The sequence below is a fragment of the Balaenoptera ricei genome, chromosome 10 (assembly GCF_028023285.1).
Source record: "Balaenoptera ricei isolate mBalRic1 chromosome 10, mBalRic1.hap2, whole genome shotgun sequence".
Lineage (NCBI taxonomy): Eukaryota > Metazoa > Chordata > Mammalia > Artiodactyla > Balaenopteridae > Balaenoptera > Balaenoptera ricei.
In genome coordinates, this window is record NC_082648.1 from 17914753 (window position 1) to 18203110 (window position 288358).

At 37.4% G+C, this 288358-nt stretch overlaps 3 protein-coding genes across 9 annotated transcripts in view; 1 reads left to right on the forward strand and 2 right to left on the reverse strand.

The window, feature by feature from the left end:
* Positions 1 to 21662: 21662 nt before the first annotated feature.
* Positions 21663 to 29309, reverse strand: KCNJ8 (potassium inwardly rectifying channel subfamily J member 8). The gene is made up of 3 exons (XM_059934530.1): positions 29022 to 29309; positions 27748 to 28188; positions 21663 to 22737 (listed from the first exon to the last, which is right to left on the reverse strand). The coding sequence occupies exons 2-3, from the start codon at positions 28119 to 28121 to the stop codon at positions 21837 to 21839; spliced, it is 1275 nt and encodes a 424-aa protein (XP_059790513.1). The 5' UTR covers positions 28122 to 28188; positions 29022 to 29309; the 3' UTR covers positions 21663 to 21836.
* A 15533-nt stretch (positions 29310 to 44842) lies between these two features.
* On the reverse strand, positions 44843 to 187354 carry ABCC9 (ATP binding cassette subfamily C member 9). 7 transcript variants are annotated; one of them, XM_059935419.1, is made up of 42 exons: positions 187022 to 187354; positions 186557 to 186671; positions 184026 to 184086; positions 182520 to 182681; positions 179830 to 179971; positions 174868 to 174989; positions 167472 to 167638; positions 165885 to 166127; positions 163814 to 164008; positions 161654 to 161806; positions 160983 to 161138; positions 159676 to 159810; positions 157021 to 157183; positions 152200 to 152240; positions 151128 to 151270; positions 143323 to 143431; positions 138919 to 139026; positions 127163 to 127235; positions 126173 to 126278; positions 116770 to 116808; positions 115209 to 115310; positions 112956 to 113040; positions 111580 to 111660; positions 103375 to 103512; positions 103121 to 103246; positions 99011 to 99107; positions 88852 to 89081; positions 87847 to 87995; positions 87559 to 87628; positions 85019 to 85176; positions 81189 to 81281; positions 70906 to 71008; positions 62842 to 62943; positions 62132 to 62252; positions 60744 to 60874; positions 59917 to 59995; positions 57892 to 58000; positions 56427 to 56530; positions 54050 to 54183; positions 51958 to 52020; positions 51076 to 51250; positions 47439 to 47526 (listed from the first exon to the last, which is right to left on the reverse strand). In XM_059935419.1, the coding sequence occupies exons 4-41, from the start codon at positions 182659 to 182661 to the stop codon at positions 51113 to 51115; spliced, it is 4650 nt and encodes a 1549-aa protein (XP_059791402.1). In that variant the 5' UTR covers positions 182662 to 182681; positions 184026 to 184086; positions 186557 to 186671; positions 187022 to 187354; the 3' UTR covers positions 47439 to 47526; positions 51076 to 51112. The 7 variants fall into 7 exon arrangements, with proteins under 7 accessions (XP_059791405.1, XP_059791401.1, XP_059791403.1 ...); XM_059935422.1 differs by lacking the exon at positions 51076 to 51250 and having other exon boundaries at positions 44843 to 47526; positions 165885 to 166100; XM_059935418.1 differs by lacking the exon at positions 51076 to 51250 and having other exon boundaries at positions 44843 to 47526.
* Positions 187355 to 277041: 89687 nt separating this feature from the next.
* CMAS (cytidine monophosphate N-acetylneuraminic acid synthetase) overlaps positions 277042 to 288358 on the forward strand; it is a 16350-nt gene continuing 5033 nt past the window's right edge. Inside the window, exons 1-5 of the mRNA XM_059935426.1 lie at positions 277042 to 277406; positions 284105 to 284247; positions 284407 to 284562; positions 286308 to 286441; positions 288191 to 288285. Of these exons, the coding sequence (XP_059791409.1) occupies positions 277147 to 277406; positions 284105 to 284247; positions 284407 to 284562; positions 286308 to 286441; positions 288191 to 288285 (788 nt within the window). The 5' untranslated portion in view covers positions 277042 to 277146. The remainder of the gene's footprint in view (positions 277407 to 284104; positions 284248 to 284406; positions 284563 to 286307; positions 286442 to 288190; positions 288286 to 288358) is intronic.

The following is a 288358-nucleotide window of genomic DNA, read 5'->3' on the forward strand; positions in this document are numbered from 1 at the left end:
AGATCATTTGTCTATATACATGAAGGTTTATTTCTGGGCTTGCTATTCTATTCTTTTTTTTTTTTTCAAGTACAAGTCATAAATTTTATTAGAAGTTGAGTATCTGTTAATTAGCAGGCAGCTATATAACTTAACTACAAAGCCACTACAATTCAAACATTGTAGTATTACTACATGATTTTCTATTCTATTCTATTGGTCTATATGTTTTTCTTTATGCCAGTACCATACTATTTTGGTTATGGAAACTTTATAATATAGTTTCAGGAAGTGTAATGCCTCCAGCTTTGTTCTCCTTGCTCAAGATTGCTTTGGCTACTCAGGGTCTTTCGTAGTTTCATATGAATTTTAGGATTTTTTTTTCTATTTCAGTAAAAAAATATGCCATTGGGATTTTAATAGGGGTTGCATTGAATTATTACTGTGGGTAGTATGCGCATTTTAGCAATATTAATTCTTCCAGCCCATGAATACAAGATGTATTTTTATTTTTGTCTTCTTTAATTTCTTTCAGCAATGTTTTATAGTTTTCAGTGTACAAGTTTTTCAACTCCTTGGTTAGTTAGGTTTATTACTAAGTATTTTATTCTTTTGATGTTATTGTAAATGAAATTATTTTATTAATTTCCTTTTTGGATTGTTCATGTATGGAAATGTAACTGAGTTTTGTGTTGTTGATTTTGTATTCTGCAACTTTGCTGAATTTATTAGTTCTAACAGTTTGTTTTTGTAGAATCTTTAGGATTTTCTACATACAAGAATATGTCATCTGAGAACAGAGGTAATTTTGCTTCTTCCTTCCAGTTTGAATGCTTTTTTTTTTCTTTGTATTGCCTAATTCCTCTGTCTGGGACTTTCAATACTCTATTTAATAGAAGTAGTGAGAGCCAGCATCCTTACCTTGCTCCTGATCTTAGAGGAAAAGATTTCAGTCTTTCACTATTGAGTATAATGTTAACTGTAGGATTTTCATACACAGCCTTTATGTTGGGGTAGTTTCTTTTTCCATTCCTAGTTGTTGAGTGTTTTTACCCTGATAGGGTGTTGAATCCTGCCAAGTGCATTTTCAGCTTCAATTGAGATGATCACTTGGTTTTGTCCTCCGTTCTGTTAATATTGTGTATTCCATTGACTGATTTTCATTAGTTGAACCATCCTTGGATTCCAAAAATAAATTCCATTTAAACATGGTTTATAATCCTTTTAATGTTCTGTCAAATTCAGTTTTCTAGTATTTTGTTGAGGATTTTTACATCAATATTCATCAGGGATATTAGTCTGTAGTTTTCTCTTTTCTGTCTTTGTTATCAAGGTAATGCTGGCCTCATAGATGAATTTGAAAGTGTTCCTGCTTCTTCAGTTTTTGGAAAGAGTTTGAAAAGGATTGGTGTTAATTCTTTAAATATTTGGTAGAATTTTCCAGTGAAGCCATCTTGTCCAGAGATTTTTCTCTGTTGGAAGGTTTTTGATTACTGATTCAATCTTAGCAGTTGTTGGTCTGTTTAGATTTTCTATTTCTTCATGATTCAGTCTTGGTAAGATGTGTCCTTCTAGGAATCTATCCATTTCTTCTAGGCAATCCAATTAATTGGCATAGAATTGTTCATAGTATTCTCTTATAATCCTTTTTATTTCTATGGCATTGGTTGTAATGTCCCCTCTTTTGTTCCTGATTTTAATTGTTTAGTCTTTTTTTTTTAATTGTTTAGTCTTTTCTCTCTCTCTCTCTCTCTCTTTCTCTCTTGCATTAATCTGAGGGTTTGTCAATCTAATAGACAGAAAATTTAATTAGCTTCATTGATTTTTTTCTATTGTTTTTCTATTCTCTACTTCATTTATCTCTGCTCTAATCTTTATTATTTCTATCCATCTTCTAGTTTGGGATATAGTATGTTTTTATTTCTCTTGCTTCTTGAGGTATAAAGTTAGGTTTTGATTTTAGATCTTCCTTGTTTTTTAATGTACCCATTTATAGCTATAGACTTCCCTCTTAGTACTTCTTTTCCTGCATATCATAAGTTTTGGTATACTTTTTAAAAAAATTTTTATTTGTCTCAAGGTATTTCTAATTTCTCTTCTTTTTTGACCTATTTGTTGTTTAAGATTGTGTTGTTCAATTTCCACCTATCTATCTATGAGTTTTCCAGTTTTCCTTCTGCTGTTGGGTTTCATTCCATTGTGACCAGAAAAAAATACTTTGTATGATTTCAATCTTAAATTTGTTAAGACTTATTTTTTGGTCTCGCATGTCTATCCTGGAGAATGTTCCATGTTCACTTGAGAAAAATATATATTCTGCTGTTGTTGGAGGGAGTCTTTTGTATATATCTGTTAGGTCCAATTGATCTATAGTGTTGTTCAGGTTCTTCATTTTCTTATTGATCTTCTGCCTGGTTTTTTAATCCATTATTGAAAGTGGGACAATTACATCTCCTGCAATTCTCATGTTGTTGTCTATTTCTCCCTTTAGTTCTGTCATAGTTTGCTTCACATACTTAGGAGCTCTGAGGTTTGAGCATAAATATTTATAATTATTATATCTTTTTGGTGAATTGACTCTTTGTTATTATATAATGTCCTTTTTTGTCTCTGGTAACAGTTTTACATGAAGTCTATTTTGTCTGGTATTAATATGGCCACCCTTTTTCTTTCTTGTTTACCATTTGTATGCAATATCTTTTTTCATCTTTTTACTTTCAGCCTATGTGTGTCCTTAGATCTAAAGTGGGTCTGTTGTAGATAGCATGTAATTGGATCATGTTTTTTTATCCATTCAGCCAATTTATGTCTTCTGATTTATATTTAAATATATTACTTTATAACATTAAAATATATTTATTTTATATTTAAAATAATTTATATTTAAATTAATTATGGATAGGGAAGAACTTACTATTACCATTTTGTTGTCTGTATGCCTTGTAGCTTTTTTGTCCTTCCTTTCTTCTCTTACTGTCTTCCTTTGTGTTTTATTATTCTTTTGTAGTAACATGCCTTGGTTTCCTGTCATATTCTGTTTTGTATATTCTATAGATATTTTCTCTGTTACCATTGCAATTACATAAAATGTCTTAAAGTTTTAGAATTCTATTTTAAATTAATAACAAATTAACTTCCATTGCATACAAAAACTCTTCTCCTTTACAGCTCCACCCCCTGACTTGATGTTATTGGTGTCACAAATAACATCTTTATATATTGTATACCAATTAACATAGTTAATTTTTTGTAGTTATAGTTACTTTTTGTGCTTTTGTCATTTAAATTCTATGCACCAAAATTGCTGAAATACAGATTCATGTGTTTGCTTTTACTAGAGAACTTTATATTTTCATGTGGCTTTAAGTTGCTCTCTACCAATCTTTTGTTTCAACTTGAAGGACTCCCTTTAGCTTTTATTGTAGAGCAGGTCTAGTAGTAAGGAACTCCTTCAGCTTTTGTTTACCTGGGAAACTCTTAGCTTCTCCTTTATTTTTGAAGTATAGTTTTTCTGGTTACAGTATTCTTGGTTGACAGATTTTTGTTGTTGTTATTCAACATTTTGAATATATTATCCTACTATCTCTGGCCTGCAAAGTTTCTTCTAACAAATCCACTGATAATTATACGGACATTCCCTTTTCTGTGACAAGTTGCTTATGTCTGCTGCTTTCAAGATCCTTTCTTTGTTTTTGATGTTAGGCAGTTTGATCATGTGCCTCGTTGTAGTTCTCTTTGGGTTTATCCTCATTGGAGATGTTTTGTTTGTTTGTTTTTAATATTTCCATTGGATACTTTTTAATAGTTTCTGTCTCTGTTGATATTCTCATTTTGTTCATATATAATTTTCCTGATTTCTTTTCATTGTCTATCTATATTCTCTTTTAGCTCATTGAACATCATTTTGACAATTATTTTAAATTCACTGTCAGCTCAAAGATCTGCATTTTTTTAGAGTTGGTTTCTGGAGTTTTATTTTGTTCCATTGATGGAGCCATGTTTCCCTGTTTCCTTTGTGCTCCTCAATCTTTTGCTGAGATTTGGGCATTTGAAGAAAACAACTACTTCTCCTAGTTTTTGCATACTGGCTTCCTACAGGAGAAGACCTTCAGCAATCAGGCTGGCTAGAGGTTCCAGGACCTTTCAAATATTTTCTGATCTTACTCTCCTTGGCGTTTGCATGTGGAACTGTAGCTCTAATGTGCCTGGTTGCTAGCCTATTTTCAGCAGCTTCCAAATTATGCCATCAGTCCAGTCAGTACTTGGAGTCAGGAGAGACAGAAACCAGTCTCTCAGGCAGCCCCCAGACAAGCTAGAACCTTGGCTGCATGGTCCACTCTTTTGTTTCTGTCCAGAGAGAGAAGTACCATTATGGGAGACTTCCTCTCTGTTGCACCACACCAGCATTATGCTACATTGGGGGAGGGGCGTGGACTGGCATGCAAAACTCAGAAGATTTCCTACCGACCCATTTTCCTGAATCCCTTCTTGGCTTTACATTGGCCTGGATGATGTAGCTTCTCAGCTGGTCTCTAGAGTTCTCACAGAAGTATTCTGGTCTGTATATCATTGTTAACTCAGTGTCTCTGTGAAGGAAGGAGGGCCTGGAGCTTCTTTGTTTCCCATCTTGCTTATGTCATTGTATGGGATTGTCTTTTGTATAGTGAATGACCACCCCAAATTGATTTTTTTAAAATCCCTGTTGTTATAAGTTTATTTTTCTTAACACTGAATACGTTTTCATGGAAGTTGCATTGCCTCCTGCTCTTTGTACCTCTCTGAGGAACCTAAACCTGTATTAATATTAGTGTCTTAGCATAGTGCCTTCCCAGCACATTTATCTGTTCGCTTTACATATTGGAAGCTACAAGGGAAGTAGCTAGCCAGTAACTTCTATGTCAAGCTATACTTTCCACCCATTTGGGAAAACCTCTCTTGCATTAAATTTACAACTGCAAAATATGTTTTTAAATGATTGCTTAAATGCAAACTTTTTTATTGAGCTATTTTTCAAGCATTATTACAGTCTGTCTCATTACTTTATAAATAGATACAGTCATGGGTAAGGTGATAGATTCCTGGTTAAGTCCTTGCCAAAACTTATTTGGTATCTCAGCTACCAGTTGGCAAATCATAGGTCATTAAGTGTTTTGCCCAGACCCTGAAAAAAATGTGGGTAGCTTACAGAAGAAGCTATTTTTACAACATACTGTTTTTTCTTAATGCCTTGAAATTAGTAAACCCTGAATTCTGTGAATATAGAGCATAAAGTAAGACAACCTTGCTTTTGAAAATCTTTTCTGTCAAGAAAACACCACCTCCCTTTCAGCCCGTCCCAGTGTAGTTGAAGCGGTGCTGCAATTTTTATATGGGAACTACTTTATTTTTCTTTTTGATCATGAGAAGAACGGACTTATACTTGTTTTTCCCTTTGATTATTATTCCAACCAAGATGCCTTGAGTAAATTTTCCAAGAGAATGGAGCACTAGAGGATTTTTTCCTATATAGATCTGGGGGTCTGTTTATTTGTTTAGAGTTTGTGTCTAGGGTGTCTGGAGAGTGATTAAGAAGGTTAGTCTAGGGCTTCCCTGGTGGCACAGTGGTTGAGAATCTGCCTGCCAATGCAGGGGACACGGGTTCAAGCCCTGGTCTGGGAAGATCCCACATGCCGCGGAGCAACTGGGCCCATGAACCACAATTACTGAGCCTGCGCGTCTGGAGCCTGTGCTCCGCAACAAGAGAGGCCGCGATAGTGAGAGGCCCGCGCACCGCGATGAAGAGTGGCCCCCACTCGCCGCAACTAGAGAAAGCCCTCGCACGGAAACGAAGACCCAACACAGCCAAAAATAAATAAATTAATTAAAAAAAAAAAAAGGTTAGTCTATGAATCTGGACACAGAGCTTTATGGGGTCCCCTCTCATTCTCCATTCTCCTCTTCTGCTTCCGCCCTGTAACTGACACCAGCAGAAGCAGGAAGGCTGGCCTGGCATTCCCGACAGATTCCATCTTGCACAGGTTGCCATTCTCCAGCCTAGGCTGCTTCACCTGACACACTGAGCCACCCTGAAATTGTCACTAGGGAGCCTGTTCTCACCATGTTTCCAGACAAGGTGTCCAGTCTCAATGTAAATATCTTTGGTAAGCATCCTGGTCAAAATGATTTTTTCATGACCTCAGATGGAGAACAAGACTGTATTTGCAGAGACTAGTGGAAGGCTGGCTCCAGAAATGGAGTGATTATTTACGAGGTGTAAACTCAATGGTCTGGTGAGTGTGTCCTAAGTGAGATAGTGACCTAGTCTAATTTTCTCCACTATTTTCTTATTTACTCTGTTCCTTTTTTCTTTTCTCACCTTGTCTTTCCCTTCCCCTCCCCCACTCTCCAGATGCAAGGATTTCTGAGGATGGTGAGATCATGGCTTACATCCATGTTTTTATCGCCTTCCTCTTCGGCCTTTTAAGAAGGTGAAGCCGGATGCTCCAAAGTTGTGCTTATGGTCTTTCCCTTCCAGCTACAAAGCTCCTTTTCTGCAGTTTTATTTCCTTAGCTGGGTGTCTAAGAAAAGTCAAAAAACTAACTAATGCAGAGAATTGTGTTAGTGACTGAGATAACATAAGGCGTTATCACTCAAGGGGTATTTACAACTTAGTTGTGTGTGCAAGAGAGACCTGGTTCCTAACAAAGGCAAGCACTGCAAATTCCTGCTGAGCTGTTAGTGTTTTGAAGAAGGAGATGAAGACGAAGAAGAAGGAGAAGGAGAAGAAGGAGAAGGAGAAGAGGGGGAGGGGGGAGGGAGAGGGAGAGGAGGAGGAGGAGTTCTAGAGTGACAACAGGTCCCACATTTACATACGATAACTCCAAACTCGTTTTCTTGCCCATTCCAGATGCCTTGTTGTTTGCAGTAAGTTTACCTATCACACTGCTTCACACCCACCCACAGTCCATAGAACCACCTGAGTTTCTTTTCACTTTATGGGTGTTGTTACCTCTGTCACCTCTGGGGTACTGAAAGTAAAGGTTTCCTTTGACTTTACCCATAAGAGGACTGAAAGTAAAGAGAATGCAGTAGTGTAGGTGGCATTGAGCAGTTCTCAACTCTGATTTCGACTAGTGGGGGGGGGGGCAGGAGGTAAGAAGGGTTACAATGTATCAGTCTTCCTACTTTTATTTTTAAAAATAAAATATCTTTGTTAATGATGTGAATCATTTGATGCTAGCTGAGTATAAGCTGTAATTTTCATCTTTCCAGACACGTTCTAGAATAAGATTCCACAGTGTAAGACGTTTCCCTTGGGCCTGAGATGAAAATAAGGTCATTTTCCCAGGGGAGTAACCCATGGAGCAAGCGTTTTAAATAAACAAACTGCCTGATTCTGACTTGAAATGAGCAGTAGTTATTGAGATTTACTGCAACTGACTTTGGACCTCATACAAATGTTGAATTAAGACAGACTTCTTATTAACTAAAATGGAGTCTCCCTTTTGGCAGATGCAATAGAAAAGTTCCTTTTCCCAGATTCTGGGAGATTCAATTGCCCTCTCACCCCCAAGATGGGTCACTAAGCATCGTAACAGGAGAAGCAAGTACTTTCTGTAAGCGTTGTATAAGTGGTCTGATTTCAAAGCTCATAAAACAAAGTAGCACAATTCATTTATAATGTGCAAAATTGGGACAGCCTTTCAAGCCAGTTTAAAAATATAGCAACTCACAGTTAAAATCACTTCATATATATGGCATGATTTAAATTGTGTAATATATATGATGTATGTAATTGTGATAAATATGGTGTGATTTTAATATTTCTGCCCATTTTCCCCCCCAACAACTATATTGTACAGGGGAAGGATACTGGGAGCCAAGTGAATTAATTTGACCCTCTTTTAAACAACTTCACCTTTAGGATGCTCACCCACAAAATGAAGAGGGTTGCTTTACATAACCTCAGAGTTTCCTTTTAATGTTAACGTTCTAAGAATCTATAACTCTTCATTCTTCTATGGTAGATGACAAATAGCTCAGTATTTTTAAGGAGGCTCAGCTCTCTTATGCCTGCCCTGCTAGAAAGCATTTAAATATAAGGATGTGAAAATGATATGATCCAGGCTCAAATTCCAGTCATAAAATAATTGAGGATTTGGAAGTGGATAAAGATTGCCTTGTTTTAGAGAAATGAACAGACACAGAATAGAGAGGGAATGACCAAGAGTGCAAGCCTGAATCTCACTAGGACCATGGCAAAGTGACCACTTTTTAAAAAAATGTGAGCTAAAGATGGAATACGGTAGGATGCAGATGAAGTGGAACCGGTACTTGGATCAACTACAGGAGTCCTGAATTATCAACCTAAGTTGATGGTGAGGGGAAGGCTTTAGAAAAACACCCATCTAACACTCTTCTCAGTCTTAGATGTGTAAGAGGATGCATAGAGGGACTTTCTCCTCGCCCAGAATTGGCAACTGGGGCTAACCCTGGGGTCAAAGAGTGCTACTTACCCCATGTATCCTGTTGATTGATGGGAAACCTATAGCCTCTTCACCCATCCTGTCCCTAGCATTTATAAGGGATGACAGAACTTGCCTCCCACAGTTAGCTACAGCCTCAAATCTTCCTGCATTTTCTGTGCCTGTATAAGAAGACTCTGGGAAGAAGGGTAATGGTCAAAGTCAGGTGTCATCATTTTTTTTTTTTAATTGAATAGTACATTTATTTATTTATTTATTTATTTATTCATTTTTGGCTGTGTTGGGTCTTCGTTTCTGTGCGAGGGCTTTCTCTAGTTGCGGCAAGCGGGGGCCACTCCTCATCGCAGTGCGCGGGCCTCTCACTGTCGCGGCCTCTCTTCTTGTGGAGCACAGGCTCCAGACGCGCAGGCTCAGTAGTTGTGGCTCACGGGCCCAGCCGCTCCGCGGCATGTGGGATCCTCCCAGACCAGGGCTCGAACCCGTGTCTCCCGCACTGGCAGGCAGACTCTCAACCACTGCGCCACCAGGGAAGCCAGGTGTCATCATTTTAATGGGGAGTTCTGTGGCTTTTCCTCTCATTCCCTATGAGACAAGGCTCCAAGAGATTCACTCATAAAGTTAACAGATGCCTGAAAAAATATAAGGATGGCTCTTTCACTCTCTGGATGGATGTTTACTAAATTGTAGTTCTTACAGGTCCTCTCAGTATAGAGAGGGTAGCCAACTTTTTGATAAAGCTTTACTTGTGTCCCCTGGAGTTTGCAAGCCCTATATGAATATGAAGGCTAGTGTCTGCTTGTCATTTGGACAATTCTGAAAGTATGAGCCTTGCTAGAATTGATGGTGACAACAGAGTGAAGAGATTGTGGTATAATATCCCTGGGAAAATGAGGGAAACACTTCACCCCAGACAAGATACAGAAGAGGATCTCAGTTCTTTCTGAACCTCCAAGCGAAGGAGCAGGGATAAAGGGTAGGGCAGGAAGAAGGGGGTGTTCCAGTCTTACCCAAAGGGAACTAGGGCAGGTCGACTTTAAGATGGCATCCAATGATCTCAGCATCCTAGCATTCACAACCTTGACTCTCTTTTAAGCAACAGAATAAGGCAAAGGTGATGGAATGTCACTTCCAGGATTTTGTTACTAAGATTGTAATTTACATCTTGCTAGCTGACTCTCTTTATTGCCTTCTTGGCCTGCATGCTTTGATGAAGCATGCAGCCATGTTGGGAGGCCCATGTGGCAAGGAACTGAGGGCGGCCATGGGCCGACCATCAGCTAGGAACTGAGGCCCTCAATCCAACAGGTCACAAGGATCTGAATACTGCCCACAGCCACGTGAGCTCGGAAGCAGATTCTTTCCCAGTTAAGTGTTTAGATGAGATTTCTTTGAGCCTCATGAGAGACCTTGAAGCGGAGGACCTAGCTTAGGCACTGTGAGATAATAAATGTATGTTGTGTTTTAAGCCATTAAGTTTGTGGTAATTGTTACACAGCAATAGATATCCAATACAGAGACAGTGAAGGCATGGCCACTGGCAAAGGGTGAATGGAGGGCGGGAAGACCCTCACTGAGGGAAGCTAAAATCACCCCAAGAAAAATACATACACATATTCATGGAGACCATAACATTGGGAGAGGTTACTAGCAATACACAGAAACATACTGGGTACCAGTTACATAAGGTATTTTCTACCATCTCTCTTATTCCCACTTGTCTCCCTGATACTCATGATGTCAAAAAGGAAGAGGGAGGAAATGTCCCAAAGATAGGCCATTCCTTGAAGGTGAGGGAGGGGGAGGAGAATGAAAAGAAGGGGCCACATCCCCCCATTCATTTCAAGTCCCCTGGGCCACAGCCTTGCCAGTGGTAGGAGAGTAGAAGTTTATCTTCTAATACGTAATTAAAATTTTAAATGAACAAAGTTTTTGGAAGTTGCTCAAAAATTCATTAAGAGATTTTCTACCCAACCAGAAAGGGAAATTTGACAGAATCTACATAGGACAGTGCTTGGAAGATAATTAATCTGTTTCATGTATATACTATATACCTTCACCAAGTTTAGACTCTTCATTAAATGGGTAATGCATGACCACAGCCAAGGAGTCTGAGGCTCTGGAAATTGGAGGATGCCTTGGGAAAGGAGTTTTAGTCTCTGAACTGTAACAAAATGCATCAATACCTGAGAAGCACCAAGAACTATCTTTGTCCACTGATACGCAACCAATTGGTATAACATGGAAAATCCTAAATGTTTCACAGCAGTTTGTCAATACCTGTATGTAACCGCTGATGAAACCTGACCAGGATATTTCTTGAGTCATATATACCTGAATCAAGTTAGGATATTAACTCGTCTTAAAATATGATTTGAAAAGGACCATAATGACTCAAAGAGACTTGTTTTTCTTTCTCTGTCACTTCAATACTATTGATCATTCTTATCCTTTGGAGAGTTCTCCTATTTTAGGGTTTCTGTGATAAATTTTCCAGGTTTTTCCCTTGCCTTTCTTACACTTCTTTTCTTTTTTTTTAAACAGACTTTTCCCTCTTCCTGTCTCTCTAAAGTTTAGCAAATTTTCTTCCTGGCTCTACTTAGTATTCTCTCTTCTCTCCTCTGGCAAGACTGGTCAAACTTGAGTTGTATATGCAGATGCCACCCAAACATACACACACACACATTTATTCCTCATCTTCCATTTTTTGAATGATGAAAAAACCCAACACAAATGATACTTTCTTTGATCCTCTACTGCCCCTTGCTTTCTTCTTAGTAAATTTCAAAATTTCAGAGATTTTTCTCTCTCACAATGTCTTCTGCGTCTGTCTTTTTTTACATTCTTTTAACTCTAATCCTATTAGAAGCCCTCATTACCCGTTGCCTAGGCTGGTACAATTACCCCCAATCTGACCTTTATGCCTCTCTGTTCTCAGAGCAGTCCAATATATTGTTAATAAAACTGTTTTCATAAAGTGAAACCATGATCACATCCCTTGTTTAAACGTTCTCTTTCCTTCTAAATTAAATCCATACTCCTCACCCCAAAACCCAAAGCCTAATATGACCCAATAGGGTCATATTAGGGTCATAATAGGACCCTAATCTACTTTCTGAATTCATCTCTCTCCTCTTTCTCATTTATTTCCTCCATAGAGACTTCAACTTATCCCTTCTTGCTGTTCTCTAGCAAGCCACTTTCTTTTTTTTTTTTTAATTTTATTTTTGGCTGCATTGGGTCTTTGCTGCACGCAGGCTTTCTCTAGTTGCGGCAAGCGGGGGCTACTTTTCATTGCAGTGCGTGGGCTTCTCATTGTGGAGGCTTCTCTTGTTGTGGAGCATGGGCTCTAGGCGCGCGGGCTTCAGTGGTTGTGGCACGTGGGCTCAGTAGTTGCGGCGCTCGGGCTCTAGAGCACAGGCTCAGTAGTTGTGGCGCACGGGCTTAGCTGCTCCGCGGCATGTGGGATCTTCCCGGACCAGGGCTCGAACCCGTGTCCCCTGCTTTGGCAGGCGGATTCTTAACCATTGCGCCACCAGGGAAGTCCACAAGCCCCATCGTTTTCCACTTTGCGCACAGCTACCAGAATAAACTCTAAATATATATAAATTAGATGGTGACGATCCCTGCCTAAGTCCTTTCAGTGTCTGCCCATTCCTTCTAGAGTAAAAGTGGAGGCCTTTTGTGCTCTGACTCTTCAATCCCTCTTCCCTCCAGGCACAGGGCCTTTGTCTTATTACTCGTAACATGCCGTCTCAAGCTTTTGCCCTTCTCATTGCCTTTCCTCTGGCAACTTCTTGTCCTGCAGGTCTCAATTGAAATTGGAGCTTGGGATTGACATATACACACTACTGTATATAAAACAGATAACCAACAAGGACCTACTATATAGCACAGGGAACTATACTCAATGTTCTGTAAGACTGAGTAATAACCTATATGGGTAAAGAATCTCCTAACACAACACTGTAAGTCAACTATACTCCAATAAAATTTTTAAAAATAAAATAAATAAATAAAAATAAAGATTTCACCTTTTCAGAGAGGGTTTCCTACCTCATCCCACCTAAAGAATTGCCCATGGCCTACCCAGTCATTCACATCACTTTGTTTATTTTCTTCATTACTTTTTACCTCTAGCTGAAATTATCTTGTGGTTAAAAAAAACTTTTTTGGTTACTTTTTTGTTGCTTGTTCTCCTTCACAACACTGTAAACGCCACGAAGCCAGGGACCTTGTCTATCTTGCTCACAGCTGTGTTCCCAGCATTTAACAGTGTCATACCACCTTGCTTAGTAAATATATGTTGAATGAGTTAATGCCACTTATTCTGCATTGGTTGTACTCCTTGCTATCTCTGCCTGTTGAAATGGTGCCCATCATTTAAGCCCATCTCGAAGTCTTCCCTCTCTTTTGTCTTGATATCTGAATGTTATTCCCACCCTCAAGTTTTTACATAGTCTTTTGCTTGCACACCTCTTATGGCCCTGCCAGGTTCTGCCTTGTTATTTTAAACCTTCTACCATCTCTTCATTGGACTACAGTTTTCTTTAGCAATGAGGTTTTGTTATGTTCATGCTTACATCTAATTACTGTGCCAAAACAACTGTAGTTATATACATAGTTGATATGTTGAATTAAAAGGCAAGAAATACTGCAAGAAATAATGCTAAAGTTTCACAAATGATTTCCTAATTCTGTTGGTTTTAGGGCTTAGAGGACGTCTGTGTCTCTGGAGCTAACTATTGATAGAGGAATTTTTTTTATACTGATCAGTGGTACCAATTAATAGTTGTAAAGGCAGATAATGTAAGCCACATCATTTTAAGGAAAAATCAACTATAACATTTTTTCCCTTTTTGTTTTTATAGTAAAATAATTGCTTCCATGGATATGGACATCTAATGGGTCTAAAGGAACTGTAATGGGAAGTTGACTTGAATTTAAAAAGTAGGAGTGAGTAAATAGGATTTGACTACCCTACCAAAAATTAAAATATCAGAACTATATTCAAGTATAATTTGTTAGAATTCCATTAGTGCCTGTTTCTAGAAGTGCCTCTCTTATGCTGATATAATTCATTTTATTTCTGCCATTTTTCACTCTCTCTTTTATTTTTTGTACTCTTGCCTTTAACTGGATTCACTGACTAGTCTTTACCTCTTGGTGGTCTGGACATTCTACACCCTGTTTTTATTCTAATCTCCTTGTTGTTACATTATAATTTTAACAAATATATATAAAATTTTCTATTCTATAAGTATTTCTAATTACCACTAAGGATGAGCATTACAATGGCTGTGGCAATAATAATTTTTGGAGCATACTGATAACATTAAGAGGTTGTTGGTGGTTTTGTTCTAGGTGTGATAATTTATTTTAAAGCTTCCTTACCTTTTAGATATGTAATAAAATATTTGCAGATAAAAGCATATAATGCTGGGAGTAATTCAAAACAAATAGAGAAAGAGAAAGGGAATTATAGGGGGGCAAAGGAGGAAAAACGATTGGTCATGAGTTGGTCATTGTTGAGGTGTGTGATAAATATATGGAGTTTATTATATTATTCTCTCCACTTCTGCATGTTTGAAATTTTCTCTAATAAAAGATTAAAAAGAGATACGAGTCACATTTTCCCCCAATAAAATACAATTGGTTTTTTTTTTTAATTTTAATTTTAATTAATTTATTTATTTATGGCGGAGTTGGGTCTTTGTTGCTGGGTGCGGGCTTTCTCTAGTTGCGGCAAGCGGGGGCTACTCTTCGTTGTGGTGTGCGGGCTTCTCATTGCGGTGGCTTCTCTTGTTGCGGAGCACGGGCTCTAGGCGTACGGGCTTCGGTAGTTGTGGCACGCAGGCTCTGTAGTTGTGGCTCGCAGGCTCTAGAGTGCAGGCTCAGTAGTTGCAGCACACAGGCTTAGTTGCTCCACAGCATGTGGTATCTTCCCGGACCAGGGATCAAACCCGTGTCCCCTGCAGTGGCAGGCAGATTCTTAACCACTGCACCACCAGGGAAGCCCACAATTGGTTTTGATGGTGGTTTGCAAATGGAAGTCAGGGACAGAATCATTTTATTTTGAATAAACACAGAGAAAATCTTTTATTCAAAGGCCAGAAATGTTATTTAAATTTGATAAATTCTGCATGTTTGCTGAACACTTGTTCTTTGTTATATTTGCCATAGTTGCCACTCCGAGCATTCCAGATTAAGCTCTCTGTACGTCTTCTTCTGTACGTGGCCTCCACGATGACGCACATTTCCACAGCCACTGCACATCCTGGACAACCAGCTCGCTCTTTCTCCCAAATCCAGGATAATACCATTCAAGTGCAAAGACTAAATGCATGCCAGGAATCCTTTCTGCCTAATGGTAGTTCCACCTAAAATGGGAATATCATAAGTTGAATTATGTTCCTGGGTGACTTTTTTTTTTTTTTTTTTGTAAGATTTAATGTCACTGTCAAATTTAGGCCCTTTAGAGAATGCCAAAATTGTGATCTGTTAAAAAGTGTGTCAACATGCATAATCTTTAAACATAAATTGTGACCCAATGTTAGGAAATTTCAAAGGGCATTGAATAAAACTTTAATTCAAATGCTACCCTCAACTGAGATCCTCTTCTTTTTCTATCACTTTGGTGGCCCAAGTCATCTGCAGGCCCAGAGCCCCCTTGGCCTCGCGAGACACCTGAGGTAGTAGATCCCCAGGTCCTCACAATGCCAAGCATTGTCCGCAGAGCAGCCCATGTCTCTATAGCCCTGCACGACCCCCATATCGCTGTCTGCTCCTGCTTCTGTTTCCAGATCGTACTGTCTCTGAACTTTGGGTATTTTCTGACCTCTGCTGCAGAACCTCTTGTTAAGCCACTCTGTTCCTTCTTTTGAGTGAATCTGGGTCATATGTCTCAGCTCTGGGTAGTTTTCCCAGCAAATCCATTCCATCTTCTTTATATTTTCCAGAAATTCCTCAGGGTTTCTTTCCCATTGATGAAAAGCTATCTTATTAATGGGACTGCACTAGATTAATTTTGATTTAAAGTCTTTGTGTTTTGTTATTTTAGTGATAAGAGGATGAGCTAAAGGCATAGCTTATCATTTTGAGTTAAAAATCCTGCTCACACTCATTCAGTTTTCTAATGATTCTAATAATTTGACTTACAGTGTTATATTAGTTTCATGTGTACAGCATAGTGATTCGGTATTTTTATAGATTATACTCCATTAAAAGTTATTACAAGATAATGGCTATAATTCCCTGTGCTATACAATATATCCTTGTTGCTTATCTATGTTATACTTAGTAGTTTGTATTTCTTTTCTTTTTGGCCAAGATGCATGGCATGCGGCATCTTAGTTCCTTGACCACGGATTGAACCCAGGCCCTGGCAGTGAAAGCACCAAATTCTAACCACTGGACCACCAGGGAATTCCAGTGTAGTCTGTATTTCTTAATCCCATACCCCTAACTTACCCTCCTCCCTTCCTCTCTACACTGGTAATCACTAGTTTATTTTCTATATCTGTGAGCCTTTTTCTGTTTTGCATATACATTCATTTGTATTGTTTTTTTAGATCCACATATAAGTGATATCATACAGTATTTGTCTTTCTCTATCTAATTTATTTCACTAAGCAGCGTAATATTCTCTAGGTCCATCCACTTTGCTCATTCTTTTCATTCCTTTTATGGCTGAGTAAAATTCCATTTTATACACACACACACACACACACACACACACACACACACATACCACATCTTCTTACAGCATCAGCCTGGTCAAAGCTGGTCTCCACCACATATGTGTCCGGTCCATGGGAGGGGAAAGAAGGTATAGAAACATAAGCTCAGAGTTTTTAAAATCAAGAATGGGAAGTGGTCCATTGACTTCTGTTCATGGGCCACTGGCCCCAAATCAGGCACATGGCCACAGCTAACAGAGACAGGGGAATGTGTTAGCTCTAGCTGAACAACTCTGTTGCTATGAAAGAAAGGAAGAATGCACTTGGGGGAGATAGCTGTCAGGCTGCTTCACCATCTATTTTAGGCAAATACTATGATAAGCCACCTGGGGGAAAGACTTACAGTCTGAGGAGAGATGCATATGATATCCGAAAGTTACAGAGTGCCAGTTATTATGAAATAACCAGTAAACAGGATCCACACTGTGGAGTGAAAGAAGTAATTTAGATGGAGGATTTGAGAAAGCTTTGTAAAAGCAGTAATTTTGGTAGGTAGAGAAAGCACAGAGTTTCAAGCTCAGAGACTTGCAGACTTGTATGGGAGACTGAATATGAGTGAAGCAGTCAGTGAACTTGAAGCACTATGTTATACATTGTAGTATTTTACACATGGCACTATTCGAAGGGGTTAGGAAGCAAAGCTGTAAAAGGTGCGTTGGAATCAAACTGCAAAGAGCCTTGACTAGCATGCTTAAAAGAGTGTAGACTTTTTTCACCGGTCAATGGCGAGTAAGTGAAGACTCCTGAAAAATCTGTTAATATATCTGTTAATAAGTGAAAAGTATATTTTAACTTCAGTTTTACAGGTAACTATTTTATCCTCCACTTTTTCACTATTTATTCAATACAAGCTGAAGTAGTCCAATAATATGTGGAAATCCAGCCTTAATATTTTTGTTTTCTCAAGTGATTAAAATAAACACTGTGAAAAATAAGAGTTTCATTTAAATTATGCCAGAGAGTGTTGGAGCTGGGGGAGAGGTGTCATACAGTACAGCCAAGAAAATCTCCATGAGAACCGGAACAACGATTGAAAATGAGTACTAATGAAGATAGAAATACTCTAAAATGAAACTGGGCTCTGATGTGGTATTTTGATCTGAAGTTAAAGGCTGATTAAGCTTTTCGTGAACTTAAACTTGAATCTGTGCAGTAAATTATCAAGGGGGGTGTAATTAGGGTCACTTCCTTCCTAGATCTCTGGGGAATTCCCATCACCATTGATGAGAATTGTGCCTAAAGATCATGGGAAGAGCATGGCCCTTGGGTTTCCTCTTAAACAGCCTGTAGGATTTGTTATGGTTATTTTAATGCACTGGTCCTTGGAGACACTGATTTCAGTTCTGCCTCTACTTTGGACATGGTGAAAATGACAAAAGTTGTGGGTGGGAACCCCAAGAGATGCAGATATCTTTTCATTCTTTCTTCTTTATCTATAATTATTTTATTATCTGTGAGGAAATTTCTTTTCCGAAAATGCCAAATTTGTAAACAAGAGTAAAAAATAAATGATTCCAACCAATGGAGGGGAAAAAGTGCTGCCCCATGTTTACTAAGCGGCTAATAACTTCTCTGGGAGTTAGACTTTCTTTGGGAACTGAGGTCATCTCTTTAAGTCTCTGCTGGTTCTGAGACACCTGAGTGTTAAAACACTTGACCAGATAGTTAGAAATGTCTGAGGCCAGGGGACCAGCATTTTTACTCAGAGAAAGTCTTGAGCCAAGTGGCAAATGATGAGGAATTGTAGAATAAAACCGTGGGATTGGGATAATGTAAAGCAGGAAAAAAATGATAGTTCTAAAGATGAGCAGTGTTCGATTTTCTCACCCAGCTCTCCGCAAAACTATCTTGTGGCACAGCTCTGGATCTTCCGTTGCCTTCCCACGCCTGCCCAGTAACCAAGGGCAGGTCTCGATTTTGATCATGCAATTCTGGCACCTAAGCCAGTTTTCCTCTCCTGATACTTTCCCTCTCAAAGTATTTGGGTGCAGAATCAGCACCTAACCTGCTTATAAATTTCCGCTCCTCCATAAAGAGAAGAAACACACCTAGTTTTTTTTGCCAGATGGTGAATGTCAGACATGGTAGAAGTTCAATATATATTACTGGATAAATAAATTAATGACAGATACATGAAACCAGAAATATCCTCTGTAGGTAAAATGTTTCCCTTTACACTTTGTAGTATTCTACACATTATACTATTTGACAACAGGCAGGTGGCAGGTATCAAAGAATCAGGAAAAGCAACTGGGTATGGGTATAAGGTCTCTGCTGCAGAATTTTTAAGAGATCAGATTCATGTTGCAAAGATCTTTTTTCTCTGTTCTAGAGAACAAATATAATGCACTGAATGTCATTTATTAAGAATCCAATTAATTTCAAGGCAGTCCTTCATTTCTAGCTTTTGTCCTTTGTGAATGAATCAAACTATTTTAAGCCCTTTATATACATTAGCTACCTTAGTTCTTACAGTAACTTATGAGGTAAGTACTATAATCATTTTGATTTTATGTATGAGGAAAATGAGGCACAAATATTAATTTTGTCAAGACCTCACAGATGCTAAGTGTTAAAACTGAAATTTAAACCAAGAGAGTCTGACTGCGGAGTCTATTTTCTTAACCACTCTACTGCACTGTCTCATGAGATGGCACTGGAGCAGAAATCCTAAATAATCACAGGAGGAGAACCAGGAGGCCTTCTGGGGAAATGTTCCTGGTAGAAGCAAACTGATGATATGAAAGTATGTATGGCTCTGTTTCAGAGAACAGCAAGGCCAGAGTGGTAGAGTGGAAATGATTTAGGGGAAAAGATAGTAATAAGATGTAGTGGCTTGTGGGCCCTGGAAAAGGTTTTGATTTTCATTTTTAGAAAAATGGAAAGCCATAGGAGGGTATTAAGCAGAGGCGTGATGTAATGTGACCTAAAAGAATATTGTGGCTGCTGTATGATGACTAGGACGGAAGTGAAGAATCTAAGTATTTAATATAAAATAATATTTAAATTCAATACATAAGTCAAAATTATATACACACACACATATAAAGAATCTTATTTTCTAAAACTAAACTCAATAGTTCCAAAACTGCTTAGCCAGTTAAATATATTTTGGCAAAAATAGGTCCTGAAAACATTGTAATGTTCTAAAACACCTGTAGATTTTTAGAAATTGATGTGACCTTTTCTTTGGTGTGGCTGTCACCAGCTAAATGATGTCCTTTTCTGAGCCATGACTTGACATAGGGGCCCCATCAAGCTCGTCCACTGACTTCCCCATGAAATCCATGGCCATCAGGTCCTTGGCACCCAGCCTTTGGTTGCAGCTGGAAGGTGGCTGGTGGAACAGCTCTAACTCCATTGCTAGATTTGCCCCTGGCTGCCAAGCATCTCTGTATCACCTGGACTCAGAAATCCTGCATCTCAGCCCCACTGTGTCCAGACATTACCTGCCCCACATCCTGTGTCACCTTCACAGATGTTGAGCTGCCACTGCACGGAACAACAGGTAAGCACTGTGCATGTTCTCTTGCTGGTGTGGCAGTTGCCTTCTGCATCTGTCCGGTTTCCCTGGGATGGGAGAGGGGGACCCACGTCTATGCCAGAACTGCGAGGACGTCTGATATCCAACTCTGTAATCACTGGTGGGCTAAATCTGATCAAGGTAGATTTTTCTTTAGCAAACTGAAAACTGTACAGAAATGTTTCAATATACCAATGTCCATAGATGAAGTAAAATAGAGACCTCAAAAATCTGTGTAAAAGGCTACACAAGAGCTCAGCTTTCTGATGTTTAGCTATGTGAAATATGAGAATAAGCCTATAGCTTACTAGCTTTGTACTTCTCTCCCTGTGCCCTCATCCCTTCCTTGAAGAGGCAAGAGCTAAGGATGATTAAATCAAGGGTTGATAGAAAATCTCACTTTAGCAATTGAGATAATGCTAAATCTTTATATGCCAGGCCTGCGTTCAGATATTACTAAGAAGGAGATGTAGTTTTAAGATGCGAGGTGGGAGACGCAAAGAAAAAAGGTTACGGGATTTCCATGATACATCAAGCTCAAATAGAAAAACCAAGAGAACATTCTAAAACTTTGAATGAAATGAAATCAACATGAAATTTTTAAAATGTAGTTCCCTTGGAACAACAGATCTCAAAGAGAGGGACCCTCAGAGGTGAATGTCATCATTGTGTGATCGCTGTGTCACATGCCTCTAAAAATGTGTTGTTTTTCCTTGAGCTTTCACTAGGGATAATTTTGTGAAAGAGAAATTGCAAAACTACAGTGAATACAAAGAAAATATTTTAATAAAATATTCACTATAGTGGAGGCTCTCAACAAGAACTGAGAAGGCAAAAGAAGTAGCTGTCCCTTTGGGGAATCCAGTCCTAAATGACACAGGAATGTTCTTAGCTTTTCTCCAAAAGCTCCTTGCCTAGTTCTGCCAACAGGTGACCATGAGGGGGACAAAGAAACCTCTGGAGGTCACTGTGAAGAACCAAGTGAATTAAGAGAATCCACTTAGAAGTAGATGAGAACTAAGCAGCTTTTAAAATTTTTTTTTAATAAAAATATTTTTCCAACTCACAGGGAAATGGGTAAAACTTTTCAGGTTAAATGTTTCTTCTGTGAGTTGTTCTTAGTCAGTTGGTACCACCTATGGCTTGTCTTTAAGCAACTGGGAGCCCCAGCAGGACTGCAGACACCTGGCTGGGCATCGGGGAAAATGCAGAACTAAGCAGTTTTTCTGTGGGAAATCCAAAAATAGATTTGCAAGTTTCTATTCATGTTTTCAAGGCTCTGAATGAGAAGTTAACAGGAACTTTGCTTCATCAATCATATTGTGGGGTGATTTCTAGCTTTGAAACTTTGAGCCTTATACTACAATAGTTGATTTAATGGAATAGGAATTTTGATTTCTAGTTGGATTCAATTACGTTCATGTAGAAACATGCTAGAATTGATCTCAGTTGTTGTTGTTTTCCAATTTCACAGATGTCCCTGCTTAAAATTTTAGTGTAATTTTCCTAATACTAGTTATGCTTATAATATCCAATTTGAGAAAAAATAAAATTCAATATTTAAAAAATAAACAAAAAATAAACAACAGAACAAAACAGAACAAAACAAAACTAAGCAGTTTTTGTCTCAGGTTTCTTACCCGGTGCAGTTACAAAAAAAAAAAAAAAAAGAGAGAGAGAGAGAGAGAGAAAGAGAGAAAGGAAAAACACAATTTTGGGGCCCCCTGCCCATTCTATCACATTTCCAGAGTGAACAATAGAAACAGAGACAACTGTGGTGTCACCCGCTAAGTATTTCATACAGCGTCATTCCTTGGTCCACTTTCATATTCAAGGTCTATTACTATTAATGTAATTCTTGGGTTTCAAATTGAGAGAAATGAGAGCATTTCCCCTCCATAACTTAAGCCTATCTCTGCGAATACTGCATGGATGAAACAAGTGAGCCAAGAACCCTCCACCTTGTGTGTTACTGTTTATTGACACAGAAAGTGCTGCTGTTGGAATATGCATATCATTTAGTGCATTAAGATAAAGAAGGACAAATTATTGTGTTCCATCTCTGTTTCAGTCTGTGCCCTGTAGAAACTCTTCAACATCTTATCAAAGACTTTCTGGGGGTTGTGTTGTTGTCAGGATTCCGACGTGTTCTGATTTCCTTCTGGAGTCATAAATTGCACCTTGGGCACCATGAGGGATGAATTGTTCCGGCGGATGGAATTATTCCTCCTCATGGAATTGTTTCTTCTCATGGAATTGCGCTTCCTCAGAGAATTCTGGTGGGACAGTTCACTCTTCTGGAGGGTTTGGATGAGAATGGAAGGCTTTTCGTCCAGCTCTCGGGCGCTGCACCTCGGAGCCGCTACTTTCACGGTGTTGCCAAATTTGGAGTAATCCACGGAATACACGCCTTCCTCCTCGGTTACGATGGACACGAAGCGATGGCCCCATTGGATCTCCTCAGCAATGTAAGAGGTTCTCGCTTGGGTGGTAATGCCAGTAGTTTCGACCACTCCTTCCAGAATCACGATGACCTCCAGGTCTTGGTTGGCGAGGTCGGTGGCGGAGATATCATACAAGGGGCTGCGCTTGTCAATCACGTGGCAGATGATCAAAGGGGCCACCAGAAAAATGTTATTACTTTCAAGGGGGTTATCAACGGGAATGTCTAGTTGGTGAATAGGCACCACCTCCCCTTCGGGTGTCGTGGTTTTCTTGACCACCTGGATGCGCACCGAGGCACTAATGATCATGCTTTTCCTTAGGTCGCCCACGCGGAACATGAAACACAGTTTGCCGTTTCGGACTGCGATCACCGCATGCCGGCTGAAAATCAAGGTTTCTGCCCTTCTGTGAGCCTGGGCTGTTTTCATGAATATGCAGCCCAACATGACTGCATTGATGATCAAACCCACAATGTTCTGGAGGATCAGGACTGTGATGGCCAGAGGACATTCCTCTGTCATCATTCTCCCGCCAAACCCAATTGTCACTTGAACTTCAATGGAGAAGAGGAAAGCAGAGGTGAAAGACCTGTAAGACATGAGACCAGAAAACAATGCCATTGGATCAGATTTTGAAACACGAAATAACAGGCTAAGTTAAATTTTGCGGTTTCTTCCTCCGAAGGCTATTTTTAAAAAAAAATTTTATTAAAGTATAGTTGCTTTACAGTGTTGTGTTAGTTGTTTCAGGTGTGCAGCAAAGTAAAATATATATATATATATGTATATATACACACACACACACACACACACATACATATTCTTTTTCATTCTTTTCCATTACAGGTTATTATAAGATATTGAGTATAGTTCCCTGTGCTATACAGTAGGTCCTTGTTGGTTATCCATTTTGTATATAGTAGTGTGTATATGTTAATCCCAAACTCCTTATTTATCCCTCCCTCACCCTTTCCCCTTTGGTAACCATAAGTTTGTTTTCTATGTCTGTGACTCTATTTCTGTTTTGTAAATAAGTTGATTTCTATCATTTTTAAAGATTCCACATATAAGCGATATCATATATTTGTCTTTCTCTGTCTGATTTACTTCATTTAGTATGATAATCTCTAGGTCCATCCATGTTGCTGAAAATGGCATTATTTCATTCTTTTTATGGCCGAGTAATATTCCATTGTATGTATATATCTATGTATATATAGATATAGATATATACACACCACATCTTCTTTATCCATTCATCTGTCAATGTCCAAAGGCTATTTTTTAAAATTTATTTATTTATTTATTATCTTTGGCTGCATTTGGGTCTTCGTTTCTGCACGTGGGCTTTCTCTAATTGCGGCGAGCGGGGGCTACTCTTTGTTGTGGTGCGAGGGCTTCTCATTGCGGTGGCTTCTCTTGTTGCAGGGCACGGGCTCTAGAGCGCAGACTCAGTAGTTGTGGCACACAGGCTCTGTTGCTCCATGGCATGTGGCATCTTCCTGGACCAGGCGTCAAACCCATGTCCCCTGCATTGGCAGGCAGATTCTTAACCACTGCGCCACCAGGGAAGTCCCATGTCCAAAGGCTATAAAAGGCTTTTAGAAAGACTATCCAACTTAATGTATCAAATGTCCAGTTCTAAACACAAGCACTTGTTCATTCTCTCCCTCTCTCTCTCTCTCTGCATGCATCTACCTCCAGGCTTCTGGGATACACTTCTATTAATGTTTTCAAATCATGTAATGATGGGCCTGTTTATGTGAAAGCATTAAAATAATACCTGGACATATTTATATCTATGGGCTTATTTTACTTTGTGAAATTTTCTTCCAGGTTGATGTCTATTATTTATTGCCTATCTGTGTTTAAGTGACTTGAGTCATATGGGAAGTACTGAGTAATAAGTGAACTTTTTATTGTTTACAACCTTTAAAGTCATACTCCCTAACAAACACTGATTGTGTACCTTATATAGAGAAAGCACAGTGCTAAAGAGTGGTACAAAGCACATCATTCAAAAATACTAGTATTTTTAATTTTAAAAAAACATGTTGTGTCATTTGGAATGAAACATGTTTTCTTACTGATTGTCTCATTTTGTTCTCTAAGTGATCTAGAGAATACCGAAGTTATTAAAGGAAGGATGTGAGGTAGAGATAGATAAGTGACTGTGTCAAGATTACATAATTAATAAGAACATGAATTCTCTTAATTCTGGCCTAGTCTTCGAAAGAAGCACAGGGAAGGGGCCAACAAGTGTCAGGGTTTTCTTGGGAAGCTTTTTCAAACTGCATTTCTCTTCCTTACCTCAGTGTAAACCCTGATTTGGTAGTTTAGGGTGGACCTGGATAAAACTTTTGAAAAGCTTACAGATAATTCTGATTTATCTCCCCTGGTTGAGAAGCACCACATTTGGTTATTCTTATCACTAATTTATTCATTTAACTACATATCCTACACTGCTGTGGCTTCTTAATAGAAAGAGTCTTAGTCTTGTGTTTGCCCTACACCCCAATTTCAAACTTTTCTAATTTTATAGACGAGAGACCATCTGTCAAAGTATTAGCTGTGTATTGATGCCACACACAATGAGAGACCAAATATTTAAATATTTGAATACTAAGTCAAGTACTGCACTTTGGCGGGACACTGTGAATGGTAGGCAAGCACATGCAGGTGCTTTTTTTCTATTCAGGTTCATAATCAGGGATTTTTATTTTTTATTTTTTTAATTGAAACATAGTTGATTCTTCTAATTAACTTTTAAATGGAGTGTGAAAATTGCCTTTCTTACCTCTTTTGTTGCTAAAAAGATTCATGAAAAGCAATGATTGCTTTTTGCACTAGCTACACATGAGCTAATACTGAATGATCCAAAAACATGGCAAAGAATAAGAAGAGACCCCAGAGAAGGGGCACGGATACAACATTGATTTCTAATTATACATGCTTCAGGGAGCAGCGTAATGATGAATATGCCCAGATGTTTCATTTTCACGGCTTAAGAGGTCATTCATGTGCCATATTGTGTATGTTGTTTATTTTATGAAAGAACTTACTTCCAAACACTATACTGTGCAAGACCCAGCCTTTTATGAACACCTGTCATGCTAAACAACCTCAAGAGATGAAAGTGTTTAACTGCTCATTAGTTCTGCTACAGAGGGAGTGAGGCTGAATTAGAAGAGGAAATATGTTGGTTTATTTTCTGACTCATGTTAGAAAGTCATCCACATGAAAGGGAAAGTGAGCCAGCCTGGAAGGAGAATGTTAAATGTTATTTGGATACACTGGAGAATATTCATTACAATCAGTTGGTTTTGGTTCTGATGACAAGGTGAGACACTGAACTTATGAAAGGAAAGGAAAGGAAATGCAAAGAATTAGACACATTATTAGTCATCTTTTAAATTCCCTTTGGGAGAGAACAGAGATTTTTCTGTTTCTATTTTTTTTTTTTTTGGTGAAAAAGTATTATGTACGGTTGGTTAAGATTAAATTGTATGTTGCATTGAAGGATAAATAGTACCACAATGTTAAAATAAAACCAGTAAGATTTTAACCTTGCAAGATGTCCAATAATATTTTTTTAGGTAAGAAGTGCAATTTAAAATGCTAAGATTAAATCAACTATATTTTAATAAAAATTTTAAAAAAGGAAATATGCTTTAGAGAATCACCTAATGAAAAATAAATAAATAAAATGCTAAAACTGTCATACTGATAAAATCAAGTGTGTCTCCTTGTATCTGCGATGCCATTTCTCATAGTGAATTGAATGTTCAAACCAGCAGGAATCCATCAGGGGGATAAACATGCCTCAGAACACCTCCTGTTGAACAATAAAAGCTAGCAGTAAAACAGCTTTTAATAACCAGTGCACTCTGTCAAGTTCTTTTACAAACTCATTGAAGATATCTCACTTTTGATGACATATCTTTAATAAATTGCTTAATGACTTTTTTCCCACAGGAAAAGCCAGTATATCTGTCTTGTGAATAAAATCTGTCCTTTACTTTTCTAAGGTTTATCATTTCTGTTTCTTTTATCTCTTTCTATGTGTATCTACTTCATGTTTATTAAAAATGTACCTTGATACGAAAATGATTCACCATCAGTGCCAATAAATTTCTTAAAGAAAAATATTATAGATAATGATATCTGACCTACATATACCTGTTAAACACAGTATTTTGTTCCTTTATATTTGGTGTACTGATGATCACCTACATTCTTCACCTATATTTTCTTTGAGCCAAAAGTTTGTGACAAGTTTAAGACAAGAAAATAATATCTAACTCGATGGTAAAGGCAATGGATCGATTCAATTTAGTTTTTTCTCCTCAAAATCTGAGCTGAAATTTGTGGCATGTGATCTCTACGACAAATACTGCAACCTCCCTTGATAAGCTGGCCTTGCAACTATTCAGGGAATGGAAGGATGGACAAGTTTACAGTCTGAGTTTCTGCTTCTTGAAGTGGTATGTTAATTTCATAAGATTTCAGGGTCAGCAAAGGTCTTATTCTTTACAGTTTCCTGGAAGAATGGTGCTTGCTCAGTTTCTTTGCTTTATGAATTATGTGAATTTGGAATATTATTGAGAAAATGTCCTGGAAAAGTTGCTAGTATTACTACTAATGTTTCGCTGCAGAGTGCATATTTTTGCAATTGATATTATCTTTTTCCATCTTCCAACAAAACAAGAGACAAATCACTCCAAGTAAATGTTCTTAGGCCATGTGAAACTATGAGCGGCAAATCACTGAAATCAAATTCACTTTACTTATCTTTGAAATATTTACGATATAAGAGAAAAAAGCAAAATCAGGGCAATCTGAGAACTGTCTTCCTATCCTACTAAAACTTTTAGAGAAAACCACAACATTAAGTCACTTCTACATAATCTCTTCCATTAAAAATTTGGACCAATCTCCATTAAAAAATAATTTTTTTCTAGTTCTGAATCTTAGCATAACTTTTAATTTTGGAATTCAATGCAAGCAATCAGCTATTTAAGATAATCTTGATAAAGAAGGGCTTATGTTTATTTCATTTCTGGTGGATTTTTATTTTTTATTTTTTTATCTAGAACACCTCTCCACCAGTGTTTTCCCATTTTTCTCATTATTTCTGAAAATGTCACTGGTAAGAGAAGTTGTGGAAAAACATTACTAGCATTTGCACAATATTTTTTGTTGATCAGAGATATTGCCTTGTGGATGCTGGAACTATGGACAGCAGCTTTTTCAGACTGAAAACTCAGTATGTGTTTTTTTTGAGGAAGGCACTCTTTGGAATCCTTTGAACCACAACCATTTTAAAATAACTGGTATAATATTTTCAAGGCCAGCTCAAAGGATTGAAGCGCTACATTTCCAAAGACTCATCATCCATAAAGCTGCATCTGAAAAGAATTTTAATACGTTGGATTGGTTTTGTTGTTGTTGTTATGTTTTTACTTTTTTGCTTCCGAAGGTACTGAAACAAACTCTTTAGTTCACTTGCAACAAAATAACAGAGTAAAGAGAGAAAGGACAGTTTCATCTTTTTTTCTGTACTGTTTTCCACCCCTGCCTCATCCCGCTGCCTTCTTACCTGACATTAGTCACACACACGGTGGACTCCAAGCCACTTTTCTCCATCCCACTTTTCTCCATGTAAGCATAGATGTCCCCGTGGGCAAAGGCCACCAGCCACCACATGATGGCGAAGAGCAGCCAGCTGCAGAGGAACGACATGGTAAAGATGACCAGGGTGTGGCGCCATTTCAGGTCCACCAAGGTAGTGAAGATGTCCTGGAGGAACCGTCCTTGCTCCCGGATGTTCTTGTGCGCCAGGTTGCAGGCCCCGCTCTTGGCGATGAAGCGGGCCTTGGGCAGGCGGTCCCTGATGCGCGGTTTGCGCAAGTTCTCCGCGGCGATGCGCGCCAGCACATATTCCTCGGGGATGATACTCTTTCTGGCCAACATCGTGCCGTCACCATAGCCAGCCTGTACACCTGTCTCCGACCTGCCTCTCCTTCCCTCGGGACCCGTCCTGCAGCAGGGAAACGAAGATTAAAAACTTTCCCCCCCTATTTCCTCACCTCTTCAGTCCTTGCACGTAGGGGTGTGTCTATACATTCCAGGTGACGTGCAAAGCTAAAGGTATGATCTTATTAATCTAAACACGAGCCTAGTTAGTGCTTGAGTTCTTGGATCCCGGGAAAATCACTTGGTCTGAACCAGAACTGTTTTAATATTCCTTATCGTTTTGAACACATAAGAGCACAGCCTTAGTTCAGCAAAACCAGCAGCCTTCCTGTAAACAGCGGGCTCAGTGATAATTCTGAAATTACCCGCGTCTGTAGATTAGTGCAAGGATACCAGCACGCGACGTCTGTGAGGAAAAATAAGGATCTGTTTACTAAACTATTCACATGATGTAGCAATATTAAAAGTAAAGAGGGGAAATTCTTTTTCTGTTATTTTTAGAAATAGGCAAAGGCCGTGAGCTCCTGCGCAGTATGAATGTTTCTTGTAATTCGACAAAATAATAATAAGCAATGTGCTATGTAACCTGAAAATCACGTAGAGGTATTTTAAATTTGAAAGAAGTGTGAGTTGCATTCTTTAAAAAAAAAAAATCCCAGTGGAACTCATAATGTAATAGCTTGAAAACCTCTTGACGACGAAGGGATCAAACATACAAGCTGCAGGAAAAACCCCGGACAATAGCCTGCGGGCTGCGGAGAGAGTCAATTAAAAAAGAGTGTGCCCCGAAATTCCATCCGACGCTGTCAACCTCGCCCGTGGTCTGCATTTTCAATCATTTGCGGGGACGCGTTCAGCCTCCCCCTCCCCTCCGCTTAGAGGAGCGTTGAGACTTACAGACTCTGGGCAGCGGGCGCCGCGGCCGCACCTCCCCGCACACGCCGGCCGACCGCGAGCAGGTCCCTCGCTGTCCCATCTCCGGGCGCGGGAGCGGGGACCGCGACCGCCGGAGGGACAGATCCGGGGGCCGCGCGTCCTAGGGAGAAGAGTTAAAATAATAAAAGGTGCAGCTGAATCTGAACGCGGGGAGGGCTGGAGGAAGGGGGATGGGTGTCGCTCTTCCCCTCCCCCTGCTCGGCTCTATCCCTTGGCCGCTGCCGACGGCGGAGGAGAGGCTTGGGGAGAGGAACTGGGGGGGGGGGGTGATGCTCCACAAATCAGCCTCCCACTTCGGGCTTTGACGCGCGCCAGACCTCTGAGGCCGAAATTGCAGAGATGAGGGAGGGAGGGGGTGGGGGAGAGGCGAGTCCCGGGGAGGAGGGAGGGGCGACGGGGGGTGGAGGGCGGGGCCTGGAGAACCAGCCCTTTTCCCAGTAGCTGCGACCCCCTGCAGCCAGCGTGACACGCATGTCTTTAAAAGGCTCCCAGCTCCGGGGAGAGAACTTTCTGAATTCGAGTTCACTGACGTAAAGAGATTTTTTTTTTTTTTTTTAACCTGGGTAGATATCTGTGCTACTTCAGGTTACATAAAACCAGATATAGAGATCAGAAAATAGTCTTCTGACGCGTCTAGCCTGTGTGCACACATACTGATTTACATTAAATTTCCGTCTAGTAGGGATAAGTGGAAGAAGTGTTCTGAAACCCACTTCGTATTGACGTTATTTCTTCACCAGCCAAAGCTGCTTCTCAGGGAATTAAATACACACACAGACACACAACTACGACAAAAAAAAAAAAAAAAAAAGTGGAAGAAGAAAACCGCTCGAAGTCTCTTCCAATAAAAAATTTTTTACCCCGAACAGGGACTGCAGTCAACACTTCAGAACTCAAACCGTCGTTCTTCAGTAATTGGTGGCTTTCTGAAATGTGGCAGCTTCTCGGTCTTGTCTAGATGGCCTCAATGATAAAACAGAGCAATTGCGCACAAGAAAGTTATACAGTAAATATCTTTCTGTAGCTTTTTGAAAAGGAGCCAGCAAAGACAAATGTGCTTTCTCCCACAGGTCAGACCTCTTGATTTGGCACTTGTGTTAATGGAAACTTTAATTCTTGGAAATTTCATGTATTTTCCAAGACTCAGGGCAGAAAGTGTATGGAGCATAAACAATGTGTTCATTTAATTACCAAGAGACCTAAAATTAGTCTTTAATGAAGGCAAATGAAGAATCATTTTTCCCCCTTGCAGATAGAGTTGCTTAACCCCTTCAATTTGAGCCTGGGGATCCTCGTCTGTTAGTGGTAGCTCTCTCCTCTACTGTTGTGAATTTTTACAGTAATTTATGTGACAGTTTTACTACAAGTGTGTGGGGATCACATTGTACAGTTAATCCCCTCATCATTCCATTTTAGAATTGTTTGGTGTACAATTTATTCCCTATTATTTTAGCTGGGGAAACATTCATCGACACCTATTTGGAGAAGGGATATATATATATATATATATCACAGTTGCTGTTCTTAAGAGGTAGACAGTTGTAGTAAGAGACATGGATTTGATAATAAACTCTAATAGAAGCAAGGATGTGATTAGAATGAGAATGGAAATAGAACTAAACAAGACATATTAAGACTAGAAGACTAAGGAAAGAAATCTACGTGGATTATTTGGCATCTGATCTAGTCTTTGAAAGACCAGATGTATTTGGGTCTAGAGAAAAGCAGAGAAAAGACCTTCTTCCTACTGAGAAGGAAGATCATGAGGGAGGATTGACAAGAGGGGACCATGTTTTAGTAACAAACTAATTTAATCAGCACTGATGAAGCAAGGTCAACAAAAGAGCAGGATCGGATGCTTGAGTCCGGTGCTCCCTGAGCAGAGCCTCTGTCACCACCTCTCTGAACACATAATGGGTTATTCATGTACTTGTCCCATCCCCTTCCTCCTTCCCCACAACCCATGAAACTGAGGGCTCTAGAGGGCAGAACTGTGACTGTATCTTAAGCCTCTAGCATAGCTTCAATTACAGAGGGGCTCGAAGAATACTTTTGAGTCAATGAATGGGAAGGGTAAGGTTGACAATCACGTTGGTGCCTCAGAAAAAAAAAAAAAAAATACAGACAGCCTTAAATGCTCAGAAAAGGGAGTCAGGACTGTCTTTAGGAGGTAGTCATAAGCCATGGAAGGATTTTGATTAGAGAACACCGCAAGTGCCTGCTTTAAGAGGATTGACCAGGAAAAAGAGGCCAAGATGGCTTTGAAGGTGCACTGCTAAGTTGAGTCCCTTCAGGCTCCAAAATTCTATGATTGGCAGAAGGGGACCCTGGAAACTGTTGTGTTAATCAGAGAAGGAATGAGGTCTGGGGCTAATAAGCAATGTCAGTGGACAGTATACAAATGTACGCAAAAGGAATGCTACAAAGTCAGTATTGGGAGAGGGTAAAGTCACAGGCGACTGTGACATTTACTGTGATGACAGAGAAATAGGAGGAAAATTGAATAAGAAGAGGTGAAGTGTTGAGGAGAATTATGAGAAGACTGGCAACAAATAAATCCATGTCGGAATCCTTTGAAAATTCTGGTCTTTTGCTATAACACATATTTAGGATTCAGTTTTTTTCTAGTGAGATATATTCTTCCACATATGCAGTTTCAAGTCAAGTTTTGAATTGTTTTGAAGTGACGAACTCTATACCCTACTTTTTAGTAGTTAATGCTTTAAACTGATTAATTCAAAATAAGGGCACTAAGGATGCACATAACGAAAGTTAATTTTAAAAAGTTAATAAGTAAATTTTTGGCAATAATATGCCTAGAAAACAAATAGCAGCCATTTGGAAAAAAGATGGAGAATGTGTCCTATAGAAATATTACAGACTTTCTTTTTCTTTTCTCTTTCCATTCCCTTCCTGACATTTTTAAAAACCAACTCTTTATGTCTTTTTCCTTTAACTAGTTTTTCTGCAGTGAATGGAAGCTGCATGAGGGCACACAGCTTGTGGTTAATACTACAGACCCAGTGTCTGGAATTGTTCCTAGCTCCTAGAAGTGGGTACTCAACAAATACTTGTCAAATGAAGGAAAGAAGGAATAGTGCTCTCAACATGGTGTTTCTCTCTTTCTTGCACTTACTCTACCTCTTGTCTTTCCTCCCTTTATGTGTTTACAGCCATTTCTCACAGCCCACGCAGGTAATCTGAAGCTTGGAGATCTCCTTGAAGTCTAGGGCCATATCTGTCTGCAAAGATTTCATCACTCATCACCTCTCCCTTCTCTCTTGACATTTTCTTTCTCCTCCCTTCAAACTATCCACTCCTTCCTTCCTCAGCAACTCTCCTAACCACTCCAGGTCCCCATTGCTTAAACTTGTTTAAATATTAAACTTGTCTAAACTTGGCATTTGCTAGTTATGTTTCTCTTGACAACTTTTGAGCCTAATGGAGACACATCTGTATCCCCAGACCTCTTTCTGGACACACAGTAGCTGCTCAATATATATTATTAATTGATCTCTAGTTCTTCCCCCTTTGATCGTCCTCTTTTCATATTATGGGCCAGATAATGAACATTTAAATTTACCTCTGAGAAATTTGTGAAGGAAATCAATTTTTCAAGAACACGTTTACTGCTTCAGGCTTATTTTATTGGTCTACTTATTTAATCACTATTTTGCTGTCATCCACTTAAGGTTTTCTTAACTGTTCTATAATTTCCTAATTGCTCTTTCAAGAGTGAGGACTAATTTGTGCATTACTCCTAGAGAAGACCTATAATGAGTTTAGAACAGAGCTAACCTTAAATTTTATGATTTTCTTGACTCTTCAGGAATCCTGTAAGAATCTGTCTGCTCATGTTACATCATGGAGAAATTTATGCAGTAATTGGGAAGCAATTCAAGGATATCTATTCACTTATAAGTAAATATCTGTTAGATTCCTTTAGACCCTATGTGCATTTCATTTGCAGATAAAGAAGTTTCTGCATTTCTCACTTTCCTAAGAAAAAAGTTTGTCAGGTGCCTTCAAACAAGTGGAGAAAGGCTGATGATTTTCCTGTTTGTCTGCTGCTTTGATTACCAAATACAAATCAGTGAAATCCTTGAAAGTACTCTTGAGACTAAAGGGTGAAGTCCTAGCATTTGATGACCTTGCCTTTGACGTGACTTGTGAATTTAGAACTCTTGGTTTTCCTGAGCTGTATTAGACTTGAGAATTTGGAGAGTCTTCAAAATGACAATGGAAACGATTCATGTTAGCAGCCCAAATAACAGTTGGTCTATTTGCTTGGTATGCTGCTTTATTAGTGTCCTCATATAAACCACTTTGGAACATATTGCTTTGGAATCATCTTAATAAAACTGTTACATAAACTAGTAATCAAAACAGCATGTTATAAACTCACTTTTTTGGAGTTATCATGAAATGGGAATGACAATATAACTCTTCGTACTTATCTGTTCCAGTGAGTTGAGAGAACATTTCTTTTTGAGATACGTATCTATTTATGTGCAAAAGAGACTCCCTCTCCTTTAAATTAGGTACCCCCTTTCTTTAAGGATATCCATTAGAACATTCAATGAAAAAGATCTCCATCCAGTTTGCATGCTCAAGGCCTCAAACTTTTGCCAGCTCACAGGTGTGAATCTGCAAATCATGAAGGGGGCATTCATAACAATCACTACCTTTTAATGTACAACCAGGTGAACAAAACAAAGTCCCTGCTCCAATGCATTCTTAGGGAGGAAGATGTTAGTGAACAAGTAGACAAATAATATAGTCTATAATTATCAATGGTTTTGAAACTTATAAAGAGAGTAAAGCAGGATAAGGATTGAGAGTAACTGGGGCCAGCGATTGGCAATTTTACATAGAGTTCAGAAAAGGCCTCTTTAAGAAGGTGAGATTTGAAAAAAGAATCAGCCAGGGGCTCAGGCAGCCTGAGAGCAAGTATAAAGGCTTTGAGGCGGGAAGAAGCTTGGTGTGTTTGAAGAATAGTAACAAGATCCATATATCAGATGGAAGTGAGGAAAAGCAGGAGATGAGATGGGAAAACTGGGAAGTGCATTCACTGATCTATCCATCTCTCCATTCACCCAATGAATAAAGATTCAGAGTCTGCACATTCTAGGTGATGAAAAATATTGAACTAATCTGAGGGCAGCTGTGTGAGAATTAGGTTATTTTCCTTATCTTACACAACAGTCGAATTGAATATAGCACAATGATGTGTAAAATCAAATACCTAGCGGGTGGAAAGCTACAACAAACTCAAAACATCTGACCCCTAATCCTAAACTCTTTTCACTGAATAATATCTCAACGGGATGATTGTTAATCCATGATCCAGCTACGTGGGAAACACCTGGTTACATTATTTTATGCTCCTCCAGGCTTTTATGGAGGAAGAACAGAATAAGATATAATATCTTGGGCCCCCAAATTAAAATATCTTCATGAGACGGTATAAACACCTCTAACAAAGCACATTTAAGAGTTCCCCTGGAGATTCTCTTGTTCACTTAGGTTTAAGAAACTCATAGAATTATTATGAGAACAATAATAATGGACACAATCCATATAAGGTGATGTGGATGTGACTGGTCTAAGTACTTAAAAATGTCAGTTCTTATTAATAAATTAGGCTTGTTTTGGTTTAGTGATGGTCAAAAAGACCTCAGAGCTGTATGGCAGTGGGAAGGGGGGAAGGATAGACCCCCAGGTTCCTTTAACTATTATTTAACTATCTTTCCTAATCTAAGACTAAGAAAAGAAGATACATGATAATATCATTTTATAGACTTGAGTATTCTTTTTGAGACCTCACCAACCTTCAGAATCCTAACTATCCAGTACTTGTACTGGCATCTCCTCAACTCCTGAGTTTAATCAAGACAGGGGACTGAAAGGGAGCCAGCTAAGATACTGGTAATAAAATAGAGACCCAGGAAATCAACATGTCTGGTTTACTGTAATAGTGTCTCCAAGAGAAAAGTGGTTCCTTCAATCAAGTAGAGAGTACCCATGGTAATTATTTTCTGCTGTTAGTGTACAAAATGCTAGTACTAAATAAAGCTGGTAGGGTCTCCTCCAAGAGAAGATGAAGAATAGTGGCTGTCACTATTGGTTTTTCCAGGCCTTGAAATTATGCCTTGATATTCTTGTGCAAAAGAAAGGCAAGTTTGCAGGATCCTCGGATCTATCTTGCTATAGGCTTTTCTGAAGCTCTTGGGGAAACAGCAATTCCCAACCATGTCTTGATCCATTGCTAAGCTTTCATATCACTATGTTTTGAAAAATCTGTGACTCATGCAGTGCTTGGAAAGAGAAACCTGACATTTTCCAGAACTTTCTCGGTAAGGTAACTCCTTATTGCCACCTTTCAAAAATGCCTCCTGCAGAGGGATTATAGAGGTTGAAAATTTTAAAGTGATATTTAGACTCATTGGCCCCAATGATCATTTGCCAGGATTTTTTTTCTGCTGTTAAATGACCTGAATTTTCCTTTAGGAGATGCAAGAGGGAAGAGATATGGGAACATATGTATATGTATAACTGATTCACTTTGTTTTGAAGCAGAAACTAACACACCATTGTAAAGCAATTATACTCCAATAAAAAAAAAAAAAATTACCTGTGCCAGAAAAGTTTTTACAAGACCATTTTTCTAAACAGGTTCAAATTAGAATTAAATATTTGATATTTGTTACTAATCTAAAATGTCAAATTACCTCATTTATTGTTAGAATAAATAGGGTAATAAAATGATCTCCTCTCTGTAAATCTACAGAAATTTATTATGCAATTGAGTTTTTTTTTTTGAAATTGAGGAATTGTGGAAGATGCATGAAGTATACCTTTTGTTTAAGTTCACATAGTTTTAGAGTCAGAAGGATGTGGGATCAATTACCAGTTCTGCCATTTCTTTGGTTGGTGGCTTTGAGCAACACACTAAATCGCTCTGAGCCTCCATTGCCTTTTCTGTACAATGGAGACTCTAACATCTACCTCTTCGAGTTGTATAGATTAAATGAGGTAAGTGTGTAAAGGATTTAGCATAGGCCAATGAAACTTAAAACATAATATTTTCTAAAATAATTATAACTTTAATGTAACTTCTTTAATTAGTATTTAATCAATTTATAATTTGTGTATATTTTTCTTAACCTGCATTTGTTGGTATTTTCAGATCAATAGTAAATAATAATGGTGATATCAGACATGCTTTTCTTCTTAGTGATTTTGAGAAAATGCTTCCAGAATATATAGTTTACATGGTTATCATTTTGAGGTAGTGTGCTTTTTCTACTTTTCAAAATCAATAATGGTTGATGAATTACATAAAAGACCTTTTTAGCATATACCAAAGTGACATTTTTTTCCTTCCTTGGCCAGTTAATAGGGTGAATTATGTTACTAGGTTAAAAAAAAGTCAAATTGTTTTTACATTCCTGTGATAAACTCCACTTGGTCATGATAAATGATTATTTTAATATAATGCTGGATTGTCTTTCCTACTATTTATTTAGGAGTTTTGCATAGATATTTATAAGTGAGTTAGTCTGTATTATTCTTTCTGTCTTATTTCTGCCTGATTTTGGGTAAATGTTATGAGTCTTCGTAAAAAAAATTGATGCATATTCCTTCTCTATGGACTGGAATAGTTTAAACAGAATAAGGATTAGCCGCTTTTTGAAATCATCTGAGTCCAAATTTTTTAGGAATAGTTCCTGGCTCTTTGAATCCTCTTCATTCTCTTTTTTTCCCTCTGGGATTCCTCCTTCAGACCTTCTAAATCTATCCTCCATAACTTTTTTTAAAAAATCAATTTATTTATTTATTTTTGGCTGCATTAGGTCTTCGTTGCTGCACGCAGGCTTTCTCTAGTTGCGGTGAGTGGGGGCTACTCTTCGTTGCGGTGCATGGGCTTCTCATTGTGGTGGCTTTTCTTGTTGCAGAGCACGGGTTCTAGGCGCGTGGGCTTCAGTACTTGTTGCACGCAGGCCCAGTAGTTGTGGCTCGCAGGCTGTAGAGTGCAGGCTCAGTAGTTGTGGTGCACGGGCTTATTTGCTCTGCAACATGTGGGATCTTCCCGGACCAGGGCTCGAACTCATGTTCCCTGCATTGGCAGATGGATTCTTTTTTTTTTTTTCCAGGTTGCATTTTTGTCTTATTAAAAAACAAAATATGCTGTTTTTCATATACTTTCTTATATGAAAAACAGCATATATTCACACTGATCAAATATTAGAACATATAAAAAATTATTCAGTGAGAAGTCTACCTCCCTTCCATGATGCTGATCTGTCCAGTTCCCACTATCACCTATTTCTGGCAACCGCTACTGCGAGTGTCTGTGTATCCTTTGAGGGTTTCTTCATGCATTTATGATTTTAGATTTTGATCCCTGCTTTCTTTTTTTTTTTAATTTTTAAATTTTATTTATTTTTTTATACAGCAGGTTCTTATTAGTCATCAATTTTATACACATCAGTGTATACATGTCAATCCCAATCTCCCAGTTCATCACACCACCACCCCCATTCCCCGCTTTCCCCACTTGGGGTCCATACGTTTGTTCTCTACATCTGTGTCTCAAGTTCTGCCCTGCAAACCGGTTCACCTGTACCATTTTTCTAGGTTCCACATATATGCATTAATATATGATATTTGTTTTTCTCTTTCTGATTTATTTCACTCTGTATGGCAGTCTCTAGATCCATCCACATCTCAACAAATGACTCAGTTTCGTTCTTTTTTATGGCTGAGTAATACTCCATTGTATATATGTACCACATCTTCTTTATCTATCCATTCGTCTGTCAGTGGGCATTTAGGTTGCTTCCATGACCTGGCTATTGTAAATAGTGCTGCAATGAACATTGGAGTGCATGTGTCTTCTTGAATTATGGTTTTCTCTGGGTATATGCCCAGTAGTGGGATTGCTGGATCATATGGTAATTCTATTTTTAGTTTTTTAAGGAACCTCCATACTGTTCTCCATAGTGGCTGTATCAATTTACATTCCCACCAACAGTGCAAGAGGGTTCCCTTTTCTCCACACCCTCTCCAACATTTGTTGTTTGTAGATTTTCTGATGGTGCCCATTCTAACTGGTGTGAGGTGATACCTCATTGTAGTTTTGATTTGCATTTCTCTAATCATTAGTGATGTTGAGCAGCTTTTCATGTACTTCTTGGCCATCTGTATGTCTTCTTTGGAGAAATGTCTATTTAGGTCTTCTGCCCATTTTTGGATTGGGTTTTTTTTTTAATATTGAGCTGCATGAGCTGTTTATATATTTTGGAGATTAATCCTTTGTCTGTTGATTCATTTGCAAATATTCGTTTGCAAATATTCTGAGGGTTGGGCAGACGGATTCTTAATCACTGTGCCACCAAGGAAGTCCCTATCCTCCATATCTTTTCAGTGTTCTTTTTTTTTTTTTGAAGCATACTCACTGTACAATATTATATGTTACAGGTGTATAATATAGTGATTCACAATTTTTAAAGATTATACTTCATTTATAGTTATAATATTTGCAATATTCCTTGTGTTGTACGATATATACTTGTAGCTTATTTTATACATAATAGTTTGTACCTCTTCATCCCCTACCCTTATGTTGCCCCTCCCCCCTTCCCTCTTCCCACTGGTAACTAGTTTGTTTTCTACATTTCAGTGTTCTTCTTATTTTCTATCAGCTTGTTCTGTGTTGCATTCCAGGTGCGTTCTAGATCTGTTTCCAATGGAAGAAGTCTCTCATCATTTAAGCTTAATTGCTGTTTAATCTGTTCATTGAATTTTTAATTTTAATGGCTTTTTTCTTTTCTAGACATTCTATTTGGTTATTTTAAATTAATTTGTTCTTTTTCCTACCTTTTAAAAAACCCATGTAAACAACTATGTAACTGCCATACAGATTACAGATCAAGACATAAAGCATGTCTATCACCCTAGAAAATTTCCTTCTGCCTCTTTCCAGACTGTAATTGCTCCCCACCAGAGCTCAGTCTGTTATGACTTATTTTATCATTGGCATGTTTTGCTTGTTGCTTAGCTTGGTATACATGGAATCATGTATAAAGATATTCTTTGGTATCTGCCTTCTTTCACTCAATATAATATTTGTGAGCTTTGGCTATGTTGTTTCATATACCAGGAATAGTATTTCCTTGTGGGAATAAGCCACCATTATTTATCCATCTTCCCATTGTTGGGCATTTGGGCTGTTTTTGTTTTTTTTGGTTTTTTCATTCTTATGAATTAAGCTGCTCTGAACATTTCTGTACAAGTCTTTTTGTGGACATAAGCACTCATTTCTCTTGAATAGGTGCCCAGGAGTGGAAATGTTGAGTCCTGGTAAAGGCACATATTTAGCCTTAGTAGAAACAGCCAGTTTTCGACCCTGGTTGTGCCATTTACACTCTCTCCAACAATGTGTGAGAGTCCCACCTTCACCAACACTTGGTATTGTTAGTCTTTGTGGTTTTAGTCATTTCAGTGGGTAGGTAGCTGTTTTTTTTTTAATTTTAATTTTTTATTTGCATTCCTGATGAAGAATGATATTGAGCACGTTTTCACATCCTTTTTGGCAAACATACATATTTTAAAATCTCTTATAGATTGTTTTATTATTTCTCATTCTTGTGCTAATATCCCTATCTGTTGTGTCTCTTGATTCCCATCCTGGTGGTTTTAATTTTGAGTGTGAGTTCACTTAATTTTTTATGTCCTCCCCAGGACATCTAGGTTGTACCCCAGAAGACTGGTTTTGCATTTGCCCTTTCCAGAACCCCAAGGATATCGATATTCTGGAGCCATTTTTATATAATATTTCAGCTTGAATATATCATCTCACCATTGTAAAGTTAGAATCATATCAAGTTTTTTAAAAAGGGAAAAGCTTATTTTCTGACTTAAAAAATCCCTATAATACTATTAAGATGTGGTATATGTAATGGGTTCTCAATGCTGATATTTCATACCAGAATGTGCTTTTCAAATCATAAAATTCTTTCACCATCATTTAATTTAAGATTCACAAAAACTCAATGAGGCCAGCAGGTGGTTGTTATCATGCCTTCTTGTTTTCCTTTTTGCAAATGAGGAGATGGAAACTCAGGCTTTCAATGATAAGTCCAAGGCCATACATTCAATATGTGATAGAATTGAAACTAGAATTCAGGTCTTCTAATTCCTGGTCCAGTTCCTTTTTCAATATATTCTACATAGACTGAAATAATTCTGTGTTATTATAGATCATATATCATATAAATAATTTATTCCCAAGAAAAGTTAAATGATTAATTTAATCATTAGTCTAGTATAGCACATGGCTATGAGTATGAGCCTGGAAATCAGATCGCCTGAGTTTGCATCTCATTTCCACTAAACCTTTGGCAAATTAGCCAATCTGTGCCTCAATTCTAAAATGGGGATAATAATGCTTACCTTATAGAGCTTCTGTCAAGATTAAATGAGAGTATACTTATAAGGCTCATATCATATCTTCTCAAGATATGTTAGCTATTATTATCCTTTCATCAAATTTTTAATGAGATGGTTTATGCAATATGCACTCTACTGATATCTGCATTGATTTCACATTGCTCCTTTCTTCTTTGCCCCCGGGAATTTGCTTCTCTTATGTTGTTTGATATAAGATGGTACTAGACACTTCAGCGATTATATGATACTTAAATCATAAATCATTCTGTCATCTCTATGTTTTATTGGCACATGTAGCTAAGCTTTATTAAAATATTATTTAAGCCAAGAATTTCCCATGAAATACTAGGCTTGCTAATTTTTCCCCTACATTTTTGGCCAAAAGCCTAGATGCCTTGCGTTTCCAATATAATATTTTACTGCATTTAATATATGCTGGAAGTTGTCAAGTGGGAACAAAGAAAAGAAGCTCCTATTTTCAGGTGAAATTGTGTCACCCCCAAATCTGCCTTCTGCCACTTTCTCCTTCCTGTTTGCCAAGGACACAGCAAATTCAGTGCCTGGGCCAAGTGCTTGGCACTTAGAAATGGAAGTGATAGATCACTGGGAGAAATGGGTCCCTCTATCTAAAGTATGCTTGTGATTGTCATATGTGTTGGGGATCCTGAAATGAGCAGGATGGTGCAGTTCTAGGTGAGTGTTACTGCTCATTTTGAATGGGTGGCTGTGAGGAAATGTCTCACAGGCTGTGTGTTATGCAGTCATTGCCACAGGGAAATAAAACTTGGGCTTAAAAAGTCAATATTTGGAAGTTACTTATGGCAGGAGATTTTGTCTTGCTTTCTTATTTTAAAAGAAAACTATATCCTTCTTTGGACTTTCCTTCTCTCTGGAGCAAAGGTAGGGTATGCGAACATGTGAAGAATGCCCAAGAGTTTAGTCAACTACCTCATTTGAGTGCTCATGTGATTGAAGAATGGTTCTCCCTCCTTCCAATTTTCCTTTTTCTTCTGAAAATAATCAGTAGCCAGCCCAGTTTCATCGCTCTTTTCCTGGAACTACTGGTTGTGATTGGGGTTTGTATTCTTGCTTTCATGGCACTCTCCAGACTGTGTGAAATTCACCTCAGCAGAAGACATTACTTCCAATTGGCTCAGACCTTCTGGTCACAGCTATTTAGGCCAGAGATTGATTCTTGACCCAAAGTGAAGTGATGCAAATTTGTCCAGTCACACATAAGATCAAAAGATTAGCTGGACAAAGTAGATTCCTTGCTTGGTACTTGGAAATAGACAATCTGAGAAGTGAAGATAGTGAGTTGTGGGCTCAGGGGCTCCAAGATTTCATCTGAGATAGGAATGGTCAGAAAGGCTACATACAAGATGAGGAAGGGGTGGACAGAGGGATGGAAATGGCAGCTCAGAAGGGAAGAGGAAGCTGAGAAGACAGAGAGTATCAGAGAGTGGACGGTCTTTAGAACTGGCCCAGTCCTCACTCTTTCTGACACCCAATAATTCTGCATTTCCTAGATTCCAATGCACAAATCTCCCTTCAATACCACCCCCATCTTTCTACTTCCATTCTCTGGTGTTTAAAAGTGCCATCTCTGGAGTCGGACAGAGATCAATGATTAAATCAATGATTTGGGGGTAATTCATTTAAATCCTAACCTCTGTTTTCTCATCTGTAAAATAAATACAATAAAGATAGTTATTTCAGAAGATTTTATACTAATTTTAATATACTAGAAAGCTTTGTACTACCCTGGCAAATAATCTCCCTGAATCACACTCTGTTACTCAAAGGTGACACTTAGCAGATACTCAACAAATTATCAATCAAGACGAAGTAACCAAAGTTTATTTTCATGCAACCTTCCTTAGTAGGGAGACAACCATCTTTCAAAAATGCCTGGTTTACTAGCTTTCATGACAATTATTATTAGTATTGTTAATTAATTAATTTATTTAAAAAAATTTTTTCACTGTGCCATGTGGCATGCAGGATCTTAGTTCCCTGACCAGGGATCGAACTCATGCCCCCTGCAGTGGAAGCCCAGAGTCTTAACCACTGGACCACCAGGGAAGTCCTCATAACAATTATTATCATCCGTTTGTTGAACTAAAAAGAACCTGCCCACCATAGCCCAGCAATGTGTTGCTACTGTTATCTTAAAAACTGGTAGAAAAGGTGGGTTGAACTTCCTATCACTGGAAATACAGTTTATTAGCGCTTCTCAGCCTTCTGGCTAAGACCAAGTGTGGAAATACATTTTATGATTTATCAAGAAGTGAAATTTCTTCCTAAGGTGATTTTTTTCTGTCTGGAAGAAACACTAAGAATATTATGATTGTAAGCATCTCTTTCTGCCATCCATTCTAAGCATTTGTATTTGACTTATCTATGCATTGTGTTAATGTGTGTTGTAAAAATTCATAGCAACTATACACTTCTTTAGGGCAGCAAGTTAAGATAGAAGTGAATCTATCTATGATATGTATGTGGGGGGGGCCCATGCATACTGAGAGGTTGGGAGATAGATTGTAACCTGTGAAAGAGGGTTAAGAGTAAACTTCACTGGAGGATTCTGTTTATGCCTACTTCCAAAGGATTGATGAACATTTCGGGTCTCTGAAAGAAAGAGATTAGGAATTTTTAAAATTGCTCTTTACTTAACTAGTGTTGGAACAAAGCTCCAACTACTATGAGTCAAAGTGCAAATACTTAGATATGGAAGAGTTGGCCTAAATCCACTTAGCCCTGATAATATTAAAGGTCAACAGTCTTTCACTTAATAAAAACTGATAACGTGTATAAATAGCACATACTGTAGCCCTAAGAGAAAAATGGAAATGAAGCAGCATTAGCCAGTGTTGCACTGTTGCTGTTATATGAACAAGTTACTTATGCGAAGGGCAGATTAAGTGATAAAAAAATAATTGTCTGAAAACAACGCTCTTTGCAATTAATATGCAGTATATATTTGGAGATGGTCTCTGATGGTTGGTGGCACTAAAATCACAGAAGGCTTTCTTCTTTGAGCCAATTAACTTATTTAGCCAGGTATGGCTCCCTTGATCTTTGTCAATTTAGAAATAGGGCATTGGTGACCATAGTGTGAATGACAAGGGAAATTAGCTATAGTCCCTAGAAAAAGAAATAATTTAAATACCATGTAGTAGATATGTAGAATGAATACATCAACTTTCATATGTCAGCGATGATGATACCTACAGGAAAAATGTGAAGGTGGCAAGGGGAGTAATCATCACAGGTAATTTGTCTTCCTTCCATATTGTGAAATACCGTTAGTGAAACCTACCCACAATGACCACATTTACACACTATAAACATTTTGGAAATATGAATTCAAACTCAGCAGAATAACGTGCAAATGATTCAACAGAGAATTCAGATGTGGGTAAAAAAAGCTTTACATCTTTTTAAAAGCCCTTAGATCACATATTGCTGATTAAACCACAAAAGAAAATCACGTTCAGCGTCCTTGTTTATATATTCTCAGCTCAGATTCAGTTCATTTCACTATGTTTCCTTTATGACGGAACTAAGGCAGTTCATTCAATGACACCGAGACGCTCGTTTTGGCAATCCAGGATAGGTTAATGTCAGCAAAGATAGGAAGCGTGTGGAAATCACCTCCAGCATGTTATGTCTCCATGTTATGCACAAGAAAAAGAAATGAGAGCGGTGACTGAGGTAGATCAGCGATTCCCAAACTTGGCTAATTATGAATCTCATCTGAAAGCATTTGCTAGAAGTACAGATATAAGCCCTTTCACTGGAGAGTTTGGGCTAGGTGAATCTTACTTATGCTTGAGCAAATCTTGTAAATGATGTACAGTTACTAAAGAAAAAATTAAACAAGTTACAGGATACAGCCTCTTGGCTACTGTTTCTTGTTCTAAAAGGCTAAGATTAGAAGATTGCATTTAACTTTGGATAATGGATTAATAAGGGAATTATTATAGTAGTATAAGTCACAGAACTCCAAAGAATGTAGTACAAAATGTCATAAAAGATATATTGGAAGGCAATCATAAGAACTAATCAATAAACCTTGGGGAAAAGTCCAGACATCCAGCTATTTAATTAGAGATGTAATACAACTTATTGATATAGTTGTTCCACTTGATGGAAACTTCCCTAGAGCCTATATATAAAACTAATAAAGTGCATGACTGTGGCAGATGTGAAACAAAATTGTCAAAGCATGATCAGGTACTGTCTTGTCAACTTGTGTTAATTTATATCTATTGATCAGTCGTGGTTGATCCCCAATGGTATTGTAAGTGAAAGAATAATCATCCTTTTTAATTAAGCAAACAAAAAGAGTAATTTATTATATAATACCAAAGCGATATATTTTCACAGTAAACACAACACAGAAAGTGAAGAGTTATAGGCACATGGTGAAATTAATCAGTGGATCAATCAACTATACTTATTAGGGCCTGCTGTGGTCCAGGCACTTGTATTATATGCCAAGGGTACAAAGACAAACAAGACTTGGTCCCAGACCTCAAGTATCAGTTACTTAGAAGGGTCTTCTCTTATCTAGTCTAGAGCGAAGTTGACTTTTATATTGATCGTGTGGAGTAGCATAAAAGTAGAGGATGCACAATCCTTTAAGAGCAGTATTTTTTCTCTCTCAACAATATCAATAATCTATTTTCATATAAAGATTTATGTATTTACTGCTTTTAACAAATATTAAGGAATTAAAATTGGTAAAATCGATTTGGTTAATTAAACGTGAAATTTGTGAATGTGAAATTTGATTAGGTAAAGGCTGGTCTTCTTCTATAGATATGTACTTATTTAGTAAAATATTATTTCAAGATGAGTCATTTCTATATTCAATAGATCATACATATAACACAATAAATGATTAAACAATTTAAAAAATCATCCTTGACTTTTCAGTCAATTTAGTTTTGTAAACAATTAAACACTCAAGTGACTAAAAGTTATGAGGAAACCAGTGACCACTTAGGTGTAAAAACAGTAAACATGACTTTCTGTTTAGTGTAATTAGATATGCTTCTGCTGATGTTGCTTGGATAGCAGTAGAATTTACAAATATTGTGAGGGATTACATCAGTGGATAAATCCCAGTTTCTCTGTGAGATTGAGGTATAACTTGGTAACAAGCATCATGTAAATTCAGCCTTACAAAGTATTTGAATGCCAGAAATACTGTGAGGAGATTGGTGGAATGTTTAGAAAATATTTTCAAGATCAAATCAATAGTTACTGATTCTGTTCTGTTTAGCTTGTAGGAAACAATAAGAGGATTTTTCTCCCAATGAAGTTTTATATATACAATGAAAGGTGACAATTTGAGCTAAATATCATAGAACATTTTTGTCCATCCCCGTGAAACTTATTTTAGGTAAACATCAGGCAAGCGTGAATACACAATACAATAAATTGAACACAAGAACTATAGGGAGGGAGCATATATTCTCTTTTTTCATCAATCATAATTCTTCACAATCTTACAATGCCCATGGATCCTCACATGAAAATCAATGATATTTATACAAACAGGTACAGAATTGCAGTAGAAAGCTTTGGCTGCTAGCATGACAGTGAAGGTAACTTTTAATATTTTTTGAATCTATTAATTTACATTTAAGCAAGCATAACACTAATATGTCATAAATTTTAATGCGCTGTGAACATGCACATTAAAATTAGAATAACATTTTTGATACACTTTTTACATGTACATTAAAATTAGAGCAGGAGGAAATGTATACATGTGTGACATCATTGGGCATAAATGTCTAAAAGAAGTACACTCTTCCACCTAGAAATAGATACTTGCTTTACATATATATGTACACCTACAGATGTATACGTATGTATGTATGTATACATATATCCTGTGAAAATAAGGCCACTTGCCTGTGCTCCCTAATTTTGAATAATGTGGAATTTTAGGGCTTGAGGAAATTTAGGGCTTGATGATTAACCACATCTAATGATTAAATAAACCATAAAAAGCTGTAGCTGACCTGCCGCTGAAAGGTTGAGCCTAATTACTCTTCGAACTTCAGTCTGGAAAGGGCACAATATGCCTGATATCTTAAGAACTCTCCTCTTACTAGACAGGGAAAAATGGAACCTTGGGTATAATTTGTCAAATTTTCAAACTCTTTTCATGATCTTTCTAGTGAAGGTTTTGGCTTTACAGCATTATTATAAATGTGATGACTTCTTGGTGACAGGAAACAATTTAAATGAAAAAAAGAGACTGCTAAAAGAAACATCAGTATTACTAATGTTAATGAATACAGAAAATATTCTCAGACCCCAGATAATGAATTTGAGTGTTTCACTTTCTAACTGACTAGAAAAGCTGTCTACCTTTTATTTTCTTCCAGTAACATCTGGAGACAAAAAGGAAAATATATTCTTATAAATCAGAGTACAATAATACTGAACACTCATTGTAACTTCTACGCCTGAGAGATATTTACCAGACTTAAACATAGCCGTTGATTTACCACTTAAAGTAGCTTACATGTTTTAATACAACCTGTTATTCTTAAAGGTGATGTGGCTTAATCTTTAGAAAAAAGCATCAGTAATAAACATATTAAGCAGTAATAGCTTGGAAAGCAAAACAAAACAAAAAACCAGGAAGAATAAATGTCAACATAGAAAACACAATATTCACTGGTAAAGTGATATTGTTACTAACTACAAAATTCCACAACATAACAAGTAAGCTTCACAAAAGCATATAAAAGTTTAAGATGCCACTTTCCAAAGGCCAAGCTGATGATCCTTTAAGTAGGTTATGACAGCATTATTTTAAATACACGTATGGTTTTAAGACATTCCTTCACATGTCTGCGCGAACAAAAGAAGCAAATACTCCATCTTCCTGGGCCAAGAGGCTTTCTGGAGTGTCATACTCTAAAATATTTCCTCGCTTCATCACAATAACTAGGTCTGCCGTCAGAATAGTGTGAACCCGATGCTGTGAGTGAAAAAAGAATAAATGTATTCGTTATAAATTTCAGGACACCAGCCAAAGCAATGGAAAATGCATATTTCACTGATTATTCAAGGACATTTCTTTATCTTGGGAAGCCAGGAGGTGCAAGAAGCACAGCCCCTCTTTTTCTTTCTTATTTAAAGTATGATTGATTTACATACTTTTAAACACCGGCCAGTATGGTCTTATATAGGCTGTATTAAATTGGGTGTAGCTAGTATAGTAGTTTCATCATTTTCATGGAAATGCGAGTAGGCTAACAAATGTTTGTCAAGTAATTAAATGATAAGAAGAGTCATCGTGAACCAGTTGGGTTATAGTTTAATCTAGACTAAAATTATCTCTTGAGTAGAGTCAATAATTCCGTGGGCTAACACACAATTTGAAGAACTCTGGAAGGTGGTTCAATTCTAGGAAGACCATGTGGGGAAGTCCATTCTGGCATGCAGTGTTAAAATGAATTATCCAGGACTTTAGGTAGGCATGCTGTCTCTTTGCCTTTAGAGATCACTGCCACTCATTCATCCTCTCTTCCCACATGGTACCCTCTGGAGAGAAGCTTTGGTGTTAGTAATTCATCATTATAAAAGCTACCACCTACTGAGCATATATTATACATTAGGTACTCCACACACATACTTGTTAATCATCAGAACATTCCTCGAATGTGGGTGTTATCTCTCTCCACTTTATAGGGGAGACCGTTGGGGTTCATAGAGATAAAGCAAAAGCGTATCACACAGATAATAAGTAGCAGAACCAGCAACCACACCAGACTTATTAACTTCAAAGTGTGAGCTATTTCCACTCTGCCATCAGACCATTTTGTTGGGAGGATCTGGTACTTAGAGGATTGTTCACTTGTCATTCTTAGCATCATGGCTAAGAATGCAGGCTCTGAAGTTAGAATGGACTCATGTTTTGGTTGTGCAATCTCGAGCAACAAACAGCTTTTGTATGCTTCACCTTTCACATCAGTGAAATGATGGTCGTCATAGTACCTGCCTTGGAGAACGGTGGTGAGGATCAAATGAGATAATCCATGTAAAAAAAAATTCAAGACTTTGTCTGATACATATGAGCAAATAATAAATGTCAGCTACTATAATTTTTTTATCGTTAGGATTTACAAGGGAAAAGTCTTTGCAGTGGACCTTTTCACTACTCTTGCTAAGATAAGTGCTGTCCAATAGAAATATAATGTGAGTCATAAATGTGAGGCACATGTAATTTTAAATCTCTTAGAAGCCACATTTTATAAGCACAAATAAACAGGTGGAATTTATTTTAGTAATGTATTTTACCAATATACCCCAAATGTTATTTCAACATGTAACCAATATAAAAATTATTAATGAGGTCTTTTACTTTCTTTTATTAGTATTAAGTCTTTGAAATCCAGTATGTATTTCACACTTACAACACCCCTCAATAGGACCAGCCACATTTCAAGTGCTCAGTAGCCACATGTGGCCAGGGCCCACCATATAGGACCTGGACTGAACAGGTCAAAACATCAGCATGAAGATGGGACTGCCGAACCTAGAAATATCATTTGTTTAGCTGATGCATAGTCTTCCAAAGTGTCTTCTCCTAACAACCCAAAGTCCAACCTAAAGCCATCCCCAGAAGCAAAGGCTTATCACTTGCCCTGGGCCATGCAGATGGGGTAGTCTCAATGCTCATGCTTTCAGAAAAACAAGCAATCCTGGCTGGCACTCACAACTAGAGGGGAAAAGCAACATGACTATGGAATGTGATAAATATGACAGCTTAGAACATTCACCACTATTTTCAACATCTATAGACAAACCTACATCATTCACTAAATACAGGTAATGAATGGTATATATTTAGGAATTATCACACTTTGAAGGATAATGTTTATCTATCTTTGAGAATGGACCAGAGCCACTTGCATCCCCATGCATTTAGAAAAAAAATAAACATAATGAGCTATTTAATAGCTGCTATGCATTTCCTTCAAAAAAATTAGTTCTTCAATAACCATATCATAGATATTTAAAAAACCTGGCTTCTAAATCCATAAACAGTGTATTATAAACATTGCCTTGATATTCTAAAATAATGTTTACTTTTAAAAATATTGAAAAACTTGGCCTATAGAAATAAATATATCAAGTGTTTATTCTATTACTCCAAAGTATTTTTCACTTGACGAAGTGTGGTATCAATTGTCATAGCAATGATGAAATTTTCAAAATGCTCCAGAGAAATTAATTTCATCAAGAGTGAAGAATAGATCATCTTCCTTAAAAAAATGCCATGCACTATTTTGGGGTATGAGCGCTGCTTTTTAGAAGCCTGAGAAAGTTATCTTTAAAGTTATTCCACAATTTTCAGTGGCAGTTACCAAAAGTAACAGAACAACTTTTATCAGGGAAGGAAAAATAGTTACTCTTAATAGAGCTGAGGATTGTTGTACAAGGGGTCTACCACAAATTGGTAGAGCTCTCCTTCCTATAAGCCTGGGAAAAGGAGTTGATCCCACAGTAATCTGTTCTCCTCCACAGCTTTCTGTGTGTCCAGGGGAAAGAACTCTAGGTATCCTGGTGGCCACCTCCACACTGGTGGTCTTGAAATGAAGAATGGGTGAAAGATATACAAGTACACAGAAAAGTATCAGTGAATGTAGGAGAACAGAAATCGGGTAAGAGAACATAATTTTTTGATGAAAAAATACAAATTATGCTCAAGTATCTTTCAGGTATTGACTAAATGGGACCACCCAACAATACCATGCTTCATGCAGAGTAAAGAAAACTAGTTCTTTGAGTAAACAAAGGTCTGTTTTTCCTCTTTTAACCTGCCTTTTTCAGGGGAGCAGGATCCTCCCCATCTCTTCAGTGAGAAAATTCTGGAAAATATTATAGGAACATTTTTCAAGTTAGCCAATTCTCTCACTCCTTAAGTCATTCACACTTTAGTGTGAATGAGTTAATCAAGTGACTCCAGGGCAGAAAGAATCACAGAGTTCGCTGGGAAAGTGAGAGAAAGTGGATTTCTTTTTACTTAGGCCCAGTTTACAGAAGGTGGGCCCGGATGGGGAATCATTTCCAGCCCCCTTGAAAAAGCTGCACTTCAAAGGGTACCCTTTCTCCCATGCATCATTCACAAAACTGGAAGCGCAAGCAAGCACTCCATACATAACGCCTATGACTCAACTGTTAAACTTAAGTAATTATTAAGTTAAACAATGCATTCTTCAGGACAGGTAAGGAACATCACGTGTACGGTACTTTAAGGACGCTTACAGAACATCCTCAAGGAAGAGAGAAATTGTTCCTTAAGATAGAGGTAAATCTGGGTCCAGGTTTTCCGACTCTCTCTCGTGCATGTATACATTTGAAAACATATTCAAGTGCCTTGTTTGTATTGAGCACGACGGAAGCACCCTGGTTGAACCGATTTGTATAATAATACCCTGGAGTTGGTTCCCTCAACACCTCCCTCCCCTCTAATCTCTGCCTTTGCTCGGCCTTACTGGGGGGAGGTCGCTAAGATAACTACCAGAGAATGGGCTACTTGGCAGAGTAGCTCAGGATGTCTACTTGTTGGTCATCACCAAAGTGGAAAAGAGGCCATTCTTGAGAGCGAGCAAGTTTGGAGCTGTATCGCACTCCACTAATATACCCTCAGATAAGACTAAAACAATGCCTGCATCCAAGATTGAAGAGACACGGTGCTGGAGAGAAAAGAAAAATGGAAAGAAGAGAAAAGAATCAGCAAGAGGGAAAATGTCTAAGCAATTCATTTAAAAAGTAGTTCTGTTAAATTTAAGCCTGAATGTCAGTAAGAATCCATCCATCTGCAAAGAGGAAGAGACAAAACCATGGCCTCTTTGAAGTAAGCTATAATGGGCATTACAAAGATTTAAGCAGTTTTTCAATTTGATTGTCTGCTCTTGCGGACAAAGGCCCTGGCAAGGCAGAACAGCTGTCTCATTGTCTTTTTGCAAGCAGCTAAGTAAATAGGAACATAGAAATTAAGTGCAAATAGTAGCAGACTAGGGAGTCAAACCAATGAATTTTGCTTCTGAAACTGATCATCAGACAATTCGATTATTAAAAAAAAGAATAATCCCATATGAACTGCCATCTGTATCTAGTGAAAAAGTACAGGCCATGACCTGCTGGAATCCCGAGACTGAGAATGTTCTTTCATTGTAACCTAGCAGAGGAAGGTAGAGCAGACAGCTTGGAAAAAAACAGTGTAAAGACTTTCAAAGCATAGCTGTTTTTTGTTTTTGTTTTTTCTTTTTTTTGTACGGATACAGAAATATTAGCAGAGAAATACATGATTCAACATATTTTAATTGCTCAAAAATAAAGAATATTGAATCTTGGAAGAAAAACCAAAGAGCAGTAAATCAACTCTGTCGCCCATACTTACAGCTATTGTAACAACGGTGCGGTCTGCAAAAGCTGTCATTACCACTTTCTGCAAAATGTTTTCCTGCCAAAAAATAAATAGAGTCTGAATTTTCTCTGGACTACTTTCTCTTGCCATAATATTGATATTGTGTCCCCAAGAACAATGCTTCAACATGCCCAATCTCTTCTGAGAACTCTCACTGCTAAGTCTTCTGCAGAAGGCCTAACAGCGAGCAGTGCCCAGCAGCAAGCTCCAGCTGGCTTCTGCAGTGTCTTCAAAATGCAAATAAAACTCAGTTTATCAACTAGGAATGACTGATAGATTTATTGCCAGGAAACTGAATGAGGAAAATGAAACCAAATGGGTGTGGAAATGCTCACTTGAGTTATGCCATTAAAAAGGATGTATTCAAAACTAATAAAACCCTAAAATAGTGTTAAGTTTTGTGTCAGAAAAGGAAAAAATCAAGTACATGCTAAAAATTTGGATTTTGACCCATAAAAGTACATTCCAGGCAGGAACTATTTTTATTCCCACCACAAACCATTGTTATCATTATATTTTAAAAGATGTCCTGGGTAAAGATTCTACCTCTCTCTTAGAAAAAAAGCTCGATTACCTAAGTCTTAAAGTGAAGGAGCTATTTCTTCCAATCACATGGTTTATTGCCAATTAATTCATTCTTATTCTCCCTCTTTCTCGCTCTCTCATCTTTACTGAGGCAGTACTATCCTTACAATAAGCCACAATATTGTCAGAACTTAGTAATTAATACTAATTTTGATGTAGTTATGTTTACTTAGTGAAATGGCTTCATTAGAAACTACTTCATTGCTTTAAATTATCTTAACTCCGAGAAGGATATATAAACTTTGAATAGGTACTTTAACTGATTAGTCTTACTTAATACAAATAAATGATGTCAAATTAGCATCTCCATATATATGGCTCTTAATAATCTTGAAACTGTTTCACCTTTTTGGGTAGTTTTATTCAATCTAAAGTGTACAGTAAGAAAAGAAATAAGATTTTTATTTTTGTCCTTTCTGATACCAAATTTTTAATATCAAGTTAACTTTTATAAGAACAACATTAATTGATAGCAGTTCAATGTGATATTTTCCCCACTCAATCACAGCCTTCCAGACAGATCCTTCTTGGACATATTTGACACTTTTTTTAAATTTAATTTTTATTTTATATTGGAGTATAGTTGACTTATAATGTTGTGTTAGTTTCAGGTGTACAGCTAAGTGATTCAGTTATACATATACATATATCCATTCTTTTTCAGATTCTTTTCCCATATAGGTTATTACAGAATATTGAATAGAGTTCCCTGTGCTATACAGTAGGTCCTTGTTGATTATCTATTTTATATACAGTAGTGTGTATATGTTAATCCCAAACTCCTAATTTATCCCTCCCCCTATTTGACACTTTTAAATGATTTCTTTCAAAAGGCAAAGTTTCTGCCTCGTTACCATGAATACGTTGAGAAGGCCATTATTAATTCTAGCCAACATTAATTATAATGACTCCATCTTCAAATTGCGTTAGAAAATGATTGGTTTCGATTATCAATAGATTCTATTAAATAGAGATTTGCATACTTCATCTTAGAACTTCCATGACACAACACTTGAATACTTGAATACAGTACAGTACTCTCATCAACTGAGCCCTGGAATTTTACTGTTCTGAGGATTTATCAAAAAGTGATGGCACTGAAAAAAATAGATATATGTGTATGTATAACTGAATCACTTTAATGTACACCTGAAACTAACACACATTGTAAATCAACTATACTTCAATAAAAAGAGGTAGAATGGAGAAAAATAAAGTAAAATAAAATAAAACTAGAAAAAAAAGTGATGACAAATTTATATGATGTTTATTGACAACAGGAGGTCCTTTACAAGAAGAGTCAAGTCTCCTTTATTGAAATTCTATTGTGCTGTATCATTGGTTGATCAAGGAGGTGGTTGAGAAGATACTCAGAACAATAGTACTGAGGATTCAGAATCCAATCAGGAAAAATAAATTGTAGTTTTCACATGCATTTCTTCAACTCATTAATTTAAAGAAGCTTAGATAATGCACTCACTGTGGCCATGTCGATGGAAGCTGTCGCTTCGTCCATGATGAGAATACTGCTCTTGCGGACAAAGGCCCTGGCAAGGCAGAACAGCTGTCTCTGTCCAACGCTAAAATTCTCCCCACCTTCAGTGACAATTGCATCTAAATCAAAAAAAGAAGCAAGGACTTCATTAAAGAAATGATACTAACATTTTCCTTGGGCAAAGTAGTAGAAAACACATTATGTCCTACAGGAACATGCTGCATATCACTTTGTACTGGTGCAAGGATTTCATATTGGAAAAGCAAAGAGGAACTTCAATTGGGGAAAATGAAGATGATCCTGGGTCACCCTGTGTTTGAAAACAGGTGGTAAATTCCCCCTTATAGTTGGATATAAAATACTGTTAAATATTTTAAAGACTGGAAGACCTTGGAGATTATTTAATTATTTAATATAATCATCCAAGGCCCAGAGAGATGATGTGGCTTGCCCAAGATCACCTAGTTAACTGGTAGTAGAGCTTGATAAGAAACAGAATATTCTCAACTCCAGTACCTGTTCTCCTTCCATTATATCATCCCCCTGGACTTTAAGCTCCTAGTGGGTAAGGACTGGGTTTGTTTTTGTTTATCAATGTATCCCCAGTACTTACCACTTGGCATCTGACATGGTAGCTGAATGAAACTTTATTGCATGGATAAATGAGTTATGTCCTCATTATAGTTTCTTTTTTTTTTTTTTTTGGTTTCAACCACATTTTATAAAGTACGACTGTGAGTTTAGCTTAAGTTCTATTTCCAAAATAATCTATATTATTAGGATTCAAACACTTTTTAGTAGGGCTCTGAGAGGAAATTTCTATTGATTATTGCCTCACTGCATCAAATTCTTATAATTTCTCATGCTTGGAGGCTATGCATCTATTCTCCAAATTTTAATGTATATAATAAATAAAAAGGAAGCGGGGCATGATGAATGTTCTTCACTAGAGTTGACATGAACCAGATCATTATCAAACCACTGATGTAATCTTTATTAAGACAATGAGCATAAACAATATTCAATTACATAGTGTAAATGCAATTCCCTGTTGCTTACACTGTACCATAACCCCCAAACACTATGCCCATGATTCAAAACACGTACATGCAGGTCTCATGTTAGTGAAGAGAACTATAAAGATGTAATTGTCTGCCTTTCCAGTTATTAATGGGGGGAGGGCAGAGTCTCTAAATACCAAGGAAAAAAGGTCTGTAAGCATTATCGCAAGTAGACTTTTCAATTTCAAGTACATTAGCTGGGCTTTCTAGAGCAGACATCAAAAATTATTATGGGAAATTTCACCCAGACCTCTGAAATTACTCCCACAGTGACACAGGCAAAGTCAGTAACACTATCCTTAAAGACACGCTGCCCCAATTTCGTTTGTGGGATGCCTTTACCTTGGGACTAAATTATAATCATAAAAGGTATTGTTTTTGAGTCCCCTTTCCCAAATAAACTAACAAATAAACATCATTTTATTTTGTGGGTTAATTAAAAAAAAAACACAAAAACTAGATGTCAAACAACACAATTTGGCAACTACATATTATGTATTAAAATTAGAATATCAACCAACTATTAATCTTTCCGATGCTTTCTTAAATGTGTTCAGGTTTTAAGGAAACAGAAGTCCAAAACTACAGATGTTCACTTTTATGAATAAAGACTATATCGTGAACTCTCTCTTGTTTCATTAATCATGTTGTTCTTTCGTTATTCACATTGCTCTTTTGTTTTTATCATCGGTTATTTGCCAGAAATTATACTACATCTGGGACTGAATTTAACTCAGGGATCGTTTGAGTACATGTTTCATATCTTACACAAGTACCCAAACTGATCCTGCAGCTAGGTAATAGAAAATAATGTCTTCCAAAAAATTATGTTATGTAAGTAAAAGGAATATGCCCTCCTGGCAGCAAAGAAAATGGTTGCTACTGTGGAGAAAATACCTGCTTCTAAATGGCACCAAGTACTCTTTGGACCTAACAGCCTTTTCAGTCCTCTTATCTACCTACTGAGGGTTAAGCGATCACGTAAATCATGTGAGTAGAATGACCACAAGGAAACATTCTAATTAAAGTGATCTATATCCATCAATGGTGGAAAGACCGAAGAGATAAATGTATTAATTGGAATATTTTGGCCTGCTTGCATAGAACAGAAGGTTGTAAGATTTCATCCTCTTGCACCCCCTGCAAAAACACTAGATTTTCAAGTGTCCTAATGACCTTTAGGAGATTATTTTAAATATAAGGATATTTAACACTAGAATTATGTGATTCCAGCAAAAAATGTAGATATGTAGAATTCATTGCATATGTAAAAAAATAAATGTATCATTTAGAAAATATACCTAGACCTCCTGGTAGGGATTTGACCATATTCTTCAACTGAGCAATTTCTAGAGCTTCCCAAAGTCTGTCATCCGTGCATTTGCACTCCGGATCTAAATTAAATCTGTAGGAAAAAAATCAGTTAATTAGTGAATAAATTTTAAAAATGATTTTTAATGTACATTTGCTTACTGCTGTTCTTTCCTTAAAGTGTAAATCCTATTTGTTTTGGTTACTGCTGTATGCCCAGGACCTACAACAGTGCTTAGGATAGAACAGGCATTCAATTCATGCTTGATGGGTGAATGAATGACCTGAATGTTATGGGCAATGGTTTTCGATGATATAATTAGTAAGTTTAAATGCATGATAAGATTTGATAAAATTCATTAAATTGGATACATCTACTTTCATATTATGTTTAATATAACTTGAATAGTGTCTAGCAAATTATTCCTACAGAACTGACATTAAATACAGAAATCTATATGGGAACATGCAATGCTATTTCAGATGAGCTATGCTGCACCAATCACAATAACAATATTCATAATAAATATATTCAGAGATATAGATTTACTATGATATTGCTAAATAATCTGATACGCCCAGAACTTTTAATTAAAGTAATTTTACAATTGAATATGGAGCAATCTTACATACATCTTCTCTTCAAGACAAGGAATATTTAGTAAAAGGTGGCAAATACTTTGCAGTTAAGTAGATAGAGGAGGGGCACAAGAGAGAACAGAGGGTGGATGGAATAAGAGCCATGATCTGGTGGACGATGACACAGTGGACTTTGGCACTGGACAAACTTTATTTGGAACGGCAGTGTTACCATTTACTAGGTATATGAACTTGGCCAAGCTACAGCTTCTCTGAGGTTCAAAATCCTCATCTGTAAAATGGGGACAATAATATGAACACTAGAGCAGTGCCCTGAGGATTTGATGAGATGATATATCAATATTTAAAGGACCTAGCAAAGAGTAGATACCTCCATTCTTTTTTTTTTTTTTTCATGAGAAACCACAAACCAGGCATGGAAAAGGCTGTAGCAGCTTCTTCAGAGCAATTTCGGCAGAAGGAGAAGTTGTGGGTGATGGGAGGGAATCAAGGTATAAACCAAACTCAATATCTGCTGAGGCCAGACCAGACACACAAGAGATAGGCAGGGTGCCTGTAGGGTGGACACCTCAGAAATGTCTGCCAAGAATCACTGTCCCCAAGTACAGAGGAAAAAGTGATGTTTGTAGTGTCGGATAGAAGAGATGAACTGCTGGAGGCACAAAGGATGGGCTTCTATAGGTTAATTTAGCCACTGTAGGTGCCCCAATCCAAACTGTGGGACAGAACATTTGACCTCATCATCTTGGTGACAAACTTTCACACCTACCTGAAAAGCAATTCTGAGTAAAACCCTCCTATGAGCCAAAGGGTAAGTCCTGAGGCACATGAGTTTCTGCTGAATACGTCACCTACCGAATAGAACCGCTGAATAGTATTGGATCCTGCAGAATGATTGAAAGTCTAGAACGTAGTGTGTGCAGCGGCAGTTTTGAAATGTCTATCCCATCAATGACAATCTTTCCTGTTAAAGAAAAACAAAAATGGCGGCATGTAGTAAAATCACGAGTAAAGTAATATTTGTTTACAAATTGGAAGTACTTTCCTAGTTCAGAACTGAAATTCAGAAGAGGAAGCTTTCCATTTAGGTATTAAAAACATCATGATATGTCTCTATGAAAAATATACATTTCGGTGATACTTGCTCTTATGTATTTTCTCCTAAAGGGATTTCCACTTTTTATGCAGTTTATGTGGTTCATACAAACCAAAAGTACTTTTTTCCCTCAGTGCTCCTCTTCCTTCCAATATTCCTTTATCCTGTTCTTGGCTTTATTTTCCTTCATAGGACATTCTATATACATTTACTGATCTTTTTTATTGTCTCTCTCCCCCAACTAGAATACAAGATCATTGAAGATGGGCATTTTTGTCTGTCTTATTCACTTGTTTATTGATTGAACAGTACAGTGCATTACAAGTAAATTCTATGACATAGGTATCACATTTTAGTGAATTTTTCCACACTGTACATAGACTTGCACAATCTTGATGTCCTTGCCTTTCCCTGATAGATTTATTTTATCATATCGCTTTGTGCAAAGACAATATTGCTCTATGAGATGAGAGTGCCCAGAGAAGAATGGCAACTGGAGTCCCTTTTCCAGCTGGATTTAGACCCAAAAGCAGGCAAGATGTTAGCTTAAACTTTCTTTCAAGAATAATATATTATCTATTAAAATCTCACTCACCTAACAGTATTAAAAAGACAGTCATCATAGTCCTCATGGGGCCTGAAATGATGTTTCTGGACTCATGAGAATATGGCTAATCTAATATGTTTCATCATAACCACAGTTTTTTAATGAAAAGTTTCAATCAATTGTCTTTGGATCATGTAATTGGCTTATAATGCAAATCCCACAGAAAATCCTTAAAGTATCTATGTCTTATTATCAGCCATGGAAAGAGCAAGCTGCTCACCTAGAGGCAGATACTTACCCTGTCACTGAATCTAAACCCCAAAGAACCTGCAATGACCACAGTTCAACTTTGTTGTTCATAAACTGACCTCTTTATCTCACAGAGCCGTTGTGTAGATTAAATTAAATAATATAAACTGTCAAAGATGATAAAAATGTGAGGTACTATCACCATTATCACAGTCATTACAGATAATAATAGTTAAGTACTTCTTGAGCTGATGGATCTCCTTTCATTCAAGATGGCATATGTGTTGGCCTATTTATAGGTCACTTGATAGACTAAATAATGACATATTTTTTCTAAAGCAAAGATTAGATTACTTCCATGTTCAATATTATTAATAATTTTGTGGATGACTAAATATTTTTGTATATTGTCAACATGTGCTTGGCACTTTACAGCAATGGTTGCCTCCTAACAAAATGTTCAACATAATTAAACCATGTTATTAAGAAGATGATGGTAAAAGTCATGCACCAAAATTAAAATGCAGATTACTTATCTTCTTTTTATTCCTTTGATGGAAAGATATATATATATATATATATATATATATATATATATATATATATATATATATATATATATATATATTTAGTTTTCAGGAAGCGAGACAGTCTTTTTCTCTCTTCCTTCCTCTTGAAATGCCACCTCCATCTGTTGCTATTCAAAATGGATGGTCTTGTTTTCATTTTACCAATTTAATAGAATGGTCTAATAATAATATCTAGAGCTGAGTTTAGGGCTAATAACTTTATTTCCCCAATTCTATGTTTTTTCTTTACTCCTATACTGTTTATCTGGGATACCTGTCTCAAATCATGGGTTTCAGGACACAGAGTACTTATAAATATTTACTTTTTATTTCTGCAGGATTAGGTAAGTCGATGTTGCATTTTTTTTTTTAAGGAAGAGCATCACACAGCTAATGAAAAAGTTTAGTTAGTAACTCACCATCAAATATATCAACCATTCTGAAGAAAGCCAGAGATAACGATGACTTTCCACTGCCAGTGCGACCACATATGCCCACCTAAGAAATCAACTGTCACTCAGAGAGAAGAGGACTCAGACAAAAGATAGAAAATAGGCAGAAGTATTTTTACCTTAGGTAAGACACCATGATGAAACTGCAACTCTATGTAAACAGTTACATTAAAATAATCATTTTCTTCTCAGATCTCCCTTAGGAATTATCATTATTAAGCTAAAAACATGGGGTCTTCAACAAATCTTCAATGATTCCACTCTAACTCTTTTGATTTCTATGTGGGTGTGTTGTTTAACCTTTGTGACTTCATTTTTGCATTTAGTATATTGTTGACCTAGCAAACAAGTGTTCCACTTTATCTTAGAAGTGATGATTTTATAACAAAATGTAAAATGAGTCCATTTTTCTGCACACTTGCTCTTTTTACAATAACTAAAATAAATCATTTTGGGACTAGAGCTAGTATAAACACAAAAGTTCTCAAGGGGATATCTGGAATGGTCATGAGCCAAAAGCTAGAAATTTTGAAAAACATGCCTATTGTTCACTTTCTTGATCTTCATGGGAGAAGAATGAATGGCAATACAACTTAGAGAATGTGTATTTTATCTGGATCCACTCTCTCCCTTTTCTCTTTTGTGCAAATGACCTGACCTATAAAGTGTAGGGAATATAATGGGAGCCCAGTGAGGCTGTGGTTGGCTGGGATGTCTAAAGAGCTCAGGTGGCAATGGAGTGGTTCCATCTGAGGGTTTGTATGAAATAAATCAAATGGCAGTGAATTCCATACCTTTTGCCCAGGTTTGATGTAAGCCTTGACGTGTTTAAGAACAGGCTTCAGATTATTTTCATATCTGACACACAGATCATGAATCTTGATCTCCCCTTCCTGAGGCCAGTGTTCTGGAACTTGAGAAGGATCTGGGGGGTGGAGATGGGGTAAGGGAAGAGAGAGAGAGACAGAGACAGAGACAGAGAGGTAGAAAGAAACACACACATACTTATATACATTTATACATACACACATAATTTTTTTCTAAACTGAAAGTAGTACTGAACCAAGTTCTGAGTTTTTTAATTAAAATTTCATTTAGAGTAAAACCCTCTTGATTAAGAACTTCAAGAATAGCTTTTGTGTGTCTGTTTTGGAGCATTAATGGGCATCATGTCTCCCAGCATTCCATCACTCAATTCTATTCATGGTGGTTCATCTGTGAATGGATTCATTTGTTCACTCAGTTGGTCATCAAATATGTGAGTGCTTCAAATGTGAAAGGTGTTGTGCAGGATGCTGGGAATATGGAGATGGAAGACATGCCTCAAGGTGCTCATTGTGCCCGGGGGACGCATGCAAGTGAGTTAGCCCCTACAGGACTGCATGGAGAGTCACGTGATGGAGGCCAATCCGAGGTGTTCTGAGAGCAGAGATGGTGGTAACCCAAGAGTTCCAGGAGGGTTTCAAGTGGAGACGGTGCCTGAGATGAATCTTAAAGGATAAGAGGTAGGGAAGTTTGTTTCAAATATATAGAGGGAGAAGAACAAAGATATAAAGAAAGCATAGCATGTTGGTATGGCCCGAGTAAAAGGTGTATAGGTGGATGATGAGAAATGAGAGTAGATAGGTGGGTAAGGGTTGACTAACAAAGGGTCTAGCAGACTGAGCTAAGTTAGCTGGATTTTGTCCTTGAAGACCTGGAGAGCTATTGAAGGATTTAGGCAAAAGAGTGCATCTGAAGCATGAGATTTACATTTAAGGAAGATTAGTCTGTCCTCAGTATTGAATTTTCTGCCGGTTTTATTCTAGCAAGGCTAAGAATCTCAGTATTTTAAGATCCAAGTTTCTTGCCATCTAAGTTAATATGGTCTGGAGAAAGAGAATAGAATAGTTCATAATTTAGGTTGGTAATTAATACAATAAAGTCCAAACATATCATTCTCTTTAAGTATTACTAAATAATATCAATTTGGACTCTGGTTGTATCCAAGGCTTTTCAGGCCTAAATAATCACATCTTTTCCAGGTTCAGGTGTACCTTATCAAGCAAAGTCAAGATGAGAGGGGATTCTCTGGCTACTGAAGTGGAAAACAAAAGCAAAAATGACAGTGTGCCTGACACACAACGAATCTTTTTTTTAAAATAACTATTTAAGTGAAACAAAATGATATTCAGCACAATACCCATGGTGCCTTCATAGTTCTCAGACTCCATAGTCAAGAAACTGTTCACTTTCTTCACTGCCCCCATCTGGACCTCCACATCGGCCAAGTTCCTCACAACCCAATTCAAATAATTGGTTATCTGTGTCAGGCGACAAAAACAACGAACACATATAAAATGAAGTCACGATTTTTGTAAGCACTGGATATTAGGGGATAGGATGACTTGGACAGTTCATATAGGTCAATTCATAAGTGCTGCAGGATATCAGAGACCAGAGAGGATGTCATGGGATAAAGCTGGCAAAGAAAGTGTCTGCTCTTCTTCAAGGGTCCTCAAATGTCACTGTTCTGTGAACTGTCCTGACTTCCCTGCACAGTGGATAGTTGTATGGACCTCTGTTTCCATTTACCTCATTTATAGTCATATTCAAGTTAGTGTCCCTAAATGTGTGGTGAGCAACTCAGGATAAGAATTCCAAACAGCCTTGGGAGAACTCTGACCATAGTGTTTGAGGACTTTCTAAACATTGGTTTGCAATATCAGAAATGAATTCATGCCATCCTAAAATGCTGGGTTTGGGCCCAAATCTACTACTCTTTGCAGGCTGTCATCTTGTTATGAACTTCTAACTCCTCTCTAACATCCACGAATAAGAGTTGATAATAACCACATACAGAAAGTACCTCCAGCACTGCGCAAAAAGAGAGAGATTTTCATCCATACGTACCGTAAGTGCATACAGAAGACCTAAGCCCACCAATCCAGAATTGGAAGACCCACTAATGGATGCAATTGATGCAGTGAGAACAATGCAAGCTCCCAGATAATCCTAAAAAGGAGTGAGAAATAAATATTAAAAGATTTTCCCCAAGTTCTTAAACCAAAGATCTCAGTCAACCCAGGTGATCACTAAGAGAATAAACGCTACTCCTTGTGTATCCTGTTAAGTTTCAGAAGAATGTTACAGAAGGTAGGGAAGAATAACAACTCACATTATTAGGACTGGAAGGGAAATGATGCAAGGCTCTGATTATATTCATGCAGATATGCTTTCAGAGACGTTAAACACCTGGTCAGAAATTAAGCTGCGATTTTTGGCATGACCAGGATCAGACACAGGGTTTTCTTTCTTTCTTTCTTTCTTTCTTTCTTTTTCTTATCTACTGCATTGTGTTGCCAGACAAGCAATTATTTTTGAACTTAACTTTCTACCTTAAATTTATGTGTGCTTATACCAGGGTTGGGATTAGCTCTCTTGTATGCTAAGTCAAGGCCTTTGCAGAAGTTTGCCTCTATTTAGCTTATTGGGATTTGTATCTGAACTATTGTCGACTATCTGGTCTCAGAGTCTGGGATATTAAATCTACAGATTTCATGGAAATAGGAATAAGTGTAATTTTTCTTCCTAAATTAGAAATATGGGCATGTCTTAGAGTATCTGAATTGTCTATGACTCAATGATAAACTCTTCTGAGAAATTTAAAAAATTCATTAAGGCCAGCCTTAAACTCAAAGGAGAGATAAGGGACATCTGTCCATTTTCTAACACACTCTTTCTTCCCCATTTCCCAGCATTCTTAGGCACTGTTATGTCTTATCTTTTGAAAAAGAAATCTTTAAAACTTGTCATGCTGATGTGTCACACATGCCAGAAGCAGAGAGAAGTTCAGGCATGAACACTTTCTAGAATTATCTCAAGTCTCATCTCACTGGTGATGACCTTCTCTAGAAAGATAACCTCTGCTACCTCAAAAAAATAACTAGTAACTAGGTGATAAGACCTTAATGACAGTAATAGAGTGTTTAACATGCTTAAGTCAAGAATGCGGTTTCTCGGGGCTTCTCTGGTGGCACAGTGGTTGAGAATCCACCTGCCAAGGCAGGGGACATGGGTTTGAGCCCTGGTCCGGGAAGATCTCACATGCTGCTGAGCAACTAAGCCCATGGGCCACAGCTGCTGAGCCTGCGCCCTAGAGCCCGTGAGCCACAACTACTGAGCCCGTGTGCCACAGCTACTGAAGTCCACGTGCCTAGAGCCCGTGCTCTGCAACGGGAGAAGCCACCGCAATGAGAAGCCCACGCATGGCAACGAAGAGTAGCCCCGCTCGACGCAAGAGAGCCAGCGCACAGCAACTAAGACCCAACGCAGCCAAAAATAAATAAATAAAACAAAATAAAACTATAAAACTTCTTTTATATATATATATATATATATATATAAAGAATGCAGTTTCTCAAATCAGCTCGCATGTGCGCATCCTTGCCTCTTTTTAAATAGCACCAAAGATCAAACTGTTGGGGAGCAATCAATGATCCCAGCCTTGGAATCAGAGATCTGGGTTCAGATGATGCCTTTGTCAATTACCAGCTAGTAAGCTTAGATGAGTCATTTAAACCCCTTTGAGACTCAGTTTCTCCTTCGGAAAATAGAAATGATACTTAATTTACGGGGATTTTGAAAGGAATAAAAAAGATTAAATATCAGTTAGATTTACCCTCCTCCATGTAACAGGATGTCTTTTTCTCCCCCTGGATGATTTTCAAAGGTTTGAAGCAAGCTTAAAAGTTTGTGTGCATCATAAAACATCAAAGGTTAAAACAGGCACTAAAATTTAATTCTGTAATGACTCCCATTATCTTTACAAAAAATAAAGAAAGAAATCATGAGAGTTAATCCCTTGAGGGAGTAAATTCCATAGAGGTAGTAAATACTACTTTGATCGCTTCTTCCGATGTATCCATTTGTTAACAACTTGTCACATCCCAATCAGACAGTTCTTCCTTTTCCCCCTTTATTTGAAGCAACAACTACATGAATGCAGAATCTAACCAGCCTGGGCTGCTCTTTTATATTTCATAAATGCCGACGTGTTCCCAAAATACTTCCAAAATATTTACAGCAATATGAATTTTTCCTTCCCACTCTCTTGTGAAAGGTAATACTTTTAATGTTATGTTATAAATTTGTTATTTCCATATTATCTTTTCTAAAAAGACTCATAAAGTGTTTGTGTGATAAGTTTCAGAAAGTAAGTTAGCACCAGGAGATATTTCCAGCAAGATGCTCCCAGCTTGATATAAAGAAATACGCCAGTCGGCGTCTGAGAAATTTCTGTAGGCAACATACACTTTAAGGGTTTGAAGCAGGGTATGTTTTTACTAATTTCTGTTCTCCGCTTCCTCTCAGCTGACCTCATTGGAAAGAAGAGCCTCATTCACTCATCCATCTATCCATTCATTCATATATTCTTTTAAAAGTATATATAACTTCCCTATTTAGAATTATCAATGCCTTCCTATCGCACTTATAATAAATTCAGACTCTGATGAATTACAAAGCCTTATATGATGTAAAGTCTGGATTCTAGACCCTGCCTCCTCTGACCTTATCTGAGATTCCTTTCCTGCTCCTTCACCCTGCTCCAACTATGTTGGTCTTCCTGTCCTTGGTGAGATAAGCTGGGACCTGGGACCTAGGACCCTTTACTGCAGTGCTTGCACCTGAACAAATGAATCTCCCAAAGGGGTGGGCAGACCACGTAAGCCACGCCTCCTCCCCAGCCCACCGATCCTCCCTCACCCTCATCCCATTTAAGGAATCAGCTTGTCACTTCCTCGGGAAGTGAGCAAGCACAGCTGTTACTTATTTTCACTCCCTTGTGCTGTAGGACGAGTCCCAGTAAAACCTTGACTAAATTTCTCCTCCGGCTTCTTATCAATTTCTATTAATTAAAGATTCCAAGGACCTGGGTCAGTAACATTGGGAACATACCAACTTTGTTTCTGCCACTGACTCTGCCTGAAATGCTTCCCAGAGGTCCCAGACACCAGGCTACTGCTCATCATTTAGGAGTCAATTCTTAAATACACCTCTTTGGAGAGACCTTCCCTTCCTGATCCCACCCCCAGCCCTGGAGTGTTCTCTATCCCACTGTCCTGCTTTGTTTTCCTCCTCACACTTCGAGCTATCTGAAATGATCTTATTTGCTTATTTGTTCTCATGTTCATAGCGCATTTACTCTTTAGCCCATCAGAATTTTACCTCAATCTGCATAAGAGAGGAAGCTCCTTTGCGCATAACGTTTATCAAGAAATCTCATAGCAAAACCACTAAATTCCAATCACTTCCTTTCAAATACAACAAGAGTAACAGACGTGTGAAATTGATAGAGCTTATGTTAGCTCCCAGTTTTCCACTTCCTTTACCATTAAACAACAAGTTTAATGAATTATAAAGTGACTCTACCTTTCCACACCTTCTTTCCTTTCCATTGCAAACATGTGAACAACAAAATGGCTTAAAGGCAATAAGTTAAGAAAGGAGAAGCAGATGGTCTGAATAACTCACACACAGGAGAGTAAACACTTAGGGATCACTAGAAGCACAAATTCTTCTGCTAAGGCCTTCTACATCCTACCCAATCAATTCAATGAAAAACACCTTCAGTCAAAATGCTACAATGGAATGAGAGATTCTACTTAGGAAATAGAAGCTACTACATATGTGAATGACCATTCTCAGAGAGGGCCCAACAGCAGGATATTTTTATAAGTATAGTGATAAATTATAATTTCCATTGAGTTTGTGAGTTCAACACTCCCCTCCAGAAGGGAAGCCTTTGATTCCTATGTCAAAAGAGAAGCCTCTTGTCAGATTTCTAGTGATTCAATAATTTCTCTGTCTATATGTGGGATTATAGTAAAAACTGTAATTTTCCATACGACACCCTTGTAAATAGTTATCAGCAACACTATCTTTCTCCTTCACATAGCCCTCAGAAGTCCACGTCTATGGTTCCACTGAGTGTCTGGGTCTTCACATAACAAGATCAACGCACACCTGTCTATAATGGAGTTATGAACATACAAAAAAGCTCTGTGCTGTTTCACAAAAGAGACTCTCATGCAAGCTCACCCTGAAGACTACTTTCACTTTAGCCTGTTGATTCTAAAGACTTTTTTTTGGCTTCTTGATGTGAGTTTTCTTTTATCCTTTCACCATACACAGCAAGACAAAGCCTTGGAAAGACACCCTTTAGATAGAGTTACACAATTTTCGCAAATGGAAACACCGATGCCAAAGAACTGGAATTGTTTAGTTCAGAGGGATGAAGAGAAAACGCTGTGCTGAACAAAAGAACATAAGCAGCATTCAAAGGTTAGGCTGTCGTGACACACTGCACGTGACTGTGGCCCACTTCACTTGGCACCCAGAGGAGAAACACTGCCCTGCACTGCCAAAGTAACCTGGGTGGTCACAGTCTGGCTACTTTCTACCAGCCAAACTATTTTATTCTTTTAGATTCTTGTCCTTTTTAATTGGAGTGTGTTGTGAACTTTATTTTTTTCCCAATTCAGAATAAGTATGAAATGAACATGGTGGGCAGGGCTACATCTTCCATAGGGAACACTGTTCAGCCAGAGAAAGGGAATAACTTGTAATTGTCTTAACACTTACCTAACATGACCAGGAAAAGAAACAAGAGCCATATGTAAATATATATATATATATATATATATATATATATTTTTTTTTTTTTTTAATAGGTAATAAAAAAAATTGGATGGGGCTCAGGGATTTTCCTGAATTTAAAAAAGGTGCTTTTACTCTAGTTTCCCTTCCTTCTCCTGGAGATTGTCCACAGAATTCAGTGACATTGCTCCGGAAAGCTAAAATTGAGAATGAAGAGAAAGGGAAGAGAAAAACAGCCACAGAAAACTATGATAAGTTTTCTCCTCTTTCTCTCCACTTGGGTCATGAGTCCATGAATTAGAGTTGGTGAACTCCCCAGATCTGCATCAGGAAATCTGCTGGCGTCTTCTGAGTTATGCCCAATGCTGCCCCCCTCCTGGTACGGTTTAACTGTGCTTCTGCTATGGGAGCTCCAAGAATATTTGCTACAGCAGATATTTTTGTTAATTTGCTGAGTAATATATCAGAGAATAGGGAATGGAGGGGGCTGTGTTGATACTGTAGATAAGGTCCATGCACACAGAGTCACTGGGCCAAATAGAAGTTTTCATTACTTATTTTTTGTAAATGACTTACAAGGCAGAGTATGTCCAGCTGTGGGGTTCGGAAAACATTTCACACCCCAGTCTCCAAGGTCCTGTTTCTCAATGTTCATATGTCTCATATTTTTGACACAAGATCCATTTCATTCAAATGGAAATTTTATCTCCAGTGATGCAGACACATCCACAGAAGCATAGTAGTAATGAGGTCATTTACATGTATATGATTGGGAGAAAGGTTATTTCCTTATTGGAGTTTACTCATTTTTAAAATTTTTTATTCATTATTTTTATTCATTTTATTTTACTTTATTCATTCAACACCCCTACTGTGGAATATGTTCTTGGATTATAGCATTTATATTCAAGTAAATATTCTAATATTCTAAATATTCTGATTCTAATAAAAACTTTCAGTATACCCAAAGAACAGAAAGAGAATAAATCTGACTGGTTTTAAGTTGGATCTCTGGGATTGTCTAGAAGCATGTGTGTATATGTGTGTGTGTGTGTGTGTGTGTGTGTGTGTGTGTGTTGTGTGTATACCCACATAAACTTACCGATACATAAATACAATAGATGAAAGAGACAAATCATCCACAAAGGACTTTGGACCTTGACTTCTATCAGCAGATATGCCTGGAATGTTGCAGTAAATCAACAAGTTTCTTACCAAATTTCATATTTACTAATCAGAAATAGAAGCAAAGGATTCTTTAATTTTTTTGTGTTGGTTTTTAAGGGAGCGATCTGGTAAGGCTAGATAGCAAATCGTGGAAAGAGTATAATACACAGAAAACAAAGGAAAGACACAAAAACAAATGTGTTATAAGGTAACAGAATGAATGGCAGATTCCACCCTTCCTTTTTCACATATCAGTATTTTTTTTAGACTTCTGCAGGTGGAACTAGAATTCTTTTATATTCAAGTAAGTCCAGCTGCCTTTAATGGGGGGGGGGCGTTTAAGTAGCTGGGTGTGAGTCAAGCTAAACTAACGCATTCTGAATCTGGCTGCTGTTCCTCACTGAATTTTTCCTGACCTTCCCTTTCTTGGCAGTCTGAAGGCTCTAATATCTTGTCTTCTGGCTATGAGAGCAGAACATATGGTTTGCTTGAAGATTCTTGTTAAACATTTGTCCATTAACCTGACAGTAGGAAGTGCTAAAGAGTAGAAGCTGGAGTCAGGTCAGACACTCACCTCAAGTCCAAAGCAAACACACTTGCCCCTAAAAGACATACTTGATCTTCAACTTCAGGAAAATCAAATACAAAGGTAACTACTGATATTTTCTCCCTGTGATTTTAGGACATTCTTTGATGAAGCTATTTCATCATTAGTTCTGTTATCAGATATGATTTCTTTTCCTTGGAGAAAACAGATTTAAACAAACAGAAGCTTAAAGCAAGGAATTAGGGTCTGGGTAAGATCTAGGAATAATATTTTGGTTCTAAGTCCTAAACACTTCACCTGCCTTTATGCTAGTTATAGATAATTCAGGAGAATCTGCCCTGCCCCCTCCCAATCCCCACAGCAACCCATAAGAAATTTCCTACCTAAAATTTGTGAAATATAATTGTGTTATGTTGCTGGATAATTTTTACACAATAACTAATACAGTGGTAGAGAATCTCTGTAAACTAGTGAGAAATCATGGCAACTACAGCTCACAGGGGGATCCAAGATTCCCTACCAATCTGTATCCATCCGTCAACAACTCAGATTTTAATATGGGCTCCTTCATTTCAACTTTATCAAATTCCCATTACCATCTGCCCTCTCTGGTCCATTGAGTTTTGAAAGAAAGCGTGCATATGGTAGGGGTGATTAATCAGTGGAAGTGAGGTTGTTACAATAGCATGGGTAAACCTCCTTTTCCTTTTCACAAACTGAGGGATAATTATTTTTGTAAAAAAGATGATGGTCAACTCATCATTACTGCCGAAGTGTCCTATTCATACTGCAGATTATGCAGACCAGTCTGCAAACAACATCCCCTTCCCTCTGGAACTTGGGTCTCACCTGTGTCCTACTTCATTCATACCCCAACTGTTGGCTTATTAACCACTTACCAGGGCAGGTACTGTTTCAATTCATTTATTCATCCATCCATCCACCCATTCAAAAGACATTTGTTGAGAGCACTTGCCAATCAGTGAGCTAGGGGATTTATATTATTATTTTTAATCCTAACGCTCCCATGAGGTAACATTCTTACTCCTATTTTACAAATGACAAACTGGGACTTGGATAAATTCATTAACTTGCTAGACCAAGTCTGTACGATGCCGAAGCTTGTGCCCATTCTTCTACTTTATATAGGGCAGAAGAAGGCAACAGATGATTAATCGCAATTTTTTACATTTTGGGCTAACATGATCTTCCACGGGCTTAAAAGAGAGAAAGTCGCCATCTCTTCCAGGTTGGTCCAGCTCAGTGGAGTAAATGAGTACATCTGTTCACTTGTCAAATGTGCTCTTTTGAAAAAAAAAAACTGAAGTTATACAAATATTTGCTATTCCATTAACTTATATAATCTAGCGACTAATGAACACAAAATGAATTTTTGCATTTGGGGCTGTTTGTCTTGCCATTAGCTAAAAACATTATGACAAATTTCATCCGTAACATAAACAAACCTGAGCTATTTTAAAGTTCAGAAAATGCAAAGCGCGTGCTGAATCTCAGTGGAAGCCTAATTTTTACAACTGTCTTCCTCTTTGCATCAGGCCTCTTTTCTGTGTGGTTTCCATTTCAAAATCATGAAATGAACGTACCGTTCTGACCTCTAGCCATCTGTTGGCAGCTGAGAGAAATAAGTAGGCAATGTTGTTCGTGTCTGTCAGTTCCAGCATTCGTTGCTTAAATCTGGTTTCATGCCTGCAGAAAACAAAAATATTATGATGTTAGCTACACAACAGGAGAAATAATAAAAAACAGTCACACTTCCTACTACACTATTTACTCAACACGGTGACAAACTGATGGGATGGAATGACTCGTAAATGGACTCCTACTTGCAAATAAAAGCCAGCTGCTACTGCTCTCCTGCACCCTTACTGAGAGACGGTGTGGTGCAGTGTTTCCTTCCTTTCTCACCCCCTGCTATGGAAAGGAATCTTTCCAATGACAAAGTCCTATTAAAGATTGTTTCATAAATTTCCACATAATGATGGTAGCCATGAAAACAAGGCATGGTCTATGTCGCAAGTGCCCTACAAAAACCAGAAGAAGTTGTACAGATATGCAATATACTCCACCTACTTTTTATTGCATGTATTTTACTTTTCAACATGGCATGGTTGGAGTTGGGTGGAAGGTACTAGAAGGGACTCAGGGAAGACAGGAATATATGCATTTGCAAATATATACTTTAAAATTTTTCTTTTTGCTCAGTGTTTCTGGGACTCAAAGAAGGAAAATGAAGCGGCAAGAAGTGGAGGATGGGAGTCCTTGGAAATGACAGATGTCCTTGTTAAGCAAGATATCACATACTCTCAAAGTTCCAAACTATTTGTAAGAATGGTCATTACATGAAAGAAACTCTTGGTGTGTGGTGCTTACAAGGGTCTATGACACATACAGTTTAGATACTGATTCTTGGCCAAATTAAGTTCATTCTAGGGGATTAACGTAATCAGACCAAATTCTGTGTAACCTGTGTTATAAAGGAAACTTCTAATAAAAACTTCATCCATTCGAACATGTGAGCTACTTCTCCAAGAAACTCATGTTACATGGTGATAAATCTTTTCTACGTCGCAAAAATAGCCTCTTTTTATTTTTCAATTATTTTCCCTCAGTAACAGAAACAATGGAAAGCTGGATCAGATAACCAAAATAACTAGTTTGAAGGCTGGAGGAAATGCCAAAGGTTTGTTCAATTTTCTGTGGTCATGGCTTATCTTACACAGACCTCCTGTCTATGTATTATGTTTGCAAGGAGCAGCCAAATTTCATCTGACAGCCCGGTGGTAATTCCTATTTGATAAGAGACTGCTCCAAGTCCCCCCAGATCTTCAAATCAATTTGCAAAAGTTTATAATAAACAATCACTATGTCAAAAATGAAGAAGTCCAGGGTGGGGTGTTCACTTGGCCCGTGAAGCCGTCCATACAGGCCAATATAAAGCAGATACTTGATGTTTATCCAATCAATCTGATCATTCCAATATGCCAAACCAGGAAAATCAGATAATTGAGTCAGACAGCAACATCTGAGCTACACTAATCAAAGGATACAGCAATCAGAGCCAAATAATTACCTCACTTTGAGTTATGTAGCCTTGACCCAAATGCCATGCACAGGAGGACCTGCGCTGAATAGCAACGCACTGAGGCGGGACTAAGCAGACAGAGAAACAGGACTACCCTGGTGATGACCCTTTTAGAGATGGACAGAGTGAATAATTAAGGTAGGATGACTCATAGGGTTATAGGATTTACTGAGATAGTGGATTTCAACTGTAAACAGATATATCCAATTCTGTATTTGCATTGTTAGGTGGATTTTCACCCACTCATTCAGAAACATTCATCAAGCACGAGCACTAAGTGAGAGAGACATTAGAATATATATGTCCGAATAAGACACGACCTCTGCCCTAGAGGAGCCCATTGTTTAGTGAAGGAGGGAAGCATGGTATGAACAAGTAAGGAAGGCACAACACAGAAGCCAATCATAACGGCCCTATGCGCAAAATGCTACATGAACATAAAGGAAGGCGATGATTTGGACTGATCAGAGGATCAGAATGGCAGGGGAATGGGGTGGAGGGTGGGGAAAGATGGATTAAGTAAGTTTCACAAAGGACTAGGAAGATGGTCTGAGTGAGGTTTTAAGAAATGGGCTGAATTTTTCAGGTGAACAAGGGGGGACAAAGCACTGGAGGTACCAGGAACAACACGAGCAAAGGAACAGAAATGAGAAAACTCAACATGTTCAGGGGCTGTAGGAGACAGGGTCTTCTCCCTAGAGGGCTGTGGTGATGGAGAGATTGGGGGTGGGGGGTGGGGGGGCGTTTGGACCAAAGCCTGTGGACTCCATTTGAGATGAACATCAAACACTTCACTGTGACAAAGTGCTTTGTCTGGGGCTCTTCTCACTCTTCCTTTAGTTTGGGGATATTGCTGCAGATATACTCTTAAAGAGTTTGTAAATGGAGTTGGCAACAATCTGAAGCAGCAGTGAAAGGGGAGGGGTGGAAATGCAGCGAACATTCTTTCTGTGTGTTTCTATTTGGCAAGAACCCTTCTGTTTTCCTAATGGAAACTTTGACACACTCAGTCTGTATCTTTTCATCCACATCCAGCTCATCTTTTGAACATTCTTAGACCTTTATTCTGTCAGACCAAAAAAAAAAAAATCAGGAAAGGTCACTGAAATCTCAGTCTAATTTAACTGTGATCCTTTGGTGGTAAACTACTTGAGGGAGTTCACGGCTCCCTGTGAGTACACCACGAACCCTGAACGCAGGGGAGGAAAGCAGCCTAATCAGTAAATACGAACTTTCCAAAGCACTGAGGACTCTGGGGACTCTTACTAGCCTGAAAGTAAGGAAGAAATAATGGAAAAGAATGTATTTGATTCTTAACCACAAGTTACCAAATGTAAAGATTCTATAATTTTTTTCATGGTAGCAAAATCTTCCCCACATTGTAAAACTTCCTTTGGTTTAAAAGTGCTGATATTGGTGGTACGTTATATTTACTTTAAAAATGAACCCTGGAAGATCTAAATCTGGATGAGTCTGATGCATGTACTGCTACATAAAAGTTGGGTTGTCTTTCGTGTCTTCCAATCATCATTCACGTCTTAGGTGTCATGTAATAGTTTGTCTTTCTTATAGCTCTCTAGAATTTTCCTGATGTAAAATTAGAAATAGTCAAGCCAAATTCTGCTCATGTGTCTGGTGAAGAAGGTAAGTGAAAAAACTAAACCTTGACTTTTGATCAAGTTTCTCTTTCATGCTAAATCATCATTTCCTTCAAGATGCTTTACGTGATTCCAGTCCTCAGCACTCTCGGAAAATGACCTGACCTTGTTCTTCACGAAGAAAATAGAGGTTGTTTTCTGTTGAACCCATCAACTCTTCCACCAACCAGCTTGCCTGAATCCGGTCACTGATTGTCCCCCACCTGCCATGTTATCCCATCCATTTTCTCTGTGGTATTTATCTTGGTTAGAAACAAAAGGCCATGTCTTTGGAGTCTTTCTATATCCGCAGCAAGAGTAGCACCTAGCATGTGTTCAAAACTCAAATAAATTAACTTGAAAGGACTTGTTTGGTGAAAAATGTAATTTTTAATATGGTGTACTTATGAGTACCACTGGGCATTGCTGGCTACTATTAGAACATAAATCTTATCTTAATATCTACATTCAAAGTCAATAAATGGTTTTACTATCTCCAATAAGAGGCACTGCACATTCTGATGGGAAAACACACCACTGTGGAAAGTATAAATGCTTCACAATGAAACCTAGGTAGATTTATGTAGAAATTCTGTGATGCATGTTGTAGATGGTGGCTGTATCTTTATATTCTACTTTTTGCCTCAGTTATATGTATATATATACATATGTGTAATACAAATATTTCTTAGGTTAGAAAAATCTCTAATTGAAATCAATACAGATCACAACTAACTGCTGAACAATCATCTAAAGGAAGACACTGGAACTCACCGAAAGAGATACCTCATATCCAAAGACAAAGGAGAAGCTGCAATGAGATGGTAGGAGGGGTGCAATCACAATAAAATCAAGTGCCATAACCGCTGGGTGGGTGACTCACAAACTGGAGAACACTTATACCACAGAAGTCCACCCACTGGAGTGAAGGTTCTGAGCCCCACATCAGGCCTCCCAACCTGGGGGTCCAGCAACGGGAGGAAGAATTCCCAGAGAATCAGACTTTGAAGGCTAGCAGGATTTGACTGCAGGACTTTGACAGGACTGGGGGAAACAGCGACTCCAATCTTGGAGGGCACACACAAAGTAGGGTGTGCATCAGGACCCGGGGGGAAGGAGCAGTGATCCCATAGAAGACTGAACCAGACCTACCAGTTAGTGTTGTAGGGTCTCCTGCAGAGGCGGGGGGTGGCTGTGGCTCACCATGGGGACAAGGACACTGGCAGCATAAGTTCTGGGAAGTACTCCTTGGCATGAGCCCTCCCAGAGTCCGCCATTAGCCCCACCAAAGAGCCTGTAGCCTCCATTGCTGGGTTGCCTCAGGCCAAACAACGAACAGGGAGGGAACTCAGCCCCACCCATCAGCAGACAAGCAGATTAAAGTTTTACTGAGCTCTGCCCACTAGAGCAACACCCAGCTCTACCCACCACCAGTCCCTTCCATCAGGAAGCTTGCACAAGCCTCTCAGATAGCCTCATCCACCAGAGGGCAGACAATAGAAGCAAGAAGAACTACAATCCTGCAGCCTGTGGAATGAAAATCACATTCACAGAAAGATAGACAAAATGAAAAGGCAGAGGACTATGTACCAGATGAAGGAACAAGATAAAAACCCAGAGAAACAACTAAATGAAGTGGAGGTAGGCAACCTTCCAGAAAAAGAATTCAGAATAATGATAGTGAAGGTGATCCAGGACCTCGGAAAAGAATGGAGGCAAAGATCGAGAAGATGCAAGAAATGTTTAACAAACACCTAGAAGAATTAAAGAACAAACAAACAGAGATGACCAATACAATAACTGAAATGAAAAATACACTAGAAGGAATCAATAGCAGAATAACTGAGGCAGAAGAACGAATAAGTGACCTGAAAGACAGACTGGTGGAATTCACTGCTGTGGAACAAAGAATGAAAAGAAATGAAGACAGCCTAGGAGACCTCTGGGACAATATTAAATGCACCAACATTTGCATTATAGAGGTCCCAGAAGGAGAAGAGAGAGAGAAAGGACCCGAGAAAATATTTGAAGAGATTATAGTTGAAAACTACTCTAACATGGGAAAGGAAATAGCCACTCAAGCTCAGGAAGCACAGAGAGTCCCAGGCAGGATAAACCCAAGGAGAAACACGCCGAGACACACAGTAATCAAACTGACAAAAATTAAAGACAAAGAAAAATTATTAAAAGCAACAAAGGAAAAATGACAAATAACATACAAGGGAACTCCCATAAGGTTAACAGCTGATTTTTCTGAAGAAATTCTACAAGCCAGAAGGGAGTGGCACAAGATTTTTAAAGTGATGAAAGGGAAGTACCCACAACCAAGATTACTCTATCTGGCAAGGATCTCATTCAGATTCAACAGAGAAATCAAAAGCTTTACAGACAGGCAAAAGCTAACAGAATTCAGCACCACCAAACCAGCTCTACAACAAATGTTAAAGGAACTTCTCTAAGTGGGAAACACAAGAGAAGAAAAGGACCTACAAAAACAAACCCAAAACAATTAAGAAAATGGTACTAGGAACATACATATTGATAATTACCTTAAATGTGAATGGATTAAATGTTCCAACCAAAAGACACAGGCTCGCTGAATGCATACAAAAACAAGATCCATCTATATGCTGTCTACAAGAGACCCACTTCAGACCTAGGGACACATACAGACTGAAAGTGAGGGGATGGAAAAACATATTCCATGCAAATGGAAATCAAAAGAAAGCTGGAATAGCATTAATCATATCAGATAAAATTGACTTTAAAATAAAGAATGTTACAAGAGACAAGAAAGGACACTACATAATGATCAAGGGATAAATCCAAGAAGAAGATATAACAATTGTAAATATATATGCACCTAACAGAGGAGCACCTCAATACATAAGGCAAATGCTAACTGCTATAAAAGAGGAAATCTAGAGTAACACAATAATAGTGGGGGACTTTAACACCTCACTTACACCAATGGACAGATCATCCAAACAGAAAATTAATAAGGAAACAGAAGCTTTAAATGATACAACAGACCAGATAGATTTAACTGATATTTAGAGGACATTCCATTGGAAAACAGCAGATTACACTTCCTTCTCAAGTGCACATGGAACATTCTCCAGGGTAGATCACATCTTGGGTCACAAATTAAGCCTCGGTAAATTTAAGAAAATTGAAAACATATCAAGCATCTTTTCCAACCACAGCGCTATGAGATTAGAAATAAATTACAGGGGGAAAAAAAGTAAAAAACACAAACACATGGAGGCTAAACAATGCGCTACTCAATGACCAAAAGTAAAAAACACAAACACATGGAGGCTAAACAATGCGCTACTCAATGACCAAGAAATCATTGAAGAAATCAAAGAGGAAATCAAAAAATACCTAGAGACAAATGACAATGAAAACACGATGATGTGAAACCTATGGGATGCAGCAAAAGCAGTTCTAAGCAGGAAGTTTATAGCAATACAATCCTACCTTAAGAAACAACTCAAATGAACAATCTAACCTTAAACCTAAAGGAATTAAAGAAAGAAGAACAAACAAAACCCAAAGTTAGCAGAAGGAAAGAAATCATAAAGATCAGACCAGAAATAAATGAAAAACAAATGAAGGAAACAATAGCAAAGATCAATAAAACAAAAAGCTGGTTCTTTGAGAAGATAAACAAAACTGATAAACCTTTATTTAGCCAGACTCATCAAGAAAAAGAGTGAGAGGACTCAAATCAAAAAAATTACAAAAGAAAAAGGAGAAGTTATAATGGACACTGCAGAAATACAAAGCATCATAAGAGACTACTACAAGTAACTCTATCTATGCCAATAAAATGAACAACCTGGAAGAAATGGACAAATTCGTAGAAAGGTATAACCTTCTAAGACTGAACCAGGAAGAAATGGAAAATATGAACAGACAGATCACAAGTAATGAAATTGAAACTGCGATTAAATTTGCCAACAAACAAACGTCCAGGACCAGATGGCTTCACAGGTGAATTCAATCAAACATTTAGAGAAGAGGTAACACCCATCTTTCTCAAGCTCTTCCAAAAAAGAAAATTACAGACCAATATCACTGATGAATATAGATGCAAAAATCCTCAACAAAATATTAGCAAACAGAGTCCAACAACACATTAAAAGGATCATACACCACGATCAAGTGGGATTTATTCCAGGGATGCAAGGATTCTTCAATATATGCAAATCAGTCAATGTGATACACCATATTAACAACTGAAGAAGAAAAACCATATGATCATCTCAGTAGATGCAGAAAAAGCTTTCGACAAAATTCAACACCCATCTATGATAAAAACTCTCCAGAAAGTGGGCAGAGAGGGAACCTATCTCAACATATAAAGGCCATATACCACAAACACACAGCAAACATCACCCTCAATGGTGAAAAACTGAAAGCATTTCCTCTAAGATCAGGAACAAGACAAGGATGTCCACTCTTGCCACTATTATTCAACATAGTTTTGGAAGTCCTAGCCATGGCATTCAGAGAAGAAAAAGAAATAAAAGGAATACAAATTGGAAAAGAAGAAGTAAAACTGTAACTGTTTGCATATGACATGATACTATACATAGAGAATGCTAAAGATGCCACGAGAAAACTACTAGAGCTAATCAATGAAATTGGTAAAGTTGCAGGATACAATATTAATGCACAGAAATCTCTTTCATTCTTATACACCAACAATGAAAGATTAGAAAGAGAAATTAAGGAAGCATTCCCATTCACCACTGCAACAAAAAGAATAAAATACCTAGGAATAAACCTACCCAAGGAGGTAAAAGACCTGTACTCCGAAAACTATAAGTCACTGATGAAAGAAATCAAAGATGACACAAACAGATGGAGAGCTACACCATGTTCTTGATGAAAATGACTATACTACCCAAAGCAATCTACAGATTCAATGCAATCCCTATCAAATTACCAATGGCATTTTTTACAGAACTAGAACAAAAAATCTTAAAATTTGTATGGAGACATAAGAGACCCTGAAGAGCCAAAGCTATCTTGAGGGAAAACAACAGTGTTGGAGGAATCAGACTGCCTGACTTCAGACTATACTACAAAGCTATAGTAATCAAGACAATATGGTGCTGGCACTAAAACAGAAACATGGATCAATGGAACAGGATAGAAAACCCAGAGATAAACCTATGCACCTATGGTCAACTAATCTATGACGAAGGAGGCAAGGATATACAATAGAGAAAAGACAGTCTCTTCAATAAGTGGTGCTGAGAAAACTGGACAGCTACATGTAGAAGAATGAAATTAGAACTCTCCCTAACACTATACACAGAAATAAACTCAAAATGGATTAAAGACCTAAATGTAAGACCAGACACTATAAAACCGTTAGAGGAAAACATAGGAAGAACACTCTGACATAAATCACAGTAATATCTTTTTTGACTCACCTCCTAGAGTAATGGAAATAAAAACAAAAATAAACAAATGGGACCTAATGGAACTTAAAAGCTTTTGCACAGGAAAGGAAACCATAAACAAGACGAAAAGACAACCCTCAGAGTAGGAGAAAATATTTGCAAATGAATCAATGGACAAAGGATTAATCTGCAAATATATGAACAACTCATGTAGCTCAACATTAAAAAAACAAACAACCCAATCAAAAAACAGGCAGAAGACCTATATAGACATTTCTCTAAAGAAGACATACAGATGGCCAAGAGGCACATGAAGAGATGCTCAACATCACTTATCATTAGAGAAATGCAAATCAAAACTACAATGAGGTATCCCCTCACATTGGTTAGAATGGGCATCATCAGAAAATCTACAAACAACAAATGCTGGAGAGGGTGTGAAGAAAAGGGAACCCTCTTGCATTGTTGGTGGGAATGTAAATTGATACAGCCACTATGGAGAACAGTACGGAGCTTCCTTAAAAAACTAAAAATAGAACTACCATACGACCCAGCAATCCCACTACTGGGCATATACTCAGAGGAAACCATAATTCAAAAAGACACATGCACCCCAATGTTCACTGCAGCACTATTTACAATAGCCAGGTCATGGAAGTAACCTAAATGCCCATCAACAGACAAATGGATAAAGGAGATGAGGTACATATATACAATGGAATACTACTCAGACATAAAAAAGAATGCAATTGGGTCATTTGTAGATACGTGGATGGATCTAGAGACTGTCATACAGAGTGAAGTAAGTCAGAAAGAGAAAAACAAATATCGTATACTAACGCATATATGTGGAATCTAGAAAAATGATACAGATGAACTGGTTTGCAAGGCAGAAATAGAGACACAGATGTAGAGAACAAATGTATGGACACCAAGGGGGGAAAGCGGGGTGGGGGGTGGTGGTGGGATGAACTGGGAGATTGGGATTGACATACATACACTAATATGTATAAAATGGATAACTAATAAGAACCTGCTGTATAAAAAAGTTAATTATTTTTAAAAAAGAAATCAATACATGTTTGCATTTAGCACTGCAGAAAGATATAATACTTTAAGATGCTGATTTTCTAGAGTAAATGAAACATTCAATGATGCCACCTTCTCTTCTGATTTTACCTGAACAGGGAAAACAGGGTCAGGTAATTCTTTGTGTATTAAGCAAACACTCTTGATGAAAAGCTTGGGATATTACTCTGTTTACCAACATTCAAGAAAACTGATTAAATCCTAAAATAACTTTGGTGTAATAATATTTCTTTTAGTATTATTATTAATACATTTATTTTAACTTCTATGTTGGGTGCTTTTCTGCTAACCACTGTGGTTAATGTTTACACGCATTATATCAATTAGTCCAACAAGCCTAAGAAGCGAAACTGATTTCCCCATTTCAGAGATGGGGCTAAGGAATTTAAAAGCCTGGTCTAAATCCCACAGCTAGTATCGTTCCAACATGGCGCTTAATTCTTTCTTTATTCTTACTAAAATTTCAAAAGATTAAACTCTGTGATCATTTACTGCCACGTTTTTCTTACTACTAGTTTAGAACACGGCCACGCACACAGCAGGCATCCAAAAACGGGAGCAATGATCATTTATATGTAGGTAAATATTTGTTGATGATGTAACTGCCTAATCAACAAAAGGAAAACATGTTTACTCACCTAAATGCCCGAATAGTGGTGAGTCCTTCAGCGGTTTCTGAGAAGTGGCAAAGCAGAGGGAGCTGGGTAGTATCATCAAGTTCCTGGAGATCCCTAGGACAGAGACAAGTGCAAAAATAAACCTCGCACTTCTTCAGACTCAAAGACTACTGCATTCATTCTAAATTAAGGTTATTATTTGTCATCGCAACGATTTTCCTCTAGCACTCAATTAACAAGAACTTCAACAGCTTACAATCTAAAGAGGAAGAGAAAGATAAGTACGTATAATAAATACGGGTCCAGGCTGAATATTATGTGTTGTACAAAAATATCAGCTTTGTATCGCAGCTAAAGTAAACTGTTATGGGGACACAGAGGAATGAGCAATTAATTTATATGTAGGAAATGGGAAATATTTTCTTTGAGCAGGTGGAGATTTAGGCCAAATCTTAAGCATGCGGAGGGCTTCAACCAAACAGACAAGAAGAAGTGCATTCCAGCTGAGGGAACAAACAAGAGCAAGCACAGAAGACTAAATAACTGGCAAGTTCAATCTGGCTGGTGCCAGAATCCTTTGTGTTGTAGTGGGAAAAGGCTGGAAAAACAATGCGCAGGGCTAGAATGTAGAAGATCCTGGATGGTCTGGGAAAAAACACTGAGGACTAGAAATAAAATGATCAGAGCTGGGTTAAAGCAAAATAACTTGGGAGACAGTGTAAAGGATGGAAGAGAATCAGGGAGTAAAGGTAGTCTATGTAAGAAAAATTTTTAAAAGTTCTTAATTATTGTGATGTGGGTGAAATTTAAAATAAGGGGAGATTGTGAGATAGCCTACTAGAAGTAGCCTTCTAAACTGCTACAATCAACTCGTAGCAGAGTGAATAAGAGAAGAGAGCCGCACAGATATAGAAAACAAACTTACGGTTTTCAAAGGGGATGGGGGGAGAGATAAATTAGGAGTTTGGGATTAACATATACCCACTACCATATATAATGTAGGTAAAGAACAAGAACCTACTGTATAGCACAGGGAACTATACTTAATATCTGGTAATAACCTATAATGGAAAAGAATCTGAAAAAGAATATAAATATATGTGTGTGTGTGTATAACTGAATCACTTTGCTGTACACCTGAAACTAATACAACATTGTAAATTAACTATCCTTCAATTAAAAAATAAACTAAAATGAAAAAAGAGGAGAGTCAAATATGACTTGGTAATTACTCAGCAGCCTTGGAAAATGACAGTATTATTTACCAGGATGGGGGACAGAGAATAAAGATATTTGAAGAAACAGGTAACGAGTTTGGCTTCTGCCACAATGAAATTGAATCCCTGCCTAAATGGAACTTGTATTCACTGGTCCTCTGAGTGTAAATATATATTTACAGGTATATAAAGCACTCAATGAATGTCTGGTGGACAAATGCCTGAATAGGACCCTTTCCATAAAGATGCACACTCATGACAACTTTTTAAATCACATAAGCTAGACTTTCTAGAAAATAGGCTAAGATTTATACACACATTTCAAAACATGCCTCTTTTTTCTTTTCAGTCTTTTTTCTGTCTTTCTCGGGGTCTTTGGGGTCGAGGGAATGAGAGTAGCAGTGCTAACATTCACCTGCCAGAGTCAAGGGAACTGAGTACATTGTTAACGTAATCTTCAACTGTTACATAATCTTAGGCCATCCTGGGTTGCCTGGGTCATCCCACAACCAAACGCAAAGTCTTCTTTTTTTAAGTTTCTAAAATGGATTTACTCACTTCAGAAACTGCAGTGAGGGGAGGGAAAGAGAGAGGGGAGGAGGAGGATGAATATGAAGGAATGTAAAGAGTCTGCTATTTTTAAACAGAAAAGTTGCTATTTATAAATTTGACGCAAGTAACAGTTGGTCACTACATTGAGGTTTGTCATGAAGGGGAAAAAATGAGGAAGGAGGAAACTCTGCTTATAGGACTGTACTTTATGGAACCAAAAAGGTGAGGGTACCGCTTGATCTTGTATTCTTGTAAGCAGGAAATGCTTACTTACAGAGCTAACCACACATGAGGTCTTTGACTTTAGATATTCAAAATTTCATGGCATTTCCTGTAGCTAGTGCCCCACCTTCATTCCCTTTGGTGTTTACAAAATAGTCTGTTAAACTGCCTGAGCTTTCCAGCATGGCTGAGTCCTGCAGAACCTCAACATCTAGAAGGGTCTTTTTGTCTGTGAGATTTAGTATCATGTGGTCCTATTTGCAAACTTTCAGAGAATTTCAAATAAGAATGGCTTATGATCCATTATCAATGTTCATCCTTTAAAAATAATTCATCCCCTGCATATTTTAACTATCAATGTTAACGGATTATTCTTACTTATAATGAACAGAATTCACAATTCAAATTTGTAATGAACTAAGAATATTTGCCTGGCTTTTGCACTCAATTTGTAATGCCCAGGAGTGAAAACAGGCCCAAATTAGTATGAGATTGAAGTAAAACATGACTGTTGAATATCAGTGGTGAGAAGGCAAAGTGAGATTTGGAAACAGCCAGCAGAAATGAAGTATCTGAACTTTTCTGCCCCTCCAGCAAGCAGCATCAACAATAATACCAGAAAACAAAACAAAACAATAATACCAGAAGAAATGAAAGAGCGAATTTAATGGCTAGCCTCTTCCTTTTGGTCTGAATTTGCTACAAGCAAAGGGAAGAGACTAGGGATGAAAACGCATACCTAGATTTAACATAGCATTTGATTTAACATAACATTTGAAGGATCCTAATTCATAGCCCTGAGGGAGAAACAACTATATATATATTTTTTAATTAAGAAATGTTGCAGATATATCCAGAGGTTCCCAACTATAATCTTGCCTTTTCTTGTTACCTGATTTTTTTCATTTTCCCTGCACTCAAGTCCTATTAAATCTTTTCATTTTACTGAATAAACTCAATATCTGCTTTCCTATTCCAGCACTTGATCCACATATAAGGGTTACCTTACTTATTTTTTATCTTCCCAAGAGACTGTAAGTTTCTTGAGAATCGTTCCTTGCCATGTTGATCTCTTCCTCTGCCACATGGCTTACACAGTTATTTACAACACACAACGCTTGATAAGTGTTTGCTGAAATAAAGTGATTACTGCGATAATATAAAATTTACTGTATTATTTAAAGCATGGACTTCAAAGTTAAATTGGAAATTTCAAAACAACTGGTACTATATTTCACTTAATTATTCAACATCTCAGCAAATGACAAATCTTATATTAACAGAAGAATTTACAATCCATGGCTATCTTTTATTTATTTGGCTGGATATTCAAGGGCGTGTTAAATGATGCAATCTAAAAATTTCCAACCTCTTAAAGTTACAGCACTCCTACCAGACATTCAAGATTCTCTACTTTTATAGTTATCACTCTGATTTATCTCTTTAACCTCTTTTTACTTCTACTAATCTTTTATGGAGTGCATTTTACTCATTTGAAAATATTTCACTTTTTTTCCCCCCACTTGTGGAATATAACAATATTAAATCACTTATCCTTTGGGACTATATTTGATTTCATAAATTTTCTGTCAATGCCATGTTCAGAAAAAGGACAATGGAATGAAAAATTGGGCTCAATCCACTTGTTAATATAAGTCCAGAACAATGTAAGGCTCAGATAACCAATTACAGAAAGAAAATATCTCTTCAAATGAAACATAATATCAGGATATGTTTCAACAAGTTAAATTAGATTTCATTTCCAAATTCCATACCTTATCTTGAAAAATGTTACAGCCAATCTGGATCACAATCAAATACATGGGCTTTTGAAGATGAATAGTGCATTGTTTTACTTACTTAGAGGCCACTCGGAAGTATTTCTGGATAAAATAAAAGGCGACCCCAAGAGGCACAAGTGCAACCAGGAACACAGGGGTAGCATAAGAAATCATGCCAATGGCAGACACGCAGAGCAGTGTTGAGCGAGTTAGAGATTCCAAAGTTGGAGGGATATGCTGTTAAAAAGGTGGTTTGAAAGGAAAATGTTTTAGCTCAAATAAAACATCGGTTATAAGGCAACAAATCATTAATTTAATTTACTTTTAGTTTTTATAAATTTATTTATGTTATTTATTTATTTTTGGCTGCGTTGGGTCTTTGCTGCCGCACTCGGGCCCTCTCTTGTTGCGGCAAGCGGGGGCCACTCTTTGTTGCGGTGCGTGGGTTTGCAGTGGCTTCTCTTGCTGAGGAGCATGGGCTCCAGGCACGCGGGTTCAGTAGTTGTGGCACACGGGCCTAGTTGCTCTGCAGCATGTGGGATCCTCCCGGACCAGGGTTCAAACTCGTGTCCCCTGCATTGGCAGGTGGATTCCTAACCACTGTGCCACCAGGGAAGCCCCCAAATCATTAATTTTATATTAACATAGTTATATAATTAGTTCCAAAAGTAGTATACAAACATTTTCATTATAAGCAATTCATCACTCCTTCAACTTCACTCACTTCCCATTGTTTATCCATCTACCTATCTACTTATCTTTGGTCAGTTATTTACCTATCTACCTATTTATCTTGTGGGATTTTATACAAATAGCACTATACTCTAAACCTTATTTGTCCATTTGCTTGTTTTGTTTTACTGAACAAGATGGATTGTAAACCTTCCCATGCCACTATATACAAATCTATTTCTTTTTAACAGCTGCATAGCATTAAAAAACGTATTTAGCTATTCCTCTATTAATTTAATTTAATTGCTTGCTCATATTATTTGCACATTTTTCATTGGATTGTTTATCTTCCTTATTGATTTTTAGATGCCCTTTATGTATCATGGATGTTTATCCTCTTTCTTTACATATGTTGCCAGTTTTTCTCCCAATGAATCTATTACATTTTAAATATGTCTCTGATGCTTTTGGCTCAATAGAAGTTTAAAATTTTAGAGTCATTTCTGTTGGCCTTTTCTCTTATTGTTTCTGAGTTTTGTGTCTTACTTATAAAGACCTTTCCCACCCAAAATTCTAAAACTACTCTCCTACATTTTATTTTATAGTTTTATGTTTTTAGATGGCTCTCTTTATTACATGTGAATTTGCTTTGTATTTTATAGGTAGTTAACTGTCCCAACACCCTTTACTGAAAAAATATTCCTTTTCTTACTGATTCAAGATATGCTGGTGTTTCTGAGTTCTCCACTTTGTTCTTTTGATCTGCTTGCTTTCTGTGATCATCAGAGTGTTTTAATTTTATAGTATTTTTTAAGTATCTGATAGGGAAATTTTATATATATATATATATATATATATATATATATATATATATATATGATTTTTATGATTTCCAGGATTGTTGGATCACTTTTCTTCATATTATGTTTATTTTTCTTTTCATAGTTTTTGTTGTTATTATAAGTGAAATTTATTTTTCACATAATTTTTAATTGGTGTAGAGAAAGTTACTGACTTTTATATCGTACGTCTTATGTAGATATTCTGCTTAACTTTCTAGTTGGTTCTTTATTGTACTGACTGTTTTGGACTCTCTAGGTAGCAATAGTATCATCTTCCAAATAAGGAGTGTTCTGTCTCTTCTTTTCCAATATGTATTTCTTAGGAAGTGTTTTAGGTGTAGCATGACCTGACACCAATTTTGTGAAAACATCAAAATTTTTCAGCATACATTTTAGACAGCTGCATGCACCATTCTTTTACTAAATTGATGGTAATTTAGGTGTTCTTAAGGTCACTCTGGAAAATCAGAAAAGGAAAGGGCTGGATTTGCCAAGTCTTTGCTCAATCACCCTAAGGAGTCAGTTCATGGAGTGATCCAATTTCAGAGTTTGAGGTCTTTAACTTCAGGACAAACTTCTAGAGGCCTAAGGACCTAAGACTAAACTGGGCATCCTTGAAATATTCCCTAAGATATCACACCATCTAAAGTTTCTCTCATTAAAGAGCCAATCTAACAAAAGTAAAGGACATCTAAGATAGCTTGGTATTCCATTCTTTACTTCTGGGAGACACTCTGCATTAATACTAAGCTTTAAGAACTTTACAACACCTCCACTGTGAATGGAAATACAACATTGATCAAAATCACTTCTTTTTACATAAAAAATTTTAACGTTCATTCTTTGCGATTTCTCTTTATTTCATGCTGATTCTCTAAGTATCCTCTTCCACATGCATAAATGTTTTTGAATTAAGGTTTTCCTTTAAGATTTTATTCCAGAAATCATTTATGCATATATGTAATATTGATTTGAATGCAAACAGGCTTTCATTTAAGTTTTAGAAATCCTCTATTGTTAACAGGAATCATGATTTATCTTAAAATGTTATTTAGCTTACACTGAGAAATTTATTTTTGAACTTGGAAGTAACTTGGGCACTCACCTGATCAATGATATTTGTATCAGCTGAAAAGCGATTGAGAATCAGTCCCAGTGGTGTGGTATCAAAGAATCTAGGGAATGAACAGATTGGAATGTATGATAATACTAAATTATCTGGAACCTAAACACTGCTAACAGTCATTTTGGGGTCAAAAAGGTGAGAAGATCCCTATTGATCTGCTGAAAGACTGAATAAATTCTTTAAAATTTCACATTTCACTTCTGTTTAAAAATGTATGTTTTTATGATTTTTCTGTGTGGGAGTAAAGTAAATAACTACTTTTTTTACCTTATTGGTCCAAGAATGATCTTATTGAGGAGATTGTGGTGAAGATTTTTGGCAGCTGTGACACCCATCCATTCCACAGTGAGAGATGTAACAAGGCAGAGGAAAATACCTGCTCCACAGAGTATGCTAAATCCAGCCACATAGTAGGTCTAAAAAGCAGCCAACACAAGAAAGCTCATAAGAAATTATCAACTGAGTTTTTTCTTACTAGAACACCCAACATCAAAGTCTGGCAATATCAACTTCATTATCTTGCATCAATTTAGACAGTGGAAGGAGTGTAGTTCTTGGAGACTCCTTCACCTTCCTTTAAGGTTTGCCTAAGGGCAGATGAAGCCTTAGAGTCTGTTTTCTGGTTTGAAATATTCTTGACTTTTTACATCACAAAGCTCATTCTTGCTATCCCTAATCTCAGAATGACCAGCTAATTCACTGGTTAAAATCAAATACCATCAGAACAACAACAAAAGTCCGGTGTGTATATTACACATAAACAAATATATCATGTGTATAACTCCCTTGAATCCAAATCCAAGCATTATCTTTAAATGCTTCTTATGCTATATTTCAGGTCCTGCTCTAATTAACTTATTGAATCATTACAAAAGTCCTGTGACAGACATAGAGAACAGACCTCTGGTTGCCAAGGGGGAGGAGGGTGGGGTAGGTATGGATTGGGATTTGGGGATTAGCAGCTGCAAACTATTATATTTAGAATGGATAAACAACAAGGTCCTACTGTATAGCACAGGGAACTATATTTATTATCCTGTGATAAACCATAATGGAAAAGAATATGAAAAAGAATATACATATATATATATATATATACAACTGAATCACTTTGATGTACAGCAGAAATGAACACATTGTAAATCAACTATACTTCAATAAAATAAGTTAAAAACAAAAGAAAAAAACACCACAAAATTCCTGTGACATATAGAGTATTTGTATCTAACTAGATAAAAGGGTATCGCTGTTAATCTCAACATTTCACTGTACCTGATCAGCTTTTCCAGTATTGTTTATACTGTACTCTGAGGTCCATGTGGCCAGCCAGTAGTCTATAGCTACAATGACGGAATGCTTCAAAAGCTTAGAGAAAATCATCAGGAAGAGCAAGAAGAATCCTCCAGAAGTGAGGTACCGCCAACAGGTCTTCCATGGCATTTTAGTCCTCAGCCTCATTACAGTGGACATGTTATCATCCTCATCTTCCTCTTCCTCTTCCTCTGCATACAAAACACTTTTTAAATCTTCTGACAGGCAACGGGAAGATAGAATTTGTATTATCCACCCTCTACACACAAACCTCCATCAAATTTATAGGAATACAAATATTAGTCTTAGAAATTTAAAATGCTTTTAGCAGGGAAAAACTTCATTTAAAAAATAGATGAGTGCCCATCAACTGATGAATGGATAAAGAAGATGTGGTATATATACAATGGAATAATTCTCAGCCATGAAAAAGATGAAATGTCGCCATATGTGACAACATGGATGGATCTTGATGAGGATATTATGCTAAGTGAAACAAGTCAGACAGATAAAGACAAATACTGTACAATTTCACTCATATGTATAATTTAAAAAACAACCAAAAAAACCAAAATAAATGAACAACTCAAACCACACAAAAACACCCATGGATACAGAGAACAGAGTAGTGGTTACCAGAAGAGAAAGGGGTGGGGGAGGGGGATGAAATGGGTAAAAGGGATCAACTGTTTTGGTGGTGAGCATGCTGTAGGGTCTACAGAAGTAGAAATATAATGTACACATGAAACTTACATAATGTTATAAACCAATGTTACCTCAATAAAAAATAAGTTAAAAAATATGTGAAAATGAATAAATAAAAGAAAGAATGAGTGAATGAAAAAATAAACATAAAATCTATGTCTGGATGACTTAATTTGCTGATGTATTACACATCAAACTAACTAGAAATATAGACTAGAAGTTCACTAAGTTATTGAAGGAATGGTGTTGCCAATAACACTACATGACAGGCCTGCAAACATTTATAATTTTTTGAACTCTACATTTCTGAATTTGTAAAACTGCACCAGGAGGAGACAGTCTCTGAAATTTGTGCATAGCTCAAGAGGGAATAATCCATAATCTCTACGGCTAGTTTTAAATGTGGTCATGGAGGAGCATGGGCTAAAAGAAACCTTCCAGAAGGCAAAGCCAGGGAACAGAGGACAATGTGCAGGGATGTCCTCTCAGCTCTTTAAGCCACCTAGAAACTTCTAGATGGTTATCTTAAGAACATACTCCATTACAAGGACAGGGAATTTTCGTATTTCCTGAGCAGCAAAATTTGATCAATCGTATGGTCTAGTGACTGTTGTGGATTTCCCATTCTTTCTTTTCCCAAAGGCAGTTTTCATTGCAGTCATCCTGTATGCACTCCACTACTGTATAGTGAGCAGGTTGTGGGTAGGAAAGATAGATAATTTGGTTTACAGGTTATCAGACAACAGAGATCTAAGTGTGGATATGATGGGAAGACTGAGCATCACCAAGGATCCTAATATTTAAGCTGGATACAAAAAATGAACAGGTCTCAGATAATCTACCCTTTGGTAAGGGTGGGTCCAATGTGTGAGAACAGGATTCGAAATTTGCATGATCAAAGGGGTAGAAACTTGCAGACTGTGTTTCCTCAATATCTATTCTCTGTTTCCATATTAAATGAAATTTCAGCTTGCCTATGGCTGCCCAGTTAAGACAGCATTTCTTCACTTACCCAGAACCTAATCTGTCCAGATGATGAACTGGCCAATGGTTAGCAGTAGAAAAAAATATGGGCAACTACTTTCTTTTTTCCCTTCCTGGCGGCTTGAACAGACATACTGACAGCACCAGGAGGAGCAATCTACTAGGTAATACGTACCATACTGGACTCTTTGATATAAATTATTTCCTTCAACTCTGTAAGAAAAGTATTATTATCTTACTTTATACCTGAGAAAATGGATTAACACAGCAAGCCCAGGGCAGAGTCAGCCTCTCAAATGCTATATTCACTACTGAAATACTGGAGAGAGTAACTGCAATTCTAGAGGCTGTCTGTTTACAGCACCAGACATTCTTTTTGTTTGTTTGTTTGTTTTTGCTTTTGCTTTTGTGGCCATGGCATGTGGCTTGCTGGATCTTAGCTCCCTGACCAGGGATTGAATTCCAGGGCCATGGCAGTGAAAGCGCTGAGTCCTAACCACCGGACCGCCAGAGAAGTCCCCAAACATTATTTTAAAACTTTCTTAGGGGAGACCTTCAAGATGGTGGAGGACTAAGACGTGGAGATCACCTTCCTCCTCACAAATACATCAGAAATACATCTACATGTGGAACAACTCCTACAGAACACCTACTGAACGCTGGCAGAAGACCTCAGACTTCCCAAAAGGCAAGAAAATCCCCACGTACCTGGGTAGGGCAAAAGAAAAAAGAAAAAACAGAGACAAAAGTATAGGGACGGGACCTGCACCTCTGGGAGGACGCTGTGAAGGAGGAAACATTTCCACACACTAGGAAGCCCCTTCACTGGCGGAGACGGGGTGTGCAGAGGAGAAGCTTCGGAGCCATGGAGGAGAGCGCAGCAACAGGGGTGCAGAGGGCAAACAGAGATTCCCACACAGAGGATTGGCGCCAACCAGCGCTCACCAGCCTGAGAGGATTCTCTGCTCACCCACCAGGGCGGGTGGGGGCTGGGAGCTGAGGCTCGGGCTTTGGAGGTCGGATCCCAGGGAGAGGACTGGGGTTGGCTGCATGAACAGAGCATGAAGGGGGCTAGTGCACCACAGCTAGCTGGGAGGAAGTCCGGGAAAAAGCCTGGACCTGCCTAAGAGGCAAGAGACCATTGTTTCGGGGTGCACGAGGAGAGGGGATTCAGAGCACCGCCTAAATGAGCTCCAGAGATGGGCGTGAGCCACGGCTATCAGCTTGGACCCCAGAGATTGGCATGAAATGCTAACGCTGCTGCTGCAGCCACCAAGAATCCTGTGTGCGAGCACAGGTCACTCTCCACACCGCCCCTCCCACCGGAAGCCTGCACAGCCCGCCACTGCCAGGGTCCCATGATCCAGGGACAACTTCCCTGGGAGAACACACGGCAAGCCTCAGGCTGCTGCAAAGTCACGCTGGCCTCTGCTGCCGCTGGCTCGGCCCCGCATTCCAATTATAACTACTGTACCCTTCCCTTCCCCCGGCCTGAGTGAGCCAGAGCTCCCTAATCAGCCACCGGTTTAACCCCGTCCTGTCTGGGTGGGGAACAGATGCCTGAGCTTGATCTACATGCAGAGGTGGGGCCAAAACCAAAGCTGAACCCTGGGAGCTGTGCAAACAAAGAAGAGAAAGGGAAATCTCTCCCAGCAGCCTCAGGAGCAGTGGATTAAATCTCCACAATCAACTTGACGTACCCTGTGTCTGTGGAATACCTGAATAGACAACAAAGCATCCCAAAATTGAGGCAGTGGACATTGGAACAACTGTAGACTTGGGGTTTGCTGTCTGCGGCTGACTAGTTACTGATCTTTATGTTTATCTTAGTATCGTTTTTAGCACTTATTATCATTGGTGGATTTGTTTATTGGTTTGGTTGCCCTCTTCTTTTTTTTAATTACTTTTTAATTTTAATATTTTTTTTAATTTTTAAAAATTTTAATTGTTTTATATTATAATTTTTCTTTCTCTTTTTCTCCCTTTTCTTCTGAGCTGTGTGGCTGACAGGGTCTTCATGCTCTGGCCTGATGTCAGGCCTGAGTCTCTGAGGTGGGAGAGCCGAAATCAGAACATTGGACCACCAGAGACCTCTAGGCCCCACGTAATATCAATCAGTGAGAGCTCTCCAAGAGGTCTCTGTCTCAACGCTGAGACCCAGCTCCACCCAACGGCCAGCAAGCTCCAGTGCTGGACGTCCCATGCCAAACAACTAGCAAGACAGGAACACAACCCCACCCATTAGTAGAGAAGCTCCCTAAAATCATACTAAGTAGACAGACACCCCAAAACACAACACTGGACATAGCCCTGCCCACCAGAAAGACAAGATCCAGCCCCACCCACCAGAACACAGGCACCAGTCCCCTCCACCAGGAAGCCTACACAAACCACTGAATCAACCTTACCCACTGGGGGCAGACACCAAAAACAACAGGAACTACAAACCTGCAGCCTGTGTTAACCCTAAACACAGTAAGTTAAGCAAAATGGGAAGACAGAGAAATACGCAGCAGATGAAGGAACAAGGTAAAAACCCACCAGACCAAACAAATGAAGAGGAAATAGGCAGTCTACCCGAAAAAGAATTCAGAGTAATGACAGTAAAGATGATCCAAAATCTTGGAAAAAGAACAAAGAAAATACAAGAAACATTTAACAAGGACCTAGAAGAACTAAAGAGCAAACAAACAATGATGAACAACACAATAAATGAAATTAGAAATTCTCTAGAAGGAATCAATAGCAGAATAACTGAGGCAGAAGAACGGATAAATGACATGGAAGATAAAACAGTGGAAATAACTATCACAGAGCAGAATAAAGAAAAAAGAATGAAAAGAATTGAGGACAGTCTCAGAGACCTCTGGGGCAACAGTAAATAAACCAACATTCGAATTATAGGGGTCCCAGAAGAAGAAGAGAAAAAGAAAGGGTCTGAGAAAATATTTGAAGAGATTATAGTTGAAAACTTCCCTAATATGGGAAAGGAAATAGTCAATCAAGTCCAGGAAGCGCAGAGTCCCATACAGGATAAATCTAAGGAGAAACACACCAACAATTATTAATCAAACTATCAAAAATTAAATACAAAGAAAAAACATTAAAAGCAGCAAGGGAAAAACAACAAATAACATACAAGGGAATCCCCATAAGGTTAACAGTTGATCTTTCAGCAGAAACTCTGCAAGCCAGAAGGGAGTGGCAAGACATATTTAAAGTGATGAAAGGGAAAAAACTACAACCAAGATTACTCTACCCAGCAAGGATCTCATTCAGATTCAACAGAGAAATTAAAACCTTTACAGACTAGCAAAAGTTAAGAGAATTCAGCACCACCAAACCAGCTTTACAACAAATGCTAAAGGAACTTCTCTAGGCAGGAAACACAAGAGAAGGAAAGGACCTACAAAAACCAACCCAAAACAATTAGGAAAATGGTAATAGGAACATACATATCGATAATTACCTTAAATGTAAATGGATTAAATGCTCCAACCAAAAGACATAGACTGGCTGAGTGGATACAAAAACAAGACCCATATATATGCTGTCTACAAGAGACCCACTTCAGACCTAGGGACACAACAGACTGAAAGTGAGGGGATGGAAAAAGATATTCCCTGCAAATGGAAATCAAAAGAAAGCTGGAGTAGCAATTCTGATAAAATACAAAATAGACTTTAAAATAAAGACTATTACAAGAGACAAAGAAGGACACTACATAATGATCAAGGGATCAATCCAAGAAGAAGATATAACAATTGTAAATATTTATGCACCCAACATAGGAGCACCTCAATACATAAAGCAAATGCTAACAGCCATAAAAGGGGAAATCGACAGTAACACTATGATAGTAGGGGACTTTAACACCCCACTTTCACCAATGGACAGATCATCCAAAATGAAAGTAAATAAGGAAACACAAGCTTTAAATGATTTTAAACAAGATGGACTTAACATATTTATAGGATATTCCATCCAAAAACAACAGAATACACTTTCTTCTCAAGTGCTCATGGAACATTCTCCAGGATTGATCATACCTTGGGTCACAAATCAAGCCTTGGTAAACTTAAGAAAATTGAAATCGTATCAAGTATCTTTTCTGACCACACTGCTATGAGACTAGATATCAATTACAGGAAAAACACTGTAAAAAATACAAACAAATGGAGGTTAAACAATACACTACTAAATAACCAAGAGATCACTGAAGAAATCAAAGAGGAAATAAAAAAATACCTAGAAACAAATGAAAATGAAAACACTACAACCCCAAACATTCGGGATGCAGCAAAAGCAGTTCTAAAAGGGAAGTTTATAGCAATACCATCCTACCTTAAGAAACAAGAAAAATCTCAAATAAACAACCTAACCTTATATCTAAAGCAATTAGAGAAAGAAGAACAAAAAACCCCTGAAGTTAGCAGAAGGAAAGAAATCATAAAGATCAGAGCAGAAAAAATGAAAAAGAAATGAAGGAAACAATAGCAAAGATCAATAAAACTAAAAGCTGGTTCTTTGAGAAGATGAACAAACTTGATAAACCACTAGCCAGACTCATCAGGAAAAAAAGGGAGAAGACTCAAATCAACAGAATTAGAAATGAAAAAGGAGAAGTAACAACTGACACTGCAGAAATACAAAGAATCATGTGGGATTACTACAAGCAACTATAGGCCAATAAAATGGACAACCTGGAAGAAATGGACAAATTCTTAGGAAAGCACAACCTTCTGAGACTGAACCAGGAAGAAATAGAAAATATAAACAGACCAATCACAAGCACTGAAATTGAAACTATGATTAAAAATCTTCCAAGAAACAAAAGCCCAGGACCAGATGCCTTCGCAGGTGAATTCTATCAAACATTTAGAGAAGAGCTAACACCTATCCTTCTCAAACTCTTCCAAAATACAGCAGAAAGAGGAACACTCCCAAACTCATTCACCTGGTCACCATCACCCTGATACCAAAACCAGGCAAAGATGTCACAAAAAAGAAAACTACAGACCAATATCACTGATGAACATAGATGCAAAAATCCTCAACAAAATGCTAGCAAACAGAGTCCAACAGCACATTAAAAGGATCATACACCATGATCAATTGAGGTTCATCCCAGGAATGCAAGGATTCTTCAATATACGCAAATCAATCAATGTGATACACCATATTAACAACCTGAAGGATAAAAACCATATGATAATCTCAATAGATGCAGAAAAAGCTTTTGACAAAATTCAACACCCAACTATAGTAGAAACTCTCCAGAAAGTATGCATCGAGGAAACTTACATCAACATAATAAAGGCCATATATGACAAACCCACAGCCAACATCATTTTCAATGGTGAAAAACTGAAACCATTTCCACTAAGATCAGGAACAAGACAAGGTTGACCACTCTCAGCACTATTATTTAACATAGTGTTGGAAGTTTTAGCTACAGCAATCACAGAAGAAAAAGAAATAAAAGGAATCCAAATTGGAAAAGAAGAAGTAAAATTGTCATTGTTTGCAGATGACATGATACTATACATACAGAATCCTAAAGATGCTACCATAAAACTACTAGAGCTAATCAATGAATTTGGTAAAGTGGCAGGATACAAAATTAATGCACAGAAATCTCTTGCTTTTCTATACACTAATGATGAAAAATCTGAAAGAGAAATTAAGGAAACACTCCCATTTACCATTGCAACAAAAAGAATAAAATACCTAGGAATAAACCTACCAAGGGAGACAAAAGACCTGTATGCAGAAAACTATAAGACACTGATGAAAGAAATCAAAGTTGATACAAACAGATAGAGAGATATACCATGTTCTTGGATTGGAAGAATGAACATTGTGAAAACGACTATACTTCCTAAAGCAATCTACAGATTCAATGCAACCCCTATCAAACTACCAATGTAATTTCTCACAGAACTAGAACAAAAAGCTTCACAATTTCTATGGAAACACAAAAGATCCCGAGCAGTCAAAGCAATCTTGAGAAAGAAAAATGGAGCTGGAGGAATCAGGCTCCCGGACTTCAGACTATACTACAAAGCTACAGTAATCAAGACAGTATGGTACTGGCAAAAAAACAGAAATATAGATCAATGGAACAGGATAGAAAGCCCAGAGATAAACCCACACACATATGGTCACCTTATCTTTGATAAAGGAGGCAAGAATATACAATGGAGAAAAGACAGCCTCTTCAATGAGTGGTGCTGGGAAAACTGGACAGTTACATGTAAAAGAATGAAATTAGAACACTCCCTAACACCATACACAAAAATAAACTCAAAATGGATTAAAGACCTAAATGAAAGGCCAGACACTATCAGACTCTTAGAGGAAAACATAGGCAGAACACTCTTTGACATAAAACAGCAAGATCCTTTTTGACCCACCTCCTAGAGAAATGGAAATAAAAACAAAAATAAACAAATGGGACCTAATGAAACTTAAAACCTTTTGCACAGCAAAGGAAACCATAAACAAGATGAAAAGACAACCCTCAGAATGGGAGAAAGTATTTGTAAATGAAGCAACTGACAAAGGATTAATCTCCAAAATATACAAGCACCTCATGCAGTTCAATATCAAAAAAACAAACAACCCAATCTAAAAATGGGCAGAAGACCTAAATAGACATTTCTCCAAAGAAGATATACAGTTTGCCAACAAACACATGAAAGGATGCTCAACATCACTAATCATTAGAGAAATGCAAATCAAAACTACAATGAGGTATCACCTCACACCGGTCAGAATGGCCATCATCAAAAAATCTACAAACAATAAATGCTGGAGAGGGTGTGGAGAAAAGGAAACCCTCTTGCACTGTTGGTGGGAATGTAAATTGATACAGCCACTATGGAGAACAGTATGGAGGGGGCTTAAAAAACTAAAAATAGAACTACCATATGACCCAGCAATCCCACTACTGGGCATATACCCTGAGAAAACCATAATTCAAAAAGAGTCATGTACCACTATATTCATTGCAGCACTATTTACAATAGCCAGGACATGGAAGCAACCTAAGTGTCCAACAATAGATGAATAGATTAAGAAGATGTGGCACAAATATACAATGGAGTATTACTCAGCCATAAAAAGAAACGAAATTGAGTTATTTGTAGTGAGGTGGATGGACCTAGAGTCTGTCATACAGAGTGAAGTAAGTCAGAAAGAAAAAAACAAATACCATATGCTAACACATATATATGGAATCTAAAAAAAAAAAAAGGAAAAAATGGTTCTGATGAACCATTCTCTATGCAGACTTAGAGAATGGACTTGAGGACACGGGGAGGGGGAAGGGTAAGCTGGGATGAATTGAGAGAGTATCATTGAAATATATACACTACCAAATATAAAATAGATAGCTAGTGGGAAGCAGCTGAATCACATGGGGAGATCAGCTCCGTGCTTTGTGACCACCTAGATGGGTGGGATAGGGAGGGTAGGAGGGAGATGCAAGAGGGAGGGGATATGGGGATATATGTACACATATAGCTGATTCACTTTGTTATACAGCAGAAACTAACACAACATTGTAAAGCAATTATACTCCAATAAAAATGTTAAAAAAAATTCTTAAATCTAGGAAACTGGAGTACAAAATTCATTTCTTCATTCATTTATTTATTTACTTAATGAGTATTTTTTGAAACACAATATTTATCATATGATGAGTAAAGATAACATATTTTGGTGTCCTTCAGTTTGAAATTATAATTTTCTCTTTCTTAATTGGCTTGTAGAAATGTGTTCTTAAGCAAAAACCATGTAGGAAAAATGAAGTATAGTGCATTTACTGTACAGACTTAAGTGTGGTTTATCTTACAAACTTCTCAGTAACAAATGTCAAAGTCATGTAACTATTTCATCTTATTCCTCAAATTTCCCATAAACCTTTTTTCCCTGCTATACCTTACTAGATCCAGAAAACTGAAACATAACAAACAGCTTTCTCATTCCCTTAGTCTTCATTGCTGTGTTATCATGAAAACCCCATAAGAACTTACTGACTCAAGTATAAGTCTTTCAAAGCAGTATTTTCTCCATATTCCCCATTTATTGTTTATTTCCAAAGGACAGACATTTTATTATACTACACCTTTCCAATTTATCTGAACAACGGTCTAGACCTGTTGTCCTGTCAGCTCTCTCTCACGCACAACACAAAAATACTAAGACACACTGTGGGAAGTCCCTGAAGATGCTTGTTGGTTGATTGCATACACCTTTCCTTCACTCGTATTCTTTCCATTTCAGTTTTATGTATTTGATTTGGCCTTTCCCCCTGCTGCAAAGTGGCTAGTCGTTCCTCACTGACATATTCACACATCATTTGCCAAAGAAAGACCCTCACATCCTATTACCCGTTTGAATGTGTCAGATATATGAAAAGGTCTACCTTCATCTTCATCCTCCAGTTGGGCTTTTGCCTCTCTTGAATACATGGCTCTTCGAAGTGTTTTCCTCTCTAAAGTTGTTTGGTCAGCTTCCATATCCTACAGAAAACACTGTGCTATCATTCAAGGAGTTCACAGCCACAGTCAAGTTCTACTTATCAATCAGTGACCCACACGTGCCAAGAACCAATTCTTAGTTACCTTTCCGGATCTTGGGCTCTTTGTTCACGCTAGAGATGGATGGGCAACTCCTGTCACAGGAGTAATGCCTGAGGTTTGTGGAAAATGTCTCAGAGCTCAGAGGTGTAGGGCAGTAAGAAGCCAGGAAAAGTAGTAAAAAAAGTGATGGAGCTGACCCCAGGGGCAGGGGGACGCCTCCCCTAGCCTTAAAGCCTGGATCCACCATTGCTCTTTTATGTCACTTTCACGTACTCCTGTAATTTTTCTAACTAAAGTCATCTATGTTAACAAATATCTTCCTTGAAAAATGCATGTGTTTCTGGATCGGTTAAAGCACTATCAGTCATCCACTAATATTACGAATTATTAAATCGAGATGAATTTCTGACTGATTATCTCACTAAGGGAACGGCACAAAACAAAGGGACTTCAATAGAAATTGAAGAAAGGTGGGTAATTTTGAAGCAAATGGGAAAGGAGGGTATTCAGCTGCCTAGCAGTTTAGGAGAAAGCCCTGGGAAGGGAAGATAAGCAGAAAGAAGAGAAAAATGGCAAAAACAAACTTTGCAAATTTTTAAGGGTTGCTCCTGACTTGTCCTGTGCTGAGAAAGGGAAAAGCATTTTGTTTTCTCCAGTTCTCTGCTTCCAACACTCCGCCCCCTTGGCTTCGTAACTGGACGAGTAGCATCAGTTCAGTTATGCTGTGGGTTAAATCAGCTTCTGCAGGACAGTCTGGGAAACTAACCATGTCCCTGTTTCTGTGGGGAAACGCATTCTGAGTTCCAAATAACTGACCCACAGACTTTTCAAATCTATGGTAATTTGAGAGCTTCCTGTACATGCTGACATAAAAAAAAAAAAAATCACAGTTGTGACACTGATAAACCAATAATCTTTGGTGATCAGTCTCTAGATAGTGGTCCTGTTTTGTTTTTGTTTGTTTGGCCTCATACAACATGTGTGATTTAGGAGACTTGCTATTCTAGAAGGCTCTGTCGCTTCCAAGTTCTTGAATTAAAAAAAAAGTAAAAGCGAAAGTGTCTCTTGAATAGTATTTTTTCAGAGACAATTTTACATTAGCTTTTTTTTTTGAATTTCTGAATTATATTTTATTTATTTTTTTATACATCAGGTTCTTATTAGTTATCTATTTTATACATATTAGTGTATATATGTCAATCCCAATCTCCCAATTCATCACATTTACATTAGCTTTTAATTGTGCCTAATGATATGAAAACCAACACTTGTACATGAGAGTAAATAAAACCCCAAATTAAAAAGGACCTGATCCTTTGTGCATAGCGTAACAAAATGAAATAAACCTGTACATGGAAAAACAGAAGATCTGGTTCTTGTTCAACTCACCAATCTGTGTGAACAAAAGATTTAACGTCTTGGGGACTTTAATCTTTAGTCATTTTTCTTATGAGTAAATACTCATATTAAGCTCATTTGAGGTTAAATATTTTAAATTGTGTTGATATCTGGATTAAGTAAATACAAATTTAGTTTCATTCATCCAATTAATATTTACTGAATGCCTGTGAAGGGTCAGGTCAAGGTGAGGGTTGGAGGCTGGGGGAAGAAATGTCCAAAGATGCTACTTTATTTTGCTTAATAACATTATGAAGACAATGGGTGATGCCATCCAAGATAGAATTTTTAATAACATTTAAATCAGCTAAAAGTGTTATAAACTTCTCCTTTTCATAGCTGCCATTTCTATCCTTTTAACATATTCTTTCCCCCTTAGCCCTTAACCCTTAAACTGACAGATCTGTCTAAAGCCCTGAGATGGGATGTTTTGTGAGTTCTTTAGTTTCACTCCCTTGTCCACTTGGTTGATCTGCTCTGGCTCTAAGCCAGCCTTTCTCAACCTACTGACGTTTTGGGTCAGAAAATTCTTTGTCATGGGGGCTGCCCTGTGCACTGTAGAATGTTTAACAGCACCCCTGTCCTCTACCCACTAGATGCCAGTAGCACCTGCTCCCCAACTGTGACAACTAAACATGTCTCTAGATGTTGCCAAATGTCCCCAAGAAGACAAAAGTGACCCTGGTTGAGAACCAGTGTTCTAGGCAAACACCCCATCCTGCCACAGAACATATTCAGAAGCTGTTTCTATGAAAACTTCCCCAAGGTGTTGCGGTCTTACTCCCCACAGTGTGACTCTCCCTGGCTTCAGATGAATTTCAGGCGCCTGCCCTTCTCTGGGTGGCAGTAACCTCCCTCCAGCCCCAGGTGAGGATTCTGGGCAGGTGCATGGCTCATGCTGGCTTCTACTGGCCACTGGTTCACCCCGCAACTGGATTTGCCCTTTCCGCACCTTAACTTGCTCCATATCTCTCTCAGCTGATTTATAACCCTGTGATCTGTCTTTAATTACAGAGTTAGGCTATCTTGAGTGATCACTTCATTTCTAAACACAATGTAATGGACTTTCTTCCTGGCTTGCTCAATAATCAGTATTACTATAAAATCAAACCAAGAGCGTCCTCTCTCTCTCTCTCTGTCTTTTTCCAGATCTTCTTTCCAAAGTAAACCATAAATGGTCCACTCCTTAAGCTTACATCATTTTCTTTTGTCCCTGGCATCTAGACCACTGAAAAAATGTCATTTGGAGCCATCCCAGTAAGTTTACAATCAAGCACTCCACCGCATAATTCTTAAGTGGGCTCTTGCCAATTGTACATTGTCATATTTTGATGAATATCCTCATTTCAAAGGTTCTGTGATTTGTCCTAGTCTACTTAAAGACTTTCACATATATCTTTTCTTACATATTTTGAGAAGTTTGTAGTTCACTTTTGAGATCTTTGGCAAAGCTGCAGAAGACAGAGCAATCCCATGGTTTGTCTGACTTTTTATCTTCCTTTTGCTATTGAAACATAGATCATTTTTTCCTTTATGAAATAATACATTTTAATTTCTTGATATTTTCAGAAATTTGCTGATATAAGCATTTTCATTTTATAATGCTCATTCCTAGCCAGGACTACTGAATTCTAGACACTTCCTAGTCCCAACTCAAGAGAAAACATTTTGAAAATTTACCAATTCAATTTATAATTCACCTATCAACCATGAGTTGTTCTTCTTTTATCATACTCAATCTGGTTTCCAACTCTGTTATTATTTCATTCAATGTTATATTTACATTATACTGGAATTACATTGGGTATAGACCTGGGTTCAAATTCAATTGGTACCACTTATTATATGTACTGTACAACTTTAGGCAAATTACTTAGCCTCTCTTAGCCTCAGTGTTCTCATTTGTAAGAATGAGATCATATTTTCTTTACTTATTTCTCATATTTTTTGCTTATTTTGTGAGAATTAACAGAGATCATGTAAAAAGGCTTTGTGGACTTTAAAAACTATGCAAATATAAAGCTTTATTGTTATTTCCTTCTGATTACCTTCCTTCACCCCCCAACTCTATCCCAGACATGCTTTACCACTATACCCACAGCTCATAGCTCTTCCTTCTTTCAAAATCATCTAAGATTTTGTTTTGCCCACAACCCTCCATTTGTAAATGGTGAATGAAAATACTCTCATATTACAGGTGAGGAAAATAAGACATACATAAGGAAAAATAAGATAAAATGAGGAAATAGCATGCTTGAGCAAGTAGTTTAAGTTTTAAACACATATGATTGTAATATGCCTCCAATTCAAATAAAATTCCTCTAAAAGGCTGACAATACATCATCCGAAAGATATCACTAGAATTTTTTAGTTTCAAAGTAGTCTATCAATTAATGATATAGAAATATACAATTATTTCAGATTTCAGGTGAGGACTATTATATTATCAAACATTAAATGGTAATATTTCTCTAAAAGTTTTTTTAGTAATTATGCACTATATTTCTGACTCTTCTGAACTCAACTCTGAATGCTTCTGAACTCTGAGCAATTACCTTTTCTAGTTCTTGATCTTGCCGATTCATAAGTGTTTTCCAGTGTTCATAAAGCTCAACATCTTTGGTTTGAATGTCCTTCAAAGTTCCTTCTCTTAGAACACTTCCATCTTTCATGGCTATGATCTAAGGAAAGCACATATTAGAAGAATTGTGACAAAAATCCTTAATTGGCCAAGAGAATTATCTTTATCTCAGAAAGCATTTATATAACTGTAATATAAAAATTAATGAAATTTCTTTTAAACTCTTACCCAGTCAGCATGTGTTAGATATTGTAATTTGTGAGTCACAAGAACGAGTGTCCTCTTGTCATCTTGGAGAAATTTCAAGATCCCTTCCTGCATTAAGTGATCACTCAAGTGAATGTCCAAGGCAGAAAATGGATCATCCTACAACAAGTAAAATGGAGAGATGATGAAACATTTTTATATTCTCTTTGTAACTAAATCTTCCAGAAAGCAGAAATACAAATAACTAAAGGCAAATTATCTCACAAATCCTATTTATAATAAACAGACTCTGGATAACTTTAAATTACAAAAACGGTACTAAATTAAAAATGAAGCTTTTATTTTCTCTTTCACTTAAAAACTAATTTAAAAAGTAAATAACAGTATTCGAAGTAGTTTGAATTCTTATGTATAGAATACCCCAGTTCAAAAACCAACATTACTCAACAACCTATAACAAAAAACCAAAACAAAGAATGAAATGATAATTGGAGTTTATCAATTGAATGAAATGATAATTGGAGTTTATCAATAGAGTTTAAATAATAAAAATAGGTGTAGACTCTAGACCAAGAGGGCAACATAGGAGGCTCCTGAATTTCTCTCCTACCATGGACACACCAAATATACAGCTACACATGGAGCAATTCCCTCTGAAAGAAATCCAGAAATTAGTTGAGTGATTCTGACACATTAAGCAACTGAGAAAATACATCAAAATAAGTAGGAAAGGCTGAGACACACTCTCACCATAAACCCCACCCCTGGAAATTTCACAAATATGTGGAGATGAAACAACATGCTCCTGAACAACTAATGGGTCAAAGAAGAAATCAAAAGAGGAAATCAAAAACTATCTTGAGACAAATGAAAATGAAACACAACATATCAAAACTTATGGGATGCAGCAAAAGCAGTTCTAAAAGAATTTTATAGCAATAAATGCCTATATTAAGAAAAAAAGAAATACCTCAAATAAACAACTTAACTTTACACCTCAAAAAACTAGAAAAAAAGAACAAACTAAGCCCAAAGTTAGTAGAAGGAAGGAAATAACAAAGATCAGAGTGGAAATATATAAAATCCAGACTAACAAGACAACAGAAAAGATCAATGAAACTAGGAGCTGATTTTTTGCAAAGATAAACAAAATGGATAAACCTTTAGCTAGGTTCACCAAGAAAAAATGAGAGGATTCAAATAAAATTACAAATGAAAAAGGCAACGTTACAATTCATACCACACAAATACAAGGGATCATAAGACTCCTATGAAAAATTATATACCTACAGACTGGACACCTAAATGACATGGATAAATTCCTAGAAACAAACACCTACAGAAGCTGAATCGTGAAGAATTAGAAAATCTGAACAGACCAATTACTGGTAAGGGAATTGAATCAGTAACCAAAAAACACCACCCAACAAACAAAAGTCCAGGAACAGATGGCTTCAGTGGTGAATTCAACAAAACATTTAAAGAAGAACTAATACCAATCCTTCTCAAACTTTTCCAAAAAACAGAAGAGGAAAGAACACTTCCAAACTTATTTTACAAAGCTAGCATAAAGACACCACAAGAAAAGAAAATTACAGATCAATGTCTCTGATGAACATAGATGCAAAAATTCTCAACAAAATATTAACAAACTGAATTCAACAGTCAATAAAATATTCAAACACCATGATCAAGTTGGATTTATTCCAGGGATGCAAGGATGGTTCAACATTTGCAAATCAATGTGATACACCGCAATAACAAAATGAAGGATAAAAATCATATGATAAACTCAATAGATGCAGAAAAAGCATTTGACAAAGTTCAACATTCAATCAGGATAAAAATTCTGAATGAAGTAGGTATTGAGGGAACATACCTCAACATAATAAAGGTCATATATGACAAGCCCACAGCTAACATCATACTTAATGGTAAAAAGCTGAAAACTGTCCCTCTAAGATCAAGAACAATGCCAACTCTCACTACTTTTATTCAACATAGTACTGGAAGTCCTAGCCAGAGCAATTAGTCAAGAAAAAAGAAATAAAAGACATCCAAACGGGAAAGGAAGAAGTAAAACTATCTCTATTTGCAGATGACATTTTTCTATAGAAGACCCTAAAGATTTCACCAAAAAACTAACAGAACTAATGAACGAAGTCAATAAAGTTGCAGGATACAAAATCAATATACAAAAATCAGTTGCATTTCTATACACTAATAACAAGCTATCAGAAAGAGAAATTAGGAAAACAACCCCATTTGTAATTGCATCAAAAAGAATAAAATGTCTAAGGAATAAACTTAACCAAGGAGGTAAAAGACCTGTGCACTGAAAACTCTAAGACACTGATGAAAGAAACTGAAGAAAATACAAATAAATGGAAAGATATCTTGTGCTCATGGATTAGAAAAATTAATATTGTTAAAATGTCCATACTATCGAAAATGTTCTAGAGGTTCAATGCAATCCCTATCAAAATTCCAATGACATTTTTCACAGAAATGAATCAAACAATTCCAAACTTTGTATAGAACCACAAAAGACCCCTAATATCCAAAGAAATCTTGAGAAAGAATAACAAAGCTGGAGGTATCATACTTCCTGATTTCAAGCTGTATTACAAAGCTATCATAAACAAAACAGTATCTTATTGGCATAAAAACAGACACATAGATCAATGGAACAGCACAGAGAGCCCAGAAATAAACTCATGCACATATGGTCAATTAATTTGTAACAAAGGGGCCAAGAATATACAATGGGGGAAGGATAGTCTCTTTGATAAATGGTGCTGGGAAAACTGGACAGCCACATGTAAAATAAATGAACCTGGACTACTGTCTTACATCACACATAAAAATCAGCTCAAAATGAATCAAAGACATGAACATAAGACCTGAAACCATAAAACTCCTAGAAGAAAACATAGTGGATAAGCTCCCTGACATTGGTCTTGGTAATGCTTTTTTAAGATTCTGATACCAAAAACAAAAGGAACAAATGCAAAAATAAACAAGTGAGACTACATCAAACTAAAAAGTTTTTGTACAGTAAAGGAAACCATCAACGAAATGAAAAGGCAACTTATGAAATGGGGTAAAATATTTGCAAATCATATATATGATAAGTGGTTAATATCCAAAATATATACAGAACTCATACAACTCAATAGCAAAAAGACCCCAACAATCCAATTTAAAAATGGTCAGAGCATCTGAATAGATATTTTTCCAAAGAAGACATACAAATGGGCAACAAGTACATGAAAAGATGCTCAATATCATTAATTATCTGGGAAATACAAATCAAACTATGAGATATCACCTCTCATCTGTTAGATAGGCTGTTATCAAAAAGACAAGAAATAACCAATGTTGGTGAGAATGTGGAGAAAAGGGAACTCTTGTGCATTGTTGTTGGAAATGTAAATTGGTGCAGCCACCATGGAAAAAAAGTATGGAGGTTCCTCAAATTTTTAAAAATAAAACTACCATATGATCCAGCAATTCCACTTCTGGGTATTTATTTAAAGGAAATGAAATCATTATCTCAATATTCATTAAGAACTTCCATGTTCATTATAGCATTATGTACAATAGCCAAGATATGGAAACAACCTAAATGTCCATCAATGGATGAATGGGTAAAGAAAATGTGAAATATTATTCATCCATAAAAAGGTAGGAAATTCTGCCATTTGTGATGGCATTATGCCAAGTAAAATAAATCAAACAGAGAAAAACAGATACTATATGCTCTCACTTATACGTGGAATCCAAAAAAAAAAAAAAAAAAGTGAACTCATAAATTCAGAAAACAAATTGGTGTTTGCCAGAGGTGGGGGTGTGAGGTTAGGGAAAATGGGTGAAAGTGGTCAAAAGGTACAAACTTCCAGTTGTAAGATAAACATGTCCTCGGGATAGAATGTACAGCACTACGACTATAGTTAATAATACTGTGTTGCATATTTGAAAGTAGTTAACAGAGTAGATCTCTGACACTGGGCAATTTTTCAAACTCAGTCACTTCATCTGTAAAATGGGGATAATAAAGAGACCTGTTAGAGAGCACATAGGTTTGCTGCAAAGATCAAATAATGTTGTAAAAGTCTCTGTAAAATATTTAAAAAGCGTTATTTTATTATTATTTTCTTATAAATAAAGCTGTGGTGATTAACACTGTGCTAAACCCTTTAAAGCACCACAGTGAGAATTTAGTGACTTCCAGGAATCTCTTAACGAGGAAAAGTGCAGTGGTTAAGGACACAGGCTATGGAATTAGATCACCTGGGTTTGTATCCTTGCTTCACTATTACTATCTGTGTGACCTTGGATAAATTATCCCCCAAAGCCTCAACATTATCATTGTGTAAATAAAGGTAACATTAATAATAACAATGTCAAACCTAATAGGGTTACTGTGAGGATGAAGTGAGTTCATGTACATAAAGTATTTAGAATCATGACTAGGTCATAAAAAGCCCTTAATAATGATTGCTATCATGTATATGCCATGGCTTCATTATGTGGCATCTTGGTGTTGCAGTAAAATGTAACCTTTTATATAACCTAATAATAATCTAGATTTGATGGATTGCTAATCATTTCTCAAGATTCAGTTTGTGTATTAACATTCTGTGGAGATACTTTCTTTAAAGAATGCAAGACAATTTGACAAATAGCCAAATCAATGAATGGTCAGTTCTTCATTTTCAGTAATATATTATTTATTTTTATGTACATATATACAGTTCTCACTAATATAGTCTTTCCTGTATTCAATGAATATGTTTTAGTAGTATAGTCTTTATGGACACATTTTTGGAAGTAACCTCTTAAAAATATGTTCACTGATACAGCACATTTATAGATGCTACAAAGCTTTAAAAATAACTAATATGTTTGATATATAATTAAGACGTTTCACATGGCTTTGATACAGTGTAAAGGCTAATTTGATAAAGGTTAACTAGAGATCAGAGCAAAATGTAAAACCTTAACTAATTATTTGTACAAGTGAGATCCTTAAAGATAGGAATAACAAAGGAGAAAACTGTTTCCTTTACCCAGCACATAAGATGGCACTGATGACATTCACTAAACATTGATGGATGGAAAGGAAGAAGGATGGAAGGAAGGAAGGAAGAAAGGAAGGAAGGAAGGAAGGAAGGAGAGAGGGAGGGAGGGAGGTAGGGAAAGGAAAGAAAAAGACAACACAGGTAGTAACTTAAAAAATACCAGAGCATCTTAGCTGATCAGAAAAACAGTACTCAAAAGACATGGAGTTCTAGCCCAGACTGTATCACTCACTAGTCATTAGTCCTTGAGTAAGGCACTTCACCTTTCTATCTATAAGTTTCCTCACTTCACATGAGGATACCATCTACCCTAGCAGCACAGTCATAAGAATCAAATGAGATAATACTGCGATTCAAAGTGCTCTGTGAATTTTTGAACAATGGGAAGTGTAAGATATTTTCATTTGGGGCAAATTGTTAAAACACATCAACAGTATTCTGTTGCTGCTAAAACGTTATTCAGTTTTAGGCTACAATGAAGAAACTATAATATTTAGATCATAAGATCTATTAGTTTTAAGATTATCTGAGTTGAGCAGAGTGCATCTGGAACATGCTTTTTCAAAGGGACCCTGACAAACTCTATTACATCCAGAATTAAGAAAAGGTAAAAAAAAGTTATAAAAATTATATTATTGTCAAAGAATTAAAAATATTAAGCTTGCTTAGTCTAGAAAAAAGTAAATTAAGGCAAGTTATGACAATAATATTAAAATATTGAACTATGGCTATATAAAAGAAATACATTTGCTGCTGCAGAAGCAGAATGGGAACCAATAAACGGAAAATACACAGAAGCAGATTTCAATCACATAATAACTTTCCAATAATGAAAGTTATCCGCAGCAGGCAGAATAATGGTCCCCAAAGATGTCCATGTTCTAATTCCCAGAACTTGTGACTATGTTACCTTAATAGCAAATGGGACTTTGCAGATACACGCATACCTCGTTTTATTGCACTTCACTTTATTGTGCTTCACAGAGTTGCATATTTTTACAAATTGAAGATTTGTGGCAACCCTGTGTCCAGCAAGTCTATCGGCGCTATTTCTCCTACAGCATTTGCTCACTTCATGTCTTTGTGTCACATTTTGGTAATTCTCACAATACTTTCAAACTTTTTCATTATTATTATATTACAGTGATCTATGATCAAGGATCTTTGATGTTACTATTGCAAGAAGATTATCACTTACTGAAGGCTCAGATAATGGGTAGCATGTTTTATCAATGATGTATTTTTTAATTAATGTATGTATATTGTTTTTTTAGACATAATGCTATTGCACACTTAAGAGATTACAGTGTAGTAAACATAACTTTTGTATGCACTGGGAAACCCAAAAATTCACGTGACTCACACTTTACTGTGATGCTCGCTTTATTATGATGATCTGGAATCAAACCTGCAATATCTCCAAGGTATGTCTATATGATTTAGATTAAAGACCTTGAGATGGGAAGATTATCCTGATGGGTCTAAACTAATTACATGAATCCTTGAAAGCAGAGAACTTCCCCGGATGTGGAGAGGGAGAAGTGAGTAGTAAAAATGGTCAGAGATGCTGGCTTTGCAGATGTTGCTGGCTTTGAAGATGAAGGAAGGCAGCTGTGAGCCAAGGAATGTGGGCAGCCTCTAGAAGCTGGCAAAGGCAAGGAAGCCTTTTCTACCCGGTAGCCTCCAGAAGGGAACATAGCCCTGCAGACATTCTGATCTCAGCTGTGTGAGACCCATGTCGGATATCTAACCTACAGAACTATAGGATAATAAATTTGTATTGTGTAAACCACCAATTATGGCAATTTGTTATAGCAGCCCATACACGGACCAACAAGGAAAGACTGCCTCAAAGATAAGCAACCTGTCTTCAGAGAGAGTCATCAAGAAGCTGTTAGAGATGATACGATAAGCAATTCTATAATGAATGGCTGGGAATCCACAGTGCTAGCACTATGACTCCTTTGAATCCCATGATTCTACAACTGAAGTAAGGGTCATTAAATTGAAGGCAGTGGAATGAAATGGAGTAGAATACTACATTCAAAGAACCTCTGTCTCTTTCAGATTTCCAAGTCACTTAGTCCTCAGGTGCTTCAATCATTACTTGATCCCAAAGTTCAAGAAGTCATTTCTAGTTGTGGGTTCACCCATTATGAAAAGGATTTATAATTACGTAGGTTACTGCTAGATACTGGTATAGCTTTTATGGTGGTGTTTTCTGGAACATTTTAGGGACAGGTATTCTTAGGGACATTAACCTGAAGTGCACTTCCACCACTATGTCCAAATTCTACTCCCATCCCCAGTAATGGATCCAAATTTAGTGGAAAACTCCACTAAATTTGAAGATGTTCGATTTTAGATGGAGTGAAAACTCTAAAGGAGGTTGGAGAACCAGATTTATAAATGGTTAATAACTGCACAGAAGGAGAAAGCAGGGGAAGGATATATTTACATAGCCTGCTGGTCTCTAATATACACTGTCTATCTGTAAGCTAAGTTATTTTGGCTACATCCTTCTGGAGAAACCAAACTAGAGCAAATTCATAATCAACATAATCATCGAATTTTATTTGCGGATCCATAGGTAGAAGCGAGTTATCCATCCAGGATATATAAATACAAGACAATCATCTATGGAGCTTTTTAAGATACAGATTCTAAACTCTGCCTTTATAGATTATGATTCAGTAGGTCTAGGCTAGTATCAAGATTTCTAAGAAGAATTTCAGGAAGCTTCACAGATAAATCTTATCCACAGCCTGAGTTGCATACTTACTAACCCCTGTGTCCACCAAGAGTATATTTTCCAGCCCCTCCTTTTTTGCCAGCAAATATAAATGAGAAGACCTATGATCCTGTCCAGTTCATCCAGCACCATCCATACTCTTTCATTAATGATCCTCATGATTTAAAAACTCATATAAGTAAACATTTGGGCACCTCAGTCCCTCTGGATCTCCCAGCTCTCATCTTGATGTTGATTTGATTTGTACTCTGAGGATTTGTCTCCCCTTAATTCTCTGTAATTTCACAAGTTAAACCATCTTTCCTTGAGTTACTTGACTTGTCTCTTTAAGGACTCATTTGTCCAGAGGGAAAAATGAAATAGAAAGAAACAAAAAGACCGTATTCTTACCAAGAAGACAATGTTGGTATTTTGATAGAGAGCTCGGGCCACACAGATTCTTTGCCTCTGACCCCCACTCAAGTTGATGCCCTAGAGAAGAAATATCCATAAACATCCACCTTTTATATTAGTAGATGATCTGTTGATAAAAAAATTCCCTTTAAAATACAAACTTCTCTAAAAGAATCTTAAATTAATGGTAATTTATTAATTAAATTGTGATAACATTAGTAAGATAAAATGCAAGTTGTTTAGTGGTCAATAGTTGAATTATATTAAGGTAATTTCTGACTGATAACATTAATCCTCTTTTCACTCTGATAGAGAACTCTGCTGTACCAAAGCATTAATAACCATAAACCAAGGTGTGTGCTGAAGATGCAAGTAATCCCCAAATTGTTTCCAGTTTCATGAATTGTGTCTGTAGTATACTGAACACATGCCTCTTAAATTCGATATTACAAGTTTTGTTCAACAGAACTACACAGCAATATGCTTTTATAATCAAGTACTGATTATAAAAATTTGAAAAACTAGTATTTATTGAGCACTTAGTATGCACCAGGCTGGTGTGAATGGCTTTCCATTCCTTATTTCTATTATTCGTCAGAGCAATTTCAACATGTAGGCATTTTTCCCCACGTGGAAATGAAGACTCAGAGAAGTCCAGGTCATGTCTTAAGCACTCTACTAGGTTGCAATAAAGAACAGCCATGAATAACGCAGACTACAGAGTTGGACCAATCCCACCTGCACCAATGACTCTGACTGGGCAAGTTCCTTAACCTTTCTCAGCCTTGGTCTTCTTGGCTGCAATACACTGATAACAAAACACCCATATAACAGCTTTGTTGTAAAAGTAAATAATGCACGTAAAGCCTTTTGCCCAGTACTTGCCACCTATAAGAGTCAAAAATTTTAGCCAATATTGTTATAAATGATTACATACAGGTATAAATATTTTTCAGCTAGTCATAGAACAGTATGATGCCAATGTAAAACCTGTTTACACAAAGAAAAAAGAACCCTTTAACAGGAATAAATGGATGTTGACAAGAGTGGAAGAAGTTGTCGGAAGTAATCTCAGTTTCCAAACCAATTTACAGTAAACTCCAAGTAAGTAAAAATACATTTGATCAAAGTCAGGGACTGCTTCCCTTCCCTTGAGAACTCTCAAGCAGCTAGCGAAATGTGAAGTGCATGCTGGTTACTCAACAAATACTTAAGAGACGTGGCATCAAGAACTCCTGTTTCTAGAACTTGTCACTAGGAAAGCACATAATTCAGAGCTCTCAGATTTTCTTATGCTCCATGAAAGGTTAAAGACAACCAGAAAACTTTTCTAGATTTGTGTTCATTGTTTAATTAAACTACACATAGCTCACCCTCTCTCCAATTTCAGTTTGGTCTCCGAATGGTAGTAAGTCAATATCCGGCTGAAGAGAACAGGCATCTGTGACAGCTTTGTACCTTTGGGAGAAAGTATTTTGAGTTTTTAGATCACTATTAATATACTGCCCATAAACTAAGTCCCAGGTCCAATGTCTTGGAAGCTGAAATAAAACATTTATTGAACTATTTAGTATATACTAGCCTCTACACTAGGCTTGTAGATACAAAGATAAATAGATATTGGTTCCCACTTTTATAAAACTATTAACAAGGATCTACTGTATAGCAGAGGGAACTATATTCAATGTCTTGTAATAACCTATAATGGAAAAGAATCTGAAAAAGAATAGATATAAATAAGTACAACTAAATCACTTTGCTGTACACCTGAAACTAACACAACATTGTAAATTATACTTCAGTGAAAAAAGTGGTTAAAATTTTTTTTAAGAAACTATTAAATGAAGCAGAAGATTGACATAGAAACATATAATAAAAATGTACCTTGTTAGGTACTGAATATTATAGATGGGTAGGTATAAAGTGCTCCTAGAATACACAGGAAGAAATGACCGACTGCTCTGAGAAATTAGTGACGTCTTTGAGAGCGGGCGAGTTGTAAGGTGTATCCAGAAAGATGAGCTGTAATTTGCCAGGAATGAAAATGAGGGAAGGGAGGCTTAAGGAACTGCAGGAAGGTGAACAAGTTCACGGTGCATGTGAGGGATAAGAGGAGGCTCACTGGGGCTAAAGCATGGGTTACAGGTGGGGAATCTGTGTCCACAATCATGATGCTGAAGGGAGGAGAAAACGGAAGACGATGAGGACTGATGTACTCAAGCTGACCTAAGGCTGGATCTGGAAATTGGACAGACTGGAAATACCGGGAAGCACGGGCACTGGGAGTGCTAGGGAAAATATCAATGGTTTCATTTTCTCAATCACCTGGTCTTAAAATATTCAAGTCATTCTTGATTCTTCCCTTTTCTTCCCCCTGCTCTTATTTTGTCCATTCTTATTCTAGAATGCTTTTCTGTCAACCATCTCTTCTTCTTCCATTTCTACAGTCACTGCCAAGTGCAGGCAACAAACACAGCATGCCTGGATCATTATCCCAACAAACTTCTAAATGTCTTTTTGTTCCTAATACAGATTCATCCCACATAAATCTCTTATGACACTGCCAGATCACATTTACTTTGTTAGTCCCCTTTTAACACTTGCTGTGCCTCCCGAGAATGTCAGATTTATATCTGGCTGGCTTTTAAGGCACCTGACTGTCTCATCTCAGCCTTCCTTTACAATCTAGTTTGCTGCCATCAGTACACACAGGTCCCTTTCTGTCTGGTTTGTTCCCAGGCCCCAAACAATCCCACATAATTTGAGTTTTTCCTCCCACACTTTCCTCTCCCTTCCCCCTTCCTCATGCCTCTCCCCAGACCTAATTTTCCTTAACTTTCAGAACCCAGCTCAGGGTCTTAGGACACTCCCTACCCCTCATGCACGTGGCTTAAGGAAAGGGTCTTGCCTTTGTACACTCCAGCGGGTGTTTAAAAGATGATTGAAAGAGGACATATTCTGGCTGCTCCGAGTAACCAGACCCCTCAGATCCCATATTCCTTTTCTTCTGTCCACGGTTAACCCTCTTTCTGCTCCTTACTGGGATTTTTCTTCTGTTTACCAACAACCTCAGCACCATGTCCACCCTCTCCCCACACATACACACACACTTCGGTTACGGCTGTTTATTTTTGGTGTACAAATTCTTCTCAATAGTTGTATAGGATGGGCTGAAACTTCCAACGAGGCTTCTCTTACAAGAGTTGACTTAATAGACCAGGTGATGAGGATGGACGCAGGGCAAACAGAGAAGAAAGGAAGTCCCAATACAAAGACTCCAGAACCAGCGGATAAGGTGGGGGGGGGGATAAATTGGGAAACTGGGACTGACATATACACTCTACTATATGTAAAATAGATAACTAATAAGAACTTGCTCTATAGCACAGGGAACTCTACTCAATACTCTGTAATGGCCTATGTGGGAAAAGAATCTAAAAAAGAGTGGATATATGTATATGTATAACTGGTTCACTTTGCTGTACACCTGAAACTAACACAACATTGTAAATCAACTATAATCCAATAAAAATTTAAAACAAAAAGACTCCAGAAACCGTGAACCAAACATAGGGATTAGAAATAGTTGCTCATTTGAGTTCTAAATTTTATACATTCAAAATTACCTCTGTTTGTTGAAAGGACTTCCAAAGGTAATATTTTCTTCCACTGTAGCATTTAATAGCCAAGGCTTTTGAGCTGCGTAAGCCACAGAATACCTGTTCCTACTAGAAAATGGAAAAGAAAAACAAAACACAGCAAGGGTGCTGTGCTGAATCTGTATTTTAGTATAACAAAGAAAAATGAAAGTTGATAAAATATCTCAAAGACAGAAATGGGGAACTTCTAAAAGAGAACATTTTAACAACCATCAACCTTATTAATTAATGGTTAAATATTCCACTAAATTAAAGGGATGAGAACTTAATTAAAACAACACACAAGGTGCAAATTTTATTTTGCTATGCTAAAGAAGTATTTTACGATATGAACTATTAATTAAAATGTTGTTTTTTAAAATGACTATAATTTTAAAAATAATTTGAAGATAAATAGCAATTAACTCTCTAATAGCCACGGATATTTTACTTTATATTAAAAGCATTTTACATAACTCTGAATTTTATATGAATATCTTTAAAAAGATGTGAATTAATACTGTAATTATAGTATGTGTTTGTGGCTTAATTGAATGAACATATTTTAAAGTAATAGATAATATTAATAGATAATATAAATATTTCAAAACAAAGAGTGATCTTGAGGAGTCCATTTCAATAATGAAACTACGCATTTAAAAACCACATATTTCAATACATATTGAAATAGTTTATTTTTAAAAAATGATAGCCTCCTCCCTGTCCCCCATTTTTTTGGCTTGCAAATTCTACCAGATGTCTATACATCAGATTTTAATTTGCAATAATTAGGAAAATGCATGTGAGCTGAAGATACAGAAGATGATGAGATTGGGGTAGGGAAGGGGTCAGCTTAAAATTCACACTTCCACAGTTAGTTTATGGTCTGTAAGTACTAATTAAGGAATTAAGGTTAAAAGAGAATAAAGTTAAGAAAAAAAGTACTTAGAAATGATCAGTGATCATCCTGAAACATTATGTCTTAGGAGTTTAGAAGGCATGATAATATACAGTATGCTAGTAGTCTCTTAGAAAACCATCTGTGTGGTAAAACAGTGGTTCCCAACCTCTGGCATGTCTGTTTCCCTCTCCTCGCCCCAGGTCCTTTAAGGGTTTTTTTTGTTTGTTTTTTGTTTTTTGTTTTTAATGGATGAAGCACTTGGCTCTCCAGCTCCAGCTTAGAAGCAGATCCCATCACAGTTTAATTCATAAACAATATACATATTAATTCTTATGCAATTTTATTTTATGAAATCCCAAATCCAATTCGCTAAGAACATTTGAGTTTCAGCCAAAGTTGAGACCCATGTGACTCATGGAGAAGATAACAGTTGACACAATGGGCCATTTTGTTTGGCAAATTAATTCTTTTAGCAGCCTCCAAATGTTGGGAACTACTGCTACTGGAAATATTGCTAGCGCATTTTAATAAATGACTTTGTACATTATCAGAATGAATAAAATGACTAGGAGTAAGAGATGGAGTTATCAGGTAAAGTCTGAGGAAGGAAGTTACTCTTATTAAACGCAATTAAAATAGAAATAATACCTTCTGGTTGCTTCAAAAGAAGGTTCAGATTCATTTACACTGCAAGTGTGGCAAACAATGTTCATTAATTATGAAATATAAATATAGAATGAATGAGTGTACATATCAGGTAAAAGATAAACATTGAACATATAAAATAGCTACATTTCCCAAATAGTTTTTGATATTAGTCCCAAAGGCAAACCAGATAAATGACCGTCTTCTTTTACATCTTCATCAGTGAGGAAATAATTACTTAGTAAGCTTCCAAAAGAAGGACAGCACTGTTCTCCTTCATATATAATTTGGGTTCATACAATGGACATGTTCTAGCCCCAACTCTGCTCCAACTACCTGTGTAGATTTAGGTAAACTTTGCAGAACAGTTTCTTAGTTTATACAAGAATTTGATGTTTCCAAGCGCTCCCTACCTTTAATATTTGAATTTAATCTATCTAAATTCCTAATTAGTTACCCTAAGGCATAACAAGAAATACTTTTTGCTCTCTAAACTTGAAGGGTTTAGACACAGCCTGGCCCTTAAGGAACTGGTAAGAAAGACGGACATGCACAATGCATGGTCACACTGCAACATTTGGGTATAATTAATTACTGATTGATATTATTTACGTAAAACAAGGTGTTTGGCTAATTAAATTTAGTTATATCTATTTCATTGGGGAAAAAACACCCGAGGACCTATTTTTTTATTATTCTAAATTTTAATATTTTAGTTGAACTCCATCATTCTGAATTCAAAAACCACACACATAATTAAAGTCTACAAGAACTCCAAGAACAGATCCTATTTCACTTTGGAAAGCATCATATGCTTTTGTGGAGAAAATGTACCTAAGTACATTACTTGGTGATGTTTGGCTTAGTGTTTCTAATGATAAGATTTTCACAACTGCACATTTCTGATGACATCATGGGGTGGTTAATAGAGGTATGGAAAAACAATCTCAGACTAAACCTCCCCTCTCAATAATGATTATTCTCTGATTTAAGTTGCTCATAAAAATAATGAAATGCACAATTTCCCAAGTGATATTTTCCACACAATATTCTTTAGATGCCAAAAAATTTGGATTTTATTTTATTTTTTTAGTGGTAAAAAAACCAATAAATGAACTCAATGGTTTTATTTAATCTGAGGAAGAGAGAAAACAGATGAGGAAGAGCAGGTGTATGGCAGAAATTAATGAATTAATTTTCCTATCGGCCATCCAGGTGGAAATGCCCATCAGATACTTGAAAATGTCAGCCCGAAATGGAGATATGAATTTGGAAGTCACCAATTTTTTTCAATTACTATTGATTAACTCCAACTATATGTATTTAATATCAATTGAAAAATATTTATTGATCACCCCCTAGTGCCAAAATACCAGAGGTACAGTAAACAAAGAAAAGTCATTCCTTCTTTCATGTTGTTTTCTGTTTGGTGGGAACGTGACAAGGGAATAAACACCATGATAGGTGAAGGAAAAGGTGATATTAGAGCACAGATGAAGGACGCCCAATCCACCTTTGGCAAACCAGGGTAAATAGAGGAATTGATGCCAGAGGGATAAGAGTGGGTTAGATGGAGAAAAGGTGAAGAATATTTCAGACCAAATAAAATACATATTGGATGACCTTAAAGTATCCTGGTCATACAAGGAGCTGATATAAATTTACCATTTCTAAAAAAAAAAAAAATTTACCATTTCTGAAATGTGGGTGTCAATGGTGAGAGAAGAAAAGTATGAATTTTAAGAACAAGTGGTGAACAGCCATAGTGAAGGAGCTCATAAACCGTTCTACAGAGTTTGAACTTTTCCACAGAGCCACAGAAAACACTAAAAGGATTTAAACAAGAAAGAGATAACAGGTTCAGTTTAGAAATATCACTCTGGTTGCAGAAAGTAACAAATAAATTGGAGGGAGCAAGATGGGAGGTAATACAGAGAGCCTTGAAGGCTGTCAGATACTGGAGATGAGAAGGCAGTGCCCTGACTTTGGGTGATGGTGAATGAATGAAGAGAAGTGGACATGTTCAAAGATACCTAGGATTGTGTGATTGACAAGATGGGAAGGGATGGAAGGGAGGAAGGAGTGACCGACAGGGGACACAGATGAGGAAATGCATATGGTGGGGGAAGATATAAATTCAGAATCAGACACATTCAGTTTGAGATACCTAAGGGATGTCAGAATGACCATGGCCAGAAAGCAGAATTTGAAGCTCAGGAGACAGATCTGGTAAACAAATGAAGCCTTTGGGATGATTTTCCCTCATAATATATGCCTTAGATCCCAAGGACTTTGGATTCCTTCCTTTGCTAGTGAAAAGCCAATAAATGACTTCAACAATGCTAGCTTATCACAACGAAGTGAACAAAGGAGCAGGAGCAGATAGAGGAAACTAAAATCATGGGAAGCTGTGTGATTGCCCAGCAAGTATATATAGAGGCAGAAAAGAAGGGGACAAAGACGGAACCTTGAAAAACATCACTATTTAACAAATGGCCAAGGAAGAGACATCTGCAGAAGGGATTGAGAGGAGCAGGCAAAAGTTCTAAGAGGAAAACTTGACTGTGAGTTTCACTGGAAACTAAGCAAGGAAACCTTTTGAAGAAGAAAGGTATGGGCAACAACGTCAAGTGGGCAGGAGGTCAAAGGGCGAAGGGGAGGGTGGGACGAACTGGGAGATTAGGAATGACATGCATACACTACCGTGCATAAAACAGAGAGCTAGTGGGAAATTGGTGCTCTGTGACGACCTAGATGGGTGGGATGGGGGGCTGGGAGGGAGGTCCAAGAGGGAGGGGATATAGGTGTACATGTAGCTGATTCACTTTGTTGTACAGCAGAAACTAACACAACCTTGTAAAGCAATTATACTCCAATAAAAAAAAATAAATTTTTTAAAAAAGTGCACAGTGAATTTAATAACTAGGATGGCACTGATGGACTGGATAAGAATAGTTTCAGTGGAGTGGCAGAGGTAGACATGAGACTGCAGTAGACTGAGGCGAAAGGAGAATAAAAGGAACTGGAGGGAAAGAGGAAAGACCTTTATTAATTTATTTAAAATATTTACTTATTTTGGCTGCACCAGGTCCTAGTTGGGGCATGCAGATTCTAAGTTGCGGCATGTGTGCGGGATCTAGTTCCCCAACCAGGGATCGAACCCGGGCCCCCTGCATTGGGAGGGCGGAGTCTTATCCACTGGACCAGCAGGGAAGTCCCAGGAAAGCCCTTTTTATCTACAAAAAGAAGGTGAGACAGTGGTAGTTGAAAGGGGCTGTGGGCTGAGATTAGAAAGATAATAGGGATGGAGATGGAAAGAGAGAGAGAGAGAGAGAGAGAGAGAGAAAGAGAGAGGGAGAGGAGAGTCCTGTGTGTCTACAAAGAGAAATGGAAAGAGCCCAGGTCTGGGTTAGATGTGAAGTAGATGAAAAGCAAAAAACAACATGCTTGGCTTGAGGGTGTCTCAGTCTAGGAAGGAGACCAGCCCACATTTACTTATTTGAACAAAGTGCAGAGGGACCAGAAGAGAAGGTACATTTCAGTCCACCTGGGAAAATTAGAGATTTTGTCAAAGATACAACATCAGAGTTGACACCAGAAAAAACAGTGAGGCCACCAACCTGGGAGAGGGCATTACAGAGGAGGTATGTGTATTTGAAAACGACCTGCAGCCCAGTGTTACTGGAACACAATGGAAAGGGTGGGTGGAATGACAGGATATGAATTTAAGAAGTTAGATAGGGACCACATCGGGAAAGGCCCTTTTATGCAAAGGTGTCTAGAATATTTCTTCTACATTTTGGCCAGTCAAGAAAAGAATTATAAGCAAGAAGAAAGTAATTAGATTTTCATGTCAAAAGGTAAATCTCACAACAGTGTAAAGAAAGGTGAGGGAGTAAGTAGTTCACAGTGAGTAGTTCACAAATGCGATTAAGTACCTGAACCAGGAAAATTAAAATAGATACAAAAATGGAAGAACAGACATAAGAAAAGTGATTGGTTGGATTTTGCAGGCGATAGAGAAAGAAGAATCTAGGTTGAATCCTTGAGCTCTGACTTGGGCTCCTACCAATTGATTTCAGAGGGTGAGAACACAACCCTTCGAGGATACAGGCAGAGAAGGAGGTTTTGGAAACATGAGCTCAGTTTGGATGTGTTCAATTTGCAGCTTGTATAAGACTTTTTGGAGGAGCTATTAGGTTTTCAGAAGAAGATTCTTGGCCAGAAATGTACACTGGTGTGTCATTAGTACTTAGAGAGAAAACTGAAGTCAAAGATATAAATAAAGGAAGGGGATCCTACAGTAGACTGTATATTCTTCCACTTGTATTGCAGCTCCTTACTGTTTAACTCATTAATTTTGGCTTATTCTTAAAATGTAAGTTCAAGGATCATTCATGTATGCCTCCCCCCCTAAAAAAACCTTGTTGATCTCACAAACTCAACTCAGGTCACCTATGATTTGTTCTTATAAAACCCTGTACTTTTTCTTCCTGATATTTAAAAAATTTAACCAAATAATTATGAAAATACTTTCTTACTTCCTCGTGGCCTTTCCTGCTGAACACTACGCTTCATGAGAATAGGGGGCTGGTTTCCCTTATTCAGTTATTTACCCCCAACAATGAATACAATGATATGCATGTTACAGGTGTCCAATACACATTTTAAACAAATGAATAAGTAAAAGTATCATGGAAACCAAGAAAGGAGTTGGTTTCAAGGAGTCATCCGTGGTGAACAGTTTCAAAAGCTATGGAGAAGTTAAGCACGATTGAGAACAAATTATGACAATTGAGCATCTAGGCAGTCATGACGAGAACTCTTCATCCAGACTGCATTGCGCTGAGAGGAAGGAGAACAAGGAGGTTAAGTGTGGGTAGATTCTTCTTTTAAAAGGAGAAATGCTCCCATTGTTTATGAGATAGGAAAGACCTTTTTTTAAAATGGAGGATCATGGGAATTCCCTGGTGGTCCAGTAGTTAAAACTTCACCTTCCAATGCAGTGGGTGAGGGTTCGATCCCTGGTCGGGGAGCTAAGATCCCACATGCCTTGTGGCCAAAACACCAAAACATAAAACAGAAGCAATACTGTAACAAATTCAATAAAGACTTTAAAAATGGTCCACATCAAAAAAATCTTTAAAAATAAAATAAAATAGAGGATCATGAAATGAGGAGGGCAAGAAATTAAAGACTTCTATCAGAAAGAAGGGTTCATTCATGTAGTAATGTCATGCAAAAGGCAAAACAGCGTATGGAGGATCTTCACTTCTGAAGTCCTCCCCTTACAGAATTTAGATATATTTTCCTTTAAGAGTGAAAGTTAAATCACATATACTAGTTTCAGAGGAAGAAAGAAAAGGTAGATATAGATCCATTTGTAGGTAGTCATTTCCCATGAACAAATTAAAAAATTATTCTCTTTCATTTTCCATGAGTAATGTAGCCCTTAACTTCTAGAGACCACCTCTCCAAACTTTTCACTTAACAATATGTTTAATCAAATTCAATTGAGGAAGGTTATTTTCTTCTCTTCCTAAATAAATAAATAAATAGAGTTAGCTCCGAATTCCAACATCAGATCTTATCTGATTACATGAAAATCACCAGTTCCATGTCTATAGACTCATCGTCCACTATTCGATGTGGCAGTGAACAGTGATGAAGGCAAGCGAGAAAGTGAGGAGGTCAAATGGAAAATCCCCTTCTGGAAAATGGCATCCAATTTCACTTCCACATGCAGGATTTTGTGTGTATCTTCCTTCAAGAGTAAAAGTTAAACTTGGTATTCTAGCAACTTCCAAGTTCATGGTTGGTACCTTATGGAATGGGAAAGAGTGACTTTTGCAACCTTAAATCAGGAACAATATTTGGAAGAAGGGGAGCTAGATGTGGGCGCAAATATGCTATATCATGTCTGATCCAGGAAAGCTGACTCATGTTATCACCCCTTCATGCCAGGCAACATCACATGAAAAGGAGTAACTCCTCAATTCGCCAGTCCTAGAGTAACTCAGCCACTGTTATAAAGCCAATTAGCAAATTAGCACCAAGACATTAGCAAATAGAACATCATGACAGATGGGGTCTGACAGGATGGCTGATGGCATGGGCAAGGTGGAAGAAAAAGAAAGGGAAACCAAAGATAAATGATGGCTATGTCTCACATGATTACCACAATTATTACACATTCTGGACTCCCTCATTGGAACCGTCCATCAGGTAAAGAGTTTTATTTAGTCTTAGTTCCTAAGATGTCAGTAGGAATTATTATTTATCATGACAACTAGGAAAGGACAACTTCAGTCAGGCAGAACATTTGCTTTTCAACAAATACAGAGCACACCCAGATGCAGGGGCAAGAACCCTGGCATTCTGACAAGTTTGGAGAATTTTTCAGTCCCTCCCTCATCTCTCTCTCCTTTCTCTTCTGGGGCTACTGCATGTCAGACTAGGTCAAAGGTAGCAATTGCCAAGGAGGCATCCTATGTATAAATGTCTTTGTGTACCAAGTTCTACCCATGTAGGTCTATCCTGGATGAGCAACAGTGCCTTCTCTCCCGCCCAAAGTAAATATTTCTTGCTGCAACAGGGCAGAGTACTTTATAGGACTTTGGTCCTGCCATCTATGAGGACACATTTAAAAATAAAATTCACGCAACCAGAGATACGTGCAATGATGAAAGAATGACAGCAAGGCACTTGGTGCTTTACCATAACATTTAGTTTATTGTTTTGCTTTATTTTGTTTTGAGCTTTAAAAATTCGGCAAACAATTCAGTCTGCTGCGGTAAAGTACTTCCCATTTACACACCATCAACCTACCAATATTGATAATTTCTAAATTAGCTTTATTTTAATAACATTTATATGCCTATCCTTATTGGACTAGGCACAAGTTTTTTGTTTTTTGTTTTTTTCCAGGATGAAAAGTCATTGCAAATAATTCTTTTAAAAAGGTCAGTATTCTCTGAACATTCCTGATTTGAAAATACATTTTATCAGATATTAAGGATACCATGGAAAAAAATTAAGTAGTTCTCATAAATAAAGAAAAATAAAACTTGTGTTAGCTTATCTAATCTCTTAGGGGGTTAGTTTTTAATTTGTGTGTGTGTCAGACAAACCCAAATATTTTTTGAAGAAAATTTCAGTCCTTTCTGCCATGAAGAGATGGGATTATTGTCTATTAAGGCAAGTATTCATAAAGAGATGATTTTTAAATTATAGTGATTCTATAAATACTTAGAATTTTCTTAAATCCTTTCTCACATCTTCATTCTATTGGCTCTGACTTTAAGATATAACCTTTTCTTAGCTTTTTTAAAATTAGGATCCATGGGAGATATTTCTTTCTTATTTCTTTAAAAAAAAACCTTAAACTTTATTAAGTATATGTGTGTTTTTTATCTCTTGTTTCCCTCTTTGACTAGCTTTCATGAAGCTCAGAGTGGAATTTGGGACCCATGTGTTATAAACATGCAAGACTCCAATGCATGCATTTCTACCCTATTAATTGCTCAGATTATTATCTAAACCTTATTTTCCTTCTTGATATCTTTATTTTTCAAGCTTTATTATAGTATGTTATATAAAATAATTCACAACTTTTATGAAATGAGATAGGATATAAATTTGCTTAAGATATATATATATATGTATCTTGCTTAGAAACTCAATAAATAGACTGTGTAAAATACTTTCCTAATTGCCATATCATTTATTTATCCACTAACAAAATGATAATGATTATTAGTGATAATATTGGGAGTCAGTTTGGCCCAAGTGGAGCTAATCTTAAGTAATACTAGAGAAGACTAGATTTTAAGAACATTCTAGAGATATGAAAATAAAATCTCATGCTTTTTCTGTCCCAGTCTCTCATTCTTTCTCTCTGTTTTAATGCTAGTGAAACAAGGTAAAAACAAAAGCCAAATAACTTCATTATGGCCTTACATGTCATACAATATAATTTAATCCAGTAAAACCTGCTTCTCAAAACCTGCGTCCATCCAAGCTGGCAGGTGATGGTGGCAGGGTACACACCACCTAGCATCTGACCTTAGGGATCAACAGGGACCCATCATGAAGCAAACTGCAGGGAGCAGTTATTACCAAGCTCTCTACTGGATAAGCACTAAACAGTTTCATGTCTACTACTCCAACAGGAATAAACTGTACCCTCAACATTTCTCAGCCTCCTTCTTTCACCAAGGATACCAAAAATAGGATTTATAGTTCTGCTGTTTCCAGCTCAAATTTCACATCCAAGCATCTCCATCTCTTAATTGGAGTTTAAAATAGAGTCTATTCTAAAAATTCCTGTAAATAGTTTTTACACATTCGTAAGAGATGCCTGTGTATGTAAACAGTAGATTAAGCCACAATGGAACTTACAATGATAAGAACTAAATGATATTAAAGGACATGTGTAGGTCTAGGGCAAGGTTTCCTCAGCACAACTGACATTTGGAGCCAGATAATTCTTTGTTGTGGGGAGGCGGTCCTGTGCGTTGTAGGATGTGTAGTAGCATTTCTGGCCTCCACTAACTAGATCAGTAGCAGCCCAATTCCCCTAGAACGACAACCAAAATTGTCTCCAGACATTGCCCAATGTCCACTAGGGACAAAATCACACCTGGTTGGGAACCACTGGTCTACAATCCAATATCTTAGATAAACTGTAAACAATTTCTCCATAAACTGCTAATGGGGGAGGGGGGTCTACCAGGTAGATCAAAGTAAAGAAATATGATTCATTCTTTATTACACAATTATATAATATTATGGTTCTGAGTCACTTTATTACTACAATGTGCTCTGAAGAACCCAAAACTACCATTCAAATATACAGGAGAAGTACCACGTCTTTGGGTTTGCACAACACGCTAGTCTGACCCAGTCATGTCCCTAACTAGACACTTCTAGTGTCTAGTTTAAGTTGGATGTGAAGAGAAAAGGCTGATTTCTCAGCCCCTTATGAAGAGTTTGGAAAATATTATTCGATATTTCTTCTCTGAACATTGGACCACTAAAGCTCTCTGTGCACATATGCTTTATAAATAATGCAAGTTTTCCATAACTTCTTTGACTATGGGCAGAATTTTTAAGTTGTGTTTCTTTGAGTGTTACCCATATAACTTTCAAAATCTATCTTTACAATACCAATCTTACTTAAAAGCAACATACAGGTTTCTCTCTGATAAACCTCTGTAATAAATTGTTTTATAATTTTTAATTTACAACATTTAAAGTTTCCACTAATTTGATTTTTTTTAAAGCTATGCTTATTTCTGAGGGGTCCTCAGACTCCTAACATGTAAATCTATTGCTCTAATTTCTTCCCTTGAGAGATCATCAGATGTATTACAGAGCAACAGAAACCAATTAAAAATACACATACTTGCTCCAGTGAACTTTTCCTTCCAATGTCTGCATCTCACCGAGGATGGCAAGGAGAAGAGAGGACTTCCCACATCCCACCTGGCCCACAATCATGGTTAACTGACCTACAGAAAAGAAACAAAGGATAATAACAGGATAACATGGAATTCACTTGGTAAAATAAAATCAAAACACATTTAGAAAAGGCTGATGTTTCACAATCAATGGGCTAGTTTTGGTCTCCAGCAATAAAGTATTCTAAACAGCTCCCTTCCCTGATACATAAGTTTTTTGGAAAATAGAAGAAAAATTAAAATCTATAGATCTTGATGTATTATTTTTAAAACTATGAGAATAACTGACACTAGTAAAGAAAACAGTGAAATACTTGCCTAAATCATCTAGATTAGTGTTACCTTTATTGTTCAATTCATTCAGGAGAAAAAGGCAATTTTAACTAAAATAGATAATTGGGCTTAAAATGATTTGGGGGCTGTTCTTAAAATACTTTGATTTGCATGTATAATAGAAAAATCCCAACTACTGACCATGAGGTCAAGTCAAAAAAATAATTCTATTCAATTATCTAGACATTTTAAATAAAAATATTGGGTATTTATGTCTTAAATATCTTGAAAACTTCATCAGGTTTCCTCAGGGATAGAAAACTACTTTCTCATACATCCTTTCTTTAAATTCTTCCTTCAAAAAACTGAGAAATGAACTACTCCATTATTTAAATGCCACAAATCAGCAAATAAACTGAAAGCAATTCATTTGGATGGTAAATAACTTGTCCAAAGGTCCACACTCTGCGGTGTAAGGCAGGTCTTATAATTCCCAGTCACCTCACAGTGATACAGGGGTTCATGAGCTTCATGGTACAAATAAATATTAGTAATGTTTGTCTTGAAAAAGTCTTTCTCTCCTTTTGTTAGGCTCGGTTATGTCGGAAAACCATGTTCATGATAGTTAACAATTACAAACCCGAGTAACAAATGATTCTTACCTGTTGGAATTTGAATATTTATATTAGATAAGGTAGCTAAACCACTGCCCCATGAAAAGTACCCATTTGTGACCTAGAAAATAAGAATACAGAAATTAAATTATAAAATTATGTAAATATGTGGTGTTAGAGAATTATTCCAATTAAAATAGATTTCTTTTTAAAGCACTGTAAGACTTTCAACACAGTAGAAAACACAGTGCTGAAATTCTAATTTAGAGTTATAACTGCTTAGAGGTATAAATGAAACACAAAAAGAATGGACGTGAGAGGAGGGTCTTTGAATTAATGATATTATGAAGAATGCTAAAAATTGCAACAATTTTCCCTGAAAATTTGGGATCATTTATATGTGAACATTCTTAAAAATCAATCACCCAAATATTTGCCAATGTAACTGCTACACTGATTATTTTCTCACTGCTGCAATTCCCAGAATCCTGTGATGCAAAGTAAAGAACAGAAATAACTACAAATTATTCCAACAAAATGATTCCACTAGCTAAGAAGGAAGGTTTTGTAATGAATAAGTTTCCTGAACTATGTGGATTTATCACTCTCCCTTGATCTTAAAAGAAAAAGTAAAGGGGAGGAAGAAACAGCACATAAATGAGGCAACATTGCTTGGTGGTATAAACCTCAACAACCAGCAAACAAACAAACAAAAAGACCTTAGAGTCATCCAAAGCAATCTATTGTTTTAATATGTGTCAAGAAAACTTGATAGTTTTAACAGTTACAAAAATGGGAAACAAAAGAGGTATAACAGAACCCAAGGGTTGGAAGGGTGAACAGAGACAGATGAGGGGAGAGAAAGTGCCTGAAAAATTAGAGGAAACTAAAGTAAGGCTACACTTTGCTCATAAATTAATATTTTGTTTCCAAATCCCAAGTGATGAAATTTCTAAGCACATTTTTGTTCAGGAATTTTGCAGAATAGATTGGTAATATCTAAATTATAACTAAAAATATCCTTAAAAAGCTCTTAAAATGAACAACTAGAGTGCAAAAGTTACCTGAAAAGGCTAGATTATGTTTTTCCATGTAAGTTTTCTCTAGCTTGGCATTTAATAATATCCATCACATAGATATGCATGAAATTAGTCCTGGAAGGAGGGTGGCCTGGAAGGGCTCAATAAGTGATCACTTTACAAATACCTGCTGAGCACCCAGTCTATGTGAAGTCCTGCGTTAGGACTGATGTGGGCTACAAAGAAGGTATAATGCATCCTCCCTGCTTCCCTGCTCAATTGAGCTTACAGTCAATTGAGTAGTAAACCAAGGCAAGAGAGTATGGGCTAAGTAACAAATAGAGGGGCAGACAGACGAAAGTGCAACAGCAGTTCATAAGGAAAATCATTTACATCTGAGATGAGTCAAAAAAAATATTTTGAAAAAGGAGGGCCTTTTAGCTAGTTTTGGAAAATATGCTGAATTTCAGCAAAGGTATTTCTGAGTAAAGAACTACAGTGAGAACAGGTTCAGGATCAGAAAACCATGAAACATGCTATGAGAAATAATGAATAAAGCTGGCTGGGGCAGAGGTTTAAGATACAGTGGCTAAGTGACAAAGGATGCTCAAAGAAAATCTAGTCTTCAAGGCTGAGAATCCCTCTTTCTCGGAGAAAGTGGAGAGCAGGCTAAACGAGGTGCACATACAGATGGGCTGGGGAGAGGGTCAGCATGGAACTGAGAGGCCCTCCATAACAACCTTTACGTTTTCAATGAATTGAGAGGGAAGGTTATCTGTAGAAACAGGAGGTGGCCAAAGGAGAGAGAGAACGAGGTGGGAGGAGATTAGTGACAGATGAAGAGCTACTGTAGGTGATGGAGAATCATGCTGAAGGGAGGCATGGGAAAGGATTGCCAAGGACCATGGAGAGTCAGCCGAGGGTGGAGGTAATGAAGCTCTGGCCATGCCAACTTGTACCATTAAGTCGTTTTCTCCACAGCACCCTCCACAGCACCCTGGGGACAGCAGCCCAGAAGGCATGGGGTTGAACGGCTACAGAAGGATGTGAAAGGGCTGGGAGAAAAGAAGGGGCTCAAGTTACCGCAGGTTGCAATGAGGTTAAAAGCCAATGGTGGTGTGATGAATTGGGAGATTGGGATTGACATATATACACTAATATGTATAAAATGGATAACTAATAAGAACCTGCTGTATAAAAAAATAAATAAAAAATAATGCGGGGGAAAAAAAAGCCAATGCCAGTGAAGGTGAAGCCCTAAGGGAGCTGGAGGGTAGGGCTGTGATGTCGGTGGCTGGCTGGTATAACAGAGGCTAAGATCTCAGAGGGGTTGTGCGTCTAAGTGGTGGCCGAGTGTGAATGCAGGTGAGTTTGTGGAAATGGAGGGGTGGTCGATTAAGGGGCTTGGGGGCTGGGATACTAGATGGGCTGTGAACCTGGAAGTTTAAATCACATCCAGGTGTGGCACTTACTAAGGTAGAAAGCTGGACTCGGAAACAGGCACCTAAATCTTCAGTGAAGGTGGGTGAGTGATTATGAGGTCCTCTGATCATAGACATGAGAAAGGTACAACACGCTATAGCTTCACAAGAGTGTGAGAGAGGAAAGATGTGGTTGGAAAGCAGCAGGGAAGAACCAGAAGAATACAGTGTCACCTCCTGATTTGGTCCTACACAGAAGTATAAGAGGGAACAGAGCTCACTTGAGAGGGATGGAGGAGAGTCAAAGTGAATTCCTCCCGCTGTGATTTGCCCTTCCATTCCCTCCTCCCTTTTACAAAATTGTCTCACTTCTCCACCATAAGCGTTAAAATCCTGGCTTCCCAAACTAGCTGTTTGACCTTGGAAAATCAGCTAATATATAAATCTCCACAAAGGTTCATAAAAGGATGGGTACAAAGATGGTTATCACAGCATGGTTTGTGATGGAGGAAGGATGGAGGCCAACCCAGCAGCCATCACTAGGGGACAAGTAAAAGGCAGGGATGTTACAGAATGCAGTGGTGCAGCTAGAAGGAGCAAACAATTTCAGGAAATTGAAAATATAAATGCTCATGACAATACTACATATTTCACAGGGATATGAGTGTGTTGAAGTGCATATATTGAGCATATTATTGCTGACACCGTAATGTTGGGAGGATGAGGGGATATAGGCATAAGGATCAGGGATAAAGGGAAAGGATGAATTAAAATGTAAAGGCAGGAACGAGACAATGCAAAAAGCCAACTACTGTATGATTCCATTTATATGAAATATCCAGCATAGGTAAATCCGTAGAGACAGAAAGCAGATTGGTGTTGGCAGGGGCAAGAGAAAGGGGGAAATGGGGAGTGACAGCTTAATGGGTACGGGGTTTCCTTTTGGGGTGATAAAAATATTTTGCGACTAGTAGATGGGATGGTTGTACAACTTTGGGAATCTAAATGCCACTGAATTGTTCACTTGAAAATGGTTAATTTTATGCTATGTGAATTTCACCTCAATTGAAATAATTTTTTGAAAATCTAAAGGCAGGACCTTCCACACACCTTTGTCCATTCTCTCCTGCCAAAAATAAATAAAAATGCTGAGTAAAATACAGTTTGTAAAACACCTCATTAAAGCAAGGAATAAGGAAATGTCTAGTGAAAGTATAAGGAAAAGTACAAAAAGATATATACACTCCGGAGCACCTAAGCTTCTTTCCTTCCAAAAGGGCCAAGAATAGCTAAGATATTTTAGAAGAAAAAAAATAAGGTGTAAGAACTTGTCCTAAAAAATGTCAGTGTTTATTAGAAAGCTATAATAATCACAACAGTGGAATACTGGACAGACAAATCAGAGAAAAATAAAGAAAGAAATCTGTGTGACAAGACGGCACTAAAAGTCAGTGGGTACGGTGACTGATACACAGTGCCTGGACAACCCGACATCATATAAAAAATTAAATCCGACCTTACTGACTTACTACTAAATGCAGTAAAATGACTACCACTAAATTTACTACTGCTAAACTTACAGCTAAAATTATTTATTACTGATTTCCCTACTAAATCACAACCTTACTTCATACCAACCACAAAAATAGATTTTAGGTCAATTAAAGTACTAAAAGCAAAAGGTGTAGCTCCAGGAATTTTAAGAACCAATACAATACAGAATATCTTTATACCTTTTGGTAGAAGAAGATTTCTTTTTTTTTTTTTTTTTTTTAATTTTTGGCCACGCCATGTGGCAAGTGGGGTCTTAGTCCCCCAACCAGGGATCAAACACATGCCCCCAACATTGGAAGTGATGTCTTAACCAATGGACCACCAGGAAAGTCCCCAAAAATGTTTTCATAAAGGAGGCAAAAAGCAAAGCATTAGCCATAAAGGAAAAGTTCTATAAACTAGATTACATTAAAATTAAGAATTTCTGATACCATAAAGAAAGTGAAAAGCCAAGCTATGGAGTGGGAAAAGAATTCTGTAACATATATAAGTGCCAAAGTAGTACCCAGAATTTTTTTAAACAGGGGGAACAAATAACCTGGCAATTCACAAGAGGAGCTCCAAACCCAAATGGTCAATATATATAGGAAAAGGTGCTCAACCTCATTAGAAATCAGAAAATTACAAATAAAAACCACAGCAAGATACAACTGCACCTCCTCCCAACAAACAACACACATTTTGGCAAAATATTGGAAGCACTGATGAAGAGGGAGACCAACTGGAATTCTCGATCACTGTTTTTCTTCTTTATAAATTTATGTATTTTATTTATTTTTTAATTTTTGGCTGCATTGGATCTTTGTTGCTGCACGCGGGCTTTCTCTAGTTGCGGTGGGCGGGGGCTACTATTCACTGTGGTGCGTGGGCTTCTCATTGCGGTGGCTTCTCTTGTTGCGGAGCACAGGTTCTAGGCGAGCAGGCTTCAGTAGTTGTGGCATGCAGGCTCAGTAGCTGTGGCTTGCAGGTTTAGCTGCTCCATGGCATGTGGGATCTTCCAGGACCAGGGATCGAACACTGTGTCCCCTGCATTGGCAGGTGGATTCTCAACCACTGTGCCACTAGGGAAGTCCCTCACTCACTATTAATGGAAGTGTAAAATGGCACAACCACTTTAGAGAAAAGTTGGCCATTGTGAAGAAAAGTTGAGGATGTACAGCCCTATGACTCAGCAATTGTTCACAACAGCCTCAAAAAAAATAACCAAAAGTCCATCAAAAGTATAACAGATCAATAAGTTCTGGTATATTTATACAATGAAACGATACACAGTGATGAGAATGAATGAATTACAGCTTCACATAGCAACATGGATGAATTATATCCACATAATGTCGAGCAGAAGAAGCAACACACATACACGTACATGCACATATTCAAACTTAAAAAAACTAAAGCACATTTTTAGGGAGGCATACATAGCAAGGATGATCAAGGAAATGATGACCACAGAAGTCAGGGTGGCGATTATATCTTGGGGGAGAGATAGAGAGAGTGCAGCTAAAGTGTGTGCTGGGGGGACCTTCAGAGGAAGCTCATGATGTTCTTCATTTGGTAGTGGTTGCACAGGTATTTACTTTTTCATTTAACAGTGCATACATGTTGTATGTACTTTTCTGTAGGTATGTTGTATTTCACAATAAAAAAGATTTCAAAAATACAAATGAGTAATAACCAATTTGGGAATTTCCACTATGAATAAATGGTGAATTCGAGCTTGAAGGGGTATCTAAAACTGCAGTGGCCATTCAGTGGAATAGCAGACTCCAGGACATTGATGAGCAGGGGTTTGTTGTTTTTTTGTGGGTTTTTTGGTGCATGAAGGGTCAACTCTGGGAAAAAAATCATGATAACCTTCCTTTTTTCCATGAAAAATGAAAATAAATTGAATAAGGCACACGGAAAAGATGTATTTTTAGGTTCCCACTACACTGAAGAGAAAATGTCGATTAAAAAACACTCTTTTTTTAGTCACTAATACATTGTTATTATCTGGGCATATTTGAGAATTGGCAGCATAGAGGACCCTTTCTAGTCTCTCATTACTTACTTTATCATAGCTTAGTTCACACCCTACTTGTACATTATAATTGTCTAGGGAACTACTAGAGATGTTTTCAAAAATGATGCCCAGGTTTATATATATATATATATATATATATACACACACACACACACACACATACATATGCATATACATATATATATATATATATATGTGATTCTAATGTACAGCCAAGACTAAGAATCACTACAGGACTTGCCTGGAGGCACAGTGGTTAAGAATCCACCTGCCAACGCAGGGGACACGGGTTTGATCTCTGGTCCGGGAAGATCCCACATGCCACGGAACAACTAATAAGCACACGAGCCACAACTTCTGAGCCTGCACTCTAGAGCCCGAGAGTCACAATTACTGAGCCCACACGCTGCAACTACTGAAGCCTGTGTGCCTACAGCCTGTGCTCTGCCACAAGAAAAGCCACCACAATGAGAAGCCCGTGCACCGCAACAAAGAGTAGCCCCCGCTCGCCGCAACTAGAGAAAAGCCCGCACGCAACAACGAAGGCCCAATGCAGCCAAAAATAAATAAATAAATAAATAAATAATTAAAAAATGAGTCACTACAGCTCTTTGAAATTCACAGGTGATATACCTTATCCTCAAAACAACCATACTAAAATGGCATCCCCACCTCAAGAGGGGCAGACCATGGCTTAGAGAAGCAATTTGCCCAAATCACACATCAAATTAATGGCAAAGGGAAGGCTAGCATTAGCTTATTCCATCCAGTAACGCATTTGTTCCAGTTGCTAAAAGCCTGTCGTGGGACAGGTATGGTGTCGGGCAATAAGGAGAGAGAGAGGAGAATTAAATGTGGTTCTTGGTTTTACTGTACCACTCACTGAGCATCCCTCACTCTGACTGGGCAGGGCAGGGAGTGGGACAGCCCCAGCAGCCAATGTGGCTAGTCTTCTAAACAGCTAGTTTCCAGACTCCGTTGGCTCTGATGTCCAGAGGCCCTTGACTGCTGCAGGCATCTGTTCTGGTTCCTGCATAACCCTGACCCCTTCCAGGGGCTGATCCCAACACTCAGTCCTCAGCCTGTGTTCCTGTGGTGGCCTGTCCTATGAAGCACTCATGCTTGGGAAGAGTACAAATGGCTGAGTGTCAATGACAAAAAACAAACAACCCTTTTGCATGTAGCTGTCCAGTTTTCCCAGCACCGCTTACTGAAGAGCCTGCCTTTTCTCCATCGTATTCTCTTGCTTCCTTTGTCAAAGATAAGGTGACCAAATGTGCGTGGGTTTATCTCTGGGCTTTCTATCCTGTTCCATTGATCTATTATTTCTGTTTTTGTGCCAGTACCATACTGTCTTGATTACTGTAGCTTTGTAGTATAGTCTGAAGTCAGGGAGCCTGATTCCTCCAGCTTTGTTTTTCTTTCTCAACATTGCTTGGGCTATTCGGGGTCTTTTGTGTTTCCATACAAATTGTGAAATTTTTTGTTCTAGTTCTGTGAAAAATGCCATTGGTAGTTTGATAGGGATTGCATTGAATCTGTAGATTGCTTTGGGTAGTATAGTCATTTTCACAATGTTGATTCTTCCAATCCAAGAACATGGTATATCTATCCATCTGTTTGTATCATCTTTAATTTCTTTCATCAGTGTCATATAGTTTTCTGCATACAGGTCTTTTGTCTCCTTAGGTAGGTTTATTCCTAGGTATTTTATTCTTTTTGTTGCAATAGTAAATGGGAGTGTTTCCTTAATTTCTTTTTCAGATTTTTCATCATTAGTGTATAGGAATGCAAGAGATCTCTGTGCATTAATTTTGTATCCTGCTACTCTAACAAATTCGTTGATTAGCTCTAGTAGTTTTCTGGTAGTATCTTTAGGATTCTCTATACATAGTATCATGTCATCGGCAAAAAGTGACAGTTTTACTTCTTTTCTGATTTGGATTCTTTTATTTCTTTTTTTTTGGCTAAAGCTTCCAAAACTATGTTGAATAATAATGGTGAGAGTGGGCAACATAGTCTTTTTCCTGATCTTAGTGGAAATGGTTTCAGTTTTTCACCACTGAGAATGATGTTGGCTATGGGTTTGTCATATATGGCCTTTATTATGTTGACATAGGTTCCCTCTATGCCTACTTTCTGGAGAGTTTTTATCATAAATCGCTGTTGAATTTTGTCAAAAGCTTTTTCTGCATCTATTGAGATTATCATATGGTTTTTATCCTTCAGTTTGTTAATGTGGTGTATCACATTGGTTGATCTGCGTATATTGAAGAATCTTTGCATTCCTGGAATAAACCCCACTTGATCATGGCACATGATCCTTTTATTGTGCTGTTGGATTCTGTTTGCTAGTATTTTGTTGAGGATTTTTGCATCTGTGTTCATCAGTGATATTGCTCTGTAGTTTTCTTTTTTTGTGACATCTTTGTCTGGTTTTGGTATCAGGGTGATGGTGTCCTCGTAGAATGAGTTTGGGAGTGTTCCTCCCTCTGCTACATTTTGGAAGAGTTTGAGAAGGACAGGTGTTAGCTCTTCTCTAAATGTTTGATAGAATTCACCTGTGAAGCCATCTGGTCCTGGGCTTTTGTTTGTTGGAAGATTTTTAATCACAGTTTCAATTTCAGTGCTTGTGATTGGTCTGTTTATATTTTCTATTTCTTCCTGGTTCAGTCTCAGAAGGTTGTGCTTTTCTAAGAATTTGTCCATTTCTTCCAGGTTGTCCATTTTATTGGCATATAGTTGCTTGTAGTAATCTCTCACGATCCTTTGTATTTCTGCAGTGTCAGTTGTTACTTCTCCTTTTTCATTTCTAATTCTGTTGATTTGAGTCCTCTCCCTTTTTTTCTTGATGAGTCTGGCTAATGGTTTATCAATTTTGTTTATCTTCTCAAAGAACCAGCTTTTAGTTTTATTGACCTTTGCTATTGTTTCTTTCATTTCTTTTTCATTTATTTCTGCTCTGATCTTTATGATTTCTTTCCTTCTGCTAACTTTGGGGTCTTTTTGTTCTTCTTTCCCTAATTGCTTTAGGTGTAAGGTTAGGTTGTTTATTTGAGTTTTTCTTGTTTCTTGAGATAGGATTGTATTGCTATAAACTTCCATCTTAGAACTGCTTTTGCTGCATCCCATAGGTCTGGTGTCATAGTGTTTTCATTGTCATTTGTTTCTAGGTATTTTTTGTTAATTTCCTCAGGAAGACCTAAATAGACATTTCTCCAAAGACATAGAGATGGCTGACAGGCACACGAAACAATGCTCAACATCACTAATTATTAGAGAAATACAAATCAAAACTATGAGGTATCACTGCACACCAGTCAGACTGGCCATCATTAAAAAGTCTACAAATAACAAATGTTGGAGAGGGTGTGGAGAAAAGTGAACCCTCCTACACTATTGGTGGGAATGTAAATTGGTGCAGCCACTGTGGAAAACAGTATGGAGGTTCCTCTAAAAACTAAAAATAGAGTTGCCATATGATCCTGCAATCCCATTCCTCAGCATATATCCAGACAAAGCTATAATTCGAAAAGATACCTTCACCCAATGTTCACTGTGGCACGATTCACAATAGCCAAGGCATGGAAACAACCTAAATGTCCATCGACAGATGAATGGATAAAGAAGATGTGGTACATATATACAATGAAATACTACTCAGCCATAAAAAAGAATGAAATAATACCATTTGCAGGAACATGGATGGACCTAGAGATTATCATACTAAGTAAAGTAAGTCAGAAAGAGAAAGACAAATATCATATGATATCACTTGTATGTGGAATCTACGATACGACACAAATGAACTTATCTATGAGACAGAAACAGACTCACACACATAGAGAACAGACTTGTAATTGCCAAGGGGGAGAGGGGTGGGGGAGGGATCAATTGGGAGTTTCGGATTAGCCGATGCAAACTATTATATATAGAATGGATAAACAAGATCCTACTGTATAGAAGAGGGAACTATATTCAATATCTGCTGATAAACCATAATGAAAAAGAATATGAAAAAGAATGTATATATATGTATAACTGAGTCACTTTGCTATACAGCAGAAATTAACACAGCATTATAAATCAACTATACTTCAATAATAAAACATTTTTTTGAAAAAAGGCTGTTTGACAATGCAATCCAAAAATGGGCAGAAGACCTAAATACAAATTTCTCCAAAGAAGATATACAGAATGCCAACAGACACATGAAAGGATGCTCAACATCACTAATCATTAGGGAAATGCAAATCAAAACTACAATAAGGTATCACCTCACACCAGTCAGAATGGTCATCATCAAAAAATCTACAAACAATAAATGCTGGAGAGGGTGTGGAGAGAAGGGAACCCTCTTGCACTGTTGGTGGGAATGTAAATTGATACAGCCCCTATGGAGAACAGTATGGAGGTTCCTTAAAAACCTAAAATAGAATTACCATATGACCCAGCAATCATACTACTGGGCATATACCCAGAGAAAACCATAATTCAAAAAGACACATGCACCCCAATGTTCATTGCAGCACTATTTACAATAGCCAGGTCATGGAAGCAACCTAAATGCCCATCGACAGACAAATTGATAAAGAAGATGTGGTACATATATACAATGGAATATTACTCAGCCATAAAAAGGAACGAAATTGGGTCATTTGTAGATACGTGGATGGATCTAGAGACTGTCATATGGAGTGAAGTAAGTCAGAAAAACAAATATCATATATTAACGCATATATGTGGAACCTAGAAACATGGTACACATGAACCGGTTTGCAGGGCAGAAATAGAGACACAGATGTAGAGAACAAACGTACGGATACCAAGGGGGGAAAGTGGGGGTGGTGGTGGTGGTGTGATAAATTGGGAGATTGCGATTGAATGTACACTAATATGTATAAAATGGATAAGTATTAAGAACCTGCTGTATTTTAAAAAAAAACCGTATGCTATCACATATATATGGAATCTAAAAAAAAAAAAAATGGTTCTGATGAACCTATGGGCAGGACAGGAATAAAGACACAGATGTAGAGAATGGACTTGAAGACACGGGGAGGGGGAAGGGTAAACTGGGACGAAGTGAGAAAGTAACATTGACATATATACACTACCAAATGTAAAATAGATAGCCAGTGGGAAGCAGCGGCATGACACAGGGAGATCAGCTCAGTGGTTTGTGACCACCTAGAGGGGTGGGATAGGGAGCAGGGGAGGGAGATGCAAAAAGGAGGGGATATGGGGATATATGTATACATATAGCTGATTGTTATACAGCAGAAACTAACACAGCATTGTAAAGCAATTATACTCCAATAAAAATGTTAAGGAAAAAAAAAAAAGGCCGTTTGAGACGAGTCAAAGGCAGTATTGGGAAGCTGGGTGGAAGCACACAACCCAGGTCTAAGCCTTTCCTGGTTGTAGATAATTGTTATCTAATCTACTTCCTCAAAAACTGGACCTGTAATATTGGCGTTCTCTAGAAATGAATCTACTTGGTAAATAAACATAAGAGTATGAGCTGAAATACGTTGGATACTAGCTTCTAACGCAGATTCAGAAGAAAGATTCATCCTCCAGTTATTTAAACAACTGCTGGAGCAAAGCTGTGGTTGGGAGGCAAGGCAGCACTGAGAATTATAAACTTATCAGAATATTTTTGAGAATGAGTGACCATGCTAAAGAGACTTTAAAGACATGAGGTAGGACCCTTTTGCAGAACTTCACCATAAAATAGTAACATCAATGTTTCTATTCATGTAAGAATTCAGGAAATAAAATAACCTTTATTGCGATATCCTCGGTCTCCACGGGACGCAGACGTCGTGTTGATTGCTCGTAGCTGTCCAGGTGATACCTTCCAGGCTGCTTCCTGTTTATAGTTTTTGGCTGCTGCATTCCACATGGAAAAGAGCACAAGTTGAAGGTCTATGGAAAAAACTTGAGTTTTTACTGAACATTAACTCACATTGCTACTTCTCCACTTCAATTCTAAGAAAAAGAAATGAGTAAAGTGAATGTCATATTTTAATTATTTCTATGGTGTCCCCCTGCCGCCAAAAAAAAGCAAATGATAATGAAAAAGTGTTACACGATAATTTTAAACCTGATTCACAAACTTTTTAAGAAAAACAAAAATATGAAGATGTGATACTTGCAAATGATAGAAGTTAAAGTGCTGAGCACCAAACTAGGCTTTGGATATTCTTTCTCCAGCTTTCTGGATGAACAGGCCCAGGCGGTAAAAAGCTGTGTGTCATGGCCAAAGGCAAGCAGGCTAACTCAGGGTAAACTAGAATCTAATTCTTAGGCCGTCGGGCTTGTAAATGTTCCAACAGTGCATTTTTGGTCACCCTCTGAATCATGAGGATTTTGAATCCGATACACTCACATAAATCAGTCTGGGCTATATGTCACCTGAAGATCCCTGGTGGAATGAGAAAAAGCATCGAGGACTTTTTTGCCTATAATATGCATATTATTTCATAAGGAGACCCATAAGCACTGTAGAGTGATCTAGTTTTTCGCAAATGTTATAGCATTGCTCTGAGCCAAAGGACTAAAGAAAGTCTCCATAAAACGGAGGTTGCCAGCTAAAGCTAGGCAATCTTCACATACTTAAAATGAGCTCAAATTAGGTCATAACTAGAAACTTGTCATTCTCTAATTTTGAGTTTAATTTCACATAGAGACAAATGACTAAAGAGAAGGTAGAAACTTCAGTTCTGTAAACCTCTAATTTAGAAAAATATATAAGCTCAAAATTTGTCCCAGAGATCTAGTAAGCAAGTATTTCGACATAAATGATTATCTCTCTTACTTAAATACCTTATAGAGATGATGAAAGCTAAATAGTAAAACACTTTAAAACTGTTAAATTACCTTTAAAAGCAAAGGATTCTAGAATTGTGAAACTTTTTTTTTCCTTGGGCTTGGAACAGCAGGTTTAGCTTTTGATAAATCCGTTGAGTTCTATTATGGGAATCAGGAATGTCCTTGAATAATCAGTAATTTAATCTGAACGAGATATTGCCCTCCAATTTATATCCATCAGCGTATCAACAGAATATCAAACTACCAAATAGCACATTGCTAAGCTACACGCCATTCAATACTGAGATTAAAAAGTCACTACTGAGTACTACCAGTGTTCTGTTGCACAGAAACTACTGAATGCATTTTAAATTTTAAAAAGAGAGAGAGAGAAAGAGTGCTCATGACATTTTTAGTTTTGTTTTTCTTCCCACAGTCCTCACAGATAACCTTACATGAGAGATGTAGAAAGCCACTATCCTTTAAGCTGAGTATATTTCCCACACAAGACAGGTCTATATCTGTACATATATTCTCTGTCTTCTAGAGTCGTAACTTCTATAGTAGTATTGCGCCCAGAGTTCCAAAAGGAATGACTTCATGTTCTTCACAAAACTAAGGAGAGGGTGGGAGGAGGAGACGTGTTGACAGAGATTTGAGTCGGAGTCTCACAGATGTAATTTGAAGAAACTCTGGCTCTAGACTGTCACTAATTCTCCGTGGAGATTCTGCAGCCAAAACCACTTAACTCTAAGCTTTTACAGAATACATAGCATCTTAAGCGCTCTCAAGTAGGAGTTTCCATTAGTGTTCTTTTCAAACACACAGCTTTTTTCTCTTCATTTTTAAAAGTTTGTCATTTGTGGTTTGGCCCATCAGCAGTGATGAATGGCCCCGAAAGACATCAGAAGTCCAGTCTGGTTTCAATAACTCTGAAGATACTGGAGGCAACTGAAGGGGATTCTTTTTTCCTTCCAACCTTTGCTCAGTTTAATATTTCTTCTATCCCTCATCTCATACAAACCACTCTTCAGAATTCCCTCACTCCACTCCCTCAAACTTGACCTCCTCTGTTCCCTTTCCTGAGGTCATCTCCCTCTGCTCATCCCTACATCTCTGAAAGACGATCTAATAAGTTCTTTGCGAATCTCCTATCATCTAAAGTGAGACAAGTCAGGTTCTAATCAAATGCTTGACTTTCCTGCTGCCTCAAAGTGTACACAGTCTATGATGTATTCCTGTCTTGGTGTCCATGTCCACACAAGAGTACACAAGCATTTTCAGGCTTTGTTACTGCAGCGTCTACAAGCATGGGTGGTGGTTCCTACTCAGACAAAATCACACCTGCTCAACAAAATAACTCAACAGAGAGTAAAAAAATAACTCCAGAAAAGCAGAAGAAATCAGCAAGTCTAAAGACAGCCAAGTGCTTGTCTTAACTATTTTTAGCATGATGTGAATAAAAATTTAATATAGACTGACTTCCTGGTGAAGGTTTTCCAAGCCTCAGTCAATTCCTGTCAGGAGACTGCACATGCATTTTTGTTTGGTTACATAAATGGTAAATATATTAACATTTTTCTCTAATAGTAAATGAATAACTAATTATTAACTTATTTTAGAAGAACTTCTTTCTACTTTACTGTTATGAAATAGACATATTAATTTTAAAGACTTTCTTCAGAATTTTTCAGACATGGCTTTCAAGAAAGTGGTTTAATCCAGTCCCATTAAATATCATCTAATGGCCAGTGGCTCTTAAATTTACATCTCCAAGGGGGACTTCTCTTCTTAGATGTCAATAAATATCTCAAAATTATCATGTGCAAAATATACCTCTTGATTCCACCTCAACAGCAACCTACTCATTTCTCAGCTTCCCTATTTCAGTTATTGGCTCCCCCGTCTACCCAGTAGTCAAGCCAATAAACTAGGATTCATCCTTGAGACTTCTTTCTCCCTCATTCCCTCCATTCAACCTATCAGCCAGTGTTTATCAGCTCAGCCTAAAAAGTGTGCGCTGAACTTGATAGCTTCTTCTCAAGGTCCAGTGCAACTGCAACAAAAACAAATTCTAACCATCATCATTTCTTGTCTATGTTATTATAATGACCTCTTTACTGATCTATCTGTTCTACTCTTGTCCCCCATGACAACTCTTCACCCAGCAACCAGAGTGATCCTTTAAAAATATACACAAAATTATATGAGTCCCTTCTTTAAAACCCTCCAGTGGTTTCCTATTGCATGCCAATAAAATCCAAACTCTTTCCCTGGTTTACAGGACTCTCAATCCTTGTTCTTACCTCGTCTTGTCCTCCCTTCTTTACTAGGCTTCAGCCATAGTGCCCCTCTGTTCCTTGAACACACCAAATTAATTCCCACCTCAGGGTCTTTGCATCTGCTAGTTCTCTGCCTGAAATGATCTGGCCCCTTTTCTAGGTCTTTGCAGAAGAGGTACCTACTCTTCATTCAGGTCTCAGATCAAATGCCAGCTCTTCAGAGGGGCCTCCTGAGAAATGACCACCCTGCTGAGAGGACCCCAGTCACTCTCTAATATCTTCTTTTATTTTCTTCCCACAGGGAATTGATCTCACTTGTTTACTTGTTTATCATCTGACTCCTGCCTCAAGAAAGCAAACTCTGTGACAAGAAAGATCTTGCCTGCCTTGTTCAGAGCTACATCGCTAGGTCTTGGCACAAAGCACAGGATAGCTGATAAGTCTGGAAATACAGGCAAATATATAATACACGTTATGGTCCAGGTAAAACATGACAAAATAATATTGACTGTGTTTCCAGGCTTTATGTAGATATGAGTAAATATTTGTGCAATGGATGAATAAACTGGTTCAGGAGGTACAAGACTCAGGTTTTAATTCTGGCTCTCCCACTAAAATCTTGTGACTATTCAAACCATTCAACATGCAAATAAATATATGCATCTAGAAAACAAAATAGGTAATGTAGTGTAATATATTAAATGAGTCAAAAGACATAATGTATCAAAAAAGCACTTTTTAAACTAAAAAGTATAACATAGTTAAAGGTATTATAAGAATATGGTACAAGAGTTGTAAGTTTATTTTGTATGATTTTTATACAAAGCCTGGGGTAGACAACCTCTCTATTTCCTGTTGAATTGAACATGAGGTGTCCCTCGGGATAATCCTTTGATGACTTATAAAGACAAGCTTTATACATTTCCTTATTGATTTTAGACTTGTAAGGTTTTTTGCAGAAGCAGGTGGCAATTTTTTCTTCATATAGGTTAAAAGTAAAGCATACGATTTCTTCTAATTGCACCCATTTTCAATCATCCATCCTCAGGACTGTCCCTTATTTTCAGCTCCCGTAACAAAGAAAAGCACTTACGGCTCCAGTGTGTTTCTTACAGGATTCAAATGGAAGAGAACCTTCCCCAGTCAGCCAGCTGTCCTCACCAATCTCATCACTCAAGAGAAACTCATTCAGCTTTTGAACACTGCAAAAGGCAAACAAGCAAGCACACAATAAGGGATAAAAATAAAACCACCACCAAGGAAGTTCTACCTAAATAAACAAACTTTTCCCCCACTGTTACCATGGTAAGCAAGCCAGCTCTGAGAGTCATTTCTCAGGACCAACTGGGAATTAAGCTAGGATGCTGGGGACTGACGGGCTCCCAGGACCTGGGGCTTTCAGCGCTTCAAATGGAAAAATCTCAGAAAAACCAGAACCAACTGGTCACCCTAAATTCAACCAACTCTCCTTTGCACTTTTTTTTTTTTTTTTTTTGCAATTGTATTTCTTGTCAAAGACAATAGAATTGGAGAGGGACTTGAAGCAAGGTGGTTAAAAAAAATAACACCAACGAAGGAAGTATCATTATTCTCATTTTACAAATGAAGGGAAATAAGGTACAGGGCAGTTAAGTAAAAGCATACAGCATATAACACACAGATCATGCGTCCCTGCCCACTATGCTATTTTGCTTAAGCACTACTGTATATATTGGACATATCACAACCTGGCAAGGAGAGGGCCCGCTAGAATATTACTATGCAAAATGTTGGCCAAGATCAGTGGCATCATCACCTGGGAGCTTACTCAAAACTTAGAATCTCAGGCCCCACCCAAGACCTCCTGAGTCAAAATCTACATTTTAAGAAGATCCAGAGATGCTTCATAAGCACAGTACAGCTGGAGAAGCCCTGTTCTAGAAGAGTAATTTACAAACATTCTTTACTGTGGTCTCCAGAGGCTGGACACAAGACCCCTTGGCCCCCTTACCCTACCCATTCTAATTTTCTCAAACCAGTGTCATAGGATCAAGAGTAAAACGAATTGAAGAAAACAAGAACACAATTTGAAAACATCCTCCTATAAATAAAATGATTCACTACAGAAAAGTCTGTGAAGTTGAAAAGACAAGAAATGCTCCTTCTAGCACGCTAAGATGTTAACAGTGGGCAGACTGGCCTGGCACCTGCAGCATCACTTACAGGGGAAAGATTGCCGTTGGTAGGAAACTAGAAAATACACGTTTGAAACAAAAGATTTTTTTATTGTTCATTTCAGCTTGTAGTCAAGTTAAGTGCCTCCAGACAAGTCTGCAGAGTTTGTTTTTGTGACAGACTAATAAAATGAAGAAAAGTAAATTCAATTCAGTCTGTTGTCCATGAACTTTAAGCTCTTTAGCCTTGCATGTCATAGAAACCGCTTCCTTTCTTTGGAAACATAAAGGTAGATAAAATCCACTAGGGCAGTCTAACTATTAACTTCTAAATTTCATTTACAGGAAACTAAAAGAAATAATTTTTCCATTCTTTTTTTTATTGAAGTATAGTTGACTTACAATATCATGTTAGTTCCAGGTGTACAGCACAGCGATTCAGATATATATATCTACAGATATATATATATCTACATATATACATTCCTTTACAGATTCTTTTCCCTTATAGGTTATTAAAAAATATTGAGTATAGTTCCCTGTGCTATACAGTAGGTCCTTGTTGGTTATCTATTTTATATATAGCAGTGTGTATATCTTAATCCATAAAAGTAATTTTTTAATTGAAGTACAGTTGATACAATATTATATAAGTTACAGGTGTACAATATAGTGAGTCACAGTTTTTAAAGGTTATACCCCATTTATATTAATAGTCATAAAACACTGGCTATATTCCCTATGTTGTACAATACATCTTTGTAGCTTATTTTATACATAATAATTTGTACCTCTTAATGCCCTACCCCCTTTGTTGCCCCTTCCCCCTTCCCTCTCCCCACTGGTAACTACTAAAATGAACCACTAGTTCTCTATATCTATGAGTCTGTTTCTTTTTTGTTATATTCATGAGTTTGTTGTATTTTTTAGATTCCTCTAAAAAAAATAATTGTTTAAGGAAAGCTTTGGCTGAATAATACTCCATTTTATGTGTATGCTGCATTTTGTTTTTTCATCAATTGAGAGACATTTGGGTTGTTTCACTTTTTGGCTATTGTGAATAATGCTGCTATGAAGATAAATGTACAAATATCTATTCAAGTCCCTGCTTTCGATTATTTTGGGTATACACTCAAAAGTAGAATTGCTGAATCATATGGTAATTCTATGTTTAATTTTTTGAGCATCTGCCATACTTTTTTTCATGGTTCTGGAATTCCTGACTTATTTAAATATATTCAAGTTATGACAACATGGCTGAACCTTGAAAACATTATGCTAAAAAAGATAAGCCAGGCACACAAAAAACAAAAATTGCATAATTCCACTTATATGAGGTAGAGAGATAGTCAAATTCATACAGACAGAAAGTCAATGGTGGTCACCAGGGTCTGGGAGGAGAGGTAGGTACAAGGGGAGTTATCATTTAGTGAGTATAGAATTTAATTTGAGAAATTGAAAAAGTTCTGCAGATGGATTGTGGTGACGTTTGCACAACAATGTGAATGTACTTAATGCCACTCAACTGTACACTTAAAATGATTTAAATGATAAATTTTATGTTATGTATATTTTACTGCAATTTTAAAAAGAATTTCAGAACCAAAAAATGAAAGAAGAGCTTTGGGTTTTGTACTCTCTTTGAGTCTTTGACAGCAAAGCCTGATCACATAGGTTTGAAAGATGGTGTTAGAAATGCCTTAGAAATAGCATTTTATTCATCTTAAATGGCAGTATCCTTTCTTCACTTTTACAGACTTTAATTGTCATTCTGTTCCAATGTTTAGAAGAGATTGGATTTTAAGGAGCACAGCTTTGTCAATCAAAGGAATACCTTTTAGACAACCTCACACTGTGTCTCTGCACACAAAGGAAAGTATGGGGCCAGGCTCGTGTGCCTTTGTAACTCTAAGTCCAGCAGCTCCTGGTACACATTACTCAATGAATGTTTGCTGAATCAATCAAAGAAGGAATAAACCAATGATTCAGACATTTAAGTAAGGTCAGTTGATTCAATTCTCCATTTCACTTTCTAGCACACACAAATCTTACTGAAGCTTTTATGAAATTAATGAGACCGATTCTTGCTGAATATCAGGAAGCAATGGTCCCTGAGCATGACTGGAGCATGGGGAGAACTTCTTTCCTCTTCATAAGATCCCACTTTGGAACTCCAATTACAATAAACATCGGAGGACCCAATACTAGCACTTTTCTGAATCTCCCCCTCCATTTCCCCTCCCCATCCCCATTATTCCAGGCTCTCTGACTTAGGGTCCCTTGCACTATTTTGTTTGTTTTATTACTGTCAATCTCTCCCACTAGACTCTGAACTCTTTAAAAGCAAAAATTTTCATCTTCAGAATCTAGCCCAGTGCCAAAAATATAACATAGCAATTCCTCAAGAAATGTCTGGTGAATGAATAGGTAATACAAAAAACATTTCCTGTTCGTATGAGGGCCTTTCAGAACTCACAGAGGCAAAACAACTATGGAAAATGCATGAATCCTGACCAAGGGTGAAGTAATTTCCACCATGCTGCCAGGGTTATATTTTTAAAATGCAAATATGCTCATACAACAGTCCTCTCCTTAAAATAACAAATGGCCACCCTGCAGCTTTCAGCATCCTTGGCATCATCTACAGGCTGATTGGGATTTTACTCTCCAGCTTCATCTCCCAGTGCTTTCCTCATCAGGACCTTTCTCCAACTACATGCAATTACCTTTAGCCCCCAGAAGGTACCAAGATCTCTCACCTCTCTGCTCACCCCTTCCCCTTGCATACATCGCTCCCTCACACAGAATGTGTTTTCCCTTTTTATTCAACTGGGCAAGTCCTACCTATTCTTTAAGATCCCATGAAGGAGCTGTCACCGCCTTTAAACCTTTACTGACCGGACTGTCTCCCTTCTCCCTTGATAAGCTTCAATGAGCCTCATATATGGCCCATGGTATTCTGTGTAGTGCTCTATCACAGCATAACATGTGTGTTGTAATTCCCTTCCCTTCCCAGTCTCTCCAGCTAGACTGTGGACTCCTGTGGATTTCACTCCATCTTTCATCTTTGCCATCCCCAGTGCCTAGCAAGGTACCTGAACTGCTTAGTAAATGAATGTGGATCCACAGAAAGATATATCTCTGAAGCACGAAACAGAGTTCAATAAAATGGTGTTAAATTAGTAAAACGGAGATTTGTTAAATATCTAAAATATGTAGGCAATGTGCTGGGCATCTTTCATGTATTATCTCATTTAATTCTCCCAACCACCATAAGCAGGAACCATTATGATGCTCATTTGATAAGTGAGGAAGCTGAGCCATAGAGGCACCAAATAATATGCTTGTGGTTGAACAGTGAGTATTCCATGGCTGTGCAGGTATTGAAAGCAGGTAAACTTGATACCAAACAACTCCCTATCCTGCCTCCATCACCTTTTAGTTCAGCGTTTTACTAATTTCTCATTTGTTTAGGTAATTCGTCAAAGTATTTAAGGTTTTGTTACCGATGATATTTTTTTCACTTTTCAAGTTTGGGTGTTTACATACAGCTTGAGTACCTTGGACAGGTGCTATGTTTTGGGGGAATAACTGATTTTGTTGCTGGCAGTTATGTGTTTTCTTGTGGAAACCATGAAATTTTTGTAAATGTGGACCAGGTCAACCTGTGAGCATGTTCTATGATAAATATAGTAACAATTTATTTGGTTGAAGGTAATCACAGTAGACTAGCCAAGCGTACTTTCCTTTGGGAGGGAAATGAGAGAAAGGACACAAGAGTTATCTTCCACCAAAGCAAGGGATTAGTTTTACACATTTCTTTCCTTGGTAAATAACATCTCTGGATATAGATACTGCATTGTACGTCAAGTACCAGAAACCTAAACTCAAATTATTTATAAAGGATACAATATAGCAACTTAACCTTTTCCTCCAGAAAAGCAAAACACATAAACTATTTTCTTACAAATAAAGCAAAGAGGACAAGTACAACAGGCATCATGAAAAAAATCACTAATTCAAGTATTTTAGCATTTTAGAAACTAGTGACTTTCCTACTTCTCTTCATTTCTTCCCTCCGTTTTGCAAATGTAGACTGGAACACATCACCATAAAAGGTCCAGAAAACTCAAATGATGTGGGGTGCTGGGGTTACTGGGAGATAACCTGAATCTTAACGGCCTCCTTCTTCCATTTTATTATGTATACATAAGGTCCCACCCGGTGAGCACCACAAAGACAATTTTGTCTAACAAGCTAAACATTTTTAAAAGAAAGCATAGAATTTTCTCGAAGCAACGAATTTTACATGGCATGGAATCTTCCTCCAGCAGAGAAGTTTACACATCTCTTACAGGCACCCGTAACACAAGTTGCGGAGTATGCTGCACCCTCTTCTAACCCACCAAATTTCTGCATGCATCTCAGAGTGTAGCAAAGAACTTATGACTTCCACAGTCCTGAAAAGGAGGTTTCAAAATCAGCTAACCAAAGTCTCCGATTATAAACAGGCTGCTCAACTCGCTGTGGGCCAACTGGCATTAAAGCCTGGTCACGGGTTCCCAGGCAGAGAAGGAAATGCCAAGCCCAGTTCACACTGGGAAAGACGCTCATCTGGGTTCCGAGAACCAGCACACAGCGGGAAAAAGGACTGGCCTCCTCTGTTGACTGGTCATCTCCCGAGGACCCACAAATCAACCACTGAAATTCATTTTAGAGAAGCAAGTTTTTATAAGCTGATTCTATTTGGCCTATGGCTTGGGAAATCTGGAGCTGAGCCCTGAAAACAGACTGGTCTTTATCAAACTGGCAAATGCCTTTTCCCTGGAACGTACAGAAGAGAGAGTGTTATGCAGAAATATACAGGGATTATGATCCACCCTCAGCTTTACTAGGATTCACTACAGCAGGATTGTATACTATGGACTTGGGGAAACCCACACGCCTAGATTTATTAATTTTTTTTCACAGCAACTCTTAAAGTCCTTTCGGTGCTTGGTAACCTCCTGATTTCAGAGGACTGATCTATTATTAGTGATCAACTGCTTTCTTATTGACTTGTAGCACAAAGTCAAATTCAATTAAAAAGGCAACCGTGAGAGGGACAGCTATTAAGTGGAGAAAATGAAAATAAGAACCAAAATAGCAGACTCTGGCCATTTATCAGTTTTATTGTTTGAAGTCGCTTCCCTTCCAGAGCACTGCCTAATTTGGAAGTGGTGCTACAGAAATCAGTCAGTGATCCGTACAAGTGTTTCAGAAGTCAGAACAATAAGAAAATGAGGGCAGATGAGGTCAGAGGGCCTGAGCTTTAAACTCTTAACAGCTCCAGAATCTGTTACTAACAGCATATCTTACAGAATAGGATGGAAATCTTGTTACGGTATTAGTGTAAACAATCAGAACTTGGTTTATAGTAAGATAAGGTATATGAATTTTAATGATATTTGGTATTAAGCCTTTGTAAGCCAATATAAACTATTGCCTAAAACTAGAGGTTCTGGTATCTTAAATATTAAAAAATAGTTTGCTTAACAATACATAGACATTGGGAAAGTATTTCATTTTAAAGGACCTTACAATAGATGCTCTACATTGCTGTTAATGACAACACTATGCTTAGTATATTTAAGGCCTCAATTTTCCATTTTTCCTTCTGTATTGAAACATCTTGGCATTTCTTTCAAAGGCCAGATATAAATATGATAATGACTGCTTATGAAACATGCTGAGGTTTTATAAGGTTTATAAGACCTTATAGCAAAAAGCAAAATACTACTTTAAGACTACCTTGTTTATAATATAGACTGAAACATAGCTATGGCACTATGGCACATACAGGGTAGTATAATATAGTTTGGTAACATATTTATTATATAATACAAGTAAAAATGGTGGGGAAATGGTCATTATCAGACCACAACTATTTTTATGGGAAATTGTGAGTCTGAGATAAAGTCTACACTGCTTAGAAACCTATAGAAGTCTACTTAAAATTAACAGAACACCGCACTCAGTTTTGCAAAGTTTTTCCATTTTCAGAGACTGTGAGCCTGGATTTTTTTTTTTTTTTTTTTTTTGCCAAATTAAACTAAAATTAAAACAGAAAATATGTGTTGATATGAACATTCTCCATCACTGCTGGTAAAAACATAAACTGGCCCAGCTTTGCTGGAAAACATTATGGCCATATTCATTAAAAAAAACTTAAAAATCTGTACACATTTTAACCTACGTCTCCTTCAATGGAAAACAACATGGCCATACTCATCAAAGGCATTAAGAAGATGCATACTATTAGAACAAGTAAGACCACTTCTAGAAATCTGACTTCAGAAAATAATCAGAGAAAAGTTTAAAGATAAAAAGATGCTTCTCTCAAATGTAATTTACATTATTTATGTTACATGGGTGAAAACAGAAACATTCTAAATGTCTAAGAAAGAGGTAACCATTAAATAAATTAGAATACTTCCAAACAATGGAATATCATGTAGCCAATAAACGTCATGCATTATGGTTTTAATGAGGGGGAAAATAACCCCCCAAAGTTCAAAATTTTTATTTTAGAATAATTATTTTTATATGAAATAGATAAAAGACTGAAAGGTAGCATACCAAAATTTTAACAAGTTGTCTCTGGGCAGTGATTTGGATGTTCTTTTTATACTTTTTCTAACTTACTACCATGAGCAGATAGTATTTCTATAATCAAGCAAAGAACTCCAGACATTCCAGCACATACCTGATGATGGCTTTGACGGCAAATCTGACCACAGTGGAGAGCAGGAAGAGAGGGGTGACCAGGATGTGGAAGAGAGACAGTGAAGCAAAGGCTTCTGCAGGTTTGAGATTGTTCCCGCTGGCATACGCATGGGTCACAAATGTCTGTGCAAAGAAAGGATTTTAGAGAAAGCTGGAGAAAGGTTCACAAATACTTGCATTCAATTTTACAAGCCTAACAAATTCTACTATGCCAATATGTCCATTGCAACTCTGAAAAATATAATACAATTGCTTCATCCAAATCCCTCCCTAAGAAAAATAACACTTGCTATTGGTAGAGTACTTAATGGTTTACATTCATTCTAGCAGTAAACTTGTGAAAGGGGCAAAACAGATTCTATTGACAGATTAGAAAATTAACTTCTGTCAAATTACTGAGATGGGGGAATAACCATGAGAGAATCCAGAGTTCTTCACACCTACTCAGGCTCTTTCCAACCAATACTAAATTTTCTGAGAGAAGAAAGGAAACATTCCATTGTTTTAGGGTCCCTATTGTGGATCTTTCCTAAAATCGCCAACAAGGGTATCCAAGGCAGACTTATTTACAAATATTTCTAAGTATAATACTAGTTCCTGGGTTTGTCCTTTTTGTTTGAAATATAATGTAATCATTTAACATTTTCCAGTTGTTGATCTAGCACTATCTTGTAAGAATGTCCAGGAACCAGGTCATGGAGATTAGGACAGTAAGTTCTCAACCTCCGTTAATTTTGCTCCCCAGGACACATTTGGCAGTGTCTGGGGATATTTTTGATGGTACTAATGGCATCTAATAAGTAGAAGCCAGGGATGCTGCTAGACATCCTAATGCAGAGGACAGGTTCTCACAACAAAGAATTAATTATCGGGACCAAAAAGGTCCACAGCGCCACGGTTGAGAAACCCCGGATTAAAACTATCACAATGGAGACAGCGAAGAGAAAACTGAAGGTGAGGTAATATAGGTTACCACCCACCCATTCTTGTTCCTAAGTCATTTCTGAACACTGACTTAAGTCCATTTCTTAAGGTAAGAAAAAGTGTCTTACAGCAAGAACAGCTGCTATGGGAATTGCCGCGTTCATGAAGACTGTGGAAAGAAACCAAATACATTAGTTTCAACTGTGAGACATTTCAGTAACTTTAATTAATCATCGATTATTACTCTAACTTTCCTTGAAGGACCAAGTACATTAAGGAAGGAAGGAATTAAGTACAGGAAGGACCAAGTACATTAAGTAACATTTTTGTCTTGAGTCCACAAACATTTCCCAGTTGGTATTTCCTGGTTCACAGTTGTGAACTCCCATAGGTGAGGCTTAACCAGAAAATGTGAAAAATTATTTTTTTTATGACATGTTACAAAGAGCAAAATTTAGATAAAGTTATTAGAATTTAACACATAGGCATTCTTCAGAGTATTCACGGTCTGTATTTTGTTTGGTCCACTAAACTAACTTAAAAATATAAAAATTGGGATATTATACAGATAAAAAGAATTTGACATCACGTGAAAAATCTCCTTCCAGCAGTGATATTAATTTTCACTTATAGACCTTTTGTTTAATAAAATAGCTCCATATCTTGGGCCCTCTGCTTGTTTAAATATCTCTCCAGGAATATATTGCACTATCATTTGATAAGCATAATATGCAGAACTGAAATAAGAAAAACTCATATTTAGGCTAGAATACTAGCATTTGGAAGTAATAGGAAAAATAAAAAGCCAAGTTGATGATTTGTAGTTATTTTGTCATAAACCATAGAGTTTTAGGAACGGAGGACCAAAAAGTAACTGCATAGTTGGTAACAGGGCCAGGCAATGGCAGAGCAAGAACTATAATCTAGTTTTCTCATGATCCGCTCTCATGAACTGTCCTTACCACCGTGTACAGACTCAGCCTGTGCTTCTGAAGGTCCACAGGTGGCTTAGCTATCAAATCCGAATTCTTGTACGGTAGCAGCAATCCAAACACGGCTCTGAGACTCATAACAGTACAGATGAAGAATCATGTTTCTGTCTTCATCTTTCTCTAGCTATTATGACCTTTTTTTTCTAAGTGTATTTCATTCTTTTCCTCCACATCATTATTTATAACTCATTCTAAATATCTTTAAATAAGTAATCTCCTCTTGATGAGGAAGAGTGAGAGCAGCTGCTATTTTACTAAAAACTATTTGGCACTCTGCACCCAGTGCAGGTTATCGGGGACCCTTCCTACCTCATTATAAAGATGAGGATGGGATGCACGAGGTCACACAGCTGGGCTCCTCAGACCGTACTCACCACCACTTCACTCTGCCACTACTCAACAACTCACAATTACTGAGGTATGACGGGAGTGCCTTCTCCTATTTAATGATTACAACTACCCTGCGCAATAATGAGGAAAGCACTTAGGAAAGATGAGTCACAGGCAAGATTCCAAGCTAGGAGATGACAGAGCTTGGATAAAACCCAGACCTTTCTGGTCAAAAGCTTCATGTTCTTCCCACTTCTCCGCATAAAACTCTATCAAAGTGAAGAGAGAAAAAATAAAATCGTGCCTTTGTCTTTGGCCAAAAAATGAAATCCATAAACAGCACATGACCATTTGGCAGTGGAGATTAGGAAATGATTTAACAGAATCTCTTTTGCCCCCCAGATATGATCTCCAGTGGCAAGAACACTGATTCAGAGATGGATCTTCAGTTTTATTAGTATTTATCCTGTTTAATTTTGCTTTTCAACATTTTCCGATACCACAGATTGAGCGCTTTTATGTTTCAGGTGCTTTTCTATACACATTACATACATTATCTTATTTTAATTACCCCAGGTATGCTGAATACAGCCCAACTTCCTGATGAGGAAACCAAGATGCCACCAAATGCTGACCAAGGATGTATAGCAGACAAGTTGCTGAGGCAGGATTTCATTCCAGGTCAGCCTGCACTCTAAGACCCAACAGTAACCACCATGTTATACAGTTGACATTTTTCTTTCTTTCTTCTGTTTGTTTTTTTTTTTTTGGTCTAAACTTACGGTACTCTGCAAATACTATTTACAAAATATTTTTAACAGTTACAGGACAGTGCCACGTCCACTGCCTCATTTGACTCTCACAATATACCTGTGAGAAAGGTATTATTCTTATTACACCAATTTTTAGAGGAGGAAACTGAGGGAGGTTATTGAACACTAGCCCACTTGCCAGGTGCGTTATACAAAACAATGAGTAGGAAGCCCTTGATGTAGTGCCTGGAATAGAGTCAATCAACAAGTCAATCAACATTTGCAGCATTCCTTAATCTATTCTAATCTTTACTACAATCCTACATGGTAGAGATTGTTATTTTCCACTGTTACACATGAAAAAATTGAGGCTTGGAGGATAGAAGTAGTAATTTGGTAAAAGCCATACTGCTATGAAGTGGCAGAATTCAGATTTAGAGTCAGGTCCATTCAACTCAGATAATGGAAGCTCTTCACCACCACCAACACCATACGTAACCAAATCGGAAAACTTGGAAGTGGTGTAAGTGGAACTTTGCACCACTGATATAAGAATTCCTGCTGCCTATAATCATAAAAACAAATATTCATTGCAGCTCTGTTTACAATAGCCAGGACATGGAAGCAACCTAGGTGTCCAATATCGGATGAATGGATAAAGAAGATGTGGCACATATATACAATGGAATATTACTCAGCCATAAAAAGAAATGAAATGGAGGTATTTGTAATGAGGTGGATGGAGTTAGAGTCTGTCATACAGAGTGAAGTAAGTCAGAAAGAGAAAAACAAATACAGTATGCTAAGACATATATATGGAATCTAAGGGAAAAAAAAAAAAAAGGTCATGAAGAACCTAGTGGCAAGACAGGAATAAAGACACAGACCTACTAGAGAATGGACTTGAGGATATGGGGAGGGGGAGGGGTGAGATGTGACAGGGTGAGAGAGTGTCATGGACATATATACACTACCAAATGTAAAATAGATAGCTAGTGGGAAGCAGCCGCATAGCACAGGGAGATCAGCTCGGTGCTTTGTGACCACCTAGAGGGGTGGGATAGGGAGGGTGGGAGGGAGGGAGATGCAAGAGGGTAGAGATGTGGGAACATATGTATATGTATAACTGATTCACTTTGTTATAAAGCAGAAACTAACACACCATTGTAAAGCAATTATACTTCAATAAAGATGTTTAAAAAAAAAACATGATTATGCATTTTCACCATCATGATTTCTTGTTTTTCTTTTCAGTATGGCCTCCTCTGTCCTCTTCTCTTTTGTCTCTGACTTTCAAAAACCAACCCAAATCTTACATAACTGGGTTAAGGTGAGTTGACAACCCACCTCTGCCATTTAGTAGCTGGATGATTTGGGGGAAATTCAAGTTACTTAAGCTCTCTCCACCTTAATCTTTTAATTTGCAAAACGAAGGTAATAACAGAATCAAAATCTTTGGGGAATTCCCTGATGGTCCAGTGGTTAGGACTCTGCACTTTCAATGCTGGGGCCTGAGTTCGATCCTGGTCCTGGTCAGGGAACTAAGATCCTGCAAGCCATGTGGCATGGCCAAAAAAAAAAAGAAAAAAAAAAGAATCAAAATCATTGGGCTGTTGTGAGGATTAAATAGGATGACATATGTAAAGCTACTTATGGCAATAATTGGCTGAGTATCTCAATATATTTTTGTTATTATTATTATTATCATCATTATTTCTGGCTGTATCCATCCTCGCCATGAGAACTTCAGTCCACTGCAGAGAGAAATATATTGTAGGAGCCAGCAGCTTAGAGTACTATCATATAAGCAAGTGGATATTGATCATTCCATCTTCTAGCATTTTGACACCATATTAGCAGTGGTGCGGAGCTGGAAGATAAATCTCCTTCCCATTTCATTTCTAATGTATCCAGCATTAGGGCTAGAATAAATGAGCTATATAAACCAAATATTTTCCTTAAATCCATTTCACAAAAGTAGTGTTTATAATCTCTAAGGACTCAAATAGTTTAGAATTCAAAGGAAACAATCTATAAACCTCCAAAACTTTAAGTTGTTGAAGGTCTGGGGAACAATAGAAATGAGCAAAACTGACACACAAACTAAATCAAATATTAGTGAGAGTAGTTTGGCTAAGTTCAGAAGAATTGTACTAACACAAACTCATTATTCTTGAGAGTACTCAGTGTCACTCTTTGAGAAAAAAAACAATAATATTTTTGTAGCAATTGCTTTTTAAAAATTAGAGTTGTGGAGGAAATGCTTTGTATTTAAAAAGTCTTGAAAGTGTATTGGAAAAGAGGGTTTTATGTGAATGCAGTCTGGCTTCTTTCATCTGGAAATGCTGACACTGTTTTCTCCTCAATTTTCAAAACTGGCATTTCACATGCAATCTTCGAGGAAATATAATAAAATAAGCTCCCAAAGAGACAGGGAAGACAACCTCACATAATTTTTAAGGATGTCTGGGGACAAGAAGATCAATAGTATTACAGTCAAATCAATTTAAATAAACAAATTTTTACTGAAAACCCATGATGCATCCCAACTGTAACTGATAAGAGGGTTTCAATTATCAGTACTACTAATCATCACCATCCCCATTTTACAGATGAAGAAACCAAGGATTTCGGATGTCAAGTAACATGGCAAAGACACACATTTGTAAAGAACTGAATTCAGGTCTACTTGACTCTAAGCTTGTCTAACTCTGCTCTTTAAATTTAAATAACCTCGCGTGGCTAGCGGCTACTGGACCACACAAATGGAGAAAATAAATGGGCTTCCTCTGATGCCTAGAATGTCTCAATGATCACAAGTTAAAGTGAACAGACCACATGTTTTTTGGTGGTCCTCAGAGCAACAGCAACTTACTGGAGAGTGATGTATAAAGAGCAAAGGTTTTGAGACTGGATAGTTCTTTCATTCTTGTTTCTTCCACACTCTTGCAAAAGATGTGCTCCCAGGCGTACAACTTTAGAAGTTTGATGCCTTTCAGTATTTCATTTGTTTTCTTCAGTCTCTCAGTGGAATAATCCTATAAAAGAAAGGAATAAAAAAACAATGCAAGCTGCATCCAAGTGAATCAGAGAGGCAAGACCACGTACTAGATAGGGATTGAGGAGAGTGTGATTTCTGCCCGGCTCTGAATCTAATGATGGCTGTGAGATTCCCGGGAGAAGCAGTGAAACTCTCTGTACTGCTGCCTCCAGTGTGAAAATGAAGAGTTGAATGAGACGGCCTCAAATTTCTTTCCACCTAAAAAACTGTTTATGCCTCTGTTGCTTTGATTTAAACAAAAGCAGTTTCTTAAGTTTCACATGATTTCCTTGAATAATGTCTGCAGACAACACACACAGACATGTAGGGAAATGATAAAGAGGCTTCCAATGGCTCCTTCTAATATGTAAATCATTTCTTTCTCCCCTCAGAACTATCACTCATACTTAGGAAAAGAGAAACAATGAATATAAGAAAAGTCAGTTTGCTTCTGATTTGGGAATGTGAGGGTACAGTATTGTGTGTGTTCACATTGAGTCTTCATAAGACACTTACTGAAACCAAGCCTATTATTTTTAACTTCAAGAAATCTCCACCTCCTTCTTCATAAGCTCTTTTGTAAGGCCTAAATTAGATGTACTGATTGCCAACCACTTGGATTAACTGTAAAGAGATGTGTAGCAGATCCAAAAGCCTCTCTTTCATCAACTGTTTCAGTTTCCTCCAAATATTACATTAGAATTACTAGGAAAGTACAATATCACCTGTGAACTCTCAAAAGGATCTGCAGAGTGGCAAAAGGCAGATAGGAGGAAGCAAAAGCAGCAAATGATCTGATTTTTTTTGAAGTATAGTTGATTTACAATGTTGTGTTAATTACTGCTATACAGAAAAGTGATTCAGTTATACATATATTATACACATTCTTTTTTTATATTCTTTTCCCTTATGGTTTCTCATAGGATATTGAATATAGCTCCCTGCACTATACAGTAGGACCTTGTTGTTTATCCATTCTATGTATAAATGCTACATCTGCTAACCCCAAACTCCCACTCCATCCCTCCCCCAACCCCTCCCCCTTGGCAACCATCAGTCTGTTCTCTATGTCCCTGATTCTGTTTCATAGATAGGTTCATTTGTGTCATCTTTTAGATTCCACATATAAGTGATATCATATGGTATCTGTCTTTCTCTTTCTGACTTACTTCACTTAGTATGATAATCTCTAGTTGCATCCATGTTGCTGCAAATGGCATTAGCAAATGATCTGATTTTATTCACCTTTTTGTCTCTTGAGGGTCTTAAGTGCCTATCAATGACTGCTTTGGTGAGTGAACGAATCAGTATGAATGGCTAAATGAAAGTCAGATGTTGGTTTGTCATGTTCCCTCTTCCACACCTTTCTGTATCGTGTCCTGGAGTAAAGAGGGTAGATGGCTCAGACAGAAATAATGAGTAACCTCGTCAGAAGCGGCAGAAAAACAAGTGATAAAAACCACTTGTGTAGGACTCAGAGGCAAAGAATATACAAATCAATTTTCACTGCAAAGTAAAGGAGCTGTTACAGTGGAGGATTACTGGACTGAATGTCAATATTATAACATAGTATGAGTGTGTTTCATGTTTGGTAATTGCAATCATTGTTGCTTTTGTTGTGGTCATCCATGTACAATGCTTGGTGTCAGTCTATTTATCTCTTGTAAAAATAAAATACAGTGTGTGTGTGCGAAAAAAAAAAAAAACCACTTGTGTGACATGGGACTTGCTTGTCACGGTGGAAATACCAACTTGGGAAACAGTCCACCAGTGGCAGCATCCCTACATTTCACGCCTGATTTACAGACAGCCTTGCTCGTATTTAATCAAACTTTATTTCTAAACATGCTGTCAACAATTTTATTATTTGCAAATATTTCTTTAAAAGAAGCCAATTCTTGCTCAAATAAAATGATTTCATGGCAAATTGAAGCCAGAAAGGGTCAATAATCAAACTTTTTCTTGCTTGCCAAGTTGACCACGAACATACTCAGGCAGAGCAGCTGCCACTGAAACATTTCAGTGTAACTCCATAGCTCATCACATGGTCTGATTCAACCCTAGGGACATTTAATTTCAGAAGCACCAAATCTGACCCTTTATTTGTTCCTCGATCCATTTCTCCCACGTCAGTAATTGACATCCAATGTACGTGTAATCAAAAGTACCCATAAGTGGGTTCTCTAGTACCCGTAAGTATAGGTAAGTGATCTACAAGAAGATCCAAAGCCTCAGCACATCATGACTCGTGAAAACATCAGGCATTGGGATTCTTGTGTTTAGAGTCTAAGATCATTCCGTCTTAGATGTCAAATCCACTTTTAAAAATTGTTGAGCAACCCAGAAATTTCCCATTTGCTGCCTAAGAACTGAAATGGAATATAATGATTTCCAAATAATCCTGAGTGGTATGTATTAATTTCCTATATTTTAAAAATAAAACCGCACGACTAGATTTTCCTAATAAAGTTTCCAAAAGATGTTACTTACAAGAGTGCTCTTCTGAGCCTCCGCCAACTTTGTAGCAATGAAGTACTGAATTGGCGCAAGGAGCACAATGACAGCAGCACCAACCAACGCGCTGGACCCAAGCAAATTGTAGAGCAGAATCACGCCCATTATGATCTAGCAAGGAAAACACAAGGCAAGGGGAAAAAGAATAGGGGTGTGGGGACCACTGCATGAAAGGAAGGAATTTTTAATGAAATGACAGTGTTTCTTAATTATTATATTAAGTGTATTTGGAAGTCAACTCAACTGTGACAGTTGAGTTTTACTATGATTTATTTGGCGAAGGTTAAATAGCTGGAGTTTATTTTTAGTGTCATGATGTGTACAACTGGTGCCGAACCAATTTACTGCATGAAGTTGCAGAGTGGTCCCAAGGATGCTTTCAACCTGAAACAGGCTTCAAATTTTTAAAAGAACACAAAATTTTTCTTGAAAATGTTGTCACCGGCCATAAATTTAACATCCCATATTCTCTTGGAATTGTATTAGCTTATCAAGGCAAGGGGGATAGAAAGTAAGAACCAGCATCATCATGTAAGAGAACAAGAGAGTTGTTCGTGGACTAAATGATCTGAGCTCGTCAGCTCCTCAATGACCCCAGAAGTCACTTAATGACAAAAAGGGTAGGTCTAACTAAAACCGTGGAGAAGGTAATGTTGGTGCCCCATCTTACCTTACTTCCCTTTTTAAATTTATTTCCCAAACTGAAGACTGAACCACTTAGGCCTAGCCTCTCTGGTTTGTCACTTTCTTCTTTTTTTAAAACTCAGGTTTTAACCCTGTTATCTTCTCTTGCTGTTTTTTTTTTTCAATTTCCCAATAGCTCAGTTTATCATAGCTCAAGATGTCAACTAATGAATTGTATCCATACAGTTAAAGCCTTTAACCCATGCCTATATGCCAATGATAACAGCTTATTAGTGACCTTCTGGAGGCAACGGCACATGTTTAGTGACTAATCAATTTGGCTCTTTGGGAATTCCAATCAAAATGAAAATTTCCTTCAGGTCACCTCTGATGCAGTCATTTAGAGGCAGCCTGGAATTTTTGATGCACTTTAAATTACACCATGTAGGCAGCTACCTAGTTGATCTGTGTATAAACACATTTTGATAAAATAAAACAAAGCATATTCTAAATCTTTACTTTGTGCCAAGCACTGTGAATGACATACACATGGATTTGGATTTCCATTACAAATGAAAAAACAAACAATAAATTTTAAAACTGGTATCTTCTTGTTCTTATTTCCTCTGCAAATAAGAATCTTACTTATATTGATCTACCTGAACAGGCATAGCCCATAGATTGGGACACAGGAACAAAAACCACATGAGTTGATTGGTTTCAATGGCAACCAAGTTATTGATCTGACCCAGGGTCATCTCACCCATGGATAAATTAGATGTAGAAAGCCGCAGGATTTTATTGTATATCATGGCCTGAAAAAAAAAAAAAAAAAAAAGAAATGTACTTGAAGCTCTAAACTTAATAATCAACATTATGCTTATTTATTTTCATTGAAAAAAGTAACTTTTTAAAACTTTTTGAAAAAAAGGAGAAAAACCCTATAATGCCATCTTCTTAAGTCAACCATTATTTTCATTTCAGTATTGTTACTTTCAGTCCTCAACTAAATAGAAACATTTTTTCTGGTGATATAATCTAAACATATATTCAAATTGAAACATAATCTCTGGAAAAAATAGTAACAGAAATAAATAAATGCAAGATTTCAAAATATTTTAATATATTATTATAAGTATTATTTTTAATTCAGTGGGTTTATTAATTAGCTCTGTGGTTCTTTTATATTAAGTAGATCCTAGAAGTGTTGATGTCATAATATCACAGTGAAAATGAAAGGAAAAAACTAAACTGAAGCCTCTACCATTCCTATCACTGGATGGTATGTGGCATTTGCAAGAGGCCAAGATTATTCAAAGCTTGTACGTACCAGCAGGGCTCCACGGAGATTAATGCCAGTCTCTATGGTTACATAGTAGGAAGCCTGCAAAAATGTCCTTTGCAGAATAAGAGCCAAGAACAGAAGAACTGCTAGAACATAGGCATTTTCAAGAAATTCCTTTGATGAGAGGGTTTCTGAAGTCTTATCCCAAAAGAAAAAAAGATATAAATTAAAACTGTTCATATACTGGTATACAGTTTGCATGTATTAAACAATACATGGTTGTTAAATATAAAAACTCAATGTCTTTATAGTACAGCAATGGAATGAGCCACAGCAAGGCAATTTTGGTTTTTCCTCATAATATCCACAGATACAAATACAAACCAGTTCAATGTAAAAAATCCCAAATTGATCATTAAGATGGCTGGAAATGCCTGAAGGCATTTGTAGGAAAAAAGGTACATCTAAAATTTTTAAGTTGAATACATTTTCTACAAAGATATAGTCTACCTTAGTTAACTGGAAAATAGTAAACCAAGATAGAAGTTAGTTTAGACTGTAATTTAGAAGTAGAAGCTACAAAGCTGATAGTCAGCAAGACCAATGGGACAAAAATAAAATTTCCAAGACCAATGAAACAAAAATACAATTTCCATAGCCTTATTAATTTAAAATAATTCTACAGAGTTGACTTTTTCTGATCTTCATCTATCTGAATTCATATAATGAAATAAATTATAAATTATAAAATACATAATTTGGCTATTTATTTCACCCACATGACATTTTCAGTGACAAAACACAACTTATGAAAAACTGTTTTAGTCAGATTATGACTGAAGTCATCATAAGAATATACAGATTGATTGCTTTTTGTTTGTAACTAGCATATGGTAACTTGTTTGTTAGAAGTAAGGGAAAAGCAACACTCAAATCAACACATCATGTCAATTTGGGCACTCTTCAGTTTTTATGGTTTAGATCCATTAAATTCTACTTCTGGTCCCTTCCTCTCCTTTCCTGGGGATACATACAAATGTGTAAGTGTCTTCCTTCTCAGAAAAATACATGGTTAATACGTGTAAGGGAGAGGGATGATGGAATTCTATGTGGAATTCCGACATCTGTATGTAAATCAGGCTACTAGGGACAAAACATCACAAACGTGTATTCAATGGTAAAATATCTGGTTCACCTCTATTACAATTGAGCACTAATATATGCAAGGAACTGGGCTAAGCATTGTGCGCATAAATGGGAACTGTTCCTAGTTGCTCTGTTTAAAAGAGCTCACAACCTAGAAAGGTAAGTATATCCATAAATAACCTGCTTCATTATAAATAATATTTATGGTAAGTGCCAATGCAAAGTGAACAATGTATTAGAATGGTACCAAAGAGAGTCAAATTCCAACGAGGACAAGCAGAAAAAGTTTCACCGAAGACGCAGCATTTACTGCAGGCTTTGAAAATGTGTACAATTTTAAAAGGCAAAGAAAAGAGGACAAGAAATTAGATTGAGAGAATAGAAAAGGAAAACTGATTCATCTGGACTAGAGTTTCTATATGTGAAACTAGGGAAATCAACTCTTATTTTAGAAAGAAACTAGGTAGGAAGTTCATGATGCAGACTTTCTTAAGAACAGGAAATATAAGATATAAATTTATAACAGCAAATAATTTATACTATATAGTCCCCAACAGTAACATAATATCTAATAAAAGTATAATGTGACTTGCCCTGATCATTGTGAAACAGGGTGATGGCTTTTACTATATAGGAAAAGATAAAAGTACATACTAAAAATCACATTGCCAGTATCATTGGTCATAGGCCTCTAAAAAAGTGACCCAGCCACCCTCATGTACTCATGCATGAAAATTCTTTACAGAATTGCTATAAAGATCTAATAAAATAATCAATATGAAATTTCTGAGCATCGTTTCCAGTACACAGTAAACGCTTACTAAATGTTTATAGCCTCTGAATCTGAGAAATAATTTTGTTGGCCACATCCATTCATTGAATACATACACTCATGTTTTTCTCTACAAGGAAAACTATTGTTTTCTTTCTTTTAAAAAGCATTCAATTCTCTGTAAATAAGCCTGTTTGAACTGCTCATAAAACTGCATTTTTAAAAAGTAGCAATTATAAAGAAATTTGCCAATAATATGTTTCCTTTCAAGAGCACCACAAACTTACTCCTGTTGTGTTATTTGTCCCATTCTGGGTTTCATTCACACGTTGAACTATTCCAGAAATACAGAGAGGTCCAGCAAAACCCAGTAAGTCAGCAAGATAACGAAATGTGCTACTAAGTAGAATTGGTCTCCCAAAAGCTGTGTACATCGCTAGCCATATAGATGGAGTCCGATTTGGATGATCGGCCACTTTTTTCTGAAAGAAAAAAAGAAAACTCGATGAACCATAATAAAACAGTAGAGCGGCAATTAATCTTAGGAACTATGGAAATCTCTTCCAATATTTCTGATATTTTAAAAGATTAAAAATAAATGTTACTGAATCCCTTTCAATACAGTACATATAGTCTGGTATCCTTGCATCCTTTGTAAACAATAACTACTGAATGTGTTTTAATGAAATAGAGAGAATGAAGAGTAACCAGACCAGTTTTTCAAACATTTTGTATCATTTTTAGTTGTCAAAAGATGACCCCAAATTCTTAAGACCAAACTAATTTTAATTCCCTTTGATTTAGAAAATGAATAAATCTGTCATGAATATTACCAAATAACACTGTATGGAAAAGAAAATAGTAAAGTACAAAGGTCCAGGTTATTGACAGTCTAGTTAAGATTTCTGAAGTCACCAGATTACAAGAGATTCACCTATCAAGTTACAAGCTAAACAAAAGAGATCATCCAACTTCAAATTGTTTCTTCTCCAGGTATTTCCCATCTCCATAAACGGGGGTCAATAATTTTTTAAAAGTTATGTTAGACTTGTGTTTCCTAGTTATTCCTTAAAGAAATGCAGAATGAAGAATGGCATATTTGCTTAAGCCAACTCATGGCTTCACACTTCTACAATCATGTGTTGAAAAGATTTTAAGACCTGAACAATCATAATTACATCTTGGAGAGGAAGTAGATAGAGTTTCTTCATCGTGGCAAAGAAGCTAACTCAATGCATTACAGTTCAATCGTGTTTCATATTCAACTCCCTGTGAGATGAATAATTCAGTTATTTTTTAAAGTTTATTGATAAAAGACATTAACACACCAAGTTCAATGACCCTGTATTATAAAGAGCACTCAGAAAACTTAAACTATGCTTAGGCTATAGCGTTCATCTTTACTTTAGAAAAGACGTTTTTAAAATATTATGCAATACTTTTCCCAGAGGTGAAACCAGAGAGATGACTCAGGTTCGTTTGTAGTAACCATTTCCTGCAATATTAATTTCATAACACACATTTTTGACACAAAACAGAGGTCATTTTCATCATTTACCATAAATGCTTTGTTGATCTTGATTTAGAACAGCCAGAAACTCTTTAATTGATCCATCATACCCAATTCCCTTCCAATGTTGGTGTAAATACTCCTATTTTTAATTACAATAATATCTGTAGGTGATAGCAATATAAAATACATCTACCACGGTGGCTATCGCACAGAACTACTCAGAATGATAACAAGACAAATTGAAACTATCCAAAGATTCTGATATTTAAATTTTTAAAAGCAATTATAAATACCCAAAGAAAGTACAAGAAGAAACCAATTTTGCCAGACATATAGGATGATACATGGAGTAGGCAGATGATGCCCCTTTATTTAATTTAGCTCCCCAATTTTGAAATACAGAATCCAAATTTTAATTAATAATTAATTTAAGGGTTTTAGTTTCTCAAAAGTTATTCATGGATATTTTCCCTTTAAATAACAAAATTATTGACAAGCTACTTGAAAAAAGACAATAAAAATTCCATGAATTATTAATATAGGGTGACAAGGATTAGACATACACAATTACTGAACTTAATTCTTACTTTCCATTTGGTCCTAGAGAAAAGACAGTCTTCTCTCTGTCCCTCCTCATGTAGTGACTGGGCAACTAACACACCATATTTCATAGGCTCTTCTGGTATATTCTCAGCAGTCCAGTTAACATGACTCAAAACTACTGGGAAAGACAGATCGAGAAAATCTGCTCTTCCTTAACTGTAGGTATTATTTAAGCTTAGCGCCTTTATATTAATAGGCCCATCCTCTACAATCACGGACATGAAAAACAGATACTCACTTACCTTTTGTTCTTCATACGCATCTTTCAAACAAACATAATTTGTTACCGCCCTCATTGCTATTGGTAATTTTCCAATCGCCTTCAGATCAATAGGCTTTTTATGAGCGGATATGATGAGCGTGTTCATCCACCAGTAGGTCGCTTTTGACAGTAAATTCACGAACGGCTGAAGAAATCTCACACCCAGATCCTGGAGGTCTTCAGGAGGCTTCACTTTCTGGGGATTCATGAAGAACACATATCTCTGTGGCAAGAAAAATTCCACAGGATAACAACCTAATTCTTTTTCCACATATTACAAATAAAATTTTGGGCTTCCCTGGTGGCGCAGTGGTTGAGAATCTGCCTGCCAATGCAGGGGACACAGTTTCGAGCCCTGGTCTGGGAAGATCCCACATGCCGCGGAGCAACTAGGCCCGTGAGCCACAATTGCTGAGCCTGCGCGTCTGGAGCTTGTGCTCCGCAACAAGAGAGGCCGCGGTAGTGAGAGGCCCGCGCACCGCGATGAAGAGTGGCCCCCGCTCGCCGCAACTAGAGAAAGCCCTCGCACAGAAACGAAGACCCAACACAGCCATAAATAAATAAATAAATAATAAAATTTTAACCTTTTCTACATTTTCATTTCATGAGGCCAAAATTTATATTTTCATACTTCTTTCCATCCCTTTCTGAAATATTCTTTTGAGGAAAAAAAAATTCCCTTTCATTGTGACTAGATTCTAATTAAATTCCAGAATTTCACACTTAATACACTGGGGCCAATGTTAAAAATCAATTACCCCTTTAAGAGAGAGTTATCGCTAAAAATCAATCTTTCCTGATATCCTTTCACGATATTTCATGATACTTAGTGGTAGATTCAACTAAATGAATATTTTTACATCATGCAGATTGATTAAATGTGTTATCAACACCACTGTTGAGTCACTCTCTGTTAATTTGTGGTCTGGCTGATGTTCGCTGTTTCCACTATCCATTGCAACATGTATCATGTCATTCACAGCAAACTCAGAGTGCTGTGATGGAAAATGAACATTGAAAAATCAGTCACTAGTATGTCACACTATATAACGGGCAGCGTTATGTGGCGGGAAGTACAATAGGTTTGTAATCACAGACCAGGTGTGAGACTTGACCATGTTACTTTGGCTATAAAGCTAGAGTTATGTCTACAGAAGTTTCTTCATCAATGAAATGAGCAAACTGGATTAGGTTATCTTCTTTTCCATTCAAAATTTCTGCGAATACACTAGTTTGATTAAGCCAGGTTTGCTTTGGACTAATCATGGATGATGGAACTACCTGATGAAAACAGTTTCATCGATAATATAGACTAAGCATAATGTCTGGCACATCATAGGCACTCGACCAATATTTATGAATGAATACAGTAAATAGATTCCAGGGTCATATTGAGATTTCGGGAACATTAATGGTCTGAAACTTAGTAATTAGTTCAATTTTATATTTATACACGTAGATGATATTCCACTGTTTATCCTCTTAAATACTGATTCTTAACTGACAATGATCTTTAATATTCGGGTCTTGAACTCCAGTAACTATACAAAAATCACTAGATACCTACTCTGACGCGAATGACATTGATCTCCACGGCCATCAGGAGTCCATTCAAAATGACCATTATGCCTGTGATGCAGAAACGCAGGTCTGATACTCCCCAACCAGACTGCCAGTATTTGACCAACTTTATGGTTTTCGTGATAAAGGCCATTACCCAATACAGGAATAAGGCTGGAAAAATAAAAAGTAAAAAGAAAAGATACAATCTTTCACTGCTATTTTTTAAAGCTTCACTGAAATTTCAATATAAATACAATGTTGACAAAGACAATTTAAGATATTCTATTTCCAGATAATTTTATTTGTTAAGAAAACAACAGATATGCTTTAGTGCACTTTTGGAGTTTTGAATTGCAAGTATGATAATGACTTTAAAATATTAGTGCTTCCACTCTGATTATGTGGGATAGATGTGCAGATATAAGGAGACATGTAAATAAGGACAGACTATACTCTACAGAACTTAACGTGTAATTAATTCTATAGACTTTAAAGTTGATTTTATCTTTTGGTCTTGTTTTTTAAGAAGCCCTGATTATATGAAGAGTTAACAAACTGTTATCTGTGTAACCTATCCATTAGTAAGTATGTTGCAATTTCCAGGGGTGTTATCCTGGAATTATTATGGAATCTATGTAGCAATGTAATAGGGTTTCTGCTTTACTGATCAGAATTCAGGTAGTAAGTGACTCTTCTCACTCAAATGGTTTAAAACGCCACAGGCATCCACAGTACACAGAGAAGAACACTGATCCTACAGAGCAAATGAGACCACAAGTAGGTCAGAAAAGTAGGGATCTATATCATCTCATAACCACAGCCAGCATTTTGCAGAAATATGAGATGAAAGCACAAACTTTCCTAGAAATCTGTTGTCAAGGATCCAGTATACTTTGAACTTTGAATAAAGCTCAGTACAAATGAATATGAGATGAGGAAGAAGAAATCTAAAATACACATAAGACAATCCCGCTTGGACAACACTTATCAAAACCAGAAAGTTTAAGGGTGATCACAACTTCCTTAGAGAAAAATAACTGAACATTGGCATAGAAACTTATATCTTTTTTTTTAGCTTAAAATACAGGGATTGTCAGAATGGATTTAGAACAAATAAGCGGACCAAATTATGTGCTATCTAAAGAGATTCACCTTTAATATAAAGAAAGAGTAGATTGAAAATAAGTGGGTGGAAAAAGCTATACAATGAAAACAAGAAGCATTAGAAACTCAGAGTGGTTATATTAGTATCAGATAAAATAGACTTCAAGACAGAGTATTATCAGAAAATTTTTAAACTTTTAATAATGATAAATGTGTCATTTTTCATAAAGACAATGAAAAGTACACATATGCCTAATGAAGATTTAGAAAGTCTGAACATTATCAACCACCTTGAACTACTTTATATGTATAAGATTGATATTTAATATTATAAAAATACACCACCTCTTCAAAATCTATATTATTGTTAAATTCACATGGTACTAGTACACACTATATATTCAGAAAACAAGAAGCAATAAATTGAAAATAATGGAAATCATATAAAGAATGTTCTCTGATCACGATGAAGTTAAATTAAAAATCAAGAACAGTAAGCATATTGACTTTTCTATTGCTGTTAAGCAAATTATGATAGGTTCAGAAATTTAAAACAACACACATTTATTATCTCACAGTTTCTGTGAATCAAAGGTCCTGGTGTGGGTCAACTGGGTTCTCTGCTTCAGGTTCTCATGAGGCTGCAATCCAGGTGTGGACTAGGGCTACAGTCTCAACAGATTTGGTATCTTCATCTTTGCCAAACCTTATTGGCTGGAAGCAAGTCACAGGTCCACTCATACTCAAGTCACTCAAGGTCCACTCACACTCAACTCACAGGTCCACTCACACTCAAAGTATACAGAGTGTGAACACTAGGCAGAGATAATGGAGGTAACCTTTGGGTTTTTCCACACACTAAGATATCTAGACATCTCCAAATATTTGGAAATTAAACAATATGCAAGAGGGAGGAGATATGGAGATATATGTATATGTATAACTGATTCACTTTGTTATAAAGCAGAAACTAACACACCATTGTAAAGCAATTATACTCCAATAAAGGTGTTAAAAAAATACATTTCTAATTAACCACGTTAAAAAAGAAATCACTAGGGAAATTAGAAAATATTTCAACTAAGTTATAAGGAAAATACTACAGATTAAAAAATTAAGAATTGCAACTAAAATACTTAGAGGAAAATTTGTGGCTTTAGATATTTACTTTAGAAAAAATTAGGTCCAAAATCAATGACCTAAGTTTCCACATTAAAAGCTAAGGAAATAACAATGAACAAAATAAAAAGATGAGAGATAACTGTGAAAGGCAATACAATAGAAAGTGAATAACTGAGAAAATGAACAAATCCAACAAGGTTGATTTTTTTGAAAAGATCAAGAAAATTGATAAGTCCCCAGCTAGACTGATCAGGAAAACAACACAGATTTACCAATTTTAGGAATAAAAGAAGAGTTATCCCTACGTATCCTATGTACTTAAAAAATATGATCAGGGAATATCTTGAACAACTTTTATGACAATAAATCAAAAAACTTAGATGAAATAGAAATTTTCTCTATATGTGGAATCTAAAAGGAAAAGATACAAATGAACTTATTTACAAAACAGAAACAGACTCATAGACTTAGAGAATGAACTTATGGTTACCGGGGGGAAGGATGAGGGGGAGGGATAGTTAGGGAGTTTGGGATTGACATGTACACAGTGCTATATTTAAAATGGATAACCAACAAGGACCTACTGTAAAGCACAGGGAACTCTGCTCAATATTATCTAACAACCTAAATGGGAAAAGAACTTGAAAAAGAATAGATACATGTATATGTATAACTGAATCACTTTGCTGTACACCTGAACTATCAACTATCACAACACTGTTAATCAACTATACTCCAATATAAAATAAAAAGTTAAGGAAATAAAGATAACTTCCCTTGAATCTAAAAAAAAAAGTAAAATAAAAATAAGCTTATGTAATTTCAAAAAAACAAAGGAAATTTTCTCAAAAACTATAAATGCCAAAACTGCCATAAGAAGAAACAGATACTCTGAAGAGTCTATAATAAAGAAATAAATTTATCATTTAAAATCCCTCCTTAGTTAAAGCTCCAGGCCCAGATGATTTCACTGGTGAATTCTACTGAACATTTAAGGAAGAAATGAAATTAATCTCACACAATGTCCTTCAGAAAACAGAGAAATAGAGAACATTTTCCAATTCATCTGTGTATCCCAGCATATAAAAGCCTGACAAAGCTATTGTGAGAAAAAAAAAAACAAAACCCAGACCAATATCCCTCACAATAAATGTAAAAAACCCTAACAAACTCTAGCAATATGTAGCATGGATAACGAATCATGACAATGTATGGCTTAGCCCAGTATGCTCGGTTACTTTATCATTTGAAAAACCAATCAGTGTACATCAGCAGAAACAACAGAAATATAATTGCTACAACTGATGCAGAAAAAAAGTCTTTCAATAAAATTCAACATTTATCATGACTAAAAAAAAGAAACCCTTGAGAAAGCAAAGCTTTGCATAGAAAAAAAACTTACTTGATAAGGTCTTATATAAAAAGCCTATAATCAATTTTATAATTAAGTATGAAAGATTATTTTCCCCCAAAATCAGGAGCTAGATAAGGATTTCACTCTCACCATGTCTATTCTGCATCTTACTGGAGGTTCTACGTAGTGCAGTATAGCAAGAAAAAGAAAAAAAAAAAAAAAGCATAAAGTTCGAAAGGAAACAAGTATAACTGTCTCTACTTTCAGATGGTATGTTTGTTTATATAGAAAATCCCAAAAAACTTACAGAGCAATAATTAATAAAAGTGATGAGTGAATTTCCAATGTAGCAAGATATAAGGTCAATATAAAAAACCCATTGTATGTTACACACTGGCAGAAACAATTGGAAAATAAAATTTTAAATAAACTTCCATTTATAACAGCAGTGGTAAAACAAAAAAGCTAATAATAATTTTAACAAGACATGAAAGATCTCCACATCTCTATAAAATATTGCTACAGGAAATGAAAGGAGACCTAAAAAAGTAAAGAATGGATTGTGAGACTCAACATTTTTAAGATGTCAGTTCTCCCCCAAATTGTTCTGTACATTCAGTGCGATCCCTATCATAAGCCCCCCAAGGAATTTTTTTTTAAAGTAGGAACTGACGACCTGATTCTAACCCGTATACGGTAATAAAAAAGAACTAAAATATCCAAAACAGTCTTGGGAGAAAAACAAAGAAAACAAGCTGTATGATCGTAATACATGACTTCAAGACCTCCAAAGCTACAGTAATCAAGACAGAATAGTGATGGCATAAAAATCCATGAATGCATCAAAGGAATGGAAAATATAGAGCCAAGAAATAGATCATACTTAAAGTCATTTGCTTTAATTTTTTCAAAGGTCCCAAAGCAATCCAATGAGAAACGGAAAGTCTATTCCACAAATGGTGCTCAAACACAGCTATACATTTGGAAAAAAAGAGAACCTTGACACCAACCTCATATACCATACACACAACTAATTTTAAATGGATCACAGTCCTAAAAATAAAAACTGAAAGTATAAAGCTTCTTAAAAAACCCAGGAGAATATGAGAGAAACATATTTTGAGGGAAGGCAAAGATTTAAGACAAAGAGAGCAATATACATGAAAAAATAATAAGTTATACTACATTAAAATTAAAATCTGTTCATCAAAAGACCCTGTTAAGTAAATGAGTTTGCAAGCCACAGACTGGGAGGGAAATATTCTCAAAACATGTGTCTGATGACATGCTAGTGTCTAGTATATACAAAATACTCCTACAACTCAATAATAAAAATGCAGTCCAATAAAAAGTGGGCAGGAGATATGAATATGCACTTCACAAAAATAACAAATGGCCAATAAACTCATCAAAAGTGTTCAACATCATTAGTCATCAGGGAAATGCAAATTAAAACCACAATGTGTTATTAGTACACACCCACCAGCATGGCTAAATTAGAAAATCAAGATCACCAAACGGATGTGAAACAACTGGAATTCCCACACACTGATAGTGAGCATGTAAAATAAACCACTTTGAGAAAAAATCTGGTGGTTTCTTACAAATATAAACATTTATGTACCTACCCTATGACCCAGCGATTTCATTCCTAGATATTTACCCAAGAGAAATAAAAACATACATTCACAAAAAACTTGTACATGCATGTTTATAGCAGCTTTTTTTCATGATAGCCAAAATCCAGAGACAGTCCAGGGGTCTACTGACAAGAGAATAGAAAAACTGTGGTGTATTTACACAGTGGAATACAACCCAACAATCACAAGAACAAAATACTGATTGATACTACATGATGGATGACCCTCCAAAAGTCATGCTGAGAGAAAGAAGTCTTACAAAGAAGAGTTTACACTGTATGATTCAATTTATGTGAAGTTCTAGAACAGGCAACTCTAATCCATGGTGAGAAAAAAATCGGTTAAATGTGCCTCTGCAGAGATGAAAATGAGGATTGATTAGTAAGGGGCACAAGAAAATTTTCACGGATGATTACGGTGTTCTAGATCATGATAGGGTTATACAGGTGTATGCATTTAACAAATTAAGATTTCTGTACTTTGGTATGTAAATTTTATCTCACAAAAAGAACTGCAAACAAATATTTAACTTTAGCTAATAATATGCATGCTGAAATAATCAGGGAGTGACGAATAGCAATGCCTGCGACTTACTTAAAAATGCATCAAAAAATTAAGATGAATTGATGGATGAATAGGGGAGTGGAAGGATGTAGATATTTGATAAAATAAATAGAAGAAAATGTACACTGAAGAATCTAGGTGGTAGAAAAATAAGTATTCATCTAATGCTTTCAACTTTCTGTATGTTTGGTGATGTTCATAACATAATGCTGGGACAAAATTACTAGTTCTGGGTTCTTAAAATGTGTGATTCTTCTAGGTCCAAATATTTCTTTCCTAAAATAAGGAGAAAGTTAGACTAGCTTTTAACTCTATAAGTCCTTCCAGAAATATGATCAAATTGTGCCCTCTGTCTTGTATCTACATAAAAATTTAGAGCCGGATTCTGACTGCATTTCCTTCAAAATATTATTAAATTGCACATTTCCTTTCTAATTACACCTTATAACTCTTATATCCACATCAGTTTTTCAGAAACTTAATGTCAAGAGTATTGAATTCCCAATGTTATATATATTTTTGCTGTTGCCTTTTTTGGGCACCTACATAAGATTTCCGTAATAATATCTGCCTACAATTTTGTACCAAACAGCTTTCTATTAAGATAATTCTGACTTGGACAAGCCTTTTAAATTAATATTGAACTCTGACTACTTGTTTTTATTTGATTACCTTTGCTGAATCATATAATGTGACGCAACACAGAATTAAATAATCAGCACTTATCACTTATTCATTTCAAATTTTAATGTCCTCTGGATAAACAAATAAAATAATATTTGTGTGGTTTAATCATTCCTTTTCCTAACTGCTATATTCAGTAGTCAATGTCATTTTCATCAAATAACAATCAAACGAAATCCATGAACCTTAGAAAACTGTAAACATTTATTCACACAAAAACATACAACTCTGCCTACCACTTTAGAGGACACACAGGCCCCTGCAGCCCATGCATAATCCATGTTCTGTATCTTCACCTCAGCTTTCTATATGAAAGTGTACACCAAGGAATGCAAGGATGGATCACAGTATTACATGTAACTATTTGGGATGAGTTCTTTATTTCAGCATAAAGCAAAAAATAAAATTAGGAAAACTTTAGACAGTCTCTGATTTCCACAGGACAAGAAGGCAAGAGAGGCTTATAAAAAGTAATGTTAGGCAGGATGTAGATGTGAGGGGCTATGGTTTGGGGGCAGCTGCTTCTCAGGAGAGTATAGTTTTCAGCATGCAATGAACCACACTCCTCTGCAGAGAGGCCCCCGATGCCTCAACAGCAATTCTAGGAAGAGTGTGACATGCCCACGGCATCCATGAAAGACTTGGATCTTCAGAAAATGCCTCAGGCCTCCAAACCAGAGGCAGAAACATGCAGAACTAGCTGGGGTGACTTGCTCATCAGATGTCCTGAGGGGATAGAGTTTTCACAGCCTATAATAACTCAACTTACTTCATCTCCACATTTAATGGGAGACTAAAGGAGAATTAATTATTATGGTTTTCTCATGCCTTCCAATCCCTACCCTTGCTGAGAGCATTTACTATGAGGAAAAAGAAAAACAAATAGCTCTTTGGGGAAAAAATAACAATTACAACACTTGGATCATACTTACCTAAAAGTAATTTAGGAAAATTTGATGTTTCAATATTATGATAATATACTATTGATGTTGTAGTGGCAACAAATCCCATCACGGCCGGCATGAAGAGGTGGAGATGCCGAGACTCTCGCCGCCTACAGAGAGCGGGACAGTATCAGTGTCTACAGCTGATGGTTCCAGAGAGCATCACATTTTGTTCCCAACTTTTTCATTAAAACGTTCTCTTAGCAATTTTAAAATACAAAATGAGGTATTTTATATACAGAATGCTACAAGAACATACAAGGAAGATTACATTGGGAGACATAATTCTGCTGAAAAGACTTACCCTCACATGGAGGGTTGGGTAACTACAGCTAAACAAGATGTTACAATGCTTACAACAAAAGCAAATGTATAACAATTCCTATATTGAAGGGCAGAACTGCTGAAATAATTTAACACCTGAAGCAAGGAAAAACAATCAGCTGAATATGAACTCTACTGTAGGTTAAAGTACATTTATTCTTTTGATAGTTTTCCCAAACTTTATGGCCTTCAGTGACTTCTCCATTTTCATTAATTCATTCAACACATATGTGTTTGCTGGTCCAGACACTATTAGATTGTGGGATGCAACAGTGAACAAGACAAGATATAGTGTCTGTGGTCACAAAGTCTAGAGTCTATTGAGAAGAACAATAGGAAATAGGGAATTATAACACAGGTGAAGGGACTGGGAATGCATGCAAGGCTAATGCCTGAGACAGAGAAAGCCTTGAGAAAGAAGTGACTTCTAAACTGAAACCTTAAGAAGAGGAATTGCTCCTCAGAGGAAGGAGAGGAAGACTGCTCCAGGCAGAGGGTCCAGATACGTCCAAGGGTACCACTACAAGCAATTCAGTGTGACTGCAAGGACACGAGACTTCATTCTGAGGGCAATAAAGAGCTTCAGGTGGATTGGAAATATGCCAGGACAGATGTGCATGGTAGACAGCCCTCAAGTCCATTTGTATTAATAATGCCATACAGTTAAACATTTACATTTTCTCAAATTATTGAAATATATTGGTACACAAACGGTATAGAGAAGGAAGTAAATAGTTCAAGAGTGAAGGAAAGAGGAAGATTTGGGAAGGTCGTTTCAGAAAAGGTATAGTTGACAATGAGAACTGAAATATAAAAAGGAAGCCACTAGTCAGGAAAGTGGTGGAAGAGCACTTAAAAAACAGGGAACAGAATGTGCAAAATTCCAAGTAGCTTAATGTTCTTTAAATAGTAAGTTTGAGATCAGTTTTATTATGAAAGGCATTGTATGCCATGGTAAGGAGCTAAAATCTAATCTTGCAGAAAACAGAAATACTTTAACAGGACAGTGGTAGAATAAGATTAGGGTTTTAGAGACAGATCAATCTGGTAGTAGTGTGGATGATGGAGTTGGTAGGTACTGTGTGTGTCTGAGGTGAGGGGAGAGACACAGAAGAAGGAAAGTAGTTAGTAAACTATGGGGAGAGGCCAGGTGAGAGATGATGAAAGCCTGAGTTGAGCTTTGGCAGCAGTAACATGAAAGAGATAATACAGTCTTTTGACAGTCCTTTTCTTCCTCCTCTTTGGACCACAGTAAGCCTTAGAGTAGTCACTTCTGGAGCAGGGTAACTTAGAGGTTAGAGTGATGAGACCTTTACTTGGAGAAGTAATTTGCATGTATGAGTTAGGAAGGTGTTTTGCAGGTATGTTACAGGCTTACTTTAAACCATTTAACTTATGCTCCAAAGTAACTGTAATTTAATGTTGGTAGAACAGCAAATTATGAATAGCTTTAATTGTATGTTTAAAGTCATATGTTCACTTGGAAAGGACTGTCAAAATGAACAGGACTTAGCGTTAGGGTATGAGTGTGACGGTGATGGAGATGTAGAGAACAATTCCCAGGGTGCTTGGGCGGATGGCGATAAGATTTTAAGAGGAAGAGCCCATTGGAGAGAGGAATGTGTGGATTGTGAAGGTGTCTAATAAACATGCAAAAGAAGATGCCTAAAAGGCAAGTGTATGTGGAGATCTGGAACATAATCAGGGACATTTGGAGTTATTAATACAAAGAGGGTAATGAAAATGTGATAGTACTATGATAGCGTAAGAGCTGGCTTAAAAACCACCCACCTCCTCCCAGAAACAGTTCAAATAATCAAAGAGAAAAAGTAGGAAATAAATAGTTCATCGTTACGGAAATTAAGAAATGCTTCTAATACTCTTTAATTATTGAAGCAAAGAAAGAATCAAAAGGCCACTTAATATTTAGAAAATTAAAAAATGAGCACACTACCCATCAAGGCCTATGAAATGTGGTCAAAACCATACCCAGAAGAAAATTATAATCTTAAACATTTTCAATAAGAAATTATTATAATAAATAAATTAAGTAGTCAATTCAAGAAGTTAGAAAAAGAATAACAAACAGTAAGGGAGGCAACAATAAAGGATTAATAAAGATAGCAGAAGCTACAGTAAGGGTCATATTTACTTTATTTCTTTATTAGGAATTTAATATGTTTCTTAACCATACTAGTATTTTTATTAAGATTTCTATCACATTGTAACTGCTCTACTTACAATGTAGTATAGTTTTTGAGTGTCCCAAAACCCTATTCTTTCCTTTAACCTCTATTATTTTTAGAGGAAGATTTGCAGACTTAAGTGTTCTGGTAGAAGCATAAATACCCCATTATAGCAGAAAATCTTTAGTCAGAAATTTAGAGAGAAAACCAAAAACTATATAGCACAGAAAACAAAAGAACAATTTCAAAAAAAGAGAAAATGATAGAAATGGAAACCTAAATGAAAACACAGTAATAGTGAAGATTTTAATTTACACTTTTCAAATTTGATGGATTAAATAATATAAAAATAATGAACATACAAGACTGTAGCAATCCAATGAGTAAACTCAATAAAATTTTGTCTCCTATAAAGAATATATATTATTTCTTAATACTCATTAATTACTTATAAAATGATGAAATATTTGACTATAATGAAGATGTTAATGTCCCAGAAGGTATTCATTTAATAAATTACATGCTCTAATAATAAACCAATCAAATCAGATTAAAGAGCAAACTGAAAATGATTCCTAGACCTAGGAGAGTATCTCCACCAGAATCACAAATTACTTAGATAGAAATAAAAAAGAGAATACTTCTTAGGAAAACCGGTGCAAAACAAGATGTTTCAAAAGAAAAATTAATAGCTTTAATATTTGTATTACTAAAAAAGAAAATCAAATATTCAATCAGGAAAGTCTGTGCATTGTTTCACTAATTATAATGGGCATTTGTGATATTTTAGGTAAAAAACAGTTCTTAAAATTTTGTTAAAAAAAAAAGAAAGAAGGAAGGAATGATCAGCAGTGTCAAATATAATAAGTATGTTAAAGAGGAAAAGATGTCCATGAAGCCATCATTAATGTTCTCTGGGATACTTGCAGAAGCAGTTTCCAGAATAGGACAAGGCATGAGAGAAAGCAAACAAAATCTTTGGGTTCAGAAGTAACTGGAAGATGTCTTTTGGAGAGTCCTGGATGAAAAGGGGAAGGAGAAGAGTCTGCAGCAAAAGAATGGGAGAGGGTAGCACAAGATCAAAGGTGTATTTCTGCTTGTTTGTAGCATGGGTCTCTTATATCACTACGGCTATAAAAAAAAGGTTCCGTCATTAGCACATGTCCTCATTATTAGCTCAGCCTCTGTCCTAAGTCTCTGACTGAATCTACACATCAACCATGAGGTTGGAAAGGAGGACTCATCCTTGCCCACACGATGTCAAGCTTTTAGGACACATGGGACTTCCACTATATACAAGTACATAAAAACATGGAGAGTTAGCCTATATGTTAAGGGAATAAAAAAATGAAGACTAGAATTGGATATGCTAATACAATATAATACAAAAATGCCAAAGAGTTGTAAGCAATTCTCAATAAGATAACAGCCAATATGCTTCTAAATGCTTGGAGAGGCGACATATCTTAGGGTCTCTGATTTTCCTTTTAATCAGAAACTAAGATGTGCACATATATGCAAAGAACTGTCATAAAACATTACAAAATAGATGGCTCCAGGACAAAACTCTTGAAGTTTCATTCCTTGTTAACTGCGACAGAAAAACATAAAACTCAGGAGAGGTTCTTATTCGATAAGAGGAAAATGATTTTCGAAACTTTCTTTTTTAGACTTTAAAGACCTTTTCATATCAATTCTTCAGTGAAAGATATACCATTTAGTGTAATTTCATAATCGAAATTTTCCTATTACTTGAGTTTATTTTCTGTTACTATGTGATAAAAATATTTCTCCCACATTATGTTCAAGTTCAATAGAATTCATTACATTCTAACTGCCTAATACAAACTTCTTCTTTTATAAGAATGACAAAATTCCTTCAAAAATAGGGGTTTCATGACAAATTCTGATTTTGAAATAGTTAGGTGCTTTGCCTCAATTTGTAGCCGTATCCTCACTGGTTCTCAGACTCCTTTAATGCCTGCCTCATCTATCTTTGCTATTTTACAAAGTAAATTGAAATATCTGAGAACTGGGTATATATATTTATACATAAATATATAACCATTGGCGCTATATGTTAAAATAGACAATCCTTCCTGCTATTTATATCTATTTTGAAAGATAAGGTAAACGTCAAAGTGTTTAAAAAGAGAAAACTTTCTGCCAGGGCTTTGTAGACAAAGGCGCGAAGAAACAAAGCACAGCAATGAACAGAAGCCCCAGAGATCTGAACTTGTATTATCAGAGAAAGGATGCAGCACCACAAAAATACAGACAACATGCATGTTTATCGTATAAAGTGGGTGACAGCTGTGGCGCCTAATAAGTTATAACCAAACAGTTAAGGCTGACTTGGTACGTTACACTCTCAACTACTATCCATAGCAACGTACCCACTAGGATTACGTAATCCCATTAACTAAGTGGAGTCACTTACGAATCTGAAACGATGCCTTCTGCTATTTCACACACGTGCACAAATAGGAGGGCAAATGTAAGAATCCATCTCAGGTTGTGTCCAGGAAAATGAAGCCATGTATTGTGATGAATTTGTACTTTTGAGCTTTGACTCCCCCACCCTGAAAAAGGTAAAGAGATAAACAAAGGATCAATTAGAATCATGGAAATAATTTACATTGTGATATGCTGGGTGGCAGGGGGATCCTGAAACCTTATTCCTTTCTAGGATAGCAATAGAAATCCTGGGCTATTTTCATTATGTTAAAAAAAAAAAGAACAACTTCAATTAATTTTTCCAAGACTGCCTAGGTTAACACGTTAACATTTGTTGCCTTGCTCAGGAATAACACAAACTCTGGTTATTTCATGCTCATTAGGCTCTTACTGACAGGTCTCTGATTCACTCAAAAGAAAAATAAATCAATGATGATATTAACAAAAGCAATTTGGAGTTTCAAATCTTTCAAAAGATGAGGTTTGTGGGAGGATTGACCGAAAAAAAACCCCATACTTGGGGATGAAATATAGGACCCATTGGTTGAGTCAACTCTTAATCATATGCATATCATGCAAGAAAAATGATAACCTATGACTCGGCCAGCACTATTCAGCAGTGCTAGTGGTATTTTCTCAAAGAAAGCTAAAGCGTTGTTGATTGACAAGCTTTTAAGGAGGCTCAAGAACATTATAGGTTCACCCTTAGCTCCTCACTGAAGAAAAGAATTAGTTACCAGATTACGTTTTAGTAAAATTTCGATGGTTTCCCCTCAAAAACACAGAGTAATGTCAACTCATATATGAGGTGCTAAGAAAGGACCCCGCTCTTGTCTCTTTTGTCACTGTTATTTTCTCAATTTTTTGACTATAGAGAAACCCCACATACTTCAAGAATGAATGGGGGTGTGTGCTAAAAGTACTGAAGGAAGAAATTTCTGTATTTCTGGACAAAAGGGACCCCTGAAGCATTCTTTGAAAAGAATACTGATTCATATCTTAGTTGTTCATTATTTGAAAATTAGTTACATTTCGCATATTCTACTAGAATTTATGCTGTAAACTCCTGCAGGCAAGCTCTGTCTTTTTTCGCAACATTGCCATTTTCCTTATACCTGACACTTCTTTGAGATTTATTTATGATCTCTCACTAACTCAAGTAGCCAATGTTATGGATCAGTAGGCTGCATTTTTCTCCACCACTTCCCTTTGACAATGTTAATTCCAATTCCACTTGATTCAAATACCCTTTTGCCAGCCTCTGTGTTCCCTGCTAGAGATGCAAACAGGACTGTAATAATAATTGCTCTCAATAAGTTAACTGGATGTCAAAAAGGAATTATTAACTGTACAATTGCAATAAAAAACAATGTTCTACTTTTGGCCAAAGGGCATTCTTAATGTCCTGCAAATGCCACCACACATACAACAAGAAGTCCTGGTCCCAATATATTTAATGTCTATGCATTTGTTTGACATGAATAACTATGTACCAAGAGTTATGCTGGCCTCTGCATAATACATGTCATATAACAGAATTCCTTTGGTCACTGTTAGAATGCTAAGTACATAGTAATCTCTCAATTAAGACTTGGTCAATGAAGAAATAAAAACTTACAAATTATTTTTAAACATTTCTTTAAAGCAGATCCTTAAATTATGCTTGCTTGCTTAAGAAAACAGTCTGATTGTTTTTTCATTTATTTTTATGAGCAAAATCATGCATGGGAATATTAAGCACCAAATTCAAAATAGTGGTTACCTCTTTTGAAAGGACAGTAACATAGGATGCAGGAAGAGTAAGAGGATCAGGAAATGGCATTCATACTTTTAGATTCCTTAAAGTGAGTGTGGTAAAGTCAATAAATGTTTATTACATTAGCCTCTGTCATTTTTATATATGAAAAATATTTTATAATTTTAAAATGCTAAAAGGTCTATTTTGGTTGTTTTGGAAAAGTTATACAAATTATACATAAGTGCCCTAAATAACTGTATTTTGTGTGGATATATATATATGTAAACTGCAAAATAATAGGGAAAACTATATTTTTACCTTCTTCCTAAATAGTTTGCACATGTACTCTTTCTACCTGAAACACACCCTAGTTTTTACTTGCACGCTCTGTATCTTTCAAGTCCCCAAACATGTCACGCTATGCATTGTCCCCACCAGCCCCAAAGCGAGTTAGTTGCTCTGGCAGGCAAACGCCCAGGATAATTTGTTCCTGTATCTGTAAATGCGCTTACAAGGTGGTGTTGGCATTTCTCTTCACTTTCTGACACACTTGTTTCACTGGAAAATTCCTGTGAATATTCCAGGCAAGTACTGTGTTTTACCCATTTTTCATTCTCTTCACCTAGCACAAAGCAAGCACTCACCGAATACTTTTGATCTATCTCATATAATTCTCTTTCCCTCTTTTTAAAAAACTGCTGCTACTTGAAGTCCATTTCTAAGAAGGCATGTGACTTCTACTTTATCTATAGAATATCAGACGCCAAAAACATAAGTAATTGGAAAACAAAATACTTGCTTGTTCTTTTCCCACAGACTTACATGCTAGTTCCCATGCTGGAGAAATTACATCAACATTATACCAAATCTCAGCCATTAACAAGACTCTTCTTATAAACACTAGGTGATGAACTGTAGGACAGTAGGGTACTTACCAATAAACAATATTGGAAAAGTGATAAACAACAGGAAGACGTGAGGGACCAGGTTGAGGGCATCCACAAAACAGGGATTTTGCAACACACCATCATAGATATTATATGAAGAAATATTGTTACCACAGAATGAAAGGCTCATTTCTTCTTATATAGTTTACTCTAAAAGGGAGAGAGAGGAGGAAAAGCCTCTTATTATGAAATTCTCCTTCATTAAATTATAGCCTTAAAGAGGTGTTATATCACAAAATTAACCCCCTTTACCTTTGCAGTTGAGGAAGTAGAAAACTCTATGCCAAAGTTATTCAAGATTTACTTATCTTTAAAGGCCTTATACCTTCCATAAGGTCCACTTTTCAATAGGTATTTTTTCCAGATTAAAATATTCCATTTTAATTTGGAAAATACATAATAATTGATATCTACCAATAGTGGTAGCTCAAAGGAGTGTTTGTCTAAATAAATAATCAAAAACCAAAAATGGTTGTTTATCAAGAAAAAGGAGGGGGGAAAATGAAACTGACTGAAGAGTAAAAATGGTGTAATATCAAATCCTTTCCCATGGTCATTCATTGAAAATGCTTTCACAAACAACTTCAGCTGGACACAATTTACTGCAACATTTCATTCATTGCAGGAAATAGTAATACAACGAGACCAACGCGGAGGCAGCCAGCATACAGCCTTTTTCTGAACAATAGAAAAATCAAGTGTTTAAGACTAATTAAATATAATTCAAGTGACAAGTTAATGAAACTACTGAGGTCCCAGGGTCACAGCCTATTCTTACATGAAATGCACCCTACTCAAGTTTTGAAACAAAGGATGCCTTTTTATTGGAAAGCTCTATTGCATTAGAGGAGAAGTGGACAAGCTTAGAGAAGAAACAGAGGTCAAGATTACACACGGTTTTCTTAGCCATTGTTGGGACTCTGGCTTCTACTCTGAATGAAATGGAGCCCCTGAGAGGGTGGAGGTCAGAGGAGTGACAAGCTCTGACTTACAACATTTTCAGTGAATTCTTACTGCTGTGCTGAAACATGGTCTAAGAGCCAGGGTCTATTTCATCAAATGTGAAATGCCAGCAAGAGTTTTAGCATTCGGAAAACTTCTTTTATAATGTCTACTATTTATTTAGCACCTACTAAATTCTGGGAACTTTGCATACATTATTTAAGCCCTCAGAACAATGAAGCAATGTTTGTGGCGCTCTTCATATTTTACAGAAGATGCTATTGATGTTCAGAGAGGTTCAATAACTTGCCAACCAGCAGAGTAGCCAGAATCCACATACACGTGTCTGACTATAAACTATCTTCATCCCACTCCATCACATAGCTTCCAACCTGTTTTTTTAAAGCAATCTCTTATCTATTCATATTAAAATAAGCAGCAGTTTAAGCTTTCAACCTCACTGGACTTTGTTTCTTTTCCATACTTATGTCACCTTGGATTCTGAGTTAGGTTATTCAAGCTTGGCAAAGGTTTAGATAACTAAAATAGTACCTTTTCTCTCTTCCCTTTCATTGATAATTGATTTACCAATGGTCACGAATCATATTTTTTCCTAGAAAAGAACAAAATTTGTTATACAGAAAAGACTGGCAACAGTAGGCAAACTATTGGAGAAATCAAATTTTAAACAAAAATTTTATAAAACATATGAATAGAACAACTAGTTAGAAAGTCTGTGTATTAACAGTCTGTAAGTGGTCATATGGAATTCCTCTCATATTATTTCTGGTAACACTTTTTTTTCTTATGTTCTCTAGTCAAGACCTTTTTTCATCTTTTTAAAAAAAAAATGTTACATTTTTTTAAAACTCAAGATGAGGTTATATACTTGCCAAATCCTTACCAACTGTTAAGGTTCTAAGCTAGATAAGGGAATTTTTAAAAGGACTTGAGATTTTTAAACTAGCAGTAAAATGGAAGTTCTGAGTTTATAATTGTATGTTAGATGTATTTCTGGTAAAAATGAAGAAAACAGAAACTGAAAAATCATAGCTTGTAATGGAATTTTTAAGACTACATCCTTTACTTAATAGAAGTGATACAAGGAAACTTTAAGTTCACTCTTAATTGAAAGACATGTATAAACTGTTTCCTAGAACAAACCGGAAAATAATTTTTACTTTAGCTAGTTTTATAATCTTATCAAAAGTTATAGTATTCCAATTGGCTACATTTATAAACCTTGATATTTCATCATGATCACTGAGCCAGATGCTAAAATATAATCTGAATTTGCAAAACATATATATACTTCATTAACGATAAGCACTGCCTGCCAGGTATTTAATCAATCCTGAAACCTACCAATTAAGTAACCTTTGGATACGTAACTGTGGAAAGAAAATATCAGAAAAGTACAACAACCTGAAAAAGTCAAAGAATATTTTTAGCCATGCACTTGATGTCTGGGACTTTAGGCCATTAATCGATTAAGTGTAAAAACACTTCTTGATACTGACCATGCACTGGGCACTAGGAGTTCAGCACTGCACAAAACAGAAACAGTCCCTGTGGTCTTAGGCTATATAAATCAGACTAGATTAATCCCAAACATTCTTGGTATAATGTAAAGGTTATGATCCAAAAGACAGGGAAATATACAATGATATAATGGCACTAAAGTGCATACTTCATACTGGTGAAGTAAAAACTTTAGAATGATGTTTTTCTACCTTAATCTTAACCTCACATTTCCCCTTGGCTCCCAGCCTGTTCACTGTCTCTCTCTGCATCCCTCCTTTTGCTTTTTCTTCTGCCTCTTCCTCTATCCTTTTCCCCTTACCCTTCTCCTCCCCAACACCCAGGCTGTATGCGGCACATTCTAATAACCAGCCCTTACTACAACCCAACACGGACAAAAAGAGGGAAAAAGTAAACTTATTGCAGGTCTGTTGACATTGTTTGTGTTCACCTGAGGCGTTTTATTCAATCAGGATTTTTCAACTAATTCTTAAATCTCCAATTGTCATTCAGGGTTTCCCTCCCAGAACCCAGGTTAAGTTGGGAATGCTTTGGAAAGGGTATAAATTGCTGCTCTTGCTGGATAAATGCTGTCACATGACACCTACAGCCCCACCCCTTCTGGAGCTGTCTAGTTCAGCCAACACTGACAGAGGCTCCAGCATCCAGGGGGAGGGAGAGGGAAGGAGGCCTGATAGGAAGTTATGACATTTTTCTCCCCACAAGCATAAACCCATAGAAAGATGTTCAACTGTTTATGATAGCTGATAGGGTTGGAGAATTTGCCAATGAACTTTAAAGACAGACACCAAAAGTGAAACTTCGATTCTAGGGATGGTCTGTAGAGTAGAAAACGTAAAACAAAAATACTCCTTGATGACCAAACTTATGATTTCATGGCAAGAATACTACCCTCAGTATTCTTATGCCTTGAAATGTATTGGGTGAAGTTCCACACCCTCAGGACTTATAACATTTGAATTCAGTTGATGAATATAAAGTAAATAAGTGAAAACTAGTGTTCTTTTCTGGTCACCCAGCAGACAGATGGAACAGCAATCCCAGAGAATTTAACATGCTGGAAACACCTGAAGAAAACATGCTAAATGCAATATAAAAAGCTTGCATTCTCACACACAATATAACTCATTCTTCAGTTATTCAGAGATTAACTAATTTATGTTGTGAGATACAAACACAACATTTTAAAGAACTTACTCAAGCCTTTATCATCATCTAGGGTATGTACAGGATCAGATCACTTAGGAAAACAAATGTAATTAAGCTATTTGAAGTTATTCAGTCCATGGTTCATAAAATACGAAGTAAAAGACATCTGTCTATCTATGTATGAATGACAGATCCAAGTAGGAAATCACAAGCAAAAAAGTCCCGACTTCTGATTTAGTGCCTGATCTGAAGCACCCATCGAAGTTCTACTGCATACCAAAGGCAACGTTGGAACAACTCAGCAGATAAGATTCCTTACACAGACACTCCAGCGATTCCTTTTTTTTTTTTTTTTAATCCCACACTGGACAAATAAAGCAACAAATAAATACCTTGGGCAATCGCTTGACGCTGCTTCAAACCCCTACTGGTGCACTTGCACTACCTTCGAAACACCGGCTTCCTACACTGTCTTAAGTGTAAAATTCAAAGCAGGACGCAGAACTCCTATAAATCAAAGAGGAACACAAGCAGATGGAAAGTTACCTCGTGAACAAGACGGAAATGTCTGAGAGGGAAAAAAAAAAAATGTAATAACTCCTTTCACTACATCCAGTTGGTTTAAGCAGGAGCCGACCAGAGTTTTCTAAGTAAAGCTGGAAACCTGATCTCCACGCCCTCTCTTCCCCGGCTGGGGCCCGGTCCCTTCATCCTAGAAATAGCGACGGCGACGGCGAAGCGCCGCGAGAGTGCGCGGGAGCCTTCTGGTTGCCGAAAGATTAGATCAAAATCGACAGCTGAGAGTTTTCTGTAAAATTCTGAAACGCTATGTATGTAGAAGACACGGACTCACTTACTCCGAAGGCAGCGTTTTCCTCCCCTGGCCGAAGCACGCCGGGCGCCGAGCGGATTATTTTTAGGGTGGTGGGAGATCAGCTGCTGCCTCCTATCGAGTTTCTCAATTGCACAAACTGCTCTGGGCTGAGGCGGACGCGGCGACTCCGAGGCAGGAAACTGAGAAGAAGCCCCGAGCGAACGCCGCGCCTGGGACTGGAGACCCTCCCCACCCCCGCTCGGCCCAGCTTTCCGCCGTGGAGCGGCAAACTTGGGGCGCGCGAGACAAGGATTTTACAAGTAATGTGCGTCTCCCCAATTCATTAGACGCCGAAACTTCACAATCTACGATTCCTTTATCCCCAGAGTCGAGTTTCCCAACGTTAAAACACGCAAGGTCACTTGCACTTGTAATTTTTTTTTACCGCAGGCTCTGTATGCGCCCTTGTATTAACCACATAAAGAAGCGGATTTGGGGGTTTCACCATTTTCCCCCTGAGCGGACCGGGGAAAGGAAGGGCTCATTCCACACGGAGGAAACGGCTGCCAGGCTGTATCCTTGCGTGGGAATGTCTCGCTTGAGCAACGCAAGCTCAAGCCGAATAATCGCCCCAGTGCCCCGGGAAACCTGGTGACTCCTCTGGACCAGTCGCCGCGCTCCCGAAGGGCGACCTTTAACCCTTGCCCCCCGAAAGTGGGGCTTTGGCTTCCCATGGGTTTACAATCAGTTCCCCTCACGCTTGGTCCCGACCAGAGAAATCATAAAGTCTCAAGGAGATAAAGTGTTTAAAATACACTCACCCCACAGGAACTCCCCAACCCGGACGCAAGCCGTAAATTTTGTCCCGGGCAACCCTCTGTAATTAACACTCGTTTTTAGCAGGGGCCAGTCAACGTGAAATGACCATTGTTTTCGTCAACTGTCCTGATCTGAGAAAGGATGGTCAGCCCAGAAGGCTGGTGCCTCCGAGGCTCTGTGCGCGACCCCCGAGGAGCACCACTCCAGGCCCGCGGGCAGCCGGAGCTGCTCCCCTGACCCCAACCCCAAACCCCAAACCCCAAACCCCGGCGGCCGCTCCGACTCTGGGTCAGAGCCGCCCCTCGCCCTGCCAGCCCCGGGCTTTCCCCGCGGGCGCCTCCCTCTCGGAAGGACGCTGCTTTCCCGGGTGAGGCCCGGCCTCCTCGGCCAGCGACTGAAGCCGGGAGTCGCGGCCGCTAGGGGTCTGCGGGGCCTCGTGGGGCGACACCGGGAGGCTCCAGGAGACTCTGGGCCCGCGTACTTTGAAAACGTGGCTACTGCACCCTGGAGCTGTTTGCCGCGACGCAGGCGCAGGGAGAAAGCGCGCTTCCAGGATGGGGATCCCGGGACTGTGGCCTGAACCGTGGGGACCCCGTGAACAAGCCAGAAGGGAGACCAGAGGCTCCCAGCGCGTCTAGGAAGAGAGAACAGGAAATAAGGGGTGCAGATAATCCCCAGATACAGACTCTGAGTGTGACCACACAAAATCAAGTTGACTTTGAGATTTCATATCTATATATATATATATATATATATATAAGCTATATATATCTAACAAATATATATATATTTATATTTGTTAGATATATATATATCTAACAAAGAGATATATTTATATTTGTTAGATATATATATATCTAACAGAGATATATATATATATAACAAGGTCATTTGTTACGATTAAAAGTCATGCTTTAAAAAAATATTTTTAAGTCAAACTTTGGAAAGTATGGAAAAGTATAAGGGTGACCAATAAGCCCTCAAACTTATAAAACTACTGAAAACATTTAGTTATATTTTAACAAAAACAAAACAAGTGTAGTGTTAAAAAGCATGGATCCAGGAGCCAGCCTGCTATCAAATCCCGCTACCCTACTAGTTAGCTCAGAGACTTGGGACAAATTGCTTAATCCCTCTGTCTGTCAATTTCTTCACATATTCAATGGGACGAATAAAAAAATGCATGCTTCATAGGCTTTATGTGATGATAAATGAGGTAATCCCTTTAAAGCTCTGAGAGAGTGCCTGCCCCTTCAATAAAAGCTAAAACATGCTATTGTGATTATTTTTTCTATGCATATTTTATGTTGTTGGCAGCTGCAAAATAATTTGTCTCCTCACAGTATCTTTTAAAACAATTATTTTCTGATGGCATTTTAAAATCTTTGTAGAAATACTTTTAAATGGCTGCATCATGTTTCATTTTGTGGCTATACCATAATTTTAAATCCATTTTCTTATTGTTGGTCAGAAATTTGCCAGATTTTCACTACCATGGTTAATCCTATGATGAACTTATTAATAAAAGTTTTTTGTTTTTTTTTGTAGCAGATAGTTTCTTTAAGATACATTCTCAGAAAAGTAATTACAGGATCAAAAGTAGTAAATATTTTTAAGGCTGTAGATACAGAATGCATAACTACCTTTAGTTTGTGTAAACTTTCTCCAAACTCTACGAGATGACTTATTACACTTGCACCCAAACCAGCAATGAATCTCTTAACGTTTTTAAAAATCTTGTAATTTCACACATAACATGTTATTAACATCCAACGTTTTTCAAATGTTCATAAACTTTTGTATTCCCTCTATTAGGATCAGCTTGTTCACATACTTGTTCATCTAATGGGCTTTAACGAAGTTCCTATCATTTGCATGAACTTATAATAAGAGAGGGATATTAATCCTGTTTCATATATAGGACAAATATTTTTCCAATTTGTCATTTAAAAATGATGGTGGTTCTACCTTTAAAAAAAATAAAAATAATTCTTTTTATACACTCTATACAGATTTATTAGAGCACACACCATGTGCTAGATCATGTGCACACGGACGTCCGTGATGAGTCCAACCTGCAGGGTCTTTGCCTTCCTGGTGCTTCTTCCTAAAGGAAAGTTTACTTTGGCAAATTTGGTGCTTTTTACCACTGCATTGTATTCCAGTGATTTAGTTAATAAATATTGACCTTCATTTATATTTTTTCAAGGTTTTTTAAAATTTGATTCCAGAATATTTTTTGGCATATGCCATGGGAGAAGAACCTAAATTCATATTTTATTTGTTACACCAACACCATTTACTGAATAATCTTTTTCCTTTGCCCTGTTATGTTATGCCACCTTTGTCATATATATATAATTATTTTATGATAAGATCTGTTTCTGAGCTACTTGTTCTGTTCAATTAACCTGTTTTTCAGTTTTTTCTATTACTATGATCAGGTGGATATGATTATTATAGCTTTAAAGTATATTTTAACTGTGGTAGTGCCAGTCCTCTGTTTACTCTTTTCAAAATTTTCTTAGCTACTCTCTTTTGGAGATTTTATTGGAGTTCGTTAAATCTAGGAATTAATTTATAAAGAAATGTCATGTTTTTAGTGTTCTGTCTTTTCCACTTAACTCTTCTTTTTATCTTGATATTAAATTTATATAGTTCTGTACATTTCTTGTAATGACTGGTCACACAAATTCTACATATTTGTTTTCATATTTTGTACTGTTACTAAGAATACACTATTTTTTATGTTTTCAAGCTGATTATATATTTATCTTGTATCCAGCCACTTTATTAAGCTTTCTCAATAATCCCAGTATTGTTTTGCCATATCACCTTGACTTTCCAGAAAATATGATTTTTATCTACAGATAGTGGTATACTTGTGTTATGCACTGCATGTTTGTGTCCCCCCACCCCCATCTTACATGTTGAAACTCTAACCCTCAATGGCATTAGGAAGTGGGGCCTTTGGGAGGTAATTTGATTTAGATGATGTCATGAAGGTGGAGCTCCATGATGGTACTCATGTCCTTATAAGAAGAGAAAGAGATAGAGCTTGCTTCCTCTGCTCTCCACCATGTGAGGACACATCAAAAAGGCAGATAGCTGCAAACCAGAGAGCGAGCCCTCACCAAGAACCAAATCTGCCGGTGCCTTGATGTTGGACTTCTTAGCCTCCACAACGGTAAGAAATAAGTGTTTGTTGTTTAAGCCTCCCAATCCATGGTAATTTGTTACAGCAGCCCAAACTGACTAAGCCAACTTGTTTCCCTCTCTCAAATACTTAGAGCTTAATGGTATTTTGTCTCTAATTTTATCGATTCTTAATTCCAGAACAGTGTTAACAATAAAAGAAGACAAAACATTTTTGTTTTCATTAGAAATATATACAATATATTTTAAAATCAACTTTGTTAAATATAATTTTCATAAAATAAAAACCATCCATTATACATGTAAAATCTGAAATGCTTTGGCATAACCATGATCCCAAAAAGATATAGAATATTTTCATTTCTCTGGAAAGTTCTCTTGTGCCTCTGACTAGTCAGTCTCACCATCACCCACCTAGAGTAACCTCTAATCTAAGGTCTATCACAAGAGATTAGTTTTGCCTATTTAGAAATGTCATATAAATGTAGTCATACAGTATAATTCTTTTGTGTCTGGCTTCTTTGGTTAAGCATAATATTTCTGAGATTCATACATGCTATTGCATGCATCAGTAATTTATTCCTTTTTATTTCTGAGAACTCCATTGTATGAATATACCACAATTTTTTTATCCATTCACCTATAGATATACATTTGGGTTATTTCCAGTTTTTGACAATGATGAATAAAGCTTCAATGAAATTCTGTAAATATGTTTTCATCTCTTTCAGGAAAATACCAAGCACTGGATTTGCAGGTTCATATAGTAATTGTACATTTAACTTTACAGAAATTGCCAAAATGTTCTCCAAAGTGATTAAAACATTCCTTCCAGAAAAGCATGAGAGTTCCAGTTGCTCCTCAGTCTTGGCAATATTTAGTATTGTTGGTGCTTTTTTATTGTTTTTGTTTTTTTTTTTAATTTTAAACCTCATATGGGGTGTGGACAGTTTCCTGACTGTGGTTTTACACACAATTCACGGAATCTATCCCAAACTATTTATGATTTTGATGCTACTATAAATAGTATTTTAAAATATCATTTTCCAGTGCTCATTACTAGAATATAGAAATGACTTTGTATCCTGCAATATTGCTAAATCCATTTATGAGTTCTAGTATTTTTACAGATCATTTAAGATTTTCTACATTCATGATTATGTCATCTATAAGTAAAGTTTTACTTCTTTCTTCCCTATCTGTATCCTGTTTCCTTTTTCTTGCCTATTGCCCTAGCTAGCACCTCCTATATGATGTTGAATAGAAATAATGAAAGTTGATATCATTGGCTTGTTCTTAATATGAGTGGTAAAAGGATTCAGTCTTTCACTATTAAGATGTTATCTTCAGGTTATCTATAGATCTCTTTCATCAGGCTGGGGATATTTACTGCTCTTCATAGTTTGCTGAAAGAGTTTATCATAAATGGATGTTGAATTCTGTCAATTTTTTTCTGGATCTATTATGCCGATCATATGCTTTTCTCATTTATTCCATGAATAAGCCAAAATTAATTGTTTGATTTTTTTTTTTTTAGTATTAAACCAACCTTACCTTCCAGGGATAAATTTCCCTTGGTGATGATATTATCTTATTTTTATATATTCCTAGATTCAATTTACTAATACCTTATTTAGAAATTTTACCTCTATCTTAATGAGGGACATTAGTCTATAGCTTTCTTTTTCTTTCTTTGTGTTTTGACTTTTGGTTTTGGGTTTGGGGGGAGTTTTTGTTATTTGTTTGTTTTGGTAATGTTTTTATTCAGTTTTGACATCAGGATTTTGCTGGCCTCATAAAATGAATTTGAAAACGCTCCTTCCGCCTTTGTTTTCTGAAAGAATTTTGTAAGATTATTTTTTCCTCAAGTTTTTTATAGAATTTAAAATTGAAGTCATGTGGGCCTGGAGTTTTCCTTGTACAATAGCTTTTATTTAAGAACTTAATTTCTTTACTAGATATGGTAGTATTCAGATCTTCTGCTTCTTTTTGTATCAGTTTATATACTCTGTGCTTTTTAAGGAATTTGTACATTTAATCTAATTTCTGAATGTCTTCGCACACTGTCATTCATAATATTTCCTTAGTATCCCTTTGATGTCTGTAGGATTTTTGTTGATATCCCTTTTTATTCCTGGTATTGGTAGTTTTCATTTTCTCGTTTTTTATTGATCAGTTTAGTTAGAGATATCTATTTATTTATTTATTTATTTAGCTTAAAAATAATTTTGGTGCTATTGACTTTATATTTTTAAAATTTTTTTGAAATTTCTTCTTTGACTCATTGATTATTTAGAAACGTTTTAATTGCCAAATATTTAGGGACTCTCCAGATTCCTTTAAGTAGCGTTTATTTAGGTAAAATTTACATATGGTCAAATCTAATCTTTTAGGTTTACAGTTCTATGAGTTTTGACTAATATATACTGCGATGTGACTAGCACTACAACCAAGGTATAGAACCTTTCCATTGCCAGCCTAATTTGGGAAAAAAGAAGGCTTAAAATCTCCCAAGCAATAAGAACAGCATGTGCAGATGCTCAGAATCTCCTAAGACCTTGCATGCTTGAACTGTAAGTACCTTAAAGTAGCATAAATAAAAATACAGTGAGCTGGAGCTGAAAAGATTGCTAGAGACTGGCTTATGATGGGCTATATTTCAAACTAAGCAATGTGGAGCTTCTTCCCAGGTTTTCTAAGCAAGCATGAGATGCTGTGGTCCCTGATTTTAAAAGATCTCTCTGAATGCAATGTGGAAGTTAGATTGGTGAGGATGAGAATGGAGACAGGGATGCAAAACAGGAAGCTTTTACAGTAGTCCTGGGGAGGACTAAGAGATTGTGAGGGCCTAAACTATCAGTCACAATCGGACAGGGAACAGAAGATCCTCATGAGGTGTAATTGCCAAATGCTGCAGCTTCTTTTAGCCTTAGTTCTGTTTGGCTTCTCTCTGCCACTTTGACACTCTTGACTTAGTCTTCCTTTTTGAAAACTTGCTTCCTTTAGTTTTAACACATCAAACTCTTCTTCTCTTTAATATCTTGCCTTTCCTCAATCCCCTTCAATGAATCCTCTTTGGCTGCTCACTCCCTAAAAGTGGGTTCCACTGTACACTCTCTTCCTTTATCACCTTCGACTCCCTCTAGGAGAGATCTCATTCATCCTCATGGCTTTAGCTAATATGGTTGTGATAATCAAAAAGCATAGACTTTCCTGAAAGTTTTGTTACTACCTGCTGTATGACCTCAGGCAAAGTTATCTTACTTCTCTGAAACTCAATTTCTTCAGTTGAAAACGGGTATGATAATGTTGTATTTACTACAGTGGACTGTTGGGAATGACTTAATGAAATATGTACCGAGCAAAATCTTTGCCATGCAGAAGGCAGCCAACAAATTCCCTTAGTTATTATTTCAAGTGTGACTTCTCCAAATGGATGTCCCACAGGCATCTTTGGTAAATCCTACAATATTATCTGCCCAGCATCTTTGTCCAAGGAATTCTCCCTTCTCTTGATCTACCTGGTTACTATAGGAGCTGCAATGTTAGTTTGTGACCCCAGTTTCCTAACCACGTCTCATTTGACATTTAATGGGTACATGGTCAAAGCTAGACCAATCAAGACCTTTCCCAAATATTTTGAAATTGGAGCTGAAAAGAAGAGAGTTCAGTCTCTCCCCCAGTGACTGACTCTGATAGAAATAGAGAAAGAAGGGATGAGGATCTGCAGAGAGCAAAGACTAGAGACAGGAGAGAGTCTGGATGGTATTTGTGTCCCTTAATCTAAGCCAACAGCCTACTTCTTCTCAGATTCCTTAAGGTGTCCCAGGATTCCTGTGAGTCCCTCATTTTGCTTAAGATAACCAGCGAAGGACTCCGCTACCTGTGATGGGAGAAAAAAGTCCTAATAGTGCACCTCAAACTCACTATGTCAATAATTGAACTTACTGTTCCACAACCCCACACTCCTCTGATTCCCAATCTCTGTTCATGCTGCCACATCCCCTATACCATACAATTTTGACTGAATCAGCTCTCCAACACACATTCAGTTGATTATGAATGTCTCTCAGATTTACTTCATAAGTTACCTATCATATCTCTCTTCCCCGTCCCCCTGCTGCTGCCTTAATTCATGCTCTTCTTGTCTCTCACTGAGACTATTTTGTTACCTGCAAACTGGTGTTTCCGTGGCTGAATTGTCCTCCTCCCCCTCTTCTACCACAGTTTCCAGACTTATCTTTGTAAACACGGATCTAGTCACTCCTCCCCAGTCCCTCAAAGTATGGTCTGCCAATGACCTGCACCAGAATGGCTGTTAAAAATGCTAATTCCTGGGCCTAATTCTGGCAAGACCTACTGGATCAGGGGAAGGGGTCTTCCAACAAGAAACCAATATACTTTTATAAGCATCCTAGGTGATTCTCAACACTATGAAACTTGGGGAAAGAGTGATCGACTCAATAAAAGCCGAATGCTTTAGTTTGCACTCTAACTTTCCCAGTCATATTTTTAAATATCATCCAAACACCTTATGCTCTAGGCATATGGCACACCCACTATCCATAAAGAAATCATTTTTTTTATGTCTTCTAGGTCTTTGCCCTTGATTTTGCTCCACTTGTCTGAAATGCTGTTCTCTCCCTCACGCAGCTATTAAACATGGCTTCTTAATTACATTCTTTGCTCGTGGTTATATCTTTTATTGAACTATTCTGTATTCGACTTATTTATATGTCTCTCTTCCCATGAGGTTTTGAACTCAAAAAGTTCAAAGCTAGGACTGTGTCTTCAACTCTGTAGCTTCAGTATCTATTGCATTATCTGGGAAACAATAGACAATCAATGAAAATGTGTTAAAGGAATCTGAGTTTTCCAGATAATTGTCCTTTTTTTACTCTTTATTTTTCTGTTGCTACTACAGGCCAAGTGAGGCAGAAAAGAATAGAATGTAGAAGTAGGCTTCTGTGATACAAGGAACTACCTTGCATGGCTCTAAGTAGCCCTCTCTGAGCCTAAGGCACCTCCAAACTGGAGAGTTCCTCATTCTAGGTGGGCTGTAGTGACCACCCAAGTTCAGTGCATGACTATGAACTATCAGGAAGCAATAGTATCCACTTGCCCATTAGGATTCATATTTGGAGCATATCGAAAACACTGCCTTTACAATGGTTTGGTAGAAAATCTCAGCGATGTTAATTTCATGACTATTGGTTTCTTTGAGTTGTGCCAGGCAAATCTAGATATGCTGTTTATTAATATTGGCTTGGTGAAACAGAAGAAAATTAAAAGAAAAAATTATATAAGTAATATCAAGGACGAATTAAAAATAATGTAGACAGAGAATGGGAAAGGGACCTCAAATCTTGATTTGTAAATTAAAAGTGTACTGGGATGGCTCCAACATTCTTCAGATTTAGTAAAGACATGATTGTTGTCAAATATAAATATCTCCACAATTAATAGAGAAAATTCATACTTTTGTCATTAGTTAAATGAACTACTTCAGGAAACTATACATTTTTATTTATTCAAGCTGAAAATAGTAAAACTATTTTTACTTCTAATATATAATAAAAATAAATGAATTTGCATCTTGCTAATTTGGGTATTGTAATAAATTTGATTAAATTATTTACATCTGGAGTATTTCTGACAATAGCTCATTAAATTAATATTGCAAACATTTCAAAGGTATTAATTATATGACTTGAAAAAGTAAACTGCTTGACATATTTAAAAAGCAACCTGTTAATACTTAATATGGTAGTTATAAGTATTTCCTATATAATCCTTTAAATAGACATCCAGAGATCTTATACTAAACTAATTAACATTAGTTAAAGGTCATGTAATTGCTTTCCCTTTGTGAATTCTACAATTACTTATTTTCATTAAAACTCACTTTCTCTTAATATGTTTAAATTTTTAAGAATTTAGTAGGCAAAATTCTAGAGGCAATTTTATACAGTATGTCAGATCTGCCCAAATCTTAGAGTATATTTCAATATGTCTAATTATTATACTTTTCTGTATTCATGTAGGTATATATAAAACTCCAGATGTGTATTGTATGTGTGTGCTTATCTACATCATACATGTTACTTGGAGTTTACAAAATTAAACACATGCTGTTTTAAAGCTATTATTATTCTGTGTACGTCTAACGAAGCACTCTTTTCAGGGTATAGGAGGATGAAAATATATTTCTCCAGCCCCTTTCAAATTTTCACTTGAATAATAAGAGAGAAAGAAAGTCATGCTTGTTCTACAGTGATCAGAAGCCACAAGCAAAGTGGATTCTTCGGGCCAGGGACTGATGACTAGTTTCAATGAAGACAATATCTATTCCCTAAAGGCTGCCAACCTCTCACAGTTTTGGCAGTTTATAGGCAGAGTAGGGACCTTATACTACTGTGTCTGTTCCAATAAAACACATTAGGGCTTGTTTCTCTCATGCTTCTACAGCTTTCCTTACTTACCTCCCAAGCTTTTCCTTAGAGTCACCCTCAGTATTTGAGGGGAGTGAACGTATACCTTCATGAACTTGGCAGTTTAATCCAAAGTCCCCCTCAAGACCAAAATTTCTTGTCATCTTAATTTTCAACTTCAAAATGCAAACAAATTTTACATTACACCCTGTAACCCCAGCACTGCCACCAAAAAGCCATATCCATTTTCTAAATCAGTTTTTCCCAGAATCTGACATTCTGCCAGAATGCAATAAATATTTGTTGAATGACTAAGTAATATATCCAAGTTGATGTTAATAGGGAAAAAAGTATATCTTTGAGTAAAATCCATGCCTTAGGAATATGCTCCATGATTACTCTGTGGTGTCAAGCGTCCAATGCACATATCCCAGCTTGAGAAACATGGTGATATAATGGCCTCACAACTGATTGTTTACCAGGATAACTTCCAGAAAATACTTCTAAATACAGTTAATGCTGCTGAGTCATCGTGCCAAATACAAATCTTGGGCTACAGGAATTACAAGTTAACTTTAATCTTCATTTCCTTATTCAGTTAGCCATGAGATAACGAAATCACTATTCAAGCAATCAAATCCAAACTTTCCATTGCCCAGGTGGTTAGTGCCTCTCTTCTTTCTGCAGATTGTGTCAGCTCTTTCTCTGACCAGTCTCTGCGGAGCAGAAAGCAGAAGCAATCAATCATCTCCATAACTTAGGTAAGAACAGAAAGTGTTGGGAAATAATAATGCAGATCATTTGGCCAGAGAAGGAGTCTGAAGGGGAGAATAGAAAATCTTTTCTTTATGAGCTTGCCTGGAAGGTACAAAAATTCACTCCTTTTTTTCATGAAAAGTCACAACTGTGACAGGTAATTTGAGCAACTGCTCTGTGCCAGGCAGTAGGCCAAGCATCTTATTCAACCTCACTGTTGAATCAGCTGAGTATTTCACAATCTCTCTTTTTTTTTTTAATTGGAGTATAGTTGCTTTACAATGCTGTGTTAGTTTCTGCTGTTCAACGAAGTGAATCAGCTACATGTATACATTTATCCCCTCCCTCTTGGACCTCCCTCCCCGCCCCCATTGGTGAAGAAACTAGTGAAAAGTTAATAAATGTATTTCTCCCCATGCCCACCAGAAACCTATTGGTACTGGGAATATAACCAGGATTTGACGAGCATGGAGAACACTGCAGAGGAGCAATAAGTAAACAAGCAAATGCAATATGTTTGCTCCACAATTACATAAGGGTTAGACATGATTTTGGAGGGTAGTAGGGAAAACCCAGAATATCGTTATTGGACAGGAAACGTTTCTCCATATATTTAGGACTTCAGTAAAAATCTAAACTTTTTTTCTGAAACATATATTATTAGAGTGCACTGTAGGCATAATCAAAATGTAAACTATCCATAGTATATTCCTTCTCTTTCCCTCTTTCTCGTTCCTGCACTCCTGAACTAGCCTCAGCTCCCAATTCTCTCTTTAATTGTTCAGATAACTCAGATTTAAAGTCTTGGAGGGATCTTGAACTCAATGCTCACTTTCTCTTACTCTTCCTCCCTCCAGCCTCATACAGTTATTAAATCATCCATGTTATTCTTAGCAATGACTTCCCTCCACCTCTTTCCTTTCTTTCTGTCTCCCTTGTCTCTGAGAGTCTCATTGGTTACTATATCAACCACTTAAGACTTAAAATTTAATCATGGTCTCTCTCACCCGAAAGCATTTTACACGTACATATTGTATTAATCCTCCTAAAGTGCATCTTCGTCACACTCACAAATCTCTCATGACTCACTCTGTCACTTAAGATCCTCACAAAGCTTGCCTGATCCTGACCTCTTATATTCCAACCAAACTCTACTACTCACAGCTCCAGTACACCCCCTGCTCTAACCACCTCAATACCCTTGCTTTTGCTCATCCAACTGCCAAATGATTTCTTTTATGCTTTTCCCTCTCCAAATCCCGGACTGTTTCCCAAATACCTCATTTTTTGCATCGTTCTACTGTGGATCTCGCACAGTGTCTACCACATAGTAGATGTGAAATTGATTGCTACAGCCCTTTCTTTCTGTAACTGCAGTCATGGCACTCCCTTCAATGTGGCTTTGCAGTGTTTCTCCCCCGTAGCATGGGCTCCGGTTCCAGCCAACACAGTCCTCCCCAGATCAAGCTAGCCTAGAAGGCAGCAGTCTTCGTGTCCACTACTATGTCTCTTCTCCCTTCAGGTGCAAAGCATAGATAACCCAGAAGACAAATGAGAAAAGGCCAAACAAGTAGTCTTCTATCATCTCCTTTTTTCTTTTTTTACAGGCAAACCTTGTTTTATTGTGCTTTGCCTTATCGCGCTTTGCAGATGTGTTTTTTTACAAACTGATGGTTTGTGGCAACCCTGCATTGTCAGATGATGGTTAACACTTTTTAGCAATAAAGTATCTTTTTAATTTTATTGAAGTATAGTTGATTTACAATGTCATGTTAGTTTAAGGTGTACAGCACAGTGATTCAGATATATATATATATATATATATATATATATATATATATATATATATATATATTCTTTCTCAGATTCTTTTCCCTTATAGGTTATTACAAAATATTGAGTATAGTTCCCTGCACTATACAGTAGGTCCTTGTTGGTTATCTATCTTATATATAATAGTGTGTATATGTTAATTCCAACCTCCTAATTTATCCTTCCCCTTTCCTTTCCCGTTTGGTAACCATAAATTTGTTTTCTATGTCTGTGGGTCTATTTCTGTTTTGTAAATAAGTTCATTTGTGTGTGTGTATATATATATTTATTTATTTATGTATTTATTTATTTTTTCTCCCTCTAGCCCATAGCGAGCTTCATGGAGATCTTGATATTCTCCTGTCCTTAAGTCTTTTTAAAATGAGAGCAGAGATTCAAGAGGGAAGAACTGCAGAGGTGAAGAGCAGAGAGCTGTGTTCTTGGAGAAATATCAGTGAGGACACTTGCAGGTATGAGCCCAATAGGATTTTGAACCCAGTGTGTTGTTTATAAAACAATGAGCTTTGTTCTGAATCATGCTATAGTTACATGAGTTGAGCAGTAGAAACCAGAGTGCAGTTTCCCCAAAGATGGTTTGTAGGAATGAAGGCTACTCATAATGTTTATACAAAAGTAAAAGCATGAGTAAGATCTATATCTCCATAACTATGTGTCTTATAAATCTGGAAATACAGACTCAGACACATGAATATAATACTGAATATTTACAAGTTCCTGTTGAGGATGTGAATACGGATGGACTTCCTTAGGAAATACTATAAAAGGATATAAGGTTAGAGTCAAAAAAAAAAAAAAAAAAAGAACCCGATGTTGTTCCTGGAATAGCAGATCACAGAGGCTAATCTGGGAAACAGATCCTGAGGGCATTTAACAAAGTCAGATAAGCACTAAGATTACATTGGCCCAGTCACGTAATAATGATTTTTTATTCTTTTGCAAATGTGAACCATTTCAAGAGTTCATTTCCCTTTTTTCATGATTCATTGGTGGGGGGGGGGGGGCGGGAAACAATATCTGTCTTAAGCAAGAGAAAGCCCAGTTCATTAGAACTTGATGAAAATGAAGTCCTGAAAATCCACAGGTTGATGTTCTTGGTTCCACAAGCCTCACAGAGCATTTGTTTCTTGAAACAAAGAGAATTAAGACTTGGATTGATTTATTCTGTCAATAAATATTTATTGATGGTCTACTGTGTGTCTCACATGTGGTAGGAAAAAACAGCATTAAAAAAGAGACATGTCTTCTGTTTTTCTAGAACTTTAAGTCTAACAATGAAGAAAGCTGTTAAATAAATGAAAAGAAACACTGTTAAAAATAAAATCGTGATAAGTGCTATAAAGGGAAAGAACAAAGTATGATGAGAGCATATTATCGCTAGATCAGATCTAGCCAGGGAAGTTTCCCCATGGAAATTACATTTCAGCTGTAGCTTGGAAGATGAGAAGTAAGTCAGGTGAAGGGTAAGAGAGGTCAGGGAAATTAATCATGGTGTAAGTCAAGAGAATATGTACAAAGGCCCTGTGGTGGAAGGGCCTTTGAGGCATTAATAGAAGGCCAGTGGCTGAAGTGTTTTAAGGGCAAAGAAGGGTCGGATGAGACAGGTTGGCAAAGCCTGGGAAGGTCATAAGAGAGATCTTGAATTTTATCCTAATATCAATAGGAAATCAGCTAACAGGTGAACATTTAGGTGATTTCTTCTTTTTTTCTATTTTATATAAACCCATATAGAGATCTTCTGTACTCACCTACTTTCCTGTGTTGAATTATTTTTTGGATACATTGCTAAGAATAGGCTTTCTGATTTCGGTGGTAGAAATATCTTCATTTCTTACACTATATTTTAATATATTTTATATATACATATTTCTTCGGGGGAGGACTGTCCCGTGTGTGCCTGGAATCTCTGGGCTCTGTGGTCTTAAGGTCTTAAGCAAAACTTTCATTTTAACGTTCTATTACACACTTTCAGTATTCTTAGTTAGTGTTGTATAAAGAAGACTCTGGAAAGTCCAGAAGGAACAGTTCAGGCTTTTGGGTATTTTTTACACAAGAATAAAATAAGATAAAGTGAAAATCCTTGGCAAACTGTAAAACACATAAAATCATAAGATGCTCTTATTTGGTTTTTATTTATTATAAATACTCATTACATCGAAAAGATCCCTTCTCAAAACATAATATAGGAATATGTAACCATACTTAAGCCAGGTTCAGTTTATTTGGGGCTTTTTTGTATTTAGTCTCTAGTCAAGATTTCATGGTTTTAAACTTGGCAGGAAAAGTGAAAAGCAAAAAAAAAAAAAAAAAAAAAGCTAATTTCACTTAAAATATTTTCCATAATTCTCCTCCTTCCATCTCTCTCCCAATTTTTGTTTCTATGGAAAAACTCCAGGGAAAATGTCTCAAGTAATTATTTTAAAAGACAGAGAGGAAGCTAAATGGAGTGAAACCTCTCTTTTGAAATGCAGTAAATGACCAAATGGACATAATTCACCTCTGAAATCCTACCTATTAATTATAAAGACTGAGAGCTAATACCTCTCCTCATTGGAAAACAAAACAATGATGATAACTTAGTCAACGGACAGGAAAATATACAAAACTTTAAGGAAAAGATTTACTTAAGGAGAGGCAGGAGATGAGATATAAAAATAGGAATTTTTATTGAAGGGAAAGGGAAAAAAATGTGCAAGAAAATTTTACAGAGAAGGGAATTTCTTTTCAATAGGAAGAAGGAGAAAAAATAATGTTTCATTCGTTTTACACGTTAGTGGTAAATTCTTCTTATAAAGGAAAGGAAAAAACTTAAGAGTAAATATAACTACATCCATATAGCCCACAGTGAACATAAAATGACACCTCTGTCTTCGGAACTGTTAAGAGGATGTTTAATTGTTTTGCACAGCAATTATACGCATCCATGTTTCCATTCAATGTGGGATCTCTTTCTAGCTCAGGCCTAGACTGGAAGGATAAGAAAATAGAGGTCATGGAAGTTAACAACTTGGTCAAGTTCACACTGCTAAGTATAATAAGGCAGAGTTGAGATTCAAATCCAGAATAATCTGAATCCAAACTTGGTCTCTTTTAACAGCATCAACTTGACTTTTTGCATAAGAAAAAATTAATAATGGAGGTCCTAGGGCAGAAGGATATTTTGTTGCACAGAATATCATAACATAACTGTATAGAGCAAGGACAGTGTGAGCTACCCTTCCTGTTGGACCCTCTAGAAAGCAGATACTGAGATGAGTTGTGTGTGCAGATGGTTTATTAATGAGTATAACACCTTCAAAGGAAACAGGAGGAGGTAGGATTGGGCGGGGGGGCTGTCAGACCATGACACACACATGACAAAAGCTGTGCCAGCCCATCAGTGATCTCTGGAGCAACGATTGTCCAAAGCTAAGCCCTTGTACCACCTTGCAGCATCACTTTGCTCCATCACTGGCTGGGGGGCATGCCGAGAACTTGACCTCTGTTCAAAAGCTGAGGCACATGCCAAGGGAGCCAAATGCTGGAGACTGTCAGGTCCTGCACTCCTCGTGTCTGGGTGGCAGACCATTTGGAAGGGAGATTTGAGCAGCACACCTCAGCATCTACACAGATACTCAGAAGAGCAGCAGAGCTTGGAAGACTCGGGAAGAGAAAGCAGAGATCATTCTTCTGATCATCACCTACGTTTCCTGAATCACAGCAGTTTGGATCCAAGAAAAAGATTACAAAAACAACGTTTTTTTTTTCTTTTTTTAAAGCTATCTGCAATCCTACTTACTCCTCAAGAAATCTATCCCTCGGAAGATCTTCCCAAATAAATTTAAGAATATCCAGTGGGTGTCTTACATGGACCCTAATAACATTCTGTTGACTGCCATGGGGGAACCTACTGTTTGTTTGGAATTTTTTTAACTCTCGGTCCAGATCCCAGAGAAAATGTGTCGAATTACACCTAAGAGGAGCAGCTATGCCACTGTTACCCATTGACAGTATCACTGTCCAGACACTGTCCCACAGGAAGTACTAATGATGATGCCACGTTGCCCAGGACCAAGGATTCTGATCTCTAGGCAGGGGTTCTGATGCCTTATATGCAGGAATAGAATGCACTGAAACCAGCCCTTTACCATCATCCGTATCACCATTGCAGCTGTTGTCAACACTGCTTACATTCTGTCCCTGTGTCACCAGTGCCACCAGGACTCAATGTCTCATGGAGGCTGTAGAATGACAGCTTTTTGAGGTTTTGCTTCCTTTTTCATTGCAGCTCCCTGCTCTCAGGCTGAGGATGACTGAGCTGATTGATAATTAAGTGACAAATGCAAACACACTCTCTTCTGACAATAACATTGGATTTGACCAAACTCTGTACTCATATTCACTCTTACCTTAGGAAGAATATTTTCTTGGTAGGAAAACAGTTATGTTGTCCATGCCTAATGTTCCAGACTTACAAAGATATTCTTACATGCCAGGATGCAAGCTGAGATACCCGGTACATTTGCTTAAGAGTTTCCTCCAGTTCCTGAAGAATGAAAATTGCTATCAGAAAGGAACTGAATAGCTGATAATGGTTATAGCATAATCTCAGTAAGAAACTGAATACAACTATCACCTACAGTGTAAACAGAGTTATTCTCAATGAATCCTTTTTCCGTCTTTATAAAAAGTCAAAAAACTGTTCCAGACAGAATGGCAGGCTCCACAAAGTCATGACTGCTGCAAGTCTGTTGACCATACTGGGCAGAATCGTGTATAACACTCCTCATCAATAGTCTTGAACTTCTATTTGACTTTTCTGTGTGTTACACTAATACCAACCTGGAATGCTTTCAGCCCAGCTACTTGCATTTGAGAAAATCAGAATAATGCTTAATACTTTGGAACCATAGCTGAAAGTTCAGGTGCATTTGAATCATTTGTGAAAATATTTTCTTGCTGGAAACCTAAATGCTTCTCACATATCTTTATTTGGGCTGTTACTTTATAAGACAACGTTAGGAGGGGAAAGACTAGAAGGGGCAATATTGCATCAGTACTTTTAGGAAAGTACTAAAGAAAAAAAAATCAGAATTCAAGACTTCAGTCCCATTTCCTGTCATACAGTCAGCAAATGGGGATTTTTCATTTTCTTTGGGATAAAATGAAAACTGAGAAAAGTTGCATTTCAGTTGTTTCTCCAGCTAGCTCAGAAACATATTATTTTTTAAAGAAAAAGAGTATAAAAGGGAGACTTTTTTAAACCAATTATTTTCATGCTACAGAAAAAAAAATACATCTGTAGGCATAGAGCACACAACTACATTCATCTCTTCTTCTGGTTATAATAGTGACGTGTTCTTCCTGTTTATCCTTCTCGAGGATATCAACTTCTCAACATTTCAGTTCCTGGAACTCTTTGATCTCTATATCCTCCCTCTAGCTTTTCTCCATCACTGAACTTAACAGTAAGGACCCATTTAGGGTCCACACAAGACGCCTAGGGTCCAAACTGAGACTAGCAGGGCAAGAATCTTACTGCCTGTTTGAATTTGAAGTTCTTTCCACGTAAAACTCATCTTGAAAGAGAAGAGATAGACGATCCAAAATTGAAGAATTAAATAAGCTGAAAACCAAAAGAAAAGTAAAAAGAGCCCTTTCACAGACACAGCCAAAATCTCTATCCAGACTAGAGTGCAAACGTCTAAGGCCATTGACACCTAATTCCCTGCACTCGACAGGGTGAAGGAGAGGAGTTCATTATTTTGGTGCTAATGGCATTTAACATTCTTTGGTTACAGTGACTCCTGCTGAATGTAGAAAAAGCCTTGAAACTCCAGTGACATCCACTATCATTTAAATGCAGGGCCAGTTGACTGAAGGATCATACGCAGTTCAGGACTTGCACTTAATTCAAAAAACAGTTAATGCCACAAGTATTTATTCAATTCCCACCATTAAAAAGCTGAGTGTAACTGAGACTTTTAGTTAAGCCAAGCACAGTCGAGGTGAAAGAACTAAGATCAGCAAAGGGAAAGGTTCATAATAGAATCAAAACAGTAACAGATTCAGTTTGACCAGAGTGCCAGTGGGGGAGGGGAGGGGGCGGGGAGGATATAAAGGAGAAGTAGAAAAGATGAAAAGGAAATAAGTTAGATCCAAATCCAAGGGAACTTTCAATGGCGGATTAGAAAATTTATTATTTCATTAGGAAATAGGAAACAGAGATTCTTTTTTTTTTTTTTTTTTAAACCACAGGCTTTTTATTTTTTTTTAAAGATTTATTTATTGATTGATTACTATGTTGGGTCTTCGTTTCTGTGCTAGGGCTTTCTCTAGTTGCGGCAAGCGGGGGCCACTCTTCATCGCGGTGCGCGGGCCTCTCATTATCGCGGCCTCTCTTGTTGCGGAGCACAGGCTCCAGACGCGCAGGCTCAGTAGTTGTGGCTCACGGGCCCAGTTGCTCCGCGGCATGTGGGATCCTCCCAGACCAGGGCTCGAACCCGTGTCCCCTACATTGGCAGGCAGATTCTCAACCACTGCGCCACCAGGGAAGCCCGGAAACAGAGATTCTTAAACGAGAAAAACATATGATTAAAACTGTGTTTTAGGTAAATTAAACTGATAGTATCTGTAGGTTGGACAATGGGAAAGAGACCTGCTAGAGGCAGAGACATCTACCAGCTGTCAGACTGGCCTGATTGTCCTGGACCAGAACGAAGACTAGAGATGTGAGGCTGAGGGGGGAGGACTCAGGGAGGTAGAATTGACATACTTGGGAGCTAAGTGACATGAAAGACCAGGAGAAAGAAGCAAAAGCTGTCTCAGGTTTTAGACCTAAATTTCTGAGATGGGGGCTATTCACAGAACAATGTATGTCTTGAAGAATCCAATTACTCCACGTGGCTATTTAGAAGACATGCTGCTGATAGAGGAGTTAAAGGGAAAGTGAAGCTATTTAGTAACATGTAGAGAGGAAGTACCAAGGCACTTTTATCTTCAAGTCATTTTTAAACTAGTGACTGAAAAATAAAAGTACTGAGTTCTTTTTCTGTAAAAGGATCTATGCCATTACTACTAATATATACCTGGGGCTATCCTTTCTCAGGTATATATTTAAACATTTTTTGTGGTCTCAAATATGGACTATTAACAAAATAGAGTTTGTTTCCTCAAGGTAGATATTTTCTGGGCCTCTTAGTCATTTTTTGGAAAAACATTTATCAAAGGCTTACAATTTACTTGGCCCAGGTTATAGAGATCAAAAAATACAGTATCTACCCTCAGGGAGGGTATATTATATTCTTTTATTTATTTGTTTGTTTATTTAAATTGAAGAATAGTTGATGTGAGATGTTGTGTTAGTTTCTGGTGTACAGCAAAGTGATTCAATTTTATATATATATATTATATATATATAATTTTTCAGATTCTTTTCCCTTATAGGTTTTTACAAAATATCAAGTATAGTTTCCTATATTATTTATATTTTTATAATGATAACAGGCAAAAGTTACAGTGGGACCTCCCATTTCTGTAAGATGGTAGACAAACTTATGTGAAAAATCTTCTACACCACAGTCTCCTAGAGAATCTAGATTTAAAATAAGAAAAGATTGATGCATAGCTAAGCTCTCCCAAAAGAAAAGGAAATATGTAAATGTCAGAGTCAAAGAGCTGTAAGTGCAGGACTTTACAGTTTATACTGAGCAGCCCTAAGGAGTGGTATGGGAGGGAATGTTTAGACAAGCTAGTACCTGGATTGAATTGTAATCCTTGCATAGGGCAGGAGATTAGCGTTTGGAACTGCAACCTTGCTTAAAAGCCTTCATGGAGATGTACCCTTAATGTAAAGAGGATCTAGGAAGGAAAACAGTGGCTCAGCTGCCCAGGGAGCTGACATGCAAGCTCAGCTTGGCTTGTACTTTGGGTGAAAACAAGTCTTAAATGAGAAGTCAGCTCCCTGAGCCTTCACTTTTTAGAATGGAAGCCCACATGGTATCAGAGAATCCCCAAGCTAGAAGCAAACGTAAATATTGGTCCTCAGCTAGCCGTGCTGTTAAGTGCCTGGCAGAATCCAATGCAAAAGCACCCACGGAGACACTGTAATGGGTAATGACAATGCTTCACCCAGATCCCCTGGACCCATTTTTTACTGTTTCTTGGGCGGGGGACTCCCTCTTTGGTGTGCTTTTGCATCCAGCACCTACTGGGTCTCCTTTTTCAGAGAATGCCCTCCAAGACACAACCACGGCCCCATGCTTTTCTCAGCTCCTCGCCTCAGCTGGAACAAGTCCGTGGCGCGACCAACTCCAGAGTCCCTTGCAGGACCAGGCTGAGATCACTTTCTGTGGGACTTTGCCTGAGATCATGCCTTTGTTCGGAGTCCTCCTCTTCGCTGTCCTGTTTGTCCGCCACTGCCTTGCCTGTTTCCTGGAACACCTCCTTAGGAAGCACGGTCACTGAATCCTCATCTCAAGTGTCTGGTTTGAAGGAACATGACCCAACCCACTCCCATGGAATTCTGTTGAGATACTAAACAAGCACCTCTAAAGACAAGCTCTCCAGAAAAAAATGACAAAACATATGGGGAAAAATCCATCTGAGACAGTCTGCAAAAGCAATAGCAGAAGTATTAGTGCTACTAAGGACTAATAACAGAAAAAACAACTTGACAGAATATATAAATTATCCAGGATACAGATGGCGAGAACTAAAAGTGGAAAAGATGACAGAGTCTAAGAGATACAGGGGAAGGATGAGAATGTTTGCCATAGAGCAGCAGCAGTTCCTCGGAGGAGAGAGAGTGGTGGAAAGGCAAGATATAAAACAATATGGGCTGAGCGGGTTACAGAAGTCATGGAAGAGAGGAAACAGCGCAGTTCCTATGTAGGATGAATTAAAAAGTAAATGCACCTTAAAGAGACATTATACAATGCAAAAGCAGAGAGAACATCTTAAAAGTAACCAGAGGGGGAAGACAGATTATCAATAAATAAACAATAATTAGACTACCAGGAGCGTGTAATCCACAGCAGCAAGAGAGGCCAGAAGACAGCAACAGAATGTCTTCAAAGTGAAAAATAACTGTCAACATAAACTAAACTGAAATATCATTAAAGAAGGAGGAGAAAATAAAGACATTTCAGACAGTGACTGTGAGGTTTTATAAGTAGTAAATTTTCACTAGAGAAAAAAGTTAACCTCAGGAGGAAGTTCTGAGGTGCAAGAAATAGTGGAACAAAAAAAGAAAGAAAATAGGTAAACATTATGGACCCAGCTAAACTAGCATTGACTCTAAAGACTACCATCCATGCAACAAAAATGCTTATTTGGGGAGATGCTGGCTTAAAAGCAAGATGAATTTTAACAATGATGTGTGAACAGACAGCAGAGGAGATCAGAGTTAATGCATTCTGCCAATTTGATATTGTCTAAGAGGAAAGATACTGGTTATCTCTATACTTTCTATGTTAAATATGAACATTGCTAATTCATCTACTTAAAGCATAGAAAGTGAATACATTCTTGCCACATAATAATAAAAAGAGAATAAAAGAAAATTTTGAAAAAACGTGATTTATCCAATAGGAAAAGAAAAGAAAGGACACAAGTGTAATATAGAAAGTAGAAAACCAGAATGATATGGTGGTTCCAGCTAATATGGCCATATCAGTATCAGACAAAATAGACATTTGGATGGAAGGGAGCACTGTTATATTTTAAAAGCATTGTAATAAAAGGAGCAATTCGGCAGGAAGACACATCAATTCTGAACTTGTTCATGCACCTAACAATATATGTGAATTATGATAATATGAAAAACAAAAACCAACATGATTACAAGGAGAAGGCGACAAGACTACAATAGTGATCCTAAACTTTAGAACAAACAGAAGAACAATTCCTAAAGACATGGGTGATTTGAACAACACAGTTAACATACTTGATATAATATATATAGACAGAGACTTGCATCTAATAATTAGAAAAAAAATCATTTTGTAGCACATGTGGGACATTTACAAAATTTGACTTCATATTAGGCTACAAAGCAAGTCTCAACAAATACCACAGAATTGACATCATGCAGACTCATATTTTCTTACCATAACAAAATTTAAAACAAGATAACCAAGAGCCCACATATTTAGGGATTTAAAAATACTCATTTTAGTAATTAACTTGTCAAAGAAAACATCCAAATTGAGATAAAACAGTTTATGTGTTATGAAAACAGTGCATATCAAAACTACTGGGATAGAGTTAAAGCAATACTTAGATAAATTTTATAGTGTTATGTTCATACATTAGTAAAATGAGTAAAAATAAAATGAGTAAACTAAGCATCAGAATCAAGAAGTGAAAAAAAAAAGAGTAAACCCAAAGACAGTAGAATAAAAGAAATAATAAAGATAGGAGCAGAAGACAATGACAAAGGGAAAAAAAACCCAGTAGGGTGGATCACGAAATTATAAAGCATTATGATAATTTATGATGAAAGTATGTCTTCCTCAAACATGCTAAGCTCATTCCTCCTGGAACACTTTGCCCTTGCATTCCAAAGAATCCATTACATTCATGTTTGCATCAAAAACAGATGTTTATGGAAGATCAATTACATTCCTGGCACTGTCCTAGGCACCCAGGGATACAGCAGTGGACAGAAGAGGCAAAAAGTCTCTGCTACTATTGAGTTTATGTCCTAGCAGCTGGCATCTTTTATCACTCAGGAAGTCTTTTCTGATCACCGATCTAAATTCCAATGTTATTCATTTTTTTGTCTTCCTATTCTATCTCTTCCCACTAGTGTGCCATTTCTTTGAGATGAGGGACATTGTCTGTTTTGTTCATCGCTCTAATCCAAAGGCATGGAATGATAATTGAAAAAATTATTTGTTTAGGAAATAGTTGTTGAAAGAATGAAAGTTAAAATGAATGTTGATATAAATGAAAAATGAATGATGAAAGAATGAATTCATGGATAGTTACAATTATATTTGAAGAAAATAGAAGACATTGTCTACAGCAAAAGGGTGTGTGTGTGTGTGTGTGTGTGTATGTCTGTGTGTGTGTCTATGATCAGGAAAAAAAAAAAAAACTCGTGTAAAGGCAAGAGAATGGATATTATGACAGAAGAGTAAGTGTTTAGACGGGCAGGCAGGGACCAGAACTAGTCTGTGTGCCACCCAAAGGAATTAACATCTCATCTTACAAAAAGTAGTGTGTGTGATAGCCATTTGTTTTCAAAACCAGATGGTAATTTTAAATCCATGCTTCAAGATTTGATTTTAAAAAGTATAGAATGTTTCTATTTTGTTTAAATAAAACAACCTCTTCGGTTATAATTTATTTTTATGATCTCAACTTTAATTAACATGTAATATTTTATGACTGCATAAGCTATAAGAACTTTTCATTAACAACAAGTTTTAGAATTGCTAAAAGAACATTTTATTTACAACAACTTTAAATCATGCTTTATTTAAACATACACATTGAAAGAGGTGTACATCAAGCATTGGCACTCAGTTATATAAAAACTTAGAATGTATTTTCTCCTGACTGGGGTCAAGTTTCTGAGCCCACTTGTGTCTGAGTGGTGAACTTGTCATCACCATTGTCGTTACATCTGACATGTATTGAGTGTTTCTTATGTTCAAGACACTGTTCTAACTCATTTAAGTTTCTCAAAAAACCCTGGTGCAGGGACAATTAATTGTTCTAGGTCGCGTAGCTAGTAAATGGAGTAGTCAGGCTTCAAACATGGTAGTTTGGATTGGAGCCCACGAACCACTGCTCCAACCTGACTCAGTCCTTCCTGATGAATTCAATCCTGCCCATTGAGTTTTGTCCTCTGATCTGAAAACGTGTCCTGTATGTCATCTTGTCATGATGTCCTCCTCCACCTGCCTGATTTTCTCTCCAATCCTGTTTCTCCTCGCGGGCTTCTGCTGTTGATGTCATGCTCTGGTTTGGCCCCGGGAATTGGAGCTCCTGGCCAAAGACAAAGTCACAGCCAGGTGCTTTCAGAGGGAGGAGAGAGGGTCCCTGTGCTCAATCAGATTCAGCCAGATGTCAGTTGTCTCCACTGATGTGGGTGTCTCCATGTAAATGGCAGATGGGCGTTTTCTCAGCCAATGTGCATCTCTCCAAGACCCTCACCAGTGATGCACAAGCCCTTCTGCTGAACAACGATATAAGTGGCTCCTGTCCCTCTGCTCAACTGTGGGCTCTCTCCTTGAGCACTGGCTTCCATTCCATCCAGGAACAGGGATATGGTGACCCTCACGCCTCGCCTTCAGGGTATCCTATGACACTCTCCTGCTCTGCTGGCCTCCTGCTTCAGTGAACCCCCTCATCAGTGTGTTTCCTTCCTTCAGAAATCTCCAGATGAAAAGTTAACAATATTCCCCAATTTTTAGAACCCCCCAAATTTCAGAATATGCAAGTCTAGTGCCTCTTCCAATTTGGGGGTTGGGGACTGGTTAAATGCTTCAGGAACTATACTCTCCAGGGGGTGATCACTTTTCTCTTTCCTCCCAGGGTTCTATGGGAACCCACCACTTTGTAAACCCAATGGTAGGGCGTCCCATAATTTAGGGAGCAGGGGACATTCTTTGTGCTCAAAATATGAGCTCATAGTGTCTTTTGATCTCCGCTATGAGTTAGCAAATCTGACATACCCGTCAGTAACGCCACGGGATTACTGGAAAGGATCTGAGTTGGTACATCATACCATGTTGACACATTCATAGTACGAAACCACCAAAAGAAAGTGGCATCAACACCACCTGAATCTGCATAAGGAATTACAGGGACTTTATAGGGTATTAGTGCCTTCTGATACTAAACACACCCTATTACACGCTCAGCTCAAATGAGTTAAAATTAAACCGCTTTTAAAAGTCAAGAACAATGTGAGCTGAGCTTTCTCTTTTGGTAATAAGATGTATAATTTACTTTTGAAGGATTAATTTTTCCACTAAATGTCAAACGCCAAAAATTACCTTTTCTTAGACAATGTACATTTTCAGTGTTTGCATGAAATTTCAAAATAAAGTTAACCATGTTTTGTATCGATTCTGATTATATTTATTATGTAAATATATTACAGTGTGATGATCAAGTAATTAAGTATTAGTATAATGCTTGGTTCAGATGAAGCCTATTTTCTAATTTGAAAAATGTGGTTGGCACTGCCTACCTCATTAGGGTCATAGAGAAACTTAAAGAATAACTTATGTAAAGCACAAGGACAGACACTTAGGACATGTTATTTTTTTATCCTCAGTATTGCAACATTTTTCCCCTAATTCTTTGTCCTTGATTCAAATTTTCTTGAATTGTTTTTTAATGTTTTTAACCAAGGACAACATAGTATGTTCTCTGCATAATATAATTATCATTCAAAGTCCTTTGTTTTCAGGGGTCTCCTTATTATGATAAGGTCATAACTGTATTGCTCTCAGCCAAAAACTCTTCTCTACCTAATTATTCTTACCTTATCCCAGTGAATTAGCAAAACTTGGTAGCAAAGTCCTTAAGAGTGATATGTCCTCGTTTCCTGGATACTGTTTAATGTATGGACTTTAAAAGTCCCACTTTGGAAAAAAATTCCCTGGAAAAGATTTTAGCTATCCAAAGCAGCTTCCTCAACTTCCACTTTCTAACCTCACTTAGAAGGTGCTTTCCTGTCTGGTTATAGAAGTTGCTCACCATACAGATTGTTAGACATTCTATTATTTCTCAGCCATTCGTTTCTGAAGTTTGGTAATTTTCAATAGTCCTATAGTGACTGGGAAGCTCAAAGGTTCACAGCTTTTCTTCTGCAGTGTTGCGCCCCCTAGTGCTGAGTTAAGGGACTGAATATTCGTAAAACAATGTCAGCATGTTGCTAATTTACTGTAGAAAAGGTAACTGCAGAAAGAATGATAGCATTGACACATTGAAAGCATTTCTGCAAGGCAGGGATAAGGTCCTATTCTTCACCGTATCTCCAGCAATGAGTATAACATGGACTGCTAACAAATATCCTTTGAACAAAACTGCCAAGAGAATATATTCACGGAACGGAAAAATCATGAAGACTGTCTCTATCTTAAATGTTTATTTTTATTTTTTTCGATCTTTAATTTTTTAATGTAAGATGTGTCTTTTATGGTGGCACTCAAATTTTTAGAAACATCTTACCATAAAATGGCATTATCTAACTAGCTATGAAAAAAAGAATAATTAATTCTTCCAAAATTGTTTTACATTTTTCAAAGGATGAGAAACATGACTCAAATACACTTGCAAAGAAGCAATGCAGCAGTTTCTAACTTAGAAGTGACCCTGACCATTGGATATTGTGCCCACAGACTTTTGAGGTATCCGTTTGCCTGTCATAGCCTAGAGTCATGGAACAGCCAGGAATCCCATGATCCTTTAGGGTTGGTGGTAGCTTCTGGCAAAGCTTACTTAACCCAGTGAGACCTGCCCTGTGAGAGCTCTCCTGCACTCTGTACTCAACAGTCTGCCATTTGCTTCCAAGTCTTTTATTTTTTACTTTTCACTTCTCCTTCCCAGCTCCCCTACATCTATGTAGCTCCATCCTCCAGTTGACCATACTTTGCTTTTTGACTTTTGGGTTGTTGGCCTGGATCTATGCAACTTTCACTTCAGATCTGGAGCAAGGACTTTCCATTGAAGTAACAGTGATAGTAAGGGACATATCCAATTTTTGGCATGAAAGGTCATATACCACTCAATATATTATAAGATATCTATATTCTTGAAAAAGCATTCTATTGCTTTCATAAGTCAGTATACAGAAAGTAAAGCTTGACAAGATTGCCTTGGTCGATGACCCAGTGACTTTCAACTATGCCCTAGAGGGCTATGTCAGCATCCCTGGAAGTAGGGTAGTCATGACAGTTTTATGTGTATCTAAAAAAACGTGGTTTTCAATAGCTGAGAAATATGGGTCTAGTTTAGGGTAGCCCTCTCTCAAGAGTTATGAGGGTTTAAGTCCATGAACTTATTAAAGTCTCAGAGCAATAGCTCAAAATTACACAATCCATATACAAAAATAGTAATCTCAAAATAACTCAATGTTTTTGCTTTTTTTTTTCCCACAAACATCATGGAGATTATACATGGCCCCTCTCTTTTTTCCATTTTTGCTTAATTCTACAATCTTTCATAGTATTTGTCCTGCTCCTATCACTTTCGTCCTGATTTCTTAGGAGAACCCAGCTGGGAAAGGTAGAACTGTCCTCCGAGGCTGGAGGAGGAGAGGACACGGGGCAGACAGAGTTAGTACCACTTAAGTGGGCAAAAGTAAAAGGGAGGTTAAGAACATACATGTATTAAAGGGTTTTAACCCATTTCGTAAATGTGTTTATTATGGTTGGAGAAGGAAAAATAATTAAAAAAAGCATTTTAGTCTCTTACAACCCTGAGGGAACAAAATATCTCTGGTAATTTCTATTCTGGTCATTCTCTGAATGTTTACATAAGGTTTAAAACACTCTTAATGCCTCTTTAAATTACAGAAGCAAATAGCTAATTCTTAGCTTTCCCTTCAATATTTACAAAGCCTCCTTTGAGAGCAAGTCTCGGCGTTGGCAGCAGTTGGCTTGCATGGGCTACTGGTGTAAAGTCAGGGAATATCATATCAGGTTAGTCACAAGCGTATACAAAAAGATAAAGCAAGATGGGAAGGCAATAAGGGTTTCTACCTTTCAGGTTAGTAGCCAATCTAAAAGAATTGGATAAGATTATTCCTTGTGTCAATGAACAAAAATTCAAAAATATCGCAGAGGTGCAAACATATAGGAATGGCATACTTCTCTGTGCCTGGACATTATATAGACAATTTATGCTTCATCAAACATGCTTTCTGACCTGCAAGTTTAATTTTGATTAATTAATATTAGTTAATCCCAGAGAATTTTTGTTTACTAACATTCCATTGTTTATTTTTAAGTACAAAATCTTGTCTCCATATTGCTAATATAAGGAGCTCTTAGGCTTTTGCAGGATGGAAGAGACTGCTTTGGAAGGGATAATTTTTCTATTTGTAAGAATATACCAGTAAAATATAATGTATGTGTGTCTTAGAGGATGTCTTTTCAAATGCACAGGAAAAAGACTCTTTTCCGTCACTATCTTCAAGATCCTGCTTCAGAATGTAGATTCTCTTTAGCATTCTGCTGCTGGCTTCCCATGGCTTCTGATTCTTAAAATTGCTTGGCATATAACCAATAGAAGGAAATTACATCAGTTAGGATTGGATTCAGTTGCATATAACAGAGACCCTACTAATGAAACTGAAAAGCATGTGTTCATGCTCTGGTGTGTGAGGAAGATCGGAGAGTGCAGCCCAAGCCTGGTATAGGGGCTCTCACAGGGACCCCAGAGATCCACGGAGCTCTCCCATCCACTATGCTCACAAATGCATCATTTCAGCATTTTAGGCAGCAGAACGGAAGAAATGGTAGAAGGGCCAAAAGGGGCACACCAGCTGTCTTTTGAGAAAATGTCCTAGTAGTTACATACTTTCACTTCCACACCACTAGTGGCTCTGAATAAGATCAAGGCAGAAATTGAAGATGGATATTGGGCTAAGTATCCAACAGTTGTTGCAGAAGGTGATAATGACACAACATAAAAAGGCACCTTGAAATCCTTAGATGAGTCATGGGAAAACGTAGTAGGATGAGCACAGCAAGGATCACCTTTCTTTGGTGCAGAAAGATGAACGATGAATCCCTTTCCATTACTCCCAATAAAATACGTAAAGGGCTTCCCTGGTGGCGCAGTGGTTGAGAATCTGCCTGCTAATGCAGGGGACACGGGTTCGAGCCCTGGTCTGGGAAGATCCCACATGCCGCGGAGCAAGTAGGCCCGTGAGCCACAACTACTGAGCCTTCGTGTCTGGAGCCTGTGCTCCGCAACAAGAGAGGCGACGGTAGTGAGAGGCCCACGCACCGCGATGAAGAGCGGCCCCCGCTTGCCGCAACTAGAGAAAGCCCTCGCACAGAAACGAAGACCCAACACAGCCAAAAATTAATTAATTAATTAATTAATTTTTTAAAAAAAGGATGTCACCCATGAATCTATGACAGTGTGGGCTTATGACTAGATCCTAGAACTTAGGATCTAGTTCTTCCTTCCAAGAGGCCAAGTGCTTAGTTAAAATAATGTGTTAGGAGTTTTAAAAATTTGACAGTGCACATTTTTTTCTTTATTCTCCTTTTCCCATTTTTTCTTGGCTTTCCCATCCATTTATTTTTCCATATGCATTTTAGAGTTATTTTTGAATTTAAAAAATTAGGATTTAAAAATTGCACCTTTTTGTGAAATGGATGAATAACAAAATATTGGCTCATGATACACTCTTATTGTTTGCTCACATGGGGTCTGCTTCTATTTATTGTTAGCTAGTAATTTTTAGTAATGAAATAAGCTCCTGCAAACGCCACCCCAAACAAAAGCTAGAAACTTGACAACAATCCATTCCATCCTCAGGTCTCTCCCACCCAAGGCCACCATTGCATTCTAATTACTTTCAGGTATTTTTCAACTTTGCTAAAACTTAAGTTTATTCAAATCTTATTTTATGTGCCCAAGAACAGATCTTCAATAGTTCTAAACAGTATGCATTTTTAAATGCTATTTATGGCAGAGATTGCTACTTGCCAACACTAATATCCATTCTCCTTTTCTCCTTTAATAAAATTATCTTGGCTTGATTCAAGGTGGCAAAGTGCTCAGTTAAAAGACTACATTTCTCAGTCTCCCTTGTAGCTAGGTGTGGCCTGTGGCTAATTTCTGGCCAATGGGACATAAGTGAAAGTTCTTTAGATGACACTCCTAGAAAGGTTTATTAAAGTGAGAACAGACAGCTAGGATACATGAACCATTTGACCTTCACTTTCCTGCTGTTAGGACTATGAATGTGATGGCTGGAGGTCCAGCAGCCATTATAAACATGGGGCAAACTTAATGATAGAAAAGCCATTTTCCAAGGATGACAAAGGAGAAAGAGATAAGAAGCTTGATAATTGTAGAGCCATACTAGCCCTGGACTGTCTATCTCTAGACTTCTTTTTAGTGAAAGATAAAGAGACTTCTATTTTGTTTATATAGCTTTTATTTTTGATCCCTGTTACAAGCAGCAAAATGCATTTCATAACTGATACACTATTGTAAATGGAATATCTTAAAGTTGTATATTATAGCTTGTGATATTTTATGTAGAAAAATTATTTTATTTATTATTTAAAAACTAGACATCTTACCAAACTCTGTGATTAGCAACAAAATGCAACACAAGTACATAACTGATATACTGGTATGAATAGAACATCTTAAAGTTGTATTTTATAACTTCTGCTTTTTAAATTTGGGAAATGAGTGGTTTCATTTGTTTTGAATTAATGTTTACTTGTATTGAAGCTGGAGAATTTACTGAGATTCTTTTGTTGTTCTAATAGTTTTGCTGTTGAATCATAGGACTTTTTAAAGTTAGCCATCTTATCATCTGTAAATAAAATTAAAGTTGTCTCTTCTTTTTAATTACTGTGCCTCATTCATTCTCAGGGTTTTAAAAATTCTTCACTGGCTCAATTTTCTATAAAGCCAATTCTGGTTTTTATTGATTTTTGGTACTATCTTTGATTCTGCTTTGTCTACTCGATTTACATTATGAACTCTCACTTTTTGTGGATGACAGGAAAAAATAAATTCTGCATTTAAGGTAATGACATTATTTCTGATTTTTAAAGTGAGCAATTCACTACTTAAAACCAATCGCTCAAAATTTTCCTTCTTACCTTTCTTCGTCTTCTTCCCTTTCCTTAGAGTAAACTTAAATTTCTAGAGAACACATTACATATTACATATATATTACTTACATAATTATTACTTACATGATACTTACACATTACTCAGTAACGAAAAAAGGGTCTTTGGCCTTTGCTATATCACATCTAGACTTTTTGTTGCCAACGTGAAACCAATAATTACTGCCCAAATCTACATACACTAATCTTCCTCATTCCAACCTTGGGTCTCTTTAGGTCCTCCAGATTCCTGCTATTTGGAACCTCGAGAACTTTTATCTACTTACCCATTGATAGGATAGGAGAGGCTATGCAGAAGAAAGAAGGAAAGAAAGAAAGAAGAAAAGAAAGAAAGAGAAAGAAAAAGAGAAAGAAAAAAAGAAAGAAAGAAAGAAAGGGAGGGAAGGAGGGAGGAAGGAAGAGGGGAGGGAAGGATAGAGAAGGAAAGAAGGAAGGAAGGAAGGAAGAGAGAGGAAGAAAACTAACCCCAAATCTCAGCGATTGAACCTGCAAAAGTTTGTTTCTAACTCATGCTGCCTGTCCAGTGAGGTTTTCTGGACGGTTCTGCTCCATATAGTGACTCAGGGACCATGCTGAAGAAGATTTCGTTAACCATGTTGTAGCCATATTATCCAGACTGCGTGGTTCTCTGTCACCGTGGTGGGGAAGAGAGAACCTAGAGAATCAACTTGGGATTTTTCACTACTTCAGCCCCCAACTTGACACAACTTCACTTCCAATCACATTTTATCGGCCAAATTAGGAACGTGGTCCCACCTAACTGTAAGAGGACTGGGAAAAGTTTCTTTCATATGTCAGGGGGTGGGGGGAGAAAGGAGAAAGGGTATTGGATGGAATTGTAATGTCTGTCCCTTGAGCTGATTGTGGCTCTTTAAGGCCACACCCAGGCCCATCAGCCTAGTCACCTCCCTCAGTCATTGCTCATCTACCTCTAAGGTACAGTAAAGTTACACATGGAACTTCTCTATGAGGTTTGTGGTCTCATATATCACTCTCAGGAGTCCAGAGAATGGGGACCATATGTTCTCCAATACTTCCAAACCTATCTAGAATTTCAGTTCTCCTAGCCAGAAAGCAGGTAGGGAAGAACTTTTCTTAGAAACCAACTTGTTCTAAGCTCTCAATAATACTCACCTCTACTTCCTTCTTTCATCTCATCAGGCTCTTATATCTTTCCTGGAGGTAGTATAATTTAGACTTTGGTGTCATATCCTGTATCCTTTGAATCTGCTTCAAGTTATACTGGCTCAGGTAAGTCAGAATTCGCTTATCCTTTTTTCTTTCAATAGAGTCTTGCTGTTTCAAATTATAACTTTGTTTTCAAGATTATTTGCTTCTGCTATAGATTTCCAAATCCTGTTAAGCATTTTAATTGGCTTATTTGCTGTACACTGTATCAGCCCAACTCTTCAGGACAGTGCATATAAAAAATTGTCTCTACCACTTGAATAGAGTCTAGCAATGGATACAAAAACAGGGATGGGAGGCAAATAATTTTTAAATTTTAAATATATTATGCCAATATATATGTAAAGTTTGGGACATGGCTATATAACAACTAGAGTATTTGGAAAACTTTAAACACAACTATATTCATTTCAATTAAACTCTGTTTCTTTATGACTCTCCATCCTTTGAAACAATGACTTTCAGGAGAACCATACATTCCCTAGTCAGCTTTGATTGCCAAATTAGATTTTTTTTTTTAACTTTTTACTCTGTAGAGAGTTTACTTTGAGAGCCAGAACTGCTAAAGAGAAAAGGAATTCCTAAATTCCAAAGTTCCATTTATAAATCACAAGACAAGTCTGGTGGACTTAGACAACGGAACAATATTTACTGTATATCTATAACTCACAGTAAAAATTAATTAGAGAATGCAGCATAAGGAATGCTATAAACTAGAAAAGAAGCCAAGAGAGGAGGAAAAGAGAAAGAGGTTGGATTCAAAGATTCCTACTTCCTTTCTCAGTACTAAAAAAAAAATTTTAAGTGTTCTTAAGATGGTAGAAAGCCCAGGTAGGTCAATAAGGGGAATAAAACAAGTCCTCTTTGATACTGTGAAAGGAGACTATTTCATGGATACAGATGCACTTTTGTATCATGGGCAGTTAGTGCAGAGGAGAGTGGTGATGAAGCATATTTAAACAGAAAATATAAGAGATGGCCCAACCACTGCACATGCATTTCCCCATATTCTGGTTGAAATGGGCCATGACCGGAAGTTTCCTCATGTTCTCAGTAATCGATATGATACACCACCCATACATCCTTCATAAATTAAGGATTTATTTCCCCAACTGCTGGAAGAACGCTCACCAGACAGCCTCAGCTGTCTCTTTGGTGAATGTCTCTGCTAAATAGTCCCATCTCTCCCAAGGTCATGCTGCCTTCCCAGGGTGATCTGTATTCACTGACTCAGGAGCATAAAAGTCTAGCTGCCTTGCCCCAAGTTGAGACAACCCTAAAGGACATCCCATTTTCAGAACTTCCCTTGGGGTCAGTTGAGGCCTTTGTTGAGACTATGGCAAAGGCCAACATGTCCTTTGTACAGTCCTGTCTCCTTTCTTTCTCTTCCATTTCATAGATGTTGATCTCAAGAGCACTCCCTAATAAACTTCCTTCTCTCTAATTTCTACAACAATCAGTACCAGAAATGGAGTCCAAGAAAGCAGACACTAAGATGGGATTTGGGGGTTGGATTATGTGTCACTCAACTGCTAATGAGGATTCTAGTACTGGTAGAAGCTGAAACACAGATATTTCCTGCATAAGGTTGCCATGCTACTGTTAAAACTTTCATTGGTGGTGACCTGTAATGGAATTCTGGTGAAAGAAAGTACACAAGCACATGTGATGTTTTTGGCATTTGAGAAGTAGAGGGTAAGCAACAACTACAAGGACAGAAGAATTGAGTGTTAAGCTCAGTTGACAAGTTGGAAAAAATCAAAGGCTGAACGTTATTAATTGGCAATTAAAAGTTAAGTTTGTAAGCCCAAGGGAATCTTTTGTAGCGTGCAAAAGATTTTAGTATTCTATAGCTAGTGGGCAGTGAAAGCTGAGGACCAAGCCCAACACTTAATAAGAGTAGCAGAACTCAAGGTTCTGCTCTGCCTGTTGTGCCAAGATCAGGCCTTATATGGGAAAAAGTGAGACCCTGACATATTGATGGAGTCATCCAAAATTCTCAAATCTCTAAATTCCCCTGCCGTTAGAGCCCAGAAAATGGCCTATTCCTCCCCATTAAGGGATAGAACTGCCCCCTTAATGGAAGATTATACAGAAGCCCTCCCTTGAAGCACAGTCTGAACCACAGTCAGAATCCATCCCCACTTTTCCTCCTGGCCACTAGGGCAACAATAACCCAGTTGAAATGTGTTGGACCTGATAAGGAAGAAAAGAGACTCAACCCCAACAGAGCTGTAGCATCCAGCCAACACATATTAGCAGAAGATGGGAGAATTCCCATGGAGCTGGATTCTGAGCTTGCTGGATCAAGAAGGGTGGGACATAAACTTGACTAAGAAAGAGCACTTCCTGACATACAGGATTTAAAACCCTGGCAAAGACTGGAGGAGATGACGCAAACAAGATGTTAGGATGGTTCCTCGAAGCATATGAAAAGTGATGGCCCGCACTGCATGAGATATAGATTTAGAAGAACTTTCTCATAGCCTGCACTGTATAAGTAGGATAGCTACCTATAAAAATAATAGATTCCATGCAACTGGAGCAATTGAAACATCAAATTGGGATTATAGAGTTATTTGCATGATAATTTTGTTTTGTCTTTCCCAGTAGATGTGAAACTCCATGAGGTCAGAGACGATGTGTTTTGCTCAGCCCTCTACACCCAGTGCCTAGAAGAGATTAATAGGCTCCCAATAAATACCTGTAGAACAGATAAATGAAGGAAGGTTATTAAGAAAAATTACATATCAAACAAGAATATACTACAGAGAGAGAGAAACTAGATACCTTGGAGGTTTTTTCCAGCTCTAAGATTCTAATGTTTTTAATTTTGATTCTACAAAGAATTTTCTGGAATGTTAGTCAACCTCGCAGGGCACTTATGTAGAATGCTTTTACTAAACCAATTCTTCCCTTTGTCTTTTTTGAAGCAAGTTTGTTTTGGGTACAATACTAAAGTATGGTGTTTAAAAGGAGCCATGATCCTTATAATAAATTTTGATAAGCATGCAGAGACTCTTGTTTGTGGAAAGTAATCAAGAGCCTGTTCTAAAAAGAACATGTTGACAAAGTTAGTTTGGTGGTACCTGCCCTCTTTCAGTACTTCTCTTGGTGATAGGAATGGGTAAAAAGGTAAAAGTTTATACCAGTGGAGATGGGAGATACATAGAGTTTTAGCCCTTGGATGGCTATAATAACAAAGACAAGTGCCCCCCTAGTTATTCAACAGTTTTTTGTTTTTGTTTTTTGTTTTTGTTTCTATTGTGGGATCTTAGTTCACTGACCAGAGATCAAACCCAGTGCAGGTTGAAAGTGCAGAGTCCTAACTACTGGACGGCCAGGGAATTCCCTCATCCAACAGTTTTTGACACCTAGGTTTTCCCTGTACTATTAAGGAAAAGGTTTTTGTCTTGCCACATTCCTCACAACAATAAAGACCCACTAATAGCAATGAAGACTAAGTCTTAAAGGCTCCTTTAATCTTGGGAAAGTCTCCAGGAAGGGCAATAAGACAGAAGAGTTAGTTGAGGCTTGTCTCAGGATAACCAAAGTGCTGCTACTACTGGTTGGTCCTCTGCAAACTTTTTGCCAAGAAGAATCTGCTGTGACTAGTGTGTCCTTCTCACAATCCTCCCCACAGAATAAAGTTTATATTCATTGATCAAAGTTTTTTTTCCCTTAATCCCAAGATTTTTCAAGTTGTTGGTTTGTTTTCCTCAATTCACATATTTTCATTACATTCTCCATATGAAAAAATCATCATAGTTTTGCTACCGTGGGAAAGTCTTGTTGCCTGAAACAGATGTTAATGACAATTTGATTAAAAGGAAACGTCAGAAAAGTCAAATGACTGTGGGAAAGTGTGTTAATACACTTTGGGATTAGAAAAATAAAACTATGTGGTATTGACACACTTGGAGAACTAATATCAAAATTCTTCCCTTGGTTATTTATCCACGTGAAAAAGACTTGTAAGCCAATCCCAGAACTTTCTGCACTCGAAAGACATATTTGTAAATGACTGGTTTTGAAATTTTTCTGGGGAGGGAATAGTAAAAATATTCTTCCTGGTTATTCCAGACTATTCCCTTTCCCCCCTTATATTTTACACTTAAAGTACCCAATAGTACTGTACAGTACACTGGCTATAGTCTTGGTGTGTGGAGAAAGGAAGGGGGAAAACCCAGATGGGGCTGAATGAAATACTTGCTAAGGACCTAGATTTTGCTTAATCTTCTAAGATCCCCCTTAATTATTCTATATCAGAGACCCTTCTATCCACTCAGGGGGTGACCCCTTTGGTCTGTGACTCATTTCCTCCATCTCAACTCAGTGACATGGAGCCGCAACTGAGGTCTTCTGATAGGGTGCAAGGGTCACTACTCTTGAGAGATTTTGCTTGAGCTATTCATGGGTTCTTGCCTTGCACTGTCTTCTCAGCCCCTTAACCAGCTTCTTTTCAAGTTGAAGAATCTAATTGTTTTTCTCAGGATCTTGTCTGTTCCCTTTTGCTTCTTGGATGAGGCTGCTGGGAAAGAAGTTTGACCACCTCAGATTCTTTGGATTCTATTATTGAAAAATAAAATTTTTGAAAATTTGAAAGTATGCCCAATTTTGTTCTGTAATTGGTTTCTCCTGGTGAAGCCTTAGCTTTGCTTATCATTATTATTTTTGCCTACTTTCAATTGGGTATTGGTCTCTGCATCACTACACTATGCTAACCTGCAAATGTTCTCACTTTACCCTTCGCATGCAGGAAACCTCAAAGGAGAGTTTAGGCTTTGGGGGAACAGCTTAAGTAGAGTATACAGGAGAGAAACATGAGCCAGTGATACCCTGCCTGGACCATAGTTCTTCTTGAATAAGATGATAAATTGAGGTATCTAATTCAGCCTCGGTCTCTATCATCATTACTTCTTACACAGCAGGGGAAGAGTAAAAGCAACTTCGGATGCTAGAAGGGGTAGAATTCTCCCCATCAGCAACATATTTTTGTACACTTGGGTCAAATCTACATTATGTAAACAAAGGGAAATTAAGTTATGAGCAATTATCAGTTGAATTTAGGCAATGAATGAACTATGGGCTAAATATCAGCCTTAGCTATTTCCTTTGACTAAATTCATTGGAAATTGCCCAACACAGTCATCAACTTAGCTTGTCATGGATTTCTAAAGAATCAGAGTGTATTTATAACTTAAAAGTCTGAGGTTATACACACACACACACACACACACACACACACACATGCACAGAAAGACAGAGCCTGGAACTAGGAAGAAAAGTGAACCTTTATACAATACTTTTACTTCTTTAGAAGATAAATTTTGTCCTAATTCCTTGCTTAATGACATGCAAAATATAATATAGAAATAACTCAACCCGATGGTCTTCAAGATGGCAGAGGAGTGAGATGTGGAGATCACCTTCCTCCCCACAAATACATCAAAAATACATCTACATGTGGAACAACTCCTACAGAACTCCTACTGGACGCTGGCAGAAGACCACAGACTTCCAAAAAGGCAAGAAAATCCCCAAGTACCTGGGGAGGGCAAAAAAGAAAAGAAAAAACAGAGACAAAAGAATAAGGATGGGACCTGCACATCAGGGAGGGAGCTGTGAAGGAGGAAAAGTTTCCACACACTTGGAAGCCCCTTCACTGGTGGGGATGTGGGGCAGGGGAGCTTTGGAGCCACAGAGGAGAGCGCAGCAACAGGGGTGCAGAGGGCAAAGTGGAGAGATCCCCGCACAGAGGATCAGTGCCGACCAGCACTCACCAGCCTGAGAAGCTTGTCTGCTCACCCACCAGGGCAGGTGGGGCTGGGAGTTAAGGCTCGGGCTTCAGAGGTCAGACCCAAGGGAGAGGACTGGGGTTGTCTGCACGAAGACAGCCTGAAGGGGTCTAGTGTGCCACAGCTAGCCAGGAGGGAGTACTGGAAAAAGTCTGGACCTGCCGGAGAGGCAAGTGACCATTGTCTCAGGGCGCACGAGGAGAGGGGCTTCCTGCTCCGTGTGCCCACAGATGACAGAGCTCCACCTAAGTGAGCTGCAGAGATGGGTGTGAGCCACGGCTATCATATCGGACCACAGAGGCAGGCATGAACTGCTACCGCTGCTGCTGCTGCCACCAAGGATCCTGTGTGCAAGCACAGGTTACTACCCACACCCTCCCAGGAGCCTGTGCAGCATGCTACTGCCAGGGTCCCGTGATCCAGAGCCAACTTCCCTGGGAGAACACACTGCACGTCTCAGGCTGCTGCAATGTCACGCCAGCCTCTGCCGCAGCAGGCACGCACTGCACTCCAGTTGTGACTACCGTACGCCTCACTCTCTCTGGCCTGAGTGAGCACGAGAGCCCTAATCAGTGGCTGCTTTAACCTCCTCCTGTATGGGCAGGGAACAGACGCCTGAGGGCGGCCTACACACAGAGGCAGGGCCAAAACCAAAGCTGAACTCCAGGAGCTGTATGAACAAAGAAGAGGAAGGGAAATTTCCCCATGCAGCCTCAAGAGCAGCGGACTAAATCCCCGCAATCGGGTTAGTAAGCCCTGTCCATGTGAATAGCAGAATAGACAAGTGTTCCCAAAATTGAGGTGGTGGACTTTTGAGGGCAACTGTGGACTTGGAGTTTGCTTTCTGTATTTGATTTCTTTTTGGTTTTATATTTATCTTAGTTAACTTTTTAGTGATTATTTTTAGTTGTGGGTATGTTTATTGGCTTGGTTGCTCTCTTCCTTTCTTTTTTTTCTCTTTTTGTGAGTGTGTGTGTGTATGTTTCTTTGTGTGATTTCATCTGTTTAGTTGTGCTTTTACCACTTGTTTGGGGTTCTGTCTGTTTGTTTTTGTTTTTTCTTTTTGTGAGTGTGTATGTGTATGTTTCTTTGTGTGATTTTGTCTGTTTAGTTTTGCTTTTACCATTTGTTTTGGGGTTCTGTCTGTTTAGTTTTTTTTTTTTTTTTTCCTTTTCTTCTGAGCCGTGCAGCTGGCAGGGCCTTGGTGCTCCGGCCGGGTGTTGGGCCTGAGCCTCCAAGATGGGAGAGCCAAGTCCAGGACGATGGACCACCAGAGAGCTACCAGCCTCAGGTAATATTAATCGGCAAGAGCTCTCCCAGAGATCTCCGTCTCAACACTAAGACACAGCTCCACCAAACGGCCAGGAAGCTCCAGTGCTGAACACCACATGCCAAAGAATTAGCAAGACAGGAACACAACCCCACCCATTAGCAGAGAGGCTGCCTAAAGTCATACTAAGTTCACATACCCCAAAACACACCACTGGATGTGGCCTTACCCACCAGAAAGACAAGATCCAGCCCCACCCACCAGAACACAGGCACCAGTCCCCACCAGGAAGCCTACACAAGACACTAAACCAACCTCACAGACTGGGGGCAGACACCAGAAATAAGAGGAAATATAAACCTGAAACCTACGAAAAGGAGACCCCAAACACAGTAAGTTAAACAAAATGAGAAGACAGAGAAATATGCAGCAGATGAAGGAGCAAGGTAAAAACACACCAGAACAAACAAATGAAGAGGAAATAAGCAGTCTATGTGAAAAAGGATTCAGAGTAATGATAGTAAAGATGATCCAAAATCTAGGAAATAGAATGGAAATAATACAAGAAATAGTTAACAAGGACATACAAGAACTAAAGAGCAAACAAACAAGGATGAACAACAAAATTAATGAAATTTAAAATACTCTAGAAGGAATTAATAGCAGAATAACTGAGGCAGAAGAACAGATAAGTGGCCTGGAAGATAAAATAGTGGAAATAACTACCACAGAGAAGCATAAAGAAAAAAGATTGAAAAGCATTGAGGACAGTCTCAGAGACCTCTGGGACAACATTAAACACACCAACATTCGAATTATAGGGGTTCCAGAAGAAGATGAGAAAAAGAAAGGGACTGAGAAAACATTTGAAGAGATTATAGTTGAAAACTTCCTTAATATGGGTAAGGAAAGAGTCAATCAAGTCCAGGAAGCACAGAGAGTCCAATACAGGATAAATCCAAGGAGAAACATGTCAAGACACATATTAAGCAAACTATCAAAAATTAAATACAAAGAAAAAATATTAAAAGCAGCAAGGGAAAAGCAACAACTAACATACAAGGGAATCCCCATTACATTAAGCTGATCTTTCAGCAGAAACTCTGCAAGCCAGAAGGGAGTGGCAGGACATATTTAAAGTGATGAAAGGGAAAAACCTACAACCAAGATTACTCTACCCAGCAAGGATCTCATTCAGATTCGATGGAGAAATTAAAACCTTTACAGACAAGCAAAAGCTAAGAGAATTCAGCACCACCAAACCAGCTTTACAACAAATGCTAAAGGAAATTCTCTAGGCAGGAAACATGAGAAAAGGAAAAGACCTACAAAAACAAACCCAAAACAATTAAAAAATGGTAATAGGAACATACATATAGATAATTACCTTAAATGTAAATGGTTTAAATGCTCCAACCAAAAGACATAGACTGGCTGAATGGATACAAAAACAAGACCCATATATGTGCTGTCTACAAGAGACCCACTTCAGACCTAGGGACACATACAGACTGAAAGCGAGGGGATGGAAAAAGATATTCCATGCAAATGGAAATCAAAAGAAAGCTGGAGTAGCAATTCTCATATCAGACAAAATAGACTTTAAAACAAAGACTATTACAAGAGACAAAGAAGGACACTACATAATGATCAAGGGATCAATCCAAGAAGAAGATATAACGATTGTAAATACTTATGCACCCAACATAGACCACCTCAATACATAAGGCAAATGCTAACAGCCATAAAAGGGGAAATTGACAGTAACACAATCATAGTAGGGGACATTAACACCCCACATTCACCAATGGACAGATCATCCAAAATGAAAATAAGCAAGGAAACACAAGCTTTAAATGACACATTAAACAGATGGACTTAATCGATATTTATAGGACATTCCATCCAAAAACAACAGAATACACTTTCTTCTCAAGTACTCATGGAACATTCTCCAGGATAGATCATATCTTGGGTCACAAATCAAGCCTTGATAAATTTAAGAAAGTTGAAATCATATCAAGTATCATTTCTGACCACACCATTATAAGACTAGATATCAATTATAGGAAAAATACTGTAAAAAGTACAAATACATGGAGGCTAAATATTACACTACTAAATAAGCAAGAGATCCCTAAAGAAATCAAAGTGGAAATCAAAAAATACCAAGAAACAAATGACAATGAAAACACAATGATCCAAAACCTATGGGATACAGCAAAAGCAGTTCTAAGAGGCAAGTTTATAACAATACAATCCTACCTCAAGGAACAAGAATAATAACAAATGAACAACCTAACCATACACCTAACACAATTAGAGAAAGAAGAACAAAAAAACCCCACAGTTAGCAGAAGGAAAGAAATCATAAAGATCAGATCAGAAATAAATGAAAAAGAAATGAAGGAAACAATAGCAAAGATCAATAAAACTAAAAGCTGGTTCTTTGAGAAGACAAACAAAATTGATAAACCATTAGCCAGACTCATCAAGAGAAAAAGGGAGAAGACAAATCAATAGAATTAGAAATGAAAAAGGAAAAGTAACAATTGACACTGAAGAAATACACAGGGTCATGAGAGATTACTACAAGCAAGTATATGTCAATAAAGTAGACATCCTGGAAGAAATGGACAAATCCTTAGAAAAGCACAACATTTTGAGACTGAAACAGGAAGAAATAGAAATACAAACAGACCAATCACAAGCACTGAAATTGAAACTGTGATTAAAAAGCTTCCAACAAACAAAAGCCCAGGACCAGATGGCTTCACAGGCGAATTCTGTCAAACATTTAGAGAAGAGCCAACACCTATCCTTCTCAAACTCTTCCAAAATATAGCAGAGGGAAGAACACTCCCAAACGCATTCTATGAGGCCACCATCACCCTGATACCAAAACGAGACAATGATGTCACAAGAAAAGAAAACTACAGGCCAATATCACTGATGAACATAGATGCAAAAATCCTCAACAAAATACTAGCAAACAGAATCCAACAGCACATTAAAAGGATCATGCACCATGGTCAAGTGGGGTTTATCCCAGGAATGCAAGGATTCTTCAATATATGAAAAGCAATCATTGTGATACACCATATTAACAAATTGAAGGAGAAAAACCAAATGATCATCTCAATAGATGTAGAAAAAGCTTTTGACAAAATTCAACACCCATTTATGATAAAAACCCTCCAGAAAGAAGGCATAGAGGGAACTTACCTGAACATAATAAAGGCCACATATGACAAACCCACAGCCAACATTGTTCTCAATGGTGAAAACTGAAACCATTTCCACTAAGATCAGTAACATGACAAGGTTGCCCACTCTCACCACTATTATTCAACATAGTTTTGGAAGTTTTAGCCACAGCAATCAGAGAAGAAAACGAAATAAAACGAAATAAAAGGATTGCAAATTGGAAAAGAAGAAGTAAAACTGTCACTGTTTGCAGATGACATAATATTATACATAGAAAATCCTAAAGATGCTCCCAGAAAACTGCTAGAACTAATCAGTGAATTTGGTAAAGTAGCAGGATACAAAACTAATGCACAGAAATCTCTTGCATTCCTATATACACCAATGATAAAAAAGCTGAAATAGAAATTAAGGAAACACTCCTGTTTACCATTGCAATGAAAAGAATAAAATACCTTACCTACCTGAGGAGACAAAAGACCTTTATGCAGAAAACTATAAGACACTGATGAAAGAAATCAAAGATGATAGAAACAGATGGAGAGATATAACATGTTCTTGGATTGGAAGAATCAACATTGTGAAAATGATTATACTACCTAAACCAATCTACAGGTTCCATGCAATCCCTATCAAATTACCAATGGCATTTTTCACAGAACTAGAACAAGAAATTTTACAATTTGTATGGAAACACAAAAGACACTGAATAGCCAAAGCAATCTTGAGAAAGAAAAACGGAGCTGGAGGAATCAGGCTCCCTGACTTCAGAGTATACTACAAAGCTACAGTAATCAATACAGTATGGTACTGGAACAAAAACAGAAATATAGATCAATGGAACAGGATAGAAAGCCCGGAGATAAACCCACGCACATATGGTCACCTTTTCTTTGACAAAGGAGGCAAAAATGTACAAAGGAGAAAAGACAGTCTCTTCAATAAGTGGTGCTGGGAAAACTGGACAGCTACATGTAAAAGAATGAAATTGGAACGCTCCCTAACACCATACACAAAAATAAACTCAAAATGGATTAAAGACCTAAGTGTAAGGCCAGACACAGTAAAACTCTGAAAGGAAAACATAGGCAGAACACTCTATGCTATAAATCACAGCAAGATCCTTTTTGACCCGCCTCCTAGAGTAATGGAAATAAAAACAAAAATAAACAAATGGGACCTAATTTAAAAGCTCTTGCATAGCAAAGGAAACCATAAACAAGATGAATAGACAACACTCAGAATTTGAGAAAATATTTGCAAATGAAGCAACTGACAAAAGATTAATCTCCAAAATATACAAGCAGCTCATGCAGCTCTACATCAAAAAAAGGAAACAACCCAATTCAAAAATGGGCAGGAGACCTAAACAGACATTTCTCCAAAGAAGATATACAGATTGCCAACAAACACATGAAAGAATGCTCAACATCACTAATCATTAGAGAAATGCAAATCAAAACCACAATGAGGTATCACCTCACACCAGTCAGAATGGCAATCATCAAAATATCTACAAACAATAAATGCTGGAGAGGGTGTGGAGAAAAGGGAACCCTCTTGCACTGTTGGTGGGAAAGTAAACTGATACAGTCACTATGCAGAACAGTATAGAGGTTCATTAAAAAACTAAAAACAGAACTACCATATCACCCAGCAATCCCACTACTGAGCATATACCCTGAGAAAACCATAATTCAAAAAGAGACATGTACCACAATGTTCATTTCAACACTATTTACAATAGCCAGGACAAGGGAGCAACCTAAGTGTCCATCAAAAGATGAATGGATAAAGAACGTATGGCACATATATACAATGGAATATTACTCAGCCATAAAACGAAACGAAATTGAGTTATTTGTAGTGAGGTGGATGGCCCTAGAGTCTGTCATACAGAGTGAAGTAAATCAGAAGGAGAGAAACAAATACCTTATGCTAACGAATATATATGGAAACTAAAAAAAAAAAAAAAAAAAAAAAAAGGTTCTCATGAACCTAGGGGCAGGACAGTAATAAAGACGCAGATATAGAGAATGGACTTGAGGATACAGGGGTTAGGGGAGTGGAAGGTGGGACGAAGTGAGAGAGTAGCATTGACATACATACACTACCAAAAAGTAAAATAGATAGCTAGTGGGAAGCTGCTGCATAGCACGGGTATATCAGCGCGGTGCTTTGTGACCACCTAGAGGGGTGAGATAGGGAGGGTGAGAGGGAGGCTCAAGAGGGAGGGGATATGGGGATATAAGTATACATACAGCTGATTCACTTTGTTGTACAGTAGAGACTAACACAACATTGTAAAGGAATTATACTCCAATAAAGATGTAAAAAAAATAAAATTTAATTTAAAAAAATAAAGAAAAATGAATAACTCAGTGCATAAAGCTATTAAATTAGGAAATTATTAGCATGATAAAAGCCTTGTTGAATTTCTATAAGAATTCTAAAGATCTTTTCAGCATGTAATTTATTTGCAGGTCAATAATAGGAGAGAATTGACAGAGAAAGTTCAAAGAATTAGCATTGTATTTTAAAGACCTATTAAAAAGTTAGATTTTTAGCTAATTCTTTGAGAAATCTGGTAAAGTGAAATATAGTCATAATTATGGGCAAAATACCACCCAGGAATCTCTTGAAATGGTAGCCCCATACAGAAAACGATTCCTAAATTTAACCAAGAGTTTGGCCAACTGCTGTGTGTTATTTTTTTTAACTTGCCAGTAGCCATTGCAAAATTATCTGTATCAGCAAAACAAACTGCTGCAGTTATATCTAGGATCTAGGTAGTGAAACCTCTTAGCTTGCAGGTATTAATGACTCCAACATTATTTGCTGCACAAGTTGATGAAAGGACTGGCAATCTTTGAAATTGGTAAGTAGAGTGCAATGCCCTTTGAAAGATATTGAACATCTATCTAGTGACCTGTGGAAACCTGCCCTATTTGGTCCACAAGTATTTACTAAACACCTATTACATAACAGGTACTTAAGATTTGGCCTCTCCAATGATACCTCCATTTACTTATCTTATATGAATATTCTGTTCTGTTCTGAATTGTCCAACAAATAATTCATTTCACTAAAAAATATAGTTTTTAGTACCTACTCTCTTTTTTCCAACATGCACAACCAAACTTGGAAACTGATAACATGACAAAACATTAATTAAGAAAAGTTATTTGACCTAAGTGAGTGATATACAATACACATATTACAGTTGACTTTATAAAATGGTTGTCTTCAGGCACATTTTTCTTAAATTAAGTCAGATTTGAGGTAACTGTTGATTCCCCTTCAGTGGGATTGTGTCTTTTGGTTTTCATATAGTCAGTGATGGTAAATGCCAACAAACATTTTCTGCAAATTACATATTCTTCATGAATTTTTCTTGATAATTAGAAATTAAGTATTTAACACTTCAGTGAATATGAACTTTTGTCTTTTGGAGCTCACCATTGTCTAGAGAGTTATTGCAAAATACTAAAGGGCTACCAAACAATAAAATATAAATAAGTAGCTGCAGATTTCCATCATACAATAAATGACAAAACCACTGGAGGAAGGGTTCAGACTGTACTCTTTGTGACCTATGTGAGGACTGCTCTGCCTATAGTTGCCTGCCTGTATTTCATGTAAATCTAACCTACAATTTCTTCCAGTTCACTCTAACTCTGGTACCCTAACCTGTGGTCTGGCAGCTTCCTGCCTCTTACAGGCAATGGCATGGCCCAGGACATAACTGTCAGGTCCTTTAAGTGGTTGGTGAGGGCAGTAAGTTTGAACATTTCTCAACCACCCACAGAGACTGGAAATAGTTTGCTGTTTCAGATGCACCTTTAATCATTCTGCATTCTGCCATTTCAAGAGAAGTGTGAGTCACACTGCATGTGGGTCGGGTTAGGAAAAGAGAGACAGGCTGTTGCTGGATGTCTTTCATTCTCATCATACGTGAAAAAGAATCTTCTCGGCACACAAGTCTCACACACTACCTGATAAGCCAGGTACTGCAGAAGCTAAAAATGAAAAGTGGTACTCTACCAAACCAGTGCTGGATGATTTTAATGCAACAATCAATAACAATGTTGAATTTAGAAAATAAATCTCTGAGACAAATGTTAAACCAGACAGGAGACCAAGACAATTGGTATAAACTTGGACTTTCCAGGAAAACCACTTTACCTCCTATTTAGCACTATTATCATGGACCTTATTCAGCACAATTACCATGGACTCTTCCAAACCTTTTGATGTTCAGCCCCTGAAGACTTTTTCATTGGCTGGGGCAATAGCCAGTGTGATCCTTTGCTTCTTGGTCACAGAACCTCTGGGAGTTCAGATTATACCTCAGCCCGTGTGATGAAAATATTCCTCTATGTATCAGGACTTTTGGTTGCAGATGAGAGAAACTCAAGCTAAACTAGCTTAAGCAAGAATAACAATAAAAACAGCAGCAGCAATAACAACAATGAATGATATTTACTGGAAAGCTATTGGTGCTGTTTGCAGAAATAAAGCTGTAAAGCCAAGCATAAGGAAACCACGAGTCAGAGTAGCTTCAGGGCTGTCAGGGATTGGAACCAGGAATCTAGTGCCACCAGGAGTGTGTGTGTTTGTGTCTCTCTCACCTTCCCATTTTTGCATCTTTCTGTGTGTTGGGTTCATTTCCCCCAATGTGAACCAGCTCCTTACACATGGCTGGGGTTCTGGCCTGTGACAGCTGCAGGTTCACATCTTCCCAGCATTACTACCAAAGGAAAGAACCTTCCTAATTTAAATATCACAACTAAATCTCCTTTAAAGATAAAACACCTCATTATATTAAAAGTCAATGTTACCATTATCACTAAAATGACAATAAACATCCACTGTTCCAGTATCTTGGAAATCACAGATGCTCATCATTATAGAACCTCAGAGATTCAATTTCCTTCAAGTGTTATGGAAGGAGTGAAATGAGATAATAAACTAAGTGAGGTACAACTAAACAGATCTCCAGAACCAGCGTTCAGAGACTGAGCTGGTTTCTAGCCATTCTCATTGAACTTTAGTAGGTATTTTTTTTAACTTTTTATTTTACACAGCAAAGTGATTCAGATATCACTTTGTGATATATATATAGACACACAATATATATATATTTGTGTATATATATATATACATTTTTTCAGATTATTTTCCATTATAGGTTATTACAAAATATTCAATATAGTTCCCTGTGCTGTACAGTAGATCTTTGTTGTTTATCAATTTTATGTATAGTAGTTTGTATTTGTTAATCCCATACTCTTAATTTATCCCTCCCCCATCCCTTTCCCCTTTGGTAACCATGTTTGTTTTCTATGTCTGTGAGTCTGTTTCTGTTTTGTATATAGATTCATTTGCATTATTTTTTAGATTCCATATATAAGTGGTATCATATAATATTTGTCTTTCTCTGACTTACTTCACTTAGTATGACAGTCTCTAGGTCCATCCATGTTGCTGGTAATGGCATTATTTCATTCTTTTTAATGGCTGAGTAATATTCCATTGTATATATGTGCCACATCTTCTTTATCTATTCCTATGTCGATGGAAATTTAGGTTGCTTCCACGTCTTGGCTATCGTAAACAGTGCTGCAATGAACATTGGGGTGCATGTATCCTTTCGAACCATGTTTTTCTCTGGATATATGCCCAGGAGTGGGATTGCTGGATCATTTGGTAGCTCTATTTTTAGTTTTTTAAGGAACCTCCATACTGTTCTCCACAGTGGCTATACCAATTTACATTCCCACCAACAGTGTAGGAGGGTTCCCTTCTCTCCACATCCTCTCCAGCATTTATTGTTTGGGCATTTTTTTGATGACAGCCATTCTGATTGGTGTGAGGTGATATCGCATTGTAGTTTTGATTTGTATTTCTCTAATAATTAGCAATGTTGAACATCTTTTCATTTGTCTCATGGCCATCTGTATGTCTTCTCTGGAGAAATGTCTGCTTAGGTTTTCTTCCCATTTTTTGATTGGGTTGTTTGTTTTGATGACATTAAGCCACATGTGTTGTTTGTAAATTTTGGAGACTAATGCCTTGTCGGTCGCTTCATTTGCAAATATTTTCTCCCATTCTGTGGGTTGTCTTTTCATTTTGTTTATGGTTTCCTTTGCTATGCAAAAGTTTTTAAGTTTGGTTAGGTCCTATTTTTTTATTTTTGTTTTTATTTCCATTACTCTAGGAGACTCAAAAATGATATTGCTCAAAAATGATATTGCTGCGGTTTATGTCAGACGGTGTTCTGCCTATGCTTTCCTCTAAGACTTTTACACTGTCTGGCCTTACATTTAGGTCTTTAATCCATTTTGAGTTTATTTTTGTGTATGGTGTTAAAGAATGTTCTAATTTCATTTTTTTAAATGTAGCTGTCCAGTTTTCCCAGCACTATTTATTGAAGAGAGTGTCTTTCCTCCATTGTATAGTCTTGCCTCCTTTGTCATAGATTAATTGACCATAGGTGCATGGGTTTATTTCTGGGCTTTCTCTCCTGTTCCATTGATCTATATTTCTGTTTTTGTGCCAGTACCATACTGATTTCATGACTATAGCTTTGTAGTATAGTCTGAAGTCTGAGAGCCTGATTCCTCAAGCTCCATTATTCTTTCTCAAGATTGCTTTGGCTATTTGGGGTACTTTGTGTCTTCATACAAATTTAAAACTTTTTCTGTTCTAGTTCTGTGACAAATGCTGTTGGTAATTTGATAGGGATTGCATTGAATCTGTGCACTGCTTTGGGTAGTATAGTCATTTTGACAATATTAATTCTTCCAATTCAAGAACATGGTATATTTATCCATTTGTTTGTGTCATCTTTGATTTCTTTCACCAGTGTCTTATAGTTTTCGAAATACAGGTCTTTTGTCTCCTTAGGTAGGTTTATTCCTAGGTATTTTATTCTTTTTGATGCAATGGTAAATGGGATTGTTTCTTTAATTTCTCTTTCTGATCTTTCATTGTTAGTGTATAGAAATGCGATAGATTTCTATGCATTAATTTTGTAACCTGCAACTTTACCAAATTTACTGATGAGCTCTAGTGGTTTTCTGGTAGCATTTTTAGAATTTTTGTGTATAATATGATGTCATCTGCAAACAGTGACAGTTTAACTTTTTCTTCTCCAATTTGGATTCCTTTTATTTATTTTTCTTCTGTGATTTCTGTGGCTAGGACTTCCAAAACTATGTTGAATAAAAGTGGCAAGAGTGGACATCTTCTTGTTCCTGATCTTAGAGGAAATGCTTTCAGCGTTTCACCACTGAGTATGATGTTAGCTGTAAGTTTGTCATATATGGCCTTTACTATGTTGAGGTACGGTCCTTCTATGCCCACTTTGTGGAGAGTTTTTATCATAAATGGGTGTTGAAATTTGTCAAAAGCTTTTTCTGCATCTATTGAGGTAATCATATGGTTTTTATTCTTCACTTTGTTGATGTGGTGTATCACACTGATTGATTTGCGGATATTGAAAAATCCTTGCATCCCTGGGATAAATCCCACTTGATCATGGTGTATGACCCTTTTCATATATTGTTGGATTCAGAGTGCTAGTATTTTGTTGAGGATTTTTGCGTCTATGTTCATCAGTGATATTGGCCTGTAATTTTGTGTGTGTGTGTGTGCTGTCTTTGTTTGATTTTGGTAACACAGTGATGGTGGCCTCATAGAATGAGTTTGGGAGTTTTCCTTCTTCTTCAATTTTTTGTAACAGTTTTGGAAGGATATGTGATAGCTCTTCTCTAAATGTTTGATAGAATTCACCTGTGAAGCCATCTGGTCCTGGACTTTTGTTTGTTGGAAGGTTTTAAATCACAGTTTCAATTTCAGTACTTGTGATGATTGGTCTGTTCATATTTTCTATTTCTTCCTGGTTCAGTCTTGGGAGATTGAACCTTTCTAAAAATTTGTCCATTTCTTCTAGGTTATCCATTTTATTGGCTTATAACTGCTTGTAGTAGTCTCTTGTGATCCTGTGTATTTCTGTGGTGTCAGTTGTAACTTCTTTTTCATTTCTAATTTTATTAATTTCAGTCTTCTTTTTTGTCTTGAGGAGTCTGGCTAAGGATTTATCAGTTTTGTTTATCTTTTCAAAGAACCAGCTTTTAGTTTCATTGATCTTTGTTATTGTTTTCTTTGTCTCTATTTCATTTATTTCTGCTCTGATCTTTATAATTTCTTTCCTTCTACCAACTTTGGGTTTTGTTTGGTCTTCTTTCTCTAGTTGCTTTAGGTGTAAGGTTAGGTTGTTTATTTGAGATTTTCTTGTTTCCTGAAGTAAGATTTTATTGCTATAAACTTCCATCTTAGAACTGCTTTTGCTGCATCCCATAGGTTTTGGTTCATTGTGTTTTCATTTTCATTTTTCTCTAGTTATTTTTTTATTTCCTCTTTGATTTTTTCAGTGATCCATTGGTTGTTTAGTAGCATATTCTTTGTGTTTGTGTTTTTTATAGTTTTTTTTTCTTGTAATTTATTTCTAATCTCATAGCATTGTGGTCAGAAAAGATGCTTGATATGATTTCAATTTTCTTAAATTTACTGAGGCTCACTTTGTGGCCCAGCATGTGGTCCATCCTGGAGAATGTTCTATGTGCACATGGGAAAAATGTGTATTCTGCAGCTTTTGGATAGACTGCTCTATAAATATCAATTAAGTCCATCTGGTCTAATGTGTCATTTAAGGCCTGTGTTTCCTTATTAATTTTCTGTCTGGATGATCTGTCCATTGATGAAAGTGGGGTGTTAAAGTCCCCTACTATTATTGTGTTACTGTCGACTTCTCCTTTTATGGCTGTTAGTATTTGCCTTATATATTGAGGCGTTCCTATGTTGGGTGCATATATATTTACAGTTGTTGTATCTTCTTCTTGGATTTATCCCTTGATCATTATGTAGCGTCCTTCTTTGTCTCTTATAACAGTCTTTATTTTAAAGTCTATTTTGTCTGATAGGAGTATTGTGACTCCAACTTTCTTTTGATTTCCATTTGCATGGAATACGTTTCTTCATCACCTCACTTTCAGTCTGTATGTGTGCCTGGGTCTGAAGTGGGTCTCTTGTAGACAGCATATATATGGGTCTTGTCTTTGTATCCATTCATCCATTCTATATTTTCTGGTTGGAGCATTTAATCCATTTACATTGAAGGTAATTATCCATATGTATGTTCTTATTGTCATTTTCTTAATTGTTTTGGGTTTGTTTTTGTAGGACTTTTTTCTTCCCTTCCTCTCTTGTTCTCTTCTCTTGTGGTTTGATGACCATCTTTAGTGTTGTGTTTGGGTTGCTTTTTCTTTTTTGTGTGTGTATCTTTTGTAGCTTTTGGGTTTGCTATTCCCATGAGGTTTTGATATAGCAGTCTATATATTACAAGGTTGTTTTAGGTTTCTGGTTTTAGGTTTCTGGTCTCTTTCTTGTCTAGAGAAGTTCCTTTAGCATTTGTTGCAAAGCTGGTCTGGTAGTGCTGAATTCTCTTAGATTTTGCTTGTCTGTAAAGCTTTTGATTTCTCTGGCAAATCTAAATGAGAACCTTGCTGGATAGAGTATTTTTGGTTGTAGGTTCTTCCCTTTCATCACTTTGAATATATCCTGCCACTTCCTTCTGGCCTGCAGAAGTTTCTGCTGAGACATCAGGTGATAACCTTATGGGAGTTCCCTTGTATGTTATTTGTTGTTTTTCCCTTTTTGCTTTTAATATTTTTTCTTTGTCTTTAATTTTTATCAATTTGATTACTATGTGTCTCAGTGTGTTCCTCCCTGGGTTTATCCTGCCTGGGATTCTCTGTGCTCCCTGGACTTAGGTGACTGTTTCATTTCCCATGTTAGGGAATTTTTCAGCAATTATCTCTTTGAATATTTTCTCAGGTCCTTTCTCTCTCTATTCTCTTTCTGGGAGCCCTATAATGAGGATGTTGGTGCATTAAATGTTGTCCCAGAGGTCTCTTAGGCTGTCTTCATTTCTTTTCATTCTTTTTTCTTTAGTCTGTTCCGCAGCAGTGAATTCCACCATTCTGTCTTTCCAGGTCACTTATCCATTCTTCTGCCTCAGTTATTCTGCTATTGATTCCTTCTAGTGTATTTTTCATTTCAGTTATTGTATTGTTCAGCTCTGTTTGTTTGTTCTTTAGTTCTTCTAGGTCTTTGTTAAACATTTCTTGCATCTTCTTGATCCTTACCTCCATCTCCATCCTTACCTTCTTTCTCCAAGATCCTGAATCATCTTCGCTATTATTATTCTGAATTCTTTTTCTGGAAAGTTGCGTATCTTCACTTCACTTAGTTGTTTTTTCTGGGATTTTATCTTGTTCCTTCATCTGGGACATATTCCTCTCTGTTTAATTTTATCTAACTTTCTGTGACTGTGGTTTCCATTCCACATGCTGCAGGATTGTAATTCTTCTTGCTTCTGCTCTCTGCCCTCTGGTGGATGAGGCTATCTAAGAGGCTTGGGCAAGCTTCCTAATGGGTGGGACTTGTGGTGGGTGGAGCTGGGTCTTGTCCCTCTGGGGGGTAAGGCTGTACTCAGTAAAACTTTAATTCACTTGTCTGCTGATGGGTGGGGCTGTGTTCCCACCCTATTGGTTGTTTGGCCTGAGGCGACCCAGCACTGGAGCCTACAGGCTGTTTGGTGGGGCTAATGGTGGCCTCTGGGAGGGCTCATGCCAATGAATACTTCCCAGAACTGCTGTCAGTGTCTTTGAGCCACAGCTGCCACCCCCCCCCCCACCTCTGCAGGAGACACTCAAATAATACGAGGTAGGTCTGGCCTAGTCTCTCATGGGGTCACTGCTTTTTTTCCCCATGGTCCTGGTGCACACAAGAGTTTGTGTGAGCCCACCAAGAGTGGAGTTTCTGTTTCCCCCAGTCCCGTGGAAGTCCTGTGATCAAACACTGCTGGCTTTCAAAGTCAGATTCTCTGGGGACTCCTCCTCCCATTGCTGGACCTCCAGGCTGAGAAGCCTGAAGTGGGCTCAGAACTTTCACTCCTGTATAATTGTTTTCCAGTTTGTGGGTTGCCCACCCAGTGAGTATGGGATTTGATTTTATTGTGATTGAGCCCCTCCTACAATCTCATTGTGGCTTCTTCTTTGTCTTTGGGTGTAGGGTATCTTTTTTTTGGTGGGTTACAGTGGTTTTTTTTGTTGATGGTTGTTCAACAGTTAGTTGTGATTTTGGTGTTTTCATAAGAAGGGGGTGAGCTCACGTCCTTCTACTCCACCATCTTGAGTTACGTCAATCCCCAACTTAGGTAGGTATTAAAAGCAGAAAAGATAATGATGATCCAGGACAGGCATAAAGCTGATTTGTTTTTATATTCTCTGTCTTTCTAAGAAATGTATATATATATATGCATATGTGTGTATATTTTTTAATGAATTTTGTGCTCTGTAGGATTTTATTGCTGTATTAAAAATTAATTCTCACCTACACTTTTACTAAACAAATACTTTCTTCATAGGGCAAAAGCAATTTATGCACTGGAAAAAGAATAAAGAAGGCTATTAAGACAGCAAAAGAAAAAGCATGTTTTAGGCTTTGAGGCCAATTGAATCATATAATCTAACTCTATTTTTAAGCCTAGTTTCCTGTTTCCCATTCAAACAACACTACTAAATTACTCCCTTTCCCTATCTGTTCTATAAAGCATATATATTCCAGATATATGGTACTTTTAATGATCTAGGCAGAAATTATGTCAACAGGAAAGCACTGGCTGATTTCATAGTAAAGATTAAAACACACACAGAGATTTTTCTTAAATTTGCAGTTTTCTTCCCCAAATAATTCGTTTGTTTGAGAAAAGTATGTGACCTTAATTAGTTATATTGATAAAACTTTGTTCTTTCAAGTTGGATTAAAGCTCTGTGAAGTTCAAGGCTACTCTGGAAAATGCACAGATATTCTCAAGGAGCAATTACATATAAAGCAACAGTGGTTTTTAATAATAAATTATAATTGTAGTGAATTTTTTTAAAAATCTGAGCACAATTTCTTTATTTCATCATATTCACAAATACAGTGTCACTATTTATGACACCTTGGCTCTGAATCCTGCTGCTACCATTTAGTAGGTGAGTAACCTTGGGCAAGTTAGTTAATCTCTAACAATTTCCTTCTCTGAATAAAAGGAGTAATATTAGCTTCTTTAGAGAGTTTTTACAAAGAGAAAATAAGATGATATATGGACAAGCAATTAACATAGAGCCTGGCATGAAGTAATATTCAATAAATTGCTTTGTTTTTAGGTTTTGTTGTAGGTGGAAGTCTGTAGCTCAAAAGGAAGTTATCAAGATTTTATGTAAAGTAAGTCCTTATAGCATAAGAAGAATCAGCTCTTCCTCATTCTTAGAGATAAGAGGGTTGTGGGACCCTAAAGGGCTATGATGGTATAATGATTAAAAGAACAGCAACAAAGTTTTTCAAAGAAACAGAATAACTCCCTAAACCTTTTCAATTTTATCCATACTTCAAATATTTTTCTGTTTAGAAGGGAGCATAATTTGAGTTTCATAAGAATATGATAGGGTTACATAAAAATATAAATTATCTCCTGGAACTACATAAACTGCTTCTCTATTTCAATTTGCTTTGGATGGTTCACTCATCTAGCTAGTTCATTAGCTGAAACTGCTAATTATTTTCATCCCTGTGATGGACAGTGGCCCACAGGAGTCCATCAGTGATACAGTGGTATCATTGTGTTGAAAGGGATTGTAAGGTAATTAATCATATCTACCTGCTCTATGGTTCCTGCTTTTGGTTTGTAGGTACTATATATAAATTCTAGCTCTTTCTTTCTGCTTGGATGGTAAACTCATGGCAAGGACTGAATGTAACTCACCTTTGACTCTTCAACAAGTAGACCAGTTCCTAGAATATGGATTTAGGTATGTGGTTGTTGATCTAACCTTATAGCATGTCTGAGTTCTCCTTTTCTTTTTTCTTGTGTCACCAGGCTTTTGTGTTGGTGTAGTCAAACATGGCATGAAGACAACGCTAAACCCGATACTATGGAGGACAATTTTTAATCAGCTTACAGAGATTTGGCATTTATCATTCTTCCCTTCCTTCCCCCCACTTAATGGCATATAAGGACTTCAATGGTTAAGATATAGCCTTAAGTTGGCCCCTCAGCCACCAGAGAATTGGATTGCATCTCTTATAAGCAAGGAAGCTGTCCATGTGGGAAGCATCACTCCCATGGGATATTTGTATGACTGTTCAAATTTAAACAATATATCTGGGGAAAAGAAAGAATGCAAGAAAAATATAATAAAATTTTCTTATGTGTTTGTATAATTTCTACTTTTTGGCCAAAAGGAGTAATACATAACAATGGTTTCACGTTTTTCAGCACTTGGTCCCAAGCCAAGTTGAAAAATATCTCCTCTCCCTCTGAGGATCATCTGAGGCTTTAGTGTCTCCTTTTTGTTGTGAGAACCACATCCCAGGATGTTTCCCTTGTTTTGAAATGAGAGAGTGGACGTGCAGACCTGAGCGCAGTGGCCTGGTCATTAACACTCACCAGCTGTCTCAAGACATGGGATCCCAAAATAAAAGTGACGTGAAACATCCCAGGCCTAAAAGTCACTCTACTAACACCAGGGCATGAGAGAGGAAAGAACTCTCTGTGACTCCAAACTATAGCTTACGTGCCAGGGGAAGAACACTTTTCCTGGTGGTATTGCTATAAAACAGGTGTGGGGAGAACACGGGCTCTGCCTGACCATCAGCAGTCTCCAGAGACCCAGGTGTGGGGAGCAGATGGGGGAGCTGGGTGATTTCATTGCACTTCTAAACAGCATGTGATCTTTGCATGCACTTTGTCTGTGTTTTGCCCTTTGACTCATTATCAGCCAGAGTCTGGGACCGGAAGGAGAATCTACTTCAGACAAAAGTATTTTGTTCTATTATTATTTTCCCATCCAAATTTAGGTCAAGAGCTAGGTTAATGTTCTATGGGAATCAAAACAAATCTAGATTGGTTGTTAGAGTGGTTGAGGTAAACAGACTAACTGTATCCTTGTCAGGATAACTTTATTGTGTGTATTAAAATGCTTTCTTCTTTACGAAAAGACTAAAGCATTCAATGTGCAACAAGATTTGAAATATTCTACCTCCACTTGTCCAAATCTAGGGTATATATATATAAATAGGGACCTAATACCAGTGGGTTTTTTTTAATCGATTCTTATCTAAATTAAAATCGAATAAAATCAAGTTCGTTCTGGACCAGGTTGGAATTAGAGGTGAGTCTAGAAGCTGAGGCATCGCTGAGATATAAAATTTCAAATATCATTGGATTATTTGTTTGTTAACATGCCTGGTCTTGGTATAATACATATGTAAGTATATTTCCACTTTAAAAATTAAGGGAGGCAGGGTAGTGAGTGCCATGAAAAGATCATGAGCTTAGGAATCAAAAGTGGGTTTGAATCCCAGCTGTGCTACCAGCTATAGTATATGACGTTAGTCAAGTAATTTTATTTTCCCCAAGCCAAAACCTCTGAGTCGGCAAAATTAGGGCAATACCTACTTCGCGGAGTTGCAGAAAGTAAATGATAATGTATATGTGAAAGGCCTATTGTGTCATATATATATATATATATATGAAATACATATCATGTTATATATTATATTCATATATATTATATATATGTTATATATTATGTATATACATACATATGTTAGCAGTCTGATTAATGTCCATTTCCTTCCTTACTAGGACATCTAGATATTCAAGATATTAAACATTCCTCAAATATTAGCGCCTACTTTCTACACCTTAAATTGTGTGAATTATAGTTTTCATTAGGCCAGCTGTCTAATATTTTGGAATTTCATTCTAGTGAGTCCACCATTGGTTCACTCAGACTTAAAAGAAAAAAATCGACAATATTACAGCAGGAAGTTATCCTTCGAAATGAGTGATACTTTCTAAGTGAAAACTAAGTGATATTTAGAGACCCTAAATATTGCAAAGATTATGGTGTCCCATCCTCCTTATCATTTATTCATTTGTTCATTTGTCATTTAACACATACTTATTGATTACCTACAATTGTCAGGCACTGACAGAAAAGTGATCCCAAATGATAATAACCTCTGCTTATAAGAAGTTTATATATTAGTGCAGGAGATAATATAATAAATATTATATCAAAGGTGATGTGTGCTTTGGAGAAAAATAGAGAGTAGAGTAATAGAGATGGGATGCTGGGGCAAGGGAAAAGGTTCAAAATTGTAAACAGGACCCTCCATATACTTGTCAATGTGAGCGGTGCAGAAAGCAAGGAGGTGAGAGAGTAAGCCAAGTAAACACTGAGGGGAGAGTCTTTCAGGCAAAGGGAATGGCCAATGCAAAGGCCCTGAGGTAGGGGTGGACCAGCTGTGTTTGAGGAAAAAAAGGAGGTCAGTATGGCTAGAGTGGAGTGAGAGAGAAAAAGAGCAGTAAGAGATGAACTCAAGGATGTGATAAGGACCAGATCTTATTTGACCTTGTAGTTCATTGTAAGGACTTGGATTTTATTGTGAGTGAAATGTGGAGCCATTGCAGAGTTTTGAGCAGAAGAGTAACATAAACAGGACCACTCTGGCTGCTGTGCTAAAAATAGACTGTAAAGCAGTCAAAGTGGAGGCTGAGAGATGGGTTGGAAAGCTGTTGCTGTAATTCATATGAGAGATGATAATGGATTGAACCAGGGCAGGAACTGTAGAGTAATGAGAGAGGGTTGGGTTCTGGGCATATGTTGAAGTTACAGGAGCCAACAGGATTTCATGACAGGTTGGAAATGACAAGTCAGGAATACTTTCAATGCTTTTAGCTCCATCAACTGAAAAGGTATGGAGCTGCCATCAACAGATAAATAAGACTATGGCAGAGGAGATTTGGAGGTGGGAAAAAAATTGGGGCAACTTTGAAATTTTTATTAGACATCCAAGTAGAATTGCCAGATAAGCAGTTGAATACAGGTCTGGAATTCAGAGAGGAGGTCCAGGCTAGAGATATAAATTTGAGCATTGTCACCAAAGAGATGGTCACTGAACTCAGATGGTCCACAACAACACATCTCATGATTTTGTGGAATTTAAATATAACTTGATTAGCAACCACTACTCTGTCGCATCAGGTTAGCCTTAAAATGATGCAGCAATTCTTTTTACACAATGGAATCTTTTGGACTCTACTTAAAATGTGGACATTTTACTTGTATTTAAAACTGTAAACCTAGATGATATCAATAAGGAAGTGAGTGTAGATAAGATAAAGGATTGACCAATGTTGGGGCACTCCAACATTAAAAGATTAGAAGATTCGGGAGAAGTGGGAAGAGCTAAGAGAGGCAAACAGCCAGCTAGGGGGAAGGAAAACCAAGAGAATGTAGTGTCCTGAAAGCCAAGCACAAAAGATGGTTTCAAAAGAAAAGAGTGATCTGCTGTGTGAAATGCTGTTCACAGGGCAAACAAAACGAGGCCTGAGAATAAGAACTGGATTTAGCAACATGGAGACCATTGGCAACTTTTCAAAAGCACCATAAAAATTTCAAAGTAAAAAAAAAAAATCATAATATAAGTTAAGGAAGACCCACAAAATTCTGATTTCAATATTAAGATTACTTTGATTTCTTTTTTAAAGTATCAGAGTCTTTTAAAAATGGGCAATGTGTAGTCCATTTTTTAGTAGCTAAGGAATATATATATATACTCAGTCTGTGTTTTACATAATCTAGCACTGGAATGATTAACCCAATAAAATTACTCATCAAACCGAATTAAAATGTGAAGTGTAAACTTTACATCAGTCTTATCTATATCAACTTTATCTACACAAAAGCCCTTAGTAGTTACAACTAATGGTAATTTCAAATACATTTTTAATAAAAATTCTGAATATATGAGGAATATATTTCCAGACCTCGGGCGATGGTCCATTCCTTTTTGAACACTGGGTACAACAACCTCAAATATTAAAATATAAATTACGTGTTGCAGTTTAGTAGAAATCAATTTGGCCTCTAATGAGTACATACTTATAGTGCCATCTACTGTTTGGTAGTAAGATCATAACATACTAGTGAATTAGGATAAAGAAATAAAATACAGGTATCTTCTTATTATCAGCAACTCCTTTCTGGAAATCAGACATCTTGTGCCATAACTCTAACCTGAAGAAAACATCCTATTATTTCCATGAGGAAAAATTACAACTAACACATTACACATCAAGGCAAAATCCTTACCAATTTTATAAAATGTAACAAAAGCTCACCAAAGCAAATATGTGTGTGTGTGTGTGTGTGTGTGTGTGTGTGTGTGTGTGTATATTGAATGCGTACATATGTATGAAACAAACTATGTTGGGATGTAAATGCTTAAAACATTACTTTCTGATTATCAAACAATTGATATGGTTATTTCATAAACAACTGTTTTATATCCAGTAGAATTAGTTGCCCATTGACATATTTTTCAAAAGTCTACAAGTAATTTCAATTTTCTTTGAAATGTAACTCAGTTTTTCTTCTAATCATTTGTTTAGCATGTTATATTTACCATAGAATTATCTCTAGGGTATATTGTTAAATGGAAAAGTAGAGAAAATTTTGTAAAATCTGTCATTTATCTAAGAAAGGGGAGAGGTTATTATATATTATAAACAATGCTTAAAATCTATATATAAACGTATATATATAACATATATGTATATAACACATGTGTTATTTTTAAAACAGGCAGATAAATGATTAAAAAATTAAAAGCAGTATCCTGTATAAGGAGGAAGAGATTAGATCAAGGGAACAGGGATAGAAGCAAAGCTTCCTTAAATATACTTTGTTTAGTAGATTCAACCACATAATTATAAAGCACTATTAAATATGAAAAGGAATTCCAATAAATAAGGTGAAAGGAATGAAAAGTTATATTGAGTTTTAGTAGTGTGAATAAAAAATATTCTTATAAAAACATTCTAATGAGGGATAAATACATTCCATGAAGTTGAAATATAAAAAACCAAAAGTCATTTTTAACGGGAAAACATTAAAAAGGGGAGAGTTTGCGGCGGAGGGAGGGGTCTGTCTGTACACTCTGGCACACTGAAAAGACTAAGGACCACATTTCTGTAGCTAATGTGTGTTACACAGACTCTTCTCATCTTTAACAGACCTGAGTTCAAGTATTATCATTTAATTGCAAATATTCATGGGCCTTAACAAAATTTTATACTCAACATCTTCTCTCCTTATTTTTACTCCCTTTGGAATCAACACAGAAGTATTTTATTCGTTTGATAAGATTAATTTATAGACTCCACTAGGATGTAGGTCTTTGTGTTTTTATGATGGTGGAAGGTCATTGTTTACTGTCTTGTTTTCTTTTCTCTGTGCTTGAAGCACTCTGCATCTATAAGGAAATCAAGTTGTCATCTTCACCTGTCAACACTTTAATTATTCTACAGAATAATTTATAGAATGGTAAATAGTAAAATTTAAAGGTAAGGTTAGTAAAATCAAATGAAGAAATTACAGTGCTTCCTCCCTTCCTTCCCTCTATCTTTCTATTTGTTCAGTCACTCAGCAAATATTTACTGAATTCCTGCTACCTGCAGGCTCTGGGTATACAGTGGTAAGCAAACGTTGGCCTCACGAAGCTGAGGGTGAATCATAGGAACAGGAACAGCAAGGAGGAAACAGAGACAAAAGTATAAGGGGAAGGTCCTGGCATTTTTATTTCATTTTTACTTCAGCCAGCTCTTCTTCAGCCCACATTAATACTCTATTGTGTTAAAGAAATTTGAGCTCTCAACTCACCTGTGTCCTCTTAGTAGGGAAAGAGAAAGAGGACTGGGAGGAGGACCAGGGGAAGAGAAAGGTAGTGATGACAGTGAAATGAGAACACGTGTTGCATCTGATTGCTGGACTGTCCCATCCCGTCCCTCTGTAGGGCTCATTCCAAGAGGCCACGTCCTCCTTGAAGTCTTTCCTGATGCTCTGAACTGGAGGTAATTTGTTTCCCCTTTAAATACCAAGCTCTGTTATTTATCATTCGGTACTCACATTTCTCCACCCACCTTCTGTTAACTCTACTTGTGTAGCACCCTTTAATAATTCCTTAAGGACAAAAGCTGTCTCTTAATCATTCTAGTGTCTTCTACATAATAAGAACTTAATAAATGTTGATCAGATTAAACCTTAAAAAGTCGTAATGAATCTGCCTACAACCAAATGTTACACAGATCAAACTGACTTTTTTTTTTTACCACCTATTGCCTTTTTTTTTTTTTAGGCTGCAAGCAAAGCAATCCTTTAATGCAGAGGGTGACATTATTATCATTATACTGGATATTTGCTTCTGTTTCAGAGGGAGACACTATCTTCCAATTCCAAGCCTGTTTACTATACAAACATTCTTTTTTTTTTTTTTAATCAGTCATCAATTTTATACACATCACTGTATACATGTCAATCCCAATCGCCCAATCACCTATTGCCTTTTAAAAGCTTGGAATATAAATGCACTCAATTCAAAATTCTGTGTGCGTGTGCACACATACACATAATACAATCATTTACATTTTATACAACTATATACATTTCATACGATGAAATGTAGTCTATAAACTATTCTATCATAGTACCCAAGGGATCACTTTAAATTTAAAAAGTCACTTCTTGAGTGCTCTCAAACAGATCCCATTGAATGAAATAAAATCCTTTTCCAGGTTGCTAAGCCATCTTTCATCTTCAATTCATAAACTTTTATGAGAAGAATAAAAATTGTGATAAAAATTCTTTGGCTAGCTGAAACCTAGTAGGAGATAACCACACCCCCACCTTCCCAAATGGTGTGAGGCATACAAAAGAGTACCTGTATTTGAAAGATCAAATCAAAAGCAGACAAAAAAGATAGAAAACTGAACAATATTAGAAAATCTGTCATACCATCCAGAAGTTTAATATATGCAATAGTCACATTTTGTAGTCATCTCTGAGAAAAGCTTCTTAGCAAATATTTTGCCAACAATGTCTGTGGATTAAGGTTAGCAAAAACTCAAAGGAAAGTGGCAGGTTGCCATGTAGGTAGTCAGAGAAATAGTCCAGACTATTAGAACTGCCATAAAAGTGCTTAGTGCTTGAACCCAATGGGTTCAAAATGGATTTAGAATTTCAATCACAGTGACTCAGATACTGGCCATGTAGAACAGGACCCAAAATAAATGCTTCCTATAGGTGCTCCCTTGACTTACATCTGTAGTGAAGCAGTAAATATCTAGTCAAGCAGTACTTCTGGTTAGGATTTTAAATTTTCATTAAAAGATTGCAACAAATAACTTATAACTGCGGTTTAGGATTTAGGTAATAAACTAAAGGCAAAATAGGAGTTTATTTCATTCAGAGAGAAGGAATGATGAAGACATCCAAGAGTATGTGAGATGAGATTTGTAATATTTTCTGAGTACTGCAGGAGGAAAATTCCTGGGTTAAGATTTTCAGGACTTTATTCTTAGGTAAACTAATTGACTTTTTTCTCTCATTTCACTCAATTCTGTCTTCTTTATGCAAGAATGAATGTTATTGCTGTTTCTTAGGAATTCAAGGCATTCTACTAAACAGTTTTTAAATGTAGAATCCTTGGTTGTCTTTGTATCACTTGAGTTTCTTCTGTATTAATCTGACCCTCTAGTAGCAAATAAAAGTAAGTCACTAGTAAACAACCTCCCATGGTGGTGGTAGGATATGACATAATAAAATATAACTTCTATATATATAAGTACCTTTACATATAATTTATAAATATAAATAGCTTAGTAATTTGATTTAGGTAACATGTAAATTAAAATGACTTTTTCTATCAGCTTGTTAATCAGACTCTAAGAACTTTCTCATCTTTATACTGCTTAGATATCTTATATATGTCCTAAGTACACATTGAATTAAACTGTTTTCTATTTAAACTTTAAGCAAACAAGACTCCTAATTTGTCACCCTTTCTTATATTTGATAATCAGATAATTCACGCATATTTTTGGCAGGGGTTGTAAGAAAGGTATGATCTGGCTATGGGATTAAGTTCTATATTCCTCCAAGTTTATATTATTCTATGAATAATATAGGGAATGAATCAATTTTGCTCAATTTACTTTTTATTGTGTATCCCATAAAAGTGTTATAGCCAACCACATGAGAATTTTATGATATTCAAGATCTTGAGACTATGTGTCATAAAAAAAGAATATACAGACATGGTCATTAAACCCCAATCTTTGGAGTTTTGACCTTTATCCTGGAATTTTATAAAGACAACACAAAATACCTTTTGAAAACACAAATGTGATACTAAAATATATTAACATTAAAAAATAGGCAATAAAGATTGGTTTTGATGCATCTTACTGGTATAATGATGAGCAATTATTGAAGTTATTAGCATTATTCATTATTTGCATATTCAATTAAAGAGGATATTTCATTATCATGGATCTAAGTAAGTCAAGATTAAATAGATCAGGCAGAATAAACTTTTTCAAGTAATTCAATGCTTTTCTATGCCCCACCAACTTTGGAGAGCCTTAAAACTTTGGAACAAGCAGTTATTTTATATCTACCCAAACACATGAGGCAACTTGTATTCAAATAGATTAAGAGACAACCAAGTTATCAACACTGGGTAAGTTAAGAGCCATAACAAAGTATTGAATTGATGTTAAAGTGATGAAGCTAAAAATAAGGGCCAAAAGACCTAGATATTATGCCTCTCACTAATATCTTGGAAAATTCGAGAGAAATTAAACATCTAAAAATTATAATAGGAGCAAAACATGTCATTTAATAGCTAATTGCTGCAATATGAGCTGACGAGCCTAAGAAGAAGGCAGAATTCCTCACAAAACAAAATAAGCAACAAAAACCTGGACTTCTTTTTAGAGAAGATACCTCAAAATGTTGGTGTGATCATAAAGGTGAGTTTACCCCATCAACCTTTTTAGATGGAAAAAATGTAAAGAAAACATGTTAAATTGTAATGCATAATAGAGTACTCAAGCACTATTTGTCACTTATACAAAGTTAATTCCCTACTTCTTTCCTACAGACAAAATCCTGATTATTCAAATCTCTACCTCCATGCCAGGGTGGGCATATTCCTAACTCAGGGGTAAATCTTGACCATCCAAGCCAGTAATGGCCGAGAGATATGTGAGGGGTTCTGCTTGAAGGCTTCTGGGAGAGGTTTCTTTGCTCTTAAAAAGAAGAAACGGGTCGAGGCAATTTCTCTGTACTTCTGGATGTTGGGTTTTAATTATGATGCCTAGGGGACTCCCTGGTGGTCCACTGGGCAATACTCCACGCTCCCAATGCAGGGGGCCTAGGTAGATCCCTGGTTGGGGAACTAGATCCCACATGCATGACGCAACTAAGAGTCCACATGCTGCAACTAAAAGATCCCGCATGCCACAACTAAAGATCCCACATGCCGCAACAAAGATCCCACATGTTGCAACTAAGACCTGGCACAGCCGAAATAAATAAATAAATAAATAAATAAATAAATAAATAAATAAATATTTAATTATGATGCCTAGAACTGTTGCCATGTTTTACGAAGAGAGGTCGTCTGAGAAAGAAGGCAACATACTAAGAACTGCAGAGAAGAAAACCAAACCAGAAAGAAACAGGGTACCTGATGGCATCATTGAACCTTTAACAGTGTCTGGAGCCTCCCTACCTCTGGACTTCAGGTGTGAGATAATAAACATCCTTATGGGACTTCCTTGGTGGCACAGTGATTAAGAATCCACCTGCCAATGCAGGGGACATGGGTTCGAGCCCTGGTCCAGGAAGATCCCACATGTCGCAGATCAACTAAGCCTGTGTGCCACAACTACTGAGCCTACGCTCTAGAGCCTGTGAGCCACAACTACTGAGCCCATGTGCCACAACTATTGAAGCCCACGCACCTAGAGCCTGTACTCCACAACAAGAGAAGCCACCGCAATGAGAAGTCCATGCACCGCAACGACAAGTAGCCCCCGCTCACCGCAACTAGAGAAAGCCCTCACGCGGCAACAAAGACCCAACACAGCCAAAATAAAAAAACAACAAACAAATAAATAAATAAATTTAAAAAAATAAACATCTTTATGATCTAAGCCACTTTGAATGGGGTTTTTCATACTCACCAGAAGCATCCTGATACATAAAGCCACAAGAATTTGGGATCTTTCCCTGGCAGGTAGAATAAACAACCATTTTGGGAGTGATGGAATTATGGAGAAGGGTCTTGTGAAATAGTTGGGGGTTGGGGAAGGACAGATGAGCAAAGGAATCAGCAAGCAGGACCCTAAGGAAGACGTCCAGTGATGACTTCCACATGGCAGCAGTGGCTGGGAAATTTTGTGCTGAGTGCTCTAACAACTCTGTACTGTGCCAAATAGTCAGTGAAACTCAGCAAATCTACAACAACCTTGTGTTATTGCTGCTTTGGGAAATAAAGGGAGAGAGTACCTAACAAGTAATACTATGTCGTAGAGAAAGTACAGGATACCACCCCAACAAGTTAAGAATTTTAAAATCTGCTGATAGCCTGATCACCAGTAGAAATATACCCTACCACGCACATTTTTCAAGAAACTTGAATGGTAGATCTAGGAGCTTAAAAAAATTATTGTAAAATGAAAGTAGGAGAAATACTAAAAGATATTACATTAGTACCTCAAAATATGTGTTTAAATATGTATACTATGTATTATATAATATTATTATAATATAATATTTATAAATAAATAATAATGTGTAATATATTGTGTGTCATATAAGATTTAATACATTATTTAACATTATTACCCAAGAGATGGGATCCCCTTTCCCAAACCCCTCCCAAAGGCTTTGCTCCCCCTGCCCTGCTTCCCCTCCACCACCATTGTCTTCTCAGCCATGGAAACCTTTTCCTAAGCCAGCTGCCCCAGAAGCCACAGTCCACCCCTGTGGAAATGGGGATTTCTTAGAACTAAAACCAGTTTACTGGAGACTTGGGAATGGGCTGAAGGTGCAACATTTTCTCCCTGGATTTTTACCAGTTTCACATGATTCCAACCATCACCTTGGCCACCAAGCCTTGATTGGTGTTGTCAATTGTCCTCCTTTCAGAGAGGGACTTTGCAGCTCTTTGGCTCAGTGGAAGCCTGAATGGAAGCTGTTCGTGTGTGTGTGTGTGTGTGTGTGTGTGTGTGTGTGTGTGTGTGTGTGTGAGAGAGAGAGAGAGACAGAGACAGAGAAAGAGAGAGAGAAAGAGAGATCTCCATCCATTAGAATATACTACAAATGTCTATTAGCATACCTTATTTAAATTCAAATCAAGGAACAATGTCCACTATGCAGGGAGAGAAGCCAGGGATAAAGATGAAAATTTAATTGTAATTCATTCAGATGAAACTGTGAGCACAGATCAACTACAAAAAAAGAATAATGTAAAGTGAAGAAGGGGGAAAAAAAAAGGCAAGTATAAAAAAGTGTCCAAATTTAAGATAGAAATATCTTGTTTCCAAAGCTGGCACTTCTGCCTTTTCTTTCTGGAAATCATCCAAAAACAATGAGGAAAAAGAGAAACACAAACATTGAAGTTGTTTTTGGCAAAACTAGAAGACAGTTGAAACTCCAAAACAGAAAATAGGTGGAAGGGCTTTCAAAAGCAATGAGAATCAAGCAGGCAAATGCACCCCCTCCCAAAAAAAAACCCAGAGGGGAAAAAAAAATGCTGCAGCTGTAGAGCCTCGAAAGATCCAGAAAAAAAGTACAAACAGAGGTGCACATCCTAAGGTACAAAATCTTATATCCCTGGTCTACAACAGTAGGAAGAAGGAGCATGCTTCAACTGTTGGAATTCAGTTTGGTTCCAAATATTGGTGCAGGCAAAGCCAAATAAGGAATCACACAAAGGCGCCATTTTTAATGAAGCGGTTTGTCTCTGTAATAGTGGAAGAGAGACTTTCCCTTGTTAAACAAACAAACTTTGTGTTTGTCTATCCAACTATTCTGCCCCAAAACCTTGGTCCTTCCTCACTCTCCCAAATTTCTGTAAATAGCTAGAGGAAATGACCTGTTTCACTGATAAATTTTAAAAAGGAAATCTGTTTAGGAACCACATAAAGATACTAGAAGGAGAGGGAGAGGAAGGAGAAGAAGAAAGAAATGGGAAAAAATCAGCTGACAAGTGAGGGACACTCACTAGAATAATATTACCCAGGAATAAATTTAAATTATCACCAGATATTTAATATAAATAAGAAAATCTTAAGTAAGCAGTTGCCTCATGAAACAAGAATAAGGAGCAGAGATCTAGCAGCTCAACAAAGATTTTGTGAGGAAATGGAAAGAGAAAACAAGCAGGGAGAAATCGGAAGGGAAAACATAAAATCAGTCACAGAACAAAAGCGAGCTGGAGGAAGTGCAAGGGAAAATAGGTACTGATGAAAATACAGTAAGGAGTATAGAAGATAAAAGTAAGGTGAGCCCACAAAATGAAATAAAATGAAGAGTTAAAATGATGGGAGAACAATCATGGAAATGGACAGTAGTCAGACAGGCAACATACATACCATTGAAATTCCCATCTAAAACAGAACTTTGAGAACATAATATATAACTGAAGCTATATTATTCAAGAAAAATGTCCTGAAATAACAGACATGAATCTTTTCAGGGAAATTTGATCCACAGCAGTCAACATCATGAAATAGCCAGATAAAGTTTGCAGATTTCAAATAATCTTTAGGAATGCAGATATATATAAAAGAAGAATGAATACCAGTCCTGCAAAAATATTTCAAAAAAGTAGTATAGGAGGGAACACTTCCCAACTCATTCCATGTAGCCAGTTTTACTCTTATACCAAAGCCAGATAAAGATATCACAAGAAAAGAAAACTAAAGACCGATATACCTTATGAATATAGAGTCACAACAGTCTTCAACAAAATACTAGTATGTTGGTTTTCTCTGGCTACTATAACAAATGACCCAAATTTGGTGCCTTAAAACAATAGAAATTTATTCTTTCAGAGTTCTGAAAGCCAAGGAATGTGGTCATTGTCACTCCAATCTCTTTCTCCATGGTCACATTGCTTTCTTTTATTCTGTCTTTAATTTCCTTCTGCCACCCTCTTAAAGGACACTTGTGATTGCATGTAGGGCCCGCTTAGATAACCCAAGATAATTTCCCCATCTCAAGATCCTTAACTTAATCTCATCTACAAAGTCTTTGCCATATAAGGTAACAATCACAGGTTCCATCCAGGAATTATGACAAGTGTATCTTTTGGAAAGCCATTATTTAGCCTACCACAACTAGGACCACAAGTCTAGCAACATGTAAAAAGGATTATACACCACAACCTAGTGAGATTTATCTTAGAAATGCAAGGTTGGTTTGACATTCCCCCCCAAAATCAATCAACATAATATGCCATATTTATAGTATAAGGGACAAAAAACACATGATCATCTCTATAGATGCAGAAAAGGTATTTGAGGAAAATCCAGCACACTTTCATGATAAAAACACACAACAAACTAGGAACAGAAGGGGTCTTCCTTAACCTGATAATGGACATCTATGAAAAAGACACAGCTAACATCATACTTAATAATGAAAGATTGAAATCGGGCTTCCCTGGTGGTGCAGTGGTTAAGAATCCATCTGCCAATGCAGGGGATGTGGGTTCAAGCCCTGGTCTGGGAAGATCCCACATGTCGCAGAGCAACTAAGCCCATGTGTCACAGCTACTGTGCCTGCACTCTAGAGCCCATGAGCCACAACTACTCAGCCCGCATGCCTAGAGACTGTGCTCTGCAACAAGAGAAGCCACTGCAATGAGAAGCCTGCACACTACAATGAAGAGTAGCCCCCACTCGCCACAACTAGAGAAGGCCCGCATGCAGCAACGAAGACCCAACACAGCCAAAAACAAAATAAATAAAATAAATAAATAAATTTATAAAAGAAAAAAAAAAAGAGAGAAAGAGCGAAATCTTTCCCACTAAGGTCAGAGAAGAATATTCACTCTCACCACTTCTATTCACTCTGGAAGTTCTAGCCAGGACAATTAGTCAAGTAAAGAAAAGAAAAGTCACCAGATTGGAAAGGAAGTAGTAAAGCAGATGACATCTGCTAAGATATTAGCAGATGACAGAATCATGTATTTAGAAAATCCAAAGGAATCCACTAAAAAACTATTAGAGCTAATAAATAAGTTCAATAAGTTTGCTTGAGGGTAAAAACTATGACTTTACTCTGAAGTTTCGATGTAATTCTTCTTTCAGGTGCTATAATCCTGTGCTGCTCTTCAAAAGGGAGAGCTCAGATGCAATTCAAGGACATTTTCTTCTACTTGTTCCATCACACATGTTTTCATCACTGCTCACCAACCATCTCCTGCAGCTACAAAGTATAAAGAAGAAAATCTCAGTCCATTGCATGGCCTACTCCACCCCTGCAGTAAATGTCAACATTCTGGAGTGCTTATGCAATGTCAAAAAATAAGAGTGAAACATCTGGTCTTGGCCATTATTGTCAGTCTATTTTAGCAGCTGCTGCCATGATCTGCATTTCAATCGGTCTTTGGTGGTGCATCTATGCAGGTCACCACTTTATTCTCTTTGTCATGACTATAAGAACAATGGGCTGGAAGCCTGTCTAAGTCTGGTACATACAAACTCTCTCTTTGCTACTTCTGTTCTTCCTCTCTAGAGACACAAAAGTCTTGGTGACCTCAAAGTCCTTCCTCTCCAGGTTACTGTCCAGTACACAGAAGATCACTTAGCTGTGCCCCCTATTATGCTGGGAGTAAAACTCTATGTTGGTCTCTCAGGGTCCTCTGCCTAAACATACATCCTGTAGATGTTGTCTGTCCCTCCTATACCATGCAATGGCAGGGGCCAGCTTTTTCCCAGTCTCTGCCTAGGAAGAGGGCACTGGTCCTTTCTGTTTTATTTTATTTATTTATTTTTAAATTATTTTTAATTGAGATGTAATGGACGTAAAACATTATGTAAGCTTAAGGCATAAAACATGTTGACTTGATACATTTATATATCACAATATGATCACCACCATAGCTTAGCCAGCACCTCTATCATGTCGCATGATTATAATTTCTTTTTTATGGTTAGAATATTTAAGATCCAGTCCCTTAGCAATTTAAGCATATTATAGAGTATTATTAATTATAATCACTGTGCTGGGCATTAGATCTCCAGAAATTACTCATTTTCTAGTTGCAAGTTTGTACCGTTTCATAGCATCTCCCCAATTCCCCCACCCAATCCTATCTGCTTTTAGAGTCTTCAAGCTTAGCTGGTGTTTTTGCTTCCCTCTCTGTTCTGGTAGAGCCATTCTGGATGAAATTAAGTAGGTGAAAAAAAGAAGAAACTCTTGGATGCAACTAGAGATTATCATACTAAGTGAAGTAAGTCAGAAAGAGAAAGACAAATACTCTATGATATCACTTATATGTGGAATCTAAAATATGACACAAATGAAACAGAAACAGAAACAGAATCAGGGACATAGAGAATACGCTGGTGGTTGCCAAGGGATGGGGGGTAGGAGAGGGATGGTTTGGGAGTTTGGGATTAGCAGATGCAAACTAGTATATATAGAATGTATAAACAACAAGGTCCTACTGTATAGCACAGGGAACTATATTCAATATCCTGTGATACACCAAAATGGAAAAGAATATGAAAAAGAATGTATATATATGTATAGCTGAGTCACTTTGCTGTACAGCAGTGATTAATGCAACATTGTAATTCAACTATACATCAATAAAAAATAAATTTAATAAAAAGAAGAAACTCTTTCACATAGCACATTTAAAATACATACACACAGGGCGGAGTCAAGTTGGCAGACTAGGAGGATGCAGAATTCACATCTCCGCACAACGAAGGCACATACCAGGCACCGGTGGGGGACCACTGACACCGAAGGGGATGGGAGGAACCCCCAGTGACTGGATAGGATGTGGGGTGTTGGGGGGAGTGAAGGGGGAGGAGAAGTGGAGGCGGGATGGGACTGGCATCCCTGAGGGGTGACTGGGGGAGGGGAAGGGATCCCACGCCTGAAGGGGGAAATTGGGGGACCATTGGGAAGGCTGAGGATTAAAAGGGAGCATGGCCAGGTTTCCTCTGCCCAATAGGGCCCCCAGGAGCCTGCTGAGATCCCTGGCCTGATCTTCTGCCCACTGAGACCCCGTCCAGTGACACAGGTCCTGAGGGAGAGGGAGGGAGGGAAGGTGGAGCAAAAGTAAAGGCCGGACCTACAGGACTGGCACCCCTGAGGGGTGGCTGGGGGAGGGGAGGAGTTCCTACACCCAGCAGGACCCACCCACGGTTAGGGGTCCAGCAGGGACCAGGGAGACCCTGGCGGAGACCAGGGTGGGTGAGGAAGAACAGAAGGGATCGAAGCCAGTGCTTTCCCTGTCCACTTAGGCACCAGGGAGCCTGTTGGTCGCTGGGGCCTAATCCTCTGCCCTCAGAGCCTCCCTCCTGCCACGCAGAGCCCAAGCCCCACCCCTACACCCCCAGCCAGGGCTCTACCTCTACACTTGGAGGACCCCTCTGAGATCCGCTCCAACCTTGCTGGGCCTAAATCCCACCCACACACCCTCACCCAGAGCCTTATCTCCAGACTCTGGAACTCCACACTCCAGAGGCCCCCCTTTGGACGTGCTGCCTCTCCCCGTCTGTGCAAGTCCTAAGCAGAGGCCCCACCCCATGCTTGAATGTCACCCAGCCTAGGCTCTGCCCCCAGGCCTTTTCTGGCTGTGGGGGTCCTGAGCCTGGGCCCTGTCCCACACTCAAACATCACCCCCCACCTGCCAAGGTCCTGCCCCACCCTAAACTCCACCCCTGCCTAAGTTCCACCCCCACATAAACTCCACCCCCCCATAGCCAAAGCTTTTTCTTTTTTTCCTGTTTTAGATTGGCACTCTGTTTTACCTTGTTGGTTCATTGTTGTTGATTCATTTATATTTTTCTTTTTTCTAATAAATCTTTTATTTTTCTAATTTTATTTTATTCTTTATACTTTGTTATTGTTCTGTTCCTTTTGGCTTGTTCCCCTTTTCTTTTTCCTGTTGTGGTTTTATTTTATCTTGTTGCAGTTGTTTCAATTATATTTTTATTTTTCCTAATATATTTTTTATCTTTCTAACTTTATTTTGTTTTTTATTCTTTGTTATTGTACTGCTCCTTTTATTCTTTTTTTTTTTTTTTTTGCCATGCCACATGACTTGCGGGATCTTGGTTCTGAGGCCAGAGGTCGAGCCCAAGCTCCTGTGGTGGGAGCTCCAAGTCCAAACCGCTGGACTAACAGAGAACATCAGACCCCAGGGAATATTAATCAGAGTGAGGCCTCCTGGAGGTTCTCATCTTGGCACCAAGACTTGGCACTATCCAACTGCCTGAAAACTCCAGTGCTGGTTGCCTCAGGCCAAACAACCAGTAAGACAGGAATACAGCCCCACCCATCAAAAAAAAGAAATGAAACAACAAAAAAATATGTTGCAGACAAAGGAGCAAGGTAAAAACCTGCAACACCAAATAAATGAAGATGAAATAGGAAACCTACCTGAAAAAGAATTCAGAATAATGATAGTAAAGATGATCCAAAATCTCGGAAACAGAATGGAGAAAAGACAAAAAACATTTAACAAGGATCTAGAAGAACTAAAGAGCAAACAAACAGTGATGAACAACATAATAACTGAAATTAAAAATACTCTAGAAGGAATCAATAGCAGAATAACTGAGGCAGAAAAACAGATAAGTGAGCTGGAAGATAAAAAGTTGGAAATAACTGCCAGGGAGCAGAATAAAGAAAAAAGAATGAAAAGAATTGAGGACAGTCTCAGAGACTACTGGGACAACATTAAACACACCAACATGCAAATTATAGGGGTCCCAGAAGAGCAGAAAAAGAAAGAGGATGAGAAAATATTTGAAGAGATTATAGCCAAAAACTTCCCTAACATGGGAAAGGAAATAGTCAGTCAATACCAGAAGTGCAGAGAGTACCATACAGGATAAACCCAAAGAGAAACAGGCTGAGACACATATTAATCAAACTGTCAAAAATTAAATACAAAGAAAAAATATTAAAAGCAGCAAGGGAAAAGCAACAAATAGCATACAAGGGAATCCCCATATGGTTAACAGCTGATATTTCAGCAGAAACTTCGCAAGCCAGAAGGGAGTGGCAGGACATATTTAAAGTGATGAAAGGGAAAAACCTACAACTAAGATTACTCTACCCAGCAAGGATCTCCTTCAGATTCAATGGAGAAATCAAAAGCTTTATAGACACCCAAAAGCTACAAGAATTCAGCACCACCAAACCAACTTTACAACAAATGCTAAAGGAACTTCTCTAAGCGGGAAGCACAAGAGAAGAAAAAGACCCACAAGAACAAACCCAAATCAATTAAGAAAATGGTAATAGAAACATACATATTGATAATCACCTTGAATGTAAATGGATTAAATGCTCCAACCAAAAGACACAGACTGGCTGAATGGATACAAAAACAAGACCCTTATATACGCTGTCTACAAGAAACCCACTTCAGACCTAGGGACACATACAGACTGAAAGTGAGGGGATGGAAAAAGATATTCCATGCAAATGGAAATCACAAGAAAGCTGGAGTAGCAGTACTCATATCAGATAAAGTAGACTTTAAAATAAAGACTGTTACAAGAGATAAGGAAGGACACTATATAATGATCAAGGGATCAATCCAAGAAGAAAACATAACAATTATAATTATTTATGCACCCAACATAGGAGCACCTCAATACATAAGGCAAATGCTAACAGCCACAAAAGTAGAAATAGACAGTAACACATTAATAGTAGGGGACTTTAACACCCCACTTACACAAATAGACAGATCATCCAGACAGAAAATAAATAAGGAAACACAAGCTTTAAAAGACACAATAGACCAGATAGACTTAATTGATATTTTTAGGACATTCCACCCGAAAGTGGAAGAATACACTACACCTTCTTCTCAAGTGCACACAGAACGTTCTCCAGAATAGATCACATTTTGGGTCAAAAATCAAACCTTGCAAAATTTAAGAAAATTGAAATCATCTCAAGCATCTTTTCCAACACAACGCTATGAGATTAGAAATCAATTACAGGAAAAAAATAGTAAAAAACACAAATACATGGAGGCTAAACAGTGCACTGCTAAATACCAAGGGATCAGTGAAGAAATCAAAGATGAAATCAAAAACTACCTGGAAAAAAATGACAATGAAAACACAACGTTCCAAAACCTATGGGATGCAGCAAAAGCAGTTCTAAGAGGGAAGTCCATAACAATTCAAGTTCACCTCAAGAAACAAGAAAAATTTCAAATAAACAATCTAACCTTACAACTAAAGCAACTAGAAAAAGAACAGAGAAAACCCAAAATTAGTAGAAGGAAAAATATCATAAACACCAGAGCAGAAATAAATGAAATAGAAACAAATAAAACAATAGCAAAGATCAATAAAACTAAAAGATGGTTCTTTGAGAAGACAAACAAAATTGATAAACATTTAACCAAACTCATCAAGAAAAGGAGGGAGAGGACTCAATTCAATAAAATTAGAAATGAAAGAGGAGAAATTACAACTGACACCGCAGAAATACAAAAGATCATAAGAGACTACTACAAGCAACTATATGCCAATAAAATGGACAACCTGGAAGAAATGGATAAATTATTAGAAAAGCACAACCTTCCGAGAGTGAACCAGGAAGAAATAGAAAATATAAACAGACCAATCACAGGTAATGAAATTAAAACTGTAATTAAAAATCTGCCAACAAACAAAAGTCCAGGACCAGATGGCTTCACAGGTGAATTCTGTCAAACATTTAGAGAAGAGTTAAGACCTATCCTTCTCAAACTCTTCCAAAAAATTGCAGAGGGAGGAACACTCCCAAACTCGTTCTACAAGGCCACCATCACCCTGATACCAAAACCAGACAAAGATATCACAAAAAAGAAAATTATAGACCAATATCACTGATGAACATAGATGCAAAAGTCCTCAACAAAATACTAGCAAACAGAATCCAACAACACATTGAAAGGATCATACACCATGATCAAGTGGCATTTATCCCAGGGATGCAAGGATTCTACAATATACACAAAACAATCAATGTGATACACCATATTAAGAAATTGAAGAAGAAAAACCATATGATCATCTGAATAGATGTAGAAAAAGCTTTTGACAAAATTCAATACCCATTTATGGTAAAACTCTCCAGAAAGTGGGCATAGAGGGAACCTACCTCAACATAATAAAAGTCATATATGACAAACCCACAGCAAACATCATTCTTAATGGTGAAAAACTGAAAGCATTTCCTCTAAGATCAGGAACGAGACAAGGATGTCCACTTTTGCCACTATTATTCATCATAGTATTGGAAGTCCTAGCCATGGCAATCAGAGAAAAAAAAGAAATGAAAGGAATACAAATTGGAAAAGAAGAAGTAAAACTGTCACTGTTTGCAGAAGACATGCTACTATACATAGAAAATCCTAAAGATGCCACCAGAAAACTACTAGAACTAATCAAAGAATTTGGTAAGGTTGCAGGTTACAAAATTAATGCACAGAAATCTCTTGCATTCCTATACACTAACAACGAAAGATCAGGAAGAGAAATTAAGGAAACAATCCCATTCACCACTGCAACAAAAAGAATAAAATACCTAGGAATAAACCTACCTGAGGAGACAAAAGACCTGTACTCAGAAAACTATAAAACACTGATTAAAGAAATCAAAGGTAACATAAACAGATGGAGCGATATACCATGCTCCTGGATTGGAAGAATCAATATTGTGAAAATGAGTATACTACCTAAAGCAATCTACAAGTTCAAAGCATCCCTATCAAACTACCAATGGCATTTTTCACAGAACTAGAGCAAAAATTTTCACAATTTGTATGGAAACACAAGAGACCCCGAATAGACAAATAAATCTTGAGAAAGAAAAACAGAGCTGGAGGAATCAGATTCCCTGACTTCAGACTATACTACAAAGCTACAGTAATCAAGACAGTATGGTACTGGCACAAAAACAGAAATGTAGATCAATGGAACAGGATAGAAAGCCCAGAGATAAACCCATGCACATATGGTCAACTTATCTTTGACAAAGGAAGCAAGAGAATACAATGGAGAAAAGACAGCCTCTTCAATAAATGGTGCTAGGAAAACTGGACAGCTACATGTAAAAGAATGAAATTAGAACACTCCCTAACACCATACACAAAAATAAACTCAAAATGGATTAAAGACCTAAATGTAAGGCCAGATACTATAAAACTCTTAGAGGAAAACATAGGCAGAACACTCTATGACATAAAACAGCAAGATCCTTTTTGACCTACCTCCTAGAGAAATGGAAATAAAAAGAAAAATAAACAAATGGGACCTAATGAAACTTAAAAGCTTTTGCGCAGCAAAGGAAACCATAAACAAGATAAAAAGACAACCCTCAGAATGGGAGAAAATATTTGCAAATGAAGCAACTGACAAAGGATTAATCTCCAAAATATACAAGTAGCTCATGCAGGTCAATATCAAAAAAACAAACAACCTAATCCAAAAATGGGCAGAAGACCTAAATAGACATTTCTCCAAAGAAGACACACAGATGGCCAACAAGTGCATGAAAAGATGCTCAACATCACTAATCATTAGAGAAATGCAAATCAAAACCACAGTGAGGTATCACCTCCCACCAGTCAGAATGGCCATCATCAAAAAATCTACAAACAATAAATGCTGGCAAGGGTGTGGTGAAAAGGGAACCCTCTTGCACTGCTGGTGGGAATGTAAATTGATACAGCCACTATGGAGAACAGTATGGAGCTTCCTTAAAAAACTAAAAACAGAGCTACCATATGACCCAGCAATCCCACTACTGGTCATATACCCTGAGAAAACCATAATTCAAAAAGAGACATGTACCACAATGTTCACTGCAGCACTATTTACGATAGCCAGGACATGGAAGCAACCTAAACGTCCATCAACAGATGAATGGATAAAGAAGATGTGGCACATATATACAAAGGAATATTACTCAGCCATAAAAAGTGCCGAAATTGAGTTATTTGTAGTGAGGTGGGTGGAACTAGAGTCTGTCATACAGAGTGAAATAAGTCAGAAAGAGAAAAACAAATATCATATGCTAACGCATATATATGGAATTTTAAAAAGTGGTACTGATGAACCTAGTGACAGGGCAGGAATAAAGACACAGATGTAGAGAACGGACTTGAGGGCCCGGAAGGGGAAGGGGAAGCTGGGATGAAGTGAGAGGGTAGCATTGACGTATATACACTGCCAAATGTAAAATGGATGTCTAGTGGGAAGCTGTTGCATAGCACAGGGAGATCAGCTCTGTGCTTTGTGACCACCTAGAGGGATGTTATAGGGAGTGTGGGAGGGAAGCTCAAGAGGGAGGGGATATGGGGATATATGTATACATTTAGCTGATTCACTTTGTTGTATAGCAGAAACTAACACAACATTGTAAAGCAATTATACTCCAATAAAGATGTGAAAAATAAAATAAAATACATACGCAAAGGAAAGCTACATTTACACTTGCATACATAGCCAAGGACATGTATGAAACATATTAGAATAAGTGTCTGTGAGAAGGAGGAAGAGAGTGAATGGGGAAAAAATGAGAGAGAGGCATCACATAGACCAACCATAATAGAAAATAATGAATAGAAGACATCTCAAATATCAACACCTGAATTTAGGAAACAAAATATCCTCTGCCCAAACGTGGTAAGGACAATCAACTAAAACACATCAGTGTTTTTCAAATATTTCCAGTATTTTTAAAATAGTATCTTGCTCCAGAAATTTTAATTTATTTCCACATATTTTTTGTTGGGCTTTAAGAGAACACTGTAAAATTTTCTGTTTTCCCCATTTCCTGGACTTTCCAATGTATTTCAGATCAATCTTATAGATACTTGTCATTCCTCTTTATGTTTGAAAATATGAATGCTGAGTTTAAAATGGCTGTGTTTCAAGATTTCATTTTTCTTCAGCTGTTAGAACTCAAACACATTTTCCTAGTATAATAATATTATAAATACTGGTGAAAGGAAGTGGCAAGGTATTACGTGTGAAAATAAATGCACGAACATGATGACTGAATGTGTGAAGATAGACGATACTTTATATTATATACTTTATTCCCCATATGTGATATTTAATAATTTACCTCTCTGTTCTCCTCCATAAAATGTTAAGGTTTTCTACAATTGGAGCCTTGTGGGTTTTTTAAGGTTATATAACCCACTGTGATGCTTAGGAAATTGATTCTGCTCAGAATACGCCCTCAGCAAATGTTTGTTGGGTGCAGAGATGGATGGCTCATGAATGTTGTGCTGCCCACAACATATAAAGTGAATAACTGAGTTAAGTCCTTGCATAGTCTGTCCTCCCATCAAAAGGAAAAAGAAGCTAAATCTTCAAAAAAAAATGAATTTCAGTGCCATTCCCCTTTTCTTGTCCACATCTCAAGTCTACTGGGTAACACAGAAGTATTTGACTTCATAGGTAAGGAGACCGTGTTCGTTGGTGCAGGTGACAGAACATTTGTAAGTAAAAAAGGAGAGTGAAAAAAGAAGCTTCTGTATTAATATAACTCTGTAAGCCAAAAAAAAAAAAAAAAAAAAAAAATAGTACCCAGAGTCTGTAGTACCCAAGTTACTGCACAGGCAAATCATTTTAATGTGTTTCAAGCCCTTGGGGTCAGAGGTCACTAAACAAATTCTCCAGTCCATGGAAATGGGGCCACCTAGTGGTCAGCGACCTTTAACTGTGTGGTGTCTGAAAGCATTTCACCGCCTGAAGCACAAGCCTTGCTTTCATCCCTGGGAGCAGTATAGATAAATCCAGGAAAGCAACTGGACTATATGTATTAGGGTTCCTAAAACTGCTGTCGTCCAAGTTTCTCCGGGCCGTATAGGTGAAGTAACAGAAATGACAGTAATTCAAACTGTCTGGCTTTCCCTGCTGATGTAACAGATCATCCTTCCATCAGTGTTCCCTCAAGTCTTTTGAGGAGTCATCAGGGATATCTAATATTTCTCCAAACAAGTCCTAACCCATCAGTGACACTGCTGGTTCTCCTGGCACCGTCTCACCCAGCCCCTATACCGCCTCCCATCATGGATTCTGAAGCTTCTCTCTTCTCTGCCCAGAATAGCCCCTAACAAATCCACTGGAAGCCTCTCCGCCTAAGAACGGTGCTAACCCACACTTTCCCTGCTCTGTGTCATACTGTCTCACCCAGAGCCCTAAGCATTGCTGCTTCTGCCCTCATCCCTCAAACTCTCCACGAGGACAGCTCCTTCATTTTCTACCTATAACTCTTCCTTTTGTAGGACCCAGATGCCAACCCAGAGGGCCTGGCAGAGGACAGACCACTACACTGTCCTCTACTTTTCCACTCTTGCCCAAATAGTCAAATTTCCTCCTCTATATTAGTTTCCTTTGGATACTGCAATAAATTACTTCAAATTTAGTGCCTGAAAACAATTGAATGTATTATCTTACAGTTCTAGAGGTCAGAAGTCCAAAATCAGTTTCACTGGGATAAAGTCAAGGCATCTGGAGGTCCTCAGTCCTTCTGGAGGCTCTAGGGGAGAACTCTTGTCTTGCCTTTTCCAGGTTCAAGAGGCTGTCTGCTTTCCTTGGCTCACGGACCCTTGGTCTTCAAAGACAGCAATGAAGCATCTTTTCTCCTCTCTGACTTTGGCTTCTGTTCTTACATCTTCTCACTCTGACTCTGACATGCCTGTCTTCCTCTTGTAAGGACTCTCCTGGTTGCATTAGCACCACCTGAATAATCCAAGATAATCTCCTCATTTCAAAATTCTTCACTTAATTGCACCTGCAAGTCCCCTTTTACCATGTAGCATGTTCACAGGATCTGGGGATTAGGATTTGGACATCTTTGCAGAGCAGCCACCTTTACCCTCCTTCAAAAAACATAAAAGATAATTGAGCCCTTTAAGATTCATCACCATTTTTGCCAACCATTCACCTAGATGATTAAGTGTGGAATCAAACTAGTAATAATTGTAACATAACTATCACTGTTGCTTCTTGGCCTTTTGGCTGAGATCAAGTGAAGTATCACTTGTTTACAAGTCTCAAATTCCTTGTACTTCAAGAGTTCAATAAGATTTGCTCATACTCCCATACTACATATAGCTGGATATCAATTATCCCTCTGTGTTTCTCTGCAGGCTCCTGGGAGTCTTCCATTTTTCCTTCTCATCTCTACTTCTTTTTTTTTTGAAGTATAGTTGATTTGCAATGTTATGTTAGTTTCAGGTGTACAGCACAGTGATTCAGATAGATAGATAGATATCTATATATATATATAGATATATATATAGATAGATATATATATATTCTTTTTCAGATTCTTTTCTCTTATAGGTTATTACAAAATATTGAGTATAGTTCCCTGTGCTATACAGTAGGCCCTTGCTGGTTTTCTATTTTATATATAGTAGTGTGTATATGTTAATCCCAACCTCCTAATTTATCCCTCCCCCAGTCCTTTCCCCTTTGGTAACCATAAGTTTGTTTTCTATGTCTGTGGGTCTATTTCTGTTTTGTAAATAATTTCATTTGTATCTTCTCATCCCTACTTCTGATTTCTTGCTTTTGCTGCATTCTCAATCCCACTCTACATCTCATCTCTTGGGCATTCTCTCCTGCTTTAAGGACTGCACTCCCCTAACCTTTACCCTGAGCCTTGACAGAGGCTGTGTGGGAAGCCAACTCCAGCTGAAGACAGGAAGGCACAAAATGTGTTTACAGCACAGCATAGCACAGACAACATCTTTAGAATGCTCTAAATCCAGCATATCCAGGTCATGCTCTCCACTCTTCCACCCCAAATTTTACCTTTTCTACCCAAAGAGCCTCTCAAGGCATTAAAAAATAAAAGGCTCAGTTATCTTCTGATAAAATATGAAACATTGTGCCCACTCATAAACTAACATTTCTTTCTCTAATATATAAATATTTCAATAACTCCATTTATTGGACCCTTATACGATATGATATTCACTGTACTAAATCTGAATATGTGGTCATTATGAGACAGATGAGAAAATTTAGACTCATAGAGGCTAAGTTATTTTTCAAGGTAAATCAACTAAAATGTGATAAAAGGAAAATCTGAACACGTAGACAGTTGAGTACAAGGCATGCGTAGGAGACAAACTTTGTCCTCTTTCAACCCCATGCAAAGATCTTCTTTGCATCACATTGTGGCAGTTGGATAAATGGGCAGCATGTTAACTGGGGTACTCTGGTACTTCTGGCTTCCTGCCTGGGTCACAGACTCCCATATGCTTAAAAGGAGCAGTGCATGTGATCAGGACACTGGGCAACTTTGTGACATCCTCTGTAGATTACTCACCTCCATCCACAGCCTCCTTTTCCCCATCACAGACTCCTTCAAGAATGGGGCTGGAGCTTCACGCTGGGCCCTGTTTATTTGGCACTGTGTGACCTGGGTCTAGGAACTGTCTTCTGCTCAAGACAATATCTGGGGACAAAGATCTGATCAGATGGTCCACCCTTCTTATCCTCTGATCAAGGTGACGCCCTTGTGTCTCTACTTGCTAAGTGGCTCTTTTTTGGGATACCTCCTTCCTACCCTTTAATAGCCTTTAAGGCCTCTGTACAAGTGAACAGTGGGATTCTCTATTTGCCCCCTTTTGGGGAAGTAGTTTATGAGGGCGCCTGATGTTATCAGCACTGCTCGCTCCTAAGGTCTCAAGGTTTCCATAGCTCTTCCACCATCTTGGCCAAGAACTCCATTTGTACCAGAGGACTGAGCACACTACAGAAACATGTTACCAGATCCTATTTATTCTGAATCTGGGTGTTCTCTCTGTTCTTTCCTCTCCTCATCAGATCAAAATATAACTACTAAATCATTCAAGACGGGTTCTCATAGCCTAAGGGTTCAGAACCCAGATTCTAGAGTTGGAGACTTTGCATTTGAATCTCACCTTGATCACTTGCCAGCTGTGGGATTTTGAACAGGAGTTAAAGTTCCTTAAAGAGCCAGGTGGGGCTCAGTTTTCTTATCTACCATTGGGGATGGTGTTAAGGGTTAGGGTTGTCATGAAAATGAAATGAGATAATACATGTGAAGACTCAGCAGTCTGCATGGCACCAAGTTCTCAGGAAAGGTTAGCTGCAATTATGAATACATCCTTCTAGAAAGTGATCATTCTCCATTAACATCAACATAGTGGTGGGCATTTTTCATTCACCACATTGCAGAGTATTGTTCCAGAAACATTCTTCTTTGAGGGCTAGGCAGAATCTTCTCTGATTTTGTTGGCCTTAAATCTTGTCTTTGAGGGGTTGCTTCCATAGTTTTATGGAACACGAAGTCTTGGTGTCTTCCTGACTCTTCCTTGGCATCCTCAGTAACAGAGGATGGCTCTCTGTTTTACCATTTACCTGCTTCCCTCCACCTTTCAGCCTCCCAAACCTGTCACAGAACAATGGTTGTGTTTGCCTTAAAGACCTGATATTTTGCCCAGAAGTTCTCTAATTGCAGACAGTCCTTATCAGATGTTTTTAATACCAGGAGCAACTCCCCCACCTTCAGGCCTGGCTCTTATCAACATCTCCCATGGAGTTCAAAGTCTGAAATAGCTGGAGGTCGGACTGGCTCTGAGCTCAGTGGTTCTAAGGCACGTCTCTTTCCTTCTCCTTCTAAATAAGGATCCAGGGAGTCCTTCAAGTCTTCCAAATAATCTGAGCTTCCACAGTACCATTTCTCTGCAGGTTAACCCTTCCTTCACTTGCTCCATGCAAGTTTTCAAGTTTATTTTCTATAGATTCTTTCCAACGTGCTTTTTGGAATAATTTCCCTAGCATTAATATATCCATGTTTTAAAAAACTCATTTATCTTGATAGAGATTGAAAAATTCATCTGTTCATCCCAGGTATATTAAATGCCAATTCAAATCATAATAAATATAAGGTCACAAACACCAAACCATTAGCAACTTTGTGGCAGTGGAAGTCCTCTTAATCAGGAATTACTTCTGCTTGAGGAATGTGCATCTTGTGTTACGCCCCAGTAATAGCGTCTGGCCACATTTGAAATTTCTCCCTCACAGGTGCTGTCATCACACCTTCTGGGAATACCTATGATTTGGCAGCCATGTGGGCTCTGTCATGGGCTGTAAAAAAAAAAAAAAATTCTACCTATCTAATGCCCATTTGGGATTATTAATCTAGTCTCCTGGGGATACTTCCCAGGAATCTGGGGTCAGGGTAGACCTCCTCCTTCCTTCTAAAGCTGATAAAAAAAGAAAGGAAGGGAAGGGAGGAAAGAGGAGGCCCAACTCCTAGGTTACAGTGATTTTAAAAATATGTCCATAAATTCTTTGACACTCTCCCCTTCAAAAGTAGAGCCAATTTCCCTTCCCTTGAGAGTGGGCTGGACTTAGTGACTCACCTGAAACAAATAGAATGAAACAAAAGCGACAGTGTGTGACTTTGGAGACTGGGCCTTTATATTTTGTGTGTTTTGGGGATTTGGGTTTTTTTAAACTTATTTTTAATTTTTAAAAAATTTTAAATTAAAAAATTTTTTTTAGAGACTGGGTCTTTAAAAGATACTGTGGCTTCCATCTTGGTTGCTCTGTCTTTCACTCTTTCTTGAATCACTTGCTCGGGGGATGCAGCTTGCTATACTGTGAGCTGCCTCGTGGAAAGGCCCATGTGGCAAGGAGCTGAGGGAAGCTTCTGGACACACAAACAGCCAGCAAGGAACTGAGACCTGCCAACAGCCAGGTGGATGAGCCACCTTAGAAGTGGATTCTCTAGCTTGGTCAGGCCCTGAGGTGATCATGGCCCCTACTTGAGAGCCTGACTGAAACCACATGAGAAACCCTGAGCCAGAATCACTCCTCTAAATGCCTCTCTGCCCCTCAGAAACTGTGAGATGGAAATGTCTGTTGGTTTAAGTTGCTAAGTTTTAGGGTAATTTATTATGTGGCAAGAGATAACTTATACATGACTAGTAACCGTTGCCAACATACCCAGATAGCACTGAATCTTAATTTGGATTCAAAGGAAGATAATCATTACATTTTAATTGGGTAATTTCATTTATAGAAATCTGTTTCAGGAACCATCACCTACATCATTACAAATTTATACACAAAGTTATTAGGGATTATTACCTTACATAAAAATGTTCAGCAATAAGGAATTGCTGAATATAGTATGGTCTGTCCATTGAAAGTAATTTTAAACAACTTTTACCAGTAAGTTTAAAGACTTTATAATGACACAAACAACAAAAAAAAGAATATAAAATTGTGTGTGTGTGTATATGTATATATATACATACAATATACATATGTATATACATATATATAGTACTTCAACTCAGTAAATATGTATATACATATATATAGTACTTACAAATCAGTAAAAAAAAAATATATATATATACATATATATATATACACATATATGTAGTACTTACAACTCAGTAAAAATCTATGTGTTAAAAAACCAATAAGAAAGTCTTAGCTTAGCTCCAGAGAGAGAAATAGGTCTGTGGTGCTCTAGCAACTGCAGCCACTATAAGTCACAGCCAGGACGTTCATTTTCATGGGCACATGTAAGACACCCTTGAGAACTCGCAGAAATACTCAAGGAAAGGGGGCTTTCTCCAGAGCTGGGATTCTTGCATCACCAGAGACTGACTGATCCTTAGATTCAGATGTTGGTGTGGCTTCATTCCTACCCACTTGTTGGTGAGAGTCACCAACATTAAAAAATTATAATGGTCAGGCCAAAGATCCTGCCACCACTCTTATCTCCCTCTTTCTCTCACACCCCTCATCTGGCTTGTCAGCAAATCCTATTAGCTATACTTCTAAGATACATCCAGAAATTGAGCACTTTCTAGCACCTTCAATGTATTTCCAGGGGCCAGCAAAGTACCTAACACACAGTAGTCATGCAATAATGATTTGCTGAAAGAATGAAGTGAATTGTGTCCTATCCCTGCTCTTCATAACTTCCTTGACAAGGCTTGGCTCCTAATACCTTTATGTGCTGTAACCTGGCCCACATGTTCCCCTCTATTCTCATCTTTTGCCACGAACCCACAAGTATCATATGCTCCGATTATAGTGACCTACTTCAAGTTTCCCAGTTTCTCTTTGGAAAGCTATTTCATTCTTCTGTGCCTTCCCCAATGTTGTTCCCTCAGCAGAGAAGATTCTCATACTTGAACAGTATTGCAAGAGTCATCTCAGCCAATAAAAATCTCACTCTAACCTAAATACTTCTCCCCCATTCTTGCCCACCCCAGAACACACATTTCTATCAAAGCACAAACAACACTCTACTGAGGTTTACCTGTCTCCCCATCAGGATGCTAAGTTCTGGGTCTAGGCCATCTTGCTTTGGCATTCCTGAAGTGTCACACAAGGCCTGGCTCGTGGAATGCAATAAATGTGAGCAAATCAATGAATGAAAGGACTCCTCTGTGTATTGAATGTGTTCATATACAGAATCATAAAATAAGAGGTCCTACAAAGATATATTCGCTCACTATGAATACAAATGAATTACTCTTTGGCAGCAATACTTCACACGCATCTTTAAAGAAAGGATGAGTCCGAATATTTGTTTTGAGAGCAGTTTATTTTTAACTCCTTCAGAGTAACCCAAAGACAAGCTAACATTTCCTCTTCCTGGCACGGTTATCGTCTCTCTCTTTTTTTCAAAATTTTATTTACTGTGATATGAACATGTAACATGAGATCTGCCATCTCAAATTTTAAGTGTGCAATACATTATTGTTGACGATAGGTACAATGTTGTACAGCAAATCTCTAGAGTTTATCCATCTTGTTTACTGGAAACTTTATGCCCGTTGACCATGCAGAAGAAAAATCTATTAAATGAGTATATTCTAATTTCACTGAAAAAAAAATTATCAAACTTCCATGTGTCATATATTGAATTAGATGAATCACCTTCCACTTTTTCTAACCTTTCCCCCGCCTCTCTCTCTTTCTTTCTCAGGACTGGAATCAGCCAGTTGTCAAGTCTAACCAAAACTGTACTGTAAAAATACAAAGAATACAAGACGCTTTATTATTGTAAGACTGCAACCATATAAAAAAGTATGTGTGGCAGTATACCACTTTGTGGTTGGTTTGGGGGAGAGAGTTTTCATCAGCTAAAAGTATGATTCTTGGTTTGTTTGTTTTGTTTTTGTGTTCTTATTGTTGCTTTGTATGGAGTTGGTTTAATTTTTTTCTATTCCTGGGCATTTCACACATCATATGAATGCCCAATTCAGCCAGGATATGGATGTACAGTTTCTTTTAAATAAATGAGTTTATGGTAATGTTGGAGAGTGAAAAAAAAAAAAGAAAAAAGTATGTGTGGGCAGAGACTGGAAAAGTAACATCAGACGTAGTTCACTGCCGTTTACTAAGCAGATGCTGTGACCCACATATTGTTCTGAATGTGATTACAAAGAAGGAACAGTCCCTCTCCTGGAGGAGTCCAGAGTCTCACAGCTTTTACGCAAATTGTTATAATCTCCTTTGATAAGAAACAGTGGTGCCACTTGCTGTGTCCCCAGCTTGGAGGACACCAATGCCAGAGAAGTTAAACTACTCAGATGTCAGTGGCCCACTAGGGTTTGTGGGTCCCTAGGGAATTACTGTGGAGAATGGTAACTATTTTATTAGTGGGAACTAAGATTGTTATTGGGGTGGAAAGGAGAAAAGAGGTTTTGGTGTGTAAGAAGCAGTAGATGTCCTCCTCACATGGTTGCCAAAAAATCAGTGCTGCTCTCTGTCAAGCAAAATAACTGTGAAGGTGCCAGTCAAAGAGCCAGTACGTTGGGGGCAAAGTGGTCACTTGGCCTGGAGTGCTGGGATGGTTCTTGGGGGCCTGGCCCCCTTCTTCAGGCACTGCACTGATGTCTGTTTACAGCCACACTGCCCCACATCCAGCACCTTCTCCCAGAACCAGTCCCAGTAAGGGCTGAGCTACTTCACAGGCAAACAGATGAGACGTGAAGTTTCCAGTGCCTCTCCAGGACCCAAAACACTAAAGGCTTACTCTGTCTCCTTCAGAAAGAGCCAAGACCTGAGAAGCACAAAGGCTTTCTGTCACTTCTTGAGAAGAAGAGGCAGTACTACTATCTTTCATCCGTTCTGGATGTACTAGCCTTTACCCAGGACAGGCAAGGAGACTCTCTACTTCCAGATACAAGCTTGCAAAAGTGGTAAAAAACAAAATGCATGCTAGGTAGGAGAATACTTCCTAAAAAACCACCCCAAAAAAGAGATATATGTATGCATGTGTGTGCGTGTGTGTGTGTGCGCGCGTGCACCTTTGAACCTCTTGGCTGGATCAAGAGGTTTAAATGATGCCATCGGGGCTCTTTCTCTCTTCTCCCTGCATGTCTTGGCCCTGTTTTCTTCTGTGTGAACATCAGCCTCCCAGCCAATTTCAGAACAGAAACTCCCACCACACCCCTTCCCTCATCCTGCCCTCAGGATTCAGGTTTACAGGGTCCTTAGCACCCAAATATTCAGCAAGAAAAAGATCCTTTCTTTCCCAGAGTCTCTGGAAAGGACGCCAAGAGGCTCTGCTTGGTCATACGCCTGTCCCTAGACCACAGCTGTGTTCAGGAAGATGAGGTACTTAGATTGATCAGCTTGGGTCACACACCCACCGCTACACTGTTGAGGGTGGCGTGAAACGCCCACCAGGTAAGAGAGGTAACAATTCCTGAAAGGGAAAGGTTTTCAGTAGTCCAAAAACAAAAAACAAGAAAACTAACAGGTGTCTACTACACTTAGAAGGGAGTAGACAAGGTTGACTTCCAAGTTTTTCCACCAGACGGATGGTGATATTTGATAGAAAATGCAGACAGATATGTTGAAAGGTTAACTAAACCTATTGTGGTGATCATTTCCCAATACATACAAATATCGAATAGTTACATTGTACACCTGAAACTAACATGTTATATGTCAGTTACACCGCAATTAAAAAAAAAAAAAAGAAAGAAAAAGAAAATGCAGAGGTAGAAGCAGTTTGAGCTTCTCCTCACATGGTTACCAAAAATATAGGGTTGCTCTGGGAGAGTTGTTTTTAAAACGTTGAATTTAAGGTGCTTGGAGGACATTCGAATGAGGTCATCTCTTGGAAACAATGAGTCAGAAGCATAGCAGAAAGACAGACGTTTAAAATATAAATTTTAAAATATAAAATTGATTAGTGTTCGGGTGCACCAGGGTGTGCCGTGGAAAACCCACAATTCCTAAATGGGGAAGTTCTTCAGCAAAAGATCGGTAACCTGTGTTGCCTACTTTATTAATCTCCATACAATATCAAGCCCCCCAGAAGCTACACTTCCTTCCAGGCATTTCTGGCCTTTCCGTGCCGGGCTTGGACTTGGGGGTCGCCTGGGCAGAACCTACTGGGCCTCCGGGACCCTGCGAGCGACCCGTGGACTACAATTCCCGGCGTGCCCCGCGAGGGCGCGGGGACGTGGCGGTGGGCGGGGTCGGGAACAGCCACCCCCGCGAGCGGTCGGGCGGGGAGATCGGGCGGCGCCGAGCTGAGGTGGCGAGACAAGAGCTCCCGGATGTGGAGAAGCTGGGGAGAAGGCGTGGGAGGAAGATGGACTCGGTGGAGAAGGGGGCAGCCACCTCCGTCTCCAACCCGCGGGGGCGGCCCTCCCGGGGTCGGCCGCCAAAGCTGCAGCGCAACTCCCGCGGCGGCCAGGGCCGAGGTGTGGAGAAGCCCCCGCACCTGGCGGCCCTAATCCTGGCCCGCGGCGGCAGCAAGGGCATCCCCCTGAAGAACATTAAGCACCTGGCGGGGGTCCCGCTCATTGGCTGGGTCCTGCGTGCGGCCCTGGACTCGGGGGTCTTCCAGAGGTGCGCATGTGCGAGAGTGGGCGGTGCGGCCTGGGCGGGGGTCTTGAGGGGGAGCGGGGCCGCCGGAGGGGCAGGGGCTCCGGGGGGCAATCGCCCCCGGAAGGGGTGTGCAAGATCCGGGGTGTCTGGGCCCCGGCTGGCAGCCGGGGGAGGAGGGGCTCCAGCTTCTTCCTTGTTCCGTAGCTGCTAATAGCCATGAACTTGGGACCGTTCCTGTCTCCGCCCTTGAGAATAACATCCGTAAAGGGGGAGATTTCCTCTTCTCTACCGTCTGCGCTGCCCGGGTTGACGTCGCAGGGTAAAGGAAAGGAGTCCACCCTTGTGAAACGTCTGCGATAATCTGTGAACTCCTTTAGGCAGTGGCCGTTGGCTTTCCACTGTTGCCCGGCGTCTGACACCCACCTGGTGCTGAACGATTAAGGAGGCATCGGGTTCATGAATGGAGTGGGCTGTCAAGGCTTTTCTCATTTCAAGTTCAGCTTGGAGATCCTTTCCTGACCTTTGGAAAATACTCTAAGCTATCTGCCTGTGAGTCAGCACAATCTAGAAAGCTCCCCACCTTTGTATCTAGGTGCGAGAGAGTGGAAAACCGCACCGCTGGACTGTTTGATGAAATGCTTATAAATGGTTTGATCATACCTTTGGAACCTCGTTTGTCCTAAGGACAGTTTTAATTGTGCATCATTTAGAGACATGGCCATATGCCGTATTGGTCGGGAGTTACAAGCTTATGTCGTTCATAAAAGAAGGGAGGTAGAATTCTGTGTCAAGAATGCATTTACACATGGTAATTTCAACCTAATTATGCTTGAATTTGTTACCGTGGAAAGTAAATTATTTTCACCTTTTGATGTTTGGGTTTTGGTTTTTAAAGAGATGGCTGGTTTTGGAGCATAGTAATTACCTACACTAATATATGGATAAATGATTTTCATTTAACTGTTCTTGTTTACAAAGGAGGTACCAAAAAAGTATAAATTTACTAATTTTCTTAATGTTTTAATCTAAAGGAAGTCCTGGGTGGTGCAAGGTAAATAAGAGCTGGCGCACAGAATATAACAGTAATGTAACAGGAAGTGTGCAAAGGAGTGATAAAGAAAGACTGGGGGAATTGGTTCAGTTCAGTAAACACTGAGCCCTAATTTCTGCCATACACATCCAAGGGAACAGCAAGATGTGTGTGACATGGTTCTTTCCGTGTTAAGCTCACAGACTTTTGGACATTTTTACCTCCTTACAAAGGGTACACACTGGGGAAAAAAAAGGACCGAGAGAAGGTGCATCCAGTTAGTAGTGATGTAGTAAAATCCTATTTTTGTAACATAAACCAGAGAGGAAAATCACATTCATAATAGATTGAGAACAGAACCCATTTACAACTCCAGTTGCATATGTCAAGAAACCCCTTTCAAACTGGCTAAACAAAAAAAGGTAGGGCTTGTTTGAGATACAGATTCAAGGGCAAAAATGATTCATTCATTCAGCAAACATTTATTGACTACCTACTATGTGACAGGCACTGTTATGTGTCCTTAACCAAGGGTTATAGCAGTAGGGTCCATCCCTAGGCTGGTGGAGCTTGCATTATAATAGGGAGAAGACAGTTAATATATAAACAGTGTATACTGTATCAGGTGATAATACATATTTTTAAGAAAAGGAAAGTAAGGGGATAGGGCACTTGGTCACCATAATCCTCTATTTCTTGGTTCCTCTAGATAGGCTCTCCCTTTATGGTATGGGGGTAGTTTTGCTGAGAACTGCAAAACTTTCCACACATAACAAACAACTCCATCCAAACCTCTGTGTTCAACCAAACTCTGTCATGGTTTCTAGCAGCTTAAGGCCTTGTTCTTAGGATGATCCCAGCCCCCGAAAATGCGTGCTCAATGCTGCCGGGAGAATTTACCTGTGTTCTGGCAGATAGCCCCTGATGCCCTCTTAAAACAGTTAATTTAGAAAGCTTGCAATTATACATCCCTCTCTGCCCTTTGAGTTCTAATCTACCACCCAAAAGGGGTAGATTTGAATTTAATTGACTTATTCTGAAGCTGCAGTCAGTTTGGAGCAGCCTTCCTGCTTCTCCCCTTCTGCCTCCTTCAACAAATATGTACCCTATGAAGGAACTGGGGAAGACTGTAGCTTGCCTGATGTGTGTTTTTCAGGCCTGGAGATTATTCTGTTCAAAATCATTTTGACTTAATTGAGTTTCTGGCCTGCTTAGAATCAAAGCTAACGACACTTTCAAGGTTGCTAACTTCGCACACCAACTTGAAGAGTTAACAGTCAAGAAAAATGCTGAGATAATATTTTCATTTAGTAAAAAGCTATTGTTTGAGCTGAGTTTTTAAGAGCTTGGTTTCAACAGTGGTTGAGTGCTGTGTAAGTGAATCTCAGAGTAAATTGATTTTTTAAAATGTTGCCTAACGTGAAAAATAAACATAAGTTTTGGTTTCATTTCTAGGGTGTGGATTTATGATTAATGAAAGGCCATGCTATGTTGTCCTTGAAATGGCAGTTTATGATTTGAAGTTTCTGTCGTAGGGATCGTGGTTGATACTCCTGTTCATCCTGTTAGATGTGGTATGACTTCATCTGAGGCTAAAGCCATTGGCGTTGAACTTGGACATTTACTTTATACTTGATTTAAAATTTTATTAGCCCTGTTTGTTCATTTGCTCATTCTTTCTCTTTTGCCCTCCCTCATCTGATGCCCCTAAACCAAGGTAGAATGATTGACTGACTTAGTCCTTCTAATAAATGATGATCATTGTATTTTAAGTGTGCCTATAAGATGCTATTTTCATATTCATGATGCCATTGCCTTACATAATACATACAAATTAGACATTTGGACCTTTGAAGGTCTAAACTTCAGTTTTCCTTGCAACAAACTCTGTGTGAGGATTAAATGAGACTGTGTAGCTCTTCCTTTATTACCATTGCTATTTTATTATTTTCAATAGCTAACACTTATTAAACGTTTATTCTGTATTGTGGTTTATGTTGAATTCTCATAACAATCATATTAGGTAATTACTACTATTATTACCTCCGTTTTACTGACAATTGAGGCTTAGGGAGATTTGACCTAGAGTCATATAGCTAGCTTGTGGTAGAGCCGGGATTTGAAGCCCTTCCTTCAGAGCCCATGCTCTTAACCATCTACTGTTTCATTCATTCAACAAACTGAGCACCTGTTATGTAGCAGGCACTGTAAAAATACCTTGTAAAAAGTAAAGCATTGTAGAAAGGTTAGTTATTGCTTCCTGACCTCTCGACCAATCGGCTGAGAGTTTCTCAAGAAAATGGATTATATATCCCGGTGTCCAGAGTAGGGCCTGAAACAGAATAGGCAGTCAGGAATCATTTCATGAATGAAGGAATGAATGAATAATAAAAGGGAGGAAAGAAGAAACACAGGCAAACCTCTTCCCAACCTCTATTATTTCTTATTTACTGTTTACCATTTCCAAAAGATCACTGAATCCTGAGGTGTTGAATATTTATTACAGTAAAGATCAGGCTAATAAAGTAAATGGCTTCAGTAATTTATTTCAATTAGTGATGGAAAACAGATGTCAAAAGACTCATCTCTTTCTTTTACTGTTTACTTTTTACTGTGTCACTATCACCAACCTCCTTTTATCCTCTCTTTAAAAAGTTCACTTCATTTTTGTTGATACTTCACTTTGTTGTATAACTTTGTGACATTTTCCCGTGAAAAACTTATCCCAAAATTATTTCAGATTTTGAGATGGAGGAAAATGAGGGCTCCTATGTTCTGCCGTACGCAGAATGACATGAGTAGATATGACACACTTGACTCCTAGCCAATGGCTCATCTTGTTTACTAGGTTTTCTCTGAAAAAAAAATTGGGGGCACTATGGGGGTTTATTGACTTTATCTCTAAATTAAATCATCTGCCAATAGTAAAGGCAATAAATGAAATTAAATTCATAAATGAAAGCCAGAGATGTTAGAAATTTTTCTTTAGTTTCTCTCTTTTCACTCTTGACAATTGAGCATAGACGTTTGAAACATGCAGGTTCTCATTCGTTCAGTAGATATTGAATGAAAGGGGTAAAAGAAATACAGTTGACCCTTGAACAATGTGGGGTCAGGGGTGTTGACTCCCCTCCCCACCCTGGGCAGTCAAAAATCCCAGATTAGCTTTTGATCCACCAAAACTTAACTACTAATAAGCCTACTGTTGACTAAAGCCTTACCAGTAACATAAACACATTATGTTTTTGTTTGTTTGTTTTTAATTATTTAATTATTTATTTATTTATGGCTGTGTTGGGTCTTCGTTTCTGTGCGAGGGCTTTCTCTAGTTGTAGCAAGCGGGGGCCACTCTTCATCACGGTGCGCGGGCCTCTCACTATCGCAGCCTCTCTTGTTGCGGAGCACAGGCTCCAGATGCGCAGGCTCAGTAGTTGTGGCTCACGGGTCTAGTTGCTCCGCGGCATGTGGGATCCTCCCAGACCAGGGCTCGAACCCGTGTCCCCTGCATTGGCAGGCAGATTCTCAACCACTGTGCCACCAAGGAAGCCCCTAAACACATTATGTTTTTAAAATTTAATTGATTATTTTAATTGAAGGAAAGATTCTTTAAATTCTGTAGTGCTTTACAATTTTCAGAAGTTTCACACATGATTTTATGTAATCCCATAATAACCCTTTTTTTTCCCCTACCCCTAATTGGCCCTCCCCCTTTCCCTCTCCCCACGGGTAACCGTGAGTTTTCTATATCTGAAACACATTATGTTTTATTTAGTTTTATGTTTTATGTTTTATTTATTTTTTATTATTGATTAACACATTTGATAATATATATGTATTGTATAGTATATTACAATAAAGTAAGCTAGAGAAAAGAAAATCATAAGACAAAATACATTTACAGTACTGCACTATATCAATATCATAAGTTTACTTTGTTTACAAGGTGAATCACCTGTCAGTATCAATATTGTCTTATATGATACAAAACACTGTAGATGTTACACATATTACTAACACTGAACATCAAAAATGAAAAGATAATGTGAAAAAGAAATTCATATTTATTTACAGGTATAATGATTCAGGCATTGGTAACAAAGAAGCAACAGTATGACTGCTTTATGGTAGCCTATTGTAATCAGTATGATTGCTTCACGATAGCCTAGCCTATACACTAATGAATGAATCATTACAAAATTTTTATGGCATACAGTATTACAGTCATATTCATAATACAGTGTCAGAAACATTGTTCCATTTTTTTAAAAAACCACTTACCTGTGATGATGGGCAGAGTTAAAAAACAGAAAAGTGTAAAACATTATTAACTTTATATTAAATATCACTCATGTCTGTGTAAGGATAGACTATTATCTACATATGTTGTATGTGTTCATGGCATACCTTTTTTTTTTTTTTGCGTTTTTGTGGTATTATACTTAGTCATCTTGGCTGGTTTAATCACATCGTTGTTGTTTATTTTTTGGCCATGCCTCACAGCATGTGTGATCTTAGTTCCCCAACCAGGGATCGAACCCACACCCCCTGCATTGGAAGCACGGAGTCGTAACCACTGGACCGCGAGGGAAGTCCCACCTAACTTTTTCTTATTTTTTCCAATATTACTAGGCTACACAGTTGGCAATTTTTTTCAAATTGTAGCAGACCTTCTAAAGTTTTTCCAGTGCATTTATTGAAAAACATTCACACAGTTCAAACCAGTGCTGTTCAAGGGTCAACTGTATATGCATATACCAAAGAAGTCATTCAGATTTCTTTGTGTAATGTCACTATAAAAACATTGTGGCTAGAGTAATATTCACATCTTCTGTTTCTAGCAGTGGGGATTTGTAAAGGTCAAGGAAACAATTCAGTACAGACTAGTACACACCCCCAAAATAATGTTTTATATTTTACTCTTAGTTGTCGTCTTATAAAGTCCAAATGGTCAGCTCTGTAAGCTGTGGTTAATAGAGCTGTTCAACTAAGCTCTCCTGAGCCAATCAAGTCATGTTCTCCACATCTTTAATTGTTATCGGTGGCTTTACCCACTTGATTCTGTGTTCAGATATTTATGTACCCATTGTTAGTTGGCAAAAAAAAAAAAAAAAAAAGAGTTGGCTTGTCTGATTGTTTTGGGCATTTAATCTCTACTAAGCTTGAAACTCTTTCAGTGTTGTGGTTTGGCTAAGCCAAATCCATTTTTTTCTTAGCAAGTATATTAAATACACAATATTTTGGATTTTGATGGGGAATGAGAAGCAGTATCTTCTTTATTTCCTTTAGATTTGAACTTCTAGTGTTACTAGTGTCTTTAACATACCAGTAGCTTTAAAAATACCAATTATCATTTTTTTCTAATTTTATAAAACTATATCTAGGGCTATGTAAATAATATGTATATAAATAATATGTTATATATAATATAAATATATATGTAAATATAAATATTACATCTAGGACCACATTTTTGATTCAGACATTTTAAAATGTGGTTTACATAGAAAATACTTTATTTTTCTTTAAATTTCATATTACTTTCTATCTGTAACATTATTTTGCTGGTACAAAAACTATTCTAACATTATGTAAGCTGTATTTTTGGGGTTGCAGAGCTCCTTTTTATCTTTAATGATTTTTTTTTTAGTGATTTGGCTTTTTATTTTTTTATTTTTTAATATCTGTACAGTGTTTGGGTTTCAACAGACCATGATGAAATTGAGAATGTGGCCAAACAATTTGGTGCACAAGTTCATCGAAGAAGTTCTGAAGCTTCAAAAGACAGTTCTACCTCACTAGATGCCATCATAGAATTTCTTAATTATCACAATGGTATGAGTTTGACTAATAGTTTATTCAAAATTTTACATAATTTCCAACTTGCCTATCATTTCACAAGACTTGTTTTAACATTTGAATTTAGATCTTAGTATTACTTGCTTGCAAAGAACTTTATTTTGATGTTCTTTTCATTTGTTTTGTCTTTTTAAGAGGTTGACATTGTAGGAAATATTCAAGCTACTTCTCCGTGTTTACATCCTACTGATCTTCAAAAAGTTGCAGAAATGATTCGAGAAGAAGGATATGATTCTGTTTTCTCTGTTGTGAGACGCCATCAGTTTCGATGGGGTGAAATTCAGAAAGGAGGTAATCTGTTGTATCAATCTTTATTTTAGCTCATTTTATGGAGAATTAATTTTTCATATGTAAATATTCTTTAGGAGTGGGGAGAGTAAAAAGGGAGCAGTAGAATAGAACATGGGATTCTTAACTCTAGTAGGTAATAACATAATGTGTTCTAAATCTTGTGATTATTGAGGCAAAACAATGAGACCAAATTAATTCTCTACCAAATTACTTTTTACAAAGGATTATTTTAACCCTCTATTTGTATTTTGAGGAAGACATGTCATTTTTCTAGAGCAAATACTTTTATGTTGTTCTAGACTTGTTTGATAAACTCCCTATAAATCATAGAATTGTGGGACTAGAAATCTTCTACCAAAAAGTTTTGGAGAACCTCAAGAATGAATTTATGGAATTGCTTCCCAAAATTTGTAACTTCTTGTGCAAAAAGAGTTCCATAATGTTTAGCTAGAGCCTGATTTCTAGCCAGATAAAGTAGCAAAATCTGTAATAAAGAATAGAATTACCAACAAATAGGTAAATGTAACATACGTGAAGAAAGGCAGTGTGATTACTCTTCAGTGCCCTGACATTTGTTGAATGTAGGAAAGCTGGCCCATTTGTCTCTAACCTATGTTTGACTTAAAGGAGAGGGGAAGATGCAGTGAAAATGGAGAAGGTCCACAAAAGAGCAATTAAGATAAGAAGATAAAGTTATAGACAGAAAATGATGATTTTTCAGCCTCTAAATATGAATGCTATCAAAATCAATGCAGTATATCAATGACTACATTTATTGATTTCATTCAGTAAGCACTTATTGTCTTCTCTGTAGCAAGTTCTATGTTAAGTTTTATATATATAATATTTTGAACTTATTCACTAAATATCAGAAATAAGATATAGGAAGGATTAAAGCTTGAAAAACACATTTTTGAACAAATCAAGGAAGCCCAGTGTTAAACTGAATATTGAGCTTTATATGATATATGATTAAGTTAAAAAAGTTCAAAAAGTATCTATACACATCCACAAACACAAATTTGGCAAAAATTTAGTGGAAAGCCAAGGGAATTCCTATATACCAATACTGAAGGCTTCATTTATTATATCATGTTATAATCATTAATGTTGGTATTGCTCAGCCTTCATTATTACCAACAATAATAATAAGTAAACATTATTTATTTATTGTTATGTATATTTTATATTAGTATTTTTTTTAACTACTGGTAAGAATGTATCATACATTATATAAGCAGTTCTATCAATATGAAAGTTTCAATAATTTAATGGGGAACTATTCATTTTTCTGTAATAATTCCATGAAAGTAATTTCTCAACCACATTAGATAAATAACACATACATTGTATTTCTATAGAAGCACATAGCAGTAGATTTAAAGGGCTCAAATATTGAATTATGGGTACTTTATAACAAATTCAGTTCTTTTTGAAACTATTTTAAGGTTGCCTTTATGTCCTCCCAAAGCATCATATTTGTATAAATAGCTTAAAACTTTAATTACTCAGAATTTCTCTATAAGATACTTTATTTTTCTCTTATTATTGTTATTGAAAAACAAAGATAAATCATCAGAATTATTAGAGGTTTTGTTTCTTTAAAAAATCTTTTAAATTGTTTATTTAGATACAGAAATATTCTACCTTCTGAGTTCATTTTTATTTGCTTTTTAAAAAAATTACTGAATGAACATTTTCAGTGTTGAAAGCACCTGGGACTTACTGTAGCTTTTTGCTTTTAGTTCGTGAAATGACTGAGCCTCTGAATTTGAATCCAGCTAAACGACCTCGTCGACAAGACTGGGATGGAGAATTATATGAAAATGGCTCGTTTTATTTTGCTAAAAGACATTTGATAGAGATGGGTTACTTACAGGTTTGTGCCCTCATTTTGCAAAAACCTTTCAAACCCTTTTATCTATATACTTTGAGTTCTAAGAAAGAAGTATGGCACGTAAAGGAAAGTATTAACCCCTAGGGGAAAAGCAGTAACTGACAAGATTTACCATCTGAGGCATTTATCCTGCACACTTACCCCAAAATGATCTTTGGGGTTCATTCAGTGAGTATGGGAAGGATTCTGCTACAATTGTAACATTAAGATAAGAAATGAAACAAGTATTGAATGTTCTGTATGTGTCCTGGTATTTATATTATTTCATTCAAAACTCTGTTTTTAATCCATAGTTGTTATTACTGTCAAGTTGTGGTTGTACAGTTGAATAACCTTTATTACTTTGAAGAGAGACAAAAAAACACAACAGGATAGTAGAGGTGAAAGAGCACCAACCTGGGCATCAGGAAAACCGGAATATATTGTAGTAAAATCTCTATCTATAACTATTTAACCTTGAATATATCATTTTATCTGTTCTGAGTCTTAATGCTCTCATTTTACAATAAGGGAGTTGGATGTCTCTCTCATCTTTAGAGCCTGTGTGGTTACATCATATACTATTTGTTCATTTTGGTTATAGCTATTCTTTATTCAGCACTTACTATGGACCCAGGACTATATGAAATACTACATAGGTTATCTTATATAACGGAATAAAATGGATGTTCCTAGTTCTGTTTCAGAGGAGGAAATGGCAGCTCTGAAAAATGAAGCAATTGGCTCAAAGCAAAAACAAGTTGTAAATGGCACTGTTAGGATTTGGATTCAAGTCCTTATGTTACTCAAAAAATAGCATTTAAGAACCCCTGAACTCCACTCTTTATAGTAAAAATTCTAATGTGACTCATTCTCTAAGGGGAAGGAATTTTTCCAATCTTCTGGTCAGTAGGCAAACTGTAGGCTGGCTGTTCAGTTAAGTTTGAGTATTCAGGAAAATTAGATTTGACATCTACAGATACCACCCTCCATAAGCTCTTTGCTAAGGGGAACTGTGATTTGACCCTTTCCTAAAGTGCGGAGAAAAATAGCTTTCTCCTTGTAATAAGATTTGTAAAGAGACTGACAATTCTGAAAAATGAAAATTTCTAGTGATTGATATTGACCTTCAAATGATTACAATCAGGAAAGGCCTCACTCCTCTTGCGCCATACCCCAGGATCATGACACTGTTCCTACCTTTGCCCACGTATGACCCAGACAATTATTGTCCACTCCCATCTGTAGCTCAGGGATCTAAGACAATTCTGTACTGTAGATACTACAGTTCCTTTTCCTCCCCAATCTTACCCCTATTGCAAATAGGAACAGAAGTTCCAAAAACATTTATACTACTGCTTTTGGATGATGATGGGAGAGACTACCAGAACAAAGGGGATACAATTAGGGATTCCCAGAAAATTCCTTGTGGTCAGAATACTGGAGGATGCGTATTATTTCTACTCTGTTTCAATCTTAAAAATCTATTTAAAGAAAGAAAGATGGGAACTTGCACTGTGTAGATAGAATTTGGAAAATGTCAAGGTTATTTGTTTTATGTGGTTTGAATATATGGAAAACAATAAGCTCTCCCCTCCAAAAAAAATTATTTGTTGTATGTCTGGTATTACTGGCTTATTCATTTTTCTTAGTACTGTAGAAGTGGATTCATTGTTCTGTATTGTAATAAACTTTTTGATACGTGTGAATGCATGTTGACAACAGTCCTCATGGCACCTGTGCTATCTTTAGGGTGGGAAAATGGCGTACTACGAGATGCGAGCCGAGCACAGTGTGGACATAGATGTGGACATTGACTGGCCTATTGCAGAACAAAGAGTATTAAGGTAAAAACAAGATTGTATAGCCTTTGCACTACACCATAATGAATGATTTTTAGTAGATACATTTAAATTCACT

Excerpts from the sequence above, each read along its gene's own strand:
- KCNJ8 (XM_059934530.1), bottom strand. The coding sequence starts at position 28,121 with ATGTTGGCCAGAAAGAGTATCATCCCCGAGGAATATGTGCTGGCGCGC. Across the intron at positions 22,738-27,747 it reads GTGTGTGTGACTAATGTCAG|GTCTTTCACCTCTGCTTTCC; the intron begins GTAAGAAGGCAG and ends CATGTCTTACAG.
- ABCC9 (XM_059935421.1), bottom strand. The coding sequence starts at position 182,661 with ATGAGCCTTTCATTCTGTGGTAACAATATTTCTTCATATAATATCTAT. Across the intron at positions 113,041-115,208 it reads AGTCCTTTCAACAAACAGAG|GTACAAAGCTGTCACAGATG; the intron begins GTAATTTTGAAT and ends TTTCTCCCAAAG. Across the intron at positions 85,177-87,558 it reads ATACAAATATCATTGATCAG|CATATCCCTCCAACTTTGGA; the intron begins GTGAGTGCCCAA and ends CCTTTTTAACAG.